The 288358-nt window shown below is 43.3% G+C and overlaps 3 protein-coding genes across 11 annotated transcripts; 2 read left to right on the top strand and 1 right to left on the bottom strand.

Annotated features, from left to right (window-relative positions):
* Positions 1 to 59756: 59756 nt before the first annotated feature.
* LOC311515786 (uncharacterized protein) lies at positions 59757 to 63666 on the top strand (the record flags this gene model as incomplete). Of its 3 annotated transcripts, none has more annotated exons than XR_014710230.1 (3): positions 59757 to 61173; positions 61448 to 61514; positions 62287 to 63666. XR_014710230.1 is itself a non-coding variant. In XM_084619123.1 (3 exons), the coding sequence occupies 3 exons, from the start codon at positions 60773 to 60775 to the stop codon at positions 62821 to 62823; spliced, it is 1005 nt and encodes a 334-aa protein (XP_084475249.1). In that variant the 3' UTR covers positions 62824 to 63666. The 3 variants fall into 3 exon arrangements, 1 of the variants encoding a protein (XP_084475249.1); XM_084619123.1 differs by having other exon boundaries at positions 60773 to 61173; XR_014710229.1 differs by lacking the exon at positions 61448 to 61514.
* A 95069-nt stretch (positions 63667 to 158735) lies between these two features.
* Positions 158736 to 246089, bottom strand: TNFRSF11B (TNF receptor superfamily member 11b). Of its 7 annotated transcripts, XM_084618182.1 has the most exons (7): positions 246003 to 246089; positions 237380 to 237542; positions 193393 to 193516; positions 174128 to 174497; positions 165385 to 165579; positions 164570 to 164794; positions 158736 to 159846 (listed from the first exon to the last, which is right to left on the bottom strand). In XM_084618182.1, the coding sequence occupies exons 3-7, from the start codon at positions 193420 to 193422 to the stop codon at positions 159458 to 159460; spliced, it is 1209 nt and encodes a 402-aa protein (XP_084474308.1). In that variant the 5' UTR covers positions 193423 to 193516; positions 237380 to 237542; positions 246003 to 246089; the 3' UTR covers positions 158736 to 159457. The 7 variants fall into 7 exon arrangements, with proteins under 7 accessions (XP_084474308.1, XP_084474311.1, XP_084474310.1 ...); XM_084618185.1 differs by lacking the exon at positions 193393 to 193516; XM_084618184.1 differs by lacking the exon at positions 237380 to 237542 and having other exon boundaries at positions 246003 to 246024.
* Positions 246015 to 281119, top strand: COLEC10 (collectin subfamily member 10). The gene is made up of 7 exons (XM_084618188.1): positions 246015 to 246132; positions 253582 to 253789; positions 267632 to 267703; positions 270185 to 270256; positions 274489 to 274542; positions 275508 to 275603; positions 277066 to 281119. Exons 2-7 carry the CDS (start codon positions 253642 to 253644, stop codon positions 277452 to 277454), a joined length of 831 nt encoding a protein of 276 aa, XP_084474314.1. The 5' UTR covers positions 246015 to 246132; positions 253582 to 253641; the 3' UTR covers positions 277455 to 281119.
* The last annotated feature ends 7239 nt before the right edge of the window (positions 281120 to 288358 follow it).

Genomic DNA, 288358 nt, shown 5'->3' with positions numbered 1-288358 from the left:
CTCAATTCACAGAGTTTTGGAACCCAAGTCCCTTGCCTAGCGAGTGCTACTCAGTTGATGGTGAGTCCCTCCATCATAACAAAAGGCCAAGTACAGTTCCAAGCACAGTTCCCATAATCAGGGTAATAACAATTTATTCTTCCCGCCCCAATAACAGAGACACTGGGGATCCCACAACAGCCAAAGTGACCATTTGGGCAGTTATGGCCTCATTCTAGGCGGGGTGGGTGTGCCTATGCAAATGAGATCAGCCCCTAAAGTTCTTTTCCACAACTTGCCACACCTCACCACCAGATGTCAGGGTGGAGCCCATCCTGACTCTGCTTCTAAAGATTTTATAAAACTCTCTAATTAGTCATTGTCACGGTTCCTCCCCCACTCTGAACTCTAGGGTACAGATGTGGGGACCTGCATGAAAAACCTCCTAAGCTTATCTTTACCAGCTTAGGTCAAAACTTCCCCAAGGTACAAAATATTACCCCCGTTATCCTTGGACTGGCCGCTACCACCACCAAACTAATACTGGTTACTGGGGAAGAGCTGTTTGGACGCGTCCTTCCCCCCAAAATACTTCCCAAAACCTTGCACCCCACTTCCTGGACAAGGTTTGGTAAAAAGCCTCACCAATTTGCATAGGTGACCACAGACCCAAACCCTTGGATCTGAAAACAATGAAAAAGCATTCAGTGTTTTACAAGAAGACTTTTAATAAAAAATAGAAGTAAATAGAAATAAAGAAATCCCCCCTGTAAAATCAGGATGGTAGATATCTTACAGGGTAATTAGATTCAAAAACATAGAGAACCCCTCTAGGCAAAACCTTAAGTTACAAAAAAGATACACAGACAGAAATAGTTATTCTATTCAGCACAATTCTTTTCTCAGCCATTTAAAGAAATCATAATCTAACACATACCTAGCTAGATTACTTACTAAAAGTTCTAAGACTCCATTCCTGTTCTGTCCCCGGCCAAGACGACTACAGACAGACACAGACCCTTTGTTTCTCTCCCTCCTCCCAGCTTTTGAAAGTATCTTGTCTCCTCATTGGTCATTTTGGTCAGGTGCCAGCGAGGTTACCTTTAGCTTCTTAACCCTTTACAGGTGAGAGGAGCTTTCCCCTGGCCAGGAGGGATTTCAAAGGGGTTTACCCTTCCCTTTATATTTATGACAGTCATTCATACACAAAAATGTTCTTCATTAAGGTCTATAACTTTCTCTAGTGAAATGGGATTTTATATATATAATATACATTTGCCCATGTAGTCCTGAGCAAACCTCAGGACCAACTTTGACAGTGATTTTTGTGTTATGGACATTCATCCACTAGAAAATGGCCTGAAACTACCAAATTTTTTTCACATAATTCAGGTACCAGTCATCATGTGGTAATGACTTTCAGTCATTTTCCAGTCCAGACCAGATAGGAGCTAGGTATTTGGGATCAGGCTTTCCAAAGAAATCAGCTCCCATACAGGCAACACATTGAAAGAGTTAGATTTTTCAGAAGTACTCAGTGTGACAGATATGGCAATTTCCTGCAACATCCTTGGGAGACCTTATTGAATTAAGTTTAAGTATCTTTCTATTAAATGATTGTTTTATGTATTATCATTGGCCACGACTGTATGTAACATCTCCCTAGGGAGGAAATGGGATGTGAACCTTGGGAAGTGTTATGAACTTCCAAGGACTATACTGAACAATGTGCCCGGCAAGAATAGACATTTGGGACAAACCATGTCAAGTGGTTTGCCTGGGGAATCCCTTGGAGGAGGAGAATGTAAATTCCCTACCTTAAATACACTCAAAAATACCCAACCTTCACCCTGAGAAGGTAATCACTGTCTTCTGATTCCCTTCCTGGAGTCTGAAGATCAAAGGCCCAACTTGTATAAAAGAAAGACTGTCCTATTCACGGGTGTGCTAGTTCTGAGTGAAGGCTGTTATGAATTTGTAACCACAGGAACAGTCCTTGGTGGGGTTTGAAGGACTGACTCCTACCAGAGCCCTTGTTTGATTGGGGGATTCCCCTCTATCCCCTCTATTCAGCACTGGCGAGGCCACATCTGGCGTATTGTGTCCAGTTTTCGGTCCCCCACTACAGAAGGGATGTGGACAAATTGGAGAGAGTCCAGCGGAGGGCAATGAAAGTGATTAAGGGGCTGGGGCACATGACTTATGAGGAGAGGAACAGGGGTTATTTAGTCTGCAAAAGAGAAGAGTGAGGGGGGATTTGATAGCAGCCTTCAACTACCTGAAGGGGGGTGTTCCAAAGAGGATGGAGCTCAGCTGTTCTCCGTGGTGGCAGATGACTGAACAAGAAGCAATGGTCTCAAGTTGCAGTGGGGGCGGTCTAGGTTGGATATTAGGAAACTCTATTTCACTAGGAGGGTGGTGAAGCACTGGAATGGGTTACCTAGGGAGGTGGTGGAATCTCCATCCTTAGAGGTTGTTAAGGCCCGGCTTGACAAAGCCCTGGCTGGGATGATTTAGTTGGGGATTGGTCCTGCTTTGAATAGGGGATTGGACTAGATGACCTGCTGAGGTCTCTTCCAATCCTAATATTCTATGATTCTATGATTGTCTCTGGTAAAGTTATTAGCATATGTGTAATTTCTTTTATTGTTTTAATATGTTTTCTGTCTAATGCTTTCACATTAAGAATAAATGTGCTTGCTTAGAAAGAGCTGTGTGGTACTTTTGCTAATTACACTGTTCATAGTCTTTGAGGAGAAAACTGTGACACTCAGCAGCTCCCAATGGGGGCTGTTGGAGGCTGAACTCTTGAAGATCTGGCACCTACTGGTGAAAGGCCTGAGACACACAGTCTTATCTTTAATTGCCCTTTCTGACCATGTCAGGTACTATTTTCTTCATCAGTGTAAACTACATTTGTGTGATGTTGTACATTCAAACCCAAGAGTTCAAAAATCGTGAATCAGACCTCCCCCCACAAATTATGATTTGTCCCATAATCATGAGAATTGTAAAAAAAAAATGGTTAAATAAGTCATGTTTTGAGCTCTCTTTGGGTTTTGAACTCCCTCTGCCTGCCCATCAGTCTGAGTTTGATAATTAGTGTTGCCAATTTACAGTGAGATATGTGATTTAGGCCACCACATCCCTACATCAATTAGCTTTGAGACACTCACATCTGCCCCAGTCCTACATCAATACCACCTACCCGGACACACAATAATTTCCCTCCCAGCCCCACATCTGCCCCTTCCCCCCAGCACTCCTCTGCTCCTCCTGTAGTTTTGGAGGTTCTTCACCATTTTCCTGGCCTGGAGGGAGTGTAGCTCCACAGGATCTTTACATCCCTGGCCACCTCTCCCCTCAGGTCTGGTGTTGCCACATGGGTGAGGAGCAGGGAGGAGTTGGCCCATTTTTCACAAGAGGGAAAGAAGCAGCAAAGGTGCCCTGAGCTGTGGGCTGTTTCTGCTCCTTCTCCCTGCCCCATCCAAAAAATTCTTTAAAGAAAGAAGAGGGAGGGAGAAGAGAGAATGCTGCCTCCCTCCTGCAGCAGCTGTGTTTGGCTGTTTTTCCCAAAGAGGTAGGGAAGTGGGGAAGGCAGCCAATGAGAGGGATTTTCCTCTGGGCAATCTGAAAAAAATTACAGGAAGGCTGGAGTGTCTCTCGCTATGATGAGACTATATCTGGCAGGGATCAAAAATTCATATTGTACTTGACAAATTCACAAGAGTTGGCAATACTGAACATGACTCATAATGTGGGCATGTCAAGATCTCAAGCTTCTCTAACTGTATCAATAGACCTTCCATTTAACTCAGAATAAATATTTCTTCTAATTAGAGCTAGTCAAAAATGGTTTTGGGATTTTTTTTTTGCAAAAACAAAACCAAAAACTGATATCTGAAAAATTTTGGCCTAAAAATTTTCAGCCCCCACATTTCAGTTTAAAGCTAAGAAATTTTGATTCCGAAATAACACCCCGTTGACTTATATCAGCCTTAGTTCAGGTGCCTTATACTCCTATTCCCTCGTATGGGCCAGGTTCCTTGGCTGGATTATATATCCCTTAAGCACCACAGTCTTCCCTCTTCCACTGGGGTGGCTCAGCATCATGGGAGACCCTGGGCATAGTGCATCAGTCAGGCTGGGAAACCCAGCCCATGGAGGAGAACAGGCACCCAAAACTGTAACTCCCATGAGCCACTGTGCTGGCATTTCTGAATCTAAATATTTCAGGTATTGGGTGTTAGGGTTTTAGATGAAAAGTCAAAATTCTCCACTGAAAGCAAAAACTGTTGAATATTACACGTTAAAGTCAATATTAAGTCCTCTTTGTCAGCATATTATTTGAAAATCCACTGCTAGTCCTATTTAATAAAATGGAAACCCTTTTTCAGTATGCAAATTGTTTTGATTGTTCTCCATCAATTGTTAATATGCTTTCGGAATATTTTCTATTAGCCCTGTAGAATTTCAGTTACCTTCTTTTTTATTTGCAATATTTACTTCCTTTGACCATAGCTATGCAAACAATCTACATCACAAATGATTGTTTCTAAATTAGGCATCTTGTGCTAGAAGAACTTAGCTTGTTCAAGTTGGATGGGATTGTTCAGTACTGTGCCACAATGCTTTTCTGAGCTCCTCGCACCCAAACTGCTCATTCTTCTATCATTCCATTCCATATCACACATTTCTCCGGAGGAATTATCCACTGCATTATGAATGCAAAGGGGCTAGGTAAAGGAAAACCTTGCAGTCATTAACCTTAACATGCAGTGGTCAAGATTTTCAAAAATGGAAGCCTAACTATAGGCCCCCAAGTCCATATTTAGGTCCCCCGAAAAGCAGCCTGATTGTCAAGCATGCTGAGTATGCAGCAGCTCTCATTAAAGTCCTCAGTAGCTGCTGGGTGCTCAGCACTTTTGAAAACAAGCTTTCTTAAGCCATGGTCCTGCCACCTGTTGTCAAGCAGACCCCTGCTGTCATTTAAGTGGATGGAGTTCTGTGCAGGGGCCCACTCACATGAAGGCAACTGCAGAATCAGGGTCTGACTTAGGAGCCTAGATATGGATTTTGGGTGTCCATGTTCTATAATCTTGGTAGTATCTATTATACCTGTGGCATAACAAGAGCAATTGGTCCACTAGAACTGTCTCAAATAAACACATCTAGTCAGAAAAAATAAGAGAGTTAGGAATGCAACCAGCAAGCAGAAAATAAAGACTATATTTTTTCGTGAGAAAATATGCAAGGGTCAGTCTATGCCAGGGGTTCTCAAACTTCATTGCATCACAACCCCCTCCTGACAAAAAATATTATTACCTGACCCCAGGATGGGGGGGCTGAAGCCTGAGCCCGAGCCCCAGTCACAGCAAGTTTAACGCCAGCCCTGGCAACCCCATTAAAACAGGGTCGTGACCTACTTTGGGGTCCCAACCCACAATTTGAGAACCGCTGGTGTATAGCTTATTTTTATTTATTAATTCATTCATTATTTGTACCATGGTAATGCATAGAAGCCCCAGATAAGGACTGGGGTCCCAGTGTGCTGAGCACCATACATGCATATGATAAGAGAGCCCAAAAGGTTTACACTCTAAAAAACACCTCTCCCATCTTCGGTCCCATTCCTAGAAGCCTTGCTTAATGAGGAGGCCAGCTATTCAGTGGGAGCTTTAGGTGCACAAGGAACTTGGGAGCAAATCCCTACAGTCTGTCAGGACCATGAGGGCAGAGCGGCCTCATGGGAATATAAGGTATTAATATTTGAATCAAGAAATTGCCAGTGCTACCCATCAACTAAATATGCAGCATTCCTATTACAGACAAAGCAGAACTTGCTAGCACAGCCCATTTCAGGTGAACCAGCACCAAACTCCTCAGTCCAGATTCTACTAATGAGGGTTGTACACACTTCCACACCTGGGGCTCCTAATTAATCAGCAATTAAACCTCCGAAGGGCAAGTTACCTTATTATGGAAGGGACGATCCAGTCAGGGACAAAAAGCTCCATTCATTTAGACAATTTTTTTCTTAAGTATTAATGGGGGGAAAAACAGAATATAAATGGAATGTCATTTTACATTAATTAAGAAAAAATGAAAAATAATTGTGTATTCTGTTTCCACTTGGGTCACCTTGTCAGTAGCTTAATGTACAATTAAAGTGAGCTCAGTCAATTTCAAAAGTGAAGATTCACTGTTCCTGTGACAAACAGAAGATACCTGTCTATAATAATGATGATCTGATATTATTCCAGCTACATTTTTTACATTCTGTACTTGTTCACTTCCTACTTTGTTTTGGGTTTCTCTTTCTTCTATTTTTAATTCATTTTGGCCTCTTATATTTTTCTGCTCTCGATCCCTTTTGTCTGCTTTGTTATAGTCTCTTTTCCTTCTTTGTCTATTCTGCCTCTCATTCTGCCTCCCATGCAACCATACGCCAGCAGTAGGAAAAGCTTACGAACAACAGTATTTGATCTCCGCAAAAGTATCCTGATAACCAACATGGGATTGTGTCGGTCAGTGAGAGTGCTCCTTTTTTACATTGCTCTTAGAAGGCATCATGCTGAGGTAAAAATTTGGGCCTGACCAACCATGCGTCCAATTAGGAAGGTCGTGCACTTTTTCTACAATATGCGTCAGAAGTTGGACAAGCTTCATGTGCCATGTTATGCTCTCTCCCACTGCCTGGTAGTCGTTTGGGGTGTAACTCAGACTTTTGGGATGGTGAGATTTGCAGCCTGCAGCCTGTGCACGAGATGATACAATCACATTTCAGGAAAATCTGAGCAAATTAACAGATTGACATGAAGCAGCTAGAAAGGCTGAGATAGAAACTAAGACCAAATCATAGAATCATAGAATATCAGGGTTGGAAGGGACCTCAGGAGGTCATCTAGTCCAACCCCCTGCTCAAAGCAGGGCCCATCCCCAATTAAATCATCCCAGCCAGGGCTTTGTCAAGCCTGACCTTAAAAACTTCTAAGGAAGGAGATTCCAACACCTCCCCAGGTAACGCATTCCAGTGTTTCACCACCCTCCTAGTGAAAAAGTTTTTCCTAATATCCAACCTATATCTCCCCCATTGCAACTTGAGACCATTACTCCTTGTTCTGTCATCTGCTACCACTGAGAACAGTCTACAGCCAGCCTCTTTGGAACCCCCTTTCAGGTAGTTGAAAGCAGCTATCAAATCCCCCCTCATTCTTCTCTTCCGTAGACTAAACATCCCCAGTTCCCTCAGCTTCTCCTCATAACTCATGTGTTCCAGTCCCCTAATCATTTTTGTTGCCCTCCACTGGACTCTTTCCAATTTTTCCACATCCTTCTTGTAGTGTGGGATGATACAATCACATTTCAGGAAAATCTGAGCAAATTAACAGATTGACATGAAGCAGCTAGAAAGGCTGAGATAGAAACTAAGACCAAATCATAGAATCATAGAATATCAGGGTTGGAAGGGACCTCCAAAACTGGACACAGTACTCCAGATGAGGCCTCACCACTGTCAAATAGAGGGGAACGATCACGTCCCTCGATCTGCTGGCAATGCCCCTACTTATATATCTCAAAATGCCATTGGCCTTCTTGGCAACAAGGGCACACTGTTGACTCATATCCAGCTTTTCGTCCAGTGTAACCCCTAGGTCCTTTTCTGCAGAACTGCTGCCTAGCCATTCGGTCCCTAGTCTATAGCGGTGCATTGGATTCTTCTGTCCTAAGTGCAGGACTCTGCACTTGTCCTTGTTGAACCTCATCAGATTTCTTTTGGCCCAATCCTCCAATTTGTCTAGGTCCCTCTGTATCCTATCCTTACCCTCCAGCATATCTACCTCTCCTCCCAGTTTAGTGTCATCTGCAAACTTGCTGAGGATGCAATCCACACCATCCTCCAGATCATTTATGAAGATATTGAACAAAACCGGCCCCAGGACCGACCCTTGGGGCACTCCACTTGATACCGGCTGCCAACTAGACATGGAGCCATTGATCACTACCCGTTGAGCCTGACAATCTAGCCAGCTTTCTATCCACCTTATAATCCATTCATCCTCTCATCATAATCATCATACACTCAGCAGGTTCCAATTAGCTTGTCAGTTACACACATGCAGATCCTACTGACAGGATAATTGGTCTCAGAATTCTGGCCTGAGATGCAGGCTTTGGCCAGATTTCCCAAGACTGCCTGAAAAATCTCAGGGCATCCAGATACTGTGGCACTGTTTCAGATGCTAACTGGCTTGAATAGAACACAGTGGGGAGAGATAGAGATGGGTCTCTTCATTTCAGCTGTCACAGCAAAACTCCTCTGTGTGGGAAAAGGGATCCAGCTAAGAGGCTTTTGAGTTTCCCATTATAGACAGATGTGGTTTAGCAGCTCAAGAGAAGAGTAGTGCTGCATACATATATTTAGCACATCATCTTAGTTTGCAAACTCTCATTAGTAGGAGTTTCTCTTTAGTGGTCAATACAGTGTGCAGTGAACATTCCATCCCCACTTAAAATAGGCACCATAGTCTCTTTCTACCAAAACAAACACACACCTGCCGTTTCTTCATAACAGCTCAATGGATGGTTCACATCCTGCAGTTGGCTAGAACACTCACTAAGATACCTGTGTCTGTAAGGCTTTTCTATAGAATATCACAGGATGTATGCAGCTGCGTTCTCTCACTCAATTAATGAAGAATTAAAGGAAGGATAATATAATTAATAACAATCAACATGGGTTAATGGTAAATAGATCATGTCAAACTACATACCTTTTTTGATGAGATTACAAATTTGGTTGATAAAAGTAGTAATGTTGGTGTAATATACTTAGATTCCGTTAGGTATTTGACTTGGCACTGCAAGACATTTTGATTAAAAAGCTGGAATGATATAAAACTAACTTAGCATACATTAAATGGTTTAAAAACTGGCTAATTGATAGGTCTTAAAATGTACTATAAATGGGCAATCATCACCAAATGGGTGTGTTTCTAGTAGAGTCCCACAGGGACCAGTTGTTCTTGGTCCTGTGCTATTTAATATTTTTATTAATGACCTGGAAGAAAACATAACATCATCCCTGATAAATTCTGCAGATGACACAAAAACTGGGGGAGTGGAAATAACACAGAGGACAGGTTACTGATATAGAGCGATCTGGATCACTTAGTAAGTTGTATGCAAGCAAACAATATGCATTTTAATATGGCTAAATGTAAATGTATACATCGAGGAACAAAGAATGTAGGCCATAGTTATAGGATGGGGGACTCTAACCTGGGAAACAGTGACTCTGAAAAAGATTTGGTGGATGATCAGCTGAACATGAACTCCCAGAGCAATGTTGTGGCCGAAAGAGCTAATGCAATCCATGGACATTTTAAAAAGGGAATCTTGAATAGGAGTAGAGCGGTTATTTTACCTCTGTATGTGGCACTGGTATGTGACCACTGCTGGAATCCTGTGTCCGGTTCTGGTGTCCACAGTTCAAAAAGGATACTGGAGAAGGTTCAGAGAAAAGCCACAATAATGACTAAAAGATTAGAAAACATGCCTTAGTGTGATAGATTCAAGGAACTCAATCTATTTCACTTAACAAAGAGAAAGTTAAACAGTGATTTGATTATAGTCTATGAGTAGCTATATGGAGAACAAGTATTTAATAGCTGGCTCTTGAATCTAGCAGAGAAAGGTATAACACAATCAATGGCTGGAAGTTAAAATTCAAATGGGAAATAAAGTGTAGATTTTTAACAGTGATGGTAATTAAATACTGGAAAAATTTACCAATGGTCATGGTGGTTTTGCTATCACTGGCAATTTTTAAACCAAGACTGGATTTTCTAAAAATGTTCATACTCTAGGAATTATTCAGGGGAAGTTCTATGGCCTGTGTCATATAGGAGGTCAGACTATATTAACATAAGGGTCCCCTCTGGCCTGGAACCTGTGAATCCTTTCTTTATTCCAAAGAAAATAATCCAAAAAAGAAATTCAGTACATTTTCTTGAGTTACAATCTTATTGTAGGCTTGTATTTGGAATAAAAATAGGTGTATCCTTCACTTCTCTTTTTGCAATGAGGATGAAGGAGACACAAGGACCAGGTTGCATATCCAGTACTCTTACTGCAATTATCTAATGGGAATTCTTGCTTTCACAGATGCTGATGACTTGTAGAAAGCTAGCTTGATTCAAATAGGATTTCTCCAGCACATTCATCCTTTTTATCCTATAAGGTTAATCTTCCCTCCTTAGCAGCAGCCTCTTTGTGATGCCCTCGCTAGGCTGTGTCTGGGATGGTGAGAGGCAGAAATGTGAGGCTCTAGAACATCTTTGAATACCCAACTGATTAGGGTTTGCAGGATCAAATATTTATAATGAATATCTGTCAGTCAATTTCACCTTTTCTTTGCACATACTGATCACAAACAGGCTGATTTTTACAAATAAGTTTTCCCTTAAAAGTTACGTATCAAATATTTCCTGAGGAAAAAAGTTTCAACCTATGTGTCGCTTGAGAACTGCATTCACTGTGGATATGTGTCACTGCTTATCATGCTGTTACTGCAGTTGGTCATATCACTGCAATAAAAAAAAAGCAAAGCCTTTGTAATGGGGGGGATCCACTCCACACAAGGCCTAACGGGGTTAAAGTGGTCAGGTGGGCCAATTAGCTGCCTAGGCTGCATCTGAAGGAGGAATCAGGGAACAAGGAATAATTAGAGATGAGGCTCAGCTGGACAGGAACAGGAGGGGCCTGTATAAAACCCAGTAGCAGAGAGTAGAAGGGGCTCTGCAAGGGGAGTTTCTGTTAGGTGAGAGGCCAAGGTAGGAAGTAGCCCAGGGATACAGCAGTAAGGGATAGGACTGTGCAGACCTCGACGGCTTATTGTAGGGTCCCTGGGCTGGAACCCAGTGTAGAGGGTGGGCCCGGGTTCCCCTACCAGCCTCTGGGGAAGTGGAAGAGAAGACAGTGAAAGAGAAGACTGCCTTGGACAGTGGATCCAGAAAGACTTTGATACACATGATTTCCCCAGAAGGGAAAAGCCACTGTGACCTGGCTGGAGGGCCAAGCCATGAAGCAGGACCAGCTGAGTCCCAAGAGAGCAAGACTGAGAAAGTGACGGCGTGCAACTGCAGGAAGGGGCATCAACCTGGCAGAGCTAATCTCCAGCGGCCAGGAGGAGGTGAGCAGGGCACATTGGAACAACTCATTATAGGAATCCCCGGTTTTGTCCTCAACACTTGGATATTCTGGCCAACGCCTGCATCTCAGGCCAACCTAAAGAGGGCAGATGGTTAGGGCACTTGGGTTCAAGCTGACTCAATTAGCTCAAGTCAAACTTGCTTCCAGTATGACCCTGGCAAAGTCACTTAGCATCAGTTCTCCGTCCGTAAAATGGGTATAATAGTAGTTCCCTTCCTCCCAGAGGCGTTGTGGGGATAAATAAATAAACATTGTGAAGAGCTCAAGTGCTACAACAATGGAGGCCATAGAAAAACCTTAGATAGACAGAACCTGACAATCTGTTATGGAGAACTCTTTGGACAAACTGACTAGGAAAACAGGAAATCAACTGCTTTCCATTATCGCCCAAAACAAGTTTTGTTTTATCAAGAAATGAGATCTGACTGCAGGTCCAACACTCTTTTTCCTTGAACACTTGTTGAACAAAGCTTCGTTCACAAGCATGTTTGTGAAAGGGGAAAACAAAAGCGGTGCAAACATGGTGCATCGAAACTTGGTTTGTACTTTGCTGAAAGGTTGTGACCCTAAGAGCCCCTCAGTGCCCACTGGCAGAGGGCTCACTACACTGTAACTTGTACCAGGCCTGACACACTCACTACCCACAACACACTGTTGTCATAATATGTAGCTAAAAGGAGTCATATGTAAGGTATCCTATGTAAACTGGTGACAGGCTGGTTCTGAAAATCATTGCACAATGTATGTATGGGTTGTGTACAAAGGGTTATATACGCGTGTGCTAGAGATATGTTCTTAAAATGTGTTTGAGAGGCAGTGCATAAACCCAGCCTGACTTAGACAAAGGAATGTGAATTCACTTTTCTGCGTAGCTTGATTACAGGCAAAGGACAACGAAAGTACAATTCAGTATAAGACAAACAAAACAAGCAAGCTAACAAGCAAGGAGGAAGGACCTTCATGAGCTCACCAAGGGTCCGAATCTGCACCCCCAGGAAGCCTTCTTGGCTCTTGAGACAAAGATAATGCACTTTGAAAAATATAAGATGTAGTTATCTATCACTTAAGGGGCAAAAGAGGCCAGAGCTCTTGGATTCTGTGAAAGGTGGATCCTTCAACACTTAGGTTGAACTGGGAACTGCCTATAGGTGAGAAATTGCCTAAAACCAAGACTGTAATCTGTTAAGCTTTAGACACTAGAAAGTGTGTTTTACTTTGTTGTTTGTAAGCATACCTGTCTCTTTTTATTGTGCTTAATATCACTTAAATCTCTGTTCTTTAATAAACTTATTCTTAGGGTATGTCTATACTACCCGCTGGATCAGCGGGTAGTGTTCGATCCAGAGGGGATTGATTTATCGTGTCTAGTCTAGACTCGATAAATCGATCCCCGAGCGCTCTCCTGTCGACTCCTGTACTCCACTGCGGTGAGAGGCACAGGCGGAGTCGATGGGGGAGCGGCAGCAGTCGACTCACCGCGGTGAAGACACCACAGTAAGTCGATCTAAGTACGTCGACTTCAGCTATGTTATTTATGTAGCTGAAGTTGCGTAATTAAGATCGATTTCCCCTCCCCCTGCCAGTATAGACCAGGGCTTAGTTTTACTATAAGCTATCTCAGTGCTGTGATATTGAAGTATAAAGTGAGTCCTCCGCTCACCTAACAGCCACATGTATGCACTGTCTCTTTGTAGGCAGTGAACGGTGAGTGTGCAGTGAGATGGACCGGACACCACAAAGAGACATTTTGGGGAACTCAAAAATGGGGTTCACTGATTGTTACCTGCAACGCAAGGTAAAGAATGGCAGAATCTGGAGGAGTTTGCTGGTGAGGTGGGCAAATTGGTGTGGCCGAGAGTTGGCACACAGTCTGACCTCTAGTAAAGCTCACTCTTGCTAAGGCAGAGGGGTAACACAGTGATTCACAGTTCTGGGTGTCCTGAACAGAATGTCACAAAGGTTCAAAACTTTTCTTCATTATCTCCCCAGTTCTACCTGTGAGAGAGCTTGCCACTTCCTTCTAATCAGCTCTGTGACATACAGCTAGTCCAATGGGAATGTATCCCAGGGATTCTTTCCAACATACTGTAGTACAGACCTACCAGAATGGCACTTTGGTTGGCCTGGCAAAATATTTCATCAGAGAAAATGCCTTTCCTATTGGAACCATTTCCTAGTGGGTTGAATGTGAAAGTCATTTTAGCCGTTAAGGATTTTATTTTTATCAAGAATGCAGATATGAGAAATATTTAATGTGATGTCCTAATTAATGTGTATATGCCAAAAAAGTCCCTTATTTTCCAGAGATTACATTACACTTACATTTCCACATTTCATGGTTGCATATTTTATATACTGTAACCATGGCTACCGTGTCATTAAAGTCTATTCAGAGATCGCTGGAACTAGGTATAAAGCTATCACAAAGAATGATTGCTTTTATAAATTTAAAAGAAGCTATGCAGTTAATTAGTGTGAGCTTGTGTAGATTGGACTGATGGAGAACGTGGACTTTGGAAGAAATTAGTATTGAGTTTGAAGCAATGAAGAACATTTTTTATTTGATGTAGGGACTTGCATGCCATAAGACAAGTGTCTTAAAGTTTTAATTGTTTTAAGGCTAAGTTAATGCAGTGGCAATATGGCTTATACTAGGAGTACAGACACTCAACACTTTCCAACTAAAACAGATGAATGCTTTAAATGGGAAATAATGGGCACAAAGGAGAAGAGAGAAGTAAGACATCTGGGCATTTAGATTTTCAAGAAGCAGAAACTAGACTGAGGGGTTCTCTTGACAAAATGTATTCTGCAAAGTTAGGTTTTCATCACACAGTGTGCATGTCCATTGGGTTGTTGGTGTGCAAATCTGTCATTCCTCTTCTGCATTTTCAATGTCAAAGAATTGGAGCTGCTTTTGGAATCAGAACCAAAATTCCTAAATGTTTTCCAAATGTTGAATTCCCTGTGAGATATCCACATTGCCATAGCCTCACACGTGCCGGATGGTCTTTACATTGTAGGGGTGGAATTAGATTTCACCATCTGACAATCTCTTTTTCTACAAGGCATGTACATTCACCTTTCTCACGTGTACATGCCTTTTCAGTTTTGGAACCGTCACATATGATTTGTGGCACCCTGAGGGTCAGGAAGAATCTCCTTCCTGTAACAGTATTTCTTAACTGGCCAAACCCAGTGTAATTACATTTTGTTTTGCTTTCCTGTGAAGCATCTGGCATAGCCCACTGCCAGAGACAGGATGCTCATATGACAGCTTCAGTGGAACTGCTGGTATTTTGGGCAAAGGAGCTTCCAGCAGCAAAGTAGTTAATTTCTTCTCCTTGTTAGAACTATGCACATGTGTTCTGCAGCACAATCTCCATCTGCCAGTTCCCAGGGGCAGCAACAGACAAGCCTCCTCTTGATGAATTTACTGAAGGAGGGGCTCATCTCATAGAGAATTATAGGAATACTCAGCAGACTCTAACAAATCAGAGACCATCATTCTTAATGAGCTCAGAAAAATCTAGCACTGTCCCACTCTAACTTGGCATTGGCTTGTGTTTGGCTGGCTGAGTAGTGTGGGACAAAGTGGCCCCGAGAGGGTTATACCGTACATTTGTTCTGTGGCAGCGTTTCAAAGAATGAACACAGGATCTGCAGCATCCTTTCCAGACACTGACAAGCAGATGCTATGCCAGACCCAGCAATAACTCTTTCTCCCCAGTCACTCACCCCCACTCCCACCCTCTTGCTGTGCTAACAGAAGACTGGCACGTGGACTACTGCAGCAACTCCAGGGCTACTATTTCCACGAATGAAAGAGGCAGAGACCTAAGATGAACCCTTATTTTTTAAACCCACCCCAAGTGTAGTTGCACATAACCCCTTCTCTGCTCTGACCCTAACAGCAACCATCCAGAATCTGGCACCCCGTACAGAACAATTTGGTGTCCTCACCAGGAGAGGATAAGCAACCTAGCTGCTTTGCATGTACCACGGCCATTTTGGCAAGGCACAGTGCCCGGTGTAAGGAGCCTTCAAAGCTAGTGAACAGGAGCAGCCAACAGGGGAGTTTTCAAGGCAGTTTAAAGATGGAGTGTGAGAGTCAGATACACCTAACATGCTCTAAATTTAGTCCAATAAACACCCCGCCCACACACAACCTCCTACAGAATGAACAAACACTCCTGCAAGAGTAAAAATCATGCAGGCAGAAATCCAGCAACAGACTGGGGACTATCCAATGTATTGTAGCGAATGCAGCGTGTATGCTTACCTGCATGCTGGGCAAGTGGCATATGTGTGCATCCGGTGCAAGCAACTCATGATCCTCAGAGAATAAGTACAGGCTCTTGAGAGCAGAGTGGCTGAACTGGAGGAGCTAAGGGAGACAGAGAGGTACATAGAGGAGACATTTTGGGACACGGTAGAGCAGTCCCACCCCCGTACTCTGATAGCTTCTGCTGTCAAGGAGGATGAAAATATTGGAGAAGGAGAAAATCGAACTGGAGAGAGGGAAATAATCCCATACTTGGGACCTTCCTTCCAGATGATGTCATGGTATCCTCTAGCACTGAGAATACCTCTCCACAGGACAGGACCCCTGATTTTAGGAAGAGACAGATAATAGTTTGAGGGATTTGATTATTAGAAATATAGATAGTTGGGAACTGCACAATGAATCGTGAGGTAAGAAGGTTGTGGACCTCTTGTGATATATAGACAGAATTATGTGCAGTGCTAGGGAGGAGCCCATGGTCATGGTACATGTAGGTAACAATGACACAGGGAAAGGTAAGAGAAAGGTCTCTGAGGCTAAATTTTGGCTGCTAGGTAAGAGTCCAGGACCTCCATGGTAGCATCTCTGAAATGCGTCCAGTTCCATACACAGGGACCGTTAGACTGGCAGAGCTTCAGAGTCTCAATGTGTGGATGAGATGACAGTGTTCAGAGGAGGGATTTAGGTTTATTAGGAGCTAGGGAATCTATTGGAAAAGGAGGACCTTATACAGGAAGAATGGGCTCCACTTAAACCAAAACAGAACCAGATTACTGGCATGTAAAAATTAAAAGGTTGTAGAGGAGTTTTTAAAATAAAGGTTGGGGGAAAGCCAATAGGTGTTGTGATAAATGAAAGGAGGGGGGTAGCTCTCATTTATGGACACCCCGCCAGCCAGTAGCTATAAAATCCCTCTTAGTAGCTATTGTCTAATTGCTCTACCGGAAAAGGGTTAAAAGAAGCAAGTGGGCACCTGGCCAAAAGAGCCAATGGGAAGGCTTGAACTTTAAAAATTGAAACAAGACTCCCCTTTTGTCTGTCTGTTGTTGTTCTCAGGGAAAGGCAGACAGGGCTGCAGTTATGCTGTAAGAAGCTTTGGCCCAGGTATAAACAATCATCGGTATCATACCTAGAAACTACTCATTTGAAATCCTAGATATGTTAGTAGATCAGGAAATGTCTAGGAAGACACGATTAGGTTTATCTCTTTTTATTTCTTTATGGCTTGTGGACTCCTCTTTGCTAACCCCAAATGCTTTTGTTTTGCTTGTAACCTTTAAGATGGACCTCAAGAAAATTATTCTTAATGATTAATCCTTGTAAGTGGTTTTTCTTAAATCTAGCAATAGCCTAAATTCCCAGATGTATTTTCTTTCTTTTTATTTTTAATAATTTTTTTTTTAAAGAATGGGATTGAGTTTTTGTGTCCTAAGGGGTTTGCGCAAATCTTGTTTAATTAGCTGGTGGCAACAGCTGATTTTCTTTGTTTTTCTTTCTTCGCTCTTCCCCAGTAAAAAGGGTGAAAGGGCTTGAGGGTACTCCACAGGAAGGAATTCCCAAGTGCGCCTTCTTGGGGCCTCAAATTGGTTTTGCACTTGGGTGGTGGCAGCATCTACACATCCAAGGTCAGAGAAAAGCTGTAACCTTGGAAGTTTAATATAAGCCTGGCGTGGCCAGTATTAATTTTTAGAATATATGCTGGCCTCCACCTTCTGCACTCAAATTGCCAGAGTGGGGAATCAGCCTTGACAGGTGTGGACCAGCAAACAGAGACATCCCTTAGGTGAAGATTTATTAAAGAAGATACTCTGTATCCTAGCAAAGAGAAGAGGCTAGAAGTTGATGAAATACAGGTCCGAGATTAAAAGAAACAATCGAACAAAAAATAGTCCCATTCAATTACATCACACGAAGGCAGACAACTACATATTGATAAATTTTATAAGTACTTGTTTACAAATGATAGAAGTCTAAATATTAAGATGAGTCTGTGACACTGCACCCCATATTCTTCATAGTGATATTATTATGAAATGAGTATGATATAATTATGATGTATTTTATGCAAGATAGATCACGTAAGATATTATTGAAAAGGTTATGATTTTCTGAATATGATTATCCTATTTGTATGCACATATTTTTGTTTCTGAAATTAGGAATATTAACTATGTATCTGTATTTCAAATGTGTTTACACCTGAGGAATTCCCACTAGGTAAAAGGCTCTGAGTTTAGCTGGCTGGCTGGGAAGGGCCCAGTTAAGTTTAAAGGCCATTAGGAAAACAATAGGCCTTAGGAGAAGCTTATCTCCCACCTGAGAAGCCTTCCTGAGAATGCTACAAACAGCCTCCCAGTAATGGCTGCTGTCACACTATAGGGACATGTGACCCCGTCACCTGGTGCTGGACTCCATCTTGGGATATCATTATTTTTCCACTGACCTGTGTGGGAACCAAGCTTTGAAACGAAGGGTTTCCACCATACGCGAAAGCTATATAAGGGGAGTGACATCACTGAGGTTCTTCACTGACTCCCCACCCAAAGAGATTCCTGGAAACACCTAAGGAACAAAGACTGAACTGGGGGAAGTGCTGGACCCAGGCTAAAGGACTTTTTAGCCTGTGAATGGAACACCTGGGAATTCCAATCTGTAAGCAAGTGCAGCTTGCCCCTTAAGAACCTGCAGCCTACTTGTATTATCACTTAGGGTGAGGATCTGCTGTTCATATCCAATCTATTTAATATAGTAAGCTTAGTTTGCATTTTTGTTTATTTGCGTGGTAAACTGCTTTGATCTGTTTGTTATCCTTACAATCACTTAATATCTATCTTTTGTAGTGAATAAACTTATTTTTGCTTTATCTAAAACCAGTGTGTGGCAGTCATAACTCGAGGCAGAAAGCTGTGGTGTATTCCAATCCACATTGAGGGAGGGGGCAAATTTCATGAGCTTACACTGTACGGTTCCCTGTGCAGTGCAAGACGGTATAATTTTGGGTTTACACTCCAGAGGTGGTGCTTGCCTGAGTAGTTCCCTAACTGGCGCCTTCCCATGTAGGGGCGGGTCACAGTATCTGTATGTAACTGCAACTTGGTGTGTCCCTACCTGTGTGCTGGTGAAAGTGCAGGCTGAAGCCTGGAGAGGGCTTGTTAGCTTGTCACAGAAGTACAGTGTAAAGGGAGCCCAGGATGGTGGGTCAGGGGGGCTCAATGGTACCCTAATTCCAGGTGGCACCCTGGGGGAACCCACAGTGAACTTGAGTGTCTGTTATTCAATGAGGTTATTGATACAATAGGCATGACAGAAACTTGGTGGAACGATGAAAATCAATGAGACACAGTAATACCAGGTACAAAATGAATAGGAATGACAGAGTAGTGCGTGCTGGTGGGGAAGAGTCACTCTGTGTGAAAAAAAGGCATAGAGGCAAATATAGCAAATTTTAAAAGAATCAAACTGTAGCACAGATTCTCTATGGATAGAAATTCCATGCTTGAATAATAAGAATATAGCAGTAGGAATACACTACCGACAACCTGACAAAGATGGTGACAGTGATTGTGAAATGTTCTGGGAGAACTGAGAGGCTATAAAGCAGAATAATAATGGGTAATTTCAACTATCCTCACATTAACTGGACATGTATCACCTCAGGAAGGAATGCAGATGAACTTCCTAGACACCATTAATTACTGCTTTATGGAGCAGCTAGTTCTGGAACCCACGAGAGGAGAGACAATTTTTGATTTAGTCCTAAGTGGAGCACGGAATCTGGTTCAAAAGATGAATATAGCTGACTGTGAAGAATTTCAAAGGGATCTCATAAAACTGGGTGACTGGGCAACAAAATAGCAAATGATATTCAATATAGATAAATGCAAAATAATGCACATTGGAAAACATAATCCCAAATTATACATACATAAGGATGGGTTGTACACTAGCTGTTTCCACTCAAGAAAGAGATTTTGGAGCCATTGTGGATAGTTCTCTGAAAACATCTGCTCAATCTGCAGCAGCAGTCAAAAACGTAAACAGAATGTTAGGAAAAGGAACAGCTAAAAAGACAGAAAATGTCATAAAGCCACCATATAAATCCATGGCACCTTGAATAATGCATGCAGTTCTGGTTGCCCCATCTGAAAAAAGGTATATTAGAAATAGAAAAGGTACAGAAAAGGGCAACAAAAATTATTAGGGGTATGGAACAGTTCCATATAGTGAGAGAGTGAAAAGAGTTTATCTTAGAAAAGAGACATCTAAGGGGGGATATGATAGAGGTCTATAAAGTCATGAAGGGTATGAAGAAAATGAATAGGGAAGTGTTGTTTATCCCTTCACATAACCCAAGAACCAGGGATCACTTGATGAAATAAAAAGGTAGTAGGTTTAAAACTAACATAACAGACAGACAACCTGGTGGTACTCATTGCCAAGGGATGTTGTTAAGGCCAAAGGTATAACTGGGTTCAAAGAAGAATTAGGTAAGTTCATGGAGGACAGATCCATTAATGGCTATTAGCCAAGATGGTCAGGAACACAACCCCATGTTCTGGGTGTCCCTAAAGCTGCAAGAAGCTGGGACTGGATGACAGTTGATGGATCACTCAGTAATTGCCCTATTCTGTTCATTCCCTCTGAAGCATCTGGCATTGGCCACTGTCAGAAGAGAGGCTACTGAGCTACATGGATTATTGGTCTGACTCAGTATGGCCTTCCTTATATTCTCAAAGGAAGCAACTGTTACAACAGGGGCAAAGAAACAGGAAGCAGCCAACTTTAATGAAGACAAACAGCACCCCTTCCTCTCCCTCTATGTAGGAACGTATACTTATCATGTCGTCAGCCTATATTTGCTTTGATCTCATGACTAATAAATAAGCACAGTAACACCCCCACCCCTTCATAGCTCTGAGTGTGTTCTTTGCCTGTGTTTATTCTTCCTTTATAGCTCACCAGCATAGTTGCTGGCTATCAGTCTTACAGCCTAGGGGTTCAGGCTAACTTATTAATATATGAGCTCCTTTATTTTGCCACCACCTTCCCAATCCAGTACTCCTGCTTCCTATATTACTTCCACAGCCTGCTCATCCTTGTCTCCCTTATTTGCAGGATTTATTATAAGATCATTAAAATCTTCCCACTCAGCCAAGGGAGTTCTTCATCTGATGGGCAGCAGTGTATTAGGAATATAATGTTTAGCTTCCTCAGGGCTTTTTGTGACACCAGTCTGATGCACACACCTGAAATGCATTTTGAAAAGGCTCAATACCCGCAGAGATCATTGTGGTGCATTTAAAGGCACTGCTGTATCTTTTCTGCCTTCAGAGGGTAAAGAACAGGGGTGAAGAGCCAGGATTTAAGACGGCACTTTGTCTCCTGCCATGCAGCAGTGTCAAGAGTGTGAGTGTTCTTTGAGTGAGGCACTATGGTGTGCATAGCATTTGGGCTCCCTATTTGCTCTAGACACAAATCCAGGTACAATGACTGTGTTCTGATGTAATAGACTTGTTAAGCTTATACGGGCCTGAGCAAGCTCTGGGGAACCTTGCTACCGCAGACAAATACTATATTGGAGTCATTCATGCATCACATTCATAGCAGAGTATGTGTAACTTATCAAAGGTACATGTGATCCACAAGGAGACTTACTGGTATGTTTTCTTTATCATGGCAAGTCCTCAATGCAGTTAGAGGCAGCAGACCGGTTTATTTTGGTGGTGTCCTCTAAGCAGTAGACTTTTTCAAAAGACTCAGTAGCTTAGTGTACTCAGGGCAATGGTGAGCCTGACTGGGATTGAGGGCATAGCTCCTGTTGGTCAGCCCTCTCCAGGGCTCTCTTTGGCTAACCGCGGAAGTGCACAATGGCTTTCAGGGTAAGTGTGTAACTCCAGATTACCTGTGCCTCAGCAAAGACAAAGACTGTCTGTTTGCCATGGATCTTATGTAGAGTGCGGACCTCTCCTACGTATCTGAGCTATGGCCATCTTCTTCCTTGCCTCTCTTACTACATCATAGAACATTCTGGCACAACACTACCAACTCATCAGTTGCTCTTTAAATTAGCTATCTAAAAACCTCACTCCCCATTAATAAAAACCTTCCCAACTCACAGGAGAGTGCAGGTGAGATTTGGGAAACACTCTCCGCCTGACCATGGCAGTAGCTCACACCCCTCTGTAATGGCTGTTTTCAGACAGCATGTACTACACTGGGAGAAACACTCCGGAGCATTCCATTGACCCCACAATCTGACGGGTGTTGTTTGTTTTGTTAAAGCTGTTTCACATTTGTGATTACGTTACTAAATGCTCATTTCAGAGAAGCCCATGCATTTTTTTTGGTTTCCAAAAACAGAACATAATGAGAGGGTTCTATTATGTAACCTAAATATTTGATCGTCTCTCACATTACTGGTTTACAGAAACAGTTGCACCCACATTTTCATGCTCATTCATTAGTTTTGATAGTTTTCTTTAAAAAAAAACCCTGACCGCATAATGCCCATTTTGTCTTTCTGAATAACCAATTTATATTGTGTACAGTAGGACTCAGACTTGGCAAAGTCTGTGCTTGAACTGATTGAACTGTATTCCTTTAATTTGCAACAACCCTTATTTTTTAATCTAAATAGTAATTTTGCCTGGGACTGTTATTTCTTCTGCATCACAGGCTTTATTTTTGATAATTCAGAAGTAGAGAATTACCATTATTTTTGCAAGGTTCCTTATGCTGTATGAATCCCTAAATTCTGCAATTGGATCTACACAGGCAAGCAGAGCTCCACTGATATCCACAGGTCTTCAAATGGGTCTGCTGTGCAGATCGAGTAGCAGGACTGAGGCCCATCATGTCTGAATATACTTACGTAGCAGAATGCCCATAATTACTGGAAATATGGCCAGTATTATATGCAAAGACATAGCATTATAGTGTCTATCACAAAGGGGATCCTGACGCATGATTGTGGCCTCTACATGCTAATGAGAGGTTCACCATCTTGGCAGACACACCAAGATTGAAATTCCAGAGCTAGAAAGCATGCACAACTGCAGCTTGAGCTAAAGCTCTCAATCTACAGCTATAATGGACTCATATCCTGTGTAAACTGGGCACTGTGGGTTCCACTACCACAATACAACAGGTGAAAATAAATAGCAAGTATGAAAATGTATAAGAATGCACAATCTCAATAAAATTCTTCATGTATATAAAGGAGAATTGCCATGAAACAAACCCAATTGTACAAGCAGTTAGGTTACGTTTACCCAGCATGGGCTCGCCTACCTGAGCGAGCCTGAATCCAGTTAGTGCAGGTAACAATAGAAGTGAAGACAGCAGCGCACTGATTGTTCAAGCCCAGCATAGACCCTGGGTACATACTCAGCTTTCTAACTTCCACTGTGCCTGCACTGTCTTCACTGCTATAGTTATCTGCACTAGTTGGATTCAGGCTAGCTTGGGTAGGCTAGCCTGTGTGCATCTTTTTCTCTGTAGACATACCTTGTGACATAATGAAGTTCTCCTTTTAGTTGATATCAGTACCATAAAAGATTTGTGGTAACATTTTTGGTTGACTTCATTTTTATTTGAATTACACACCGGGGATATTGATAATATTTCATCATTCTTTTCAAGTGAAGGATTTTAATATTTACAGATAGACTTTAAAAGTGCCAGCTGGCTGATTTTTAAGAGTTTAAGTTCTTCTCAAGAAAAATTATTAGTCATGTATGTAAGTCTTATTGACAGTTTTCTCCAGCTTTGGTTTCCAAGACATAAAAATTAGTGTCTGTGATGTACTTTACAGTCCTTTGGAGAGAAGAAGAGAACCATTACCCTTATATTAATAATAATAAAAAAGTGTATACTAGTCACCCCATAATCACATGGATCTAGAGAGGTACATGTTTAACGATGCTGCTCTTGGTGGGACCCAACTGAGAGTACCAATTAAGGACAAATTGCTTATAGCAGGGCAGTTACACTCCAAGGCTGGGGTCCCTTTGCACATCAAGGCAAACCAAACCAGCCAAACAGAGAAAACTTCGGTTTTACCCCACTGGCTAACCATAAGTCATACAAGCAATTCCCTTAGACTCTCCAGTTTCCCAGTATCACCAGCAGTGACACTCATTATAGGGATGAATGGTTATGAAAACCAACACCCCAATAAAAGAAAAAAGGTTCTCCTGATCCAAAAGGACCAAGCCCCAGACCCAGGTCAATATACAAATCAGATCTTACCCACAAATCATGCTGTTGCCAATTCTTCAGAATCTAAAATATAAAGGTTTATTCATAAAAAGAAAGAAATGTAGATGAGAGCTAGAATTGATTAAATGGAATCAGTTACCGACAGTAATGGCAAAGTTCTTGGTTCAGGCTTATAGCAGTGATAGAATAAACTACAGGTTCAAATCAAGTCTCTGGAGTACATCCACAGCTGGGATGGGTCATTCAGTCCTTTGTTCAGAGTCCCTAGGGAAGGTTAGAGCAGCCCTCCCCTCATGCCTATGATGGGCTATTGCAATGGTGCAATATTACTGGGACGCAGATCCACCCCAGCCACACACCCTCCTGCCCCAGAACATCCTGCAGAGATGGCAGAGCCCAGATACACAGAGCTGGGGATGCTCTGGTACAAAAAGCCCCAAACATATTAAAATTCAAATGAAGCCTCTTCAGAGGCAGTGGCAAACTGGGGAGGGGAAGGAGGTGCACTGTGTGAGCTGTGGTGTCTGGATATCTCTATAGGCAATGGGGGAACCAGTCTTGCTTCACCTTTCGAAGGGTGTATCCTAAGCTGCCCTCCCCCCAGCACTGCCATGCTAGTGTTCACCTACAAGATCTCTATCAAGCATTCTTACAACTACAATACCCACCTGCTGAAGTGAAGAGACAGATTGACAAAGCCAGAAGAGTACCCAGAAGTCACCTACTACAGGACAGGCCCAACAAAGATAATAACAGAATGCCACTAGCCATCACCTTCAGCCCCCAAACAAAACCTCTCCAATGCATCATCAAGGATCTACAGCCTAACCGGAAGGACGACTCATCACTCTCACAAATCTTGGGAGACAGGCCAGTCCTTACCTACAGACAGCCCCCCAATCTGAAGCAAATCCTCACCAGCAACCACACACCACACAACAGAATCACTAACCCAGGAACCTATCCTTGCAACAAAGCCCGTTGCCAACTGTGTCCACATATCTATTCAGAGGACACCATCATAGGGCCTAATCACATCAGCCACACTAGCAGAGGCTTGTTCACTTGCACATCTACCAATGTGATATATGTCATCATGTGCCAGCAATGCCCCTCTGCCATGTACATTTGTCAAACTGGACAAGTCTCTACATAAAAGAATAAATGGACACAAATCAGATGTCAAGAATTATAATATTTATAAACCAGTCGGAGAACACTTCAATCTCTCTGGTCACTCGATTACAGACTCAAAGGTCGCAATATTACAACAAAAAGACTTCAAAAACAGACTCCAATGAGAGACTGCTGAATTGGAATTAATTTGCAAACTGGATACAATTAACTTAGGCTTCAATAGAGATTGGGAGTGGATGTGTCATTGCACAAAGTAAAACTATTTCCCCATGTTTATTCCCCCCCTCCCCCCACTGCTCCTCAGACGTTCCTGTTAACTGCTGGAAATGGCCCACCTTGATTATCACTACAAAAGGTTTTCTTCCCCCCTCCTCCGCTGTGTGATCACTCTCCTTACAGTGTGTATGAAAACACCCATTTTTTCATGTTCTGTGTGTATATAAATCTTCTCACTGTATTTTCCACTGAATACATCCGATGAAGTGAGCTGTAGCTCACGAAAGCTTATGCTCTAATAAATTGGTTATTCTATAAGGTGCCACTAGTACTCCTTTTCTTTTAGCAGCAAGGCTATGACCTTGGACAGAAACCCTCTCCTCTAGAGTCAATAGAGTGCAGCCAAGTTATGAAGTTATTCAGAACAAACACACTAAGCAGGAGTCTAGTCCTCCCTTCACCCCTACTGTGCTCATATGGGAGAAGGCATAATTTACCTATAGATCTCCTTTCCACAAACTGCTCTCTCCCCTGTCCTCTCTGACTCAAACCCATATTAAATTTAAAATTCAACTCACTCTTTCTCCATTGGTTTTGATATGGCGTAATACCAACCCACACATCTAGGTAACTCGGAAAAAGGAGACCCTCAAGAGACTAGGGTATTACTCCTTTCTTTGAGAAGAGGTCATGGTGTGGGAAATGAGGGCATGTCTGAAGAGCCCTTGAGTTTCCACAGTCACTGGCTGCTCAAACAAGCCCTTGGAAGCTAGGTACCAGATGTTGAAAATCTGGTGACTCATTTAGGCTCTGATTCTACAAAGACTTATGCATATGCTTAAGTCATTCCACTGAATTGTGCCACTGAATGATCAGGGTTTTAGGCGCCGCATTGGGAGCTGACATCTTTTGAAAAACCAGCCATTCAGGTGCTTAACTGGGAGCTGCTGGATGCTCTTTTCAAAATGTATATGTCCATTTTTGGCCATGAATTCATCATTCTCCATTCCATTTTCCCTTGCTCGGTGTTAAAAGACCGCCATCCCACTTGGAAGAATGCTGAAACGAATCCTGGATTACCATGTGAAAACAAATGTTATTCTTTTTTGCAGCAAAACTCTATAGACTCATTTTCCTGTTTGAGCTGTGAAGTCTCCAAACAAAAGTAACTTGACCATATGGCAGCTACTGTTGCTGATGCCTTGCAGAAATTTCTGGGAAGGAAATGACATTGAAGGAAGGAAAAAAAGAGGTGAAGGAGGAAGCTGTACCTGAAAACATGCTTCCAGTGATCTGCCTGAACATTTCCAGCCACTACTCTCAAGTCTGCACTTGAAATATGCATTAAACAAGGCAGCCAGTGTGTATTCTCTTTGTTGAGTTTACTCTAGGCTGACACATAACAAACACTTGTTCCACCAAGGTTACTTCAAAGATGTCGCCTTTGATTTCAAATTTAGCTCATGTCTCTTAAAGCCAAAGGCTCAAAGGTAGTGAACTCAATAGTATCTGCAAAAAGAAAAGGAGTACTTGTGGCACCTTAGAGACTAACCAATTTATTTGAGCATAAGCTTTCGTGAGCTAAAGCTTATGCTCGAATAAATTGGTTAGTCTCTAAGGTGCCACAAGTCCTCCTTTTCTTTTTGCGAATACAGACCAACACGGCTGCTACTCTGAAACCTGTCAATAGTATCTGTGCACTAAAAACCATAGGGAAAGACTCTGGCTCTAAGCCAACATTCCTGGTGGGGCTGGGAGTGGTTGCACACCAGTAGGTCCTCTCAGAGTCCTTGTGTCCAAGTGTCTATGGGTATGGGGTCTGAGCAGTCTCTGCCCAACCCTCTTCCAAGCCACAGTGTGGTCTCTCTTCATTGGCAGCCCAGCACTACTGGCCGATATAGAGAGCAGATGAGTAGACCAGTTACACTCCTCCAAATATGGGGAGCCCAGAACTGCTGTTTATGCAGGACTTCCCTTGGTTGTTGGGTGCCGGAGATGCAAGGGTGAGGCTGTACTTGGCCCTGGACAGAAGCACGAGGAGAGAGGGGAAGTTGTTGGCATCTGATCTGGGCTTCCTTGGTTATCTGCCTCTGTATCTAAGTTCTTTTGCTGCGCTCACCCTGTGATACCTGAGTACACCACAGAGTGATACAACATTTTAGGCCAATATATTCAAAAGTGGCATCTAATTTTTGGTGCCTCCATTTATTTATTTATTTTTGGAGAGCCCAAGTTGAGACACTTACGGCCTGATTTTCAGACGCCAGGAGCACTCACAGCAGGGGTAATCAATAGGAGTTCAGCACCTCTAAAAACCAGGATCTATACATAGCACCCAAAAATTAGAAGCAATTTTTGTCTGTTTTGTGACAATTTCAGTTTTTATGCCCCACCAGTGGGGCACAGCATATGTAATTCACCTGGCTTGATTTTTGTAACGGAAACATCTAAAATAATGCAGATGGTTATATCAAATAAAACCTACTGGGCATTATGTGGCTATATTCCAGGGATCGGCAACCACATCCCTCAGCCCACACCGCTTCCTCCAGCCCCCATTGGCCTGGAACGGCGAACCGTGGCCAGTGGGAGCTGCGATCGACCGAACCTGCGGACCTGCCAGCGGATTTCCCTGACGAGCTGCGTGCCAAAAGTTGCTGATCCCTGCTATATTCTATGTAGCTCTTTGGCAATTAGGGGCCAGCACTGAAAATCAGTGTAGCTCTGTTGAAGTCAATGAAGCGACACCAATTTATACCAGCTTAGGATCTTGCCCTATATATCTTCACAGGATGCTTGCACCGGGGTGGTCACCCTCTCCAGGCCCAAAGGGGTTAAAAGCCAGCCCTTGGAGAGGGCCAGGGCTGGGAGCCTTAGGCTGGGCTGATTGGGAGGCAGCCTCAGGTGTGGCTACGCCCCAAACAGACTCAGCTGACCCTATAAAGGGGCTGCTGGGCTGAAGCTCAGAAGACTCTCTCTAGCTTCTGAGAGGGAGGTACCTGGCTGCAGGGACTTAAGCAGAGTACCTAGATTGGAGCAGGGCTGGGGAAGGGCCTGAGGAGCTCCAGCCAGGAAAGCCCCAGGCTGCGGCCTAGCATTAGGCCCAACCGGTACTGGGGTTGCAGGGGACAGCCCAAGGTTAGACAGAGGTGGCAGGTCCAAACCCAACCTTGCCTGTGATGAGTGGCTTATACTGCAGTCTGCCCCAGGGCGCGGGGGCTAGCTGGTGACTGGCAGTAGCCTATGACTGAGGCGAGGTAGGGATAGGGGGTGGGGGTTCCCTGGGGAGGGGAGACCCTGCAAGTGAGGGGTTACTGCCGGGGGCAGCACCCTGGCGTACAAGGGGCACCAGGTCCGGGAGGGACATGGGTGGCCGGCGTAAGCAGGACACCGGCCTGCAGATGGTGCTCCAAGGCTGGAAGTAGAGCTAATTCCCAGGACACCAGCGGGAGGCGCCGCAGGGGTGAATCCCACATGCTTACAATGCTACTACATAAAAAATGTACCCAGAAAACTATTTACAAAAAGGCAGAGAGAGTGTTATGCTACATAATACCAATAGTACACTGGTACTGAAAAAGTATAGTACCCTCTTTTAGTGATTTTTAACACACTTATATTTCATTACTAAGACAATGCACATGACTAAAAATTCCTTTAGCATACAAATGTTTCTTAACTTCTTGAACTTCCATCTGTTGGTTCTGTGATAATATTGGTAATGAATTAAAGGGAGAACACCACTCCCTGCATAAAAGGAGGGTATTTATCTTCAAATTATTGTACATATTCCAGATTATGACATCTTTATGTTTTGCGACATAAAAAGGAAAGACTATTTAATTTACTTTAGAGCTGCTAATAGAAGACAAATTGATATCTTTTTAGTTAACTACCGGGTCCTTGACATTTCTGACCAAACACAGTACAATATTTCATTTCCACAGTGGTACTTGCAGCTGCTAACATTTGCTCCTGTCTAATCAAGCAAGAAGTTAACCTTGAATACCAAACACAAAATCTATAAACTAAAAGCTAGAACTAACTTGATTCCCTGAAGGTCAGAGAACTTAAATAGAAAGAAGCAATACCACCTGAAAATAGTGTTCTTTCATTTTTCCACTGTATTATTTCAGGCATATAGCCATATGTCTTCGATGCATGAATTTCAATTTGTTTATTAACCCTTTTCAGGATGTTACTTTAAATAATCAGATCTTTGGGTCAAATCCTGCAATGCTTAGTCCTTAAGCAAGCCACCCCTGCAGTCCTGAGCTAGACTGTCACTGCACCTGTGCAGAGAGTGGGGAAAGAATATAAGAAATTTTTCCTGCCCACAATCTGAATGTTGTGCTGTGGTAGATGGGGAAAGAGAGACAGGAACATAGCCTCTCTGTGTAGGGGGATGAGAGGGAGAAGACTCCTCTTTATAACAGAGTTGTAGTGGGTTAGTGGGGATCTCTCCCCCACCAGCTCAAGGAGAGGCTACTTTGCCTCACTATATCTATGGGGTGCCACTCCCTATCGGGGACTAAAGCCACAGCCCTTATACAGGATAGCCCAGTTTAATAGTTTTAAGGAGCCCAGGCCTGCAGACAGGGCAGAACAGAAAACAGTCTTAAGGTTCTGGCCATGAGGCAGGGCAGAGCCCCAAATAGTCTAGGACAGGGGTTCTCAAACTTCATTGCACTGTGATCCCCTTCTGCCAACAAAAATTACTACACGACCCCAGGAGGGGGCACTGAAGCCTGAGCCCACCCAACTCCCGCCACCCTGAGTAGAGGAGCCAAACCCAAAGCCTGACTGCACCACTCTGGGTGGGGGGCTCAAAGGTGAAGCCCAAGGGCTTCAGCCTCAGGCAGGGGGCCTGTAACCTGAGCCATGCCACCCAGGGCTGAAGCCCTCTGGCTTGGGCTTCGGCCCCACGGCAGTGGGGCTCGAGCTTTGGCCCCAGGCCCCAGCAAGTCTAAGTCAGTCCTGGTGACCCCATCAAAACAGGGTTGCGACCCCCTTTGGAGTTCTGACCGACAGTTTGAGAACTGCTAAACCCAGGGTTGTGAGTTCAATCCTTGAGGGGGCTATTTAGGGATCTGGGGCAAAAATTGGGGGATTGGTCCTGCTTTGAGCAGGGGTTTGGACTACATGACCTCCTGAGGTCCCTTCCAACCCTGATATTCTATGATTCTATGAAACTGCTGGTCTAGGAGTTCAGGCCCCAGGCAAGGTAGAGCAAATAAGCAGATGGTATGACATCCTGGCTCTGGCAGATGGCAGAGAAACACAGGCCTCTTGGCCTAAGGAGGGGAGGCTGCCACCCCAGGGGTGGGGTTTGCAGCAGGGGGTCTGAGGACCCGGACCCATACTCCTCCACTGGGTCCCAACCCAGGGCCCTAACAGTGGCAGAGTGTTTCGCCACAGGGTCAGCGGGGATCCGCCCGAAACACACTGAACGATGTTCAGACAGTAGCCTCTGTCTCTTTGGGGTACATGGCAAGTGGCAATCCTGGTGCTCTTCTCCTGGACCAGTCTCCTCCAGGGGCAGGCCGTCGCACAGCACAGGTTCAGATCTGGGTATTTGCAGCGGCCTGGAGACGTCTGCTCCCTTCCCTGGCTCAGACGCAACTAAGTCAGAGGCTCCGTCTTTTGTACTTCCTGTCCCGTCTTTTAGCTTCTGGCGGGAGGGGCGAGCCTGGCCTGGCTCTGTCCACCAGGGATCAGAGAATGGTCCCTCCCCCTTTGGCTCTCTGGGAGGCCACTCGACCTCACAACAAGAGTATATAGCAGAGGCCAGGCTCGTAGTGCCTATGGGAGATACATTCCTCTGCCCCACCCCATACTGCAGACTGTGCTTACAGCCACAGTTTAACCCAGGGGTGGGCAAATTATGGCTCATGGGCTGTGTCTGGCCCATCAGGTGTTTTAATCTGGTCCTTGAGCTCCCACCGGGGAGTGGGGTCTGGGGTTTGCCCCACTCTGGCGTTCCAGCCAGGGAGTGGGGTCAGGGGCTTGCCCCACTCTGTGTGTTCCGTGGCTCCACACAGCTTCTGGAAGCAGTGGCATACCCCCACTCTGGCTCCTACGTACTTGGAGCAGCCAGGGGACTTTGCATACTGCCCTTGCCCCAAGCGCTGCCCCCACAGCTCCCATTGGCCATGGTTCCCGCACCCCAACCCCCAATTTTGTGAGCATTCATGGCCTGCCATACAATTTCCATACCCAGATGTGGCTCTCAGGCCAAAAAGTTTGCCCACCCCTGGTTTAGCCTAAGAACTGCAGTGGCAGTTTTGCCTGAGGAAGAACTGCAGGACTAGGCCTCTTGGGATTCACAGGAGAACATTTATATTTGAAGTTTAGCCACACTCATGTTTCCATTTGCAGAACTAAAGTCTCATTGAGAGACCAAATATTTACAGTTCCTCTTTATAAGATCATCAGGTCCCCCAGAGATCCAGCAGTCCTTGCAACTGGCAGTTAAATTCTTACTGTTTTATTCCTTCTACCAGTTTATTCCTTTTATCCCAAATAACTGCCCTAATTCACTTGAATTTAAATGAAATGTTACTGTTTGGCTACCTACCAATGGAATTGCTGTATTACAATAGACCAGTGGTCCATCCCCCCAGTATCCTATCCTAACCAATGCCAAGAGCTTCAGAGAGAAATGCAATCTTCTTTGTCATGCACCTATTTTAATTGTGCAATTCTATGATATTGGGCGGTAGAGGTAGGGGGGCAGGATTTCTTCCAAACCCCAGCTGGTGATCAATTTGATGCCCTGAAGCATGATGATTTGTTGCCTCTGTAATTTCATCCTTGCGATTTTAACAGCTGATACTATTTTTATTCACGTGTGCACTAAAAATTTCTAATCCTTTTTGGAAATTTACTAAGCTCTTTACTTCAATTTCATCTTGCAGAAAGTTCCACAAATAAGCCTCATGTTAAAAAAAATCCCCTTGATCTGTTATAAACCTGTTATTTTTTTATTTTACATGAGAAATAGGACATGAGGGCTAAGATTAATTAGAACCAGGAGTATTAGAATCCTGAGCATCGGCAAGGATTAATAATTGTTATATGGCATCAGTAGAGTCATACAGGTATAAGTATGGAGAAATGTGGGCTTGGAGGAACTACCATTAAGTGAATACATAATTGGTTAGACAAACGCAAAAAAAGTAACTATTAATGGAATTATGTCAGATTGGAAGGAGGTCTCAAGTGGGGTTCCACAGGGATCTGTTCTAGGTCCGGTGTTGTTTCACACCTTTATTAAATGACTTGCATGTAGGAATAGAGAGCATATGGATCAAATTTGCAGATGACACAAAGCTGAGAGGATGGGGTTGCCAACATTTTGTAGGATAAAGATAAAATCCAGAGGGATCGTGATAAATTGGTATAGACAACAAAATGAAATTAAAAAAAGACAAATGTAAGGTGCTACACTTAAGGAAGAAAAACGAAATGCACATGTACAGAATGGGGGATAACTGGCTTAGCAGCAACACTGCTGAGAAGGATCTGGGAGTTGTGGTGGATCACACCTCAACACGATTCAACAATGTGATGCTGTTGCAAAAAAAGCAAAAGCAATTTTAGGTTGCATTAACAGAGGCATAGTGCAAGTCACGGGAGGTGATAGTACCGCTCTACTCAGTGCTGGTTAGGCCTCAGCTAGAGTCCTGTGTCCAGTTTTAGTCACCAGTGTATAGGAAGGATGTAGAGAAACTGGAAAGGATCTAAAGGCAAGCCACAAAGATGATCAAAGGGATGGAATGCAAGCCATACAAGCAAAGGCTGAAGCCAGGAACTAGGTATGTTTAGTTTAGAAAAGAGTAGATTAAGGGGGACATGATAGTGGTATTCAAATACTTGAAAGGCTGCCATAAAAAACATGAAGAAATGTTGTTCTCTCTTGCCACAGAGGGCAGGATGAGAGGGAATAGGTTCAAGCTACAGCATAGGAGGTTTAGATTAAATCTCAGAAAAAACTTCCTAATTGTAAGAACAGCAGGACAATGGAACAGACTGCATAGAAAAGTGATAGAAGCTCCTTCACTGGCGGTTTTCAAAAGGAGGCTGGAGAGCCATCTGTCTTGGATGGTTTAGACCCAACAAATCCTGTATCTTGGCAGGGTGTTAGACTAGCTGACCCTTGTAGTTCTGTCTACCCTATGATTCTAAGTGAGACCAGGCTTTTGATCTGTGTAACTGGGCATTCTCCCTTCAGGACATTTACTTTCCCTGTTTTCACAGTGGTCCTCCCTTTTCCCTCAGTGCCTCTGACTGGGATGGAAAGCCAATTAGAGCCATTTGAAACATTTTCATTGGAATTTTTTGAGAAAAAATTGTTTTCATTTTCAGTTCTGATTTTGATTTAAAAAATTCAGTTTTTGATAAAATTTTGATTTTCTAAGACTGACTTTTTAGCCATCCCTTTTTTTAAACAGAAAAAAAATGTTGCTGTCTGATCATTGTTTTTCCCTCGAAAAACAATCGGAATTTTTTAATGGGAAATTTCTAAAAATATGTTTTTTTCATTTTCTGTGAATTTTTTTTTTTTTTTTACTATCTCTAGCCATAAACCTTTCTCTGCTGGTGACCTTATACTGCATCCAAATTTCACTGTAGTCAATGAGTATTTTCCCACAAAGTTCAATGGGATTTAGATAAGTTCCGTAGCTAAATATAGATGTTCATGCAAATAGTACAGACGTCATCACTAAATTAGACATAAAAGTAATTACATAGTATTGAAACATTACCAGGATTTTCTTTAGGGTAATATCCCCCATAGGTACTCCAGATCATAGGAATTGCCAAACTGGGTCAAAGCAATTGTTTATCTAGTCTAATAGTCAGTCAGTGGCCAATACCAGGTATTTCAGTAGAAGCTGCAAGAAACCCAATAGTGAACAAGTATATGATAACCTGCTCTAGGGAAAGTTTCTTCCTAATTCCTTATTAATTAGGGATTACTTTGTGCCCTGTAGCAGAAGGGTTTATATTGCTTCTATAACCTTTTTTCCATCCTATTTAATGTAACATTACCGATATACATGTTATTTTTAATGCAACTAAACTCTTGACCTCAATAACTTATGACAGTGGGTTCCACAGGTTAACTAAACATTATGAAAGACATTACTTTTTACTCCCAGTGTTTCTTCCTGGCCTAAGCAGGAATGAACTTCTGAAGATACTCTCTGAGGATAACCATTTTTCAAAACGTATGTCAATTCCTGTTACCTACTGTCCTCCAGGTCTCACATTCATATCCATTAGAAGTGGTTGGACACTACTGTGTGACAGTACAAACATCATGTAAGAATCTAAACAAACATCAGCCACTCTTTGTATTTTTAAGGCTTCAGAAATTACATCTTCAGGAAGTTTTGATTATCAGTCATTGATTTCCCAAATTATAGTTCTATCTACTTCCCCTTATCAACAGTACCACTTATACAGATCAGGGCGGAACTAACCTTTTGTGGGCTTGGCACCAAACATATTTGTGGGGCCCATTGGGGCATGGCTTAAAGGGATGGGGGGGGGTCAGTCCCCAGAGCAAGGGGCCGCTGGGGCCATGGGACACGGTGAGGCGGGGTGGCCCTGCTCCATGCAGCCCAGCACAAGGGCACTGTTTACAATCTCACAGCCACCAGACGCACACTGGCCCACCTCTGTTTGGTGGGCAATGCCACTCCCCCAAACTACACCTATGGGTGTCCCCACTGTTGAAACGGATCTTTAATGGCCCATAGCTGGGCAGATTGTTACTGGTACCAGTGAAAATTCAGATTCAATTTGCTCAATGCACAGCAATTATTTGAGAAAGAATCACACAAGCAGTAAAAGGTTATATAATATGTTTCCCTAATAAGCCTTAATTCCCCAAGCATAAGCCCTCCATAACTATGTTGGGCTTACACGGTGTCCTGATTGGCAAACAAAGCAGGTATCGCTACCAGTCCTAGATGGAGACTTCTTTTCTTCTCTTCTTTTCCCCTCTCAAGTACTTCGTCTGTCAAATGTCCCCTGAAGAAGAGTCTTGGTTACCCCGAGGCCCTCTGGTTCAAAAGTCCCTTGTAGCAGTGTCTTGGTTACACTGAGACCCTCTCTCTCACAGCATCACAGACCTCTTCAAATATTAATTGGGGAAGTAACTAACTCACTCTACTTAGCATTTATACCTCTTATTTTCAAAGGAGTCACGTGTCCCAGAAATATGCCCTGTGGGCGTTTCATTACTGTTTTTTTAATTAATATTTTAGAAGGGGGCTGGAAACAGACACAAACCAAAGATCAGTTGACGTTTACCCTCTCAGTCATTCACTTAAGTTCTTAGAGTGGTGTCATCCAGAAGGGTCATTTTGACCCGGGTCAGCCTGTGCCAAGCTCACTGGTGGCATGTTTTTGCGTTTTCTTTACTTGGTGAGCTGGACCCTGGCTGGTATGACCAAAGTTCTATGTTGAAACACACACACAGATAGAGTGTATAAACACTCTCAGTAAATTTCCATACCAACTGATGCTAAAAGAACCCTGCTCCCAGAATCCTCTAGCATATTTAGACGTACCAAGCCATACCAAACTCATGTTCACCACATTCATTTATATCAATCACAGTAATTCATAATAATAATTTGGCACCATCCCAATACCCAGACCCCCTCCCTCTGGCTTCCCTTTGCTTCTCCATCACTTTCTGCAGAGTGGGAAGCAAAGAAATCTGCGGGATGACCTGTTTTCATTCCCCCAGGAGTATCTCACATAGACCACCCCTGCCCAGCATCCCAACACACACAGACCACCCTCCACTGCCCAGCGCCCCAACCCCACACTGTCCAGCACCCCCCATAGATCCCCCAGAGACCCATTCCTCCATGCCCTGCCCCTCAGCCACACTCACCAGCCCCCCTGGGAGGTAACTGTGTCCACTAGGCTGAGCCGGCAGCACAACTGGGACTGGTTGGGGATTGCTTTGGCTCTTTGGGAGCGGCACAAACAGCCATGCTAGAGCAGGAGTGGGGCCTGCCCGGGCCAGGCTCCCTCAGGACCCACTTGCCTGGTGGGGCCCGGCCAAGCACCCCATGTTGACCCCCCTCCCTCTGGCTGAGACCGGCCTACCCTGGCCCCTGCACCGGCCCCAGGAGGCTCAGCCCTGGGGTGGTGGGCGGGGGCCCGCAGGTGACAGGCATCAGAAACCGCCGGGAGCCAGAGCTGCACTAGGGAGCAGGGCAGACCCCTGCAACATGATCCCCGAGAGCCTGCCCAGCCCAGCTGCACCCACTGGCCCCATGCCTAGGGGTTGGGGGGAAGAGGGGGCAAAAAAGAACAAGCTGTGGGTGGGGCCTTGGGGCAGAGCACAGACAGAGTAGGGGGAGCGAGGAGGACAGGGGCCATGATCCAGGCACCAGCGTGCCTTCTGAGTATGGGCCCAGTGCCATGTAAACCCGGTACTGATGCAGATAAAAAGGACCAAGTCGAAATAAGTTAGATAAAAGAAATCAGGTAGAAGCTGGACTATCAGAGGCACTTTGTATTGTTTACTATAGGAGATGGATTCCAAATGGTTTGTGGCATTAACAAAGTGAAACTGGATAACAGATAGATTTTTTTTTTTTTTTGGTATTGAAATAACAGTCAGTGTGGGAGATAAAATATTTCCTAATTTTTATTAAAATCAGCTTACAAGCCATCAGGGCCAGGGACCTTTCATGACTACATTTTTAGAATAGCCATCTGGACATCCTCAGGTGTTATGATCAAGTATGGCCTCTGGTTTTTACAGTCATTTTAGGGAAATGTACCCTATCCAGAAAATCCAAGACATCAGGTGTGATGGAGGTAATGATTTATATACAGTGATGTGTTTTGAGGGATCTCCTCAGGAACCCCTTGTTAAAATTTTACCACCAAACTGAAAGAAGAAATGAGATAATACTGGCTGGGATGGAGCTCTCTAGATAGCTGCTAAATCATCCCTGCCAGAGATGACTTATCGCTGGTACTCATAAAATAGATCTGAAGAGGAAATTACTTTCCTTTCTGAGTGTCAGCACATGCTCCCCTCATGTTGTATCCGGGCTTATCACAGGCAAAGAGGATTTTTTTTGGTGATAGTCCCTTATTGGCAGCACAGTGGGTGGTCGTGACACGCAGAAGTAGTTAGCGATATTAATTGTGTTATTACCCCAGACAGACAGCCCCAGCTGTCTTGTATTTGGAAGATGAAGCTGCTACATGATTTGGCAAGGAGAGAATTAGCCAGAAGGCAGACTGCATTTGTCACAATGGATCTGAGATTCTTGAGACCACTCCTGTCACTGGAAGGGTCCTACTGTATTGACACATTGTGTCCAGGATGAACCTGCAGTGTTATTTTTCTAATTTTTACTGATTGACATCAAAGTCACTTTCAAACCATTGATTCTATTCTTCAGTCTCATGTTCTGCATTTTTTTCTCTCTTCTATTTATGTAGGAACATTTTTAAATCCTTCCACTTCTCTCTTTTGTCTTTGTCAACTCTCTCCTGAGTGTCTTGATTTCTTCATGCTATGACAAGATGAATCATAGCTATGGTTACGTAAGGATTTGTATTGCTAGTTAAACTGGCTCAATTGCTTGCCATTTGTAATAACAGTAGGAACTTTGGAGTAGGAACTAAAGTTATGCATACTGTTGTATGCTGGGGGAGGGGGGGGGGAATTAGTCTTATCAGTAGAAGCACATCATTGCTTGCACTGGGAGCCAGGCAGGCAAGCCAGCATAACCTATCTGTACAGTTCTCAGCAACAAGTTAAGTAAAGTGTTTACTGTTATTTAAAAAGTCTCCAGTATTTTTTCTTAAGTTATAATAGCAAATTGGTAACAACTATTACATGGTGTCAGAAAAAAACCTAAATGTAAGAAAAGAGTAGAACAAACCTGAAAAGAAATGGACCAACTAAAGCCTCCAAGAAAGTTAGCGTTTGAAGGAAATGCAGCAAAAAATTGGAGAAAATTGAAGCAAGGTTGCAAGGCTCTGAGCTGGACTGCACTTTAAGTGGCGGAGTCAAAAAAGATGAAGGGATGAAAATAGTATTATTTCTTCCTGTGGCAGGTGAAGAAGCAAGAGAAGTATTTACCACTTTTCATTTTGACGATGTACAGCTAAAGAAAAAAAAACGGTCTTAGGGTATGTCTACACTACGGAATAAGGTCGAATTTATAGAAGTCGGTTTTTTAGAAATCAGTTTTATATATTCGAGTGTGTGTGGCCCCACAGAAAATGCTCTAAGTGCATTAAGTGCATTAACTCGGCGGAGCGCTTCCACAGTACCGAGGCTAGAGTCGACTTCTGGAGCGTTGCACTGTGGGTAGCTATCCCACAGTTCCCGCAGTCTCCGCTGCCCATTGGAATTCTGGGTTGAGATCCCAATGCCTGATGGGGCTAAAACATTGTCGCGGGTGGTTCTGGGTACATATCGTCAGGCCCCCATTCCCTCCCTCCCTCCGTGAAAGCAAGGGCAGACAATCATTTTGCGCCTTTTTTCCTGAGTTACCTGTGCAGACGCCATACCACGGCAAGCATGGAGCCCGCTCAGGTAACCGTCACCGTATGTCTCCTGGGTGCTGGCAGACGCGGTACGGCATTGCTACACAGTAGCAGCAACCCCTTGCTTTGTGGCAGCAGACGGTACAGTACGACTGGTAGCCGTCATCATCATGTCCGAGGTGCTCCTTCCACGTCGGCTGGGAGCCCCTGGGCAGACATGGGCGCAGGGACTAAATTTGGAGTGACTTGACCAGGTCATTCTCTTTAGTCCTGCAGTCAGTCCTATTGAACCGTCTTATGGTGAGCGGGCAGGCGATACGGACTGCTAGCAGTCATACTGTACCATCTTCTGCTGAGCAGCCATGAGATGTGGATGGCATGCAGTCCTTCTGCACCGTCTGCTGCCAGCCAAAGATGTAAAAGATAGATGGAGTGGATCAAAACAAGAAATAGACCAGATTTGTTTTGTACTCATTTGCTTCCCCCCCTCCCCTGTCTAGGGGACTCATTCTTCTAGGTCACACTGCAGTCACTCACAGAGAAGGTGCAGCGAGGTAAATCTAGCCATGTATCAATCAGAGGCCAGGCTAACCTTCTTGTTCCAATAAGGACAATAACTTAGGTGCACCATTTCTTATTGGAACCCTCCGTGAAGTCCTGCCTGAAATACTCCTTGATGTAAAGCGACCCCCTTTGTTGATTTTAGCTCCCTGAAGCCAACCCTGTAAGCCGTGTCCTCAGTCGCCCCTCCCGGCGTCAGAGCAACGGCAAACAATCGGGCATCTGAGAGTGCTGTCCAGAGCAGTCACAATGGAGCACTCTGATGGGGCTAAAACATTGTTGCGGGTGGTTCTGGGTACGTATCGTCAGGCCCCCGTTTCCTCCCTCCCTCCGTGAAAGCAAGGGCAGACAATCATTTTGCACCTTTTTTCCTGAGTTACCTGTGCAGACGCCATACCACGGCAAGCATGGAGCCCGCTCAGGTAACCGTCACCCTATGTCTCCTGGGTGCTGGCAGACGCGGTACGGCTTTGCTGCACAGTAGCAGCAACCCATTGCCTTCTGGTAGCAGACGGTGCAATACGACTGGTAGTCGTCCTCGTCGTGTCCGAGGTGCTCCTGGCCACGTCGGCTGGGAGCACCTGGGCAGACATGGGCGCAGGGACTAAATTTGGAGTGACTTGAGCAGGTCATTCTCTTTAGTCCTGCAGTCAGTCCTATTGAACCGTCTTATGGTGAGCGGGCAGGCGATACGGACTGCTAGCAGTCGTACTGTACCATCTTCTGCCAGGCAGGCAAGAGATGAGGATTGCTAGTAGTCGTATTGTACCATCTTCTGCCAGGCAGGCAAGAGATGAGGATGGCTAGCAGTCGTACTGTACCATCTTCTGCCGAGCAGCCATGAGATGTGGATGGCATGCAGTTCTTCTGCACAGTCTGCTGCCAGCCAAAGATGTAAAAGATAGATGGAGTGGGTCAAAACAAGAAATAGACCAGATTTGTTTTGTACTCATTTTCCTCCTCCCCTGTCTAGGGGACTCATTCCTCTAGGTCACACTGCAGTCACTCACAGAGAAGGTGCAGTGAGGTAAATCTAGCCATGTATCAATCAGAGGCCAGGCTAACCTCCTTGTTCCAATAAGAACGATAACTTAGGTGCACCATTTCTTATTGGAACCCTCCGTGAAGTCCTGCCTGAAATACTCCTTGATGTACAGACATCCCCTTTGTTGATTTTAGCTCCCTGAAGCCAACCCTGTAAGCCGTGTCGTCAGTCGCCCCTCCCACCGTCAGAGCAATGGCAGACAATCGTTCCGCGCCTTTATTCTGTGCGGACGCCATACCAAGGCAAGCATGGAGGCCGCTCAGCTCACTTTGGCAATTAGGAGCACATTAAACACCACACGCATTATCCAGCAGTATATGCAGCACCAGAACCTGGCAAAGCGATACCGGGCGAGGAGGCGATGTCAGCGCGGTGACAAGAGTGATGAGGACATGGACACAGACTTCTCTCAAAGCAGGGGCCCTGGCAATGCAGGCATCATGGTGCTAATGGGGCAGGTTCATGCTGTGGAACGCTGATTCTGGGCTCGGGAAACAAGCACAGACTGGTGGGACTGCATAGTGTTGCAGGTCTGGGATGATTCCCAGTGGCTGCGAAACTTTCACATGCGTAAGGGCACTTTCATGGAACTTTGTGACTTGCTTTCCTCTGCCCTGAGGCGCATGAATACCAAGATGAGAGCAGCCCTCACTGTTGAGAAGCGAGTGGCGATAGCCCTGTGGAAGCTTGCAACGCCAGACAGCTACTGGTCAGTTGGGAATCAATTTGGAGTGGGCAAATCTACTGTGGGGGCTGCTGTGATGCAAGTAGCCCACGCAATCAAAGATCTGCTGATATCAAGGGTAGTGACCCTGGGAAATGTGCAGGTCACAGTGGATGGCTTTGATGCAATGGGATTCCCTAACTGTGGTGGGGCCATAGACGGAACCCATATCCCTATCTTGGCACCGGAGCACCGAGCCGGCGAGTACACAAACCGCAAGGGGTACTTTTCAATAGTGCTGCCAGCTCTGGTGGATCACAAGGGACGTTTCACCAACATCAACGTGGGATGGCCGGGAAAGGTCCATGATGCTCGCATCTTCAGGAACTCTGGTCTGTTTCAAAAGCTGCAGGAAGGGACTTTATTCCCAGACCAGAAAATAACTGTTGGGGATGTTGAAATGCCTATAGTTATCCTTGGGGACCCAGCCTACCCCTTAATGCCATGGCTCATGAAGCCGTACACAGGCAGCCTGGACAGTAGTCAGGAGCTGTTCAACTACAGGCTGAGCAAGTGCAGAATGGTGGTAGAATGTGCATTTGGACGTTTAAAGGCGCGCTGGCGCAGTTTACTGACTCGCTTAGACCTCAGCAAAACCAATATTCCCACTGTTATTACTGCTTGCTGTGTGCTCCACAATATCTGTGAGAGTAAGGGGGAGACGTTTATGGCGGGGTGGGAGGTTGAGGCAAATCGCCTGGCTGCTGGTTACACACAGCCAGACACCAGGGCGGTTAGAAGAGCACAGGAGGGCGTGGTACGCATCAGAGAAGCTTTGAAAACCAGTTTCATTACTGGCCAGGCTACGGTGTGAAAGTTCTGTTTGTTTCTCCTTCATGAAACCCCCCGCCCCTTGGTTCACTCTACTTCCCTGTAAGCTAACCACCCGCCCCTCCTCCCTTCAATCACCGCTTGCAGAGACAATAAAGTCATTGTTGCTTCACATTCATGCATTCTTTATTCATTCATCACACAAATAGGGGGATGACTATCAAGGTAGCCCAGGAGGGGTGGTGGAGGAGGGAAGGAAAATGCCACACAGCACTTTAAGCACAGCACTTTAAAAGTTTACAACTTTAAAATTTATTGAATGACAGCCTTCTTTTTTTGGGGCAATCCTCTGTGGTGGAGTGGCTGGTTGGCCGGAGGCTCTCCCACCGTGTTCTTGGGCGTCTGGGTGTGGAGGCTATGGAACTTGGGGAGGAGGGCAGTTGGTTACAGAGGGGCTGCAGTGGCAGTCTGTGCTCCAGCTGCCTTTGCTGCAGCTCAACCATACACTGGAGCATACTGGTTTGGTCCTGCAGCAGCCTCAGCATTGAATCCTGCCTCCTCTCATCACGCTGCCACCACATTTGAGCTTCAGCCCTGTCTTCAGCCCGCCACTTACTCTCTTCAGCCCGCCACCTCTCCTCCCGGTCATTTTGTGCTTTCCTGCACTCTGACATTATTTGCCTCCACGCATTCGTCTGTGCTCTGTCAGTGTGGGAGGACAGCATGAGCTCGGAGAACATTTCATCGCGAGTGCATTTTTTTTTCTTTCTAAGCTTCACTAGCCTCTGGGAAGGAGAAGATCCTGTGATCATTGAAACACATGCAGCTGGTGGAGAAAAAAAAAGGGACAGCGGTATTTAAAAAGACACATTTTATAAAACAGTGGCTACACGCTTTCAGGGTAAACCTTGCTGTTAACATTACATACATAGCACATGTGCTTTCGTTACAAGGTCGCATTTTGCCTCCTCCCACCGCGTGACTGCCCCCTCAACCTTCCCCCCTCCCTGTGGCTAACAGCGGGGAACATTTCTGTTTAGCCACAGGCAAACAGCCCAGCAGGAATGGGCTCCTCTGAGTGTCCCCTGAAGAAAAGCACTCTATTTCAACCAGGTGACCATGAATTATATCTCACTCTCCTGAGGATAACACAGAGAGATAAAGAACGGATGTTGTTTGAATGCCAGCAAACATACACTGCAATGCTTTGTTCTACAATGATTCCCGAGTACGTGTTACTGGCCTGGAGTGGTAAAGTGTCCTACCATGAAGGACGCAATAAGGCTGCCCTCCCCAGAAACCTTTTGCAAAGGCTTTAGGACTACATCTAGGAGAACCGCAAATGCCAAGGCAAAGTAATCCTTTCACATGCTTCCTTTTAAACCATGTATAGTATTTTAAAAGGTACACTCACCAGAGGTCCCTTCTCCGCCTGCTGGGTCCAGGAGGCAGCCTTGGGTGGGTTCGGGGGGTACTGGCTCCAGGTCTAGGGTGAGAAACAGTTCCTGGCTGTCGGGAAAACCGGTTTCTCCGCTTGCTTGCTGTGAGCTATCTACAACCTCCTCCTCATCATCATCTTCTTCGTCCCCAAAACCTGCTTCCGTATTGCCTCCATCTCCATTGAAGGAGTCAAACAACACGGCTGGGGTAGTGGTGGCTGAACCCCCTAAAATGGCATGCAGCTCATCATGGAAGCGGCATGTTTGGGGCTCTGACCCAGAGCGGCTCTTCGCCTCTCTGGTTTTCTGGTAGGCTTGCCTCAGCTCCTTCAGTTTCACACGGCACTGCTTCGGGTCCCTGTTATGGCCTCTGTCCTTCATGCCCTGGGAAATTTTCACAAAGGTTTTGGCATTTCGAAAACTGGAACGGAGTTCTGATAGCACGGATTCCTCTCCCCAAACAGCGATCAGATCCCGTACCTCCCATTCGGTCCATGCTGGAGCTCTTTTGCGATTCTGGGACTCCATCATGGTCACCTGCAGCTTGCCACGCTGGCCAAACAGGAAATGAGATTCAAAAGTTCGCGGTTCTTTTCCTGTCTACCTGGCCAGTGCATCTGAGTTGAGAGTGCTGTCCAGAGCGGTCATAATGGAACACTCTGGGATAGCTCCCGGAGGCCAATACCATCGAATTGTGTCCACAGTACCCCAAATTCGAGCCGGCAACATCGATTTAAGCGCTAATCCACTTGTCAGGGGTGGAGTAAGGAAATCGATTTTAAGAGCCCTTTAAGTCGAAATAAAGGGCTTCATTGTGTGGACGGGTGCAGGTTTACATCGATTTAACGCTGCTAAATTCGACCTAAAGTCCTAGTGTAGACCAGGGCTTTAAGAATAAGTTTGAGGCATAGCCCACGAAAGCTTAAGCCCAAATACATTTCTTAGTCTCTAAGGTGCCACAAGGATACCTCGTTTTTTCTGATACAGACTACCGCGACTACCACTATGAAACATATCAGAGGCACACATTTTTCACCAGAAGTCAGACAGATGTGGAAATTATAGACCAATACATGTTTGATTTAAAACTGGCAGCACAATGCAAATTTGGAGAAGTGTTTGAATCACTCATTAAAGACTGCATCATGTGTGGTATTGTGTCAGACTCAGTGCGAGCTTGGTTGTTGAGGGAGAGTAATTTAACCAGTGAACGTGCTGTGGGCTTATGTTGTGCAGATGAAATGACTGCAAAGCAACTGAAAGGGCAGGGTGCACCAAAAGAACACGTGCACACACTGCAGGATAAATCTGCCTTTAGTAACTACCCAGACATGCAGACATGGACTGGAGGATAGCCTGCTGCTAATAAAAGCTTGCAATCAAGAGAAGTGAAAAAAGAGTAGTTAGAGGCAACTAAGAATAGAAATGTGGCTGTAGCCATACCATAAGGAACTGTCCTGGGAATGGACAAGAATGCTGAAAATTCATAGAAGGGATCATTGTGTTCACCTAGTCTGACCTCTTGTATAACACAGGTCATAGAACTTCCCGAAATAATTCCTAGAGCAGATCTTTTAGAAAGACATCAAATTTTGACTTAAAAATTGTCAGTGATGGAGAATCCACCACGACCCTTAGTAAATTGTTCTATGGTTAATTATACTCACTGTTAAAAATTAACACTTTATTTCCAGTTTGAAATTGTCTAGCTTCAACTTCGAACCACTGGATCATGTTATACCTTTCTCTGCTAGACTGAAGAGTCCATTATTAAATATTTGTTTTCCTATGTAGGTATTTATAGACTGTAATCAAGTGACTCTTTAACCTTCTCTTTGTTAAGATAAATAGATTGAGCTCCTTGAGTCTATCACTATAAGGCATGTTTTCTAATAATTTTCATGGCTTTAATCATTTTCATGGCTCTTCTCTAAACCTTCTCCAATGTATCAACAAAGTTTTTGAATTGTGGGCACCAGAACTGGATACAGTATTCCAGAAAAGCTCACACCAGTACAAAATACAGAAGTAAAATAACCTCTACCTTCCTTCTTGAAATTCCCTTGTTTATCAATCCCAGGATCACATTAGCTTTTTTGGCCACAGCCTCAGACTGGAAGGTCATGTTTAGCTTATTATCTGCCATAACCCCAATATCTCTTTCAGAGTCACTGCTTCCCAGGATAGAGTCCCCCATCTTATAAGTATGTCCTACATTCTTTGTTCCCAAACGTATACTTTTAGCTGTAAAGGCTAATGTAGTGCCAATCTTTAAAAAAGGGAAGAAGGAGGATCCTGGGAACTACAGGCCAGTCAGCCTCACTTCAGTCCCTGGAAAAATCATGGAGCAGGTCCTCAATGAATCAATCCTGAAGCACTTGCATGAGAGGAAAGTGATCAGGAACAGCCAGCATGGATTCACCAAGGGAAGGTCATGCCTGACTAATCTAATCGCCTTTTATGATGAGATTACTGGTTCTGTGGATGAAGGGAAAGCAGTGGATGTATTGTTTCTTGACTTTAGCAAAGCTTTTGACACGGTCTCCCACAGTATTCTTGTCAGCAAGTTAAGGAAGTATGGGCTGGATGAATGCACTACAAGGTGGGTAGAAAGCTGGCTAGATTGTCGGGCTCAACGGGTAGTGATCAATGGCTCCATATCTAGTTGGCAGCCGGTATCAAGTGGAGTACCCCAAGGGTCGGTCCTGGGGCCGGTTTTGTTCAATATCTTCATAAATGATCTGGAGGATGGTGTGGATTGCACTCTCAGCAAATTTGCGGATTATACTAAACTGGGAGGAGTGGTAGATACGCTGGAGGGGAGGGATAGGATACAGGAAGACCTAGACAAATTGGAGGATTGGGCCAAAAGAAATCTGATGAGGTTCAATAAGGATAAGTGCAGAGTCCTGCACTTAGGACGGAAGAACCCAATGCACAGCTACAGACTAGGGACCGAATGGCTAGGCAGTAGTTCTGCGGAAAAGGACCTAGGGGTGACAGTGGACGAGAAGCTGGATATGAGTCAGCAGTGTGCCCTTGTTGCCAAGAAGGCCAATGGCATTTTGGGATGTATAAGTAGGGGCATAGCGAGCAGATCGAGGGACGTGATCGTTCCCCTCTATTCGACATTGGTGAGGCCTCATCTGGAGTACTGTGTCCAGTTTTGGGCCCCACACTTCAAGAAGGATGTGGATAAATTGGAGAGAGTCCAGCGAAGGGCAACAAAAATGATTAGGGGACTGGAACACATGACTTATGAGGAGAGGCTGAGGGAGCTGGGATTGTTTAGCCTGCAGAAGAGAAGAATGAGGGGGGATTTGATAGCTGCTTTCAACTACCTGAAAGGAGGTTCCAAAGAGGATGGCTCTAGGCTGTTCTCAATGGTAGCAGATGACAGAACGAGGAGTAATGGTCTCAAGTTGCAGTGGGGGAGGTTTAGATTGGATATTAGGAAAAACTTTTTCACTAAGAGGGTGGTGAAACACTGGAACGCGTTACCTAGGGAGGTGGTAGAATCTCCTTCCTTAGAGGTTTTTAAGGTCAGGCTTGACAAAGCCCTGGCTGGGATGATTTAACTGGGAATTGGTCCTGCTTTGAGCAGGGGGTTGGACTAGATGACCTCCTGAGGTCCCTTCCAACCCTGATATTCTATGATTCTATGATTCTATGAAAACACATAGTTTGCCTGTGCCCAGTTTACCAATCTATCTAGATTGCTCTGAATCAGTGACCTGTTGTCTTCATTAGTTACCATTTCCCCAATTTTTGTGTCATCTGCAAACTTTATCAGGGATGATTTTATGTGTTCTTCCAGCTCATTAATAGAAATGTTAAAATAGCACAGGGCCAAGAACCGATCCCTGCAGGACCCCACTGAAAACAGACCCACTCGATGATGAATCCCCATTTGCAGTTACATTTTGAGACCTATCATTTAGCCAGTTTTTAATCCATTTAATGTGTGGCCTGCTGATTTTGTATCATTCTCATTTTTTAATCAAAACATTATGTTGTACCAAGTCAAATGCCTTACAAAAGTCTAAGTATATTACAACAACACTATTACCTTTATCAACTACATTTGTGATCTCATAAAAAAAAAGATATCAGATTTGATTATATATTTTCTATAAACCCATGTTGATTTGTAATTACATTACCCTCCTTTAGTTCTTTATTAATCGAGTCCTGTATCACCTGCTCCATTATCTTGCTTGGGATCAATGTCAGGTTGAGAGGCCTATAATTACCCAAGTCGTCCCGTTTACCTTTTAAAAATTTGTCACAACACTGCACTTGCCACATGGAAGAAAGCTAATTGTTTAGCCAAAATGTGCAACTCTGGGAAAGGAAATGCCAGGACAAAACAGATGTTTAATCTCACAGAAGCAGATGAGCACTTGCAAGATCTGTTCCTCAGTACGCTAAGTACTGAACCTCCCAGGGACGAGTGCAATGTGGATTTGCTTACTAATGATCACAAAACCGTGAGTTTGAAAATCGATACTGGGGCACAGGCCAGTGCAATATCTGTAAAGTTGTACAACATTTTAATGGACAGACAACTTTGCAACGCAAGTATCCAGCTGCTACTCAGGGGAAAAACTGCAAGTACAGTACATGATAAATGCAACTTGGACTTTGAGTATCGGGTAAAAAAGCATTGCTGGAATTTCAGGTGCTGGAATTTGACTCACAAGTCACACTGGACTTAGAGGCTGTGACACTTTTAAATTTAGTGCAAAGAGTCAATGTGTTAAAGGAAGAACCAGAAGGTGACTGGGATATATTTAAAGAATACAAGGATATATTTGAAGGTTTAGGGTGGGTGTGAGATAAGCACCTCATAAAGATGAACTTGCAACTACCACCTGTAATTCATGCACCTTGTGAAGTTCCAGTAGCATTATAGACAGTGAACTGCACCATAAGGAATAGTTGCAAGTAAGGCAGCGGTCCTGGGGGCAGAATCGGAGCAGTGGTCCTGGAGCAGTAGTGGCGCCCTGCCCTGTTTCGCACCAGAGTAGAAGCGGCACCCCAGTCCCGTCCCCCTGCAGAGCAGCAGCACCCTGGGCCACTCCCCCAGAGCAGCAGCGCCCCCCCCCCCGGACCCTCCAAGGAGCAGCGGCACCCCGGGGCCCCCCAGAATGGCAGCAGCACCCTGTCCCCCCCAGAGCAGAAGCACCCTGCCCCCCCCCAGAGGCCCCTTAGAGCAGCTAGGATTTAGAGGTATTTATAGTACAAGTCAGGGACAGGTCCCGGGTCATGAAGTTTTGTTTATTGCCTGCAGCCTGTCCATGACTTGTACAAAAAATGCCCCCAACTAAATCTTAGTCTTGGTTGCAAGTAAAAAAACCAAAAAAAAGTGTGGAAGATCCTAGAAAATGGATCAATTCTACAATAACTTGATACAAACCAGATTGAGAAGAAATAAGAATATGCTTGGATCCGAGCGATATGAATAAAGCAATATGAAAAGAACATCTTCAGTTGCCTACAGTAGAAGACATCACCAGCAAGATAGCAAGAGCTACAGTTTTCACTGCCTTGGATGCCATAGCAGATTCTGGCAAATACAAAACTTCTAGACTCTGGACATTCAACACATCATTTGGCAGGTACAGGTTCACCAGACTTCCTTTTGGCATCTGTTCAGCTCCTGAAGTATACCAAGGAGTGATCCAACAGACATTTGACAGTCTGGAAGCTGTTGAATGTTATATAGATGACATACTGGTGCGGGGAAATACCAGCTGTGCGGGGAAATGAAGGGCTCAAGAGAGTGCTAGACGTGTTGTGAAAGGAACCTGTGACTGAACAGAGCAAATGCAATTTGGCTCTGGGAGAGAGAAAATATTTGGGGCATTACTTAACAAAAAAAAGAAGTTCTAAACCTTTAAACTGAAACATGGAAAGAACTGAAATAGCCACATTGACCTGCAAGGCTGAATTGCAAAGATTTCTTGGAATGTTTACTTATTTGGGGAAATTTATGCTGCACACATCAACGGAAGCAACTCCTTTAAGACAACTGTTTGGAAAAGATTCAAGTTCACCTGGATGCCAATGCATGAGGTGGCATATGAACACTTGAACAATTGCATACAAGGGTACCCGTGCTGAAGTACATTAATGTCAAAGAACCAGTTATTGCATCAGTGGATGCAAGTTCTACTGGATTAGGGGCTGTATAGCTGCAAAGCAGGGTTCCTGTTGCTTATGCCTCTAAAGCTCTGACAACGGCACAACAGAACTATGCCCATATAGAAAAATAAATGCCAGCAACGGTATTTGCCTGTACTCAGTTTCATCAGTTTATCTATAGGAAAAAACTAGGCTGTCAAGCAATTAAAAAAAATTAATCACACGATTAATCACACTTTTACACAATAATAGAATGCCATTTATTTAAATATTTTGGATGTTTTCTACATTTTCAAATATATTGATTTCAATCACAACACAGAATAGAAAGTGTACAGTGTTCACTTTATATTTTTTGATTACAAGTATTTGCACTGTAAAAAAAAAGACATAATATTTTTCAGTTCACCTAATATAAGTACTTTAGTGCAATCTCTTTATTATGAAAGTTGAACTTACAAATATAGGATTATGTAAAAGAAACTGCATTCAAAAATAAAACAATGTAAAATTTTATAGAGCCTGCAAGTCCACTCAGTCCTACTTCTTGTTCAGCCAATCACACAGACAAACAAGTTTGTTTACATTTGCAGGAGATAATGCTCTCCGCTTCTTGTTTACAATGTCACCTGCAAGTGAGAATAGGCATTCACATGGCACTGTTGTATCTGACGTTGCAAGATATTTACATGCCAGATGCGCTAAAGATTCATATGTCCCTTTATGCTTCAACCCCCACTCAAGGGGACATGCGTCCATGCTGATGACAGGTTCTGCTTGATAACAATCCAAAGAAGTGCAGACTGACACATGTTCATTTTCATCATCTGAGTCAGATGTCACCAGCAGAAGGTTGATTTTCTTTTTTGGTGGTTCGGGTTCTGTAGTTTCTGCATCAGAGTGTTGCTCTTTTAAGACTTCTGAAAGCATGCTCCACATCTTGTCCCTCTCAGATTTTAGAAGGCACTTCAGATTCTTAAACCTTGGGTTGAGTGCTTTATCTATCTTTAGAAATCTCATATTGGTACCTGCTTTGCGTTTTGTCAAATCTGCAGTGAAAGTGTTCTTAAAATGAGCAACATGTGCTGGGTCATCATCCAAGAATGCTATAAACATGAAATATATGGCAGAGTCTGGGTAAAACAGAGCAGGGGACATACAATTCTCCCCCAAGAAGTTCAGTCACAAATTTATTTAACACATTATATTTTAACAAGCATCATCAGGATGGAAGCATGTCCTCTGGAATGGTGGCCAAAGCATGAAGAGGCATATGAATGTTTAGCATAGCTGGCACGTAAATACCTTGCAATGCCAGCTACAAAAGTGCCATGCAAATACCTGTTCTCACTTTCTGATGACATTGTAAATAAGAAGAGGGCAGCATTATCTCCTGTAAATGTAAACAAACTTGTTTATCTTAGCGATTGGCTGAACAAGAAGTAGGACTGAGTGGACTTGTAGGCGCTGAAGTTTTACATTGTTTTGTTTTTGAGTGCAGTTACATAACAAAAAAAATCCATATTTGTAAGTTGCACTTTCAGGATAAAGAGATTGCATTACAGTATACTGTATGAGGTGAACTGAAAAATACTATTTCTATTTGTCATTTTTACAGTGCAAATATTTATAATAAAATAATATACAATTTGATTTCAGTTACAACACAGAATACAATATATATGAAAATGTGTAAAAAACATCCAAAATATTTAATACATTTCAATTGATATTCGTATTCTATTAACAGTGTGATTAAAACTACGATTAATTTTTTTGAGTTAATCGTATGAGTTAACTGCTATTAATCGACAGCCCTAAAAAAACCTTGCTGTGGATACAGACCACAAGTCTTTTGAGGCTATTTTCAGAAAACCTTTGAACAATGCTCCACCAAGGATTTAAAGATGGTTACGAATACTCCAGAAATATCAATTGAAGATGGATACAGACCAGGAAAAGAGTTAGCTATTACTGACACTTTATCCAGAACATAAATGTTGCATGGTGAAGGTGTAAATTCAGAGGAACCTGATGTTGCAATACATTTCTTGATGTCTTTTTTTTTGCCTATTTCAGAACAGAAACTGAAAGAATTTCAAGCAGCTACTGCAAATGATGTTGTCCTGTAAACTTTAAGACAAACTACTGTCAAAGTTTGACTCAGACTCACAATTTATCAGACCACTCTGTTTTATTAGCAAAGCTGCTCTGCTAATACATTTAGAAGTGAGCCCCCCGGGTGGGGCTTGTGTCTCTTAATTTATACAGTTTTTGGAAAACAAGTTACAGAGAAGTTACAGACAAAAGAAGAAAAAAGATTTTAGTCTCCACCCTTCGAGATCCCTGAGACCAGTCACGTATCTTCAATTACCTGCCACCCTTAACAATCTCCTTTAACAGCTTCCAGTTAACTTAACTAATTGCCCTTCACACCTTCCATTCTGATGCCTGCTTCTTAGACGTGCTGGCTCTATCTTAATTGCTTCTCCATTCAAAAGCTAACTGTCCCTACCTGTGCTCCCTCAGATACTTTGTAACATGTTTTGGCATGCCCTCTCATATACAATGTATCCAGCATGTCCCCTTATACAACGCTATACTTATACAATGTTATACTTCCACACTACATTTTGCAAGGATGGCCAGACAAGAGACCTGAAGTACCAGAGGATATCCATGCTTATTGGTTATATAGACAGGAGCTAAGTGTGCAAGATGGAGTTGTCTTTAAAGTCACAGAATTATAGTACCAGAAAGTCTCCGAAAAGAGATCTTTGCTGTTATTCGTGCAAGTCACCCAGGAGCAGAGCTATGTAAAAGGTGATCTCAAGATGCTGTCTTTTGGTCAGGCATGTGCGGTCAAGTTGAGGACATGGTACAGTCTTGCAACTGTTGGGATTCCTTCTGAGATCTTTTCCACTTGGCAGGACTACATATCCCATGATACACCCACATTCATGTGACTCCCATGATGCACCATGCTGAGCTTGGTTAGAGGGAAATCTGCTTGTATTATGGGAGATGTAGTCCTCGAGGGAGCTTGGCCTATTGGAGAGAATAGGGGTCTGAATTACAAATTCCAAAAGGCAACATGCTGATCAGGAAACAGTTTTATGTTTTATTTAACTTATTCAAAACAAAACATGTCAGCGTAGTTCAACTAAACAAACTATTTCATTTGAGGTTGAACCTGTGACTCCCTGGGGTGTAGCCTGCAACTGTGGGATCACTGTACCCCCTGATATACAGGTTTGTTTAAGGAACAAACTTGTATATTAAGGACTACAATATCCAGTGGGGTGAGAAAAAACTGCTCAATCTAGTTGTTGCCCAGGTGACTAGGGCTGAGAGTGTAGACTGCGTGCATATATTTTATTTCTTTTGGTAACTAACTCGGACATTTTGCCTATCACTTAATATCACTTAAATCTACCTTTATAGTCAATACATTTGTTTAATTGTTTATCTTTACCAGTGAGTTTGTCTGAAGCGTGGGGCAAATCTGCTCAGGTTTTGCAAAGGCTGGTGTATGTCCACTTTCCATTGTTGAAGTGGTGAACCAATTAATAAAACAGTATATTCCTGGGGTACAGAGCTGGGGGGGATTTGACTCTGGTGCCTTTCTCTGTGTGATTCATGAGTGGCTCTGGGAGCATTCATGCAATCTAGCTGGGTGTGGGGCTCCATATGCTGATGTGCTGAGTGATCACAGCACCTGGGGAGGTTGCTGCTGGTCACTAGCAAGACATTGTGAGAGACAGCCCAGGCTGGAGAGAGTTAAGGAGGCACAGCAGTCCAACAGTCTCAGGCTGCATCCCGGGGATCCCGCCATAGAACCGACCCCAAATTAAATGTTTCATTTAGATTTTCTCACCAGAAAATTGAATTTTTCTGGCAAACCCCAAGATTTTCTCACAGAAAATCTTGATTTTTCAGAAATTGCATTTTCTGTTTGAAAATTCCCAACCAGCTCTACTTCTTACTTCTGAAGGAGGACCCTCCCGTTCAGGTTTGAGGCATAATGATGTTAGATTGTAACTGTGAATAAATAGAGGGGCTCAATTTAGCATCTGTCATGAATACCAAATCCTCTAACACACAATTCCTAAACCTTTGCCATTGTGTTTTACACTAGGTAAAAACAAACAATTTTCATGTGATCCTGAAATAAGAATGGAAAACTCTGGAGAGTGAGCCATTGAATGGTACGAATTCAGATACGTATTTTAAGAGGGCTAATATCTCAAACTTCACAACATTAAAGGAGCATTTAATCATTTTAGCAGAACGGGTCATTATTAGGGCTGTCAATTAATCATGTTAACTCAAGAAATTAATGCAAAACAAATTAACTAGATTAAAAAATAGTCACAATTAATTGCAGTTTTAATCACACTGTTAAACAATAATAGAATGCCAATTTAAATTTGTTATAAATATTTTGGGGTGGTTTTTCTACATTTTCAAATATATTGATTTCAATTACAATTCAGAATACAAAGTATATAGTGCTCACTTTATATTATTTTTTATTACAAGTATTTGCACTGTAGAAAAGATAAACAAAACAGTATTTTTCAATTCATCTCATACAAGTACTGTAGTGCAATCTCTTTATTGTGAAAGTGCAACTTACAAATGTAGAATTTTTTTACATAACTGCACGCAAAAATAAAACAATGCAAAATTTTAGAGCCTAGAAGTCTACTTAGTTCTACTCGTTGTTCAGCCAATCACTAAGACAAAGAAGTTTGTTTACATTTACAGGAAATAATGCTGCCCGCTTCTTATTTACGTCAGCTGAAATTGAGAACAGGTGTTCGCATGTGTCATAAATATAAAGGGAAGGGTAAACCCCTTTGAAATCCTTTCTGGCCAGGGAAAAGCTCCTCTCACCTGTAAAGGGTTAAGAAGCTAAAGGTAACCTCGCTGGCACCTGACCAAAATGACCAATGAGGAGACAAGATACTTTCAAAAGCTGGGGGGAGGGAGAGAAACAAAGGGTCTGTGTCTGTCTGTATGCTGCTCTTGCCAGGGACAGAACAGGAATGGAGTCTTAGAACTTTTAGTAAGTAATCTAGCTAGGTATGTGTTAGATTATGATTTCTTTAAATGGCTGAGAAAGGAATTGTGCTGAATAGAATAACTATTTCTGTCTGTGTATCTTTTTTGTAACTTAAGGTTTTGCCTAGAGGGGTTCTCTATGTTTCTGAATCTAATTACCCTGTAAGATATCTACCATCCTGATTTTACAGGGGGGATTTCTTTCTTTCTATTTACTTCTATTTTTTATTAAAAGTCTTCTTGTAAAACACTGAATGCTTTTTCATTGTTCTCAGATCCAAGGGTTTGGGTCTGTGGTCACCTATGCAAATTGGTGAGGCTTTTTATCCAACATTTCCCAGGAAAGGGTGGGGTGCAAGTGTTGGGAGGATTGTTCATTGTTCTTAAGATCCAAGGGTCTGGGTCTGTAGTCACCTAGGCAAATTGGTGAGGCTTTTTACCAAACCTTGTCCAGGAAGTGGGGTGCAGGGTTTTGGGAAGTATTTTGGGGGGAAAGACGCATCCAAACAGCTCTTCCCCAGTAACCAGTATTAGTTTGGTGGTGGTAGCGGCCAGTCCAAGGACAATGGGGGGAATATTTTGTACCTTGGGGAAGTTTTGACCTAAGCTGGTAAAGATAAGCTTAGGAGGTTTTTTCATGCAGGTCCCCACATCTGTACCCTAGAGTTCAGAGTGGGGGAGGAACCTTGACAGCATAGCACTGTTGTAGACTGCATTGCAAGGTATTTACGTGCCAGATATGCTAAACATTCGTATGTCCCTTCATGATTCGGCCACCATACCAGAGGATATGTTTCCATGCGGAATTTACATTGGCATTCTGTTTAAGAGTGCGATTTTAATTGCGACTATTTTTTTAAATCTCATGATTAATTGCGATTATTTTTTAATCGGTTGACAGCCCTAGTCATTATTCCAAGCATTTTTTAAATAATCTGCAGGTCATGCAGTTATATTCAGCTCTGTAGGTAGATATATTGCTATAAAGTTTCTGCAGCTTCAGAGCATTGTGTAGGTTCTCCTGTCACTGTGACTCCTGGTACACAGTGGAAATTCATTCTTAGTAGCTATCCTGGGCTTGTAGCTCAGTTGCTGCTGTGTTTTTAATCAATAGTCTCCATGCTTATCTGAGTCTCTACCCTCTATACATACTGATTACAGCCTATGACATACAACATAAAAGACAAAAAATAACTTGCCGAAGGTCATATTTATTCAAACAGAAGGAATCAGATCAAGGATGACTATTTTGGTAAGGCAATACTATTATTGATACTTTCTTCCTCACTGTGTACATTACAAGGAATCCTATTTTTGAAGCATCCTTTCCCCCACCTGCAAACTGCTGCATCCATTAATGATTTTTTAGTCTACTGTTGTTTAAACATCAATATTTCCTCTAACCCACAGCTTCATGTAAATGCAGCTTACCAGAAGTTATTTTTATCTACCTGTTTTTAAGTGTTTTATTTTATATCTGAATTGCATTCTAGAAAGGGTGAATAGTTCAGAAAGAAAATACCCTGAACATCTGCCTTCTTCAACATCCAAAGTTTAAGGTGTATATCAGTTAAGAATAAAAAAAAATAATTAAATTACACACATGCTCCCTCTCTTCATTTGATCTGGATGGCCCAGGGTCAAATTTGTGAGGTTAGCACAGCTGGGATCACATTTTCAGACGAACTCAGCATCGTGGGTGCTCTTTGAAAATATGAGTCACAACTAGGTTGGCTGAGATAGGAAGGTATGTGGAGCTTATTCTAGAAAAGACAAAAGCAATATTCAATGATAGGCAGATAAAGAGGGTGATCTCTCTTGCTGTTATCGATGGGGTGTGCACAACCCGTTGAGAATGAGTTTTTGTTATGTGTTCTTTGTTTAAAATCTACTGACTATAAAAGATATCAGGAGACAGATAAACTCTTAGGCACTTGGGAATTCTGTTACTATTTCCATGTATGCTACAGTAACAGATACACTAAAAATATAGGTTTCAGAGTAACAGCCGTGTTAGTCTGTATTCGCAAAAAGAAAAGGAGTACTTGTGGCACCTTAGAGACTAAACAATTTATTTGAGCATAAGCTGTAGCTCGCAAAAGCTTATGCTCAAATAAATTGGTTAGTCTCTAAGGTGCCACAAGTACTCCTTTTCTTTTACTAAAAATATAAAAGATTACATAAAATGATTTGTGTGTGAAAAGTATGTTTAGCCATTCATGTGTAATGTGTGTCATAGACATTCTTATGCACAAATATAAAATAGAATATTTATTTGTGCGGTTTTTTTCCAAAGTTTTCAGGCAATGAATAAACCAAAAAACACCGCAGCTCAGTTTATTTCCACGCACCATCAGTCATCCTGTGCTAGGCAATATTCTGTCTGAAAGACAGATAAATTCAGGTGTTAATGTTCATCAAGTGGGAGCAAATTCCACTGACAGGAACCCCTGACAGAGAACACTCTGGCCTCCGCTCTCTGGGCTTCAACTCTAATGAAAGCAAGCAACAGCAATCCTGCCAAGTGCAATGGACACCATGGAGGAAGTGGGAGAAGTTCCCTAACAGCCAGTGCAATGATAGGGAGCCTAAAGTCATTTTCTGTTATGTTTCTACAAGAGCTCCCTCTGGTGGTCACAGTGCTGTTTTACTTATATAACTCAAAAGCTGTCAAATAAATGATCCAACTTGGCTGCTTCTGAATACAACAGTACAACAGTCAGGCTTGGTCTACAGCTAAAAGGTTTGCTGGCAAAATGATGTTGGTTAGGAGTGTGAAAAAAAATCATGCCCCTAACTGGCATAGCTATGCCAGCAAAAGCTCTAGCATAGACACAGTTATATTGGCAAAAAAGTGCTTATTTCATCTGAGGAACTAGTGTGAACTGTACCAGCACAAGAACTATACCAGCACAAGAACAGCTGCTGTAAGCTGTGTCTTCACTAGCGGGGCCTCCCAGTGCAGATGTGCTGTTATATCTCTACTGACAAACCATTTAAAGTGCAGACAAAGCCTCAGGTTGTTTAATGCTTTTTGGGTAGTTGTGAACATCCTGAACTGCAGCCAGAGGCAGAGAGGAAGCCAGTGCAAAATTCAGAATACTAAGACAATTAATCAGCATCGCACAGTCTCCACCAGTGGCCTCATTTCATATTAAACGAGACTGATGGCAAGATGGAACCCTGCAGGTCCTACAAGAGATCAGAACCTTGGGGAGGATGAGCAAGCACGTGTCACCAGTCTGTCAGTTCTCCATGAAAGGAAGGAAAGGACTCACTGTCAAGTAATCCCATTTGCCCTTGCCTCGTCTTGCAAAAGAATCAGCAGTGCCTGGTGGACAGCTTTATTAAAGGCTTTTGAAAGATCCCATAGAATCAGCGTGGACTAAACTGATTGGGCCAGGAATTTTCTTTAGCAAATGTTTGGATAGCGTCTTGCATGATAGGGTACCAATCCCTGATTAGGGCCCTTACATGTGACACCACCACCACCACTAATAGTGGATACTATAACTTTTTTCCATTGCCAGATATCAACCATCAGATGTTTCATTGTGATCTGTGCTATATGCAGACTTGAAAACTAAGTTAAGGATTATAGCAGTTGGAGAAATCCAGATGCCCCTGGAGATGGCCATTCATGATCATCTTGATAAACTTCTCCAGAAGGGATGGTTATAGGCTATGTAAAAACTGATGACATAAAGAAATGGTTTCTTGAGGAAGAACTTAATCACGTCAAAGAAAGTGTGGGCCCCTTACTGAATGAGGGAGGCAACCTAGTGACAGAGGATGTGGAAAAAGCTAATGTACTCAATGCTTTTTTTGCCTCTGTCTTCACGAACAAGGTCAGCTCTCAGACTGCTGCACAGGGCAGCACAGCATGGGGAGGAGATGACCAGCCGTTTGTGGAGAAAGAAGTGGTTCAGGACTATTTAGAAAAGCTGGACGAGCACAGGTCCATGGGACAGGATGTGCTGCATCTGAGGGTGCTAAAGGAGTTGGCAGATGTGATTGCAGAGCCAGTTGGCCATTATCTTTGAAAATTCATGGCGATCGGGGGAGGTCCCCGACAACTGGAAAAAGGCTAATGTAGTGCCCATCTTTAAAAAAGGGAAGGAGGAGGATCCGGGAACTACAGGCCAGTCAGCCTCACCTCAGTCCCTGGAAAAATCATGGAGCAGGTCCTCAGGGAATCAATTCTGAAGCACTTAGAGGCGAGGAAAGTGATCAGGAACAGTCAGCATGGATTCACCAAGGGCAAGTCATTCCTGACCAATCTAATTGCCTTCTATGATGAGATAACTAGCTCTGTGGATGAGGGGAAAGCAGTGGATGAAGGGTTAATGTCTAGCTATTCCACCTGGAAGCAGGCGGGGCACACCCTGACTGTTTCCTAGGAGCAATGCACACATTGCTCTATCCAAGGACAAGGGCTAGATATGAACCCTGAGAACTTGATTGTTTGGACAGCAACTGTGGGAGGTTTCTTTAGCCTGGGCTCAAGGCCTGAGAACCAGGATTGTAGTAGATAAAGGATGGTAACTAAGTATATTAATCAACGTCATACATTCCTTTGGGTAGCAGTGTGTAATGCTTAGGGGGAGAAATATAATAAAAGGAGAAGGTGGAAGGCGGGGGGGCAGAACAGCCCATCTCCGCTGACCAGCCTGTTTGCTTGCAAAAAGCTGTGTTCTGTCTCATCACTGAACCGCAACAACTGGCGCCCAGCGTGGGGCCCTCAGCACTCACCTCGCCCGGCAAGGGTTTCAGACGCGTCACTCATCCACTTCGTGGATCCCGGTGAGTATTTTTCATTGTGGTAAGTATGGGAAGCTCCCTCTCTGCTTTGCAAGTGCAACACCGCAATGAGCTGCAGTATTTGCTGCGTAAGGCTCAGCATGACTGCCCGGCTCGAGAACTCACTCTCCTGCTACAGGAGGTGCGTGCCAAGTGCCCGTGGTATCCTGAAGCCGGAAGCCTTAAGCTAGCGGACTGGGAGCGATTGGGCCAGACATTGCACAAAGAGCCTCGGGCACCCGTGCAGGCTTTACATGCCTGGCACCTCTGCCGCGACGTGGTACAGCGTGTCGCCTCGGACAGACCCTCCCTCGCGAGGCTGGTGCTCTCGCCGCCCCCGTCCGCCCCTGCAGCCATCCCCCTCCTGGCGATGCGACACAGCGTGTCGCCTCGGAAAGGCCCTCTCCAGCCCCAACAGAGGAGCTGCCAATCCTGCCACCCCCGTCCGCTCCTGCAGCCATCCCTCCCCCTGCTTCGCCCCCAGTGCCTCTATTACCACCACCTCCCTGGCCTTCCCCACCGGAGCCGGTGTGTGATCACCCTCCCCCCGTGGGGCCCCCCGGAGAGTCATCTGCATCTGCTCAGAAGCTTTCGCTGGTGCAACAAATGGTTCACGCAGCGAAAGCTCGATCAGATCTTACAGCAGAGGAGCTGGCTGATCTGGTCTCCGTTTGCCCGGTGACCTGGCAGAATGATGACCAGGGCAACCCCGTGGGCACCTGGACCACTCTGCCATACTCGGTGGTTAGAGAGGTAAAGAAAGCAATTCGTGAATTTGGCCTGACTAGCACCTTTGTGCGTGGTCTCATTGAAGGGATGGGTGCTGGGTACTCCCTAATCCCTGAGGATTGGAAAACGCTGCTGCGCATGATGTTGTCACCCAGTCAGTATGTTATTTGGCTTAGTGAGTATCGGCAGATGGCAGAACGCCAAGCCCAGGTATATAGAGAGCAAGGTATCATTTATGAGCATTTGGCAGGGGAGGGCCAGTTTGCTACTATTGAGATGCAGTCTCAACTCCCTCAGGCCGTCTTCCCCATTATTTCCACCTGTGCCCAGCATGCTTTCAAGAAGGTCCTGGATTCAGGCAAGCCTACCAAAAGCTTTGTCAGTATCCGTCAGGGTGCCTTAGAGTCCTTTTTGGATTTTACCAACAGATTGCAGGAGGCTATCCTCCGACAGGTGGATAACACTGAGGCAGCTCACGAGCTCCTGTTAAAATTGGCAGTTGAAAATGCAAATGAGGATTGCCACCGTGCTCTCCAGGCAGCACAAGTCTCTGGTATTTTAGAGCTCTCAGACATGCTGCGGGCGTGCCAGAACATTGGCACACAAGCCCACAAGGCTGGAGTTCTGGCTGCCGCCCTCAGAAAAACTGGGAAGGAGGGGAAGCGCTGTTACCGCTGTGGAAAGGAGGGTCATTTTCAGCGGGAGTGCCGCTCATCTAAGGCACCAGCCCGACCCTCAAAGAAGTGCCCCAAGTGTGGGAAAGGTTATCACTGGGCTAATCAGTGTCGTGGCGGGTCGGGAAACCGCGCGACGGGTCCCCCCCAAACCCAGGGCCAAACAGGGGTGTTTCCTACTCAGGCAATCGCTCCTCTGCCTTGGAATCCGTAGACTCTATGAGGGCAGCGACTGCTGGAAGTGCAGGGCTTGATTTGATCATGCAGGAGGACACTGACTTTCGGCTGCCAGGGGAGGTCTGTGCCATACCTACACAGGTGACGGGACCTCTCCCTGCTGGCTTTGTAGGTCTTGTTCTCCCTCGCTCACATGCTGGGAAACAGGGCTTTTTTGTCATTCCAGGGGTCATTGATGCTGATTACACTGGCATTATTAAGGTTCAGGTGTGGACTCATCTTCCACAGTCGCTCCCGCGTGGACGGTCAATTGCACAGTTGATTTTAGTCCCCTATCAGGTGCCAGCTGCCGAGGATCGAACTCGGGGCGGAGGAGGCTTTGGATCGACGTTGTCTCACTCGCCGTCTCACAGCGCGTCTTCTCCACTTGTTGCTCTGACAATGTCAGTCCGCCCCTCGTTGGCATTCTCGTTTTACACTGCCTCAGCGTTCTGCACAGCGTTCAGAATTGGCTGCTGTTATTTTGGCTTTTCAATTTTTTGCTGATTGTCCCTTTAATTTAATTGTGGATAAACATAATGGGTATCAGGTAATTGATCATTTACCCCTTGCCCTCATTACCCCTCAGGTTGATGCAGACCTCCTTCACCTGTTTTTGTCTTTACAGCACCTTCTTGCCACTCGTCATTTCCCTTACTTTGTTGCTCATATTCGCAGTCATACCCCTCTGCCTGGGCCACTCACTGAGGGCAATGCACGCGCCGATTGCGCGTTGCGTGGTCAGGTAAATTCCCTTTTTTCTGACCCCATTGAAAGCCATGCCTTTTTTCATTAGTCTGCCTCTGTTTTGGCCCGGCAGTTTCACATTCCTGCTGATCATGCACATTCCATTGTTCGTTCCTGCCCCCACTGTGCTGCTGCTGCTCCTACTTTTTCTTATGCCGTTAACCCCCGAGGTACCGCAGCAAATCAGCTGTGGCAAATGGATGTTACTCATGTACCACAATTCCGCCCCTATTCATTTTTACATGTTTCCGTTGATACTTATTCAGGCTTCCTTTGGGCAACCCCACAACATGGGGAAGCCACTAACAAAGTTATTCACCATTTGCTGGCCTGCTTTTCTGTTATGGGTCGCCCTTGCCAAATTAAAACAGATAATGCCCCAGCCTACTGCTCTGCAGCCCTCTCCACCTTTTGTGCCCGCTGGGACGTCCGTCTTAAACACGGAATCCCTTATAATTCCACGGGCCAAGCCATTGTTGAACGTGCCAATCGCACACTCAAAACCTTGCTAGATAAACAATTAAAACAAGGGGAGCTGCATCTCCGAACCTTAGGAGACATTCAACAACAGATGTATATTCTCTTGTTTACTTTAAATAATTTAACACTGAATGCAGATCAGCAGACCCCTGCGGATCGGCATTTTCACAAATCTGAGGTACTGGAAAGACCGCGTGTCTTTTACCGTCAGCTGCCCGATACACAGTGGCTGGGCCCAGCACCTCTAATCACTTGGGGTCGGGGATATGCTGCTGTGTCTCTCCCTGCAGGACCGTTGTGGGTTCCAGCCCGGTGCGTGCGACCAGCACTTAAACAATATGGCATGGCACCAGGGGCTGTCGAATCCCATACCAGAGTTTCAGCTGACCTTGGAGGAGACCGCGTTGCCCCCCGAGTCAACAATGGCGGGACGGAAACGGAGGAGGCGTAGCGTCCCAAGCCAGCCCGTGACATGGGGAGCAGTAAAAGCATTGGTCGCCACGGCTCAACGAAAACTGGCAGCAGATCAGCAGCCAGAAACTCCTAAGACTTTGTTTGTGGTGATTCTCGCCCAAATCACTGCTAATTCTGTGATGATTGTGTGCCTTTTGTGCCTGCTATTTCCTGTAGGGGTTGGCTCGGAAGCGCCTCCCCCGTTACAAGCCCGAAGGAGAATAAGATACTGCTCTTTGCTTATGCTAATCTTTTCTCCCAGTACTCTAGCATGGCTAATTGGGGCCCGGCCAACTATATTCTGCCTCGCACGGCTATATCCCTTCACACACCGTACCCGGCCGGGGCTCACAATGTCACCTGTGCGCATGTAGTTAACTGCACTAGTACAAAGGTGCCATTGGGCTGTCAAAAAATTTCTCAATCCCTTTTAAATTGTTCCCATGCTGTTAATGTTTCATATAATTATGGCCATATCATCCTACCATCAGGATGGGTTTTTACTTGTGGTTCATGCACCTTTAATTATATTCCTGCAAATTTAAGTGATGGCACCCTTTGCTGTCTTAGTAGAATGATATTTATATTGCCTTTTGCTGGTTACAATTGTAGTAAAAGAAGTGTACCCCTTTTAGATGATTATATTGCAGATGTTAAGTTTTTGGTTATTTTGTGTTTGTAATCATTGGGCTTATTTTTTGTTGTTGCTGTGTACAATGTATTCCTTCCTTGTTAAGACTTTGTGAAATTTTGCCCTGGAAAGCTCCCCAGGTTATGTCCTTGTCTGTCTGGGAGTTAAATAGCATGACAAAACAAATTGGCGGCTACCATGAGATGGCCAACTTCAATAAACAAAAAAGGGGAGATGAAGGGTTAATGTCTAGCTATTCCACCTGGAAGCAGGCGGGGCACACCCTGACTGTTTCCTAGGAGCAATGCACACATTGCTCTATCCAAGGACAAGGGCTAGATATGAACCCTGAGAACTTGATTGTTTGGACAGCAACTGTGGGAGGTTTCTTTAGCCTGGGCTCAAGGCCTGAGAACCAGGATTGTAGTAGATAGAGGATGGTAACTAAGCATATGAATTAACGTCATACATTCCTTTGTGTAGCAGTGTGTAATGCTTAGGGGGAGAAATATAATAAAAGGAGAAGGTGGAAGGCGGGGGGACAGAACAGCCCATCTCCGCTGACCAGCCTGTTTGCTTGCAAAAAGCTGTGTTCTGTCTCATCACTGAACCGCAACAAGTGGACATGTTATTCCTTGACTTTAGCAAAGCTTTTGATACAGTCTCCCACAGTATTCCTGTAAGCAAGTTAAAGAAGTATGAGCTGGACGAATGGACTATAAGAAGGATAGAAAGCTGGCTAGATTGTCGGGCTCAACGGGTAGTGATCAATGGCTCCATGTCTAGTTGGCAGCCGGTATCAAGCAGAGTGCCCCAAGGGTGGGTCCTGGGGCCGGTTTTGTTCATTATCTTCATTAATGATCTGGAGGATGGCGTGGACTGCACCCTCAGCAAGTTTGCAGATGGCACTAAACTGGGAGGAGAGGTAGATACACTGGAGGGTCGGGATAGGATACAGAGGGACCTAGACAAATTGGAGGATTGGGCATAGAAATCTGATGAGGTTCAACAAGGACAAGTGCAGAGTCCTGCACTTAGGATGGAAGACTCCCATGCACTGCTACAGACTAGGGACTGAATGGCTAGGTAGCAGTTCTGCAGAAAAGGACCTAGGGGTTACAGTGGACAAGATGCTGGATATGAGTCAACAGTGTGCCCTTGTTGCCAAGAAGGCTAACGGCACTTTGGGCTGTATAAGTAGGGGCATTGCCAGCAGATTGAGGGACGAGATCGTTCCCCTCTATTTGACATTGCTGAGGCCTCATCCAGTTTTGGGCCCCACACTACAAGAAGGAGGTGGAAAAATTGAAAAGCATCCAGCAGAGGGCAACAAAAATGATTAGGGGACTAGAACACATGACTTTTGAGGAGAGGCTGAGGGAACTGAGATTGTTTAGTCTGCAGAAGAGAAGAATGAGGGGGGATTTGATAGCTGCTTTCAACTACCTGAAAAGGGGTTCCAAAGAGGATGGCTCTAGACTGTTCTCAGTGGTAGCAGATGACAGAACAAGCGTAATGGTCTCAAGTTGCAGTGGGGGAGGTCTAGGTTGGATATTAGGAAACACTATTTCAGTAGGAGGGTGGTGAAGCACTGGAATAGGTTACCTAGGGAGGTGGTGGAATCTCCATCCTTAGAGGTTGTTAAGGCCCGGCTTGACAAAGCCCTGGCTGGGATGATTTAGTTGGGGATTGGTCCTGCTTTGAGCAGGGGGTTGGACTAGATGACCTCCTGAGGTCCCTTCCAACCCTGACATTGTATGATTCTATGAATTACTTGTTTTAAAGCAGCAGGCTCCTTGTTCACACTGGAGAGTCATTAAAAGTCCTCAATAGTGAGGAAAAAGGCTATTTACTTGATTGCACCAATACTGAGGAGCAAGGGTAAAAGCCTGGCTCCACAGAATTAATGGGAATTTTGTCATTGACTTAAATGGAGCCAGGATTTCTCCCCATGATCTGTCTCAGAGGAAATCATGTCTACTTTACCAGGTCAAATCTAACAACAGAAACAAAAGAAAATGGCATATTCGCCTTCCTGACGCTGTCCAATAATACTGAGCAGACTGTCACAGATCTGACAAACCTTAGCTGTAAAGCAGCTTGAAAACTGTTCACAAGAAAGAAGTCATGTCTCTGAAAGGGGAGAGTCCAGATTAATGGGCTTGCTCATTACTTGAAGGAGTTCTGCTACTTGAGACTTTACCAGTGCTATGATTCAGGGAATGAATCACATCTTAGGCTGTGCCTGCATTATCACTATTCGGAGAATCTCCCACATTTGCACTATCGACCATGCAGATCTCCTGGAGATAGTGAAAGTGTAGACTAGGAACAGGCATTTTAACCATGTTACCTAGACTAGCTCTGAGCAGGCTTAGAGGACATTGTGGTTAAAAATGCCTGTGCCCAGCCTATACTAGTGTGACCTACATCAAAGGAAGTCAGTTTACTTACCAATTACAGAATTCCTCTATCTGACTTAAAGCATTTTCACAAATCATGAATTCATATCCTTGCGAGAGACTACAGCTGGATTTTCAGCTTTCAGCTTCTAACTAAGGATGCGGGTCTGTACATGCAGGAATGTCTTCCCCCTGCACCGCCTTCCGTGCCAGCTTCAGACCAGCTGCTGAGCACGGTTAACAACTTCCCGCGCCCCCTCTAGCGTGCTGAAATAGCACTACTTGTTTGCAGCCATGTAAGCCTCTATATCGCCACCTTGTCTGGGAATGTTTCCATATCAACTCAGAGCAAGGAGAAACCCCAGCTGTCATTGCAGAAATAATGGTTTTGGCTGAACACCAGAAAAAAAAGAAAAGGGGGTTACACTAGCACATTACTGGCCCCATTGGAGCTGCCCCAGCGATAGTGCGGCACTGAAGTATTTCTTTTAAAAAATAAAAATAACGTTTAATGTATTCAAAGCGTTAGCTTCCACCACAGCAAAAAAGTGTCTGTGCCGCCGTTGGCCAGATTCAGAGGACATCTTCTGCTACCAACACGCTCAGCTTTCCCCTGCTGCTCCATTTGTTTTCAAGCCTTCTGCGAACAACACGCATCACTTTCAAAGATGATGTAGTGGGCGTGTGTATCTGGGGGCCAGTGCACTGACAGGCATTGACCAAAAGTTGATTACAAGATGTGATGGAAGTTGTGGGGCCCAGAATTCATATGCATATTTTAGCAGAGTAAAAATTGCTTGGAGGGAAATTGATTAAAAGGTTTGAAACCAGAGGCTGGATAAGCTGGGTTCTGAGCAGATAAGAATGTGCAGAATATGATCCCTGAGCTAAGCAGTTAAAAGATGGCTATTAATCACCACGAAAGGTCTTTGTATCCTCAACAGGATATCTTAGTGCTGGTCCACACACATTTTTTGTACCTTTTAATGATATCCCTTTGAAACTGGTCTAGTTAAAGTGGTAAGACCCCCCAAGTGTGTGCACTGTTATTCCACTAAGGTCAGGGGAATAACCTATCCTGGGGTAAGACATCTTTATACGGCGCTGCATATAGAATCCATGCTATGGTGACTGTACAGATTAAATTGTATCAATAAAAAAGAAAAATCATATCACCTAACTGAAATAGTTAAATGGGTACAAAAACTGTGTGTAGGCCTTAAAGAAACCAAGAAGTCCAGATCCTGTTGTATGTGTAATTTAACTGGAAACAGCTGGGTTGGAAAACAGGAATAACCCTGGGCAATGTAGGCTCAACAAGAAAGATCTCTGGACAAAGCACAGAAAGCCTCTCCCTAGACAGCAAGCGATGATGGCAGGCTGAACAGGGAGTGCTCAGAGAGATGGGATTACTTTCAAGGGGTTAAAGCTATTTTGCTTTCCTTTTTCCTCTGCAACTGAGCTGAAAATGCCTTGTCTGGTTTCTGAGACGTGTAAATGCAAGCCTTTGCTTTCTTTCTTTCTTTCTATTCCATTTTCTCTGTTTTTAATAAAACTTAGTTGTTTTAAGATGGCTGTTGTATGACTGTTTCATGCAGACATCTTGTCAGAGGCTGGCTGGCTGTTTAAGGCAAGCGGGGCTCAGCCTTCCCTGTGACCTACCAACTAGCCCCAGCTGATTGTGATATGGCAATTTAATGATAATTGGTGACCCCAGCTGTGAAAGCGTTGGGAAAAGAATGTAAACAGAGTGGAGAGTGCAATTAGGGAGGGAGAGACCCAGGAGAGAGGAACAAGGAGACAGTTCTCTGTCTGGTAAAGGCCTGGGGAAGTCAGGCTGGACAAGACACACAAGGAGCAGGTCAGGCTCCTGTGCGGGTGACACAGAGACAGGGCTTGCGTGGGTCGGAGAGATCCCTGAAGTAAACTGCCTGCATCCCTGGGGAAGGAATCCTGCTGGACAAGAATCAGCAGAGCAGGAACTCTGCAAGGCCCAGGAGGAGACAGGCCCTTTGTCTGGTTTTAAACCAGACAGTCTTGCTTTTTTAATGTCAGTCCATTATCTGGTACTGAGACAAAACCAGATGTGGTTTTGTCTGGTATCAGATGTGGGATGGCCTAATGAAGAGCACACCACTCTCCCTTCCTCCTCCCCCCAGCATAACCTTGCACACATCATGCACGCAAAGTTATGCTGGTGGGGGTGGGGCAGTACTTTAAAGCTCTTTAAAATGGTGTCCTCCATTTGGCGTGACCTTGCACATGTACTTGTGAAGACACGTTGAGGCAGTGGGGTTACATCATTGGGGTAGGCCCACGCCATTCCTGGAAGTACCAGAATGTCCAGTATTCTGTGACTGTGCAAGTGGCCACCTTACCCAGGAGGGGATGCAAAGAAGAAGACGATAGAGTGGCCCAAAAGGGGCAGAAGAGTTTTAGTTTGAAGATATATTTGGATCTTTTGTTACTCTGGAAGGAGTTTGAACTTTTATGTGACTGACCCAAAGGCCAGGCCACAGAAGACCCAGACAGAGAACTAGAAGAAGAGACAGGCTCAGAAAGGCCATTACGGGGCCAATAAAATGGCCACTAGGGAGTGCCAGAGACAAGGGCCCCTTGCAATGCCTCTAGGCCCAAGAGGGCACCCTTGAGGAGAGGTTTTACTATTACACATACCCAGAGGAAAGAATGCTGTATTTCCTAAGGAGAAGTGCTGAGGGGTAAAAATTTTCAGAACCATACACCTCTCACTTAGTCATGGTCAAGGGCCACAGAAAAAGGTGTCTGCTCCCACCAAGCCAAGCTCCTTTAGTCTTCTTGGTTAGTCTCTAAGGTGCCACAGGTACTCCTTTTCTTTTTGTGAATACAGACTAACACGGCTGCTACTCTGAAACCTTGCATAAGACAGGTTTTCCATTCCTCGGATCATCCTAGTAGCCATTCTCTGTACCTGTTCCAGTTTGAATTCATCCTTCTTAAACATGGGAGACCAGAACTGCACACAGTATTCCAGATGAGGTCTCACCAGTGCCTTGTATAACGGTACTAACACCTCCTTATCTCTACTGGAAATACCTCGCCTGATGCATCCCAAGACCACATTAGCTTTTTTCATGGCCATATCACATTGGCGGCTCATAGTCATCCTGTGGTCAAGCAATACTCCACGGTCCTTCTCCTCCATTACTTCTAATTGATGTGTCCCCAGCTTATAACAAAAATTCTTGTTATTAATCCCTAAATGAATGGCCTTTCATGTCTCACTATTAAATTTCATCCTATTACTATTACTCCAGTTTACAAGGTCATCCAGATCCTCCTGTATGATATCCCGGTCCTTCTTTAAATTGGCAATACCTCCCAGCTTGTATCATCCACAAACTTTATTAGCACACTCCCACTTTTTGTGCCGAGGTCAGTAATAAAAAGATTAAATAAGATTGGTCCCAAAACCGATCCCTGAGGAACTCCACTGGTAACCTCCATCCAGCCTGACAGTTCACTTTTCAGGATCACCCGCTGTAATCTCCCCTTTAACCAATTCCTTATCCACCTTTCAATTTTCATATTGATCCCCATCTTTTCCAATTTAACTAATAATTCCCCATGTGGCACCGTATCAAACGCCTTACTGAAATCTAGGTAAATTAGATCCACTGCATTTCCTTTGTCTAAAAAATCTGTTACTTTCTCAAAGAAGGAGATCAGATTGGTTTGGCATGATCTACCTTTTGTAAAACCGTGTTGTATTTTGTCCCATTTACCATTAACCTCAATGTCCTTAACTGCTTTCTCCTTCAAATTTTTTTCCAAGACCTTGCATACTACAGATGTCAAACTAACGGGCCTGTAGTTACCCGGATCACTTTTTTTTCCTTTCTTAAAAATAGGAACTATGTCAGCAATTCTCCAGTCATACGGTACAACCCCTGAGTTTACAGATTCATTAAAAATTCTTGCTAATAGGCTTGCAATTTCATGTGTCAATTCCTTTAATATTCTTGGATGAAGATTATCTGGGCCCCCCCGATTTAGTCCCATTTAGCTGTTCGAGTTTCGCTTCTACCTCAGATATGGTAATATCCACCTCCATATTCTCATTCCCATTTGTCATGCTACCATTATCCCTAAGATCCTCATTAAAGACTGAGGCAAAGTATTTGTTTAGATATTGGGCCATGCCTAGATTACCCTTAACCTCCACTCCATCCTCAATGTTTAGCGGTCCCACTTCTTCTTTCTTTGTTTTCTTCTTATTTATATGGCTATAGAACCTTTTACTATTGGTTTTAATTCCCTTGCAAGGTCCAGCTCTACTTGACTTTTAGCCTCTCTCACTTTATCCCTACATGTTCTGACCTCAATAAGGTAGCTTTTCTTGCTGATCTCCTCATCTTCCACTCCCTGTATGCTTTCTGCTTTTTCTTAATCACCTCTCTGAGATGTTGCTCATCCAGCTTGGTCTACAACTCCTGTCTATGAATTTTTTCCCCTTTCTTGGGATGCAGGCTTCCGATAGCTTCTGCAGCTTTGACTTGAAGTAATCCCAGGCCTCCTCTGCCTTTAGATCCATAAGTTCTTCAGTCCAATCCACTTCCCTAACTAATTTCCTTAATTTTTGAAAGTCAGCCCTTTTGAAATCAAAAACCCTAGTCGCAGATTTATTTTTGTTTATCCTTCCATTCAGTTTGAACTGAATTAGCTCATGATCACTCGAACCAAGGTTGTCCCCTACAACCATTTCTTCTATGAGGTCCTTACTGCTCACCCAAAACCAAATCTAAAATGGCATCCCCTCTTGTCAGTTCAGCAACTACTTGATGAAGGAATCCATCAGCTATTGCATCTAGGAAAATCTGAGCCCTATTATTATTACTAGCACTTGTCCTCCAGTCTATATGTGGGAAGTTAAAGTCTCCCATGATCACGCAGTTTCCATTAGTATTTATTTCATTAAAAACATTAAAGAAGGCTCTATCCATGTCCAAATTAGATCCCAGCGGTCTATAGCACACCCCAAGCACTATCACAGGGGAGGCTCTAGTACTTTTCTTCCCCAATGGGATTTTTGCCCAGATGGACTCTGTCTTATCCATTCCATTGCTTCTTATTTCTTTACATTCCACCTCATCATTGATATACAGTGCTACTCCACCACCTTTACCTTTATTTCTGTCTTTCGTAAACAGCACATTCCCTTCAATACCTGTAGTCCAGTCATGACTATTGTTCCACCATGTTTCTGTTATCCCTATAATATCTGGTTTCACTTCCTGCACCAGTAGCTCTAGTTCCTCCATTTTGTTACCTAGGCTCCTCGCATTAGTGTACAAACATCTTAATTTTTGCTGTTTGGCCTCGCTCACATTCTGTACCCTATTAGACACAGACATTCTACAGCCAGTATGACCTATTAGACTGGTATCCACACTGCCATTCCTCCTTATGTCCATTCTCCTACCCACAGCTGTATCTTTTCTTACTTTGTTTTCTTCCCTCTCAATGCTAAAATCCGGCATGGAAATTACCTGGACATCTCCCAACCATCTCCCCCAAATTCCTAGTTTAAAGCTCTCTTAATCAGTTGTGCCAGCCTCCATCCTAGAAGTCTATTTCCTTCCCTACTCAGATGAAGTCCATCCTGAGACAACTGTCCTCTGTCCATGAATGCTTCCCAGTGGCCATACATCCAAAAGCCCTCCTTATAGCACCACTGCCTGAGCCGTCTGTTGATAGTCATAATCTTGTCACACCTTTGTTGCCCTTCTCTAGGAACAGGCAGAATCCCACTGAAGATCACCTGAGCCTCGATTTCCTTAAGTGTCTTCCCCAGCCTGGCATAATCTCCCTTGATACGTTCTAGCGAGAATCTACCGGTATCATTTGTTCCCTCATGAAGGATGATCAGTGGATTCTTTCCTGCTCCCTTTAGGATCCTTTTCAACCTCAGGTCCACATCCTGTATTTTAGCACCTGGAAGAAGCACACCCTTCTATTCTCTGGATCAGCTCTGGTTATAGGCCTGTCCATTCTTCTCAGTAAGGAGTCCCCGATCACGTAGACCTGCCTTTTCTTAGTCACTGTGCGATTCTCTGGTCTATCCCCTGTTCCCTCTAGCTGCAAGTTCTTTCCATTCCTATTCTCCCTTGTAATCCTCTTCAACCCATCCTGTATCCTCCTGGGGCTCATATTTGGTGTAGTCTCCATTGACTCTTCCCCTTTTCCTATAGGACTAGCTGCTCTTCTCTTCTTCCTTGCCCTTCCACCATCAGTGACCACCTGCCGAGCCCCTTCTTCATTTTCCAACTCTGCAAACCTGTTATTGAGCTCTATTTCTCCTTCACTAGCCCGTCTTTTCCTCTGCCTGGTTCTCTTAGTCACATGTTTCCCTTGTCCATTTTCTTCACCCAGCAGTCTCCCCTCAGAATTCTTCAGTCCTGCTTCCATCTGCAAGTCTGAGCTTTTCCTTCAGCTGCCTCATGTCTTTGCTCCATAATCCACTTGAACCCCCTTCTAAACTCAACCAGACTTTCCTCCTGCGTCTCCAGTCCTCGGATCTTTTCTTCCATCAGCTCTATCAGACGGCACTTCATGCAGACGAAACTCTTTCCAGGTACGCCCTCCAGGATCACGTACATACCGCAGCTTCCACATCCAGTCATCTTCATTGTGTCTTCCACTACATGGGTCACTCCCACTGCTGCCTCTGTATCTGTCATAGCCTTCCCACCTAAATTCTGTTAATCTGGGAAACACAAACCACACCAAAACATCAACACCCACAGCAAAAACAAACCCCAAACAAGCACCGCAATACAAAAACTCCCACTCAAATTCCCCTGTTTACAGCTCTGTTTGCTGGCTCCTGTGCCACTGCAGCTGTCTGAAATTGGAGAAGAGGCCAAAAAAGAGCCACAGAAATTATTGAAGGGTGGGATAAAATGTCTTATAGTGACAGAGACTTAAAGAGCTGAATCTGTTTAGCTTATCAAAAGAAGATTGAAAGGTGACCTGATTACAGTGTATAAGTATCTTCAGGGGGAGAAAATACAGGGTACTAATTGGCTCTTTAATCTAGCAGAGAAAGGCATAACAAAAATGTATGGCTGGAAGCTAACCCAGACAAATTCAAATTAGAAATTAGCCACAGTTTCTTTTTTTAAACAGTGAGGGTGATTTACCACTGGAACAAAGTACCAAGGTGGATTCTCCATCTCTAGATGGCTTCAAAATAAGACTGGATGCCTTTCTGGAAGACAAAGAAGTTACTGGGATTATTTACAAGGGGAAATGGGTGTAGTTCTATGGATGATCATCTAGTCTGATTCCAGTAGATCTAATGTTCCCTTCTGGCCTTAAGCTATGAATCTATGAAGTTGAAGAGCCAAAAACCCAAGCCAAGAGACAAGAGGAGTTGGTGATGGTCACATAAGGGCAATGACACTGTAGTCTAGTGGACGACAATGTTATCCCTCCAAGGGTTCTCCTTACCGGGACAAACATCTGAGACTACATCACACTTGTGCTCTGCTTACTCCAATGACTCAGATTCTACGGGTGCTAATTCAAGACCTTAGTCTTGGCTGTACGGCTATGTCTGCAGTGCCTTGCAGTTTGGACTACGGGGCATGAATAGCAGTGTGCACCAGAGAGCCACACTGTAACTCCCCCATGTGTATGCTGTGGGCAGGAACTAAACGGTTCCTAGTTCACATTAATGTAGTCCTGTTTGAAGAGGACTATGCTAATGCAAACTGGGAATTTTTTAGTGAGCCCCTGCAGTGTGCGCACACGGGAGTTACAGGCAGCACTTTGTTGCGCGCTGCTATTCACACCCCTGTCATCTGAACTGTGGGGCAGTGTAAAGAGTCTCTTAGTTGTCAAGGTTGGGCCAGCTATATTAGAGACTATATCTTCATTTGTGAACCCCTCCTTTGGGATAATGCAGCTGCCAATGCCTTCTATGGAACTGAGAGAGTTGGAGACAAGGTGTTCTCAGCTGATGCCTACAGACTCTGGAATGACCAACCTGAGGAGATGAGCTCTCCCAACTGCTTTTGGAGTGGGCCTCAAGACTCAGGTTTTTGTAAAAGTCCTTTTTGTCATCAAAAGGTTATAAACCTGAATAGAGACTCCAAGCAACGCTGCTGTATCATGGGTAGGTGACGTGTAGGGTCCACTACGGATACCTCTGTGCAAATGTGAATCACTGTATTTGAGAGATAAGGTGAGTAAGGTAATATCTTTTATTGGACCAACTTCTGTTGCAGAGCTCTTCTTCAGGTCAAGGCACTTGGATCCACAGCGATAAGCACCCTAGCTGTAGATCACAGAGTTCTGGGATTCACTTTAATCCATCCATCTACCTTGCACATCCCCCAGTCAGAGTGAGGCAAGCCATGAGCTCAGTCTGAAGGAAATGATAATCAGATCAGCCTTTGACTGGGGTCTTTATACATCATGAAAAATACAGCGCACTAGACTTTTACTCTGTTTTCCTAGCTAGGGTCCAGCATTCACAAAATCCTGGAAAGCAGAAGTTTTTTAGAAGTCAGGTTTCAGAGGGGTAGCTGTGTTAGTCTGTTTCAGTAAAAGCAATGAGGAGTCCTTGTGGCACCTTAGAGATTAACAAATTTTGTGGGATATAACCCACTTCATCAGATGCATGGAGTGGAAAATACAGTAAGCAGGTATAAATACACAGCACATGAAAAGATGGGAGTTGTCTTACCAAGTAGGGGGGTAAATGCTAAAGAGGACAATTCAATTAGGGTGGAAGTGGCCCATTCCGAACAGTTGACAAGAAGGGGTGAATATCAAGTGAAGAGGGGAGAATTACTTTTTGTAGTGATAACGAGGCCACTACTATGGGTACCTGCGTGGCCCCACAGTATGCCAATATTTTTATGGCTGACTTAGAACCATGCTTTCTCAGGTCTCTACTTGCGCTACATTGATGACATCTTCATCATCTGGACCCATGGGAAGGAGGCCCTTGAGGAATTCCACCTGGATTTCAACAATTTCCACCCCACCATCAACCTCAGCCTGAACCAGTCCACACAAGAGATCCGCTTCCTGGACACTACTGTACAAATAAGTGATGGTCACATAAACACCACCCTATACCAGAAACCTACTGACTGCTATACTTACCTACATGCCTCCAGCTTTCATCCAGACCACATCCCACGATCCATTGTCTACAGCCAAGCCCTCAGATACAACCTCATTTGCTCCAATCCCTCAGACAAACACCTACAGGATCTCTATCAGGCATTCTTAAAACTACAATACACACCTGGGGAGTGAAGAAACAGATTGACAGAGCCAGAAGGGTACCCAGGAGTCAACTACTACAGGACAGGCCCAACAAAGAAAGTAACAGAATGCCACTAGCCATCACCTACAGCCCCCGACTAAAACCTCTCCAGTGCATGATCAAGGATCGACAACCTATCCTGAAGGATGATCCCTTACTCTCACAGCCCCTGGGAGACAGACCAGTCCTTGCTTACAGACTGAAGCAAATACTCACCAGCAACTACACACCACACAACAGAAACACTAACCCAGGAACCAACCCCTGCAACAAACCCCATTGCCAACTCTGTTCACATATCTGTTCAAGGGACACCATCATAGGACGCAACCACATCAGCCACACCATCAAGGGCTCGTTCACCTGCACATCTACCAATGTGATATATGCCATCATGTGCCAGCAATGCCCCTCTGCCATGTACTGGCCAAACTGGACAGTCTCTATGCAAAAGAATGAATGGACATAAATCAAACATCAAGAATTGTAACATTCAAAAACCAGTAGAAGAGCACTTCAATCTCCCTGGACACTCAATAACAGACTTAAAAGTCACCATTCTTCAACAAAAAACTCAAAAAATAGACTTCAGCAAGAAACTGCAGAACTGGAATTAATTTGCAAACTTGACACCAAATTAGGCCTGAATAAAGACTGGGAGTGGCTGGGTCACTACAAAAAATAATGACAGGTTTCAGAGTAGCAGCCGTGTTAGTCTGTATTCACAAAAAGAAAAGGAGTACTTGTGGCACCTTAGAGACTAACCAATTTATTTGAGCATAAGCTTTCGTGAGCTACAGCTCACTTCATTGGATGCATGCAGTAATTTTCCCTCTGTTGATACTCTCACCTTCTTGTCGACTGCTGGGAATGGGCTACATCCACTTTGATTGAATTAGCCTCATTAACACTACAAAAAGTAATTTTCCCTCTGTTGATATTCATCCCTTCTTGTCAACTGTTGGGAATGGGCCACTTCCACCCTAATTGAATTGTCCTTGTTAGCAATGACCCCCCTGCTTGGTAAGGCATCTTTTCATGTGCTTATATTTATACCTGCTTACTATATTTTCCACTCCATGCATCTGATGAAGTGGGTTATATCCTACAAAAGCTTATGCTCAAATAGATTTGTTAGTCTCTGAGGTGCCACAAGGACTCCTTGTTGTTTTTAAAAGTCAGAGTTACAAGAAAAAGTAACTTGCACAAGTGACATTTTAGCAGTGGTAGGCCTAGTCCAGGAGATGGCAGTCATACTGCATGCTGCTGCTATCTTTAATTGAAAAGTGGTCCCTCCTGTGAACCCGATATCAAAGGTTGTTGTAAGAAAAACTGGCCACCTAGAATAGGTGGAAATCTGCTTAAACAAATATGTAAAACGAATCTGTAGACTGACTCCTTCAAGGTGCTGTTCTGTTTAATTTGTGTCTGAATCAAATACCCACATTTCCAGGCCATAAGTGGGTTTTTCATGCTCTGAAAACCAATGCTGTTGCAGTCTTAGCTGGATTATTTCAGTGACTGTAATGCAAAAATATTGGAATATCCAAGCATTTAACCTGGCAAACAGTTGTGAGGCCATGTACTCAGAGTGACTGCAGTCTAGAAGATAGCCTGTGATATACTCAGAATCTATTTTAGATACTAATAAACCTGATTGGATAGGACAAATGTCTGTTTACTCCAACAGGGTCTTCTATATCCCTGCTGAAGCCCTGAGGTTTTTTCCATAACTTTGCCACCATCCTTTAGGGAAAGGAGAACTCCCTAAAGACAGTACTCCCTTCAGAGCCCATCAGTGCGAATCAGTGAGCCAGAGAGGTTGCAGCATAACAAAGGCAAGCCACTCCCACTATCCTCCAGCCCCTGGAATGGAGAAAGCTGCAGAACAATGCTGAACATTAGGTGGGTCATTTCAACCTCCAAAAGCTAGTGGAAAAGATAAAGCATACCCCATTCTGCGAAAAGTGGGACTCTGAATTGGAAACATCTAGTTAAGAGTTCTCGTTTAAAGTTATCTCAGACCAGCACCTTCACAAGAGCACATGGAGATGGGGTCTCAAGATGACACAAGGAATGCCATTTCCCACCCATGCAGTTGCTGGCCAGAGCCATAAAGAGGAGTATAGTCCATGTTCCTTCCTTACATGAGGAGTGGGGCTCTGAAAGGGGAAGGGTGGGTGCGTCCCTAGCTGAGACACATCTTCCACCACACAGCTAGCAGATAGCTGCAAATAGCAATGCCAGTTGCATCCCTCCACTTACCCCCACTTTTTTTAATCACATCAGACATATAGGTGAATCCCTCTATTGGTTCCCCTTTATCAAATCAAATATAAGATGATTGAATTCACTTTCAAGGCCCTTTGTGGTCTATCGCCAATCTATGATCAGCTCTCATTCGTTATTGAGCTGTTGACACTCACCTCTGGTCAGTCCATAATACTAGCCTCCATTACTCACTTGTTAAATTTCCAATAAAAGCACATTGGTGCTTTCTCCTATGCTGCCCCATGTGCTTTGAAAGAGCTCCATGTAAACATAGACAAAGTTACCTCATTATCCTCCTTTAAATACTTCCTCAGAACTCCCTTTTCCCATGATGCCTACAATAAACTCAACAACAGTTAAACTACATGTGTGTAGAGAAGATTGCTTATCATGCTGACTAATATAATCTTACTGTTTCCTTGTATTCCTCGGGTTGTCTATCTATCTCCATCTGTTGTCTCTTATATTAGATTGTAAGCTCTGTGGGGGCAGGGACTGTCTTTTTATTCTGTGTTTGTATAGGCCTAGCACAAAGGGCTCCATGACTAGGGGTTGTAGGCACAACAGTAATAAAATAATAATAATAATTTGTAATAATAAGGTTGTCCATACTTCCCATTATAAGACCCTGTGTTCAGTTGCTTATATCTTTGTCAAATTTAAATGGTTCAGGCTGAGATTTTTCATGCCAGATGTCTGCCTCAGGTTGAATTTTTTTTTAAAAATTCTCCAAAAATGGTTTAGCTGTTTCTGAAAACAATATTATGGGAAATACTTTGTTTTGCCAATGTTAATGAATTGATTATACGAATAGTTTTTAAGAAGCTGTGGTGCCTCCATGTTGCCTTTTGCTGTTTCCATGAACATTTGCCCTATTCTGGCCAAGTTATAAGTCTTGGAAAATCTCAGTTCACACATGCTCAGTAAAAACTTGTTGCAGTTTGGCAGCTAAATTCTCCAAAGATTCCATCTGCACTGAGCACACGCCATCCCCTCACAGCTCCTACATGGGGATGGGACTACACATGCTCATGCGGTAGAGGCTTGTGCACTATGCTTCAGAGGTCCCAGGTTTGATCCCGCCTGCCGACGACCCAGGTCTGTTGGTGTTATACCCACACCTGTGGATCATTAAGAAGTCAAAGCTAATGCTGCTGTCCATTAAGTGGACCTGCAAATTGGCACTTAAAAAAGGGCAGAATAGAATCACCAGGTTTCAATCCCACATTAGTCCTGTATTGCTCCACATCTATTCCTTCTCTTGCTTCACCCTTCCTGAGGGTCCTTCTCTAGCCTCTTTCTTTTTGGGCCTTGCCACAGCTCCTCCTGGCCTGAGTACTTCCTCAGTTCCCTTAACAGACCTGCTCTTTCCTTCCTCTGCAGAGGGAAAGCTGTTCATTCTATTCCCTGGCACTGCTTCCCAGCATGCAAAACACAGAACTATCCTATTTCTATTGCATTTGCATAAGGGAGGATCTGAGAAGCAGGCATGCCTTGCAGGGAAACTGCAGCAACCTGTTTAATCTTGGAGTTGAGCTTTGTGTTGCCTCCCACAATGGGAGTGTCGAAGAACAGGGGTATGTGGGAGCCTATAGCTGAGGTGGCAGAATGGTAGGGGTAGAGCCAGGAGGTTCAGGTGGTGAACGGAAACACTAATGGAAAGCCTGCCTGATAAAAGGGAACAGCCAGAGTCTGTGCTGGGACTGGGGTGCACCAAGACACAGTATCTTTACTCAAGTATAGTTTTAATGATTCCCCATTGGCAAACTACTGAGTGCATAAAACCTTTTTGAAAATGAGATTTGGACTTCTAGATCAGTTAGGAGTTGCAACACTGAGCACAGCAATGCTTAAATACCTTGAAAAATCTGGGCCTTAGAGCTTTATAGGTGAAAACTATTAAATCTGGAAACCAACAAGCAAGCCGCCAGTGCAGATCATGAAACACCAGTGCTGTGTGTTCCCACCAGGAAGCACAGCTGATTATGTAGGCTGCTGCATTTTCTATCTGTTTATGTTTCTGGATTGCCTTTAGGGGGCAGATCCTCAGTTGCTGTAAACTGTCATAGCTCAGTTGAAGACTATTTACACCAGCTAAAGATGTAGATGAAGGTGTTGCGCACATGTAGAATGGAGTTTGATGGGGGATAGAGCTGCATAGAGGAGAGGTGTTTTGTAAGAAATAGGAGGGTCACTTCACTTGGCGCTTATGGCGGGAGGCAAGAGTAAGGTGCCGATTTTGTAACATGCACTATAGGCACCATGTTTGATGTTTGTAGAAATCCAAATAACAAAACATAAAAGATTAAGAGCAAGATTTGGCAGATAATACAAACACAATGTCACTAGCTGCAAATGCTGTTTGAATGGCATACAGATCTTCATTTCATCAGATCACAGCAAGCCAGAAATGAAAATTATGGAATACAAGAGCTCAAGCAGTTACAAATGACACAGGACCATGATTACATAGTGCAAAGCAAAATCCAAGAGATGGATATCAGTCTATGAAAAGTACAGCATAAGGCCAAAGCCCTTTATTTTCTTATGGGAGGGTACACATTCGTTATGCAGCTTAGCCCTCGGAAGTGGTATGGGATTGATTTTGGCTTCTTTGCCATGGCTTTGGATAAGGCCTTGGTATGTGGGCTTAAATGACGCTTAGATTGCATTCTCCAAGAATTCATCATTTTCAGTGGCTCAGAGAAATGGTCCAAAAATGAAATCCTGTGGGTCAATTGATGTTTGAAGAAGCCATAATTTTAAATTAAAACAAGGAACATGAAGTAGCTATTAGAAAATGTTTTCTGTGAACGTTATAATTTGAATTAGCAATAGAAAACGTCATGATGATCCCCCAGCTAAGCCTGGAAGCGTGGGAGATGGTTTTAGATAGATATGCTATGTGGCCAACTATTTCAGAAATAAGTTTAATGCTGTAACTGGTGATGTCTGAAGAGTGTGGGGGTGTGTAGCTGGTTTCAAGGATAGTAAGCAAACTTGTATTTGTTTTGACTCAATTCCCTGAAATAAATTTGGATCAGATAGTTAAAATTCAATTATGCTATCTTCAATATTTCAAATGCTAAAATAATCCCACCAATGAGAAAGTAAGTTCTGCTAAATGCTTTCAAGTGGTGGGCACAACCAAAGGATGCTATAATCTTGGTGACTTTCTTGGTCAACAGAATGGTTTCTTTTTACTCCTAACTTCCACAAAGACAAATGGTACATGATGCTCATTAAAATCCAAGGCACCCCAGTGCACTGGGATGTCTGGTATTTTCTGACTGAAAACCTCTCAAATGCTTGAAATGTTATGGGAAAAAGTCAAACAGATTTCATTATGCTAGAACTCTGGGGAAGAAAGGCAGAGGGGGGAATTCTCCTCCACAATACCAGTGCAGTGTAACTGAAAGAAGAATTTGGCCCATCACTTGTACAGGGTTCTTCTTTAGGACAAAATGGGGCTTGCACAGTGTGAGAGTGTGCAGTGGAGGGGGAGAGGAAGCAGCAGGTTTATTCCTCTCCTCTGCCCACTCACCCTTAACCCTTCCTCTAAATTCTGTCATAGGTGTTGGATTGAATCAGAATCTTTAGGAACTCTGGACCACATGCACAAAGAAAAGGGAGCAGGAGGGAATGGTCACCGGACAGCAGGGCTATCCAGAACAGGAGGACAGTGCAAGCTGCACTCCCGTAAGGAGTGGTGTATCCATCGCACACATATCCCAGCATTCTGTGCCAAACGCAGGGCAGGGGCCCAAGGCATGGTAGAGCTCTTACTTATGGGAACAATGAGCTAAAAATGCATTTTACTTACAAAAGTAAATTTGTTGTGGCCCGGAAATATTTTTGTATCGTGTGACGATTCATTTAATCTTATTTGTTATTTAAAATCTTCAGAGCTATTTAACAAATTGTAAATGTTTTAAAAATAGGGTGTATCTGACTATTTTTCTTGTGATGAGAAAAATATTTATAACACACTGACTGTATAGATGGTAGAGCTATCCACTGGTCAGCTTGTTAGGCATCACGGAGGATGTAATTTTTATATGATGTAGCACTGCTTTTGATTAGGTCTGTGTTGCCAGTGGAACAAAGGTCTCAACACTCCTTGCCCTCCACCCCCCACCCCGCCATTTTCCTTCAAGTTGGATTGAAAGGGAGCAACATCGAGTGGTAGCAATATCCCAGTTCTTTCAATCCTATCAATTATTATCCCATTAATGAGAATCTGAAAGAAAATTGATTTATGACATTTACAGGATTAAGGCTCTGTAACAGGGTTAAGAACATAACATAAGAATGGCCATACTGGATCAGACCAGATTTCCAGCTAGAGCAGTATCTTGTCTTCTGACAGTGACCAATTCTAGATGCTTCAAAAGGAATGAACAGAACAGGGGCAAACACCAAACGATCCATCCCCTGTTGTCGAGTCCCAGCATCTGGCAGTCATTGGCTTAGGGACACCCAGAGCATGGGGCTGTGTCCCCGACCATCTTGGGAAGTAGTCTTTGATGGACCTATCCTCCATGAAGTTATCAAATTCTTTTTTGAATCCAGTTATACTTTTGGCCTTCACAACATCCCCGGCAATGAGTTCCACAGGTTGACCGTGTGTTGTGAGAAGAAGTACTTCCTTTTAATTATTTTAAATGTGCTGCCTATTAATTTAATTGGGTGACCCTTGGGTCTTGTATCATGTGAAGGGATAAAAAAACACTTCCAAACTCACTTTCTCTACATCATTCATGATTTTATAGACCTGTATAATATTCCCCCTTAGTTGTGTCTTTTTGCAGCTGAATGGTCCCAGTGTTTTAAATCTCTCCTCCTATGGAAGCTGTTTCATACCCCATATCATTTTTGTTGCCCTTCTCTGTACTTTATCCAGTTCTCATATAGTGGCGTACCCATGGGTGGGCTGCAGCCCACCCACTTAGCATCCAGGCCCACCCAAATCTGAGCAGGGGTATGCAGCAGCCACAAACAATGAAGAAGCGAAGGCAGCACTGCAGAGACACATTAGTGCCCCAGCTGTTCATAGAATCATAGAATATCAGGGTTAGAAGGGACCTCAGGAGGTCATCTAGTTCAACCCCCTGCTCAAAGCAGGACCAATCCCCAACTAAATCATCCCAGTCAAGGCTTTATCAAGCCTGACCTAAAAAACCTCAAAGGAAGGAGATTCCACCACCTCCCTAGGTAACGCATTCCAGTGTTTCACCACCCTCCTAGTGAAAAAACTTTTCCTAATATCCAATCTAAACCTCCCCCACTGCAACTTGAGACCATTACTCCTTGTTCTGTCATCTGCTACCACTGAGAACAATCTAGAGCCATCCTCTTTGGAACCCCCTTTCAGGTAGTTGAAAGCAGCTATCAAATCCCCCCTTGCTCTTCTCTTCTGCAGACTAAACAATCCCGGTTCCCTCAGCCTCTCCTCATAAGTCATCTGTTCCAGTCCCCTAATCATTTTTGTTGCCCTCTGCTGGATGCTTTCTAGTTTTTCCATATCCTTCTTGTAGTATGGGGCCCAAAACTGGACACAGTACTCCAGATGAGGCCTCACCAATGTCGAATAGAGGGGAATGATCTCGTCCCTCAATCTGCTGGCAATGCCCCTACTTATACAGCCCAAAATGCCGTTAACCTTCTTGGCAACAAGGGCACACTGTTGACTCATATCCAGCTTCTCGTCCAGTGTAACCCTTAGGTCCATTTCTGCAGAACTGCTGCCTAGCCATTTGGTCCCAAGTCTTTAGCAATGCATGGGATTCTTCCATCCTAAGTGCAGGGCTCTGCACTTGTCTTTGTTGAACCTCATCAGATTTCTATTGGCCCAATCCTCCAATATGTCTAGAACCCTCTGTATCCTATCCCTACCCTCCAGTGTATCTACCTCTCCTCCCAGTTTAGTGTCATCTGCAAACTTGCTGAGGGTGCAGTCCACGCCATCCTCCAGATCATTAATGAAGTTATTGAACAAAACCGCATATTGAACAAGGACCCACCCTTGGGGCACTCTGCTTGATACCGGCTGCCAACTAGACATGGAGCCATTGATCACTACCCGTTGAGCCTGATGATCTAGCCAGCTTTCTATCCACCTTATAGTCCATTCATCCAGCTCATACTTCTTTAACTTGCTTACAAGAATACGGTGGGAAAACATATCAAAAGCTTTGCTAAAGTCAAGGAATAACATGTCCACTGCTTTCCCCTCATCCACAGAGCCCGTTATCTCATCATAGAAGGCAATTAGATTAGTCAGGCATGACTTGCCCTTGGTGAATCCATGCTGACTGTTCCTGATCAGTTTCCTCTCCTCTAAGTGCTTCAGAATTGATTCCCTGAGGACCTGCTCCATGATTTTTCCAGGGACTGAGGTGAGGCTGACTGGCCTGTAGTTCCCCAGATCCTCCTCCTTCCCTTTTTTAAAGATGGGCACTATATTAGCCTTTTTCCAGTTGTCCGGGACCTCCCCCGATCGCCATGAATTTTCAAAGATAATGGCCAATGGCTCTGCAATCACATCCGCCAACTCCTTTAGCACCCTCGGATGCAGCGCATCCGGCCCCATGGACTTGTGCTCGTCCAGCTTTTCTAATTACTCCTGAACCACTTCTTTTTCCACAAAGAGCTGGTCACCTCCTCCCCATGTTGTGCTGCCCTGTGCAGCAGTCTAAGAGCTGACCTTGTTTGTGAAGACAGAGGCAAAAAAAGCATTGAGTACATTAGCTTTTTCCACATCCTCTGTCACTAGGTTGCCTCCCTCATTCAGTGAGGGGCCCACACTTTCCTTGACTTTCTTCTTCTTGCTAACATACCTGAAGAAACCCTTCTTGTTACTCTTAACATCCCTCGCTAGCTGCAACTCCAGGTGTGATTTGGCCTTCCTGATTTTACTCCTGCATGCCTGAGCAATACTTTTATACTCTTTCCTGGTCATTTGTCCAGTCTTCCACTTCTTGTAAGCTTCTTTTTTGTGTTTAAGATCAGCAAGGATTTCACTGTTAAGCCAAACTGGTCGCCTGCCATATTTACTATTCTTTCGACACATCGGGATGGTTTGTCCCTGTAACCTCAATAAGGATTCTTTAAAATACAGCCAGCTCTTCTGGACTCCTTTCCCCCTCATGTTATTTTCCCAGGGGATCCTGCCCATCAGTTCCCGGAGGGAGTCAAAGTCTGCTTTTCTGAAGTCCAGGGTCCATATTCTGCTGCTCTCCTTTCTTCCTTGTGTTAGGATCCTGAACTCGACCATCTCATGGTCACTGCCTCCCAGGTTCCCATCCACTTTAGCTTCCCCTACTAATTCTTCCCGGTTTGTGAGCAGCAGGTCAAGAAGAGCTCTGCGCCTAGTTGGCTTCCTCCAGCACTTGCACCAGGAAATTGTCCCCTACACTTTCCAAAAACTTCCGGGATTGTCTGTGCACCACTATATTGTTCTCCCAGTAGATACCAGGGTGATTGAATTCTCCCATGAGAACCAGGGCATGCGATCTAGTAACTTCCGTTAGTTGCCGGAAGAAAGCCTCATCCACCTCATCCCCCTGGTCTGGTGGTCTATAGTAGTCTCCCACTACGACATCACCCGTGTTGCTTCCACTCCTAAACTTAATCCAGAGACTCTCAGGTTTTTCTGCAGGTTCATACTGGAGCTCTGAGCAGTCATACTGCTCTCTTACATACAGTGCAACTTCCCCATCTTTTCTGCCCTGCCTGTCCTTCCGGAACAGTTTATATCCATCCATGACAGTACTCCAGTCATGGGAGTTATCCCCCTCAAGTCTCTGTTATTCCAATCACATCATAATTCCTTGACTGTGCCAGGACTTCCAGTTCTCCCTGCTTGTTTCCCAGGCTTCTTGCATTTTTGTGTAACCCTTCTGCCCGTCAGAGTTGGCAGCAACAAGGGCCGGGTTCAATATCTAGGGGTTCCATTCCAATAACACAATGCAAACTGGCTCGAGCCCCCACCCAGTGACCTGGGACAAATATATACCGCCCCCGCTGGGCGCCTCCAAGAGGCAATACTTCCCCTCTCGCAAGCACATAGTCTGAGTGTAGCAAAAGTCTTTTAATAACAGAGAGAAACAATGTGGCATTATGTTGGGGAAACACCACCAACCGGATTCATAACACAACCCATGAGCAAAAACAACCCCACCCCAGGCAAATTGGGGCATGCCCTTTTCCCTTTGGTTCTTGAGTCCAGCAACCCCAAAAGTCCAATGCCCCAAAAGTCTCTGTCCCTGGTCAGGGCAGCCCCAGAGTTCGAAAGTTTATCGGCGGAGCTTTACCTCCCAACCTGGGTGGAAATGGGACGGGGGTAAGAGGCACCTTACGTGATCTGAAGCTGACCGCCCCATAGCTCCATAGCGGCGCTCCGCTCCGCTCCGCTCCGCCAGCCGCCCCACAAAACTCCTTCGCGCAGCTGCACTCCGCTCCGCCAGCCGCCCCACGAACTCCTTCGCTCAGCTGTCCTCCGCTCCACCAGCCGCCCCACGAACTCCTTCGCTCAGCTGTCCTCCGCTCCGCCAGCCGCCCCACGAACTCCTTCGCTCAGCTGCGCTCCGCTCCGCCAGCCGCCCCACGAACTCCTTCACTCAGCTCCACGGCCCACAAGCAGCTCCTGCCATCCACACACTGCTCCGTGTCAAACTGCTTCACCAGCCGTCCCACAAACTGCTCCACAATATATCTTCAGGCTCCCCCACTACTTAACACAACACTCAGTGATTTCAGCTCTTAGGTGAATTCAGCTTATAGTAGGGGAGCCCCAGTGCTGGTGCACTGTCAGCCCAAAGTGAGCTCAGCAGCCTATAACTAGACTTCTAATGAAATGAAAATTAGCTCTGATATTCCACAGTGGAGAGAGGAGGAAGTGCAATCAGCATGTAAGGCCCTCACCAAGGGGCCCATGCCACCAAGTATTAATACTTGTCCCCAGCCTCTCTCCATTCACACAGTTTTGGAACCCATGACCCTTGCCTAGCGAGTGCTACTTAGATGATGGTGAATCCCTCCATCGTAACAAAAGGCCACGTACAGTTCGAAGCACAGTTCCCATAATCAGGGTAATAACAATTTATTCTTCCTGCCCCAATAACAGAGACACTGGGGATCCCACAGCAGCCAAAGTGACCATTTGGGCAGCTATGGTCTCATTCTAGGCGTGGTGGGTGTGCCTATGCAAATGAGATCGGCCCCTGAAGTTCTTTTCCACAACTTGCCACACCTCACCACCAGATGTCAGGGTGGAGCTCATCCTGACACTGCTTACATCCTCCCCCCAGCCGAGACTTTGTCGTCCCGACAAATCACACTCCCTTTATACCAACTCATTGGTTTCCTCCAAAGGGCCTCAGGAAGCCCACTTTAGCTTCCACAAGCCTGTGTGCTAAATGTATTGGCTCCTCACTAGTCACCCCAGGTGCATCATAAGTTAACCGTTTCACTGGTCTTATCACCCTGTCTCGTCTATTGAGAATCTCTGTTGCCGAAGTAAGGGGAACATCCTCTTGAGTGACGGATGGAGAGGCTTCCCAAAACTCACTGGCAGCCTGCCTTGCTTCCTCCTCTCGGACCTCTTTTATCAGCTGGGAGTAACTTGGGGGATGTTCCTGTCGTTCTCTTAGCCGGAGATGAAGTAGAATCGGGTTCTGATACTGAGTTCCTCTTACAATTTGAGCCAGTCTGGTCTGATCCATCTGCTCAGCAGTCACTGCTCCCCTCATGACAGCTCTCTGAAGCAGTCTCTCCAGTCTCTGTATGTAGGCTGAAACCTTCTCGCCCTTTTGTTGTCGGGAATTAAGGAACTTACAGTAGCTGTCTTCAGGGCCCTCTACGCTCCCAAAGTTGTGTTCAAGGGCCTCTAGGCAGTCCTTCACACTGACCCCAGGGTCAATGAGCTTCAGGGTGCGAATCACATCTAATGCTGGGCCGCCAAGGCTCTCTATAAGGCATCTTCGCTTTTCTGCATCTGGTACGGCCCACTCTTGCAGCATTTCAGTGGTATGCTCTAACCAGGGTTCAAACTCCTCCTCCCCAGCAAATAATCTTAACTTACGACAAGAGTCTGACTCAGCATGGGGCAGCACAACCTTTTCCAATATTTGCCCCAGAGCTTTTGTCCAATCATCAGCCGAGGCTGCAGCCTCCGAGCTAGAAGCTGCTGAGCCAGGGCCCAACAAACCTGACATATTAGCCATTATACAAACAGTAATTTCCTCAAAATATAAGCACAAACAAAAAAAAAATATAAATTGTTTCCCAATGTAGTGGATCACTCAACAGGTGCTTGCGAGGGGTACTGACCCAGGCGATCCCGGACGAGCCCCCAAAAATGTAACCCTTCTGCCCGTCAGAGTTGGCAGCAACAAGGGCCGGGTTCAATATCTAGGGGTTCCATTCCAATAACACAATGCAAACCGGCTCGAGCCCCCACCCAGTGACCTGGGACAAATATATACCACCCCCGCTGGGCGCCTCCAAGAGGCAATACTTCCCCTCTCGCAAGCACATAGTCTGAGTGTAGCAAAAGTCTTTTAATAACAGAGAGAAACAATGTGGCATTATGTTGGGGAAACACCACCAACCGGATTCATAACACAACCCATGAGCAAAAACAACCCCACCCCAGGCAAATTGGGGCATGCCCTTTTCCCTTTGGTTCTTGAGTCCAGCAACCCCAAAAGTCCAATGCCCCAAAAGTCTCTGTCCCTGGTCAGGGCAGCCCCAGAGTTCGAAAGTTTATCGGCGGAGCTTTACCTCCCAACCTGGGTGGAAATGGGACGGGGGTAAGAGGCACCTTACGTGATCTGAAGCTGACCGCCCCATAGCTCCATAGCGGCGCTCCGCTCCGCTCCGCTCCGCTCCGCCAGCCGCCCCACAAAACTCCTTCGCGCAGCTGCACTCCGCTCCACCAGTCGCCCCACGAACTCCTTCGCTCAGCTGTCCTCCGCTCCACCAGCCGCCCCACGAACTCCTTCGCTCAGCTGTCCTCCGCTCCGCCAGCTGCCCCACGAACTCCTTCGCTCAGCTGCGCTCCGCTCCGCCAGCCGCCCCACGAACTCCTTCACTCAGCTCCACGGCCCACAAGCAGCTCCTGCCATCCACACACTGCTCCGTGTCGAACTGCTCCACAATATATCTTCAGGTTCCCCCACTACTTAACACAACACTCAGTGATTTCAGCTCTTAGGTGAATTCAGCTTATAGTAGGGGAGCCCCAGTGCTGGTGCACTGTCAGCCCAAAGTGAGCTCAGCAGCCTATAACTAGACTTCTAATGAAATGAAAATTAGCTCTGATATTCCACAGTGGAGAGAGGAGGCAGTGCAATCAGCATGTAAGGCCCTCACCAAGGGGCCCATGCCACCAAGTATTAATACTTGTCCCCAGCCTCTCCATTCACACAGTTTTGGAACCCATGACCCTTGCCTAGCGAGTGCTACTTAGATGATGGTGAATCCCTCCATCGTAACAAAAGGCCACGTACAGTTCCAAGCACAGTTCCCATAATCAGGGTAATAACAATTTATTCTTCCTGCCCCAATAACAGAGACACTGGGGATCCCACAGCAGCCAAAGTGACCATTTGGGCAGCTATGGTCTCATTCTAGGCGTGGTGGGTGTGCCTATGCAAATGAGATCGGCCCCTGAAGTTCTTTTCCACAACTTGCCACACCTCACCACCAGATGTCAGGGTGGAGCTCATCCTGACACTGCTTACATCTGTTTACAGCACTTAAGATAACTCGCTGATCGTCCTGCTTTCTCAGTGTGAGGCAGGAGCCCTCCCTGCTTGCGCTCGCCTGCTCATGCTTCCTCTCTGTATCCCACTTCCCTCTGGGCTTTGGTCTCCTTCCCCTGGTGAACCTAGTTTAAAGCCCTCCTCACTAGGTTAGCCAGCCTGCTTGCGAAGATGCTCTTCCCTCTCTTTGTTTGGTGGAGCCCGTCTCTGCCTAGCACTCCTTCTTCTTGGAACACCATCCCATGGTCAAAGAATCCAAAGCCTTCTCTCTGACACCACCTGCGTAGCCATTCGTTGACTTCCAAAATTCAATGGTCTGTACCCGGGCCTTTTCCTTCCACAGGGAGGATGGATGAGAACACCACTTGCGGCTCAAACTCCTTTATCCTTCTTCCCAGAGCCACATAGTCTGCAGTGGTCTGCTCAAGGTCATTCTTGGCAGTATCATTGGTGCCCAAGTGGAGAAGTAGGAAGGGGTAGCGATCTGAGGGCTTGATGACTTTCGGCAGTCTCTCTGTCACATCGTGAATCCTAGCTCCTGGCAAGCAGCAGATTTCTCGGTTTTCCTGGTCAGGGTGGCAGATAAATGACTCAGTCCCCCTGAGGAGGGGGTCCCCGACCACCGCCACCTGCATCCTTCTCTTGGGAGTGGTGGTCTTGGAACTCCCTTCCCTAAGACAGTGCATCTTATGCCTTCCAATTGGCGGAGTCTCCTCCTGCTCCCTTCCCTCAGATGTATCATCTAGTCCACTCTCCGCATTAGTACCTGTGGAGAGAATATGAAAATGGTTGCTTACCTGAATCTGCATTGCTGGTACATGATGCTCCTCTTTCTTCTTCTGGAGGTCACATGCTGCCAAATTTCTTCACCGTCCTTCTGTCCCTGCTGCGCAGCCTGCTCTGAATCTTCAGAATGTTGTGCCCGTAGAAGCATATCCTGATGTCTGTCCAGGAAATCTTCTGTTTCTCTTATGCAACACAGGGTCGATACTTGTTTCTCCAGACCTTGAACCTTCTCTTCCAATATGGAGACCAGCTTGCACTTTGTACAGACAAAGTCGCTTCTGTCCTGTAGAAGAAAGACAAACATGGCACATTCTGTGCAGGTAACAACAGCTGAATGCCCATGTGACATTATGAGTGTGATATAATATCTCATTGAAAGGTGACAGGGCCAGAAAGAGTTAATTAACTCAAAGACTGACCTGACCCATGGCGGAACTTTAGAGACTAGTTAGGAAGATATGTAAATGAATAGAGCTTTGAAATGCAAGCCTGCATTGTTAGAGATAGAAGAGTAGATGTTTGCTCAGGTCTTGTGATGTAAGCAAGCAAGTCTTTTCTATGGCTATAGCTTTGATTCAAACATCAAAAAGGGAATATTAACATATACTTGAGTGAAATAGTATTATTGTCTATGTCTCTTTGAAGGTTGTGATAACCTGTATCTGAACTGTTTAATGGATAAATTACCCTGTGCTAATTGTCATGATGTTTGGAAGAAGGAAAGTTAAGCCTATTGTTTTCTCAGGCTGAAAGGCTGCAAGAAATGTATAAAAACCCTGAGACATGATCCTTCTTCATCTCAGATCTGCTTTGGGTTTCAAGACAAACTCATCTCTGCTATGTATCTGAACCTCAAGAATTGAACTCAAGTCTGTCTGTATATTGATCTTTTAACCAACACGCTCTCTCTTTTTTTTTTTTTTAATAAATTTTAGTTTAGTTAATAAGAATTGACTGTAAGCATGTATTTGGGGTAAGATCTAAGTTATTATTTGACCTGGGTCTGGGGCTTGGTCCTTTGGGGTCAGGAGCACCTTTCCTTTCATATGATGAAATAAGATTTTCAGAATTTATCATCATGTGTTTGACATGTGTGTCTGGATGGAGGCCCGAGGCTGGGTACTTTAAGGGAACTGCATTATTTGGACTTCTGAGTAATCAGGGAGGTACTATAGTAGCTGTTTTGTGCTGGCTTGGTAAATCTAAGTATTAGAATATCCACCCACGTTTGGGGTTTGTTTGCCCCGTTTTGTTTGCAGTTCACCCTAATTGAGTGACCTCAGCTGGCTCCCACGGGCAGCACCATTACAGTGGCGTAGTCAGCAGGATCCATAGAACCAGCATTGTTACAGCTCACCATCCATATTACCTTCCTTCTAAGAGCTTCCTCAGGTGTTCTAGTAACTACTCAGAGAAGCCTGCAAGATGAAAGCCTCAGTGGGCTCTCCCCGGGCAAACTCCCTCTGTTAGCCTCTCCGCTGTTCGCCACTCAGCTGGTTCGCAGCTGACTGCCTTTTTATAACAGTCAGGCCCACTCAAGGCTCACCTGGAACAAAGCACTCCCAATTCACACTTTTCAAACAATCAAGCACACGGTCAAACTGACAAACTGTTCTGCTGCCACATCACCCCCCTCCGCCCGGCCATACCATCAGTCCGCTAATGTGCACGGGGGGTGCGGGGAAGGATTGGAAAGGAGGCAGTGGGAACCACCACCCCATGCACAGAGCAGTTTGTGCTGGGGAATCAATCCCATGCGCAGTGAAGGGTGACTGCCTCATCTCCTCACTGCCACTGGACAGGGAATGGTTGGGCCCCCACCGGCAGCTGCTCTGAGGAGAGCAGGGGTAGCAGGCATGCATGGGTGCTATGCCAGGTCCCTGCCGGGTTCAACAACACACAGCACCGCGTCTGGCCCCTGCGAGCGCGGGGCAAGGCGGAGGCACCATGGCTCTCCTGAGGAGAGGTGAGCTGAGCCTGGCAAAGAAGGTGATTGCCCAAGCTGAGGCATGTGCATGCCCAGCTCAGCAGGTGAAGCCCTGTGTCTGTTGGCACCAGGGGTAGGAAGAGGGCATGGCATGGGTTGAGAAGCTGAGCTAACACAGTCTGACAATGCCCGTCCACCTGAAAGTCAGGGCCCACCCAAATTTCCACTTCTAGTTATGCCACTGTTCTAATATATCTTTTTAAAGATTGGTTTCAGAGTAGCAGCCGTGTTAGTCTGTATTTGCAAAAAGAAAAGGAGGACTTGTGGCACCTTAGAGACTAACCAATTTATTTGAGCATAAGCTTTCGTGAGCTACAGCTCACTTCATCGGATGTATCAAGTGCATCGGATGCATCAGGTGCCACAAGTACTCCTTTTCTTTTTTAAAGATTGTTGTTTCTTATCTAGCCTTTACCCTGCTACTGCCCCAGTTTCCCTTTTTTAGGGCTTTTCAAAAACTGCACCCAGGTTCTTGTAAATCACATACCCCTTCTTGAGGTATGGTTTACTAAAACTATATCATAGTTTCATTGTCAAGTTAACTCAAAACAAGTCTTTCCCAGACTCTATAGATTCTTCAGCCCCTTGTTGGTTCAACAGTTCTTTCCCAAAGCCCAGGCTCTGCTCCTGAGATACAGTGGAATGGAAAGTGTATCATAATATGATATGACTGCATCATGTTGTTTCCAAAATGCAGAAATATTTATTGAATACTGCATTATTATTGATAATTCTACCATTTCCACCAAGTAATGGACAAGTACCATTGTCAAGATTCTTTTTGTTCCTAATATATTTTAAAAACTCCTTCTGATCGTCCTGAACTTTTCTGACCATATCATTCTCTTTGTGTTCCTTTGCTTCCCTTATCAATTTTATACAATTCCTGGCTTCCGATTTATAGTCATTACCATCAACTTCCCCTTTCCTCCATTTGTTATATATAAATAATTTTATAGCTGCCTTCACGTCTTCTCTAAACCAGGTAAATTTTTTAACCAACATAGCCCTTGTCCTCAGTTGTGACTTTTGGGGCATCGGGTAACACAGTCTTAAACAATTCCCAATTATCATTCAAATTTTTCTATTAAATTCTTCCTTCCAGTTGATCTGCCTCATAATTGTTTTCAGCTTTGTGAAACTGGCTTTTTAAAGCACCAAGTATATGTATCACTAGTCTGGACTTTATTCTTTTTGCACATTATAAATGTGATCAAGTCACAATAACTTGTACCTAAATTACCAAGCTGAGTGTGCTCAGCAGCTAGCAGGAGATACTCAGTACCTGACAAGATCAGGCCCTTTGTGAAGAATAAAGAGTTGCTCTAAAATGAGATGAGCAAGTGTCATGATTCCCCCTTACCTTCAAGCAGTTGGATGTAATAATGCTGGGATTACTGCCTCAGTTTCCTCTCTCAGGCCCCTTAAAGATTCTACCACAAGTCCATTATTACCCCTATTCAGAGCCAGGTTATTATCCAATATAGAGCAAGTAGTCCTCAAAAGCTGTCAAATAGTCCATTTATCTCCCACAAAGCGCACGTAGTCCACAAGATTCCCAGTACAACACCACACCTCATACCCCAACTCTGGTACCTTCAGTCTTACATGAGCTTTCCTTCAGTCCCTGCTTGTTCTTTTATTAAAACAGCCACCCTAGCCCTTCCAGCTGGAGTCCTTCCCAGATTTCTAAGTCTCTGCCTGAGAACATTCAGCAGGCTAGCCCCTCGGATGCTCTCCTGCCCTCAGCTTTTCCCAGGAACTCCCACCAGGGACCTCCTCCTCAGTCACCACTGTCTCCCTACATTAATTAGACCCAGATGCCATCTTAATCCGGTCAACCCGGGATGCACTTGTGCTGGCATAGGGGAGCAGGATCCACTTCATTTAAAGCCACCCCGTGACACCAAGGCTTACCTTGATTTGCATGGATGGAATTCACTCTGGCTCAGAGTGACCACACAAGGCCCAAGAGCTCAAAAGTAGAGCTTCAGTATCACAGGACTTCAGAAGAATACAGGGATTGTGTGGGCTTTTGCACGGGAGTGACTCCATCTACATGTGTGGGTACATTTCATACCTTCCTATTTTTTATCATATTTACCTTGTTTCAAGTGCTAAGATACAGCTGGTCCCCTCCAAATATGTTTGAATGCTCTTACTCGTTTTCCCCCTAAATAAACTTTGATATTTATTTAGGGCTGCTGCTGGTAATCAGAGAATCCTATAAAGCCCTCTGCTTTTGAAATGGGAGCTAAATCATCCTCTCAACAATGATAACATGTTTGATATTATCATTGAGAGCTGTCCAATCTGAGCAGTTAGGAAAAGGATTTACAAGCAATAAAAGTGTGTGGGCTGTGCTTCTAACTCACTTTTCTCAAAAGTTCTCAAAACACTCCTATCATGCAATAAAGTCAGAACTAATTATTATAAAGTATGTAATTGTTGTACAAATGGGAAAGCAATGCAGACAAAAGTTTAGTGACATGCCTTTGATGGCAAAGAAATAATTTTGTGACAGTAAAAGGGATAGTCTGAATTTAGGTCCCTGTCCAGCCAAGCTTTTAAGCACGTACTTTGCTCTAAGCACAAGTAGCCCTATTGACTTCAAAGGGATTACTCACATGATTAAAGTTAAACATCTGCTTAAGTAGTTTGCTGGATCAGGGGCCTCTATTTTTGTTTCCTACAGCCAGAATGCCATGCATTCTCTTGGCACTGAATAAATAAGAGTTGGTAGCAGAATAAGAACAGAACGAAGTTGTCCGCACTTCCAATCTTTTGCTTTAAGTGAGACCATAGCCTTCTCCAAGGAGAGTGCAAATAAAAGGCAAGGAACTCACTGAGCATTTTATCCTCATTTACTTATTCTGCTGCATTTTATGCACACATCCCATACTTTAGGCAGTCCTTAGAAATATCGTTCCAGGGATTTAAACAAAACATTTCTTCCTCACTTGAGAGTTTTAGAGAAAGTACAAAACAAATGTATGGTCTCTCCAAACCTCAGACAATTTACTTTGGCTACCGGTGCACCCACAGAAAGTGTTTTTCAATTTATATATTTATACTTTCCTTACTTAGTATTGATTCTAAATGAAGAAGAAGACATGCTTGACGGGAAACCTATGACTAAGGACATATGAATTAAAGAGTTTGTTTTATCTGCCCACTTTCCTTTTACTGTTGCCAAAAGAAGAAAATAAAATCCTCTTTATAGTTAAGAGTAATGGTGCTCTGCATATAATTATTACAATATAGGTTCACCAGAACCTTCCTTTTTTTAGGCTTTGAGTATTGAGAACCGTGAATTTATTATCCCTACACAATTTTATTATTCCCTTTTCATTATTCCCACACAACACTCCTTCCAAGTTTTGTTTTAATCATACATTCACCATATTAACAAAATTTTCTTGTATTATTTGTCTGAGCTGCCATTTTAACAATATCTGGTCCATTTTATTTAAACTTATCCGTTTTTATGGCTGCTTCAGGGACAAAAAAAACAGAAGGTAGTTCTGTGATATTAAATGACTTGAGCACTTTTACTGATCAGATTATAATTGGTCAACATAGCTATGTTTGTAAAAGATCTAATTTTATTTTACATCCATGTGTTATCAGTGGTCAAAGTAAAAGGCAGCCATTTTATTCAATGGATAAGTTTAAAACAATATTTTTGTTATGTCTGTGGGGAATTATAACAACGTCAAACCAGCACTCCAGATGCAGGTTGCACTATATAATTAGGTACTCTAGATAAACATTACTGTAGAAGTTAGAACTGAATGAACTTTTATGGAATGGAAAGAAAAGGAATTATGATCCAATGGGAAGAATGCAAATCTGACCATGGGCAAGTAACAGTGTTTTCTTGATGACAGCATTACCCACTTGTTTTAGTAAGTAAGATATGCTTATAAAAGAATACCATTTTTTAAATAAAATGCTCACTATTTGTTTTCAGCTTTCACCTTTATGTATATTATTACAAAGATGGAAGACTTGAATAATTGCAGATACACTCTTCATCCATAGATTGTTGAGATGCTTCACAAGGTAGGTTATGCTTCAGCAATGCTATTAGCAGTTTGTTATTATTTTACCATTATAGAAAGAGGACCTAGGCTGATGTAAGTACTGTGGACAGATGTAAGCAGAGTCAGGATGAGCTCTACCCTGACATCTGGTGGTGAGTTGTGGTGGGTTGTGGGAAAAGAACTTCAGGGGCTGATCTCATTTGCAAAGCCCCCCCCCCCCCCCCCCCGCCTAGATCGTCACTTTGGCTGCTGTGGGATCCCCAGTTTCTCTGTGATTGGGGCAGGAAGAATAAAGTGTTACTATCCTGATTATGTCAATCAAGGACAGTGGAACTGGACTTGGCTTTTTGTTATGATGGAGGGAATCACCATCAACTAAGTAGCGCTCGCTAGGCAAGGGACATGGGTTTTCAAAACTCAGTGAATGGAGAGAGGCTGGGAACAAACATTTGTACTATGCCCCCCCCCCTTCTGAGGGCCCCAAATGCCAACTGCATCTTCTCCTCTCTCCACTGTGTAATAGCAGAGCTAATTTTGATTCTATTAGGAGTCTCGTTACAGATTGCAGAGCTGATTCACTTTGGGCCATTGGTGCACCAGCACTGGGACTCCCTATTATGAGCTGAAATCACTGAAATTGTGTTAAGTAGTAGGGAGCCTGAAGATATATTGGTGGGTGGCTTGCAGGCTGGCTACCAGAGAGGAGCAGCTGGTGGAGAAGCCTGAAGCAGAAACCCACAGAGAAGGGGGGCAGTTGGCTGTTGGAGCACGTAAGGTGCCCCTTTACTCCCCCCCCCCATTTCTGCACTGGCTGGGGAGGGGTTAAAACTCTGCAGATGAACTTTTGAACTCTGGACTCACCAAGGACAGAGACAGAGACTTTGGGGTTGCTGGACTTTGGGGTTGTTGGACTTTTGGGACTTTGGGTGACTTTTGGGTTGCTGGACTCAAGAGCCAAAGGGAAAGGACTCAGCCCAATTTGCTTGGGGTGGGTTTTTGCCCATGGTATTTGTATTATGAACTCTGTTGGTGGTCTTTCCCCAATATAATGCCGCATTGTTTCTCTCTGTTATTAAATAGCTTTTGCTACACTCAGACTCTGCGCTTGTGAGAGGGGAAGTATTGCCTCTTAGAGGCGCCCCGGGGGGAAGTGGTGGTGGTATATATTTGTCCCAGGTCACTGGGTGGGGGCTCGAGCCGGTTTTGCATTGTGTTATTGGAACGGAACCCCTAGATACTGAACCCAGCCCTTGTTGCTGCCAACTCTGACAGGCAGAAGAGTTACACATATTTAATAAAAAGGAACAGTGAACAGAGAAAAATTGCACTCCAGATTGTAACAGGTGTTTACAGAGGTGCTAGAACAATTTGTATAGTGGGGCGGCTGAGAGCCATTGAACCAAACTGTACACCCTATATATAATGGATAGCACTTTGAGCCGTGGGGTGTAGGGGAATATGTCAAGCATGGCTGGGGGTTTGACTGCAAGGTAGCGTTGTGGGCCAGATGCTACAGTGGCCAACAAAGGTGTTGGTACAATGTTGGTTATGGAAAGATAAGAAAAAGCAAGTAGATACTGTGGAACATGATCCAAAGTCCACTGAAGTCAATGGAAAGGCTTCCATTGACTTCAGTGGGTTTTGGATTAGGCCCTGTGGTTTCATAACGCATGGCTGGGGAGCTCAATATGCAGCTGGTCAATAATACAGCATAGGCAATCATATATATATATATATATATATACACAATAAATAGAAAAGTTGTTTGCTGTCCTCAGTGTTAACCCACATAGTTGCTCACCTATTTCTTTGGGTTTTGGCTACTTCCTCCTGTATTAAAGGATAACCAGAATCAGGCTGGTTCAACTGACACCCTCAATTGGGTCATCTTGTTTGAGGTGAGGATACCATCCCCTCGTATCAACACTCCCCCCTATACACACAACCCTCCTCACCCCATTTCCTCAGTCTTGGTGCACATGTGGAGGTTTAGCCCTGTTATTCCTCACTTCAGTCTGTGAAAAGTGATCCATTTCTAAGTTCAACACAAAAGAAATCATGTTTGCAGGTGAAATTAGGCTACAGTATGGGGTTTGAGTTTGAAACAAGACTATGTTTGAGGATTAGATGGTGCCAAAGTCTTATGAGTTGTTCTTGCATAATTGCAGCCCACAGTGCTAGAAATACTGCAATATTGCCATGCTCAGAGGTTTTCTGAACCAGAAGTTAAACCCTTCTAGTTTAGGTTCTGATACAGTACTTACATGAACAGTAAGGGAGAATTCAGATCCAGGCATTCAAATCCAGCACCCACAGATATTAAAAGGAGTTCAGATTCTAGGTTCTTTAAGGGAGAATTGGTCCTGTTGAACCTGCTAGAGTTCTTTGGAAGAGGTAACAGCTATCTATTTTAATAGGCAGTAGGACAGTCCAGTATCACAGGACTCACATTTTATATTAGAACTCCAATGAATCTACTCTTGGCGAAAAACATCGCCAGCACCTATGATCAGAAGCAAAGTGCACAGCTGGATGTGCTGGCTGGTGGGCTGTTGGACTGAATATCTGGTTATAGCAAGCTGTATCAACAAAGGGTCAGATGAGTTATCCAGCTAAATGTCAGTAATACATGCAAGATCAGGTATGTCATGCACAGTAAAAAATTTAGCAATTACCAAAAATACACAGTGGAGCTTCCTTCTCTGCGGCAGCTTGGCAGTCTAGTCGCAGGCCCCAAATGTTTATTATGCCCCATCACACCTCTCCTGTGGGAAGAGCTTAGAAATGACTCTAGTGAAGAATGTGAGCGATTTTGGGTTCCTGAAAGCAGAGTACCCTGTTTCAAGAGCAGAAGCCTTTGAAGTTCTCATCCCATTTTCATCCTCTTGTTTCTGTCAGTCAGGATTCTCTTGGATGGAGGTGATGATTTAAAAAAAAAAAAAAAAGGATCGCATTCACCTATTGGTCAAAAGTAACTCTTTCCCCCTAATTCAAGCTCATGCAGGACATCTTTCATCACCAAGACAGACTCATCCATCACAATACATTGTGAGCGCATTTAAAATGTACTTCCTTTGTAATTATAGTTCACTTTTTGAAACTTTATAATTAGTTTTTATTTCTGGTGCTCTGTGGCTGCAGAATTCCACCTGCTCGTGAACTGGGTTAGAGATCTTGGGGGAGAGCATTGTGAAGCAATTCTTGGTCTGGAAGGAAGCTAGCAGGTCCCTCCTCTTTTAAATCATGGGTTTGGCTATGATCTTATTAGTGACTGACTGAATAGCAGTTGAAGTTTAGGGTAGATAAAAGGCAACATGGTGGATACAATTTACACAAGTATTGAAAAAGATCCTTCATAAGAACATAAGAATGGCCATACTGGGTCAGATCAAAGGCCCATCCAGCCCAGTATCCTGTCTGCTGACAGTGGCCAATGCCAGGTGCCCCAGAGGGAGTGAACCTAACAGGTAAGGATCAAGTGATCTCTCTCCTGCCATCCATCTCCACCCTCTGACAAACAGAGGCTAGGGACACCATTCCTTACCCAGCCTGGCAAATAGCTATGAATGGACTTAACCTGCATGAATTTATCCAGTTCTCTTTTAAACCCTGTTATAGTCCTAGCCTTCACAACCTCCTCAGGCAAGGAGTTCAACAGGTTGACTGTGCGCTGAGTGAAGAAGAACTTCCTTTTATTTGTTTTAAACCTGCTACCCATTAATTTCATTTGGTGGTCCTTAGTTCTTATATTATGGGAACAAGTAAATAACTTTTTCTTATTCACTTTCTCCACACCACTCATGATTTTATAGACCTCTATCATATCCCCCCTTAGTCTCCTCTTTTCCAAGCTGAAAAGTCCTAGCCTCTTTAATCTCTCCTCATATGGGACCTGTTCCAAACCCCTAATCATTAGTTGCCCTTTTCTGGACCTTTTCTAATGTCAGTATATCTTTTTTGAGATGAGGGGACCACATCTGTACCATAAAGTAACTACTGACCTTTTAAATAGAACATATAAATTTTGTATGCAATGTCCACAATCCAAATGGTGATGGGATATACATAACCAGAGGTCAAGGAGAAATATTTTGGAATGGATTAAGAAGCTGAGAGAGGCTGTTCCTCATAGTGCAGAAAAGTAAATAGTGGGGTAACCCAGGGGTCAGTATTGGGTCCAGTGTTATGTTGATACATTAATGATTTATGGGACAAAGTAGACAGCCAGTGAGTTAGTTTGTTGATGACTAAGTGGTTTTCATTAATGAAAACTATGGGGGTTTGTGAGAAACTCTAAATGGATTTAAACACATGGGGTGACTGCACAACATGATAGCAAATAGCTTGGATAAATTTTTCTGCCAATGTGCTTTACAGAGCGTCAGCTTCTCCTTTGTATGTTGAAGGGCTCATAAATTGAAAGACACATTCAGGGAAAAAGGCACAGGGTATAAAACAACCTTTTAATTTACTTAGAAGATGTCTGTCAAGTCTAGAGCTAAACCAAACAATGCTTGGATACATGTGAGAGATAGAACATATTCTGACGTATTCAACAGAGATAGCTATCCAGGTGAGTATATATGTCCACTGCTGGAAGCAGAGTATTGAATTAAGCAGACTAATTAGCTGATCAGGCAAATTCTCATTCTAGACCAGCAGTCTCCAAACTTTTGAGGGTTGTATAAGGGGCCGAATCTGGCCCTTCCCCAAAATGTATCCCCAATAGGTGGTTTCTTGTTTCTCTGTTTTACATTTAGCAGGGTTTGCTGTTAGTCTAGCCTGTTGTAGGGAGCGGAGCACAGCCACCACTTGTGCCAGATGTTCTGCCCAGGTTCAGCTATAGATGACTGCCTCATTTAAATAAGCTGTGGCGTACAAGTTGTGGGGTCATAAAACCTGGTCCATAAGGTGTTGGAACATCGCGGGTACCCCAGGGAGTCCAAAGGGCATAGTTTGAAACTGGTAGAGGCCGAATGGAATGGCAAAGGCGTTTTTTTCTTGTGATTCTGGCATGAGTGGGATTTGCCAATACCCCTTTGTTAAGTTTAAGGTGGTGATATACTGAGCTTTGCCCAGTCAGTCTAGTAGTTCATCCACATGGGGCATGGGGTGGGCATCAAATTTGGAAATCGCATTGACCTTCCTGAAGTCAATGCAGAATTGGATAGTGCCAGCCGGCTTTGGGACTAATATGACAGGGCTTTGCCACTTGCTGTGGGATTCTTCAATGACCCCAAGCTCCACCATGGTTTGGACTTCCTGTTTTACCACTTCACGCACTTTCTGGGGAAGTAGCCGTGGATTTTCCTGAACAATCTGTCCAGGTTCAATCTGCATGTGGTGGTATGTGAGGTGGGTCTTTCCTGGTTGGGATGAAAAGACAGTCAAGAAGGCTTTCATCAGGCTCTGCACCTGGGCCCTTTGTTCAGGGCAAAGTTGTTCCCCCGCCTGTATAATCTCTAGGGACAGGGCATAAGGCACTTCGGGCCCCATTTCTGGTTCTGGGGGGTATGAGGCATTGAATAGGCCTTCTTGTTCTTTTCATGCCTTCAGCAGGTTAATGTGATAGACCTGGGCGGAGTTCCATTTGTCAGGCTGTCGAACCTCATAATTGACTGGCCCGACTTGGCACACAATTTCATAGAGCACCTGCCACTTGGCCAATAGTTTAGAGTAGAAGGAGGACCTAATCGTCTGGTCTGAAAGTGCGTACTCACAGTCCCTTGTTATAGGAGCGTTTTTGGGTCTGTTGGGCAGTGAGGAGGTTTTCTTTAGTCAAAGCTCCCACCATCCCAAGTCTCCCCCTGAGTCTCAATACATATTGTAGGACATTCCGAGCTCTTGGGGTTTGTCCTTGTCACGGAGTCCCCACGGATGCTCTGGAACTGCTCCCTACGAAGGCAGTCAGGACTCTGGGGAAGTCTCCTTTCTGTGAGCAGACTGTCTGCAGGACACACAGCTCACACAGCTTCCACCTTCCTGGGTCTGACCTCGGAGCATTCAGCATCCTCTTCCCCTCTGTGCGCTTCCCACAGCGAGTCTGCCTAGGCGGGGTCCTGGGGAAGCCAGAGGGTGCTGCACCCCAACTTCGCAGTCAGACGTGACTCTCAGCCAGACAGTAAAACAGAAGGTTTATTAGACGACAGGAACATGGTCTAAAACAGAGCTTGTAGGTGCAGAGAACAGGACCCCTCAGCTGGGTCCATTTTGGGGGGCAGTGAGCCAGACAACCATGTCTGCACTTCACATCCCCACTTCACTCCACATCCCCAGCCAGCCCCAAACTGAAACTCTCTCCAGCCCCTCCTCTTCTGGGCTTTGTCCTTTTCCTGGGCCAGGAGGGCACCTGATTCCTTTGTTCTCCAACCCTTTAGCTCTCACCTTGCAGGTGGGAAGGGCCAGGCCATCAGTTGCCAGGAAACAGGGTGTTGGGCCATTCTCTGTGTCCAGACCCCTGCACACACCTGCCCTCTAAGGCTCTGCAACGATCATACACCCTTATCCCACCACCTAAATATTTAAGAACTGCATGGGGAAACTGAGGCACCCCCATAATATTCAGAGGAAACATTAAGAACAGTCCCGCTTCGTTACAGTCCTTCCCATATCTCCAGGACCAGTCAAGGACTCCCCAGGACCATCTCCCATACAAGAGTTCAAATGTAGAAAAACCCATACAGGATTGCAGTACTTCCTGAATGGGAGGGGGGGAGCCAGTTGATCCCAATTATGCCAAAAGCCCTGCATCAACCTTTTTAGCATCTGTTTCAGGGTTCGGTTGAAGCATTCAACCAGGCCATCCATTTGTGGGTGATAAACTGGGGTACAGAGGCTCTTTATTTTCAGAAGATCACACAAGCGGGATGTGAAATTCATGCCTTGGCCAGTGAGAATCTCCTTGGAGACTCCTACTTGATCAAAGACTTTCAATAGTTCCATGGCAATAGTCTTTGCATTGGTGTTATGTAGTGGGATTGCCTGAGTATAGCGAGTAGCATAACTGACTATCACCAATAGGTGTCTGTATCCTGCAGCACTTTTTTCCAGGGGGCCAACCAGGTCTATACCAATGCATTCAAAGGGGACATTGCTGATTGGAAGATGGATAAGTGGGGCTTTCATCCCACCTTTTGGCCTGACTAGCTGGCATTCAGGGCAGGAGTGGCAGAAGTTTTTAATTTCTTGATGTACGCCAGGCCAGAAGAAGTGGTCTAAGATCCAGGCCAGGGTCTTCTCCTGTCCAAGGTGGCCTGCAGAGGGGATTGCATGGACTAGGCGCATGACTTCTCATCAATGTGGCTGAGGGATGAGGAGTTGGGACCGAAGTTCCCCCATCCGATGGTCTTTTTCCAGTTGATATAGTCATTCCTCCTGGAGCTCAAAGTTGGGGTATTGCACCGCCCAGTGGGGATCTATGACCTCGTCATTAACCACTGGGAGTTGTTCATATGCATGGCTCAAGGCCTCATCTTCCTTCTGGTCTGTCAAGAAATCCATCTCTCGGGTCAGTAAGTCCCCTTCTTGGTGCAGAGTTCATACCATCTCCTCGCTAGGGAAATCTTCCGGTAGTACTTCCTCTTGGTTGGAACCCACCTCCCCGGTGTCCAGCTCCTCGCCTATTCCAACCAGTGTCATGGGCCGGGTTTTCCTGCCTACCCTGGTTCTCTCAGGCGTTTCCTCCAGGTTCCCAGGATCAGGCCTACACCCCCTCAATATGTCAGAGAAGTGTTCCCAATCCCGACTCAAGATAACAGGGTAGGCTAGGGTTGGGGCTAGCCCTACGACAAGGGGCTTAGTGTCCTCCCCAGGGTAACCTCCACCCGGGCACTGGTTGGGAACTGGGCCTCTAGAGATGTCTTTCCCCAGATGCTTGGCCTCTTCACCCTTCCTGTCGCTATCAGGGTCACCATTATCGGGAATGCCCCTATATGGAGTACTTGCCCATTGCTGTATAGACGGCCCGAGCATAAAACTTGGGGCCCACAGGAGAAACAGGCCCCCAGAGTTAGCCCTGTGGCTGCTGGTTGGGAACTGGGCCGAGGTTGCAAGGCCTGGGGCTTTTCCTGGGCTCGAGAGCTGGCTGGGCCCCCGATAGGCTGGGGTCTTAGGAAGCACCCAGTTTAGCTTCTGTCTCCTCTGGCTGGCTTCCCCCTTCTGTCGAGGGGTCCCTCTGGAGTCAAGCAATGGCTCTGATGTGGGAGTTAGAGCTGTCTCAGCTGCCAGATAGTTTTCCATTATTCGCATGGTGTCAGTAAGTGATGTCTCAGCACCCAGTCCCTGCCCCCCTTCGGGAGGATTTGGGCAAACTGTTCCACCAGGATGAGTTCAGCCACCTCTACTCCAGTCTGCCCTTCGGGCTTTATCCACCTCCATCATAGGTCTTGCAGTTTCTGGGCAACAACCTGGGGTTGGGCCCCAGAGGGTACCTCTCCCTGCGGAACCTCTGGCAGAAGGTCTCCTCGGTAATGTCGAGGTAGTCCAAGATGGCTGCTCTGACCCGGGGTAGTCTTGGGCAGTCTCTGCATCCAGCCCCCAGTATTCAGCCTGTGCTGGCCCAGTCAGGTAGGGTGCCAGCAGGATAGCCCACTGGCCACCCTCTCAAATGTCATCAGAAAAGCCTCGAGGTCATCCTCAGGACCCATCTCTGTGAGCTTGATGGGTCCTGGGCTCGGGCCCAGACCCCCAATGGAGAAGCACTGGGGGACCCTGGAGGCTGCATTAAATGCCATGACTTGCTGAACTAACCTTTGCTGCTGTTCTTGTTGCTGGGCCCCTAAGTCCCAAACCAGTTGCTGCTGCTGAGTGGCCATTTGTTGCAGGAGCTGTTGCTGTTGGTGCTGTTGTGCTGCCTGCGGCTGGTTCTCAGTCATCCACTTCAGTAATCCTTCTAACTCCATCTCCACTGGTCTATCAGTCCGTGTTATTCTAAATCAGGGGGTTTGGTTGCCTGGGTCAGTCAGTCTCCCCTTCTCTCAGGGATGGGGTGTTGCCAAGCTCTCCACCAGTTTGTAACGGTTCCCCCTGGGGGAGCATGGCCTAATGGGCACAGCTGTAACTCCTGATTGCCAAGGGGGTTGTGGGGAGGGGAGCCTGGGCCCTCCCACTCCCCTGGGCTCTGACCCAGGGCCCTTTGGGTTACTGGTGGTCTGGCAACCAAGGCTGCTGAAGGCTGTCTTCCCTGGGTCTCTTCCTCTCGTCCACCCCGCTTGAGGTCAGTTTAGTCCAAGGCTTTCCCCTGCAGGGGAAACCCTAAACCACAATAGGTAAGAGGGAGTTACCAATGTAAACGGTCCACATGGTGCTTCCCTCTCTGGTTGTTGCCAGGGTGGGTCCCCGCCTTCTTTCAGGAAGGGCCCCTTTGGGACAGCTGTATCAGAGTCTGAGGTTTCGTTTCGTTTCGTTTCGTTTCGCTCCGCTCCGCTCTGCTCCAGTTCTGCCACCCAAATGAACCAATTCCCTGCCTTTTACCTGCTCCAGCAGATGGAGCATTTGCTGCAGGTGTGGCGGGGTGGGGCTGGCTGAGCCCAAAATGATCCCTCAACCCCTTGTTGCCTAGTGTGGGGTTTGTACACCCATCACACTGGCAAGTGTTTGTCTAACCTGTTCTGAAAAAAACTGCACTGACAGGAATTCCACACCATCCTTTGGAAGCCTGTTCTAATGCTTAACTATAACAAAACTCTTTTATTTATTCCTTTTTGATTTTCAGATCATTAAAGAACTCCTGATAGAGCCATACTGGCCTCTTCCTATCTTTTCTTCAGATCAGAATAGTTGGCAGTTGTGCCTTTAATATTGTCTCCTTGAGAAACTGCCAGCTCCCCTGCACTCCTTTTGCCCTAAGATTTTCCTCCCCTTACCTACCAGTTCAGAGTCTGTGTAAGTCTGCTTTTTATAAGTGCATTGTCCTTTTAGTTCTGTTGCTCTCACTCTTTCCTTACAGTCATGAAATCTCTCTCTTCGTGATCACTGTCACCCACATTGCCTTCCACCTTCAGATTTGCAGCCAACTCCTCCCTGTTGGTCAGAATCAAGTCTAAAATGGCTGCCCCTCTGGTTACTTCCTCCAGTGCAGCAGGGTGTGGAGGAAAAGTAGCTTCATGAAGCGAAGTGTTAACGATAATGTCCAGTAACTTATTGGGATATATAGGGGACAACTTCCCTAATATATTCTAATATTATTGGACATTATTAACACAACTCCATGGAGATACTTTTTTCCCACACCCTAATTCACTGGAATATAAGCAGAAGACATCACATTGGCACTGGCAGGCTCTTCCACACACACACCCTTTCCTCCTCTCCCTTCCCCGTATGCACATGAACAGCTCCAAGCATGAGACCTGTCAGACACTTCCAATCTCCCCACATCACTTTTTTATTTCCTTAGCCCTTTGACTTTCAGCCTTCCTCATGTGCTGGCACCCTTTTCCCAGCCTATCTGATCTCTGCAGTTTGATGCCCTGCTCCCGCAGTCTGTTTCCAAGACACACAATAATGTGTTGCTTTCATCTGTAGTTGTTTCTTTTATTCAGCCGCTAATGCAGTTGATGACAGTGTATTTGTTAAAGATGCTTTTATTAACCCCGTCACTACTATTCCTTCCATGTACTTAGTCTAATTATTTAGAACAAATATCAGGATATTCCCTGTAACAATAGGAATATTTTTTCAATAGTGGTAAATCTACTGAACATTCAAAGTCACTGAAAGAGCTAAAAAGCAGCCATTTCTGTTGTTTTCCCTGATACATATCAATATATTTTAATTTGCTTCTTTCTATTAACTGTGTTTCCGTGACCGTTTCCCTGACAGCTATCTCAATTGTAATTATGTAAGCGTTAACCAGTTCCCCATGCCTAACATAACCCACAATTAGTTGTCTTGTTTCCATAGTTCATGACTCAGCTCTGTGGTTTTTGTATATCAAAGGCTCGGTTACCAGATTTTTTTTTTTAAACTGTAGTACTTATGCCTCTATTGACAGAGGGCAGAAAAACCTGAGCACAGCTGTTTCATTTGAGGGAGTAAAACCACCAGAAAACCAGACAGTTAATTTTATGCAGAATTAAAGATCATACTTGGGTGCATTCCAAAATACTGCATAATCTTTTAGGAGAAATTGTTTTCTTGAAGAACATATATATATATATATGTTCAGGCCTTTTCAGAAGCAAATATTATCTTAATACTTTATTCTTAGATGATAGGAATGAAAGTAGCTATGCACTTGAACTAAGGAGGGATTGCCTTCTCCATTGACGGTCTAAGCACTTTATATAATGCAGTGGTCCACGGACCATGTGTAAAGGGTCTGACTATGAAGATAAAATTTCAGATCCCGGAGAGGGCATTCTGTTTTCCTGATCAATCAAAATTATGTGAATACCCCCACCTACAGGTCAAAATCTGGAAGTGTTGTCATTACCATAGAAGACCACCATTTAGTACCCTTTTCTCATGCTGCATCAAATGGAGTGCTGAGTACATGCCACATTTATAGTTGAATTCTGTTCAGTCAGTTTTAAATCAAAGGTGTCTATGGTAGGGATCTGCGGACCACAGGTTGAATTTTCAAAATAGCAAATGAAATTCAATATTGATAAATGCAAAGTAATGCACATTGGAAAACATAATACCAACTATACATATAAAATGATGGGGGCTAAATTAGCTGTTACCACTCAAGAAAGAGATCTTGGCATCATTGTGACTAGTTCTCTGAAAACATCCACTCAATGTGCAGCGGCAGTCAAAAACGCTAACAGAATGTTGGAAATCATTAAGAAACGGATAGATATAAGACAGAAAATATAAAATTTCCTCTGTATAAATCCATGGTATGCCCACATCTTGAATACTGCGTGCAGATGTGGTGGCCCCATCTCAAAAAAGATATATTGGAATTGGAAAAGGTTCAGAAAAGGGCAACAAAAATTATTAGGGAACAGCTTCTGTATGAGGTGAGAAATAAGATTGGGACTTTTCAGCATGGAAAAGAGATGACTAAGAGGGGATGTGATAGAGGTCTATAAAATCATTACTGGTGTGGAGAAAGTAAATAAGGAAGTGTTATTTACTCCTTCTCATAACACAAGAACTAGGGGTCCAAAAATGAAATTAATAGGCAGCAGATTTAAAACAAACAAAAGGAAGTATTTCTTCACATAATGCACAATCAACCTGTGGAACTCTTTGCCAGATGTTGTGAAGGCCAAGAGTGTAACAGGGTTCAAAAAAGAACTAGATAAATTCATGGAGGATAGGTCCATCAGTGGCTATTAGCCAGGATGTGCAGGGATGGTGTCCCTAGCCTCTGTTTGTCAGAAGCTGGGAATAGACAACAGGGGATGGATCACTTGATGATTACCTTTTCTGTTCATTCCATCTGGGTCACCTGGCATTGGCCACTGTTGGAAGATAGGATACTGGGCTAGATGGACCTTTGGTCTGACCCAATATGGCCATTCTTATGTTCTGATCTGACCTTCATTCAAGCATCCACATTTATGAAATGAGAGAAATAATTAGGACCTGATGTTAAAGCTTTGTGTGGATTTATTTACATTTATTAATTTGTACATTTATTGAGGTGTGAGATGACATACCCTCACCTTACTAGAGAGGGGGCTAATGATACAGTTCCACATGAGAAATTATTAGTTAAATTGGAGAAGATGGGGATTAATATGAGAATTGAAAGGTGGATAAGGAACTGGTTAAAGGGGAGACTACAACTGGTCATATTGAAAGGTCACTGTCATGCTGGAGGGAGGTTACTAGTGGAATTCTTCAAGGATTGGTCTTGGGACAGATGTTATTTAACATTTTTATTAATGACCTTGGCACAAAAAGTGGTAGTGTACTAATAAAATTTTTGGATGACACAAAATTGGAAGGTATTGCCAATATGGAGGAGGACCGGAATATGATACAAGATGACCTTGTATGAATGGATGATACTGGATGACCTTGTAAACTGGAGTAATAGAAATGGGATGAAATTTAATAGTGCGAAGTGCGAGGTCGTGCATTTAGGGACTAACAACAGGAACTTGTGCTATAAATTGGGGATGTATCAGTTGGAAGTGACAATATGGTCTCACAAGGCAATATTTTCATATGTAAAGGAAAAGTTACCATTTCAAAAATGAGCAATAGGAAAGGAACATTTTTAATTCAGGCTGTTTTGTGATTTTTGCTTTCAGGACAAAACTTGCATCCGTTTTCCATATAGCAAAATTAAAAGTAGGACTTCTCCATAGAAGGGAAGGCTGTAAGTGGAAGCATGAATTCTGATCACAGTATCACATAGTGTTAGATGAAACTACTAACATCTGTTGAATCTAATCCCACTCACTAAAATAAATGGGGATATCAGATGCTAAATTAACTTCAGAAGAAAAAATCACTAAGAAATCTATTGCATATCAGTCATCTGACTTCCACATCTTAGTACCAAGAGCAGAATTTCCTTGCAATATTTTCTGTTCATTGTTCTTTTTCAGGGTGCATGAGAAACGAAATATTTGATTTTTCCATTGGGAAGAGACAATAATCAAACCACGCAAATATAATGGGAGGAAAACTGTACAAACTCACATGCAATTCCTAGGTTTTTACAGAATGTGAAAGGACATGCAGAATAAATCTGATACACTCCCAATGAACTGGAATGCATTTTCAGCAGATGTGTCAAGATAGTGTATAGTAGGACCTAGCTTTTGTTTTTTGGTACTAAAATAGAGCTGGCTGCTTGACTGGTGGATACATTTTAAAACTGTGCTTCCTAGTTGTGAAAGTAGGGCCTGGTCTACACAACAGCGTTAGGCCAACATAAGCTGCCTTGCATTGACCTAGCTGTGGAAGTATCTTCACTTAAATTTGGCCCCCACCGACGTAAGTGCCTCTTTACACTGATTTAGTAACACCAGCTCTCTAAGTGGCATGGAGTCACAGTTGATGTAATTAGGTTGACACAATGTCACTGTAGACAGCGCGTTATTTACGTCAACTGTTACTGGCAGTGGCTGTATGCTGATGTAGGTTAGGTTGATGTAATTTTGTAGTGCCGACATGGCCTAGGAGTTTGCACATAGGATGAATTTTACCCCTTTACCCCTGAAAAGGAGGCCTGTGCACTACTTGAGTGCATCAGTGTGAATTTAAGCACTTTATGTTAGTCATCTGGATGTGAAAGTTTTGGTCCATACCTCTCTGTAATTCAGTTTCCTTATTTGGAAAATGGAGCTATCTACCTATATCACAGAGGTGTAGAGAGACTTAGTATCTGGAAAGTACTTTGAGATCCTAAGAAAGGGTACTTTCTGAGTGCAAGAGTATATTATAATAATCAACTTTTTCCACAGTTATATGTACAGAACCTCTGTACCTTTGAATGTTTGCCCATTACCAGGGGTAAGCATAGCAGAGGACTGCCAATCAATACCAAATAATAGCAAATGGTTTGCTCTTTCCAAAGCCATAAACTGAAGTGAGCTCAATGCATATGCAGCTTCTAAAAATAGCAGCCTGTTTGCGCTTGATCCTTACACTCTTCCATTTCATAAGTAGCTGATGCTACAAGCAGCCTCTTTCTGTAATTGTGGTAGTACACAATCACTGCTCTCTTGATCTGGTGGGGCCATTTGGAAGGGATCATAAGTATGCTGCCTCTTAGCATTTAGTCCCAATAGTTAAAAACACACAAACAAAAAACCCCAACTACTGTGATTGTCCTAAAAGTGTGTAATTTTTGTTAGTTCCCTCTGAAAGACTGACAGTCCTTAAGATCTTTTGTTAATATCCCAATTTTCTAGGCCTTTCAACTGAGTTTGGAAGCTAACAGAAACTTGCATGGTTTCTCTTTTGAATACCTCATTCTCCATACTTCCTGCTTCTCTAGATTAGATATTTTCTGCTGCATTCCCTGTTGCAAAGTGATGAAGCCTTCCAACTTCTCACTTACCCCTCTATTTAGATGTCTGTGCTCGACAGTCTGACTTTCAGCAATGATGCAACTTTATTATAATAATACGTGCTAATTTATAGGCATCCATGCCTGACAGTCACTGGGCAACTTTAATTAAAATAACTAAAAATGAGTTTGCAATAAAATGGGGCAAAATGCCTATAAAAACAGATATTCAGGGCCAACAACATAAAATCCCTAAGCAACTAAACTAAAATGGAAACAAGAACGTCAGGACCCTTGCCCACAAATGTACCATGGCATATATGGAGGGACCACACATTCTGGAGTCAAGGGAGAAAGCCCAGACCTCCTGACCACTTCAGATTAGAATACAAGATTGCTAGCTGTCCAACGCCAGTGTCTAAATTGCCATGCAAGACACTGGGTCTTCAACTGTGTCATGTGACAACAGAAAACAGCGGCAGTAAGTAACTTTCTTCTAGCACTGAATAAGGAACTTCATTTGGAAAACACTGTTATCCTTAAAGTTACTCCATCTCCCATTGCTTCACATTCAACATTAGAATGTGGGCAGAAGTCAACCAGAGCCATTCATGGTCCATGAGCTAAATAAGGGCCTTAACTCCACCAAACCAGGCACAGCAGCAGGGCATGATAACATCTTGCTGGAATTCCTTAAGTACCTTGGACCAAAGGCGTAACAGTGGCTCACTGACTTCTATATATGTGTCACAGAGAGAAGAAGCTACCATGCGCTTGGTATCAAGCAAAAATTATTGCCATTCTTAAGCTGGGCAAGGACCCCCACAACGTGGCGAGTTACCACCCAATATCATTACTGTCAGTGTGCTTCAAGGTATTTGAACACTTGATCCTCGAATGAATCGCTCCAGAGTTGGACAATGTCTTGCAGGTTGAACTGGCAGGGTCCAGGAAAGGACATAACACCTCTGATCAAGTTTTGGCCTTGATCACCTTTATCAAAAATGGTTTTCAACAAACTCTAAAGACAGGAGACATATTCCTGGATTTGACCGCCGCTTATGACATGGTCTGGCCCAGAATCCTTCTGTGTAAACTCTAAGTTGCCTCACATTGCGTGGTCAAAGTAGTAGAGCATTTTGTCCAAAATAGGGAGTACACATGTGTGACCGTTGCAGTTCCTGGAAGTATCAGATTAATGGTCTTCCTCAAGGTTGTTCTTTCACCAATACTGTTCAATGTGTACATCAGTGACTTGCCAGCAACTCTCTCGTGCAAGTTTATCTACGCTGATGTCGTCTGCTGCAGCTATCAAGCTCAGTCCTTCTCAGACATTGACAAGGTCCTGAAAGATGATATGACGCTCATGACAGATTACCGTAATTAATGGCACCTGCACCGAGCTTTTCTAAGATGTTTTATAGCATATTTCATCCGCATAATGCAAGCGCAAGCCACAAGTTAAATATTTTCTTAAATGGTCAATGCCTGCAGCATGACGCAAACCCAGGTTACCTTGGCGTGACATTGGGTAGGTCATCAACATACCACAACCACTTGAGGAAGACAGCAGCCAAAGTTAGCACTTGGAACAAGTTGTTCAGAAAGCTGGCCAGCTCAGCCTGGGATGTGAGCACCTGGATGCTTAGAACATCAGCCCTTGCTCTGCTAGTGAACAGCAGAGTACTGTGCTCCTGCCGGTGTCTCTTGTCTCACTTGAGGCTAGTTGATGTAGAGCTTAACAAAGCTATGCGCATTGTTACTGGGACTTTATGTGCCATGGCTGCCAATATTAGTAACAAAGCACTTCCCTATATTCACCATGAAGGGGTCTCCATCATGCTCTTTCTTCAACCACCTGCCAGTTCCTCTGTCTTCTAGATGCCCTTTATGGTCACTTATGCCACCCCAGGACATGACGGTGGAATCTGCCTGGTGTAATAAGTGGTCAGTGATGACAGTCGTTAATCACTCTCTCATCACCAACCCAACCAACCATTTATCCACCAGGTTTTGAGCTGTGTAGCCTTTTATTTTATTTAAAGTGAATTTAGTAATGTGTTATTACACCACTGTAGATTTGGCTCTGCAATGGCTACAGTTTCAAGCTTAACAGAGTGAAAGTCACCTCTGCTACTTGCTTCAGATTTAGAGTCTTTAGGAACACATAAAGACCAACGGTAGGAACCATGCCAGGGGTGGGCAAACTACGGCCTACAGGAAGTAGAGTCAACCAAGGGGCGGGTTTTCATCAAGGAGAAACAAACAGAACTTTCACACTGTAGCCTGGCCAGTCATGAAACTGGTTTTCAAAGCTTCTCTGATGCTCAGGGCACCCAGCTGTACTCTTCTAATCGCCCTGGTGTCTGGCTGTGCGTAATCGGCCACCAGGCGATTTGCCTCAACCTCCCACCACACCATAAACGTCTCCCCCTTACTCTCACAGATATTGTGGAGCACACAGCAAGCAGCAATAACAATGGGAATATTGGTTTTGCTGAGGTCTAACCTAGTTAGTAAACTGTGCCAGCGAGCTTTTAAACGTCCAAATGCACATTCTACCACCATTCTGCATTTGTTCAGCCTATAGTTAAACTGCTTCTTACTACTGTCCATGGTACCTGTGTATGGCTTCATGAGCCATGGGAGCAAGGGGTAGGCTGAGTCCCCAAGGATAACTATAGGCATTTCAACATCCCCAATGGTAATTTTCTGGTAAGTTCCTTCCTGCAGCTGTTCAAACAGACCAGAGTTCCTGAAGATGCGAGCATTATGCACCTTTCCTGGCCGTCCCACATTGATGTCGGTGAAACGTCCCTTGTGATCCACCAGTGCTTGCAGCACCATTGAAAAGTACCCCTTGTGGTTTACGTACTTGCTGCCAAGGTGGTCCGATCCCAAGATAGGGATATGCGTTCCATCTATCGCCCCACCACAGTTAGGGAACCCCACTGCAGCAAAGCCATCCACCTGCACATTTCCCAGAGTCACTACCCTTGATAGCAGCAGCTCAGTGATTGCGCTGGCTGCGTGGATCACAGCAGCCCCCACAGTAGATTTACCCACTCCAAATTGATTCCCGACTGACCGGTAGCTGTCTGGTGTTGCAAGCTTCCAGAGGGCTATCGCCACTCGCTTCTCAACTGTGAGGGCTGCTCTCATCTTGGTATTCTTGAGGTTCAGGACAGGGGAAAGCAAGTCACAAAGTTCCATGAAAGTGCCCTTACACATGCAAAAGTTTTGCAGCCACTGGGAATCATCCCAGACCTGCAACACTATGCGGTCCCACCAGTCTGTGCTTGTTTCCCGGGCCCAGAATCGGTGTTCCATGGCAGGAACCTGCCCCATTACCACCATGATGTCCAAATTGCCAGGGCCCGTGCTTTGAGAGAAGTCTATGTCCATGTCCTCATCACTATCGTGATCACACTGTTGTCGCCTCCTCTCCTACTTTTGCAGGTTCTGCACATACTGCAGGATAATGTGCAAGGTGTTTGCAATTCTCACAACAGCAGCAGTGATCTAAGCGGACTCCATGCTTGCCGTGGTATGGCGTCTGCAGGAGAGCAGGGTTGCAGTGGAAGCGGTGGATGATGATGGATGCCACAAGAATAGATATTTATACAGAACGACGAGAGGATCTGCGAGGTGGATTCATGGCACCAGGACAGCAGGAAAGCAGAGTTGCAGTGGAAGCGGTGGATGACAACGACGGTTAGCAGTCCTACTGCACCGTTTGCTGACAGCAGTATGGCGTCTGCACGGAAAAAAGGCGCGAAACAATTGTCTACTGTTGCTTTCATGGAGGGAGGGGCGACTGACGACATGCACCCAAAACCACCCGCAACAATGTTTTTGCCCCATCAGGCATTGGGAGCTCAACCCAGAATTCCAATGGGCAGCGGAGACTTCAGGAACTGTGGGATAGCTACCCACAATGCAACGCTCCAAAAGTCGACGCTAGCCACGGTACTGTGGACGCACTCCGCCGACTTAATGCGCTTAGTGGGGACACACACAATTGACTGTATAAAATCGCTTCCTAAAAATCGACTTCTATAAATTCAACCTAATTTCGTAGTGTAGACATACCCTAAGATACCTAATACATAATTATCCCTTCTAATTACTGATCAGTCTTATATTTCTATAATCCTACAATTTAACTCTATTAGCATACAATGATTATATATGACATAACATGATAAAACACCCAATAAATGAACAATAAACTAATTGGCTACACCTGCCAAGGCACTTGTGGTCATCCCTGAACCAGTTTCAAACAGAACAGGGCAATTGTGTGGCCAATCTCTTCACATGGGGTTTTTCTAACAACCCACAGTGTAGATGTGGTCAACTTCAGACATAATGAGTGACCGCTGACTTACTTCAGTGGCAGGCTACCAGTTCTTCACCTGGCTGATGACGATGCTATCAAATGGCTGGGCACACTGTGCATACGCTGAGAGACTGGGCAGCATCTCTTTAGATGCTTTCCCACTCCCTTCCTGCCACATATTTAAAGCAACAGTACACATACCCTAACAGATGGCCCAAGTGGCCCAATTTTATTTGAAGTTAAAAATGCAGATTGCAGAGTATGGGTTTCACTGACTCAGTCAGAAGAATTCATCAAGAAGAGCCAATGGGTTTAATAATAGACTGGAGTCAGGAGGTCTGGGTTCTGTTCCTGATTCTGCCACAGGTTTCCTGTCTGAATCTGTGTGTCACTGTCACTCAAACCCTTTGTGACTCCATTCCTTAATCTGTAGAGTGAGGATAATACTCCTTGCAATACCTATTTCAGAGGGTTTAATTCACTCTGATTTGTGAATCTCTGAGATGCAAAGTTTGAAGGTATTACAGACATGCAAAGTTACATTGTTGGTTTACTATTCTCTGTATTAAGCAGTTGCTACTTTCTTCAGCAGCTGATTGCTTGCTTTCCAGCATGCTAAACACTTCTGTTTTATATATGTAACCCTTCTGCCAGACACAGCCAGCAGCAACCAGGGCCGGGTTCAATAGCTAGGGGTTCCTTTCCATAGATACACAACAGAACCAGCTGGAGGCCCCAACCAGTGACCTGGGGAAATTATACACCACCCCAGGCACCTCTAGGCAATACTTCCCCATTTGCAAGCTGAGTGTTGAAAAGAAACTTTTAATAAAAGGAGGGAAGTAACTCGGCATTAATTTGGGAAAACACCGCAAACAGGGTTCAGAAACGTAAACCATGAACAAAAGACCCACCCCCAAGTAAGTTGGGCAGCATCCTTATTTCCCTCAGGTTCTTAAATCCAGCAACCCAAAATTCCCTTTATTGTGCCCATCCTTTCTCTGCACCACACTCACAGTTGCTGTCCCTGGTCAGTGCAGACCCAGAATTCAGAGGTGCACCTGCAGAAGTCACCTCCCACCCTGGGTGAAGGGAAGGAGGCACCTTTCTCACTCGACTGCTCGGGCACTCGCCCGCTGCCCCTCTCCGCCAGCTGCCCTGCCGGCTGCTTGCTCTGCTCACCGCCTCACCAGCCACTCATTCGCCAGCCGACTGTCAGTCACCTTCTGCTGCCACCTGCCTCTCTGCTATGACCTCTGCACATCAGTCTCTTAGTGATTTTCAGGTGGAAATTGTGTTTTAAAAGAAAAGCTACTCAAACAAATGTTAACACTAAGCAGGACAAGAAGATTCCTAGGCCAGTACAATGTTAAATGGCTACTTTATGAGTCAGCAACTAGTGAATGCGAGAGAGATTTTCCATAGGGCAGCAAAAACCTTGGAGACAGCTCTGTAATCCAAAGGTAGCAAGAGCAGCTTTATTCAAAGATTTTGACAATGGTCTGCATGTAGTACTGCACACAGTGTGCACCACTGAGCATATAGCAGACTCAGGAAATTCAGGCAGGGCTACGGTGGCCAGGTGTCTGGTTTTTGACTGGAAAGTGAAAAAGGGGATCTGACAGGGTATGGTCACATCTACTGAGTGGACATCCAAAGTCCAGTTACTATGGGTGGGTGGTGGTGTGGGGGAGGAGGAACCAAGTCATCACCTGCACCAGCCCCTCCTCAGCCCCTCCTACTTGCATTGGGCGACTGCAGCTCCCAGCCCCAGCTCTGCAGGCGAGTCCCTCCCAACCCACACAGGGAGGGGGGAGAGAGGGGAAAAGCAGTGAGTGATGGAGGGAGGGGGAAAGAGAAGCAAATGGGGGTGGGGCCTCAGGGAGAAGGGGCAGGGCAGGAATGGGGCCTCAGGGGAAGAGGCGGGGCAGGGGCAGATCTTCAGGGAGAAGGGGTGGGGAAAGGAAGGTTCCAGCATTCCTGCTGGAGTGTCCAGTTTTTAAATATTGTGAAGTTGGCAACCCTAGGCAGGACTCTAGGCCCTTTACCTCTGCACCACTGTCAAAGGCACCTGAGGCAGAAGGACTTACAGAAGAATGCTGACTACTGATATCCTACGTAGTGTGGTTACAGCCGTGTTAGTTCCAGGATATTAGGGAGACAAGATGGGTGAGGTAATGTCTTTTATTGGACCAATTTCTGGTGATAAGACAGACAAGACAATGACTAAATGTTGCCCTTGTTTATTAGTGCAACCTCTATTTGTTTTGTTTTTAAATGGGGTTGCATAGTTGTAATTCAGGGCAAATGTTAATCCCAGCCTTGTTGCAGCAATGGTCTAAATATTTCTTCTGTAGCAAAGCCAGATGGAGAGAGAATTGTGGTTTTTTTTTCTTGAGTACTTTGAAGGAAAAATCAAATATTATTATAGATACCTTAGAGAATGATTACTTCAGCTTTTTATTGCTCCAGTTCACAATATATGAAACCAGCTCAACCATATATCTAATCATACAAAGGCAATCAAAAGCACATTACATAGAATATATGATTCAACACAGTGCAATATAATACAATTCTAACAATCCAGAAAAAAATAATTTGGATCCTCTGGCCTATCAGACTTTCCTGACCTATATGTAGCAAAGATTTGATTAGTGTTTATTTTTCACCCAGCATTTGTTTCCCTGAGCCAGAGACAAAAACAATATTAGGTTAATGCTGGGAGGGAACAGAACTTACTTTGGTCTTTGCTTCTTTTTTCAACTGAGTACAATACAGCAAAAACAAAGTAAGCTTAGAATCAGAGGAAACATGCTATAGGATAGGAAGGACCCATGTTCCAGTAACTTTATTAGTTGAATGGTAACTAATGTGTAAGAAACTGTTGTACAATTCTTGTATACGGTATAGTGTAACAAAGTATAAATGAATGTTTTGAAAGTGCTGTTATTGTTATGCTGAAAGACCTTCTTGAAGCCAATGGGTATCACAGTCATTCTTTCAACGGAAGGAACTATCAAGTCCCTTTATGTAGTGACAATAGGTAGAGGCTGTGGGGCTACTAGCTGAGACAGGTCACTGCTAGTCCATGTGGACTCAGCAGTTTCCCTGGCTACAAACACAGGAGCTAGGACTGGGTACAGGATGTGTGTCTAGGAGGCACCAGTAAGCCAGGAGAAGGAGTTGTGAGTTTCTGCCTGAAAGGAACAGCTTCTTGGGCATAGAGTTTGCTAGAATGGCAGATTAGGGGACTTCTGAGCAAGGATACCACCTACTGGTGGTGGTTTCTATTTTGTTCAGGGAAATAAGACTTTGTGTAAGTGGGTTGTTGGTTGGTTGTTTTTTGTAAACAAACAAGATTACACCATGAATATCCCTGACTCATGTCACCAATTTTTCCACCGAAAGGAAACAACCCAGCAAGGCTTCAAATATTGGCTAACCACTAAAGGGGCAATAACATGAAAACATAGATCCAAGCAGTTATGTATTAAGTAAACTAATTCTATTGAGTACTAACATCCATCCTCATGAGTCTCTTGTAGAAATTCTTTACAAAAAAAGAAGATAAAAAACCCTGATAAATGCTTTTCCTTGAACTGAGGCATCACTTGAACAAGTATTTACTTCACACATTTGTGCCCCTAATTACCCTTGCTTGTGTTTTTTAAAAAATCTGAATAGAAACAAATGTGTAGTTTACTTTCAATAAATATGAACCTGAGACTTTATCTGATTTGTATAGTGTGACACCTGTTTGTTATCAATTTCCAATAAAGAAATGGCGTTAAAACATAAGGAAAAAGGAAAGAGAATAGCAGTCAAATAACAAAGGAAGATAATGTGAGGGAGTATCTGAGCCAATATTAGTTTAAGGCCTGATTATACTTGGCTCCTTGGGTGAAGAACGGGGAAGGGTGCCAGGAGACCTAAGTAAGGAATGAAGTCTTTTCTCACTGGAAAGCATGTATGACCTCTGTCATAAGTACACAGTTCCCCAAACAAAACAACTTTCTGGATCCAGAGTTAAGGTTGAGGATTTCAACTTGAGAGAACTAGGGATTGCTTAATTACTATTTTAATGCCAACTGTCACTGTGCCTCAGTGGGTCACAGCTGAAAAATGCCACATTCAGGACAAACTGATGAGAAATAGGGCAGACTCACCCGAAACTGGTGATTATTCTATCATTATATTATACCAATCCAGTAACAAAAGTAAACTTCTGTCTCGCCACAATGGTTAACAAGAAGCAAAAAAATGCAGTCTCCTTAGGCATTCATAATATAAGAACATAAGAATGGCTATACTGGGTCAGACCAAAGGTCCATTCAGCCCAATATCCTGTCTACCAACAGTGGCCAATACCAGGTGCCCCAGAGGGAGTGAACCTAACAGGTAATGATCAAGTGATCTCTCTCCTGCCATCCATCTCCACCCTCTGACAAACAGAGGCTAGGGACACCATTCCTTACCCAGCCTGGCTAATAGTCATTAATGGACTTAACCTCTGTGAATTTATCCAGTTCTCTTTTAAATCTTGTTATAGTCATAGCCTTCACAACTTCCTCAGGCAAGGAGTTCCCCAGGTTGACTGTGCGCTGAGTGAAGAACTTACTTTTATTTGTTTTAAACCTGCTGCCCATTAATTTCATTTGGTGGCCCCTAGTTTTTATATTATGGGAACAAGTAAATAACTTTTTCTTATTCACTTTCTCCACACCACTCATGATTTTATAGACCTCTATCATATCCCCTTAGTCTCCTCTTTTCCAAGCTGAAAAGTCCTAGCCTCTTTAATCTCTTCTCATATGGGACCCGTTCCAAACCCCTAATCATTTTAGTTGCCCTTTTCTGGACCTTTTCTAATGCCAGTATATGTTTTTTTGAAATTAGGGGACCAGACTGTACGCAGTATTCAAGATGTGGGCATACCATGGATTTATATAAGGGCAATACCCTTTTTTAATGATTCCTAACATCCCGTTTGGTTTTTTGACTGCCGCTGCACACTGTGTGAACATCTTCAGAAAACTATCCACGATCACGCCAAGATCTTTCTCCTGATTAGTTGTAGCTAAATTAGCCCCCATCATATTGTATGTATAGTTGGGGTTATTTTTTCCAATGTGCATTACTTTACATTTAGCCACATTAAATTTCATTTGCCATTTTGTTGCCCAATCACTTAGTTTTGTGAGATCTTTTTGAAGTTCTTCACAGTCTGCTTTAGTCTTAACTATCTTGAGCAGTTTAGTATCATCTGCAAACTTTGCCATCTCACTGTTTACCCCTTTCTCCAGATCATTTATGAATAAGTTGAATAGGATTGGTCCTAGGACTGGCCCTTGGGGAACACCACTAGTTACCCCTCTCCATTCTGAAAATTTATCATTTATTCCTACCCTTTGTTCCCTGTCTTTTAACCAATTCTCAATCCATGAAAGGATCTTCCCTCTTGTCCCATGACAACTTAATTTACGTAAGAGCCTTTGGTGAGGGACCTTGTCAAAGGCTTTCTGGAAATCTAAGTACACTATGTCCACTGGATCCCCCTTGTCCACATGTTTGTTGACCCCCTCAGAGAACTCTAATAGATTAGTAAGACATGATCCCCCTTTACAGAAACCATGTTGACTTTTGCACAACAATTTGTGTTCTTCTATGTGTCTGACAATTTTATTCTTTACTATTGTTTCAACTAATTTGCCCAGTACTGACATTAGACTTACCGGTCTGTAATTGCCAGGATCATCTCTAGAGCCTTTCTTAAATATTGGCATTACATTAGCTATGTAATTCCAGCCCTTATTTAATATTCCGGCCCTTATTTCACCACCCAGACACTAGACTTTATGATGAGTGGTTATTGAAAACCAATTTGGTTATTGAAAACCAAAAACAAAGGGTTCTTCTGATCTCAAGAGATCAGCCATATAGCCAGGTCAATATATAACTCAGAGAGTTAATAATGGTTAATAGATCATATACATACAAGTACTTGCAAAGTCCTTATATCAGGTTTGTAGCAGTGAATGAATAAACTGCTAGCTTGTAAAGTCTCTCTGGTAACTTCCAAAAGATTTGAAGATCCTCAGTCTATTGTTCAAAATGTTCCTTTTAATTGTAAATGCAGTCCAGAGAATCAAGGCAGAAAAGAGGCAAAATGGAGATACCTCAAGGATCTTTTATACCCTTTGCCATGTGCCTGGAAATGTACTGGCTTAAACAAAGCTCACAGCCCAGGTGCATGGAAAGTTACTGGTTCAAGATGGAGTTCAGGGTCATATGAGCATATCACATGTCTTTATATGCTTTGATGACTAACAGGGGCAGCCATTACCCATATACTTGCTGAGGCATCCACAGGAAGGCTTAATGGGCAGGATGAGTTTCTTCTATGGCCCATTGTTAGAGTGAAGTGTCCTTAATGGGCCATCAAGTTTGAAAAGTCCATTCAGAATGGGCTGGTGAGACTGGAAGTAAACACCCGTTACCCCAGGAACAAACACATTTGAGATACAGATACATAGCCAATATTCATAACTTCACAAACGGTGATGATACATGGATTTGAACAGGATAATCTTATTTAGCAAATCATAACTTTTCCATTGACACCTTACATGACATACTTTGTACAAGAGTTGCATTGTATAACAGTGGCAATATCAATTTTATAAGTGGTCATATTCAACCATACAGCATCACACCAACCTTAACTCTGTCCCACAGTGGTTCTTTCTATATGTAATATGCAGGTAGGTTGTGTGCTGGTGAGAACTGTAGGGGCTCTAATTAAAGCTGTGCTGTGTCTTCCTATAAAGGTAGAAAGCTGAAAGTCACAGTTCAGTTAGTTTCAGAGAAGACAGGTGGTAGCAGATGTGGCTGCTCCAGGAAATGCTGAACTGCAGACCACATTTGACTAAAAACCAATCGTTGATCCATGTGGTCTCTAAAAATCCTGATTTCTTCATTCAAGATACTCCTGGCAAATTATATTCTTGAAACAAGCGCAGAAGTTGCGTAATCCTATTTAATTTAAAGCCTACGCGCAGAATTTAAAACTCTATATTAAACTGACTAAACCACTAAAAGGGGAAATGAATTTTTATTTCTCCTGAAGCTATCCTTTAGGATTGAGGAAGAGTCATAAAGTTAATGGGGAAGGTGTTCCCTGTGTAATAGCAACAAAGCTATTCAGTTACACTGGCCCCACAAAGCCACCGGGTAATTTAAAATAATAGAACATCAGAAAACAGATTAGCTTGTTTCCCTGTAATTTACAGACATAAAAGGGAAGTGACATGGTAATTATAGACAAATCATAAACCTAATTTTTTTAAGTTGTTTCAGCAGATTTCTTTATTGCTATTAATGTGTCGAAAGGGAACAAGGAACATCAAGTCAAGGGTTTTGTTCAAATTTGAAACAGGCAGAAGAAAAGTTGTAGGCCAAGGGTAGCTGATGAACTATATGTAAGCAGTGTCTGCTGAATTCTTCCCCGATAGCTATCTGGGTGGGGGAGAGACTTCATGAGCAATCTGTATTTACTTGAACACACCTACTCTGCTTAGATATTCAGCAGATAGAGCGGTGTGCTGCTCACAATGATCAGCTTTGGCTGGTGTTGGGTTACAAATCATCTTAGTACTGAATGCAGGGGTAGTGAAATGCTGTTACCAATGTTGGCATTATTGTGAATAAAGGGGAGCAGAACTGTGCTTAACCTGTCCCAAATGAGGGGGTCGCCCTCAGCTGAAAGCACCTCATTAAGTCAGGGCTCAAATGCCAGAGCCCTGTGAAAAGTAAGAGAAGTGGACATGTGTCCCAGGCAGGAGGTTGCAAACCCTCTCCAAGGGTCCACTCTAGACTGGTTTAACCTCTTGTGGTACTTGCTTCCTCTCACTTTCTACCATAGCACAAAGGTGCTCAGAAACTACAATGATGAAGACCAAATAAATACCCAGGTAGATATTTACTCAGGTATTTCTTCCTCCTCATCACCACAATAATTTATTTCCCAGGGGAATCTATGTGTCATGGGCTGGGGTCTAATGGTATGGATAATTCATTTTACCACCTGGAGAGAATAACAAATATGGCCTATGATGTCCATATGCCAGGGCAGTGAGATACTTAATTGTTTGAATATATTTATGCAGTTAAATGTTACATTGCAATTATTATTGCATACGTTGCCTTTGTTGTTAGAACTAGTCATTCAACCCAGGAGGTCAGACTAGATGATCATGATGGTCCCTTCTGGCCTATGAAGTCTATGACTTCAGCAAGACACAAAAGACCGTGCCTGCCTCATTGCAGTCAGTAAGACAGTTCATGTGCTTAAAGAGGAACATGAATTGAGAGCCATATCTGACCCTCTTTCTACAAACCAAACTGCCATTGACATCAATGGGAGCATTGTGTGTGTGTGGGGAGGAGTGTTGGTGTCACAAGGGCAGGATATGGACTTTGACTTTTAACATGTTCTTTGTTGTTTTGCCAACACCCTTCATTTCATTGCTTCTGCTTTTCTTGCAGACTTCACTGCTGAACTGGTGTCAAAACTGATGTGGAAAAAAATGAAGCAGTGTAGTGGTCATTGCATAAGCAAGAGTGTGGTTCCTTTGCCCTCACTTTAAAATATATGTGCTTAAAGAAAGGCCCCTCTTTTCTCAACTTGATAGTGGGAGAGAAACATCTGCTCCTACTGTGTCCGGCATGTACATGAAGATCTTAACAAAAAGCTTTAGTAACTGCAGTCATAGTAGTACAAAGGGGAAGTGTGCTCTTTAGGAAGCTACAATAAAATGACACTTGGAACATTAAGAAAATAACTTCCTTTTTTGAGGTATTTTGATCAATCAGTTGCATTCAAAGTTACAGTGAAGCACTATATGAAAGTTTTATATCCCTCAGTTAATAGTGATCCAGATTACTCATTGCATCAAAGTTAGTTTTTCATTTGGTGCAGTTAGTTTATAGGTCTGAGCCACTCTTACACACTGGCAGAAATGTCAACATACTGAATTGTAGCTGATGAAACTACACTGATTTAAAAAAAAAAGTGTAAATGAGATGAGAAGCAAACTGCAGAGGCCCAGTAGCTTTAATTTGCCAAGCATGGCTTTTCTGTACATGGATAATCCAAGTCACATATGCCAGATACATTCCTTTCACGCTGGTCTAAGCTCATTCATGTCAGTAGGATCACTCCTGACTTGTATTGGTGTGAACGGGGAAACAGGCCCACTGCGTATTGGAGGTTTATACTGTTAGTCAGGATGTGTTTAACTAGCTATTCAGAGTAAGAACCTATGATATGTGGATGAACAGCTGCAGAGGAAAACCAGTGCTGTTCATTTCCGAAAGACTGGAAAAAGGCTAATGTAGTGCCCATCTTTAAAAAAGGGAAGAAGGAGGATCCTGGGAACTACAGGCCAGTCAGCCTCACCTCAGTCCCTGGAAAAATCATGGAGCAGGTCCTCAAGGAATCAATTCTGAAGCACTTAGAGGAGAGGAAACTGATTGGGAACAGTCAGCATGGATTCACCAAGGGCAAGGCATGCCTGACTAATCTAATTGCCTTCTATGATAAGATAACTGGCTCTGTGGATGAAGGGAAAGCAGTGGATGTGTTGTTCCTTGACTTTAGCAAATCTTTTGACACTGTCTCCCACAGTATTCTTGCCAGCAAGTTAAGGAAGTATGGGCTGGATGAATGGACTATAAGGTGGATAGAAAGCTGGCTAGATTGTCGGGCTCAACGGGTAGTGATTAATGGCTCCATGTCTAGTTGGCAGCCGGTATCAAGTGGAGTGCCCCAAGGGTCGGTCCTAGGGCCGGTTTTGTTCAATATCTTCATAAATGCTCTGGAGGATGGTGTGGATTGCACCCTCAGCAAGTTTGCATATGACACTAAACTGGGAGGAGAGGTAGATACGCTGGAGGGTAGGGATAGGATACAGAGGGACCTAGACAAATTGGAGGATTTGGCCAAAAGAAATCTGATGAGGTTCAACAAGAACAAGTGCAGAGTCCTGCACTTAGGACGGAAGAATCCCATGTGGAGCTACAGACTAGGGACCGAATGGCTAGGCAGCAGTTCTGCAGAAAAGGACCTAGGGGTTACAGTGGATGAGAAGCTGGATATGAGTCAACAGTGCCATTGCTGCCAAGAAGGCCAATGGCATTTTGGGATGTATAAGTAGGGGCATTGCCAGCAGATCGAGGGACGTGATCGTTCCCCTCTATTCGACACTGGTGAGGCCTCATCTGGAGTACTGTGTCCAGTTTTGGGCCCCACACTACAAGAAGGATGTGGAAAAATTGGAAAGAGTCCAGTGGAGGGCAACAAAAAAGACCCCCCACCCCACTCTCCTGCTGGTAATAGCTTATCTAAAGTGATCACTCTCCTTACAGTGTGTATGATAATCAAGTTGGGCCATTTCCAGCACAAATCCAGGTTTTCTCACCTTCCCCCCCGCCCCCCACAAACCCACTCTCATGCTGGTATTACCTACAGGAGAGTGGGGTGGGGGGGAGGTATTTTTTCATGCTTTGTGTGTATAGAAAGATCTTCTACACTTTTCACAGTATGCATCCGATGAAGTGAGCTGTAGCTCATGAAAGCTTATGCTCAAATAAATTGGTTAGTCTCTAAGGTGCCATAAGTACTCCTTTTCTTTTTGCAAATACAGACTAACACGGCTGTTACTCTGAAAACTACCTACACGGGTGCTTATCTCAGTTCCTCAGCACCTGAGTGTCTCTGGATTAAGTTTAGAAGTGTGAGCAACAAGAGTGATGTAGTGGTGGGAGTCTGCTATAGACCACCGAACCAGGGGGATGAGGTGGATGAGGCTTTCTTCCGGCAGCTCGCAGAAGCTACTAGATCGCACACCCTGGTTCTCATGGGTGGCTTTAATTTTCCTGATATCTGCTGGGAGAGCAATACAGCGGTGCATAGACAATCCAGGAAGTTTTTGGAAAGCATAGGGGACAATTTCCTGGTGCAAGTGCTAGAGGAGCCAACTGGGGGGAGCTTTTCTTGACCTGCTGCTCACAAACCGGGAAGAATTAGTAGGGGAAGCAAAAGTGGATGGGAATCTGGGAGGCAGTGACCATGAGTTGGTTGAGTTCAGGATCCTGACACAGGGAAGAAAGGTAAGCAGCAGGATATGGACCCTGGACTTCAGGAAAGCAGACTTCGACTCCCTCAGGGAACGGATGGGTAGGATCCCCGGGGGACTAACATGAAGGGGAAAGGAGTCCAGGAGAGCTGGCTGTATTTCAAGGAATCCCTGTTGAGGTTACAGGGACAAACCATCCCGATGTGTCAAAAGAATGGTAAATATGGCAGGCGACCAGCTTGGCTTAATGGTGAAATCCTAGCGGATCTTAAACATAAAAAAGAAGCTTACAAGAAGTGGAAGGTTGGACATATGACCAGGGAAGAGTATAAAAATATTGCTCGGGCATGTAGGAATGAAATCAGGAGGGCCAAATCGCACCTGGAGCTGCAGCTAGCGAGAGATGTCAAGAGTAACAAGAAGGGTTTCTTCAGGTATGTTGGCAACAAGAAGAAAGTCAAGGAAAGTGTGGGCCCCTTACTGAATGAGGGAGGTAACCTAGTGACAGAGGATGTGGAAAAAGCTAATGTACTCAATGCTTTTTTTGCCTCTGTCTTCACTAACAAGGTTAGCTCCCAGACTGCTGCGCTGGGCATCACAACATGGGGAGTAGATGGCCAGCCCTCTGTGGAGAAAGAGGTGGTTAGGGATTATTTAGAAAAGCTGGACGTGCACAAGTCCATGGGGCCGGACGAGTTGCATCCGAGAGTGCTAAAGGAATTGGTGGCTGTGATTGCAGAGCCACTGGCCATTATCTTTGAAAACTCGTGGCGAACGGGGGAAGTCCCGGATGACTGGAAAAAAGGCTAATGTAGTGCCAATCTTTAAAAAAGGGAAGAAGGAGGATCCTGGGAACTACAGGCCAGTCAGCCTCACCTCAGTGCCCGGAAAAATCATGGAGCAGGTCCTCAAAGAATCAATCCTGATGCACTTACATGCGAGGAAAGTGATCAGGAACAGTCAGCATGGATTCACCAAGGGAAGGTCATTCCTGACTAATCTAATCGCCTTCTATGATGAGATTACTGGTTCTGTGGATGAAGGGAAAGCAGTGGATGTATTGTTTCTTGACTTTAGCAAAGCTTTTGACACAGTCTCCCACAGTATTCTTGTCTGCAAGTTAAAGAAGTATGGGCTGGATGAATGCACTATAAGGTGGGTAGAAAGTTGGCTAGATTGTCAGGCTCAATGGGTAGTGATTAATGGCTCCATGTCTAGTTGGCAGCCGGTGTCAAGTGGAGTGCCCCAAGGGTCGGTCCTAGGGCCGGTTTTGTTCAATATCTTCATAAATGATCTGGAGGATGGTGTGGATTGCACCCTCAGCAAGTTTGCATATGACACTAAACTGGGAGGAGAGGTAGATACGCTGGAGGGTAGGGATAGGATACAGAGGGACCTAGACAAATTGGAGGATTGGGCCAAAAGAAATCTGATGAGGTTCAATAAGGATAAGTGCCTGCACTTAGGACGGAAGAACCCCATGCACAGCTACAGACTAGGGACCGAATGGCTAGGCAGCAGTTCTGCGGAAAAGGACCTAGGGGTGACAGTGGACGAGAAGCTGGATATGAGTCAGCAGTGTGCCCTTGTTGCCAAGAAGGCCAATGGCATTTTGGGATGTATAAGTAGGGGCATAGCGAGCAGATCGAGGGATGTGATCGTCCCCCTCTATTCAACATTGGTGAGGCCTCATCATGTGTCCATTTTTGGGCCCCACACTACAAGAAGGATGTGGATAAATTGGAGAGAGTCCAGCGAAGGGCAACAAAAATGATTAGGGGTCTGGAACACATGACTTATGAGGAGAGGCTGAGGGAACTGGGATTGTTTAGTCTGCAGAAGAGAAGAATGAGGGGGGATTTGATATCTGCTTTCAGCTACCTGAGAGGTGGTTCCAGAGAGGATGGTCCTAGACTATTCTCAGTGGTAGAAGAGGACAGGACAAGGAGTAATGGTCTCAAGTTGCAGTGGGGGAGGTTTAGGTTGGATATTAGGAAAAACTTTTTCACTAGGAGGGTGGTGAAACACTGGAATGCGTTACCTAGGGAGGTGGTAGAATCTCCTTCTTTAGAAGTTTTTAAGGTCAGGCTTGACAAAGCCCTGGCTGGGATGATTTAATTGGGGATTGGTCCTGCTTTGAGCAGGGGGTTGGACTAGATGACCTCCTGAGGTCCCTTCCAACCCTGATATTCTATGATTCTATGATTCAATGGGGGTTATGTCATGGCCCATGGGAGAAATCATAGCCCCATTGAAGTCAATGCTAAGATTCCCATTGACATCAGTGGGACCAGGATTTCACTGTGTGGGCATACAGAGAAGAGCCCCTGCTGCTGTGTCTTCATCAAGAGGATGCTGGAGTGCTGCTTGCTTGAAACATGTAAAGAGACACAAGAATGGAGAGAGAGAACAGGTTGGCCACGTTAAAGCTAGTAAATGCAGATTCATTCCCTCCAGGGAGTCTGGTTTTGCACTATGGTCCAAAACATGAGTTTTGCCATCCAAGCTGAGTGCCCCTATATAAAAATGAAGACGCTTTACATGGTGTAGTCTAGACTCTTACCTCTGGTGCACCTTCTTGTGTCAGGGTGCAGTCACCATCTTTGCCCATCCTGATTCCACAATGATCTGCTTTTTCCATGGCCTAGCCCTCAGGCCAGGTCATCTCTCAGGCAGTTCCTCTTCTGGGGTAAACAGAAAAGTCCAAAACCAAGAAAGCCCAAAGTCTAATGGTCTCCAAGCCCATCCTTTGGTCTTTGTCTGAGATTCATAGATCTTGTCTCGTTACTCTTGATGCCTGTACTTCCCCTCATGATCCAGGGAAGTGGTAGGGGAACCCAGGCCCACTCTTTCCTCTGGGTTCTAGCCCAGGCACCCTGTTTTAGGCAGCTAAGGACTGTTCTTTCAATCCCTTGACCACTTCCCTGGGCTGCTCCTACCTTTGCCCTGTTTGTCAATGTCTTCACCAGATCTACAGGCTCTTTCATCTCCACCTTGGACTTGTAGTTCCTCACAGCTTCTTCTCAGCCAGCTACAGAGGCACGTCCTCAGAGATGCTCACAGACCCTCTGACAGCAGCTGGGAGTAGTCCCTGTGTCTCTCAACTTAAGGGCCCAATATCTCCCTCCTCCAGGCAGGAGCCTGTCTTTCAGCCCTCCGTCTAGGGCTGGGGTTGTATTTCAGGTAGTCTCTCTGCTGCTCACTTTGGGACAAACAATATCTCCCTCCTTCAAACAGGAGTTCCCCTGCTGTCCTCTTCCATAGAGCTGGGGGTAGTGGTTTAGGTCAGCTACAAAGCCTTAACCAGTTTAATCTTCAGCTGAGCACCCTTTCCCAATTAGCCCACCCCACCCCACCCCACCAGCTTAGAGACTCAGCAGGCAGATTTCCCTACTGCCCTACTTTGTGGTGGAAGGAGACAACATATATGCTAGTCCCTGTCTCCCAGGTCATTCCCAATTGGCTGGGTGAGAGGGGAGTGTTGCCCTCCACTCTGCAAGGCGCCAGGTCCTAGGCCCATAAAGAAGCAGTGACTGACTTTCTTCCAAAGACTACTTATTCCCAGGACCATCTCCTCTCCTCTATTACCTCTTATTTCCCAGGTCTTTATATACCCCCCCAAAAAACTCTCCCAAAACCTTAAAGGACCATGCCACATGACCAGGGGTGGGCTGACTGTGAGGCACTAATACCCTTAAGGGGCAGACTACACCATAACATATAGACTGTGGATTATTGGGAGCATCATGACAAAAATAAAAGAATTGGCACATGCCTTGAGCCCTCCCTATCCAAGGGTGTCAGTTAGCCAAGGAGCTGAGAGCCAGTGCCAGGCAAAGTTTTCACTGGTTTGGTTCACATGCAGGTTGACATGGTCTCCGCCTGCAGAAGGGTCCAATCCAATTGGAAATGCCACGAAAAGTCAGTGTGATAATCACAGGGTAAAGGAGAACTGAAAGAAGGAGGTTAATGAAAATAGGCACATGTAGTTACATCATTAGTTTCAAGAAGTGTCTTTTAAATAAACAAAAAAGTTCTCTCTGTTTCCCACCCTGCACCCGTAGCCATTGGTCCAGATCATCCCTCTCACATCTCCTATGCGTTTTGAAGGTTCCCTCCACAATCCTAAGAGCTAGGATTTTGGGGCCAGGATCTCAGCTGGTATAAGGCAGCACAGCTCCATTGAAGTCAGTGGAGCTAGACCAGTTTGCATCAGCTGAGGATCTGGCCCTGTGTGTTTATTGCAGATTTAGGAAACAAACTGCAGGCTGATGGCTTGCTTATGTATCAGAAAAACATAACAGCAATTCAGTAGTGGTCTTGCTATCTAAGGTGCTGCAACAGGCTATTCATGTCACTGGATAGGCTTGTGGAGCTGAGCAGATGGTGACCTGCAGTTTTCCAGGGAACAAACCCACTGCCAGTGATAGAAGGAGTGATGTAATGGCACCATGTGGAAAGAGCAAACTAGCAGGCAGTTCATTTGTTATAAGAACTGTCTGAAACACAGCTTAGGAGTGACTGAGAAAATGTTATTAAAAGGAACATGCAGACAGAACCAGCATGAGACTGCGACAGGCACAAAGAATTAAGCAGCACTAAATTACTTGAAGGCATCCCAATGAAACGAAAATTAATATCCCTACCAAGAGACAGTCATGCTATTAAGTTTAATTAGGCCTAAATCAGTTCTTAGGGAGACATCCTGTTTAAAGACTTCTCACATAAAAAGAGTACTGTACATTTGAAACAGGCTGGTAACAGTCACACAGACCCGTATGATTTCTCATTGAAAGTACATGTAGATCTTGGCTCTAGTTATTATTGCCTTCTGTTTTTAAGGCCTTGTCTTCACTGCTGAGTTAACTAGAGTTATAATTCAAGTCCTGTTCACATATAAAACTCCTTTAACTCATATTTGGTGGTACTTTTAACCAGTGCTTAATTTGTAATGAAAAAGGTGCCGGGGCTCAAGCAGTTTTTTTACTTTCATAACTGATGTGGCAAGCCCAGAGGTGCCTGGGCTATAGGCTCAGCCCCGGCACAAATTAAGCACTGCTTTTAACTCAAGTTGACTAGCCTGTCAGAAAGTATAGGCTACAGCTCGAGTTAGCTCAACTCATCAGCTGCTAACACAAACAATCCATAAAAAAACAACAACAAGGACTCCTTGTGGCACCTTAGAGACTAACAAATTTATTTGGGCATAAGCTTTTGTGCGCTAGAACCCACTTCATCAGATGCTTGGAGTGGAAAATACAGGAGCAGGTATAAATACATGAAAAGATGGGAGTTGCCTTACCAAGTGTGAGGTCAGTCTAATGAGACAATTCAATTAACAGTAGGATACCAAGGGAGGAAAAATAACTTTTGAAGTGGTAATGAGAGTGGCCCGTTTCAAACAAACAAAAAAAAAGGAGTAATTGTGGCACCTTAGAGACTAACCAATTTATTTGAGCATAAGCTTTCATGAGCTACAGCTCACTTCATCGGATGCATACCGTGGAAACTGCAGCAGACTGCTGCAGTTTCCACGGTATGCATCCGATGAAGTGAGCTGTAGCTCACGAAAGCTTATGCTCAAATAAATTGGTTAGTCTCTAAGGTGCCACAATTACTCCTTTTCTTTTTGCGAATACAGACTAACACGGCTGTTACTCTGAAACCGTTTCAAACAGTTGACAAGAAGGTGTGAGTAACACTAGGAGGAAATTAGGTTTAGGTTTTGTAATGACCCAAGCACTCCCAGTCTTTATTCACGCCTAATTTCTGCAGTGTGACCCGTGCTCACCTGAGCTAGACTAAGGCCCTGTCTACACTACGACTTCTGTCGGCAAAACTTATGTTGCTCAGAGGTGTGAAAATACACCCCCCCCCCAAGCGGCATAAGTTTTGCCAATATAGGTGGTAGTGTGCACAGCGTTATGTTGCCAGGAGAGCTTCTCCTACCAACATAGCTACCACCACTTGTGTAGGTGGTTTTAGTATGTCAGTGAAAGAGCTCTCTCCCGTTGGCATAGAGCGGCTACATGAGCAATCTTACAGCAGCGGAGCTGCATTGGTACAGCTGTGCCACTGTAAGCTCGCTCGTGTAGACATGACCTAACTTGAGAGGAGTTCACTGCAGAGCTAACTGGAGTTATCTATGACTGAGTTAACACCAGGCCTAAGAGAAGATGCAGCAAAATGAAAAGAAAAGATAAGTACAAGTGCAGTGTGGTCTAGCGGATAGAACTCTGAACTGAGTCAGAAAATGTGGTTGTTCTTCCTGGGTTTGCCACAGACCTGCTTTGTGAACCTTGGTCAAGTGACTTCACTTCTCTGTGCCTCTATTTTTCCCTCCCACCCTTCACCATGTATATTTAGATTCCAAGCTGTTCAGGAAAGAAGCTGTTTCTCACTATTGTTTGTCAAGTACACTATACAAATATAAATAATTAAAAAAGAACGAGAGATGCTGTACAAAATGGTCTCCTCCTGAAGGTACAAGAGATGTATCCCTTCTGGGAACATAAAGTAGTAGGTTCACCTGATGACTAGACCTGTGAGGAGAAAAGTAAATCTGTCTCATGGACGATTTCAATATTTGGTCTTGTTCCAATTCAGAACGAAAACCCAAAATTCCGAAATTCCCCATGAAAGGCCAGGGAGCCTTTATGAAAAGGCCAGGAGTTCTGGGGAAGTCCAGGCTGGCAGGCGAGCCACTGCGGAGCAGAACAGGTGAGCTGCCAAGAAACCATGGAGGATTCCGAAACCTGGGTTCTGTTGGAACTTAGTCACAAATGCTGCAATGAAACGTTTAGACTGGGTGGGGCAAAATTGACAAATCCCAATGAAAAAGTGTTTTGTCAGAATTTTTTCTGACCTGCTCTACTTATTAAGGGTTTCCAGACTGTTCTGTGCAGTCATATGGTCTGAATTGCTATTGAAAGAGCCTAGTTAGAGACGTGTTACCTTCACATACCTTTCTCATGGTAAGCTCAGTATGTTTCAATCTAATCAAGGCTATTCTTACCAGGGCCTGTTTATCAAAAGCATAGCTTAAGATCAAAAAGGAACCCTGGTAGACTTTCATATTCATTTTGCCTGATTACAGCATGCATTGTTTCTTAACAGAGTTGAGCTAAAGTTGTATATTGTCTATTTCTGTAATGTTTTCAGTATTTGTTATGATTGATTTCTTACTCATTCTAGGTCTCATATTTTTGTTTGTTTTCTGTATAGACAGATTGTCCAGGTCTAGCCTCCTAATTAGGTAGAGTCTCTGCATTTTACATATATGGACGCTCTTAATGACTGAACAACAGGCTTTCATGATGAATGATTTCATTCTTAATCTGTTTTTATCAGTATTTTATCTTAGTAAAGTATAGAATAACAAAAGAGTAGTCTAAATATATAGACAAGTGTGTTTTTAAAAGTAAATAAGGCTTTTTCTTGGAAGAGAGACTCAGTGGATAACTATAAATTTAGGGAGTGTCTAAAAAAAACCAAACCCCAAGACAAACAGAACTGTAATCCCGCATATATCCAATAAACCACAAACAGCTCCAATTTAAATATACGGAGCTGAAGTCTGATTTCAATGCAATGCCTGTTAGAACAATATTAGTATTACAGAATTATGGACTGAAAAGTTCAGAGATAACTCCAGCTGACCTGAAATTTCACATTAGTAAAAAAATGTAAAGCTTAAAATAAGACAGGTTAAATATGTCTGTCTGTCCTTGAGCAACTTTAGCTCATGTGTTAAGAAGGTAGACAGTGTTATCACAATAGCAGACACTGGGACTTCTGAGTTATGTAACAGGAAGGAAATAATATTTTTTTGTCCAATGAAAAAAATAGAAAGATTTGCCCACCCTGATGCTAAAAATGCAGAATAATTATCAGCTGAGGCAAGTGCACTTCTGAACTAAACATAAATAAACACACTGGACACCACAATAAGTTCTTTTTTCAAATCCATTTTATTATACAAAAACAGGTGACTCTTTGGTCAAGTACAAAGTTGAAAAGCCAGTGAAAGTGATGAGAATGGAGACAGTTCTTTTTTTACTCAAGTCTCATTATGTTTTGCAGTCATCTCTTCTGTTTCTAGTTCATTGATTAAAACAGTCACAGTATGTAGATTTTTGCCCCTTGACTTTCTGGAGTCAAAAATGGGATAATTTTCAAAGGTGTCTAGATTGTAATTGGACACTTCATGGGTGTGAGCTTGAGAGGTGCCGAGTACCCACTGACTGGGTGTTAAGGATGCTCAGCTCCTCTCAGGAATTTGTCCCTAGTTATTGTCAAAATATGTATAACTGAAGAAAGATACTGTTATGAGGAATTATTCCAGTTCAGTTAAATATAGTTCTGTGATCACATCTTTTTTTTCTATTAAATCGTTTAAGACCTTCTTTATTCTGTCTTCTCTGGCTCTGTGTCCTCTGCACCTCCATAGTAAATCTTGGCCTTGAACTCCCCCCACCCCACCAGTGGTGCTGGAACAAATTTTATAGTGGGAGTGCTGAAGGTGGAAACCATGTATTTGGGGTTTTATTACTGATTCAAGCCAGGGGGTGCGGCAACACCCCCAGCACCCTTAGTTCCAGAACCTGTGCCCTCTGCTCCAAAGCCCTCCCTCTCTTTTCAGTCCTCAGCCCCAGCCCCAGGATTTGATGAAAGTCTTTATCTTCCCCCATCCCCTTCACAAAACATAGTGTTGCCAGATATTGTGAAGGACCATTCCTGCTTTTTGTTACAATAAATAGCTTCCCTGATTATCCGAGGGACAACATCAGGGCTAGTCATATTTTAAAGTGAAGTACTGTATCTGGTAAATGCACACACATCTCATGAGGCTTCTAATTACTTACTTTTAATGAGGCTGCTTGGTGAAGACAGGCAGAAGCTGCTGCTTTCTTCCTATTGCTTACTTTCTTTTTCACTGTGTCAGTAATTCTCGTCTCTGATTCCTTCCCGTCTTTTTTTCCTTCTGAGTTCTGGTTATGTCTGTGCAACTTCAAAGCAATCACTGGTCACTATGAACATTAAAGAGACATCCCAAGTTGTGCTTTGAATCCTAATGCCAACAGGCTTTGACACTTCTATACATGCAATGCACTGATAGCTGTTTAATATTACGGAGTCCTTTCACAACCAGCATAATAAACTTTTTTCTAATATGCATGAAAACATCCCATACATTCTGTTATGCAGTACAGCACACCATACATACACGCTGTTTACACAGTACAACACATCATTGTGACAGTGTATAGCATTATGTTCATCACTTTTACAAAATTATTACAAACTTGGTACAGAGTATGCCTTGTGAGGTATCATTTGAAAACTCATAATCTGCTGAACATTATTGTCCTGGTAAAATATGTGTATCAACCTTGTATGTAAAGTTATATGTTTCTACTGTGTAACATGTTCCAGAGTTAGAAAGACAGGATCAAACCAGTTCTTCAGAGACAGAGACATTAGTACCTGCAGACAGGTATCAATAAAATCAAGTGGATTATCACTTAGTTAAGTGACATTCTCTGGCAGGGGGAAGGTTTGAACAAGAAATTTGCATTTCACCACAAGGATGGTTCAAACCTCACATCCACAAGGGACAGTTTGTCACTAGTTTGTCACTCAACAAGGATGTTTCTAGCACAAGAAATTTAATTATAAAGAGGGGAGAAAATTGCTTGACCTCACTCTCCTCCTTCATCTCTGCTCGTAGCATCAACAACTTTCAAAGAATGGAACTTAGGGTTGGGGAGGTTCTGGCTGGGAGGCTTTTCAGCCAGTATAGACTGCTGTAAGCTTATGGTGAGAAAAATCTTTTGCTTTTAAATTCACTTAATTTGTTAAGTTAGGCAATTAGCTTGCATTTTATCTTTTTATTTCTTTTGTAACCAATCCTGACTTTTATGCCTAATTACCTGTATCCGCTTAAAATATTTCTTTTCTTTCTGCAGTTAATAAACTTATTTTACTGTTTTATCTTAACCAGTGTGTTTGGATTAAAGTGTGTGGGCAATTCCATCTGGGATAACAAGGCTGGTGCATATCATTTTCCCTTGATGAAATGACAGACTTTATATGAGCTTGCATTGTTCAGCAGTGTATTGGACAGTAGAAGATGCACATTTCTGGAGGAAAGTCTGGGACTAGAGAGCTTGTTGGTGTTGTGCTGCAGTTCAATTCATGAGTGGCTAGCTTGTAGCACTCAATATTGTGTAACTGGGAGCAAGCCACATGCTGGAGACTGTGTGTTAACTGGCCAGGAGTGGCTGTTCCCACAGTAAAGCAGTGTAAGAGGCACCCTAGGTTGGAGAACTGGAGTGATGCAGCTATTCAATAGTCCAGATTATACCTGGGGTTATATCACAACCATACATAAATATATTGCATATCCAGCCTTATTCTCCTATACTTTATCCCACTCTTTTCACCACCATTGCCTTTCCCTGCTCCCTTCTGAATCTTTTCCCTCTTTCTCACATACCCAATATCCCCCCTCACTTTCAGCCCTCTTTTGCTCCCCAATAGGCAAAGAAACACAATACCAAAGAGGCCAATTAAAAACCATTTAAGCTGTTCTTCAAGATAAACCAGTTAAATAAGCTGCTATAAAAGAAAACAAGAGTAATTTTTTTTTCTGGAACAGCTGCCAATGAATACAAGTTAATTCTTCAGATGAGACGACACAACTTGCAAAGTTTGGATCCAGATCTGAACTTTCCCAGACTTGAGAGGATGAGGGGTGGGTCCAGGGTGTTGGTCCAGTTGGTCATAGAAAAAGGGCCATGCTATAAAGTTCAGATGCTGATCCCAACTTTCCCAAGATTCAGAAGGTGGACTAGATCTCTGCTTAAAACATTCACCTTCTAAAGCTTTTACTTTTTCCAAGACAGTTTCTCTTTAGCTCCAGTGAGGTTTCTCTCCCAAGCACAAATATGTTCTTATTCATAATTATATGAACACACACATAGGTCAGTAACCAAGAGGACCAGTGTTTAAGAAATAACTAGCTGCCCTTCCAGCCCTAGCTACACAGTTTCTTTTCTTCAAATCTTTCCAGATTTGCCACAAAATTGACAGTTATGTATTATTTATTTGTAGCACAACAGGCGGCAGACAAAATCAGAGTCCTCATTCTGTATTGTATGGAAGGACATGGACCCTTCCCTGAAGAGCTTACATTTTAATTGAAGACAAGACACAATAGGTGTGTAGCAGGGTAGTTACCCTGCTCTGGCCCTGAAGGGGTTAAAGCAGCCCTGGAGAGGGCTGCAGCGAGGGAGAGGAGTGAGAACAGCGAGGGGAAGCTGAGTGAGTAGCTGACCACAGCTGTGGCCAGCTTAATTAGGCCCAGCTGGCCCATATAAGAGGGCAGTGGGCCAGCGTCCAGAGTGGACTCTTCCTCTAGCTGTTGAGGGAGAAGGGCTTGGCTGGCTGGCTGGCTGGCTGGCTGCCTGGCTGCTTAGATGCTAAGCAGGGTACTTAGACTGGAGTAGGGCTAGGGGAAGGCCAGAGGAGCTGGGGAGCTCCAGCCTGGAAACCTCCCAGGCTGCAGGCCTAGTCTTAGGCCAAATAGGTATTGGAGTTGCAGGGGGTAGGTGGAGGCAGCAGGCCCAAACCCCCCTTGCCTGTGATGAGTGGCAAGTATGCTGCAGTTGGCTGCAGTGAATGGGGCTAGATGGTGACTGGCAGTAGCCCTATACTGAGGCAAAGTGGGGATGGGAGTTGAGGGTTCCCTGGGGAGGGGAGACCCAGTGAGATTGTGGGGTACTGCAAGGGTGTAGAACCCAGAGGAAAGGGGCACTGGAGTCCAGGAGGGACTTGGCCTTCAGAGGGTGCTCTGGAGCTGGAAACAGAGCTAATTCCCAGGAACCAGCAGGAGGTGCTGTAGGGGTGAGTCCCATCCCATTACAAAGTTTGTAATACATAGGAGGGAATGTGAGTGTAACAATATGAGCACTTGCTTACAGAGACCAGTTATCTGGCCAATTCAGTGCTTCCAAATTTTTTTAGAGTAGCTTTTTAAAAAACTATACAATGAGCCCTCTTTCCAAGGACACACTGTGCATTGCCAGTCATGCTGCTTGTACAGAGCACCATCCTGGGGATTTCACTGGAGCAGACTACAAATCAATTTACCTTGTATGTGTAGTTGTCTTTGTGAATGCTGAAACTGGGAAGGAAAAGAGTCAGCTTGACCACTTCCCACCCAACAAATGCAGGTGTGTTCCCTATAGTGTGTTGGTTCTTCTCTAGTTTGTCTAATTCAGCTTTAAATGGCTTAAGTGATAGTCTCCAAGGAAAATTTTGGAAGCCCTATTTCATAATCTCCATGACCTGTTTATTTCATCTGAAATTCTGAAAGCGTCCCTAAAATAATATGAAAGCAAATTGAATTATGGTGGTTTTCCAAAGGCATGGTTACAGATAACTTTTAAGAGGAAAAAAGTCTAAGATGTAGTAGAAGCCTTTTTTTAGGAGACTGACTTTTTGCAAGGTCCATTCAAGGACTTGGATACGGCTGTACATAGAGGCAGTTTGCTGTTTCCCAGGCCTTTGCTTAAACTGCTATGAGTTCTGCCTTATTATTTCTACCCCTATTCTCCAAGTGCTTGTGAAGAGCTCTTTGTGTCAGTCCTGGGGGTGTGTGGAATAGTTGCTTTCAGAGGGTTTTGCGTTGGAGGCAGTATCCATGTGGTAAATCACAGACGCATGTTTTTATGTTATGTATACGTAAAGAAATAAATAACAATAAGCATGGATTTGTCAAGAATAAATCATGTCAAACCAACCTAATAGCTTTTGTTGACAGGGTCACAAGCACTGTAGATTGAGGGGGGGAAGCTGTAGATGTGGAATATCTTGCCTTTAGTAAGGCTTTTGGTATTGTCTCACATGCCCTTCTCATAAACAAACTAGGGAAATACAACCTAGATGGAGCTACTATAAAGCAGGTGCATATGTGTTTGGAAAACCATTCCCAAAGAGTACTTATCAGTCAAGCTAGGAGGGCATATTGAGTGGGAGCAGTTCTGGGTCCAGTTCTGTTCAATATCTTCATCGATGATTTAGATAATGGCAGAGAGTAAACTTATAAAGTTTGTGGACAATACAAAATTGGAGGGGTTGCAAATACTTTGGGGGATAGGATTAAAATTCGAAATGGTCTGAAGTAAATAGGATGAAATGCAATAAGAATATATGCAAAGTACTCCACTTAGGAAGGAACAATCCATTGCACACATACAAAATGGGAAATGACTGCCTTGGAAGGAGTACTCTAGAAAGGGATCTGGGAGTCATAGTTGATCACAAGCTAAATATGAGTCAACAGTGTAACACTTTTTTTTTTTTTTTTTGCTGCAATATTCTGGGATGTAGTAGCAGGAGTGTTGTAAGCAAGACACAAGAAGTAATTCTGCTCTACTCCATCCTGATTAGGGTTCAACTGGAGTATTGTGTTCAGTTCTGGGCAACACATTTCAGGAAAGATATGGACAAATTGGAGAAAGTCCAGAGAAGAGCAATAAAAATGATTAAAGATCTAGAAAACATGACCTATGGGAGAAGATTGGAACAAGTGAGTTTGTTTCTTCTGGAGATGAGAAGACTGAGAGGGGACATAACACTTTTCAAGTACCTAAAAGATGGAAGGAGAAAAATAATTCTCCTTAACCTCTGAGGACAGGACTGGAAGCAATGGGCTTAAATTGCAGCAAGGACAGTCTAGGTTGGACATTAGGAAAAACTTCCTAACTGTCAGGTGGCTAAGCAGTGGAATAAATTGCCCTGGAAGGTTGTGGAATCTCCATCTCTGGAGATTTTTTTTTTTTTAAGAACATCACAGGCCATGGAACCTAATCCACTCTCTCCTGTAATAGACCCCTAACCACTGGTTGTGGAATCTCCATCACTGGAGATTTTTAAGAGCAGGTTAGACAAACATCTGTCAGAGATGGTCTAGATAATACTTAGTCCTGCCATGAATGTAGGGGACTGGACTAGATGACCTCTTGAGGTCCCTTCCAGTCCTATGATTCTATGTTACTATAATCATGCCAAATTGACTTTGCTCTTGAAGCTATGGGGTCAAAGCTGCAGTCCTTACTCTTGCAAGTAGTCTAATTAGTCTTCAGACAGAAATCAGGCAAGTAAGCCACATCTAACAGCACACCTAACAGACTGAGCCCTACAGGCAAGATAGGCAGGGAGATACCTAGTTTGAGTATCTCAAGAGGGCTTCAGTGTGAACCAAATAGCTGGCCATCAGGACTGAGGTGGCTGTGCACATACTCACATGTACGTAGTTTCCTAAGGACTCTTTAAGTGGCAACTTGGTGCCTAGATACCTAACTCAGTTTTAGCACTGAGACTTAGGCACCTAAGTGTCTTAGGCCTTGCAATGCTGAGAGAAGCAAGGCCTAAATACCTTTATAAATCTAGGCCTATGTTATTACGTTAAAGGAGAACACGCAGGCTGAAAATTTTCTCCAGGCATTAATTCACATAGCAAACCAGCTTCTGAATGCCCAGCCCCAACATTCCAGGGTAGAGCCTATAGGCCTAACCACAGAGGAAGGACAGAGCCTGTTGGACGGAACATTTCCAGGTTAAGCTCAGCCAGCCAGACCCATTAACATGCATTGACCGAGGGGAAGAAATAGCGAACCTATATCACTAGGAGTAATAGCCTTGGAGGAAGTAACTGAGACCACAAACCAACTGAAGAGTTGTAAAGCATCCATCTATGATAAGATAGATGCTGAAATGTTAACAGCTGGAGAGCAAGTGATGGTGAAATACATGTGCAGGCTGTATAGAATGGTTTGGGAAAAGGACATCTCTCCTAAAGACTGGAGAAGAGGTATAATCTGTAAAAGCCCTAAAACAAGGCAAGGCTCTCCTCCTGTCTTTTTCCGCACACGCATATGAAACCCTCAGATGCTCACCTTGTAACCCCATGTGTGTTTTATTTTCAGTGTTCCCTACCACCTGTACATTGTTGTGGAGCACCTTATTTAGAACAGCGTGTCATCCTCCGCCCTCTCCATCAAGGATCAGAGAAGTAGGAGATCTCTCCCTCAGAGTTCTCTTGTGGGATTGACTCTGAGAGCCTGGTTCTCTCACTGTCTTTCCCCTCCACTTCCTTCCTATGCCTTTTCTACTCTGTAGGCTAATGTGTTAATTAGCTTGGTAGCTCTCTCCAGCCCATCCCCCAGCTATCGGTTAGGCACTGTTATCATTGTTGGATTTACTTCCAGGCAACCAATTGGAGGTACAGTGACCATGGTGCTGTTTCAGCTGCTGTTGCCCAGCACTCGGTCACAAGCTTATCTGCAATAAATGGAGAGGGCTGACACTCCTATCTGCACCTCCGCCTGGCCACTTAGCTCCTTCCAGGTGCTGCACCCATCTCTGGTTGTCTCTCCACCCATCATCCTCTCTCACCCTGCAGCCCCTCTAATTCCAGGAGCTACAGCTTCTTCTTTGTGACTTGGCCCTCAAGCCAGGTCACTATGGTTCTCCCCTTCTGGGGCATCAGAGTCTTTCAGGGCAAATTGACCCAGGCAGTCCATTATCCACTGCCTGGTCTGTACCACTTCACCAGATTCCTTTTACTCCAGATTCGTGCTCTAGTTAGTAGCCAAGGTCTGTTCCATCCTGGACCTTGCTGCCTTTTCCTTGAGCCATTCTGTACCTTCAGATTCTCCTCCCTTCCCTGGGTTTGCCAGCCACGCAACTCCCTCCTCCAGGAAGTAACTGTAGGCTACTTGCCTCTACAGCCCCAAACATATCTCCCTTCTACCAGGAAGTGACTATTCAGACTATTTTCCTACAGGCCCTTTCTGCTCTCAGCTCCTGGGCTTTATACAGGCCCCATCTGTTCCTGCCCAGTGGACCCTTATCTCTAATTAATCCCTGTTCCTTGGCTTCTCCTCCAGGTGCAGCCTGGAGAAGAAATTGGCCCTCCTAGCCACCTTAACACCTTCAGGTCTTGTGTGGGGTGAACACTCCATCACAAGCATAAAACAGAAGCTGGTATAGTGGGTCTTTGAATCAGTATGCAGAAGACCAAGACTGTGGAATAAGGGGAGAATGCTGTCAACACTGGCAGATGTGTGATTGATGGATAACGGTATGTAAGAGCTGAGGCTTATCTATCTTGGATGTACAATATCTGATAATAGGCAGCTCACTAAAGAAGTGAAGGCAAGAATCAGTAAAGCCAGTGGATTATTTTCCATTTGTCAAGCTTCTGGAAGAGTAAGAAGATACATCTACACAGTAAAATAGGGTTGTACAACTCTGTTGTCTTTCCAGCACTATTGTACACTTCAGGAATGTGGCAGATGGTGGAAGTAGACAATGGGAAGCTGACTGCCCTCCATCAGTGTTGTCTGCAAGTAATCTTGGGGATTCATTGGAGAGACTGTGTAATCTGTGCAGAACTGCTGCATTGTATGGGCAACAGATGGCAGACTAATTAATTTGACAGAGATGACTACAGTGGTTTGGCCAAGTCATCAGGCTAACCCAAGGCAGAAGCACAAAGTACATCTTAGATTGGATTTCACCTGGAGAGAAGGAAAGGTGTGGAGGACAAAGAATGACCTATGGCAGAATGATTGAAAAGGATGCTGCCATCATGGAGACAATTTATGATGGAATCAAACATCTTGCTCTGGATAGACAGCAGTGGGAAAAAATGTGTTTCCTCATGCGCTACTAGACACACCAGATTGTAATTCTAAACAAAGTCTGTGGGATTGTTCATGAGTGGGAAGTTTACTGTATTACTCACACCTCTTATATGAAAGGCCATAAACCACCACTTTAAGAGACCGATTTCTAGTGTGAAAGTGCAGCTGCTACAAGCTTTAGAGTATCAGATAATTTCATATGACATCAGATAATAGTAGCCCTTTATTGTTTTTATTACACCCAGCAACATGACTCATTTCTGTCTGGAAAAATTAATGTATAACTCTGGTAAAAAGCAGAATGAGAGAGTGAATGGCTGACCTTTTTCTGTAAGGGTCATTCCACCATGGTATTGTTGACCTCCTACCTAGTTTTGTAACTTTGGAGCAGACTTGTTCTAGATCTTGTTATGAAAACCACAATGGTTTAGAATGCAATCTGACAAGCTGGTCTGAATAAAAGGTAGGATGTAGCTACACTGTTTTAAGAGCAAACAAGAAAACAAAATTGCAACTCGGGGCTTTTCTACACTTTAATTTGAAAATTAATTCAGACTAAGGTAAAGTGTGAAGCAAAACCTATTACAGAATAACTCCATGTGCAGAAAAGCCCTCAGGCAGTTCCATCTCTGACCAGGGCAGCACCTGCTCTGACAATGACTAAGAGGAAGGAGGTAGTGGTCCTCTCAATCCTTCTCCTTTACAATCCCCTTCCTTGTAGTAGGTGGTATCAGACAAGTAGTCCCTGACCTCCTCACTGCAGGCAGACTCACAATATGAACAGGTGAGTTCAGGAGCTATTGCTCCCCTGCATGCTAAGTATGGTCTGTTTATAATCTAGCCATATATAAATCCTAAGTATTTGCCAAGTCATACAGTAGATCATAATAAGAAAACATGTGCACCCAAGGCCCCATATTTACATTGCTCAGACTATTAGCAGAACAGTAAATGATGTTACTTTCTTCATAAAAGTAGACTGGTGGAGGCCTGGAAAAGTTGGCTATTTAGGAACATTAGGGGAGCTTTGCTAAAGCACCTAAATATTCCACCCATTAGCTGCTTAAGCCATGCACTGTATGTAAATCACATGCAGCGTATTATATACTTATTTAATGGAAGAAACTCCTAGAAAATATCCAGACTACACATACAGTGTAAAGTGATACTTTACGTGTTGCATCCCATTCTTCCAGAGAAACAGATCTATTCATTCCTTTCAGAAGCTTCAATAAATGTGTTGCTGATTTATAAAGAAGGGGTTTCCTGATTTTTCAAGTCACATGCAGCCCCTGTGTGAATTGGTACCATTTCATTGACTGTAGTCAATTACACCAGGGCTCAATTTGGCCATTTGTGTTTAGAATGATAAATCCAAGCCACTCTGTTTTCATATTCAAATGAACCACAACTCCAAATCTTCTGGAACTCTAGCATATTGGTATTAGCAGCTATGCTCAAGAGTATTTAACTATAGCCAAGAACATGTAATAAGTTAATTTTAAAAGCTTTTTTTCCCTCCTGGGGTACTGGGATTAATCCAGCATGTTAGTTTTTTTAAAAAAAAACAAACAATTTCTAAGTCCCAAAAATACACAGGGAAAAAGTGATTCACTATTTACAAGAAGGATTCAGCTTAATTAGTGATATCATTTCTGCTCCTTTCATAAAGAAACTAGCCAAGCACACATTAGTCTTTTCTCTCTCCCCCATCCCCCAGAACTCTCCACCATTGTTACCAGTGATGAAGCTACTGTAGCAAAAAGAAAAGGAGTACTTGTGGCACCTTAGAGACTAACCAATTTATTTGAGCATAAGCTTTCGTGAGCTACAGCTCACTTCATCGGATGCATGCTCAGGTGCTGACTGGAATTCTAGCCTCTGTCTTCTAATCTTGTCTACATAAGATGGTAACTCCTGGTGCCTCGTTTGCATTATAACCACCATTGGTGTTGCACCAGTAGAAGGAAAAGAGCTAGTGTAGATTAAGCCATAGCACCTTATTTGTGTCTCATGCTGCTGTCAGTTAAGAACAACTCTACTGAAGTTAATAGAAAAGGAGGACTTGTGGCACCTTAGAGACTAACAAATTTATTTGAGCATAAGCTTTCGTGAGCTACAGCTCACTTCATAAATTGGTTAGTCTCTAAGGTGCCACAAGTACTCCTTTTCTTTTTGCGAATACAGACTTACACAGTTGCTGCTCTGAAAACTGAAGTTAATGGAGTTATAGCAGAGTAATACCAGTCCAAGCAAGATTAGAATCAGGCTCACATAGAAAGATTAAGTTTCAGCTTATAGTGGATGCAGCCAGAAAAGAGGAACCAAAACTAATACAGGGAAAATCTGCAGAGAGCAGACTGAAACCCTCCACCTTGGCATAACTCTTCAGGAGTTCTGAAGGCACAGTAAAGTGTCTGTCTATGATGAGTCAGAATTCCCCTTTAGAACAATCATTAACCAATTGCCTATGAATAATGAGTAGAAAGCCATGAATCTGATATCTGAATTGTAGCAACATTTCTCTACTTACTTTTCAGTGTTCTAGCCAGTGGTTCAATATGACTCCTATATAATATGTTGAATGGGTGGGTAGGTTCCCAATAATTTAGTTATGGCTTGAGTAATCCTATGCAGTACACTTACATTTAAGTTAAATTGTAGCCATTTTGTTCAGCCCCACAGTCCAAGAGCTGCAAAGACAAGAAAGCCCTCTCACCCCAAGTAAACTTTAAAAATAACATTTTAAATTAAAATTCTCATGTCTAAAACTCTAGTCATCTTTCTACAAGCAGTGACCTTTGTAACACTGAGTTCTCAGACTGCCAATGGCAGAGATATAACACTTATTTACAGCCTGCTGCACTATGGCTTATCAAGCATTTTTTCCAGACCCAAAATTATTACTCAAATCAATGAGAGTTTGGGGGTTGCAAGGAATACAGGGTAATATCCTTAAATTGTAATAAACCAATTTTTAAAAAAATATTTAAACACTACAATTACTTGTGATTGTGAAAAATATGGTTGAAGGAGGTTGGAAACTGGCTTACTCTTTGGTGCAGCTGACATCAACACTTTATGTCGTCCAACAGCAAGAAGCTTTAAAACCTCAATGGTAACTAGCTCATTTTTCAAATCCAGTTCGGATTTTATTAATGCAAGAAGGACTGCTAACTTTTTCAGAGCACTGATCTGAATGAGAGGAGGAAAAGTGTTCCTCATTGCTTAGGGGAAGAACAGAGAGAGGCCCAAAGCTACAGCTGGCTTTAGACAGCTAACTTGGCTTTAGACACAAGTTTAATCAAAATAAGACGTTCAGAGGACCTGACTAACATGCATTCATGTGGAGACCATGCAAACATTTATATCCCAAACAAGTCTACTCTCACCCTTCCTTGCCTTTATTAACACTAACAGACCATAAAGTTCAGCTCAAACCTGCTCCCCAGTGCTGTCTGTTGCTTTCCCATGTCTGTGTGCTTCTTCCTTTCTAAAAAGCCACTCTCCCATTTCTTTCTATATGGGTTGGGTAATGAGTGATCTATTTCAATGAGTAACTAGAGCCCACTTAATCCCTTCCTGGCAGGGTCAACTGTTCCTAACAGAATAGGATGTTTCAGGCAAACACTGCCTGTTAAACCTCTCGGGGATATATATTTTTTTAAATAAAACCTCACATTTAGCGCGAGGGGGAAGAGAAGATGTTCGTAAGAAGTATTTGTATGTACCCCAGATATAGTATCTCATATATGGATGCAGTAAGGTGGTGAATTCCACTAGAGGCAGAGAAATCACCCCAAGCCTCCCTTCAATTTTGACCAGAGGTTTCCTCTATCTCTGAATTAGGCCCATTGAAACTAACTTCCTTTTAAACAACAGTGAATATCTCCAGAGCCCAATATTAAATCCAAATGTTCTCACACAAAAGAGGAACATAGCTGATGAGTAAATAAGAGCAAGAGATACTCCTTTTTTATTAAATTAGACATGCTGCATATGTAGGCCGCTTTGGAAGCGTGCATTTATTTTTACACTAAACGTTTTGTTGGGAGTCAAGCAGGAAATTGCTGAATAAGTGTTTTTAGTGCTGAATACGCTTTGTCACAGCTCTAGCCTTGCGGGAGATTTGTCAGGCAACAGGACTGATATTTTCTTATCAGATTTGTTGTTGCTCCAGAAACATTGGCGCATATGTCCTATAGTAACTACACCGGGGAGTAGTATAGATTCTTTATAGAGCTGCATTTTCTTAGCTTAAGGCTTTTCCTAATTACCACTCACATAACCCAGGTATTCAGTTTGTCTGATTCTCTTTATTCTGCATACGAAGCGTGCTCCTCCAGTGCTGTGGTTTATACTGCAGGGTACAGCTTTAATCACTGTGTTATTGCAGTACTGCATTCAGCATTTGTTCGGTCTCTGCTTTAAAGGTCCAAGTATCAGCCCTGATGGAAAAAATGGGTGCAAAGGCTTGCAAATACAGGGTAGCCAATGTAGTAGCTCCGCTGCATGTGTTTCCCATGAATTTGGAGCTTTCTGGGAATCGGGGGTGTGACCATCAACAGGGCGGGGCGGGGAGAGGCTAAACCATGCAGCACTCTTTGTGGCATTCTCCACTAGCAAACTCATTCTGGTGCAAATCCCTGACAGAGTTAACATTGCTCCTTGTGGTATTGATTTGTGTCTTACAGCTTCTAACTCAGTGAGGGCAGGAGGTAGCAGGTATGGCGGGGGGGGGGGGGTCAATGATAGCACATCTACTGAGCCAGTCACACTGCCAGGGTAGGAAGGACAGGGGACAGGGAAGCTGGCATAAGGGTAGACACATTAGATGTAGATCCAGGAGTTGGGGCCAGTCTCTTCCTGCAGATCTCCTGCTTCCAGGCAGTTTTCAGGTTGTACCCACTCTCCATTTTGTGCTACCTTTAAGGCTGCCTTTGGAAGCCATGGATTTATTCAAGTAAATTTTCTCCTTCCACATGTTTGTTGCATGGAATGAGACACGTGGCCCTATGACAGGGGTGGGCAAACTACAGCCTGGGGGCCACATTCAGCCCTTCAGACGTTTTAATCTGGCCCTCGAGCTCCTGCTGGGGAGCAGGGTCCAGGGCTTGCCCTGCTCTGGTGCTCTAGCTGGGGAGCAGGGTCAGGGGCTTGCCCTGCTCCGTGTGTCCCGTGGCGCTGCACAGCTCACGGAAGCAGCGGCATTTCCCCCCTCCAGCCCCTAAGTTTAGGGACAGCCAGGGGCCTCTGCACGCTGCCGGTGCCCCAAACACAACCCTTGCAGCTCCCATTGGCCTGGAACCACAGCCAATGGGAGCTGCAGACAGGGCGGTGTGTAGAGGCGTCTGGCTGCCCCCCTACATAGGAGCAGGAAGGGGACATGCCACTGCTTCCAGGAGCTGCTTGAGGGAAGTGCCGCCCGGAGCCTGCACCCCTGATCCTCTCCTGTGCCCCAATCCCCTGCCGCAGACCTGATCCCCCCTGCCCTCCAAACCCCTCGGTCCCAGCCTGGAGCACCATCCTGCACCCCCAGCCAGACCCCACTCCCTGCACCCCAGCCCGGACCCCATTCCATACCCTGAAATTCTCATTTTTGACCCTACCCCAGAGCCTGCAGTCCCAGCTGGAGCCCTCACCCCCTCCCACACCCCAACCCCCAGTTCCATGAGCATTTGTGGCCCACCATACAATATCCATACCCAGATGTGGCCCTTGGGCCAAAAAGTTTGCCCACCCCTGCCCTATGAGAAGCGTAGCTCCATGTTGTGACCCACCACTAACTGTAACCAACATCTTGTCATTTTCAATTCTCAATCTCAGTACTGAACTATTTTTTCCAAAATCCTATTATTTACTGGAGGGTGACTGATAGGAAAATATTGATCAATGTCTTCAAATTAGATCCATATTTCCTTATCTTTAGAGATACATAATCTATTTGGAAATCTTTTTAATGCCTTCTGATCCCCAAGAAAGCAGACACAGACTTATTATGTGAGCAGAATCATTTTAATGGAACAAATAATACATAACCTGAACACTCAGAACTAACTGTGCTATTCATGGATGGTCATACAGCTTATTTTTCTTTTTGAAAAGACAGCATCTCTTTGTGCACATAGAAATATTGTCTGAGAATGTTTAATTGAAGGGCGAATCTCAGTTACTGGCAGTTAGTTCTGATTTTTATTAACTGCTGTAAACAAAGGCTTTTCACTACTTCCTCAGGCAGAACTTCTACATTTAAGCATCAGTCTTCATCAGACTTCCCTCTCATTTCCCTCCCCCACCCCCTTTGTTTAGCCTGTGATACAAACTCCCTGCAGATTATGCTGTTGGATTGTGAGTTGCAAGTTTAATGCATTATGACAGGGAATCAATAATTTGTTATGAAAGCTTTCTGAAGGTACCTTGAGGGATTCTAAATGTGTGATACATTCATGATAAGCTGAAATAGTGCTTTTTTTAAAGAAAACTCTAGGTCCAACAGTGCTTCTGGGTTATGTAGCCATGTAAAATTCCAGTATCCAACTGTAACCCACATGCCTAATTGGGAGATAGATCTTGTAAAGAGCTATTGGGAGGGCAAGGGTAGAAGTGAAGGTGTCTGGGTCATTGGTACTAGGCAGCTGTTAGCACAGCACATCTAGAAGTTTCTGGAATTGGATGTGGTAGTTTTGGGTATGCTCAGTAGGTTCTTTGTAGCTGGACTCAGACTCCCCCAGCTGCACCCCTTCCGCCCGAGGCCTCGCCCCTTCGGCCCCCGCCGGAGCCCAGAGCCACCCCCGCAGCCACCGGCTCCAGCCCAAGAGCAATGGGAGGGTGGGAGGCACAGCTGCAGCCTCCCCTCCAGCCCTGGAGCACGGGAGGGTGGGCAGCGCAGCCTGAGCCAGGGCCACCGCACAGGGAGACTGGAGGCGCGCTGAGCAAGTGGGAAGCAGGGTGGGGGGACTGGGGCAGAACATGGGCAGGGCCACACCTGGCTGTTTGGGGAAGCACAGCTTCCCCCAGTCTATGCAGGGGACCAGATGTCCTGATTCTATAGGGACAGTCCCGATTTTGGGGTCTTTTTCTTATATAGGCTCCTATTACCCACACCCCCTGTCCTGATTTTTCACACTTGCTGTCTGGTCACCCAAATATGGACCTGCCGCCCATACCATGAGGGTATGTAGTCAGGTACTTTACAAAAGGCCAGTGACCTGTGTGGGCCGGGTAAAGTTGAGCCACAGGAGCAGAAAATGGAGTTTTCCTTAACTCTGAAGCAGGTTAGTGATATTATTAACCCTCCCACAGGGAAGCCCTGGCAGAGTTAATTATAGAAAGAGAAAATTGGGAGGGAAAAATAATTTTTTATTTTAATTGTGTACTTTGAATGTTGTTTGATTTTAACCAAACTATTTTATTTAAAGTGTCTCAACTAATATGATTCACCAACATTTCTTTAAATGTGATCACGAGGAAGAGTCATTTATTTTATTCTCAGTTTTGTATTTTTCTTGTAACAGAAGGTTTTTTTAATCTATACATTTAGCTGAGTGGTTGGTTAATCAGTTAGCTGACTGGCCAGCAGTGATTTCAGCAGAGGAAGAGTCTTCCTGGATCCCAACTGAAGATTCCCACAAGCAAGTGGAGGGAAGATTTTGCTTTTGACTCAGCCGACTGTATAGCTTTTTGGTGATCAAAGACTCTAACTGAGACTCAGTTGAACTCAACCTAAACCTCTAGGAACTTTGAGTTTCTTTTCCATGTGTTTCTGTGGGGGCTGACCTATTTTCTTTATGTTTATGTATAACTGTGAAGATAATGTATGTGGATTATAAAATCGTGTTATGTTGTAAACATTAAGTTATTATTATTATTTGTTTCTTTGTCATAAAATTTATAAAGTTGATAATTAAATTAATCCCTTCCAGGTTCTTTTGGGACTTGAATGTGGGGTGGTTGACCCTGTGCAATCCCTGCTGAAAATCCTTAGAGGCTGAATTCTGGGTCTCCAGCTGCTTTTCTGTGGGAACTGGGTGTTTTAGGCACTGGAGAAGGGCAATGAAGTGAACTCTAGCCCACCCAAAGGTTACACAGCAACCTCCCAAAAAACTTGGAAATCAGTGCTTTGCGAAGTACTGCATGGTGAGCAATCCGCTGACGGTCCTATGAGCAACATATTCTGTATGTCAGTGTATCATTAATAAAAATGGGAGCAGCTATGCCTTTGGACAGATTGTCAAATGTATTGTCATATCAGCACTGCAAAATCTGCTACAGCATTGACCGTTGAGCTTGGCTGCTACTTTGTAAGGTCAGAAGGGAGCTCTGTGATCCTGAAGCCTGACCTCCTGTATAACACCATAAGGCCATAGAAATTCCCTGAAACAAGTCCGATTTGAACTAGAGCATCTCTTCTAGAAAAATAGCCATTGTTGAGTTAAAAATTGCCTGTGATGGAGAATCCACCATGACCCTTGGTAAATTGTCCCAGTGGTTAATTGCCCTCACTGTTAAAAATGTGTGCCTTTTTTAAAAATTAAATGCAAATTATAAACAAAGGGCTAGATTCTCTTCTGTAGTCAGGCCCCTTTGTGGTGGAGCAGAGAGGCCAGAAAATACAAGATTTTGGCATCTGAGGCTTCCCTTGTTGTCGTGGATTTCCCCAGCTGGCATAGTTGGCTATTATTTATGTGTAGAGGGCATATCAGGGTCATGGGCAGAGCACTTCTGGGCTTCACATATTCTCAACCTGCATAATGATCCCCACTGACCACAGCCAACTGGCATAGTTTAGAGCAACCCCAGGTGTAAAAACAGTCAAGCTAATTTGTGCACCCCTCTCCCCAGCAGCTATGCCCTCTTCTCTGCTGTTTCCCGACCATCTCTGACAGCTTTTGCTACTCTTTCCCTGCAGAGGAGAGGAGCATCAAAGAGTACTGGCTAGGGTTGGCACTCCTTGTCAGCTGCAAACATGACTACTTTGTGCAATAATCCAATCACTCTGTCAGCTTGAGTGTTATTTTGCAGTGTGAATGCTCTCACTTGAGCCATGCTATCTCTAGAGCAGCGGTTCTCACATTTCAATGCACTGTTACCCCTTCTGACAACAAAAATGACTACACAACCCCACGCCACAGGGGGCCCCACAAAGCTAAGTTAGTTGGGCTTCAACTTCAGCCCCATGCAGCGGAGCTTGGGCTTCGGCAGGGAGCTGGCGTTAGACTTGCTGGGACCCAGGGCAGAAAGCCCAAGCTCGAACCCTAGCTGGGCCATATGGGCCCAAAGCCTGAGCCCCGCTGCCCTGGGCCGAAGCCACAACCCACAGTTTGAGAACCACTGCTCTAGAGGAGTTAAGTCAATGCAGTGATGACATAGCCTATGGTGTAATTTCAGCCCTTTCTGTATGAATTCTCATTTAGCTCTTCAGGGTAGAGACCTGTGGTTTCACTTTTCTGGACAGTATCATGCACACGAAAGGCACTATACAAATAATAAATCATTGTTACCATTAATTAAAATAAAGCACATTTTTGCAGCTTTGCATGTACTGGCAGTATTCTAGGCATCCAGAATGATATATGATTTCATTGCTGGTAAATGTTTGTTTGTTTATTTTCATATTGAGTGAAGTCTTTCTTCCTAGATTAAGGAGGAAAGGGAAAATATTCTCTAGAACATGCCATATTCCACAGTTTTTGACCGCACCCTGTCCTCTTCATGTATAGCATATTGCCAAAGCCCTACACACTCATCATGTGGTTGCTTTTAAATAACCTCTGGGGTACCAAAGGTCATGATGATTAAAAAAACAACCTGCTAGTACGAAAGAACTTTTTTTAAACATGAAAAAACAAATGAGAAATCCTACGCAAACTTGCCATAAATATCAGGCATGATGATGAAAGTGGAATAAACTATTTTCATGTATTTGGGGTGACCAAACAGGCCTCACTCGAGTTCTGCTTTACTTTTGTACTTGGGAGCTCTGTGACTAGACTAGACTTGTAAAATAAATAGTGTTGTTCCACCCTTTTCAATCATGAAACATAATCCTGTAGCCCCTGCTCATATGAGTAGCCTCATTTAATCTACATGGGCTACTCACATAAATAAGGGCTGAAGTATTGGTTCCATATATCTTGTTTCCATATTTATTTAGCAGCAGAGTTGCTAGTGTTTAATTAAGGTGTGGAAGGACCAATTCAAAACCTTTTCTTACAGTTATTTCTCCAAAACAGGATTTTGGGATGGAAATTTCTCATACTTGGCCTAAGGCCAAGGTTTGGTATTTTTAGAAGGTTGGAAAAAATCCATTTTGTTAGGCAATCAAGCTGCCAAAAAAAAATCTACTTATCCCATCTCTCTGTGCTAGTTTATAGCTATATTTATATAGGTAAGGCTAAGATTTTTGGGGCCATAAACAGATCGGGGGCCATAAACAAAAATTCACAGAAGCCCATGACCTGTCCCTGACTTTTACTAAAAATACCCTGAAGAGGGTGACAGAGCGTTGCTGGGGCTTGCAGGTACTCCAGCCCCGCGGCTGCTCCTGTGGCAGGGGCTGACCCAACCCCAGCTGCTGCTCTGGTGGGCTGGGGACCGCTGCTCCTGCAGCTTCACAGCTGGCCACTGGTCAGCTGTTCCGGTGGCCCTGGGGCTGGCCACTGGTCAGCTGTTCTAGCAGCTGCTGCTTCAGTAGTCTGGGGCTGATACCTTCTCCAGCCCTGCCCCAGAAGAAGTCCCGGAGGCCACAGAACCCATGACCTCCCTGACAGAATCGCAGCCTTATTCATAGATATCTAGATAGACCTAGATAGTGAGTATGTGTCGGTGATAGCCATATGATAAATTTCAAAGACAAGAAATAAGTACATTTATCATGCACTTTTGATCACCTCATTGGATCTGACTGCTCCAGCTATCTAAATTGCTGAGCAACTCTCAGAGGACATTATTTTTACATCAACCTGCATTTATTATTTGTATTACTGTAGCACATAGGAAAAAGTCATGGACCAGGACCAATTATGCTAAGCACTGTACAAACACTAAACAAAGTCAGTCCTTGCACCAATATCTTGTTTCTACCTTCTCCCCCAGATACAGAATTTTCCTTCCACTCACCAAAATTTACCCCGTTCCAGAGGGCCAAAATTCAGGTCTGCACCAGTGATTGGTTTTCTATATCTAAAAATGTCAGTTCTTTGAAGAGCCAAGATATTGGGCCTTAATCTCATGACCTTTTTTTAGATCTAGAGAATATTGGTTAGATTTAGAGTTTTTTTGTCGCCTTGTGAGCCCTGCACAGTTGTACAGGTGGTAACTAAGGCCCAGATTATAAAAGGTATTTAGGCTCCTAATGTCCATTGATTTAAATGGACATTAGGAGCCTAAATACCTTTGAGGATCTGAGTCTAAGGCAACTGCCTTTACAAGCTGAGGGATATGAAAAACAGTCCCATCAAAAACTATTTAAATTGCTGTAAAACATTCCTGAAACCGCTTTCCTGTAACACATGGCATATGTAGAGTGCAAGAGGGTGTGGTGTGGTGTGGTAGAAAGGTTTGGCTGGCACTCTTCTGGGATGACCAGCATAGCTCACTCCTGACTTCACCACTGAGTAATGTGCCTATCCCAAGCACAGGCTGGTAAAACCTCAATACAGCTCTACCTCATAGGGCATTCCTCCATTCAGAGAAGAACCACAGAACTTGACCATGCTCTCAGAAGTCTGTATAGCAGGAATTCCCAATTTGCGGGGTATGGCCATAAGTAGGTGTGTCCATCTCTGCGGCCTGTTCTAGCCAGCTCCAGTGCTGGTCACTTCCTCTAACTGTGTCTGTCTAAGGTCACTTCCTCTAACTTGGGTCTCTGACCTTTTTCATCCACTAGGTGGTGCTACCTAGTGCAGCTTCCAACAGATTCTGTGGCAAGAGGCAAGAAACTGCACCTTATAGCACTGGGGACGATGGGGATGGGGATGAGACATGTCAGGAGTAACTTCAAGCAGGAAGGGAACATCACTAGAAATGGAAGGAGGCAGAGGAGAAACAGAACCAAAGGGTAAATGTGGTGTGACTTGTCCCCAAAATGGAGGGTGAAACTAAGAACAGAAGAACAAAAAAATGGCCATACTGGGTCAGAGCACTGGTAGATTCCCACTTTTGTCCTATGACTGAAGAAGTGTTAATGGACAACTCTACCCTGAATGGTCCCTTACAATACGTGCTAACTATTTATGCTAAACAATCTGTTCCATCTTGCATTTGCTGTGAGGCTAGGAGTACCTTTCTCAGACATGAAGAGCTCTGTGGCTCAAAAGCTTGTCTCTCTCACCAACAGAAATTGGTCCAATCAAAGATATTACCTCATCTGCTTTGTCTCTCTGGACTGTAATTGCCAGGATCCCTCTAGTCTCTTTTTTTTAAATTTGGCATTACAGTGGCTATTCTCCAGTCATCTGGAACAGAGGCTGATTTAAGCGATAGGTTACATACCACAGTTAGTAGTTCTGCAATTTCATATTTGAGTTCCTTCAGAACACTTGGGTGAATACCATCTGGTCCTGGTGACTTATTACTGTTTAATTTGTCAATTTGTTCCAAAACCTCCTCTGTTGACACCTCAGTCTGAGACAGTTCCTCAGATTTGTCACCTAAAAAGAATGGCTAAGGTGTGGGAATCTCCCCCACATGCTCAGCCATGAAGACCAATGCAAAGAATTTATTTACCTTCTGTGCAACAGCCTTATCTTCCTTGTGTGCTCCTTTTGCACCTTGATTGTCCAGTGGCCCCATTGATTGTTTGGCACATTTTCTGCTTCTGATGTACTTAAAAAAAATTGCTGTTTAGTTTTTGTGTCTTTTGCTAGTTGCTCTTCAAGTTATTTTCTGGGCTGCCTAATTATACTTTTTTACATGTCTCTCTCTGTCTTCAGTGCTGTCCCCTTGCTATTTTCTCCATTGCCCCTCCCCCATTCCTAGTGCTGTGGGTCCTCAGTTCCCACCACTGTACCTCAGTCATTGCCCCTGCCCTGTCCTCCATCTCCCATTCCTGTGTTGTTTCTCTGCTGCCTCCCACATCCCTTCTGTTGCTCCCCATTCCCCAGTGCTGCCCCTTTTGATGTCTCATAGTGTTAACTGTCCCCTCATCCCTCTCATGGAGGATAGGCCCATCAATGGCTATTAGCCAAGATGGTCAGGGACACAACCCCATGCTTTGCGTGTCCCTGAACCGCTGACTTGCAGAAGCTGGGACTGGAAGACAGGGGATGGATCACTCAATACATTACTCTGTTCTGTTCATTCCATCTGAAGCATCTGACACCAGCCACTGTTGCAAGACAGGATACTGAGCTAGATCGACCTTTGTTCTTACCCAGTATGGACATTCTTATGACAGAGAGTGGGGAGAATGAGAGAACTGAGAAATGAGGGCACAGCAAGCAGAAGAGGAGCAGAGAATGTGGAGAAAAGGAGTGAGGTGAAATCAGGAATAAAAAATGAAAAGCAGACTGTAGTCTTTCAACTTCATGCACCATCCCCACTAAGAGAGATTTTTGCAGGGCAAATTATCCCCTTAGCTAGAATGGGACTGCACAAGTGTAACTGAGCCTAACTGGAAAGCCCTGGGACTGGCACAGATTGAGCTCAGGGACTGGCACAGATTGAGCTTACCTTGTGTTTGCCTTGAAGGTTAGAGTGGTACGGTATGTAACGTCACCCCTGCTTATAGGTCTGCTTGCATTTCCTTCTGCTTTTCTTTTCTCTCTTTGTCCTCCCACCTTGCTACTCCTTCCAACTTCCCTCACTGTCAGTTTGCACTTCATTCCTATTGCACCCTGTACGTGGAAGGCTCTCCCACTATTGCTAGTGCATCCCTTCTCTTTCCTCCTTCAAAACCTTCCTTGAAAACACAAGTTTTCCCGAGCATCCTTTCCATTTATGTTCTTGGGTCTTGTCTTTGTATGTCTTGCCTACTTTGGGCAGTATGCTCCCTGTGGAAGGCAACAGCATGTCCTAGGCATTGTCCCCTCATAATATTAAGTAGATTCCTTAGAGAATTAAGTTAAATTGATATAAACTGGGTTTAAACTGATTTAAGAATGCCCTCACATGAGTGTGCACCTGTTTAACTACATTGGTTAAATAATGCATCTTTAGTTAACAGCTGCAACTTTGTATTTAGGCAAGGAGGAGATTTTTTAAAGGCACAAATGGCAGTTAGATGCCTAGTTCCCATTGACTATTAATGAGAATTAAGTGCCTAACTGTCCTTTGTGTCTCTGAAAACCTCCCCAGGGTCATACTCTGTGTTTTGCGGCGCATTGTGTACATATTCAATGCTATTTAAATGATCATTATTATTAATATTTCATTCTGATGGAGAAGCCCAAAGGTATCCATTTTGAAGATGACTGGTGTTAATATAAAATACTTGTTTAAGAAGCAACTGAGTTTTCTGCTTGTCTATTAGTGCTTTTAGATTTACTTTGAAGATGGTTTTAATTGTATGGCCACTTGGCGCTGTAGCTGAAGTGACAATTGCTAAATTGTTTCATGGATTAAATGGATCTGGATCAGGTTACTTTAAGACAAATGTTTACGGAGAATGTGTTGGATTTCGCTTTATAATGCTGTAAATGGGATGACTGCTACACTGATTTTAATGCCTTTAACATCCAAACAAGCTTTTACACTTAGAAAAGTGTCTTGAAATGATATGTCTCTTTTTCAAATCAACTGATTCTCTTTTGTGATGGTCTTTTATTATAATTTAGTTGAAACAAGTTCTATTATAATATTCATTTTAAATCATGTACATGCTTTTAATGTGTAAGAGGAATCTTTTTTCTAAAAATTATGCACATAACCCATATTTTCAAAGTAGAGCTACACCTAATTAGATTTTAATCCATCTCATTCAGAATATCAAGGAGAATTTATTCCTGCATACTCAAACATCAACAACAAACATTTATAAACACACCTCAATTTTGAGTTCTCTAGAAGGAAATTGCTTCTGGTGCATATTTCTAAATCCATTATATATTGCAGTAGCCTCTTTCCCATTTTTTGTTTAATGTATATAAAGATTTCATCACCTCTGGTGTAATAATAATTCTCATTTGAGACTAAATGCTGCTGTCCCTTTCCTTCCCCTGGCTCACCACACCCTGAGTGAACAAGCTTTGTATACACAGTGTAGTTGTAGCTGTGTCGGTCCCAGGATATTAGAGATCCGAAGAAGAGCTCTGGGTGGCTTGCTAACCAACAGAAGTTGGTCCAATAAGCAATATTACCTCACCCACCTTGTCGCTCAGGCTTTTATAGATGGTTTAAAGGGGCACTCAGGCAAGCAACCCTCTCCAGTCCTTTCACTTGAAATAGCCCAAGCTGATTGGCTGCCACAGTTATAGCAAATGGACTTTTAATAGCACCTAGGGCCTTTGCACACTCCCTACTCACAAGGGTTAGGCCTGTGAAGCTGCATAGTTGTGGTGCCATATCTTCACCCTTCCCTTTGCATTGGCATTGTGGAATGGGGCATTCCAAGCTCATTGAGGCCAGTGCATCCTTCCTTCATGAATTCTTTATCTGTGGTTTGTTCAAAGGTTGTGAACTCTGAAAGGATTACTATGGTCCAAATTGAAATCAGGCTTCAATGGGATTATAGCTGCTTGTGTCAGATCTGTTTAAGCCTCACCATGAGCCTCATTCTCCACTGCCTCGTACCTTGAATAGTCATTGACCTCTGTGTAGTGAGTGCACAATGCTACCAGAATACTGATATCTAATCCCTTTGCATTCGTGTTGTTCAAGTATCAGTGACTACACAAGATATTGGGGCACTGGAGAAACAGGCCCTATGTCTTCAAAACAGGGAGCAAAATCTGTAGGAAAACATCTCTGTCAGATTTGTCCATTTCCGATGAGAGAAACCACATAAACAGACAAAAGATAAGCTGAAAAAATTAATTGTTTTATAAAATAAGACCCTACAATCATATCTGAACATCCAGTTTTTAAATATGATACATTCACTTTCTCACAGAATATTTAAATATTCAGGTCATTTATGGTATATTTCTCAGACTATTTGAGTTAAAAACTTTGGATAAATTAAACAACACCTACCAAAAGATACCACAACTTATACACATAAAACTAAGTAACAATTTTAAAAATATCCACAAAGTAAAGAAAGTAGGATCTCTTAGGAAATGCTACATAATTTCTGCTTAAAAATATACTTGATCATTTTAGTCTATCTTGAAAATATAGTTTGTATTTAATTTCTCTTTCTAAATTTAAGTCTCATATAATTTCCATTTAAGTTAATAAATATGTACAACAAAAACCTTTATATCAGTGAATATAAATAGTAAATACTGTATTAGGCCTGGTCCAACATTCTTTGCTCACTCAATGACTTCAGTGGTACTTTTCGATTTTAGATGCCAAAGGCTGCAGATCAGGACCTAAATGTCATCAAATGATTATAGCTTTTACAGAAGTGACTTTATAATAAAAAAAGCTCTAAGCTCTGAGAGCTTAGAGCCATTCCAGTCATACATTTCTATAAATAATCACGTACAATGTAGGGGAACAATGTTCTACGTTAATTACTGCTAACAGTAATTAAGGGGAAATAGTGGAGAATGAATGGAAAAATATCTTGAATTAGACACCTCGTTTTTTTACTGATTGGACTTGGTTCCCTATCATTTCAAAAAAGAGTTTTTGGTATAATTGGTACATTTTAAAACTGTGAAGCAACTTGACCACCTTCTTCAGACTTTGGATAGGTTTTCTGGGAAAGTGGTAAGCTTTCAAATGCTTTACCCCATGCGTTAGGGCCTTAATTGTGTCTTTATCAGTGTTTTTTATTCTCCACAGGTTAAGAAGCTTTGGAATTTGTTCCGTAGGTTTGCACAGCTTCATAGTGTGCTGAATATCTTCTTTTCTTACTTTCTTTCCTGGTAAATTCACCATCAGAATGTTGAGATGTTCAAAGGTTAGATTAGCCTGGCTAAGATGTTTTAAGACGCTGTTTTCACAGAGGTCAATACCTACAAAAAGCAAGGAGGGACATTCATATGATTCATTTTACTATTTTATAATGGCTTAAAACAAACTCTAAAGTCAGAAAAGGACATGTACCCACTAAATGTTTCCTAGTTTTATTTCCAAATAACCCTTTTAGTATTGCTGTTTTAACTCTCAGTCTTAGAAAGCACTTAAGCATGTGTGTAACTTTCTTCATGTAAGTAATCCCAAGTTACGCACATACTTGCTATCACACATTTATTTCTACAATTTTGTAATGCTCATCTTGACATATGTACAGTGCATGAGGCAGGGCTCTGTATCTCACATTGCACTACATGATGTTTTACTCCTGATATACAGGAAATGCCGAGACACTGTAGCTATAACTGTCACTGGTGCTTCAGTTCCAACATAGCATCAGCTCCAGCACAGACACGTTACAGTGATATAAACAGACATAGATTAAAACCAGTTTCTCAAGGACACCATTTCAAATCCATTCCTTGTAGAGCAAAAGTCATTCAAATCCGATGGTTGCTGATGGTGGCTCATGTGAAAAGGGTTTGGTAGTTTTCAGTGAAAACTGCAGCAACAAGTGTTAACATCACAAAAACTGCCACCATAAGCTCCCCTTTGACACCGATGGTGGCCGTTTCAGCAGAAAGGTGAAGGAATGAGTAGGGATCATAGAATCATAGAATCATAGAATATCAGGGTTGGAAGGGACCCCTGAAGGTCATCTAGTCCAACCCCTTGCTCGAAGCAGGACCAATTCCCAGTTAAATCATCCCAGCCAGGGCTTTGTCAAGCCTGACCTTAAAAACCTCTAAGGAAGGAGATTCTACCACCTCCCTAGGTAACGCATTCCAGTGTTTCACCACCCTCCTAGTGAAAAAGTTTTTCCTAATATCCAATCTAAACCTCCCCCACTGCAACTTGAGACCATTACTCCTCGTTCTGTCATCTGCTACCATTGAGAACAGTCCAGAGCCATCCTCTTTGGAACCCCCTTTCAGGTAGTTGAAAGCAGCTATCAAATCCCCCCTCATTCTTCTCTTCTGCAGGCTAAACAATCCCAGCTCCCTCAGCCTCTCCTCATAAGTCATGTGTTCTAGACCCCTAATCATTTTTGTTGCCCTTCGCTGGACTCTCTCCAATTTATCCACATCCTTCTTGTAGTGTGGGGCCCAAAACTGGACACAGTACTCCAGATGAGGCCTCACCAATGTCGAATAGAGGGGAACGATCACGTCCCTCGATCTGCTCGCTATGCCCCTACTTATACATCCCAAAATGCCATTGGCCTTCTTGGCAACAAGGGCACACTGCTGACTCATATCCAGCTTCTTGTCCACTGTCACCCCTAGGTCCTTTTCCACAGAACTGCTGCCTAGCCATTCGGTCCCTAGTCTGTAGCGGTGCATTGGATTCTTCCATCCTAAGTGCAGGACCCTGCACTTATCCTTATTGAACCTCATCAGATTTCTTTTGGCCCAATCCTCCAATTTGTCTAGGTCCTTCTGTATCCTATCCCTCCCCTCCAGCGTATCTACCACTCCTCCCAGTTTAGTATCACCCACAAATTTGCTGAGAGTGCAATCCACACCATCCTCCAGATCATTTATGAAGATATTGAACAAAACCGGCCCCAGGACCGACCCTTGGGGTACTCCACTTGATACCGGCTGCCAGCTAGACATGGAGCCATTGATCACTACCCGTTGAGCCCGACAATCTAGCCAGCTTTCTACCCACCTTATAGTGCATTCATCCAGCCCATACTTCCTTAATTTGCTGACAAGAATACTGTGGGAGACCGTGTCAAAAGCTTTGCTAAAGTCAAGAAACAATACATCCACTGCTTTCCCTTCATCCACAGAACCAGTAATCTCATCATAAAAGGCGATTAGATTAGTCAGGCATGACCTTCCCTTGGTGAATCCATGCTGGCTGTTCCTGATCACTTTCCTCTCATGCAAGTGCTTCAGGATTGATTCTTTGAGGACCTGCTCCATGATTTTTCCAGGGACTGAGGTGAGGCTGACTGGCCTGTAGTTCCCTGGATCCTCCTTCTTCCCTTTTTTAAAGATTGGCACTACATTAGCCTTTTTCCAGTCATCCGGGACTTCCCCCGTTCGCCACGAGTTTTCAAAGATAATGGCCAATGACTCTGCAATCACAGCCGCCAATTCCTTCAGCACTCTCGGATGCAACTCGTCCGGCCCCATGGACTTGTGCACGTCCAGCTTTTCTAAATAGTCCCTAACCACCTCTATCTCCACAGAGGGCTGGCCATCTCTTCCCCATTTTGTGATGCCCAGCGCAGCAGTCTGGGAGCTGACCTTGTTCGTGAAGACAGAGGCAAAAAAAGCATTGAGTACATTAGCTTTTTCCACATCCTCTGTCACTAGGTTACCTCCCTCATTCAGTAAGGGGCCCACACTTTCCTTGGCTTTCTTCTTGTTGCCAACATACCTGAAGAAACCCTTCTTGTTACTCTTGACATCTCTTGCTAGCTGCAGCTCCAGGTGCGATTTGGCCCTCCTGATATCATTCCTACATGCCCGAGCAATATTTTTATACTCTTCCCTGGTCATATGTCCAACCTTCCACTTCTTGTAAGCTTCTTTTTTATGTTTAAGATCCGCTAGGATTTCACCATTAAGCCAAGCTGGTCGCCTGCCATATTTACTATTCTTTCGACTCATCGGGATGGTTGGTCCCTGTAACCTCAACAGGGATTCCTTGAAATACAGCCAGCTCTCCTGGACTCCTTTCCCCTTCATGTTAGTCCCCCAGGGGATCTTGGCCATCCGTTCCCTGAGGGAGTCGAAGTCTGCTTTCCTGAAGTCCAGGGTCCATATCCTGCTGCTTACCTTTCTTCCCTGCGTCAGGATCCTGAACTCAACCAACTCATGGTCACTGCCTCCCAGATTCCCATCCACTTTTGCTTCCCCCACTAATTCTACCCGGTTTGTGAGCAGCAGGTCAAGAAAAGCGCCCCCCCTAGTTGGCTCCTCTAGCACTTGCACCAGGAAATTGTCCCCTACACTTTCCAAAAACTTCCTGGATTGTCTATGCACCGCTGTATTGCTCTCCCAGCAGATATCAGGAAAATTAAAGTCACCCATGAGAATCAGGGCATGCGATCTAGTAGCTTCCGTGAGCTGCCGGAAGAAAGCCTCATCTACCTCATCCCCCTGGTCCGGTGGTCTATAGCAGACTCCCACCACTACATCACTCTTGTTGCTCACACTTCTAAACTTAATCCAGAGACACTCAGGTTTTTCTACAGTTTCGTACCGGAGCTCTGAGCAGTCATACTGCTCCCTTACATACAGTGCTACTCCCCCACCTTTTCTGCCCTGCCTGTCCTTCCTGAACAGTTTATAACCATGCATGACAGTACTCCAGTCATGTGAGTTATCCCACCAAGTCTCTGTTATTCCAATCACGTCATAGTTCTTTGACATCACCAGGACCTCCAGTTCTCCCTGCTTGTTACCAAGGCTTTGTGCATTTGTATATAAGCACTTGAGATAACCTGTTGATCGCCCCTCATTCCCAGTATGAGGCAGGAGCCCTCCCCTCACAGACATACTCTTTCCAAGAAGAGAAAAGCATGTTTGCAGGGGTACGTGTGAGACTTTGAATTGCCAGTGCCCACACTATTCCTCTTCGTGGATATCTAAAGGGTATAGGTCTCTCAAGCCAGCACCTATAGTGCCTTGCTTATATCTGGGGCCCTATCAGATTCACGGTGCATTTTGGTCAATTGCACGGTCGTAGGATTTAAAAAATCATAAATGTCATGATTTCAGCTATTGAAATCTGAAATTTCACAGTGTTGTAACTGTGGGGGTCCTGACCCAAAATGGGTTAGTGGGCAGAGGGTGGGGGTTTGCAAGGTTATTGTAGGGGGATTGTGGTATTGCCAGCCTTACTTCTGCACTGCTGCTGACAGTAGCGCTGCCTTCAGAGCTGGGCGGCCAGAAGCCTGGCTTGGAAGGCAGCGTCACCACCAGCAGCAGCGCAGAAGTAAGGGTGGCCTGGTAGGGTATCGCCACCTTTACTTCTGCGCTGCTGCCTGCAGAGCTGGACCCTTGGCCAGCAGCCTCCACCCTCTGGCCGCCCAGCTCTGAAGGCAGCGCAGAAGTAAGGGTGGCAATCCCGCGACCCCACTACGATAACCTTGCAACTCCCCCACAACCCATTTTTGGGTCGGGACCCCCAGTTTGAGAAATGCTGGTCTCTCCTGTGAAATCTGTAGAGTATAGGGTAAAAGCACACAAAAGACCAGATTTCACAGTCCGTGATGTGTTTTTCACAACCATGAATTTGATAGGGCCCTACTTATATCATATACTGTGAGCCTGGTTTCCCCTGATCTGTACACACCCCGCTCCCATTGACTTCTTTAGTTCTTGCTCCGGTGTAAATGAGGGCAGTATGGACCCTGAGTATCACAATATTTCCTTCTCTTATGGTCCCAAAGGGGAATTGATTTACACTCCATACATATTACTCAATAGGGTCACATAGACTGCGAGTCTGGGCAGAATTTGGTCCTTTCTGTTGAACATAAAGGGTTAAATTCTGCACACAGTTGCACCTACACAGTTCCCATTGGCATCAGTGTGAGCAGTGTGCCCACCACCCAGGGCAGAATTTGGCTCCAGGAGATTACAAAAGTGCTATTTGAAAAGTTACTTCTAAATGTGTTTGCTACGCTGTCTGAATTACCTTGAATGATCTTCTTGACCATATCCTGTTCTTTGTTTTGCTGCTTCCATAATTTCAACAGTTGGAACATCTGTTCTTGAGAACTACGTTTTTGTTTAATCCTTTCTATATTTTCTGCATTAATCTTTGTCCCAGGCAAACCGTCCGTTAGTACATTCAGCCAGTTAGGGGTGAGTTTTTCTGGAACAGCAAACCTGAAAAGTGCTTCCTCGCATAGGGTTACATCTGAAAACAAATCAGAGAGAAAAAGATAGGTTAAGTCCTGGAAGTGAAGGCTAGAAGGGGCCAGCAGATCATCTAGGCTGATTTCCTGCACATCACAGGACACACTAATCCCCACCCAGTTACTCCTGCACTGACCCCAATAACCTGGATAGACTAGAATTACAGCTTTCAGGAGAGGTTAAACTATTGTGCGCCACAAGCACATAACAAAAGGGACCAAGGTACACCAACGCCCGAGGCCCCTGCAATGATAGGGAATTGATTTGGTGAAATAAGCCAAGATGATCCCAGCAAGTGTCTGAATTCTTCTGAAATTGTTTGTCCCTAACAAAACATAGAGGGTCCAGAATTGTAAGAAAAACTATTTTAAAACCATGTTTAAAATAAGGGACTGGTCTTTAGAGCTATGAAATATATGCTTCTTACCCCTTCTATATCATCTAATCGACAGTAACTAGATTTTAAAGTTTTCCCATCACCGTAGTATCTGAGCCCCTAACAGTTTTAATAATTTTTATCATAGCCATTGCTAATCCCATTTTAATAATGCTTGTTGGGATACTTACACTACACTTTGGCATTATACATACCTATTCCGCATTTTTGAGTTGATGTGTCCGTGTTTTCATGACACACATTGTCATGAATCGCATTGCCCTTCAGTGCTATTTTATGACTTGGTGCACTGCAGTTTGTGTGTTTTTGGCAGGCTGCTTTGGATGAAGTTTCATTTGAGAAGAATCCTTCTGGACATCTCTGGCAAATGGTGTCACTCTCAGGGGTGCCTTTCGAAAAACAAAACCCACTATCTTTTATAAAAGATACATATTGTGTGTGAGTTTTTGTGCACCAGGAAAGAAAATAGCAAAAAATAAACCATGACTTCGGATTTTCATGCTTTCTCGTTCCTACTTGAACACTCACTTGGAAGATATTTGTATAATTTTGAAAACTTGTCTCTCAAATTCAGATGCTCATGCTACAAAAGTATGTTAAATAATATTTTTAAACACACTGGCTTCTCACCCTTGCATACATTTGTAAATTAGCACCAGATAACTTGACTTTATTCAAATGTTTACAAAAGGTGTCTGACCTTCAATTTTCCTCCATATACATTTTTTTCTGAGAATCAATTAAAGGGCACAAAACATTGGTCCAAATTCTGCTCCGTTACATCTGTGCAGACAATCACTAAAATAAATTACTCTGTTTGTAACTGAGTAGAATTCAGCCCATTTTTTTAAATCTGTTGCAGGCAGGTTCTTCTTTTTGTGTGTGTTCTGTACTATAATTTGAATACAGTTTACATATTGGCCTTTAAATTAAAACCATTCATCCATTGTGACTTTCCTCACTTCCTTTATATATGCATATTTGTGGAAGTTTCTCCAATAAATATTTTTAATCTCTCAAATATGAATTTCCAAAGTTATAACAAATTATGCCATTGCATAATCTAAATGAGTTTCCAAAGCCTTTAAAAGTAAGTTGTTGTTCAGTAACATGGTAAATTCAAGATTACATATTGACCCTTCTTTCTTGGATTGATTATATTATTCTATACTTGCCTAATATCTAATAATTATGTATGATCAGGAAAAGTATATAGACAGTATTTGCCCTAACTGCTGTTATAAAGAATATTTATTGTCCCACAGTTAAAGAACTGAGACAACATGGAACATTACTGCACCACATTGACTGAAAGGGAGAAAATTAATGTATGAAACTTAAGCCAGGCAGCTACTGTGAAGAGTCTATCAAAGGAAATTTCTGGTTCAAATCAAAGCTCATACAATATATCCCCAATTCAGCAGTATATTCCTATTCAGCTAAGTATTTAAGCATGGTCTTAAGTATATGCCCAAAGTCAAACACATGAGTAAATGCGTCGTTAAATAAGGATGCACTTAAAGACACGGTCCCTTCTGACCTTAAAGTCTATTAGTCGGTAGTCTAAACAACGAGGAGTCCTTGTGGCACCTTAGAGACTAACAAATTTATTTGGGCATAAGCTTTCGTGGGTTATAACCCACTTCATCAGATGCATGGCATGATGCATCTGATGAAGTGGGTTATAGCCCACGAGAACTTATGCCCAAATAAATTTGTTAGTCTCTAAGGCAACACAAGGACTCCTCGTTGTTTTTGCTGATACAGACTAACATGGCTACCCCTCTGAAGTCTATAGTCTATTATTCAATTCTTTGCTGGAATTGAGGACTATATTTGCATTTGAAAATGCCTCCATCTAGTGTATTTTAGGAGTACTTGCTGTAAAAGCTAAATGCACAGAGGTTTGCGTAAAAATAAGCAAATCCACCTTTGCTACAATTTTACATTTCTAAGACTTGCTTAGAAACAAAAGGATATGAATCTCTGAGTTTTCAAGTAGCCAAGAAATAAAGAGTATATTTATATATACTCAAACGCAGAACTTCTGCTTTCACTAGATAATGAGTAAAAACATGTGCAGGAGAGCAAGAGCTCTCCTTGTTCATATCTTAACTTCAAAAGTGATTCTGTGCAATTACTTAAAAGAAATTAATTTTGCAATAGCCAACCCTCTAAAAGGTAGTGACAGAATAATGCACCACAGAAGGCTACATAGAGATTTTCCTTTTTAATCTGCTAATATTATGCAATGACAGCTGCCATAAACAATATGAAAGTCCAACTGACAGAGATCTGCACATTTCAGATGATTGGGCATCAACTACCATTGCTAAGAGAATTTCTGGTGGACTTTCCCCTACCATAGATATGCTGCTTTTTCAGGTTGTTCCTTCCAAAGAGATTAGCATCTCCATATTTTGGGAGATGGAGATAGATTGTCCTCATTCCCAGAAATACTTGCAGGAGGGGACAAAGTACATGGAAACTCCAGTAGGTTGCAGAGTTTCTTCTGCATCTTCCTCTGAATGGGAAAGGAGTAGGGTGGGTGATCTGGAAACCCAGCAAAGTCCTAGGTTCTACATGGTTAAAGCAGTATGGCACCTCTGGTGCACTGCTCCTCCAGCCTCCCTCACTTAGAATTTGTGCTGCCATTGACTGTCCCCCTGGTGCCCGCTTGAGGGGAATAGCAGGTGCACAGTGAGAGCTAACACTGCTTTGATCTGCATTAACTCCCAAGTGGATTTCTCCTAGGAAGCCTGCCACATTATTGGGCACCATAGTGCAGAGAGTGGCGAAGGCTTGGTTTGGATTTGACAGGATCAGATCTCAAAGATTGTTCTTGCAAAATGGTCCAAAATGGCAGAAACGTTGCACGATCAGGTGATCTCATGTAATTTCTGTCATTTTGGGGTGAAATGTCCTGAGAATAGATGTTACTGTGTGATTTCAATTGCATCCATACCCAAACCAGAAAACAAGCCCCATGTAGTTTTGATCTGACCTAGAATCAAAGATATAATGACTGATTTAGGTTGACAGATTAAATTCCTGTTCTTCTTTGCAATTTGAAGGTACTTTTGCTTTTGGGGTTCTAATTTTGGCCCAATTCTAGTTCCTTATCAATCCTTCGAAGGAACTCATATTCTAGTTAAAATGAATTTCAAAAGTAAGAGGCATATGTTATTAAAACTACAAAATAGCAAACCTTAGTAAAGTACAAGAACTAAACAGACCAGAGAGCACCAGTGTGAGAAACAATCTGATCAGTTTACAAAATACATTAAAATAAGAAATTTCCAGTTGCCAGAATCAATTTTGTAGGACAAAGAGGCTATATATACTATAGTATAAATATAGGAACAGTCCCAGAGAAGGTGAGGTCCTTTTGTATCCAAAAGAAACAAATAATGTGCAATAAGTTCTCTTGGATGGCTGCTAAATTAACAGCGTCTAATAGTCTGACAGTAGGATCACTTCCCAGAATAAATATGCTTTGATGGTGTAGATAATATTTGGCCAGCAGGGTGACCTCTGCTTTGATTCCCTTGCCACAGAAAGATTTATAGTGCCACCAATGCATGCCTTGTAGCCTGGGTGCCAGGACTAAGATCATGGAAGAAAAATATACTTAATTTTATAGTGCTATACTTCAATGGATCTCAAAGCACTTTACAAAGATGGTTAATTGTCCTTTATCTGCAGTAACAGATATGGAAACTGAGAAGCAGAGAGGTTAAGTGATTTGCCCAAGGTTACACTGAGGCAGTGGCAACTGGGAGCAGTAGTCAGATTCCGATTCTCCAGCCTGCATCCCAGCCACTGAACCACATTGTTTCCATATCTGATTATGAGGCATATTTTTGATAGACTAAGGCCACACTCCACCCTCAGTTACACCAGTACAAACACATTGTGTTCAGTGATGTTGCATAGATGTAACTGAGAACAAAATTTGGTTCACTGTTTTTAAGTTTTCCAGCAATTACCTTGTCTTAAAAACCTGAAGATTATAACAGTTATTGTGTTGCCAGAGTCTGTATCTCTGTTTCTTGTTTGAGGCCAACTTGCCGTTTAGTTGATGCACTCTGTTGTAGTTTGGGAACCCATCTCTCCAAAAGATTATGTGATTAGATCATTTGTCTTCTTCTGGAAGCCTAACACATTTGGCTTGGTCTTGGATTGATGACTTCAGTTTTGTTAGCCATTATTTTATTATCCTTTGATGGCTATAGTAAGCAGGCTTCCCACACAACTCAGACTTCTTTTGTGAGTCTTTCAAATCGACATCCTTATGTACTTTGTTTCAGGCCCCTTGACTCTTGCTTCTAACCTAGCTGTAAAAGCCACTACATCAAACTTCTTATCTAGCAATGCTTCTGCAATCTGCATACCAATGAATAGTGTAGCTCTAAAAGTTTCAGCTAATGCTCCTATGATATTTAATCTCTTGCCTCTTTCTGTATGAGCATGACATGGAAAGCAGTTCTGCAACTTTGGAGATTGGGGCATTACAGTTGAAAAAGACTTATTTCTGAGACATTCCTTTGTTTTCCTGTGTCTCCTTCCCTTCATTCTCTTCTCCAGGCAGTAACCAATCTCAAGTTTGTACCTGCCTCTATTCTTATTACTGCACATTTCTATAGTACCTTCCATCCAAGGATCATGAAGTTCTTGACAAACATTAGCGTGTTAAGCCAAAGAACATATTGTGTAAGAGGTGACCATTATTACTCCAGTCTACAAATTAGGAAAATGAGCCACAGAGAGGTTGAATGATTTGCCTGAAGATCATATAGGAAACTATAGCAGAATTGGGAATACAACCTATATCTTCTGACTGCCGGTCCTGTGTCTTAATCTGCATTATTTTATCAGCTACTATCAAGATATTGGACTATTTTAATGGTATCTGGTTTAAGCACAAGAATTGCCATATGTATACATTTTGATATCAATTGGGTGACAATAAAACCTTGGATCACATTCTAGTTCAGACACTCTTGACTAAACTCCTCTGGGATGTATGTGTATTTAGGAGTATTGATTTGCTCCTAATAGCAACAATGATGTTCTGTTTAATAAAGTGCCAGAGACATGTATGTATTGCATTGAAATGCTTCAATGTTGATAAGTTTCATGTTGAAGTAATTGTTAATAGCTACATGGTAGCGATTTCCAACAAATATTGTATATTGGATAACCAGTTGTGTACCGTGAAAGAAGAACAGGATTCTTTATTTCGGGATTCTATCACAAAGACTGCTGGAGAACAACTAGGACTAAGGAGAATGAAAAAGCAACACTGGATTACAGATGATACCATCAAATTATAGGAAAAAAAGAGGTGCATTGCAGAATGGATGCACTGGAAAGTCAGAGCTGAGTCAGTGATGAGGAGAGGAAATGGGCAATACAGGAAAAGAAATGTCTTGAACAAGTAGTCACGAGGGCTTGTCAAAGTGATTGTAAGCAATGGTGGACTCATGGCACAGTGCACTGAGGAAGCCTCTAAAAGACATGATCAGAAATGTGTCTTTGACACTTTGAAATCCTAATGGGACATCTGTTCTCACAGCTTCTTCCAGTTAAGAACAAAAATGGAGAGTTCTGTCACGATATTGATGCACAACTTAAGCATTGGCATGAGCATTATTGTGAATTAGTGAACAGATCCCCATCAAGGCATAACCTTTAACTTAATCCAAAAATGAACCCTGTAGAAAACAGGCTGGTGACATTAGAAGAAGTGATGCTTATGGTCAAACAGATAAAGCACCTGGTCTTGACAATACTTCATCAGAACAGCTAATGAGAGGAGGCCTGGATTTAGTTCATTGGCTTCAGAGTTGTCTTTAAAGTTTGGGAAACTGATCACATTCCAGAAGATTGGAAAAATGGCTGCATCACTCTTTGTTCTTTTTTTTTTTAAATCAGCTTGCTCAAATTATAGGGGAATGTTGTTGTTGTCAGTCCCAGGGAAGGTGTTTATGATCATACTACTGAACTAACTGAAATACTATCTCAACCAAAAAACCACGAGGTTTCTTTACAGTTCAACCTGCAGTCCATGCAATATACGTTCTGCAAAATCAGCAGAGTCCTGTGGCACCTTATAAACTAACAGACGTATTCACCCACGAAAGCTTATGCTCCAATACGTCTGTTAGTCTATAAGGTGCCACAGGACTCTTTGCTGCTTTTACAGATCCAGACTAACACGGCTACCCCTCTGATACTTGACGTTCTGCGAAATGTTATTGAAAATGACTAGAGTGACCAAAGGAAGTTAACATCTCATGTATAGATTTTGTAACTGCTTTTGACCCAGTGTATTGATCAGAATTATGGATACTACTATACCAGTATGGAGTGCCTGAGGACTTGTGGGCCTAGTGGAGGACCTGTACCAGTATAAATTTAGCTGTCTGAGGGTCAACGGTTATATTACAGACTGGTTTTCAGAAGAATCAGGAGTACTCCAGGGATGTGGTCTCTCATCTATATTATTTAATGTTCTAATAGACAATCTGATGACAAAGCTGCTTGAGGCCAAAGTAGAAGGTGTGAAACTTAAAGATTCATCCTTAGGGGATCTTGAGTATGTCAGTGAAATTGCCTTACTTGGAGAGACTACTGACCAACTACAGCTACTGCTGGAAGAGCTGCAACTAACTGCAGAATCTATGGGATTTAAGATCAATGGTGATAAACCAAAGCTAGGCATACCTCCTATAAAATGGAAATGAATGACCTGCTGATGTTGAATGTCGATGGCAATAGACTGAATGAGTGAATAGTTTTGTCTATTTGGGTAGCTGGTTGACCGCAGGAGGTTCAATAGCTGAAGAGGTTACACGGTGGATCATTCTTTCATCAATGGCATTTGAGCATCTTCAAAGACCTCTGTTTGGGCAGCAGGATATCTGTGTGACAACTAAGATATGAGTGTTCAATGCAGTAGTGATGACAATTGTTGTATGGAGCAGAAACATGGCGGTTAAAAACAACTAGGGAGAGGAAACTAAATAGCTTTCAGTATAAAAAATTATACTGAAATTATGGCATATTCTTAACAGCCATTGGTTTGATTTTGTCACAAACAAGGAGATACTTAGAGAATCCTGGCAAGTTGCAGTCTTGCACCAGTTGAGAACAAGATGACAGCAATGATGGAATTATATCCAATGTGCAGAAGATACACTTTTACAGAAGCTTTGTAGGTCTGAGGTCAAAGGAAGCAGAGCACAGGACTGACCACAAATGAGGTTGGAAGATGCAATTTTGAGGGATTTAGGAAGTCTAAATCCTCCCATACTGACTCACAGGAAGGTGACTTGCAAGGGACCACTGAAGAAAGAAGTCTCTTCTATGGCAACCATGGCTACATCATAGCCATGTGAATCTGCTACTGCTACTATCAGAAACAGTTTCTTTGTTTTAATAAAGGACAAATTACTTGACTGATGGATTACTAGACTGAATTGTTTAATCTAGTATGCACAGCACAGCCACATCAATCAGGGCAGATATGGACAGCACCACCAGGAATCTACAATAACTCTTTAACCCCCTGTTCTGTTGCATAAAAAGTACAAATACACCTACATTGCTGGTCACATATAAAACCCTGCTGTGTATCTACATCATCCACAACCATACAGCATACATTCACACCTTTGTTCAGGTGGAACACACAATAATACAGACTCCAAAATAATTACTCAGTGCTAGGAAGGCTGATTTTTATACCAAATCCATAAGGAGCTGAATGTTCAAACTTTGGGTCCACTTGGGCCCTCAACTCACTTCTTTTAAACATACTCACTGGGGGCCTAACTCTGCTCCGACTGAGGTCAATAATATAACTGTCACTGGCTTCAACAGGAATAGAGGTAGGCCAATGCTAACTACTTGTGAAATTCCTGTTCATTATCCTTTATTTTTCTGCTACTAGAGTTTCAAAGTTAACAGTGATACTAACTATGGCCCCAAACCTGCATGGATCCTTATACCCAGAAATCCATAGATTTTGCCTGCATGGATCTCTACACCCAAAATTCAGTGGGATTCAACAAAGGCATAGAAGTCTGTGCACACAGATACTGTTGCACAATCAGAGCCCATGAAACAATTTAAATGCCATATGGATCTATGCAGTAGCATGCAGGATATGGTGTAACTATGATTAGTCAGAATGCCAGCTTCCATTTCTTTTAGGCCACATTCAATGTTGGCACAACACTGGGCCACATCATTTGCAGGATGACAAAATATTTTGTTTCAAGACAAGAACTTAGTCTTAACAATTTATTTTGTCTAAAATGAAGAAAATGCTCCATGGAAACAACATTGCTACAGCCTTTATCCCTCCCAGACATACAGCATGTTACTAGCTTGTCTGACAAAGAAGTAGTTGGCTGGTCTTTGGATGATAATAATAATGGTTTCTCTTGCAGTTCCCATTTAGGGCATTGGTAATTAATTATTACCACGTTTTGCTCTGACTCTAGAGCTACATTGATATTGTTATAATTATGCTCTTGGTGCTGTATCAGTTAATGCTTCTGGTGTTTGTCAAGATACACAGTGGCTTGAAACAGCAGATTTCAAAATGAAAGAACAGAAATACTGTATCCCAGATAATGTTCCTTTAAAAGAGGCTATCCATCATGTTTCTCATTAGAGTGCAATTTGCTACATTTGTACTACCGTTAAGTTACATATTCAGTAGGAGCAGAGTATTCCACTGAGAAATGTTCCTTTGGCTATAGTCCAAAGCAATGTCACAATGGTAACAGGTTGCATTAGCTTTGCCGTTTATTAGTCTGTAATTTCATCTAGACAAGCTTGTTTCCTAATCTTTTAGTGCCACAAGTCTTTAATGCTTTGTACAGCTCTAATTAATTCTGTTGCATATTGAAAGCAAATACGTACCTGGTTGTACTACACCAAATCCAGGAGGACATTCTGTGTGCCTTAAACAAAATTCTAGCTCAAGGTATCTCCCTTCAATACATTCACAGATGCGGTTCTGTGTACTGTTGCATTCTTGCTTCACATACTGCAGCTCTTTGCACACTACATTGCAGTACTGGCATTCATCATTGCTGTTCCAGTCCTCTGCGTAGTACTGATCTGGACATGGTGCACATTCAGTCTTTTTTGTAGCTGTACAGTGCTGTTTTACATAGGTTCCCGGAGAGCACAGGTCACACATCAGTTGGCGAGATGTCACTGGGTCATAATGGAGGTACTTTGGGGGAGCGGTTTCTTGAATTGTCCACTTAACATAGATATCCAAGAACTAGCAAAAGGAAAATTAAATATTGTTCTCTTTAGTCCTATGAGACAGCACAGCCAAAAAAAAACCTTACAGTTCTATGTGCTTATGTATCTAATCATGTCTGTTTCTTCAAAGTCATTAAAAAAAGACGTACTACAGCAATATATGAAAATATGAACCAACTTTCCCACTTTCCAGAGGCTACATTATCACAGAAAATTTAATATTTGAAAAAAAAAACAGGCATTCCATATTACAACTATTAAAATATCCTGGAACCAACAAAGTCCAAGCTAACCCTAACCAATTAAATAGCATGATTTTACCGTGATCCCCCTCTATTTTCCCGGGTCCGTTCATTATCTATCAAAGGGACTTACCCTGTAAATCACTTAAGCAGTTCTTTGTAGGATAGAGCTCTTAGACTGTAAATGCTGTGGGAACAGGACTATGGATTTGGATTGTCTTCTCACTTACACTAGTGTAACTCCAATGGGCCCAGGAGCAGTGCTTGTTTGCACCAACTGTGGATCTGGTCCACAGATTTCAGTGGAATTGCTCCTGATTTACATTGATGTAAGTGAGAGGAGAATCAGGCCATCTGTATCGTGAACCATAGAATCATAGAATATCAGGGTTGGATGGGACCTCAGGAGATCATCTAGTCCAACCCCCAACTCAAAGCAGGAGCAATCCCCAATTTTTGCCCCAGATCCCGAATGGCCCCCTCAAGGATTGAACTCGCAACCCTGGGTTTAGCAGGCCAATGCTCAAACCACTGAGCTATCCCCCACCATCACGCACACTTATAGTGCAAAAGAAATTATAAATATATTATTGTACTGTTGAGCAATTTTAATTATGCTGTGATAGAAAAAAAAACTACTAGATTGCACTATTACCAAAAAGGTAGATCAAAATTCAAAGGACGCTCCTTTCCTATATTTATTTTTAACAATCAAATAAATGTAGCAGCATGCTTTTTGAAAGTGCCTTTCATTTAATCTAGCACTGACATTCAGCCACTCCTGCGATAAAATGTAACTGCTGTTTAATATCCAACAGCAACACTAAACAATAGTTTTAGACATGCTAAGAATGCTGCAGCTAATTGAAAGTACAGGGAGGCTTTAGGAGGGTAGAATTTAATCTCCCAAAATGGAATGCCCCAGAACATTAGGGCTAATGCTTCCTGTCATGGGATCTTAGTTTTACACCTTATTCAAAAGGCACATGCCCTATAACAACCCTAACACTATACTGGGAGCTATCTAATGAATAATCAGCTCAACTTCCTGCAGTAATTTGAGTTTTCCTTGGAGGCCTCAGGAAGTGCTAATCCGGGATGACCCTGCTCAGGTGTGAGATTGTCCCTTGGAATGTCATTATTTTGTCATCTAAATACAAATTTTGGTTTGCAGTTTCTCCAGTAACGCATCAACAAAATGTATGAGTGCACTTGTTTACTTCCATGCATGAAGTGCTATGATACATGTGATATCAGTAGGTATGGGCACGGCCCTGGGACCCAGAACTCTGCTCCAGCCCAACATTGTGCATTCTGTTCATTGCTACTCTTTTAAATATTGTTGGTTTTACAAACATTATCTGAATCAGTTCCTATGCATTACCTCTGTTTGTGGCTATTTGTGGAAAACAAGCATGTGTGTGTTACTGAGGGATTCATCTTCTGGAATGGATTATAATGAGAACTGAATATGAAGCTTTATACAAGGAGAACATTATTTATTTAAAGTATATTTGGCTGTCCATCAGTGGTGCTGGATTGATAGCTCTAGCTCCATAATTCTCTGTTGATACAAAGAACAAATGTAACACAGGCAATGGCAACACAAGCTTCTCCACACCATCCCACCGATGTGCCCTTACCCTCACCCTGAAGAACCATCTCTAGGTATAAGTGGTATCTCACATTCTATGCCCATTCAGCATTAGCCTCTGTATTGAGGCTCCATTCAAGGGAACCAGATGTGCACTCTACATAAGCAAAACTCCTTCAGGCACAAAACCAAAACGGATATCAATGGGAGATGTGGACACTTGACCATCACTTGATTATCATGCAGGTTTCCAAACAGCTATTCAATCGGGGGTGCTGGAACAATGTGTATAGTGTGTGTGTGTGGGGGGGGGTGCTGAGAGCCATTGAACCAAACTGTCAACCCTGTATATAATGGAATCCACTTCAAGCCAGAGGGTGTGGGAGCACCCCAGTGACCCTAGTTCCAGCACCTATGTATCAGATTGTACTGACTTTTGGTCTCTGCTGCCTTGTTAGGGGTCAAAAGGCATTCTTTGCCGCCCCTGATTAATCCAGTCCTCCATTAGAAAATGTATGGAAGTGCAGCACATATGGATGGCGCATCAACTCCCCATTCAGGGAGGCTAGCCCCCTGCCCCTCCCTTCCACCTGAGGCCCCACCCCTTCCACCCAAGACTGTGACCCTACTCCATCTCTCCACTCTCACCTGCTGGGGCCAGAGGAGCCCCGGCCAGCCTGCCCAAGCCACCCCGGCCCGCCCACCTAAGCTGCCCTGAGCCCCACCTGGCCAGCCTGCCCAAGCCACCCCGGCCCACCCATCTTCCCAATCCGCCCTGATCCACCTGCCTGTCTGAGTCCTGGTTGTCCAGAGGAGCACTGAGCCCTACTACAGTCTGGGGCCGTGGCGGGGAGCATTAGCCGAGGCTTGGGGAGGCTTAGCCCCATGGCAGCAGAGGCTTCATACATACATTTTAAGACCAGAAAGGGCTACGAGATCATCTCATCTGACCTCTTATATAACACAGGGCATAGAATTTCACCCAGTACCCTTTCATTGAGCTCAATAACCTATGCGTGACTAAAGCCTGTGTATCTCCCTTGGGGTTTAGAGAGCACGACTCCTTTAAAACCTAAGGCAGAGGAAGGCCTTGTTTTTCCAAAGGGAGGGGAATTAAGGTAGGGAAGCCACAGGGGAGTGTGTGTTTCTGGAGCTCCAGACAAGAGCCCCAAATCGAGCAGGCCCTCACATACAGAAGCAGCCAAGAACCAGCCTGAAGCCTGGGAGAGACAGAGCAGCTAACCAGGGATGTCCCTGCACAGGAGCCCGGAGGAACACTGTGCCAAGAAGGGATCACCTGAGAAGGCCAAACCACAGCCAGTCTCAGTATCACTGTCACCCAGCGCTGCATGGGGCTATGCATACTAGGGCTTGTGACCTTGTGTTGGGAATAAGGAAGGAAGTTATAGCTAGTTAAGTGGGGAGGTTGTTGCTCTGTGTGGGTTTGTCTGGAGCAGCAGAAGAGGGCACCAGAAGGGTTTGCTGGGGAAAGTTTACTGGTGTGGAAGATGACTCAAGACTCACTGTTGGACTGGAACTCTACCCAGGATTCCTAACCTCTGAATCTAGACTCAGTGTCTATCCTTTTATATTGTGGTACCACTGGCCTGATGGGTCCTTGTGTTAGATGTAACCCTGTTTTACTGTTCCCCCATCTCTTCCTCCTGTTGTTTTTCTCCATTCATCCCTCAATAAATAAATGTTTCCCTTTCCTATATTTATTGTACTATTCCACTGTATTGTGTGTGTGTGTATGTACTCTGGGGGATTTGGAACAGGAGTTTCTGGGGTGGAAGCATAGGTATTGGAACTAGGAGTGCTGGGGTGCAGCAGCACCCCCTAGCTTGAAGTGGTTTCCATCAGATACAGGGTTTACAGTTTGGTTCAATGGTTCTCAGCACCCCCACTATACAAATTGTTCCAGCACCGTGGGGTGGAAGGGAGTTTCCCTGCTGCATTCCTACGCATGCCTTTTCTTGGCCGGAGCTGCCCACAGAACGGACTCCATGATGGTCACAGGGATGCTATAGTTACACATGTCTTCCAGAAAGGCATCCAGTCTTCATCTGAAGACATAATAAAAAGGAGAATCTAACCCTTCCCTCAGTACTTTGTTCCAATAGTTAATCACACTCACTGTTAAAAATGGGTGCTTTATTTCTAATTCGAATTTGTCTTGATGATTTACAGCTCTGTTTTTCTTAAATGTCTGGATCTGATTCACAGCTATTTAAAAAGAGGGTGTAGTACGTTTTTGAAAAATGAATGGCTTTTCACTGATGAGCCGCATACTCACCCTTGGTAAACCTCTGACTATTACTCTAGTAAGAAAAGAGGCCTGATAATCTCATAAATCGTTGCTGTTAACAGTCCAAGATTCCTTTTAGGGTTTGTTTTCCCCTTCATCAGACAGATCATTTAGCAAGAATGAAACCACCCTCCCGACTATCCTACACACTTGCCTGGGCATACACAGCACATTAGAGCAGCATTTGTCAGACTTCAGTGTGGGGTGGAGAAACTGGAATGACACTTCTAAGCCAAATGCTGTAATTTAGATGTTTATGGAGCTCTGGGAGCTTCAGATAGTACTCAGCACAGATGGGAAGCTGGCATTATGTGAAAATAATTATGCAGCTCGAATGGAAATTACAGCAGGTCCTGGGTACAGAATATCTCTACACTGTAATGCATCTGAATGCTTCCACAGAAGACAAGCCATCTCTTACTGCAGTTGTAGAATTCTAGCTCTTGCCATTCATTCTCTCTTTGTGCACTCACAGGGAACACATTTCCCAGAGTTCTCAGCACCCAGGCATTCCCCTTGTGACATGTGTGAGTAAGGAGAGCAGGATTTGGCCCCTTGTCACAAGCTGCCGATTTCCACAGAAGACCATATAGGGGAGGCCATAAAGCATGAGATTTTGTTGTAGGGGTTGGGCCAGTTTTTCAAAAGAGCTCAGCTCCCATCATCAGGGACAGATGGCAGGGGAGACAGTGAAGAAGACAGGGGCACTCACTGCATGGCAGGATCTAGTCCTAAATGATGCAACTCATTAAAAATTATAAGCAAATTCTTCCAGCCAGGTTCAGAGGGGAGTTAATATAAATATAGCATTTGAGACCAGCGAGGTCCATTCTGGTGGGGGTAAAGAAAACAAATAGACCTGTGCATGGGTGAATCTACTCATTTGAATCTCTACCCTGGTAAGCACAGACGCCCACGTAATATTATGGTGGAGCAGCAGCCAAAATAATCTAAATGTGGATATAAAAGAGAAAGAAGAGCATTCAGCAGGCCAGGTTGTTTGTTTTAAAAAGAAAAAAATACCACAGGCACTAGGCAATATTCTTCTTCTATTCCTTGAAACACACTTTGTGCAGATGTATAAATGCAATAATCCAGACTGCCCTCATTGTCTCATCCATAAGTAGATAGTACTGTGCTATTCTGTTTTGTTAGAGGTTTTTAAGTAACATTACAGGCATAAATCAAATGTGTGTCTCAATGTCCTAGCAGATATTACACTTCGTTTCAACCCAGTGCCATGTTATTCATCCATACATTCACAGAACGTCATTCCCATGTCTCATTGCCCTACCACAGTTCTGTAGGCCCAGCAAAATGACCCCTTAAGACCAAGGCAAGGAAATATATTGTTCAGAGGAATATCTTCAACTTAAGATACAACACACTTAAGATACAACTTAAGATACAACACTTTTGGCATTCTGGTCAGGACTGTGTAAACTGAAGGCCTAATGTTAAGCTCCAGAATCCAGTTAGGTGTCTACCTGATTTTCAGAAGTGTTATAGAAGTATGTGCAGAGAGGCATTACACAGCATTATTATTATTTGTATTACCAGAGTGCCCAGGAGCCCTACTCATGAACTAGTATCCCATTGTGGCAGGTGCTGTTCAAACACACAGTCTCTGCCCCAAAGAGCTTACATTTTTCTGCGTCTGCTTCATTTTGGATCATTCCTAACTTAGGTGTGTATGACGCTTTATATAGCAGATGGCTCCCCCCACACCCAGCCCACATGGGACTAAGCCTATTCCTCATTCAGGCAAAACTCCTATTAATGTGAAAGGCCTGTGGCTAGAATAGGCTGAAAGAAAATATTAAGCACTACACCACCGCTCATAAGAAACAGGCATTTTAGAGTAAATGAAAGCACAGCCTCAGTTGCTGGGCTGGTGGCCTAAACAGAAAAAACAGTATATTGAATTAACTATATTGATGAGCCAGAACTTCAGTTGGGGCAAATGGGGCATACTTCCACCGATGTCAATGAAGCCCATTGACACTAGCTGAAGATGCAGACCGTCATCTTAACTCCAGAGATACGTTTGATATATTTGTTATCTGAAAAAACACAAAAAGTTGACAGAAACCTCTTGTCTGAATGCCTATTGGTTAATGGAAAGTAGTGACTTGAATTCATTCACACAACTTAGAGAAAAGATGGGAAATTCAATTACATTGCATATACCTGACCATTTTTGTAAAAACAGTGAAAATGTGTCCTACCCTGAGCAAAAATGTTAGAGGATTTTAGATTTTAGATGGCAGCAATACTGAAATTAAAAGGCTTTTAGGAGGATTTTTAGTAGGCGGAAACAGAGCTTCAATTAGTTTTTTTTTTAAAGTTAGACTTTGGACTTTTTACCGTTTCATGGTACTCTAAATACTAAGGGTAAAATTCTTGACTTTTAAACTACTACAAGTCTATTGGCTTCAATACAGTTTCACTGAGAGCAGAATTTGGCACTAGATCACATGAACTCATCACTACTTAACCACCAAATCCAAAACAGGCACGTTTTACTTTGAAGGAAAAAACAGTCTGTCTTGAATTTATGTAAGTGAGTCACAAACAATGGTTGAAAAAACTGTAATGAATGGATGTCCAGTTAATCCCTTACTCATAGATTCATACACTTTAAAGCCAGAATGGACCATCATGATCACCTAGTCTGACCTCCTGCACATTGCAGGCCAGAGAACCTCCCCCATCCACTCCTGTAATAGACCCTACAGGCACTGCACAAGGAGTCTACCGTAACCAGTCATGCCCCAAATCATAAACTCAACAGTTAGCCTCAACCTTTGTACATATAACGACTATCACTTTCAATCACAATTGCCATTCTATGCTACTACCAGACACAGGCTCTGAAAAACCAGTATTAAAGAAAAGAGAACGTAACAGAGAAAAAAAAAAACACTGGACTTAGTCTTTGCAAGTACTTTGTTGGATCCTTGAGAATCCTTTCAAGATTCCCCTGATTTCTATGCCCAGATTTAAAGCCCCCCTGGCCACTACCATTCAGACCAAGCAGTGCTGGACAGGACTCTTTTCATTAGTAGTGAGGGCTCCTCATCTACCATCCAGAAGACTGATGCAAAGTGCCGCATCTCCCTTCCAGGAGCCCACAACCATGGCTGGCTCAGACCCTCATCCCACTCCCACTGAAGTCAATAGACAGACTCCAATGGACCGAGGAGTGGGAAACTAGGTCCATGAATGGGATCAATATTTACTGCACAGAAAATCAGGGTGCTATCTGAAAACAGCCAACCGTACACAGCAACTTGGGACTGATTCTGTAGGGTATTCCCTGAACTTCCCCAGCACCCTCTGAAGTTAATGATACTGAGTACCTTGTGGGACTGAGCCCTTACACCATAACTACAAACTCAGCAGTGGACAAATGTAGAGCAACAGGTGTTTTGCTACAGAGTAAGGTCGACAGAAGTTATTTGTCAGTTTGCTGGAACTTAAGGCTCAATTTAAAAAAACAAAACAAAACAAAAACACAATTCAATTCTGAAATGATACTGGGAAAAAAAATTCTTGTACACCAAAAAAAATCTCATGCCATATGCATTAGAAAAAGAACAATATCCACTCACCTAAATTGATCTCTGATGTCACATCATAGGTCCAATCCTATGAAGGTTCCTATTGGACCCTAAAGGTCCAATCTTGCTAAGAGGTGCTAAATCGCACAGAATTTAGATCTCTTCCAAGAAGATTTGGGATCGATCTTAAAGACTTTCATATAACCTTTAAATTGGTCAATGGCATGAAAAATAATGAAATAATACATGATTCTTTAGTCATAATTGATATGTCCAGAAACCCTCTAAAGTCTGTGGCTAACTTAGATGATCTTTTAAACAAAATTTCAAATAGTTCTATGTTTATGTATTGTTTGTTTAACATGTTTAATGCCTTTTAACATATTATTCAAAATTAGTTACACAAGACTAAAAAGCAATCCTTTGGCAGTGCCACTCAACACATGGGCCTAAAGCAACATTTTTTCACACACACTTTACATCAATCTGCACAGAGAAGTCAGAGGATCTGCCAAATGCAACATCAGACAGTTTTTTCCCCCTCTGAGCCTTTAGAAGAGGCTTTAGAAAGAGAAATAAAGTGATCTTATTACTTTATTTTAAACCTTGGGCATGAAAAGCAGTACACACCCTTTCCTTTTATTTTCAGATGTAAGACAAATAGCTGCTTTCTTTTCTCTGTTAAATTAAAAATGAAATACAGTAAAAATACAGCAAATACAGCAAAATCCTTCAAGCATCATTCCCTTAAATCACTTCATTGGGAGAAAGGAAAGTAGTTTTTCAGAGTATGAAAATATTATTATTTGGCTTGGCTTTGTGGTTTTGGGTAGCAGACCATAGAATAATGTTTAATGTACTGAAAGAGATAAATCTGTTTCAGTTTTGAACTCCAAGTCCATCCTGAAGCATATTTTCCTACTTGATAAATTATGATTCAATTTCACTTTGTCAAAAATGTTGCAGTGTTTGTAATGGATACAAAGTAGAATCTCAGAATTCTGCGGCTTTGCTTTTCAGGGTATTTGAATGAAGTGAAAACAGAGGGCTAAATCATGCCATCAGTTCCTAAACAGAACTCTCAATTGAAATAAATGGGAAGGTCCTGCTTAAAGTTTAGTGGCACAATACGGCCTATAGTATTGAAATACCAGAAATGACATTTGTCGTAAATATAAAGGGAAGGGTAAACACCTTTAAATCCCTCCTGGCCAGAGGAAAAACCCTTTCACCTGTAAAGGGTTAAGAAGCTAAGATAACCTCGCTGGCACCTGACCAAAATGACCAATGAGGAGACAAGATACTTTCAAAGCGGGACGGGGTGGGGGGAACAAAGAGTTCTCTCTCTGTCTGTGTGATGCTTTTGCTGGGACCAGAACAGGAATGCAGGTCAGAACTCCTGTAAAGTATTAGTAAGCAATCTAGTTAGATATGTGTTAGATTCTGTTTTGTTTAAATGGCTGATAAAATAAGTTGTGCTGAACGGAATGTATATTCCTGTTTTTCTATCTTTTTGTAACTTAAGGTTTTGCCTAGAGGGATTCTCTATGTTTTGAATCTGATTACCCTGTAAGGTATTTACCATCCTGATTTTACAGAGGTGATGCTTTTATTTTTTCTTTCATTAAAATTCTTCTTTTAAGAACTTGATTGCTTTTTCATTGTTCTTAAGATCCAAGGGTTTGGGTCTGTGTTCACCTGTGCAAATTGGTGAGGATTTTTATCACGCCTTCCCCTGGAAAGGGGATGTAGTGCTTGGGGGGATATTTTTTTGGGGGGGAGACATTTCCAAGTGGGTACTTCCACTGTTCTTTGTGTAACACTTTGGTGGTGGCAGCTTTTAACCTAAGCTGGTAAGAATAAGCTTCGGGGGGTTTTCATGCAGGTCCCCGCATCTGTACCCTAGAGTTCAGAGTGGGGAAGGAACCTTGACATGGTGGCAGAGCGGTGGGATCAATTTGAGATTAATTTGAAATCATTTTGAGATCAATTTAAGATTTTCTGAACCAGAAGCACAGATTTTAAAAGGACATTTTTTTTTCCTTTGGGCTGCTTGGAAACAGGTTTTAAGCTGAAAGCAGTTAGAGTTTTTTTGTCTCTGCCTGGGGAGAGGAAGCATGCTGAGGCGGAGAAGGAAAAAGAGAGGAATCATGCACTGGAGATGGAGAAGGCAAAGGCTGAGCGGAATCTACTGGATAACCCTAACCATCCTTCTCCAACAATCCACAAATAGGAGCGACTATGTCCACAGTATGATGTATCCAGTGATATTGCTGAATATTTTCTCACCTTTGAGAGAATGTGCACTCTCCATAAAATTCCTGAAGCTCACAAGATGACCACATCGGTCGCAAAATTGACTCGAAGAGCTCTGGACATATTCAATAAGATGCCTATTGATGAGGCTTCTGACTATAATAAGTTCAAGGATTTGCTTTTAAAGCAATTTCAAATTACATCTGAAACGTACAGAGTAAAATTTTGAACCCTTAAGAGAGGGCTTGGACTAAGTAATGTGGCTTATCTAAACCAGATGAAGGATCTGTTAGATAAATGGGTCCAAGGAAGGGGTGTCACTAGCTTTGATGGAATGTGTGATTTGATAGCTCAGGAGCAATTCCTGAAGATGTCCAAGGAGAAAATAAAACAGTGTTTATGGGATAAGGAAATGGACTCAGCAAAAAGTCTTGCTTCTTAGGCTGATCGATACGAGCAGTCCCTGACCACCAGAGAGGCGGGGCAAGCCGGAACAAAACAGGTGGAGGTAGGAGAGAGGAACAACCCTGGTCGCAGTTGGAGCGGATACCAGAAGGGAAACCCTCAGACCACACCCTACTACTGGGGGAAGCCCAAGGCCCCAACTACACACCAAGGAACACTCCAGACACCTTATCGTCCTGCCACACCGTTCTCCAGCAACCCACCTCGCCCCAGTGATCCGTCAGCTGGACGATGTTTTAAATGTAACGAGCCAGGACATGTGAAGGCCAACTGCCCCAAGAACCCCAACAGATTACAGTTCATTGCACCGGAATCACACCAGAGGTCCTCAGGCCCAGATACGTCCCAGATACCCTCAGTGCAGAGGGAAACTGTGAGTGTGGGTGAGAAGAAGGTCACCGCGTGGAGGAACACCAGAGCACAAGTGTCGGCTATCCATACTTCCTTAGTGGACCCAAATTTAATCGACCCAGAGATTCAAGTGACAATTCAACCCTTCAAGTCCAACTCTTTCAATTTGCCTACAGCCAAGTTGCCTGTTCAGTACAAGGGCTGGTCAGGAATGTGGACTTTTGCAGTCTATGATGATTATCCCATCCCCATGCTGCTGGGGGAAGATTGGTCAATCATGTGAAGCTAGCCAAGAGGGTGGGAATGATCACCCGCAGCCAGGCTAAACAAGCTGTCATGCCTAGCTCTGTTCCAGAAACTTCTACCAGGACCTGGTCAGAGGTGATGGAACCGGACCCCATGCCAACAACAGCAACAGCAGTAGTGAATCCAGTCCCAGAGACCCAGACAGAGCTAGCCCCAGAACCAGAACAGGCAGAACAACCATCACCAGACCCATTGCCAGCACTGAATACAGTACTTGCAACCCCAACACCAGAGGGCCCCAGCGAACTTGAACCGGCAGCAGAACCCTACACAAGAAGCTCAGCCGGAACCTGAACCCCAACATAGTGCACCAGTGGACAGCGGTTCACAGTCAACGGAAACAGCGCCATCCCCTACATCGCTTCCAGAGGGACCAAGCCTAGGTCCACAATCCAATGAGGAACTGATGTTTCCAGCATCAAGGGAACAGTTCCAGACCAAACAGGAAGCAGATGAAAGCCTCCAGAGAGCTTGGATGGTGGCACGGAGAAATCCACTGCCTCTCAGCTCTTCTAATCGATCCAGGTTTGTTGTAGAAAGAGGACTTTTATACAAGGAAACTCTGTCTGGTGGACACCATGAAGACTGGCATCCTCAGAGACAGTTGGTAGTTCCAACTAAGTACCAGGTAAAGCTCTTGAGCTGAGCCCACGATCATCCCAGTGGCCATGCTGGGGTGAACAGGACCAAAGACTGTTTTCGGAGGTCATTCCACTGGGAGGGAATGGGCAAGGATGTTTCTACCTATGTCCGGTCTTGTGAGGTGTGCCAAAAAGTGGGAAAACCCCAAGACCAGGTCAAAGGCCCTCTTCAGCCACTCCCATCATTGAGGTTCCATTTCAGCAAGTAGCTGTGGATATTCTGGGTCCTTTTCCGAAAAAGACATCCAGAGGAAAGCAGTACATACTGACTTTCATGGATTTTGCCACCCGATGGCCGGAAGCAGTAGCTCTAAGCAACACCAGGGCTAAAAGTGTGTGCCAGGCACTAGCAGACATTTTTGCCAGGGTAGGTTGGTCCTCCGACATCCTCACAGATGCAGGAACTAATTTCCTGGCAGGAACTATGGAAAGCCTTTGGGAAGGCCCTTTCATTAAAATTTCATTAAAATTCTTCTTTTAAGAACTTGATTGCTTTTTCATTGTTCTTAAGATCCAAGGGTTTGGGTCTGTGTTCACCTGTGCAAATTGGTGAGGATTTTTATCAAGCCTTCCCCAGGAAAGGGGGTGTAGGGTTTGGGGAGATATTTTGGTGGGAAGACGTCTCCAAGTGGGCTCTTTCCCTGTTCTTTGTGTAACACTTTGGTGGTGGCAGCTTTTAACCTAAACTGGTAAGAATAAGCTTAGGGGGTCTTTCATGCAGGTCCCCACATCTGTACCCTAGAGTTCAGAGTGGGGAAGGAACCTTGACAACATTAAAAAGCCTTCACACTACTAATAGTTTAGTGAGTCAAAACAGCACATCGTGAATCGCCAAACTGGATGAGATCAATGGCCGTCTAATCCTATCATCCTGTCTTTGACAGTATGCAAAATTTTTCAGACCGGGGAATGGGATGGGAGGAGAATCCTGTCACCTGGCTAACTGAGATACTAAAAGCATGGGCCTAAACTTCCTCACTTTCCTTACTACCAAATCCTAATTACTTCAAAGACCTCATTGGGACTACTCACCTCTGAGTAAATTCAACAGAATTGACCCCACGGGAAAAATTTATTTTCCTGAACTCAGCTCATGATCACCTCATACTCTGAAGCAGGAGTCTGGACAGACCTTGTAAATTTTATCTCACGTAACTGCAGGTGCTATTCTTATTTATAGACCTATCTAGTGCTTTTCAAATCTTGCTGATGATTTTATCCACAAAATATCTTGTGGTGGTGAGTCCTAAGGTTTCATTGTACATTGTGTGAAAATTCTTGTATCCACTTTCAATTTATGTCACAGCCTTTTTTCATACACTGTACACTTCACAGGGATTACAAAATACTCCTTTCCACTGCATATTAACCTCTGTGTTAGAAACTGGAATACCTTTACCAGTGCAGGCAAACAAAGAATGATTGACATCTTATTCCATCTACATCATTAAAAAATGAACATCAATTACCTCCCAACACTATCTGTGGTACCACAGGTTATCGACTGTTCTAAAAAAAAAAATCTGTGGTGTCTCAAATACTTGTATGTTTACTTATTAATAGGAACTATGTTATGTTTCCTATGGGCCTCATCCTGGATGATGCGAAGTAACCTCAACTCCGAAGACTTCAATGGAAACTAAAGGCAGTGGACATCTCAGAGGATCACATTCTAAATAGGCAATTGTTAGATCTGTACAGATATGTGGTCCTGGTTTGTGCAAAATGTTCCAGGCTTTCTTTCTTGTGGGATTGCACCCCTTGATTGTTACTTTTTGGGGGAGGGTGTTATTAATCCAAAAGCAAAATCCATCTGAAATCACCAAGTTCGACTTGTTTTGCCATGGAACACTTGCAAAATGACTGAGCTTTACATACTTTCCACCCAAAGTCATAATTGGTCATAGGTGCACTTGAACCTCAGCCCAAACTCAGCAAACCTTTTGGCAAACAAAGGCTGTGTTTCAGGTGTGCAACAGAAGCTAAAATCAAGCAGGTTTCATCTGGTTTGGGATCTCTTCATAAAGGGTTTACACAACTCCACCATCGCTTTTTTTTTTTTTTTTTTTACATAAAGGGCTTGGGCCCTTTGGAGTTACTGGGATGTTTGTCTGATTGCAGTGGGAGCAGAAGCAGTCCCAGAAAGCACTCAACAACCTAAACGCCATGTTGAATTCTTCATGTAATCTAACTGCAGCATATTTAGTACAGGTTTCAGAGTAGCAGCCGTGTTAGTCTGTATCTGCAAAAAGAAAAGGAGTACTTGTGGCACCTTAGAGACTAACCAATTTATTTGAGCATAAGCTTTCGTGAGCTACAGCTCACTTCATCGGGTGCATTCAGTGGAAAATGCAATGGGGAGATTTATATACAAAGAGAACATGAAACAATGGGTGTTACCATACACACTGTAACGACAGTGATCATGTGCCAGCAATGCCCCTCTGCCATGTACATTGGCCAAACTGGACAGTCTCTACCTAAAAGAATAAATGGACACAAATCAGACATCAAGGATTATAACATTCAAAAACCAGTCGGAGAACACTTCAATCTCTTTGATCACTCGATAACAGACCTAAAAGTGGCAATTCTTCAACAAAAAAACTTCAGAAACAGACTCCAAGGAGAGACTGCTGAATTGGAATTAATTTGCAAACTGGATACAATTAACTTAGGCTTGAATAAAGACTGGGAGTGGATGTGTCATTACACAAAGTAAAACTATTTCCCCATGTTTATTCTCTCCCCCTTTGTTCCTCAGATGTTCTTGTCAACTGCTGGAAATGGCTCACCTTGATTATCACTACAAAAGGTCCCACCCCACACCCCCCCACCCCGCTGGTAACGGCTCACCTTACCTGATCACTCTCTTTACAGTGTGTATGGTAACACCCATTGTTTCATGTTCTCTGTGTATATAAATCTCCCCACTGTATTTTCCACTGAATGCATCCGATGAAGTGAGCTGTAGCTCACGAAAGCTTATGCTCAAATAAATGTGTTAGTCTCTAAGGTGCCACAAGTCCTCCTTTTCTTTATATTTAGTACAGTATTCTCCACATCTGGAAAAATGCAGAAGATACCCTTAAACTGCAAACGGAACTCAACGGCTATATGACAAATTAACAAGGCCTTCCAGCTCATCAAAGGATCAGACTCTAATTGCACAAACTGAGATCTCTTAATTATTGAATTGTCCAATTTAATCTTTTAGAAAGATATCTAGCCAATACTTTTTTCCCTTAATGTGAGAGGAAGTAGGCTGGTGGTTAAAGCACAAGGCTGAGAACCTGGAGATCTGGTTTGTCTCTCTGGCTTAACCGTATACTTGCTATATTAACCCAGGCAAGTCATTTAGGGCACACATTTTCAAACTTTGTTACCTAGTTCACTTGAATGAAAGGCACATGTGTTCAGCAACTCTAACAACCAGGCACTTATTTAGATACTATACCTAAATATGAATGTAGGTGCCAACTATAGGCACCAGTATTTGAAAGATGTGGATCTTAACCTCTGTCTCAGGGCTTGTCTACATGGCAAGTTACTGCGCTACAAGCCAGGGCGTGAATCTATAGCACACCAGTTTGCCACATGCTACCTTGCCATGTGGACACAGCTACAAGTGCTGTGATAGTTTCAGAGTGTGTTTTAATGTACTGCGACTTCAAAGCATAGTGCTCTATCCACACTCAGGGACTTTCACTGCACTATAGCAGTGTTCACACAGGACATTACACAAGCCCGGTTATGAATCTACAGCACACCAGCTTGCCACTCAGTACAGTAACTCCTCACTTAAAGTCGTCCCGGTTAACTTTGTTTCGTTGTTAAGTTGCTGATCAATTAGGGAACATGCTCATTTAAAGTTGTGCAACGCTCCCTTATAATGTCGTTTGGCAGCCGCCTGCTTTGTCCACTGCTTGCAGGAAGAGCAGCCCGTTGGAGCTAGCTGGTGGGGGCTTGGAACCAGGGTGGACCGACAGCCCCCCTATCAGGTCCCCTAAGTTCCCCGTATGGCAGCCGCCTTACAGGCTATCAATTGCCAGGCAGTTCAGCTGTCCCTGCCCCCATTGCCATGTGCTGCTCCTGCCCTCTGCCTTGGAGGTGCTCCTGGGAGCCTCCCGATTGCTGTGCGGGGGGACGGGAAGGAAAGAACGGGGCTAATGTCAGGATGTCCCCCTCCCCCCTGCTCCTGCACCCCGCTTACCCCAATTCCATAGAGTAGGGGGAGGACACGACAGGGCTCAGGATGGAGGGAGCTTCCTGGCAGCAGCTGCTGTCTCAACTTGCTGATCTACTTAAAAAGGCAGTGTACTTAGAGTGGGGTCAGCATACTTAAAGGGGCAATGCGCATCTCTCTCTCTCTCACACACGGTGTGTGTCTCTGTCTCTGTCTGCCATGCTGTCTCCCCTCCCCATTCGTGCTGCCTTGTAGAGTGTGAGGCTACATTAACAACAATGGGTTAACCCTTGAGGGCTCAGCTGATTGCTAGTTCATCATTTAGCAGTAAGACATTCCCTGGGAAATATCTCACCCTCTGACTTCACCACCTCAACCAAACTTCACAATCATCATCGCTGTGTACCAGTATTAAATTGTTTGTTTAAAACTTATACTCTGTGTGTATGTGTGTGTGTATATATACTATATATATATAGTCTTTTGTCTGGTGAAAAAAAATTCTCTGGAACCTAACCCCCACCTATTTACATTAATGCCTATGGGGAAACTGGATTTGCTTAACATCGTTTCACTTAAAGTCACATTTTTCAGGAACATAACTACAACGATAAGTGAGGAGTTACTGTAGCTTGCTGTGTAGACAAGCCCTCAGTTTCTTCGTCAGTGAAATGAGATATGTAGCCTACCTTACAGAGCTTTTGTTTTGTCAGTATTTACAAATTTACACCTTTACATTAAGAATTGTGGATAAAGGCTCTCTGGAAGTCTAAATTAGTATTATTCCATTTTCAGCTGTCTGAGCAGACAGACAGCTGCTCTTGGGTTTGAGAAACGGTGAACTAAATATTCTTCATAGCTAGGATTCACAATCTCTGTGAGGATGAGAATGAGGAAGTGAAGAAAAAAAATAACCAACCAACAGAACAGCTCTGGAAAGATGCATCAGATCTTCAAATCATGTATTAATCTCTAGGTAAAATTACACATCTTATAGTGACAGCAGGATTTCTGAGATAACCTAGACCTATGCCATGCAACTGTCATAGGTATGAATTCATGTCATGGATACATGAAGCCTCTACACTGAATAGAATTACTACTACTACAAACATAGTATTCTTCCAGGAAGATGACATGGTGGGCGATGTAATCTCTTTTACTGGACCAACTTCTGCTGCTGACATAGACAAGCTTTCGATCTTGCACAGAGCTCTTCTTCAGGTTTGGTCAGGAAGATGGTGAGTTAGTAGCAATCCTATTCAATGGAGAGGCTGAATCATGACCGAAGAGAAATATAAATGAGAAAGCATCAAAATTGCTACAGTAGATTAAAACAACAGCTGCCTACACATGACAGACCAGACAGGCACACCAAGAAAAGGGTGTCATATTAGAGATCCAAAATAGCAGAGAGAGAGATCAAATTTAGGAGATGAGATAAAGTGGGGGATTAGTAACAGGATACAGTAACAACTTATTGGCATTTTTTCACATTCCTTGGTGCATGAAAGTCTGTTGGTGATATCAATGCTGCTATAAAATGAAGATCAAGTTTAATTTCATTGTAAATTGTTATTTTAGAAAATGTACCAGTTTATTATATTACAGTTAACTAGGAATCTAATACATTAAAATGTTTAAATGCTATTACATTATGATGAACAGATAGAAAGGCAAGTTGGTAACAAGTTATTGCTGACATTCCACACTTAACTTCCTGTCCATTTATATAAACAAAAAAAGGCATAATAATATAAGGTAAATAAAAAGGTTTTAGTCTCACATTTCAATTTGCTGACCATAAACATAACAATTTTTGCTCTTCCTCCAGCCCCCATTAATTACTTTGGTTTGTTTTTCAAAAAACTCTTTCAGGAAATTCTACCCAAAGTAATACACATGCATTACTCATCAGTGACTGGAAATCTTCTAATTTGTTTTACATGAATATACACACACACATGCAGTTTAATGAACTTTTAGAATATGTAACTCAGTTCTAACTGTATCAGAGATTACCTGGACATTAATGTCACGATACTTGCTAAGACATTCTAGAAAAGTAACTGTATATGAATATGTAATAGTCCATTGTTATAACAACCAAGTACTGTTTAAATATTTATTACACAGTAGAAGTCTATACACATTTCAAAAATTGATTTAATGCAATTTTAACTTCCAAACAGCTAAATAGATTAAACAACATTTTAAAAGGTTTGTTCCAGTGCTGAGACCACCATAGGTATACTTAGAGCAATTTTTCAAAGATCTATCTATCTATCTATCTCTCTATCTCTCTATCTTTGAAAAATTGTTCTAAGTATACCTGTGGTGGTCTCAGCACTGGAACAAACTTTTTAACCAACCACTAAAAGCAGGGGCTTAGAAGACACCTGCTGCCCCAGCAATAACATTTCCTGCAATGACATGAAGGACACTACTACTAATTCACCCTCTGTTTGTGTACACAAAGCAAAATTGAGCAGTTTAGAAAGTCAAAAGAAACATCATCTGTCTGTGCTTTTAAATACATTCTGTGGTCACACCGTTTTTCCTAAAGCAAGAATGTTCTCCCAAGACCTGAAGATACTGATCGACACTTGTGCAATAATAACGAACAGTGACTCGGAAGACTAGGCAAATATGGAGTTTTAATAAGTCATAAAAGAAACATCCCAAGCTAAAAATCCATTGCCAGCTCATATCGTTTTTGCTAGTGTAAGAGTGATGTGAGCCTGCGAAGACGGGGGAAGAGTAAGGCAGGAAAGAACATGAATGCAAAGCAAATGATGTCAATACCTTATGTAATAAAAGTATCTTCTTTTCTCCTGACGCTGGAAGCCCCCGTCCCAGTTTAAATCTTACCACAAAAGCCCACGGTGATGAAACTGGAACACGTTAACCAGAAGGAAGAGCAAACGAAAAAAAACCGAGGGGAAGAGTGGATCTGCAGCCCTCCAAAGGCTCCGATCTACCTCTGCGAAGGGACTTACCACAAGCGTGCAGCGCAGGACCGTGTTCATTGTGGTCGGCGGGAGAAACCTCAGGGAGCTGGGGACGCTAGACAGGGAGGCAGTGAAAGCTCCGGTCCCCTCGCAGCCTGCTGCTGACTCCCCCCTACATGAAAGGCACGTTGTATATATATCGCCCCTGCTGCAACAGGAAGCATTAGCTCAGCTTTGATCACTCATCCCCTGTCCAGCACCAAACGTGGATTCCCCTCCCCACCCACCCCACCCCACCCCCCGCAGCCCCAAGGAACTGTAAAACTTGGTGACTTCATGGAACCCTTTCAGGGCTCACCACAGGCTGGGGAACGCAGGAGGGAGTGTCAGGGGCTGGCCTCCGACGGGCGCTGGCTGCCGGCTGCCGGCCTGGCCCTCGCTCGAGGGAGGGGGAATCAGTCACCTTCGGACCGGGCACGAGCCAGTCAGCGGCGGCCCTGGGCTCGTCGGAGGCGGGTTTATAAAATTTCTCCCTCCGTCCAGCCTGCGGTGCAGAGACCTCTAGCGCTTTGCCTCTGCGGCTGCACCTCCGCGAAGCTGGGGAGGACGGGGTAGGGCCCGGGCTGCCCCGTGATTTGCGGCCGTGCGGGGGGTGGGTAGGAAACCAGGGGACTCCACGGATTCCCCCTCGCTCCTAATGCAGGAACAAGCCACCTCATCGCTCCCCATCCACCCTGGTTCGCTTGGCCGGGGGCCTCAGCCCTGGTTTTCCTGGGCCCTGAGGGTACCGCAGAGCTGGATGGGCCGCCTGCAGGTGTAAAGGCCTCTTCAGTCCCTAGGATGCTGGGGAGGCAGCACAGGGGGGCTTTGCAGAAAGCCGGGGGGAGTGCAGTAGTGCTGGAATTATTTCCTGGCTGTACAGGGCTTGGAACATGCAGAAGTTCCGAGCATAATGATGATTCTTTCTAGCCAGAAAGGACACAGACATTCATAATCTGAAAAAACGAAGGCTCCAGCTGTGGAACCCTTAGGCTGGCAAGCACTTGCTCACAGGAGTAGCCCCATTGACATCACTGGGGGTCAGCACTCATTCATCCTGAGCCTGGGTCTTTTCTTCACTACATTTGACTGAAATCGAAATGGATGGCAGGGTATGTGCAATGTGGGGTTTTTTGGTTTTTTTTCCTGTAGGCACCACAGGCCCCATCCTGCCTTCCTTGTGTGCCCCAAACTTTTGGAGAACTCCCAGGAGTTCCCACTTCTGGAAACCAGGGAAGTTTTGCATGTATAAGGAATGCAGGATCAGAGCCAACTGGAACTAAGAAGGTTTCCCTTAAAAAAAAAAGGCAGCAGGAAGTATATGTCTTTCCCGAAACCTGTAGATATTGTGAAAGGGGGAAAGAGTGGGGATAAATTCTTACACCAGGGAGGAGAAATCGGCAAATTTCTTTGACCTCCTTAGTTTTAAGTTTTCCCACTTAAATTGGAGATTGTGGTGAAGATTAATTATTTAATGTTGTGAAACTTATTGAGATGAAATCTTAGTCTTAAAGGTGCTTTTCTTTCAAAATTTTTCAATATACTCTAATTCTTCACTCATACTGATTGCTGAATTGCCAACCTTGTCACTTTCCTTAGAGCCTGTTTAACATGAATGGGAGTTTTGCCATTGACTTAGGGGGGAAAGGTTCAGCTCCTTAGATCCTAAATCTTTAGTATGCCCTCTGCCCCCCTCTAGCAGGATCACTTTTTCAGAAGGGTTCCAGTTTTCTCATTCTGTCCCTACATGAAATACACAAAGTCCAAAAATATTTTGGCAAGGACTAAAATCTAATAGCTTTCAAATGCTGGGAGTAGACAGTGGGCCTAAATCAAACCCATTATCCATACCCCAAACTTTGAGGGCGCCTGGGGTAGAGTCCATACCTAGATGTGGATTGACATTTCACATCTCTCTCTTTGTATTGGACCAAAACTTCATATATGGATACTCCAACTTTGGAGTGTTTGAAATAGAGATACCAATTTGGCTCTGAATTTTGCAGCTTTGCCCTATTGCTAGTTGGCCCACACAATTGTGGGGGGTTGGCAAGAACCCAGGGAGGTGAAAGCTTGCACACTGTGTGACAAAAACTCCTAAACCGGAGAGGCATTTACACTAAGTAATATAAAAGAAGTGACCACTTTAACAGAGCAAAGAAAAAGGAGGAGGAGTACTTGTGGCACCTTAGAGACTAATAAATTTATTTGAGCATAAGATTTCGTGGGCTAAAGCCTGCTTCATCAGATGCATGCAGTGGAAAATACAGTAGGAAGATATATATATATATATATATATATATATATATATATCTTTAGCCCACGAAAGCTTATGGTCAGATAAATTTGTTAGTCTCTGAGGAACCACAAGTACTCTTCGTTCTTTTTGCTGATACGGACTACCATGGCTACCACTATGAAACCTGTCATCAGAGCAAAGAAAGTGTATCTGAATCCTTCTGCAACCATACAGGAACCATTTCCTAGCAAGCATTGTGCCATGATGTTATTAAATTAGAAATCAATATACTCAATTACCCCCTTCAACACCTGATATATGGTGTAAAAATCTGAGGAACTTGAACAAACGATGGTTTGTTTGTAAGTAACTGTGGGGAAACTGGAAAAAGGGGAACAGAAACAATGGCACTGAGAAGAGAGGAAATGCTTCTATTATTTAGCTGTATAAAAGCTAATTGATGATTTATGCACCTGGAAGGTGTATTGCAACGATTCCTGTAATATTTTACTTTTAGTGGGTTTCTATTCCCTTAACACATGTATTATCATATACTTAGATCTGTATTTTAACCTACATGTTGACAAGGCACTCTGGACCAGATCCACAGCTGATGCAAGTGGGCCTAGCTCTGACTTCAGAAGAGCTACACACTGATTCACACTAGCTGAGGATCTGCCCCTAAATTTCTTCTGAAAAGCAATATTTTTTTAAATGAGCTATATTCAGCCACATGGGCCAGCTGCACCAGAGAGGGGCTTCACAGGGAAGCCAATTTTAAGTCATAATTTCCTAGCAGCCTCTCCAGCATCAGCTGCCTAAGACAGGAACTCTGGGTCTGTCTACACGGTAATCAGGAGGTGGGGTTGCAGCTTATGAAGGCATACCCAAGCAAGCTTTGATCTAATGGCGGTTTGTTTGTACGTGTTAGTGGAGAAGCTAGAAAAGGGTAACAGAAACCCTAGCACTGAGAGGAGAGGACAGGATGCTGTGTACATGCTTGAGCAGCCAGCCTCTGCTACCCCCCATGCTACTACAGCTACACCGCTATTGTTACGTGAGCTAGCGTTGATCTTGTTAGAGACAAGCTATTTCGGATATGTCTACCTGTGCTTCAGTCACACCTCTTTATTGCAGTGGAGGCAGGCCTTAAATCTGGACTGCTCCCGGTCCCAACCAGCCTCCTTTAAGCCCTTCCTGGGTCAGTCCTGCCCGCTTTGGGGATTTTATCGGTTAGTTCTGAGCACCCCAGTGAAGCAAAGGCTGCAGGAGGCTTACACTGCTGAGTCCCCTCTCCTGGTAGTGGACAGGAACCCATGATGTGAGTTCACCCTATGTCCTGAAGGTGGATGAAGTTTACTGCTCCCAACTGAGAAATGCAAAGCACCAAACTCATATTTAGCTCCAGCCTATGAGATACTTACTGTTAGTATGAGAGTAACAGAACAGTGTAACTTGATTTCAGTGTAATGTTTTTTCTGCTTTATGGACCTGAATGAAAACTCACTGAAGTCAGTGGGAATTTGGGGAAGTTCTGTGGCCTGTGCTATACAGGGGGTCTGATTAAATGATCACAGTGGTCCCTTCTGGCCTTAGAATCAATGAATCTCTGAGTCTTTTCACTTACTTCAGTGAGTATCTTCCCATCTCTAACTGTCTGCCATGAATACTCAGTCTTATGGCCCAGGTCCTCAAAAGTAATTAGGCTCCCAGTTCCTATTGACTTCAGCAGAAATGAAATCAAAGGAAGGTAGACAACTACATCCCTTTGAGGGTCTGGGCCCATCCCTATACAGAAATGACAAAGCCCATAGGAGCTAATGCAAATGTTTATGTATTATTATAGCTTAGAATACATACAGTTTATTGTTCAACACCTATCAGAGTTTTTCTAGGGATGAAAGTCTCTTGTGCCATGTAACACACTAGCACAAAGTTTAAAAAAACATTTTTAAAAAACTGTTTAGCTTAAAGGGTGGTTATGGTCTGAAAAGTGACCATATAAAAATGGCATCTTTTCCCTCAAAAGTTCTGCTCCCTCTGTGTTTTCAGAGTCAGATCTGCTGACTTTAGTGAAAAATGTTTTTACTATGTTTTTACTTCCATTAGCATTGAAAACCTAACACAGTTTTGAGTGAGGGAGCTGGATTCTCTTTGAGGTCTCTGATCCTCCCCAGAATTAATTAAGTTGCACATGCTGGACCAAAGTCTGCCTAATTTAGTGGGGACAGTGGGTTTGGCCAGAGGCAAAGCAAGGCAGCATTTTGCTGACAGAATCTCTTACAGGTGGTGGTGCACGAACCAGAAAGCTTTAACTTTTGGATCTCATGATGAGACCGTGGCTAGTAAGGGGAAAAAAATCTTTATACCTGAGCATATTTGATCTAGAAAGAATGGACCAACAATAAATACAGAATCCCACAATGCCATTTTTAGAGTCGCTTTTCAGAGCAGAACTACAAGGTCTAAACTGCAGTTAGAATGTTTTCACAACTGCCTTAGCACATTCCCACTTTGCCTTTGGGAATTAATTAAGATGTGCTTTGCAATGCATGCAATCATATTACAACGTAGCAAACCCTGTAATAAAGACTTGTCCACATGACAACCAAACTGCTTTCAGCAGTGTTTTACAAGTATCATGTTTGTGACCACATCCCATAGAAGGGTGTTTGAACACAGTTTTAAAATTATTTTTAAAAGCTAATTGCTTTTACTTTACTTTCCTTAAAACAGTTTAAAAGTTGTAGGATGAAAAGAAGCTTACACATTAAGATTTCCTCTTTCCAGAAATAAGTTTAACATATTCAGTGTGCATATAAAGAAACCAAGTAGTTCTTACAGGAAAAATGGCTGGTTTACATTAAAAAAGTAATCAATAAACAATTATGTAGGGAGCAGGAACTATGGAGAGAGCAGGAATAAGTCATTGCAAGAGTTGTATCAATACATAAAACTTCTATATTTCAGGTTAAAGAGTGAAATCTGTTTCTGTTGTATGTTTTGTTCTAGAATGGTGTGCTTCAGGTGGGATAGCAGTTTATTGGTTTAGTAGTAGTCATAGATCCAGTATCCAGTATTTGTCTTTCCATAGCTCTAATTCTCAGTATTTGTATTACCATTTTGTATGTTATGATTGTTATAAATCTATTTTTCTTCCTGTGCATCATTATAATAACTGGGTCTATAAATGGCTTTGCTCTTTAAGCCTGTCTGCTATCTGGAAAAATTCAGAAGTCCAGACCAGTGACTCGGTGCTGGTAGGTGAATGTTGTGACCTTGAGTCATCTCAGGATCTCAATGAGATATTTGTTGAGTTCAGTCAATAAACAGTGGGAAAATTCTGGCTTCAAGCACAGGACTTGCTGTTCACCAGAGATTACATTTAAAAGACACCAAGAGCTTCACCAGTAATAGATTTATTTCCAGTTAAGGAGGGAGGATCTCAAATGGATACATTGTGGAAAGCAGTCATAACAGTAGCTGCAAAAAGAGAGCAATCTGGCATTCTACCAAGCCATCAGGCTAATCCCTTAAAAATGAACAATTCTGCTAAAGTTATAATAGCTGGTGATCTGAAATGTCCCAGAAGAACTTTCAAAATGGATCATTGAAGAAATGGCATGCTGTTCATTTGGTAGAAAATGTAGTCGGGCAGGGAACACAGGTAAATATGGTTCAGATTCTGTCAGTGAAGTAGAACAATTACTCCAGCTGTAAAATTTGGTGCATCGATATCATGCCACTGTAGTGACTGTACCCCAGTATAACTGAGAACAGCAGGTCCAAGGGAGAGGTTTTGATTCAGACATATACTGAGGGAACAGAAGAGGAGTTTTTAAAATCATTAATATCATTATTGTAATCAAACTTATGCTGTAAAACAGAGAGCTGGCTGTTCATATATACTGATTAAGCGGATGTATTGGTTTTAGCTCTGTAGTTTGCTACTCCTTTGGAGCAGATTTGCCTCAGTTTTTCAATTGAAGCTTTACCTCATTTCTTTTGGGAATACTAAAGGGCAGATATGTGGAGTAAACATGCGTAAAGGAAAAACTCCTCCTCCAAACTGTGCATTCAGGGAGGCAAAGATGATGCTTGCCCCATCAAGGCAGATCTTGATGTGGGATCATAGAATTTGAAGGTTGCAGTGAAGGAAATGAAGGACACAGTCACAAAAAAGTAGACTTGGTGCATAAAATGTTAGATAACAGCACGTTGTCAGCCGTAGACAGTGACAGACAGACATTCTTAAAAGTTTCAGAGTGCAGAAAGTCATGTACTCCATTCTATTTAGGTTCTTACATGGCATCATCACTGCAGTATTTGATCACATTAGATTTAGAGGACACTCTGGCTACAGTAACAACTTTAACAGCTGTAATTAGAATTTTTTAAAAAAATCACTTGAAGAGAGAGTGCAAGAACTAGCAAATAAGGCAAAGGTAAGAATCTGAGAATACTGAGTATTTTGAAAAAAGAAAAGGAGTACTTGTGGCACCTTAGAGACTAACCAATTTATTTGAGCATAAGCTTTCGTGAGCTACAGCTCACTTCATCAGATGCATACCGTGTATGAGCTGTAGCTCACGAAAGCTTATGCTCAAATAAATTGGTTAGTCTCTAAGGTGCCACAAGTCCTCCTTTTCTTTTTGCGAATACAGACTAACACGGCTGCTACTCTGAAACCTGAGTATTCTGAGGAACCGGATCTGAGGAAATGACTCTTTTATTTACTCAGTGACGAGCTGATCTTTTTGGCCATGCTTTACCCCGTAAACTGATTTGTCTCGAAGTGGACAGAAGCCATCCTGCAACATGATTCAGAGAGACTGCATCCGGTCAGATAACTTTCATTTCTTGTGCAAAATCCAGTTTAGTAATAAAACCCATGTTTCTGATCAGCAGGAATTTGTCATTAACCAAATCAACATATATTCTAGTTACCACCAATGCTCTGAAAGAGGCAGTATATTTATTTTTAAATCTGTCAAAAGTAAACAATACTGGAACTGAAACAACACAAGTTTTAGCCAGCAAGTCTTTCCAGCTAACAGGGTTTTCATTTTAATCTTTATTAATTTGCTTGTGATGCTGTAATTCAGGGCACTGGCTAAGGGCGATGGTCCTGTTAGTTCAAGATCAACTGATATAACTTTATTGTCATCTGAGTCCACTCTGTATGTTTGGGTGATAAGGAGATATTGCAAGTTTTCTCCCTCTCCCCCGGATTTCAACAGGCAGGATGGCATGCTTCATTAAAATCATTGACTCCAGGGTTTTGCATGGAAGTGTCAGCCATGTGTTCACTGTCACGTCTGGGTCTGGTTTGAATACCCCTGTTGGGTGAGCCAATGGGGTTACCAACTTTGGTTGGATGAATTCCATCACATTACATTATCTTTAATCAAAGATAAATCTTTAATTCCTGGAGACTCAAGGACAACCGTGGTGGGCTGGCAGCCCTATAAGCCAACCATCCACTCAGACATCTCAATGGAGGGACTATCCCATTCTGCTCTAGAACTGGTTTTTGTTGTGTTGTTTTTTAAAAAAAATTTTGATGGCCTTGTGGAGTATTGTGGTCTATCAGTGTTGAGGAATGTCTGATTTCGCTGCCAGCCAGGAAGATAATCAATTAGACACCAGCTATTAGCAGTTATTAGAAGGGGCTGCATTTTGGTTCTTGTACCAGGAGGCCCTGTGGTTTAATAGTGATCTGTGAATGCGAAGGTAGTTGGGGCAGAGATTGGATAGGAGATAGGTGGAGTGTCACCTGGAGTTTGATCTCCCTTATGGGGGCTGAGACAAAGTAAATAACGTTACTGTCCAGACATTTCAAGGAACCAGCTGTAATAAAAATAATATATATGATGCCAAGGATCTCAAATAGGCTTCACATCATTCCTGTGAAGAAGGTAAGTAACATCATCTCTCCAGTGACTCCAGACACCACACAGCATCTCCTTTGTCTCCCACCCCAAAAATCTATTCCACACAGGCCTACTCCGTTCCTCTACCTTGCCCATTGATCTGCAGGGTATTTAATATATGTTCAAAAAGTGGATCTGCTTGATTGCATTCCCCTCTCCCAAGCTGTACATGTAGTTTTAGTTTGCCAGCTCTTTTGGACTGTTCATTAAAATGATTCACTCCAGGTGTAACCCTTCTGCCACGCCAAGTTGATAGCAGCAAGGGCCGGGTTCAGTACACAGGGGTTCCCTCTCATTAAAGCAAATGCAAAACTGGCTCGAGCCCCCACCCAGTGACCTGGGAAAATCTTACACACCCCCTGGGCGCCTCAAGGAGGCAATACTTCCCCTCTCGCAAGCGCGGCGTCTCGGTGTAGTAGAGAATCTTTAATAACATGAGGTAAACAACATCAGCATTAAATTGGGGAAACACCACAACTAGTGTTCATTAACCAAACCATGAACACCGACCCACCCCAGAAAAATTGGACCACATCCTTTCCCTCAGGCTCTTGAGTCCCAGAACCCAAACATTTCTTGAGTCCAGCAATCCACAAATCACCCAAAGTCCAAAAAAAGTCCAGCCCCGGAGTTCAAAAGTTCATCTGCAGAGTGTTACTCCCCAGTCTGGCTAAAATGTGCCTGGGTGTGGGGGAAAGAGGTAAGGGGCACCTTATGTGTCCTGAAGCTGACTGCTCCACAGGGCTCTGCTCCGCTCCACCACGACCGGCTCCGCTCTGCACAGCTCGCTGTCTCACGACCGGCTCCGCTCAGCTCGCCATCTCACGAACACACCGCTGTCTCACGACCGGCTCCGCTCAGCTCGCCGTCTCACGAACACACCGCTGTCTCACGACCGGCTCCGCTCAGCTCGCCGTCTCACGAACACACCGCTGTCTCACGACCGGCTCCGCTCAGCTCGCCGTCTCTCGAACACACCGCTGTCTCACGACCGGCTCCGCTCAGCTCGCCGTCTCTCGAACACACCGCTGTCTCACGACCGGCTCCGCTCAGCTCGCCGTCTCTCGAACACACCGCTGTCTCACGACCGGCTCCGCTCAGCTCGCCGTCTCTCGAACACACCGCTGTCTCACAAACAGCTCCGCTGCACACTAGATCTTCCGGCTCCCCACTACTTGACACAGTGCTCAGTGATTTCAGCTCATAGTAGTGGGAGCCTTAGTGCTGGTGCACCATAAGGCTGAAGTGAATTCAGCACAGTACCAGTAACAAAACTCTTAATAGACCCAAAATTAGCTCTGACATTCCACAGTGGAGAGAGACAGAGGTGCAATTGGTGCTTCAGGCCCTCACAAAGGGGGCCTACACCACCAGGCACTAATACCTGTCTCAAGTCTCTCTCAGTTCACAGAGTTTTGGAACCCATGTCCCTTGCCTAGTGAGTGCTACTCAGTTGATGGTGAGTCCCTCCATCATAACAAAAAGGCCAAGTACAGTTCCAAGCACAGTTCCCATAATCAGGGTACTAACAATTTATTCTTCCTGCCCCAATAACAGAGACACTGGGGATCCCACAGCAGCCAAAGTGACCATTTGGGCAGTTATGGCCTCATTCTAGGTGGGGTGGGTGGGCCTATGCAAATGAGATCAGCCCCTGAAGTTCTTTTCCACAACTTGCCACACCTCACCACCAGATGTCAGGGTGGAGCCCACCCTGTCTCTGCTTACACAGGGTTTTGCATGGACATTTGAGAACGTCTTCCTCTGTGTTAGTGGAGCTCCTAGCACACAGGGCTTTCCATAATGACCGAGGCACAATACAAGTAAGTAAATAAATATTTAACAGGTGATCACAAATGTGCTTGCACATGCTGGACCAAATTCTGCCTACAGTGTCACCTCTCGAGCCCTGTTGACTTCAGTGGGATTGCCATGGTGTAAGCCAAGACAGAACGTGGATCTTGAACACAAAATGAAGATGTGCCACATGAGACGAAGGTAGCAATAGTTATTTGAAATGCAATGCTGTGTCTGCTGCAGATAGAGTACATTTTGTGTAGTCAATGCTCCAAAGATTTGTTGGCACTTTTGCCTCTGGACACACATCAGGCATAATAAAGCTTTTGTCCTTTGGTTGGCACAGAAAATTCAGAAAGCAGAAGATGCAGGGGAAAAAATGTGGAAAGCATTTCAATCGCCTCAGGAATGTTGGTCCAGAAAAAGCTGATCGATCTACATAGTAGTAATTAATTACAAAAAAATAATTTCTTTGTTCCTGGTGACTGGACGCCTCCTTTTGTTCAGTCCATCAGTACCTTGCGAGGTTTTACCTCTCTGATTGTGCAAAGTGCAGTGGGGTGCATTTTACCATCCCTGTCAACCAGGAATAGAGCACTGGAGTCAAGATACTTGGTGTGGCTGCCAGCATGAGCAAAATAACTCTGCATCTCTGCAGTTTCTTGCAAACTACCACACTCTCATTGAGTCCCATGGATCAGGCCCTCAGAGAATGTCATCAATCGCGATGGGCCAAATTAGGGAAGCAGCACACAATCCAAGTTGGGGTGCTGTGCAGTAGATTCCTCCAGGGGAACAACAAGTTAAAAGATTCTCCCTCCAGTCTGCAAAGAAGAAACAGATTTTCTTGGCATCCACAAAGGGGAGATTTGCTGGTGAACACATGGATCTGAAGGTGAGCCTGTGATGATTTGAGTAATCTATGCACAATGTATGAATTCTCTTGGATTATTAATTCTTTGTCTAGATCAGTGGTTCCCAAACTTGTTCCGCTGCTTCTGCAGGGAAAGCCCCTGGTGGGCCGCACCAATTTGTTTACCTGCCGTATCCGCAGGTTCGGCCGATCGCGGCTCCCAGTGGCCACAGTTCGCTGCTCCAGGCCAATGGGAGCTGCTGGAAACGGCGTGGGCCGAGGGACTTACTGGCTGCCGCTTCCAGCAGCTCCCATTGGCCTGGAGCAGTGAACCGCGGCCACTGGGAGCCGCGATCATCCGAACCTGCGGACGCGTCAGGTAAACAAACTGGCCCGTCCCGTTAGGGGCTTTCCCTGCACAAATGGTGGAACAAGTTTGGGAATCACTGCTCTAGATCTATATCAAACTCCATTTTGATTGTAAGGCTCTGTTGTCTTTTTACCTCTATTTTGGGATGAAATTCCAAGGGGCAGCGGTACAGGGCTAATACTGAATAATTGACCTTGTTAGTCTTCTTGTCAAATGGAAGCAGCCTTGGATGACAAAGGTGGACAAACCAAGAAAACTGGTCCTGGCAGGTGGGCTAGTAACCAGGCAGTGGACCAGCTAGGGAGGGACTTTAAATACCTGACAAAGCTGGTCTGGGGACGTGGGGGTGGGGCGGGGGATGTCACATGACACAGGGGGCTGAGACTTTATAAAAGGGGGATTCTCTCACCAGCCACATTACAGGGAGGGAGAAGTGGCCAGAAGCACAAAGCAAGGCCTAAGGGTTCTGATCTAAGCCCAAACAATGCCCCAGAGTGATGAGGAAACTGAGGTAGGGAATCGTGTACAGGTGTTTTATTGTTTTGTCTGGATCAGTATCTCTGCTGTGCTATCTCATTACAGAGTAAATTGTTTCAGCATCCCTTTTGCAAAGCCCATGTGTTATGTGGTTCAACTCTCATGTGTCCCTGGAGAGGTAATCTGTAAAGCAGAGTGTGCTTAAGGTTAAAGCTCTAGGAAAGGGGGCACATAAGCAACTGGGGTGTCATGGGGGTCAACACTGGTCCTGGTGACCTATGGCAGCCTGCACTGTGAGGTCTCACCTCTGTGAAGAAGTAACAGACAAAGTCTGTGCCCGGGAACCATGCCACAGAGTGGGTCCCGCAGAAAGTGACAGTGCTGGAGCCTTCCCAGACCAACTGAAGCTTAAAAGCACACAGGTCCAGCATGTGGGACACAAACAGCAGGGGCAGTTCAGACCTCTCGGTGACAGACCCTCCAAGCTTGATCTTTCCTGAAACCTTGCTCTGCATTGTCTACTCCCCCACTGCCATGAGGGTGATTTCAGCCCTGGAAGGGGAGACCCTGGCTCCTTAACCAGCTGTACTGCTGGGAGGGTGTGGGGCAGAAGTGCCTGAGGAAAGTAAGGAAAATAGTGAGGGGGCGGGGGAAATGAATGTCTGGCATATGGAAAAGGACAAAACCGGCAGGGAAAAGCATTTTTATCTTCAAGTTTCTAAATGGAGGGTTACAAACAAGAAAGAATTTATTTAAAAACAAAAAAACAACTCTCAGCTAAAGAACTCCGTTTTTTCCACTTTAAATTGTTTGTACTGAATACACAAGGCAAGCGAAAGTAGGGCAATGGGGAAAAGCGGTCTGATTTGTTGTGAGAACTTCACTCCAAAATGTAAAGGCATTTCTCAGGAGAAAATGGCCTTTTCTCTCTCTGCTTCCTCTTCTCATATTGCTTTAAAAAGACAAAATGTCTATGAAAAATGAAGGAAATATGGAAATGTATAGGAACTACTATCCCATTTTTTGCCATGAATTCTTTTAAATAATTTTGATCTGAATCCAGAGTAGTTTGCAGAGACACAGAATACTACGTGCGGAACACCAGGCGAGAATGCAGAATGCATGCTAATGCATCAAAACAACCTCCCGGAAGCTTTGTAAGCCTGGAAAATCCTTCTGCAGCATAACTAGCCGTTCCCATAGGGCTTGCCTATATCCTCCTGGAAAAATCCCTTCAGAATTGAATAGAAAATGATTATTTTTTTTCTAAAGGCTTTTTGAACTGTTAGAATTGAATAGAGAATGACATCCTTGCTATAAAATGGTTTAAACAAACAAAGAACCCGCTACCCAATTATCACTATTTAGTAAATTCTGTCAGGTTTTTACAATAATTGCTACAGAATCCTAAGGGTTTCAATCCCTGTCAACTCTTATAGGGCTTTTCCACAATAGCAGAGTCAAGCTTACTTAAGGGTAGAGTTGCGGAGAATGTAAGCCAGGGTAGAATTTGGCCTTTTAAATGCAAAGGATTAATTCAAAGAGCACAACTATGATTAAATGAATAAAACAGAGGAAAATGACAGGCATTTTCTCCCAAGGTAAGCTGTGGAAGCCCTGTGTCACTTGAATCATTTTACACTAGTCTGCAGGTGACCTAAAAAGTCTGTTCTCCAGTTTCTAGGGCCAAACTCTGTTCTCACTTATAACCTCTGCTAGCTTAATGAACTCATTGGGGTGCCCAGGTCAGAATCAGTGCCAAAATGATCTGTACCTTAACAAAATCTAGTGCTGCTACTTAGGATTCCCATCCTGCCCCTCCTCCCCCACATACAAGGAATAACTGTATAATTTCAATCTGAACAATATTTAATTTACACTCAGGAAAATAGCAACAAGAAAGAACAAAGGTAAAGTTTCCATGAGAGTACATAGTGCATGAGTCTCTTCTCCATAGGCTCGTGCAGCTCTGAAGGCAAAGCTGCTCACAAGCAGACTTAGTATTTTCAAAGCTGGCATTCACCAGAAACAAAGGCATCACAGTTCCATAGCTAAATGCAGCAAATTTACTATTTATAAACCTTACAAGCATATGGCACAGGTGGCTCTTAACCTTTCCAGACTACTGTACCCCTTTCAGGAGTCCAATTTGTCTTATGTACCCCAAGTTTCACCTCACTTAAAAAGTACTTGCTTAGAAAATCAGACATAAAAATACAGAAGAGTCACGGCACACTATTACTGACAAATTGCTTATGTGCTCATTTTTTACTATATAAATATAAAATAAATCGATTGCAATATAAATATTGTACTCACATTTCAGTGTGTAGCATATAGAGCAGTATAAACAAGTCATTGTATGAAATTTTAGTTTGTAATGACTTTGTTAGTGCTTTTCATGTAGCCTATTGTAAAACTAGGCAAATATCTAGATGAGTTGATGCATCCCCTGGAAGAGCTCGGTGTACCCCTGGGGTACATGTACCCCTGGTTGACAACCAGTGGAATAGGATATTTACAAATCTTTGTCACTCACAGGTCTTTTACTGTGCCAGGTCTTATGTGTGGCCCCATGCTTCCCAGGCTGGGAATTCTGTGGAGTAAGCTTATCAGCCTGTAAGAAGGAGGGAGAACTTTACATTGTTCCCACGATTCCCTCTGCCTGAGTGAAAATTGATGCTGACAGGCCCTGGTGTTTTGTGCATTAACTGTGACAACAAAAAGATTTATACAAACCAAAACTACTGTTTCAATTAGATAGGTTTCAGAGTAACAGCCGTGTTAGTCTGTATTCGCAAAAAGAAAAGGAGTACTTGTGCACCTGAGAGACTAACCAATTTATTTGAGCATAAGCTTTCGTGAGCTACAGCTCACTTCATCGGATGCATACTGTGGAAACTGCAGAAGATCTTTTTATATACACACAAAGCATGAAAAAATACCTCCTCCCACCCCACTCTCCTGCTGGTAATAGCTTATCTAAAGTGATCACTCTCCTTACAATGTGCATGATAATCAAGTTGGGCCATTTCCAGCACAAATTCAGGTTTTCTCACACACACCCCTTCCCCTCCCCACCCCACAAACCCACTCTCCTGCTGGTAATAGCTTATCTAAAGTGACCACTCTCCTTAGAATGTGTATGTGGTTGCTGGTGAGTATTTGCTTCAGGTTGGGGGCCTGTCTGTAGGCAAGGACTGGCCTGTCTCCCAGAAGTCACCTACTACAGGACAGGCCTAACAAAGAAAATAACAGAATGCCACTAGCCGTCACCTTCAGCCCCCAACTAAAACCCCTCCAATGCATTATTAAGGATCTACAAACTATCCTGAAGGATGACCCAACACTCTCACAAATCTTGGGAGACAGGCCAGTCCTTGCCTACAGACCTGAAGCAAATACTCACCAGCAACCACATACCGCACAACAGAACCACTAACCCAGGAACCTATCCTTGCAACAAAGCCCGTTGCCAACTGTGCCCACATATCTATTCAGGGGACACCATCACAGGGCCTAATAACATCAGCCACGCTATCAGAGGCTCGTTCACCTGCACATCCACCAATGTGATATATGCCATCATGTGCCAGCAATGCCCCTCTGCCATGTACATTGGTCAAACTGGACTGTCTCTACGTAAAAGAATAAATGGACACAAATCAGACATCAAGAATTATAACATTCATAAACCAGTCGGAGAACACTTCAATCTCTCTGGTCACGCGATTACAGACATGAAAGTTGCGCTATTACAACAGAAAAACTTCAAATCCAGACTCCAGCGAGAAACTGTTGAATTGGAATTCATTTGCAAATTGGATACAATTAACTTAGACTTGAATAGAGACTGGGAGTGGCTAAGTCATTATGCAAGATAACCTATTTCCCCTTGTTTTTTCCTACCCCCCCCCCCCGACGTTCTTGTTAAACCCTGGATTTGTGCTGGAAATGGCCCACCTTGATTATCATACACATTCTAAGGAGAGTGGTCACTTTAGATAAGCTATTACCAGCAGGAGAGTGAGTTTTTGGGGCGGGGGGAGCAGAAAACCTGGATTTGTGCTGGAAATGGCCCAACTTGATTATCATACACATTGTAAGGAGAGTGATCACTTTAGATAAGCTATTACCAGCAGGAGAGCGGGGTGGGAGGAGGTATTTTTTCATGCTTTGTGTGTATATAAAAAGATCTTCTACACTTTCCATTGTATGCATCCGATGAAGTGAGCTGTAACTCACGAAAGCTTATGCTCAAATAAATTGGTTAGTCTCTAAGGTGCCACAAGTACTCCTTTTCTTGTTTCAATTAGATAGTACATTTTATTTCATTGCAACGTGCTCCTTGGTTTTTTGCTCACTAAGCAGGATGACCTCCCCTCTGAATATGTCAGCCATCTGTCAAAGGAGTCAATATCCATGGGCTTCCATAGCCTGCAGAGCTCGGACGGCAGGAAACAGACACCTTGGGCTAAGCAGGCCGATGCAGTTAAACAGAGATGTTTGGTGCTCAAAGCAAGGGTTATAAAAGCTTATAAAAAAACACAAACTACATTTACGAAATTTCTAGGAAACAAATTTTCTGCGTTTAACCCTTGGATCCTGGGAAGGAGGACCAGTACTGACAACCCCAACTGTTCAAAGGTCATGAGTGAAACCCTCCAAAACCTTGAAACTGGCATAAAAATCATGAGATTTTTAAAATATATTTTTGGTTCTTTCTCTTGCACTCCGGAGTCAGAGGCATTCGGGTTCATATTTTCAGCCTTTTTCCCCATAGCTACAGACATGCCAACTCTCGCACATTTATTGTGAGAGATGCAATTTCTAAGTAAAATTAAGCCTGACTCATGATCTTGCAATAGAGCTCTCAAATATCAGGGTTGGGGTTTTTTTGTTTTGTTTTTCTTTTCAGTCTCAAGATCATGAGTCAGGCTTAATTTTACTTAGAAATCACTGTCAGCTGTGGGCCGCTGGGGCTCTAGCCATCAGTCCTGGGCAGCTGCTCCCCTGCCAGCCTGGGAAGTGAGAGAGGGGACCCTACAACAGTCCCCCCAGGCCTGGGAAGGGTGAAGAACCCTAAGAGGAGCAGCAGATGTGAGGCTGGGAGGGCTGAACTATGGCCTGCAGGCTGCAGTGGGGGGATGACATGAGGAGGGTGGGGGCTGGTGGCGTGGGGGCCTGTATAGATGGTGGTCTCTGAGTAGACGGGGTGAGTGCTGGGGGGGTGAACTAAGGATGGGGGGGTCACTGGAGTAGGGGGGTTGACCTGATGGGGTAGTGATGATGGGGACTGGGAGAGTATACTGAGCAGGGCTGAATGAAGGGGGGTTGGGTGGGGACAGAACTGAGGGGTAACAGGATTAATGGCTGGGCAGGAGCTAGGCAGATGTGGGGGTGAGAGCTCTTGAAGTAGGAGCCAAAATCACCTTATCCAGTACATGTGGGAGAGGGGGCAACACTGTCACATGCGCACACCCTGGGGATGGGCAGGGGGAGTTCAAAAATCAAGAGCTTGACGTACAAACACAGTATCATCTTTTTTAAAAAATCTCGTGATTTTTCGGGATCCGACTCACGATTTTTGATCTCTTGAAGTTGGCCATACCGTAACCATGGGGTCAGAAACTTACTTTATTTTACCAACCAAAGCTGAGATACTAAAGTTTTCACATGACCCCCAGGCTTTAAGAAAAACATGGTATTCCATGGGTGCTGGCAAAGCTGGAGGAAGATACTTGGGGCTATAATATCATAAAGTTCACATTTAACTTTCTGGACCACACTTTTATAATGGGTTTAATCTGTGCTTGTATAACCATTTACTTGCCCCAATTGAGTGGCTAGGCAGGCAGTTATCTCATTTATATGTGAAAATGCAGGATTTGCATTCTTTTTCCTGGTTTCAGAGTAACAGCCGTGTTAGTCTGTATTCGCAAAAAGAAAAGGAGTACTTGTGGCACCTTAGAGACTAACCAATTTATTTGAGCATAAGCTTTTGTGAGCTACAGCTCACTTCATCGGATGCTCAAATAAATTGGTTAGTCTCTAAGGTGCCACAAGTACTCCTATTCTTTTTCCTGTTTCCTTTTCTCCCCTTTTATGTTCTTTCTATAATGAGCTAAACACACAAGCCCTATGCACCAATTAAATTCCAACTCAGGTCTCAAAACAGGGCTTAGGTGGGGACGTAAGTGGTGCTTAGGTATTGTTTTAGTCTGCTATACAGGGGTTAGTTTCAGTCTACATAAGACCCTGATTCAGCAAAGTCTGCATGTCTAACTTTACATAAGTGAGTAAATCCATTGACTTTAATGGGACTATTCATATGCTGAAGTACCTTGCTGAATTGGGGCCTTATACCCAGATGCTGTGGCTCTCAATCTTTCCAGACTACTGTATCCCTTTCAGGAGTCTGATTTGTCATTTATACACCAGGTTTCACTCACTTAAAAACTACTTGCTTACAAAATCAGACATAAAAATACAAAAATGTCACAGAACACTATTACTGAAAAATTGCTGACTTTCTCATTTTTACCATATGATTATAAAATAAATCAGCTGGAATATAAATATTTGTTACGAATTACACCTAATTGGTCATGCACACAAACTGCTGCGAATTATACCTGACAGGTCATGCACACAAGCTGCTACAAATTATACCTGATAGGTCATGCACAGTTCGAGTCTAGGCTGAGGCACACGAACAAAAGTCCACAACTGCAGGGTTCCCAAAAATACTAAGTGTATTACGCACGAGTGTGGTGCCCCCCTGCTAATCAGGAGGGGAACCCCACATGCAGGTTATACAAAGATTATATATCTTTTAGCAAAGCATGTTGCCCTCGTGCATCGGAAACCTTAGCCAATAAACAAACCCTTTTCTTATCTACCACCTATCCCTGCTAAGTACATTCCCCGTGCTAAACCATTACTTTAACTACATTACATGGTCCTAAAGCAATACATCAGTAACTTTTCTTATCAGGATGGGAGGCCCACATCAAGGCCAGGAGGCAGGGAGTTAGGAACAGACAGAGAACAGAAACCGGGAGTTAAAACAGGCTGGAGACAAGGGGGGGGAGGATTTTCACAGGAATGCAGTATCTAAGAAACACTCCTCCTGGTGCATGATGTGCTTGCTTTTAGACAATGGTGGGCCCCAAACCAAAATAGAGTTACATATGCTAACTTTTCCTTAACATATTGTACGTACATTTCATATTTAGCCTGCTAACTTCCATTGAAATCAATGGAAATTAGGAGTCTAAATAACATACAGAATGTGGATGCTATTAAACATTATCACTCTTTTGGTTAAAGACATAGGAAACACAATTGACTAACATTATTAACATTTGATCCAAAAAATGGCAAATCAAAGCCTTTTTAAAGGGGGGTGGGAGCTAAACATGAACTCATGTACTACTTTATTTCTGCCAAAAGATGAAATACACACTCACCTTAGCAACATTTACTTGCTTTTGAATATATTTTTATAGTGGAAGTTATAGGGAATTAAATAGTGCTTCACATTTTTTTCTAGTGGTAACACCACAATAAATTCCAGACTGGCAAACTTTCACCAAAAATTCAAATAGGAAATTAACAATTCTGCAGCAATAATGGTTTTGTAATAAATGCTAACGGACAATAAAACTGAGGGCTGCGGAAATCATGTCTCTTTAATAGCTGCACATATCAAAACACATATGAAAAGTTACAAGCAAATAAAAATGAAGTGTAATTGTTAGTGGATTTGTGATCAAATTGTATTTTGCTTGTGTCCTTGCATCATCTCTTCATGGGGCTCTTTTGTATTCTTCTAATGGGTGTGGGCATTTCAGGCATTTCATTCTGCCTGAATGCTGCACATTTGAGCTACCATTGGTCTGTTCCCAGGAAATTTTAATAGAACCACATTTTGTCCCTGTTATTGTATTTACAGTGGCATGTTGAAATGACTGAAAGACACATATAGGATTTTCCCGCCCCTGGAGATAATATAAGCAAACAAGCAAAATACAATTTTATCACAAGCCCATGAGAGTTGGAGTTGATTCACCACTCCAGAGGCAAAGAAAAGGTAGCTTAGTCTCCATGACCATTCAGTCTTCTTTTTCTCTGCTGAGACTGCCAGTAAAGATGCCAGTTAACACGTGTTCACTGCGAACTGGACTGACATATTCAAATTTGTAACAGTTAGGACATCAAACATCCACAAGACTAGTAGCTTTCAGTGACTAGTGACTTGGTCTGGATTTGAATCAGCAGCTTAGAGGTGAACGGCTCTATATCCCATTTCCAGTCCCATGAGGTATTGGGCCCTCCAGTGCTCCATTTTTTTAAATTAGAATTTTGCAAAAAAAACCATCTGGTAGGTATCATTAATATGAAATATTGTTTTAAGGACTTAATTTATTACTATAATAATATGCTGCACTGTGTTCAGAGTATCAGTTAACAGATTCATAGATTTTTAAGACTAGAAGGGACCATTAGATAATCTAATCTGACCTCCCGTATAATGCATGCCAAAGAATTTCACCCAATATTGAGCCCAACTTGTGTTTGATTATAGAGTATATCATCCAGAAAGGCATCCAATCTCAATTTGAAAATATGAAGAGATGGAGAATCCATTGCTTCCTTGATAGTTTGTTCAAATGGTCAGTCACCTTCAACATTAGTAACAGACATATGTTTCCTAAGTACGTACAGAGATATGTACGATATCTTTATATTTTAAGTATTCAGACAGTTTCTCTTGATGTCATTCATAATGGTCTGAAGGCCTAATGTAATACCTATTGACATCAAGGGAAAGACTCCCACTGACTTCAATGAAAATTGGATCAGAATTCGAATAGAGCTGACATATTTTTCAAAATCACTGTTGCTTATGTGATAAACCTTAGAGAAAGTGCCTCTCTTACGTGCCTAAGAGAGAGTGAATGAATGACAGGTGAAATGCTGCCCTCTTATGGTTCTATAAACAAATGTGTCCTCATAACAAATTACAAAAAAGTAAAAACACCTAATCTGAGTTTTGTTTTGTTTTGTAACATTGGCTAATAGATGCTGATCCATAATACTTTGGCATGTATATGGCACCGACTGCCAGTCAACAGGTGTCATTGTCATAGCAGATGGCACCGAGGGAAGATCTCATTATTGAGCCCAAATGAGCAGCTTGCTCTGGGTGATAACACCCAGCACACAGGAAATACGTAGGGTTAATTATAGGTAGGGCCCTACCAAATTCATGGAAATTCATGAAAAATGCATCATGGCCTGTGAAATCTGGTCTTCCACTGTGAAGTCTTTTGTGTGCTTTTACCCTTTACTATGCAGATTTCATGGGGGAGACATGTGTTGCTCAAATTGGGGGTCCTGACCCATAAGGGAGTTGCAGGGAGGTCACAAGATTAATTTAGGGGGATCATGGTATTGCCACCCTTACTTCTGTGCTGCCTTCAGAGCTGAGCAGTTGGAGGGCAGCGGCTGTTGGCCGGGCACCCGGCTCTGAAGGCAGCGCCCTGCCAGCAGCAGTGCAGAAGTAAGGATGGCGATAGCATACCATGCCGCTTTTATTTCTGCACTGCTGCCTTCAGAGCTGGGTGGCCGGAGAGAGGCGGCTGCTGACTGAGAGCCCAGCTCTGATGGCAGCAGCGCAGAAGTAAGGGTGGCAATACCACACCAGGCCGTCTTTCCTTCTGCATTGTGCACAGTGGCGGCTCTGCCTTCGTAGCTGGGCTCCCAGCCACAGCGGCCGCTCTCCAGCTGCTCAGCTCTGAAGGCAGCGCCGCCACCAGCAGCTGTGCAGAAGTTAGGGTAGCAGTATCGCAACCCCCCTACAATAACCTTCCAAACTCCCCACAACTCCTTTCCTACAATTACAACACCATGAAATTTCAGATTTAAAGAGCTGATTTTTAAAATCCTGTGACCGTGAAATCGACCAAAATGGATCGTGAATTTGGCCTAACTAAAAGCCAATATCATTTTCAATACCGAGTGCTCCCTTTTAGCGTTTCCTTTGCCCCAAGGGTGTTCTTAAAAGTTCTGGCAGTAGTGGCTGCTTACCTCCGACCTGGAGCACATGTTACTTGCTAGTTTGAACTAGAGTAAATGGTGGATCCTCTGTAACTTGAAGTCTTTAAATGGTGATTTGAGAACTTCAGTAATTCAGCCAGAGGTTATGGGTCTATTACAGGAGTGGGTGGGTGAGGTTCTGTGGCCTGCAATGTGCAGAAGGTCAGACTAGATGATTGTGATGGTCCCTTCTGACCTTAAACTCTATGAGTCTATGACACACAGTTTACTGGCTCTTGTGCAGACCCATTTGAGGCAAGTTTATCTGAGATCACTGCTTTTTGTAAGGTTTTATAACTCAAGGGTGGATGGAGTGTGGTTGTGTGTTGATCCTATTCATAATGGATGAAATAAACCAAGTCAAAATGGTGACTTTCCACATGGGGCTGGGCTGGGACAGAGGAGGGTTACTGAGGAGGATGGAATTTATTCCCCTCCAGTTTAGGGATAAGCTCTGGGGCTGCAGTCCTCCCATGTCCATTACCACAGTTCACAGGACAAAAAAGCAATCTCTGCCCATCTGTGCCCCCTCTACATTGACTGGCAGCTTATCCCAGCATGCCTCTCTGTGCCAATTTATTCTCATCTGCAGTTTGGCAGCTCCACCAATGTCCTCTTGCTCAGTGGTATCGTAGGAGTCCCCAAGTGTGAAGAACTTGGCACAGACTCTCCACCCAGGGGTAAATTTACCCAAAGAGCAGATACTGGCTGGAAAGCTTGGCAAGTTAGATTAATTAGAGTAATTCATCAATATTTTTAGGTGGCAGCATTCCATTTTGGAAATGAAATTTTGCTTTGTTTCTGTTTGGGCTGATTAAAATCACTTTATTGGCTCTGAAATTTTGGGGGCCTGATCATGTAAATACTTACAAGCTAGTGTAGTGCTTGGTACCATTAACTTTTCTCTCTTGTTGCATGACTGACTGTATGATGAGAGGGCCAAAAACTGATTTCACAGGGTTTTTTATGGAAGGAGGGACGGGAGCTCACTGAGCAGGACTTTGAAGGGATTATTCTTGACAGTTCAATATTGTAGACCCTCTGCTGCTTTTGTATTTGATCTAATATATAGAAGCAGCAAAACATTCAGGAACATATGAAGATAGATGCTTGGCACGAAGCTGACCTAACTTGTTGGCAGAGGACCCCTGCTGCATAAGGGAATCTGCTGTTGGAGCTGATCCACTATAGCAGCTCCTACACCAGCCATCAAACCTTGGTGTGGGTATGTCCAGGGGAAAACAGACCAAGGCTGGGATGTCCCAATGCCCTAGAAACCCCTAGCTGCCTGAAGGGCTGAGGGATGTTGACAGCTGTGTGAGCAATCCTGAGCCTGCTCCAAATTATGCCAAGTTCTGGGCTGGTACAGAACCATCCATGGGCTCAGTGACTCCACTGTGCTGTCCAGCTGCACTCTTAGACACAAGTTGACAATACGGCCTTTTGTTGTCCCCGCCAACAACTGGAATTTCACATTACGAAGCATAACTTCAAAGGGAAAAACACAGCGTGGTGTTGTCCTTGGAAGAGAATTCTGCATCTAATTTTTTTAACGTAAGGAGGCACTGGGTCTATAGTACAGTGTGACCTCATAGACCCTGAGCTCACTCATGTCCCACATACTGCACAAAGTTCCTCATGAGTGAAACCATGAAAGCAACCACATCAAGATGTTTAGACCATTGAGGGCTTCCAGGAAACATTACCCACAGTTTTCTGTCACTTCCTTACTAGAAATAACCAAATTCTGCCTTGGCTAACTGCTAAAATATATGTAGCTGAAAGAAAGATTAAAATATAACTAGTCATTTTATTCCAAGGTTCGTAGATTTTAGGGTCAGAAGGGACATTAGCTCATCTAGTCTGATCTCCTCAACCATAACATTTCACCCAGTTACTGAGCCCAGTAATTTGTGTTTGACTAAAGCATATCTTCCAGAAAGGCAGCCAGTCCTGGGGTATGTCTACACTTCAAGCTGGGGGCATGATTCTGACTGAGCTAGTGCACTAAAAATGGAGTGTAGCTGCAGCAGCACAAAGAGTGAGAGGGCCTAGCCTCCCTAAGTACACACCAAGAGTCTCAGGTGGGTCGCCTAGCGCCTCCTACTGCTTGCGCTGCCACGGCTACATTATTTTTAGCACGCCAGTTATCTGAGCTAGTTATCATCTGAGCTAGTGTGAGTATGTCTCCTCGAGTTGGGAATCACACCCCCAGGTCAAAGTATAGACACACCCTTTATCTGAAGATTTGAAAAGATGGAGGATCTACCACTTAGTATGGGAGTTTGTTCCACTGGTTAGTCACCGTCAAAAATTAAAAATTTGTGCCTTATTTCTAATGTGAATTTGTCGGGCTTTAACTTCCAGACATTTGTGAGTGAGAGAGAGGCAAAAAGCAAGAAAGCCAAGTAGTAGCCTGAGAGCACAGTGTGAATCTAGAAAAAGCTAGAGAGAGCTTGAAGAAACAGCTCTTTTTGATCTTGGGTTCCTCCTGCATTCAGATTTGGACTTGGTACATTCCTTGGAAATAGGTGAGATTGTTTCAAAAGATAATACAATAATAATAAGAAGCATATATAAACAAAGACACTGCTATATGTTAGATATAAAATGTGCATAATTTAACCAACATAACCAATAGAGCTGAGAACATAAGTCACAGCATATAAGTTACTCAAAGTAATGTTGTTTAAGATGCTGTAGAAGTGCAAAGCATTACATCACATTCCATTTGAGACACCTCACTGTTCTGGAAAAATGCTTAATCAGGACGTCTCCACAGGAAGTTAAGCCCAGTGTAATTTAGTTGCTAATTAATGGGGAAGGTATATTTCTTTAGCTACCATAGTCCAACTTCATGGTCTTACTCTTACAGTGATTCTCTTTATCACAGCTGTCTCTCCCTTCTTCATTATGATTAGAATTCAGGGAACTTTTTGCAATGAATGGTGTATTCAATAAATTAGGGCACCTTTTGTTTTCATGAATGATCTGCAAACTGACTTTGATTTTCATTCACTTGTTTGTTCAGAATTATTTGATGAATGGGTTGAGAGAACATATTTCACAGCCACTATTGCTTTGAGAGTTTACTATTCATGATGGATGAAATCTTGGCCCCATTTAAGTCATTGGAAGTTTTACCATTGACTTGAGTGGGGCCAGCATTTCACCCAATGTGCTTTACACAGTGTGTGATTGGTTAGATGATATTGTTTCTGCTTCCTGATTGGATGATTCCAAAGCCCACATAGCTTTCAATGAGAGCTATGTTAATGTAACGCCGACAGACCCTGGTCATCGGCGAGCATGATCAAACTTGGGACCTCTGGAGCTTAGTGCATGAGCTAAAAGCCATATGGCTGTTAGCTAAGGCTGTAGAGCAGACTCATTAATCTCTCTCTCTCTAAGTGGTCTCCGTGCCACTAGATGGGACAGAGCACCACATTCAGGAGGTGTGTGGGTTACATACTTCCCCTAGCTGAGGAAGTGTGTCCAGAGCTTCAGAGACTTCCCAGTTGAAATCCTGGACGAGCCCCTACTTGTAATGCCGACAGACCCTGGTCGTTGGCGGGCAGGATTGAACCTGGGAGTACTGGAGCTTAGTGCATGAGCCTCTACTGTGTGAGCTAAAAGCTGTATGGCTGTTAGCTAAAGCTGTAGAGCAGGCTCATTAATGTCTCTCTCTGAGGCTATGTCTACACTACTGCGGTAAGTTGACCTAGGCTACGCAATTCCAGCTACGTGAATAATGTAGCTGGAGTCGACGTACCTTAGGTTGAGTTACCACAGGGTCTACATCACAGGGGGTTGATGGGAGAAACTCTCCCGTCGACTTACCTTACTCTTCTCGTCGGGGGTAGAGTACAGGGGTTGAGTGGAGAGCGATATGCTGTCGATTTGGTGTGTCTTCACTAGACCTGCTAAACTGACTGCCGGTGGATTGATCTCAGAGTGTCGATCCTGTCTGTAGTGTAGACATAGCCTGCGTGGTCTCAGTGCCACTAGATGGGACAGAGCACCACACCTCGGAGGTGTGTGGGTTACTTTAACACCTCTGGCATAAGCAGGCAGACCTCACACAGAGGTGCACACATAATGAAGTTGCAACAGTTCCCTTTTCCACTATTTGTGGGCTCCTCCTCTGGCTCCACTATTGAGAAAGGTGCCACTGCTACCATTTCTTCCCCTTTGCTCCCTAGCAATGCAGTGGTTATGGTCTTGGACTGGGACTCAGGAGACTTGGATTCTGCCCTAAGCTTCCTGTGTAGCTTGGACAAGTGAAAGAGGTGTTAAATAAGTGTGATTCCCTCCCCCTTTTTACCCCCCCCGGGAAAGTAAGTAACTTTAAATGACACTAGGGTGAGGGGCTCACTAAAGGCTTGTCTTCCCATACAGTCTTTAATGACGACTGTACTATGCCGACAGGATAGTTTCTTCCATCAGTGCAGTCAATCCACCTCTCCAAAAAGCAGTAGCTATGTCAACGGGAGAAGCAACATAGTTATACCGATATAGCTCTGTGGGGTACACCTGCCCCAGCACTGGAAACATCTTGGATGCAGGGCTCGGGGTGTTAAAAAAGGGTTCTATTAGAAGAGAAACATTTTAATATGTAGACACAATGGATTACAAAAATCTCAAATGTTTAAAAAAAGAAAGCCTCTCCAATCAAAGCACAGAGTTAAGTGGGAGGATTTTTTGTATTCAGCAAAGGAAAGAACTCATACTTCTCCCTCTTAATGGAAGCAGTGCAGAGTACTACACTCTGAAACCTGAGATGATGCTGTGGTGTCTTGGTTTTGTTTAAGACATTTTGGACAGTCCAACATTGTAGGGACTTGTTTACAAAAAAGTTTATGGTATCTGATTGCTGGAGCATTTCTTTCTCCAACAATTTGGCTGACAGACAGTGTGGTCTTTCTATTATGATCCTGTCATGCCAAAGTCAGAGGGGAGAGTCCTTGGGACAAGGGTGTTCACATGCACACACGCAGAGCCCATTATTAAATATTGGTTCCCCGCATAGATATTTATAGACCGTAAGCAAGTCACTCTTTAACCTTCTCTTTGTTAAGCTAAATAAATTGAACTCTTTGAGTCTATCACTATAAGGCAGGTTTTCTACTCTTGTAATCATTCTCATGACTCTTCTCTGAACCCTCGCCAATTTACCAACATCCTTCTTGAATCGTGGGCACCAGAACTGGACACAGTATTCCAGCAGCAGTTGCACCAGTGCCAAATCCAGAGGTAAAATAACCTCTGTACTCCTATTGAAGATTCTCATTTATGAATCCAATTGTCCCATTAGCTTTTTTGGCCACAGCATCACAGTAGGCGCTCATGTCCAGCTGATTATCCACCCCATGCCCAGCAGGGCATCTAGAGTACTCAACTTATTGCTCATTCAGGGAAAGAATGTAAAATTTATGCATTGCGTAAACTTTAGGAGACTGATTAATGTGCTTTGTTTTGCTTTCAGGTGGTTACATTTTTGGAAGGCAGGTGGTGGACTGAAGCCACAGACAGCTTCCTTTCAGTAGCTCAGTAAGCAGTGTGCCAAGCACACGCCCAGGCTTTTGATGCACTGTAGCAGTGCCCACGCAAGACGGTACGCGTGGCAGCAGGCATGCTGTAGATTCACGCCCTAGCTTGCAGTGCAGTGACTTGCTGTGTAGATATGCCCTTGGCAGCAAAGTATTTATCTGAACAGGATCCAGGTATAGTAAACATGGCATTCTTCTTTTGGGTTTCTGAACATGTATAGATGTAGTAGCTCCCTGGATCTCTAACCTACAAAGGGTAAAATGTGCCCCAGTGCAGAGGAGCCCATGCACTACTTACATCCTCATAATAGGTCTTAGGTGGGACTGAAGTGCTGCATAACCTTTTGCTGGCCTCCTGAGCACGTGTGAGTACACTCAGCCTAGGGTACACTGGGTCTCTTTGACTCCTGGCAGACATGGATTGGGTTGCTGACTACATTACAACAAATGGGAATTACAAACTACTGCAGTACAACCAACTTCCCTCCATACCCTGCTTGGAGTCTGTATTCTCCTTCTGTAGTTTGGCACTCATTCAGCCTCTTACTATCCCATCATATGATTTTTGTGAAAATAATACCAGCTCCGTTACTGGGATCCAGTGACCAAGAGTATAAATTTAACAATCAGGCAGTTATTCCCTCTTTCATTATGGGATTTTCCCAGATTGTCTCGGCTATATTTAGTATTTATGTGTCATGAGTCACAGTGGCCACCTGTGTCCATAAACAGAATTTGTAAATAGCACTGACTGATGTGACTCAAGTATTTAAAAACATTAAAAAGTCCAGTTTTAGCATGAATTCAAATATTGTTGCCAGTTCCAAGAACCCTGTGTGTTTCCGGCTCCGGGTCTAAGGGGGTGGAATACTGGAAAAGGCATGCTTTGTCCTGACTCTCAGTTCCATCTGTGCTGGTGGGAGTCGTGCTGGCAAAAAAGATGATTATTTCATAATACGGCCAACCCCTTTTTCAGAGGACATTGCAGTCTGTTTAATGTGTAACATGTGGGTGAGGTCCTAGTGCACACACTCTGTTTTGATTAAATCTTATCTACACTCAAGTTATTCCTCTCAAGTCAGGCAGCTGCACTGTGAAATAACACTTGAGTTGCTGTGTTCACACAGATGCTGTACTCACTTGTGTGTGGTGCTCCGTCCAGGGCTGGTGCAAGGATATTTTGTGCCCTAGGCGAAACTTCCACCTTGCGCCCCCCTTCCCTCCCCTTCCCCCCAGAGCATCGCCTATTATAAACTGTTATAAATTTTCAAAAATGTCACTTACTATGAGTCACTATTTGAATTTCATCAAATGTTTGACGTAAACATTGATTAAGAGAGCAAGATGACTTTTCCTTAAAATTAAGCAATGTTGATTGTAATCAGAAATACACCCTTTTTAGTCATGTATACGTCCTTCCTTCATTCTTTCATATCAAAATCTACTACATTTTATTCTACCTTTAGAATATCCAATTATTGTTATTAATAAAATTTATAAAATTAGAATGGCGGGTACTCCGTCATACAACAACAACTGACAGTATCAATATGACAAATTTCAACAGCCTACACATGCATATTCGCACATGATAAACATACACACTCAAATACCTAACATACACACACAATGGACACAAGGTATTAGCGAAATGATGCAGCTGCCATTGCCAGAGTCTTAGATCTGAAACAACTCAACAAAAATAGTCAGCTTCAATCGACAACCTCCGAAAATTAGTAAACTTAGCATCATAAACAGCCTGTCAGAACTGGTAACGGCCGCGCGCGACGAGAAAAATGACGTCATTGCCACTTTGTACCGTAGTGAAGCAGTATGCTTGTGCCCGCAACGCAGAGCTGGCATAGGCTATAGCTGTAAGGTATGAGAGAATGACAAGTTAAAATGCAAGTTCCGTGATGTTTCTCTTTTCTTTATTCATTCGTTTTCCAGCAATAGTGTAAAAAAAATTTTGGAGCACCGCTTTTTGGCACCCCCCAAATCTTGGGACCCTAGGCGGCTGCCTAGTTCGCCTAGTGGTTACACTGGCTCTGGCTATGTCTCCTGGGGGCATACCCGAGGATAGTCTGTGCTGCAGTAAGATGAGCCACTCTATGAATTCTTTCCCAGTGAACTGTGGAAAAACTTGTCTTTGCTTTCGGGGGCACGTGGGGGAAATTGTGGGAAGGTGACAAGCACACTTGAGTGGAACCAGTCTGCATTCACAGGACAGAGTGGTTACGTTAGCAGCTGACAAGGTGTGCTGCCTCAGAGATGTGTTAACTCCAGCTTAGCCTATACCCCTTGATAGCCAGCAATTCAGGTTAAAAGCAGCACCACCCTCGAGTTAAGGGGCAACATGCCAGGTATAACTCAGGTTAATTTTGCACTGAAAACAAGCTCAAAGCCACTTCTGAAACCAGGATGTAGGCTCTTAAGTCACTTAGGTACTTTAATTTTTTTTACTCTTTGCTTGAAATTTTGGTTCCACCTACCCCCTCTTGTAATCTTTGCAGAAAGTCAGCAAATAAACAACTGTCCCATATCTGCAAATGATAATGAGCATGGAACATTTATTCAGCTACATGTGTTAGGAGGATGCATTTAAGCATATGGGTCCATGTGTTAGAAGGATGTATTTGAACAACCAAAAATCATTATGGAAATAAGGTGATATACTTGTTGAGAGCATAGAGCTTCTAGTGACAATAATGGGAGTTCAGGCAAAGATTCAGGGAAGAATATGCCCCTTAATAAATGAAGCTATATGAAATTTTCCTGATAATGCCAAAACTCACATGAAACTTGTTGGGTTTTGTGGTTAGTAACAAACTCAAAACTCAGATTATGTGTATCAGAAGATCTGCTCAGACTCACAAACCTTTTGAACCCTTTCCAGTTTCAAGCAAATATGACACAGTCCGGCGGGGGGGGGGAGAGAATTGCATCAAAATTCTGTAAAATGTACCAGAACTACATGTTTTTATTATGAAGCCAGAGGACATGTGATGCTCTTGAAGAACTTTTACATTTTTTGGATTCACTTGAACGTGAAACTCAAAGCGCAAATATCAGGAGGTGCAAAACCACATACAGCAGGACCAAAAATAAATGCAAAGTAATTTGCATGAATCTCTGTGAGCCAAAACCACAAGTTTCACACAGGTCAAGTAGGGCCTGATTCTGCAAGGTGCTGAGTGCCCTCAGCTCTTAGAAGTCAATGGAACCAAGTCAAGTGGCACTCAACAAGATCAGATCCATAATGAATATCAGTAAGAGGGTGTTTCCCGTGAAATGCTTTGATTAGGAGTAGAAACCAAAACGCCTACTCGCAGACAGTGACATTAAAAAAATCCCCAAGGAACTAGCAATTTGTAACACCATAATGAATGCAATGCAGGCAGCTGAGCTAGCCAATAACATGAAGCATATTAATCTGAAATTATAGCAGCATCTAATAGCACAGCAATAGCTATGGGTCCATCAACTTTTTCATTATAAACAGCCATAAAAATCTGCTGAAGGGAGAGATTTGGTGTACAGTTTCTCAGCCTCAAAGTAGTTTTAAAAATTGCACTGAATTAATTTTTCATTTTTTTAAAAAAGTCTTTGTGGCATTAAGGAAAAAATTAAGTTCAAGTTTAGCAGAACAAGTGTTGCATGTCTTTTAAAAAAACATAACAAACTTTGCTTTTTTAAAAGAAAGTTGCAAGGCTTATTATTCCATAATGGAAACCTAGAGTCATCTTATTTCAAAAATAACTTGCCGAGCATAGAATCATTGCTCATTCCTGATGTGAGCACTTGCTGAGAGCTCCTCTTCCAGACATACGTGGCTGATAATTTGCTGGAAATGTTAAAACAATACTTTAAAATTAAAATATAGTGATTGGCCTAAGTTAAGACATGAACAGGTCTTGCCTGTTTTCTCTGCTGGATGAAGAATGAAAGTGCATGGGGTACTTTATTCGTAACCCTTACTGTGTGTGATATGTAACAAAGATCATTTGTATTGATTGGCATAGCAGAAACCTCAGATGCTTTATAGACTGTTACTATTATGATAAGGCTCACAATGGGCTGGACCTTTTCCAAACACAAAAGGTGGCATAGTCCTTATCTAAATGAGCTCGGAAGCTAACAGAATCAACATATAGGAATCACTTTATCAGCCATTAAAATGCAGCCAGACATCTCTGGGATCAAGCGGAGCCAGCCACCTCTAGAAACACAGCAGCTATTGTAACAGTGCCAGCCAGAGTACACAAATTGAGGGGAAGGAAGTAAAGAAGAAAGTACCTTAGCCAGTTAAAGCAACAAGAGGAAGTAGGTAATTATCCAGCTGTAATATGGCCAGGAACCAAGGGAGATACTCCTCTTCTTGTGAAATGTGACAGCTGATCTTTTATGATTAAGTTAAGTCTGAGAACCTCAGTGCTAGGATTTACCTGGGAGGTGCACCCCCAGCAGTCAGCAGGATATTATTTCACTACTGACTCAGTGACTGAGAATGGTCATCTTCTGAGTCATCGATACCACTTCCTGCAAACACTTAGTTTTTCCTTCCAGGATTCCCGTGCATGTCTGATACGACGCAGATTATGACATTCTAGGGATTCAAAATATATCTAACATCTTGGTCCAAATTCATCCCTGGTGGAGCGTATTTGTCTTCAGTAGATTTACAGCAGGGATGAATTTGGACTGTTTTATTTACTCTGATCCAAATAGAGCAAGCAATTGCATAGAACTAATTTTAAAATATTCTTCATTTTTGTTTGGTTCTGTTAAAGTGATGTTGGCAGTGCCACAATCATTTAAGGGACAGCCAGTGCATTACGACCTTCTCTTGCAGAGGTTTATAGTTCTGCTGTGCTTACTGTGCTAAGGTCTCAGCTCACGAGGACATTCTTTGTATCAAATTTGAGGAATTAATTGGGTCAACATTTGTTATATGGAAGGTTAAGGACATAAAGAAAAAGGAGTTAAGCCTTACACATATGCTTATATACTGGTTCTGTGGATGAAGGGAAAGCAGTGGATGTGTTGTTCCTTGACTTTAGCAAAGCTTTTGACACTGTCTCCCACAGTATTCTTGCCAGCAAGTTAAAGAAGTATGGGCTGGATGAATGGACTATAAGGTGGATAGAAAGCTGGCTAGATTGTCGGGCTCAACGGGTAGTGATCAATGGCTCCATGTCTAGTTGGCAGCCGGTATCAAGTGGAGTGCACCAAGGGTTGGTCCTGGGGCCGGTTTTGTTCAATATCTTCATAAATGACCTGGAGGATGGTGTGGATTGCACCCTCAGCAAGTTTGCAGATGACACTAAACTGGGAGGAGAGGTAGATATGCTGGTGGGTAGGGATAGGATACAGAGGGACCTAGACAAATTGGAGGATTGGGCCAAAAGAAATCGGATGAGGCTCAACAAGGACAAGTGCAGAGTCCTGCACTTAGGATGGAAGAATCCAATGCACCGCTACACACTAGGGACCGAATGGCTAGGCAGCAGTTCTACAGAAAAGGACCTAGGGTTTAAAGTGGACGAGAAGCTGAATATGAGTCAATAGTGTGCCCTTGTTGCCAAGAAGGCCAATGGCATTTTGAGATGTATAAGCAAGGGCATTGCCAGCAGATCGAGGGACGTGATCGTTCCCCTCTACTTGACATTGGTAAGGCCTCATCTGGAGTACTGTGTCCGGTTTTGGGCCCCACACTACAAGAAAGATGTGGAAAAATTGGAAAGAGTCCAGCGGAGGGCAACAAAAATTATTAGGGGACTGGAACACATGAGTTATGAGGAGTGGCTGAGGGAACTGGGGATGTTTAGTCTATGGAAGAGAAGAATGAGGGGGGATTTGATAGCTGCTTTCAACTACCTGAAAGGGGGTTCCAAAGAGGATGGCTCTAGACTGTTCTCAGTGGTAGCAGATGACAGAACAAGGAGTAATGGTCTCAAGTTGCAGTGAGGGAGATTTAGGTTGGATATTAGGAAAAACTTTTTCACTAGGAGGGTGGTGAAACACAGGAATGCGTTACCTAGGGAGGTGGTGGAATCTCCTTCCTTAGAAGTTTTTAAGGTCAGGCTTGACAAAGCCCTGGCTGGGATGATTTAATTGGGGAGAAGGGGGTTGGACTAGATGACCTCCTGAGGTCCCTTCCAACCCTGATATTATATGATTCTATGATTAATTTTCAGCAGTTGTTATTTCTGTTGACTTCAGTAGGATTACTCATATGCTTAAAATTAAGCAGGACCAGGCCTCAGTGGTTAATGGAAGTAGTTTCTACCTTACAAAGTCTCATACAATAATTTACATGCACATGGCATATATGCAAGGAAGCCAGGCTGATAATGGACTCAGTTGCTATCTTAAAGAACCTAATTTCTTAGGTATCACAACGTGATAGCACTTCACACTTCCATAGAACCATTTGGGTGTTGAGATGTTTCCTAGATATCATTTAAATGAACCTCCTCCTGAGAGGTACATGTTTTTGTCGATTGGTTAAGATCAAGTATAATATTGGTTTGTGTCATGACTTGCAGAGGCGCTAAGCACCCACACCTGTTGTTCAATCTAATTATGGGAGCTGCGGGTGTGCAGCACCTCTGAAGTCAAGCTGCTAAGAGCTGATGCCAGGATTAGCTCCTGCTTTTGCAAGGGGATGCAGTTACAAGGCACAGAGATTTGGAGTAAACCCTGAAATTTTTGTCTATTGACACTTAAAGCTAGTTACTAAAGTAGTTTTTTTCAATGAGAATAATATACTGTGAGCTATATTCTTACTCATCAAAATTGTTTAAATCACCTCATCCAGTTGTTTGTATATTGATCTTTACAGTAGATGTACAGTGTTACATATTGCTTGTATCTCAAGTGATTGTAGAGATTTTGGTACCTCAGTGTATAACTATTGGGGAGAGGACATAACTTTATAGGAGACTTCAGGATGAAACTGTCTAAGGGAGGGAGGGGAAAGCAGATATCCATTGTGGTTATTGCTGAAGTACAAAACACCTCCCCTTTAAAATTGTGGTACTAGTTTGCAATATCTTATCTATAAGGGGAAACTTGTATGAGAGAATGATGGGGAAATGGAGGGGAAGGCAATGAAGGAAAGATCTGTTGACATCTTGAATCTATTCGTCAGTGTTTACATCGCCTAATTAGATTCTTGACTGCAAATACCAAAACCCCACATCAAATATCCAAAGAAACTGCCTTAGTCCAACAGATCCAGTAAGTTGTATGCCAATGGAAAGCAAAGGGCAATATTTTTTCACAAGCAAGTGTACCAACATTGTATCATTTCATCTGGGCTGTAAGCACTGATAAACAATGGCTGTCATATTAAAAGGAGATTTTATTTTCTATCACACATCCACAAAACCACATTTTGGCATTTGTCTATTCACTGTTTGGTCCATTTTCCCACAGCAATATCCAGAGTACAACCACCCAATGGCTATTCATCCCATAAATATTTTCAACACACTATAAACTACCTATTTAGATGGTTTTAATATTTACTTCTTGAGTGGAATGGAGAGAACTTACTATGGAAAGGTCTGATCATTCAAACCCTCTCAGAATGAAACATCCATCATTTCTGTGTTCAGGGGTGCTAGAACAATTTGTAGAGTGCGAGTGCTGAGAGCCATGAAATCAATATGTAAACCCTATGTATGGTGGAAACTTCAAGCCCAGGGCTGAAGCAGCACTGCTAGTTCCAGCACCTATCATAGAATATTAGGCTTGGAAGGGACCTCAGGAGGTCATCTAATCCAACCCTCTGCTCAAAGCAGGACCAATCCCCAATTTTTGGCCCAGATCCCTAAATGGCCCCTCAAGGATTGAGCTCACAACCCTGGGTTTAGCAGGCCAATGCTCAAACCACTGAGCTATCCCTCCCCACAATGTCTGCGTCATGTTTTTAACTCACTGCGTGGATGATCTTTACAGATTTTAGTTATTATGAAAAACTGTTACATAAATGTGGCATGTGGAAAACTACTAAGAATAAAGAGCAAGTAGCAAGAGAAGTGCCAATTCCTCAAATACTGGTACAAAAACTCTTATGGGGAAAGTGAAAATACAAGCTCTCTCTAATTAAATCCACTGAACCAATTGCCCAACCAACAATCACGTTGATATTCAGCAGGCTTGGATCAAACCCTGAGGTGATAAAATCCTCCCCTGAAACACTATCTAGTGCTCTCTCTCATGTTTGGCATGAGAAATTGGAAGTACCACAAGAATTATTAACAGAAATTCTTGGCAGATAATTTGAACAAAAAAGAAACGGATTCAAGAAAATGGCACTTTTTATGGAAAATTTGTGGACACAAAAGGCTAAATGTGTTGAATACATTATTCATTATTAATAATTAAGTCTGCTGCCATGGTAAGGCTTGCTGGGCACATTACATAAAAATGTTGAGCACAATCAGCTGTTGACCTACATTTTTTGGTTTAATACAAGTGTTAAATGGCTGGGACTCTTATTGAAAACAGTTATTCTCAACAAAAGATTGACCTGTCACTAATAGCATCATCAGTATCATCGACGGGTACAGTAGATATTAAAGGAAGAGTCATAAGGACTATGGGTCAAATTTTTCCTTCGGTAATGCACACACCAGTCCCACTGATGTCAATGGAAGAGACAGGTGTGTAACCAGTGGAATAATTTGGTGTCTCTAGATATCAGGGATGCTTGTTAGTCTTGCATACTCAGACCAATTTGATCTTAAGTGTGTTTTCAACCCTTCTTTTCTTTTATCCAATCCCTGGTGCTCTAGATGGAGAGAAGAGAGCATGCAAGAGGGGGTTCTTAGGAGTGGCCCAGTAATTCACAGCAAAACACCTGAAAATTCTTCAGAGGTAGGCATAGGTGCTGGAACTAGGGGGTGCTTGAAGTGGTTTCCATCATAAGTGGTTTACAGTTCAGTTCAATGTCTCTCAGCACCCCCACTATACACATTTTTCCAGAACCCCTGGAGGTAGCTCTCCAAGAAAGGAAAGGCCATCCCAATACCCACTCAGTTATTTATCACCTAAATAAAGTGACTTTTTCTGTCCAGGAATTATCAGCTAAATAAAGTGACTATTTCTGTCTAGGAAATATCAAGAAAATCTTACTCTGTATGAGACATTAAGACAGAACAAATTGCCAGTGTGGATTCATACTTGCTGTTGACATTCTAGTTTGTGTAGGGAAGAGATAATAAAATAAGTCCAGACATGATAGCAAGAGATGTGACCAGATTAAACATTAAAGGTCCCCGTTTCCTGGGGTTTCCACAGGGCAGGTAGGAAAGTGTCTCCATGAATCCATCTTCCCCTGCATTCCATCGGAAGCAAGCTTCATTCTGCAAGAGGTGTAGCAGTGAGCAACCAGAGGCTCTGCGCGCACAGCCCAGGAAGTATTATGGCACTGGGGCTCCTCTTTTTATGGGCTATCAGCAATTTGCATAGTCTCTCCCTAAGACTGTAAACTCATCCAGGTAGGGACAGTATCTGTCCTTATCTTTTTCTCGGCTTTCTCAGTGTTGGATCTAAGAAAGCCACCATGAAGCAGTGAAAACAAAGTCCCACAGCCTGGGCCCCTCTATCATCTATTTCCCTTGCAAAGCAGAATCACAGTGGTTTCATGCCTTCCACACCCATTCAAGAGGGCAGGATTTGTTCCACTACCATGCATCACCCTGAAAATGTATTCTCTTGGGGTGAACCAAGAGAAGAAAGATCCCTCAAGCTCACCAGGGATAGGTCAAAGGCACTTGAGTGAACACAATAATCCCTAACTAATTTTGCCCCCACTTTTTTATTATTAGTAGTAGCTTAAATTTCCAAAGCACCTGTCACCATAGTATCTAAGTATGAATATTTTCTCAAGCAACATGAGGCTGACAAGAGGGATACATTTTACAGCAATATCTTGTCAGGTCTCAAAGTCAGTTTTAAACAAACACTTATAGTTGTGAATGTGAGGAGTCCAAATGCCTTTGGGCATTGTGTCAAAAAGCTTTTACTAAGAAAGTGTGAATATAAGCAGATCCAGTGAATGCAAAAAAAATTTTTATATTAACATGGTTTTTGTACACTGATCAAGAGCTGTTCAGGCAGGGGCTTGTCTCAACAATTTTGCTGGGTCTTTTAACCGCTATTGATGCTGTAGTAATCATAGAATTATAGAATAGTATGACTGGAAGGGACCTCGAAAGTTCTTCTAGTCCAATACCCTGCACACAAGGCAGGACTAAGTATTATCTAGACTATCTCTGACAGGTGTGTGTCTAACCTGCTCTTAAAAATCTCCAATAATGGAGATTCCACCACCTACCTAGGCAAGTTATTCCAGTACTTAACCACCCTGACAGTTAGGAAGTTTTTCCCTAATGTCCAACCTAAACCCCCCTTGCTGCAATTTAAGCCCATTGCTTCTTGTCCTAGCCTCAGAGGTTTAGGAGAACAATTTTTCTCCTTCCTCCTTATAACAACCTTTTAGGTACTTCAAAACTGTTATCGTGTCCCCCCCCCCCTCAGTCTTCTCTTCTGCAGACTAAACAAAGCCAATGTTTTCAATCTTCCCTCATAGGTCATGTTTTCTAGACCTTTAATCATTTTTGTTGCTCTTCTCTGGTCTTTCTCCAATTTGGCAACGTCTTTCCTGAAATGGGGCACCCAGAATTGGACACAATACTCTAGTTGAGGTCTAATCAGCACGGAGAAGAGCAGAAGCATTACTTCTTGTGTCTTGCTTACAACATTCCTGCTAATAGAGCCCAGAATGATGTTTGCTTTTTTTGCAACAGTGTTACACTATTGACTCATATTTAGCTTGTGATCCACTATGACTCCCATATCCCTTTCTGTAGTACTCCTTCCTAGGCAGTCATCTCCCATTTTGTATGTGTGCAACTGATTGTTCCTTTGTATGTGGAGTACTTTGCATTTGTCCTTATTGAATTTCATCCTATTTACTTCAGACCATTTCTCCAGTTTTTCTAGATCATTTTGAATTTTAATCCTATCTTCCAAAGCACTTTCAGCCCCTCTCAACTTGTTATTGTCCACAAACTTTATAAGTGTACTCTCTATGCCATCATCTAAATCATTGATGAAGATATTGAACAGAACCGGACGCAGAACTGATCCCTGCAGGACTCCACTTGTTATGCCCTTCCAGCTTGACTGTGAACCACTGATAACTACTCTCTGGAAATAGGTTTCAGAGTAACAGCCGTGTTAGTCTGTATTCGCAAAAAGAAAAGGAGTACTTGTGGCACCTTAGAGACTAACCAATTTATTTGAGCATGAGCTTTCGTGAGCTACAGCTCACTTCATCGGATGCGTACCGTGGAAATAGTTTTCCAACCAGCTATGCACCCACCTTATAGTAGCTCCTTCTAGGTTGCATTTCTCTAGTTTATTGATGAGACGGTTATGCAAGACAGGCCTTACTAAAGCCAAGATATACCACATCTACCCTTTCCTGCCTATCCACAAGGCTTGTTACCTTGTCAAAGAAAACTATGAGGTTGGTATGACATGATTTGTTCTTGACAAATCCAGGTTGACTGTTATTTATCACCTTATTATCTTATCTTATTACCCCTGGAATGTCACCTGTCTTCCATGACTTTTCAAAGATAATTGCTAATGGTTCTGATATCTCCTCCGTCAGCTCCTTGAGTATTCTAGAATGTATTTCATCAGGCCCTGGTGACTTGAAAACTTCTAACTTGTCGAAGTAATTTTTAACTTGTTCTTTCCCTATTTTAGCCTCTGATCCTATCTCATTTTTCACGAGAATTTGTTTAGATAATTGCTACTAAAACATTTTGGTGAAAACTGAAACAAAAATGTAATTTAGCACTTCTGCCATTTCCATATTTTCTGTTATTATTTCCTTCCCCTCCCACAACCCCTTGAGTAATGGGCCTACCATGTCCTTGGTCTTCCTCTTGCTTCCAACGTATTTGTAGAATGTTTTCTTATTACCCTTTATGTCTCTAGTTAGTTTAATCTTGTTGTGTGCCTTGGCCTTTCTAATTTTGCCCCTACATACTTGTGTTGTTCGTTTATATTTATCCTTTGTAATTTGACGTAGTTTCCACTTTTTTCAGGATTCTTTTTTGAATTTTAGATAATTGAAGATGTCCTGGATAAGCCAGAGTAGTCTCTTCCTATACTTCCTATGCAAGCTACACAGTGGCATAGTTTGCTCTTTTGCCCTTAATAAAGTCTCTTTGAAAAACTGCAAACTCTCTTGAACTGTTTTTCCCCTTAGACTTGCTTCCCAAGTGATCTTACCGACTAGCACCCTGAGTTTGCTAAACTCTGCCTTTCTAAAGTCCATTTTCTTTATTGTGCTGTTTTCCCTCCTATCATTCCTCAGAATCATGAAGTCTATCATTTCATGATCACTTTCACCCAAACTGCCTTCCACTTTCAAATTCTCAACCAGGTCCTCCCTATTTGTCAAAATCAAATCTAGACCAGCCTCTCCCCTAGTGGCTTTCTCCACCTTCTGAAATAAAAACTTGTCTCCAATACATTCCCTGTGCTGGGCCCAAGAAGGTGGTGTAAGGAAGTCTGACCTCCCCCAAACTCCCCCTTCACTGCTGCTCTTCCAGCAGCTATCAACCTGATGCTTTGGTGGAAGCATGGGCCCAACCTTAGAACATTTGTGTTCAATTGCTACTTTGGCAGGCTGCCAACATTTTCCTGAGCAATGCAAGTGAAATGGGAAATTGTGATTTTTCAGTGTTTGTATGTCAGCAAAACCTTAGCAGAATTCATAGGATAAAGAAAAAGGCACTTCTCTAATTCAAGGCCTACTAACAACAACAGAAGGTGTTAAAGATGATCAAAAAGATCACAAGAATTTTTTGTAATGGAAGGTGTCCGGTGTGACGTTATTAATATAACCTGTGACTGTATAAATCATGGTTGCAACCACTGTTATATATTTGAAGCAAATATTGTACAAAGGTTGTCGTGTAAGGTGTTTATGGAAAGCTTATGGTTTGCTGGTTATGATTATGCTATCTGGGTGCATGTATCATTTTTGTATTTAAAGTTATAAGTATTGGCTCCATACTGACTGTATTTCAAACTTGTGCTATACTTCTGGGTGACACCCCAGACAGTTTGGCATCAGCACTGCCTAGCCTGCTTGGTGGCCCATTAAGGACCATCAGCTATACAACTGACCCACTGAGAGCCGGCAGACACACCTTGTGACTCAGCAAGGTATGCAGGGGCATGCCTATGGACAGAACTCTAAGGTTTTTCCAGGCCATGTGATGGACAGCTTGTCTTTGTACAAAGAAAGCCGAGACCACATGACAAGAGACTATAAAAAGCTGCTGCAGCTCCTCCATCTGGTCTTCAATCCTGCTTCTTACCTCTGGAGGGACTTTGCTACAAACTGGTGCTCTAAACAAAGGACTGATGACCCACCCCAGCTGTGGATGTACTCCAGAGACTTGATTTGATCCTGCAGTTTATTCCATCACTGCTACAAGCCTGAACCAAGAACTTTGCCATTACTGTATGTCATTGATTCCATTTAACCAATTTTAGCTTGCCTCTATATTTTTCCCTTTTATGAATAAACCTTTAGATTTTAGATTCTAAAGGATTGACAAAAGCATGATTTGTGGGTAAGATCTGATTTGTATATTGACCTGGGTCTGGGCCTTGGTCCTTTGGGATCAAGAGAACCTTTTTTCTTTTACTGGGATATTGGTTTTCATAACCATTCAACCCCCTAACAAGTGGCACTGGTGGTGATACTGGGAAACTGGAGTGTCTAAGTGAATTGCTTGCGAGACTTGTGGTTAACCAGTGGGGCAAAACCAAAGTTTTCTCCATGTGGCTGGTTTGCCTTAGGGGTGGAAAACCCCCAGCCTTGGGCTGTAACTGCCCTGAGCAATTTGTCCTGAATTTACAGTCTCAGTTGTGTCCCACCATGAAAGTGCCCTTACACATGCGAAAGTTTCGCAGCCACTGGGAATCGTCCCAGACCTGCAACACTATGCGGTCCCACCAGTCTGTGCTTGTTTCCCGGGCCCAGAATCGGCATTCCACAGCATGAACCTGCCCCATTAGCACCATGATGCCTGCATTGCCAGGGCCCCTGCTTTGAGAGAAGTCTGTGTCCATGTCCTCATCACTCTTGTCACCGCGCTGACATCGCCTACTCGCCCGGTTTCGCTTTGCCAGGTTCTGGTGCTGCATATACTGCTGGATAATGCACATGGTGTTTAATGTGCTCCTGATTGCCAAAGTGATCTGAGCGGGCTCCATGCTTGCCGTGGTATGGCGTCTGCACAGAAAAAAGGCACGGAACGATTGTCTGCCGTTGCTCTGATGGAGGGGCGACTGACGACATGGCTTACAGGGTTGGCTTAGAGGGAATTAAAATCAACAAAGGGGGTGGCTTTACATCAAGGAGAAACAAAAACAGCTGTCACACAGAATGGCTCCCTCAAGGATTGAACTCAAACCCCTGGATTTAGCAGGCCAATGCTCAACCCACTAAGCTATCCCTCCCTCTGGCATTTCAGGCAGGACTTCATGGAGGGGGAGCGGGGAGCAAATGAGTACAAAACAAATCTGGTCTATTTCTTGTTTTGATCCACTCCATCTATCTTTTGCATCTTTGGCTGGCAGCAGATGGTGCAATAGGACTGCTAGCCATCCTCATCTCCTGCCTGCTAACCATGAGATGGTACAATAGGACTGCCTGCAGGACTAAAGAGAATGACCTGGTCGAGTCACTCCTAATTTAGTCCCTGCACCCATATCTGCCCAGGCACTCCTGACCGACCTTACCGAGGCGGTCAGGAGCACCTCAAACATGATAAGGATGATTTTCAGGCCTATTGTACCATCTGCTGCCACAAGGCAATGGGTTGCTGCTGCTGTGTAGCAATGCAGTACCGCGTCTGCCAGCACCCAGGAGACATACAGTGACAGTGAGTTGAGCGGGCTCCATGCTTGCCGTGGTATGGCGTCTGCACAGGTAACTCAGGAAAAAAGGCACAAAATGATTGTCTGCCCTTGCTTTCACGACGGGAGGGAGGGAACGGGGGCCTGACGATATGTACCCAGAACCACCTGCGACAATGTTTTAGCCCCATCAGGCACTGGGATTTCTACCCAGAATTCAAATGGGCAGCGGAGACTGTGGGATAGCTACCCACAGTGCAACACTCCGGAAGTCGACGGTTGCCTCGGTTCTGTGGACACACTCTGCTGACTACATGCACTTAGAGCATTTGTGTGGGAGGACACACAATCGACTGTATAAAATCGCTTTCTACAAAACTGACTTCTATAAATTCAACCTAATTTCGTAGTGTAGACATACCCTAAGTCTAAAACAGACTGCAAAGAGGTACAAATGGATCTCACAAAACTGGGTGACTGGACAACAAAATGGCAGAGGAAATTCAATGTTGATAAATGCAAAGTAATGCACATTGGAAAACATCATCCCAATTATACATATAAAATAATGGGGTCTAAATTAGCTATTTTCCGTCAAGAAAGAGCTCTTGGAGTCATCATGGCTAGTTCTCTGAAAACATCCATTCAATGTGCAGCGGCAGTAAAAAAAGCTAACAGAATGTTGGGAATCATTAGAAAAGGGATAGATAATATTGCTTCTATATAGATCCATAGTATGTCCACATCTTGAATACTTGAATACTGTGTGCAGATCTGGTTACTCTATCTAAAAAAAGATATATTGGAATTGGCAAAGGTTCAGAAAAGGGCAACGAAAATGATTAGGGGTATGGAACATCTCTCATATGAGGAGAGATTAATAAGACTGGGACTTTTCAGCTTGGAAAAGAGATGACTAAGGGGGGATATGATAGAGGTCTATAAAATCATGACAGGTATGGAGAAAGTAAATAAGGAAGTGTTATTTACTCCTTCTCATAACACAAGAACTAGGGGTCACAAAATGAAATTAATAGACAGCAGGTTTAAAACAAACAAAAGGAAGTATTTCTTCACACAATGCACAGTCAACCTGTGGAACTCTTTGCCAAAGGATGTTGTGAAGGCCAAGACTATAACAGGGTTTAAAAAAGAAGTAGATAAGTTCATGGAGGATAGGTCCAATCAATGGCTATTAGCCAGGATGGACAAGAATTTAAAACCATGCTCTGAAGTGTTCCTAGCTTCTGTTTGCCACAAGCAGGGAATAGGCAACAGGAAATGGATCAATTGATGATTACCTGTTCTGTTCATTCCCTCTGAGGCACCCAGCATTGACCACTGTCGAAAGACAGCATACTGGGCTAGATGGACCTTTGGTCTAACCCAATATGGCCGTTCTTATGTTCTTCCTGTTAATGCTACCATATTAGCATAAAGGTGGAATGGGGAGGTCACTTCTGGTCCAGTTAAAGTCAATAAGAGTTTTACTGTTTACTTCAGTGTGAAAAAAGTCGGGAGCCCTGATCATCTTGGATATCTGGCCTGCCTGTATGAATCAGGATATTAGATATATAGTGGAAAAGTCTGAATGTCTGCCATGAATATTCTCAGAAAAGAGATCCTTTTCCTCACCAGTTGCCACACATTCTCTCTCAATGAGCTTTGATGAGGAAACATCCTTTCAAAATAAATTATTTTTCTTACTTGGTTCGTCTTTGGGGATTGCCAGACCTAGGTCTTTCTTGACTCAACAGACCACCAGAAAGTTCAGAGAAGGGACCTTCTACATGACTCTTCTGCAAAAGATTTGGATTTTCCAAATGAGAGCTTACAGTTACATGTTTCTTCCTTTTTCAGTCAGTCAGTACTGCAAAAATAATAGCAGAGAAAGCAAGAGATTATGTTAATAGTTCCCAAATGACTAAAAAGAACACATAGATGCAGATGACAACAGATTTTCTTATGAAGCCAAGAAGAGGTGCATTTTGAATTTAGGAGAAAAACGTTTGTAACATTCCCATTTATCAAGATATATTGGAAAGTTTGTGTTCAAATAATTCTCTTTGAATTACTGGCAAAATTTATCAAGGCATCCAGCATAGAACATCTGATACAGGTTATAGGGAATTTGCCTTGTGGAATTGGCTCAGAAGTTTAAAATCCATTTAAGGAAACACATCTACACAACTATTTTTTCCTGTAAGATTAAAAAAACAAAACAAAAACAGACTGATGCTCTTCAACCATCCAAGAACATCTGTATAGTCAGCACTGACATTTTCCTTTCTGTGATAGATTTATTAGAAACCTTGCTTTTACTGACCACTTTAAAGTATAACCAAATCCATAAATATCACTCTCACTGACCAATTTTTGCTGGTCTCCAACAGGTTTCACCACATAATCAAATGCACAGGGCTGTATTCCTGCTAAGACAATGATGGAACCAGCTGTATCTGCCCCCTTGTTTGGGATGTTGCTTACATATAATGTGAGTTTTAATATTAAACACAACAGCTTCTCCTTGTGATTGCTCCCTAAGAAACTGGCTTCATGCCTATGTTTTACATAGGCCTCAAGAGCTTCTGCACTAGACTTAACTCAGATTGATGAGCCATATCAGAAGGAAAGCCCTGAAGGACAGAAAATCCTGTTGCCTGACAAAAAAGTGTAGAACAGTCTTCATGAGAAACAATTCCAGATGATTCTCAGGATCTTTATTACATGATTTGCTGTTTTTATTCAGTTTATTTCCAAAAACAAAATGAAAAATCATATCTAGGGATTAACATTTCACAAAGTGTTATACAAATATTAATTAAGCTAATGATATCTTGGTGAACTTTGTACATAATTATTATTTCTGTTAAACATATGGGGAAATTGACCCTTATTAAACTCTATAGGAATGTTCCATAGATATTAAACCAATTGGAATTTATAGAAATTGAAGTGAGTTCTATAGCTGTTAGTCTAAAAAGAAATCGAAGTTAGCCGAGAACTACTGTCTTTTAACAGTATTTTTGCACTATCCTATAGAAATCTGTAACAGGAGTATAATTTTCTATTATGTTCTATGGGATTGCCCAAAACACCAGTGGAAAAGTTAACGTTTTCTATTAAATTCATAGATATTAAGGCCAGGTGGGACTATGCTTATTATCTAGTCTGATAATATAGTCTCCAGTTGGGACTATGGTTATTATCTAGTCTGATATATAGTCTCCTGTATAACATAGGCCATAGAACTTCCCTAAATTAATTCCTCTTTGAACTAGAGCATATGTTTTAGCAAAGGATCCAATCTCGATTTAAAAATTTCCAGCGATGGAGAATCCACTACAACCTTGGTGAGATGGTCCAATTGTTAATTACCTTCACTGTTAAAAATGTACACCTTATTTCTAATCTGTATTTGTCTAGCTTCAACTTCCAGCCACTGGATTTTGTTATATTTCTATCTCCTAGATTAAAGAGCTCTATTAATCAAATTTCTGTTGTCCATGTAGGTATTTATAAAGTACGATCACATCACTTCTGAACCTTCTCTTTGATAAATTAAATAGACTGAGCTCCTTATGTTGCTCACCACTCCTTTACTCATTTTCTTGGCTCTTCTCTGAACCTACTTCCAATTCATCCGCATTCTTCTTGAATGGACACAAACTGGACACAGTATTCAAGTAGCAGTTGCACCAGTGCCAAAAACAGAAGTTGAATAATCTCCCTACTCCTACGCAATATTCTTATGTTTATTTATCCAAACAGTTCATTACTCCTTTCAACCACAGCATTGCTTTGGGAGCTCATGTTCAGCCGGTTATCGACCATAACCCCCAAGTCCTTTTCAGAGTCACTGCTTCTCATTATAGAGAAGACCATCGTTTAAGCATGGCCAATATTCTTTGTTCCTAAATGTATTACCTTACATTTAGACGTACTAAAACTCATATTGTTTGCTTGCACCTAGTCATCAAGCAATACAGATTGCTCTGTAACAGTGACCTGTCTTCATACCACTCCCCTAGTCTTTGTCATTGCAAACTTTATCAGTGATGATTTTATGTTGTCTTCCAGGTCATTGATAAAAATGTTAAATAGAATATGGGCAAGAACCAGTCCCTACAGGACTTACCTAGAAACATGCCCATTTGATTATGAGTCTTCATTTACAATTACATTTTGAGACCTATCAGTTAGCCAGTTTTTAATCTGTTTAAATGTGTGCCACGTTGACTTGGTATTACACTAGTTTCTTATCAAAATATTGTACAGTACCAAGTCAAATACCTTCCAGGAGTGTAACTATCTTGCATCTGTGTTATTGCCTTTATCTGTCACACTTGCAATCTCATCAAAAAATGATAGCAAGTCAAAAAAATGATATCAAAGATCTCAACATCTGGATCCAACCCCTTTAATTGAGATTCCTTGACTAACAAGCAAAGATGAATCAAATAAGAACAACCAAGGTCACTGAAGACAGCCAGATACCATCTTCGCAGTCTTTTCCCATTCAAGGTAATACCAAAGACACCAATACACACAGTTGTGGAGTTGTCAAGTGCGCTATCTACTGCAGTGAACAAAATCTTTGGACCTCCAAACTATTATCCCAAGAGAAGTAGTAAGCAGAGATGGGTCACAATATGTTAGGGCAAGACATTCCCCATTACAACTCATTTTGATTTAGCTAGCAGTATAAAAATATCCTTTCTTTGAGGAAATGTATCTGTGCAAAAATTGAACTTTTACGTTTAAAGGCAAAAAATATTTTATTCTTGTTGATAAACAACCTGTGCCATCTTTCTGTGAGCATGTGGTGTGACCAGCTTCTAATACTCTATGGGTAAATTGCCCTCTGCCTCCCTAAAGCCCCTCTACTTATTACATTGATTTATATAACACCAGCATATTCTAGCTGCTTTGCAGATAAACCTGAAGACAATACACTGGTACTGAGAAGCTCACAATCTAAGTACAGTCTAAGACCAGGATCCTGCAAAATGATCCACACAGGTAGAGCCGTGCACCTGCCTGGAAAGGTGAGCTATTACCAGCAGGAGGGGGGGGAACCTTTCGTAGTGTAACCCTTCTGCCCATCAGAGTTGGCAGCAACAAGGGCCGGGTTCAATATCTAGGGGATCCATTCCAATAACACAATGCAAACCGGCTCGAGCCCCCACCCAGTGACCTGGGACAAATATATACCACCCCCGCTGGGCGCCTCCAAGAGGCAATACTTCCCTCTCACAAGCACATAGTCTGAGTGTAGCAAAAAGCCTTTTAATAACAGAGAGAAACAATGTGGCATTATGTTGGGGAAACACCACCAACAGGATTCATAACACAACCCATGAGCAAAAAACCCACCCCAAACAAATTGGGGCATCCCCCTTTCCCTTTGGTTCTTGAGTCCGGCAACCCCAAATCACCCAAAGTCCCAAAAGTCCAATGCCCCAAAAGTCTCTGTCCCTGGTCAGGGCAGCTCCAGAGTTCGAAAGTTTATCTGCGGAGCTTTACCTCCCAACCTGGGTGGAGATGGGTCGGGGGTAAGAGGCACCTTACGTGATCTGAAGCTGACTGCCCCATAGCTCTGCTCCGCTCCGCCAGCCGCCCCACAAACTCCTTCGCTCAGCTCCACTCCACGGCCCACAAGCAGCTCCCGCCGTCCCACGAACTGCTCCACCAGCCTGTCCACAAGGCACTCCAGCCGTCCCACAAACTGCACCACAATATATCTTCAGGCTCCCCCACTACTTAACACAACACTCAGTGATTTCAGCTCTGAGTCAGTTCAGCTCTTTGGTGAATTCAGCTTGTAGTAGGGGAGCCTCAGTGCTGGTGCACTAGTAGCTCAAAGTGAGCTCAGCAGCCTGTAACTAGACTCCTAATAGAATCAAAATTAGCTCTGATATTCCACAGTGGAGAGAGGAGGCAGTGCAATTAGCATGTAAGGCCCTCACCAAGGGGCCCATGCCACCAAGTATTAACACTTGTCCCCAGTCTTTCTCAATTTACAAAGTTTTGGAACCCATGACCCTTGCCTAGCGAGTGCTACTTAGTTGATGGTGAGTCCCTCCATCATAACAAAAGGCCCAGTACAGTTCCAAGCACAGTTCCCATAATCAGGGTAATAACAATTTATTCTTCCTGCCCCAATAACAGAGACACTGGGGATCCCACAGCAGCCAAAGTGACCATTTGGGCAGCTATGGCCTCATTCTAGGCGGGGTGGGTGTGCCTATGCAAATGAGATCGGCCCCTGAAGTTCTTTTCCACAACTTGCCACACCTCACCACCAGATGTCAGGGTGGAGCTCATCCTGACACTGCTTACAGTAGTGATAATCAAGGTGGGCCATTTCCAGCAGTTGACAAGAAGGTCTGAGGAACAGTGTGTTGGGGGGAAGAGGAGGAGGGATAAATGGTTTATTGAAAGCAGGGAATTACTATTTGAAACAAAAAGAAAAGGAGTACTTGTGGCACCTTAGAGACTAACAAATGTATTTGAGCATAAGCTTTCGTGAGCTACAGCTCACTTCGTCGGATGCATTCAAACAAAGTTTGTTTCCAAAAAGCGTACCAAATAGGTCTATGTTCTTTGGAAACACAGAAGTTGTTCCCTATGACCCATACTATTTTCTGAAAAATTACAGTAGACTGACTCATGCAGGTTTATATTGTTCTCCATTTAAATACTGTTTTTTTGGCTAAGTGGTAGCTATTTCAGTGGTTACCTTTTGGTTTGATGGTTTGTTTTTTTATAGGGAAGAGAAAGTTTACCCAAATTATAAACCACTGCCAGTACTGCCTGAGGGAAAATGTCATCTTGACATTGATTTCGTTAGGGAATGAATCATGCAGCCATATAACTTAGCAGCACTGTCTGTCTAGATTTGTGATGTGTTTTGTTTCTGTTAATACGAAGTTTGGCACTTGAAAAAATGTGTGATGTCTGGTCTTATGTGTATTTATAGTTTATCCCATGTTTACTAACAATTCTACTCTGTGTGTCATTCATGTCTGGCATATGCATCATCAGTAGTTCCATTTCAATATAGAAACCCATAATTTCCTTTTATATTTTGTCCATATGCATCATTTTTGTGGCTGCACTTTGTCTATGATAAGGTATTATCAGAATGCATGCTTAATGACAGAAACCATAATATGTTCCATATATAGTACTTTATGGTTATTGTAAACTGGCGTTTGACACACATTTATGATTTAGATCATTAATGGCTGTTTGCATCACCGATATGACCCCTTGCATCACTTTTTAAAAAACCAGTGACACACTCCTTTACAGATTCCCTTTAGCTCAGCTAATTCAAAGAAAATCAGAAAACCAAATCTTTAATCAGGACAGATTCACATTCTAAATAGTGAATAGGATTTAAAGGCTTTCTTGTGGCCAGAATCTGCTACCTTGAATTACCACTTAGGTAGGTATTACTTTTAGGAGTAAGAGTTGTAGAATCAGGGCAGCAGTAAACTCAGCATAACATATGTTTCTAGTCTATGTTTTAATCCTTTGCAATTGACTAATAGATGGATTGTGTCTTCTCATTTATCTTTTATTTCTTTTAGATCAGTTGGTTTCTTTGTTTCCCCTCTTTGTTCTTAATTGCTTGCTTTTGTTCATCATTATATAGAGAGTGCTTGATGCTGTACAGACATATAGGAGGTCAGCATGAGTTTGCAATCTCGGTTTAGGACTCTATTCAGCCAATCACATCTCTTGCCTGTCACCCCTTAAAGTGCAGGATTCCATGACTTTCTCTGGTGCTGGGGTGGTGTAGAATGTCAAGACACACCACCCCCACACCTATGTATGAAAGAGGTCCATTCTAATGACCTCAGAAAGAGTCAGCCCAGGGTGGTACTGAGCGCATATTGACACCCACATGCAGGGATAGTCTCTCAGGAATAAATGACTCATTCCACATCCTCCGTAAAGTGAAACACATGCTTTCTGTGAATCCCTTTTGGTTTCACTCATTCACTCATAAAGAAATTGTTTTCATAGAGAAGAGACTGATTGCAGCAAAGGAGCGGGCACTAGCAGCAGTAAGCAGGATGCTAATCTAAGTCCATCTTCAGTGTTCATCTGTGCCCTAGTGAAATTGGCTTACCACTTATGTGAGTAGGCACTACTCCATCCTACCACATGGGTATTAGAATGGGTACCTAAATGATCATGTGCATACATTGACTGTGGGCAACAAGGGCAGGATTCCAAGCCCAGGAATGTGGACACAGCTGCATGTCTTGCTCATGTGGACATATTCCGTAGTTAATGAGCCATGTCAACAACACAGAGATGGATTCACTGAGCGATCAGCCAAACTGCCTCCACCGCCGTGCAAAGTGAGTTTTTTGCATCTCAGGGACCAGAATGTGTGTTGCACAAGGACTGGGGAGGAGAGATTTCATGATATTGCTTTATTCATTTTGTCACATTCAAACCCTGTGAATCACCATCATTCTTGATGTTGGAAATAAGCATTTAAAAGGTACCATACCAAGTATGTGATGCAGCATTGTGTGTGCTTTTTATGGCACATACCTGTTATGCACTGTGGATGGGAACTGGTTAATATTAGAAATGGTCTGGCATTGAGAACCCAGACCCCTGGAAGAATTCAGATCTTAATCTAGCTCTGAACTATGCAGCTCATGCCAAGTTCTAGTTATTACCCAGGGCTTTAGGTCTCTCCACTGGAAACAAAGAATTAAAATATATCTAAGTTAGGATAAAAACACATTAGCATGCAGTGCTTTGGATTAGGCAATATTGGTCAGAAATGTATAATTCCTAATGTAAAGTCCTTGGAGATCTGGACCTTGAACTGAAAAAGAGTGTGGTTCATATTAATAAAACATTGTTCCAGCTGGATCTAGATAAGAAACATTTGAAGAAATTAAGATGTTGGATAAGATTTTACCTACGCTATCTCTCTCTGGCACTGATTTAATGTTATTTCTAAATACAAATTCCATTACCCATCAGCTTAGAATTCCAATGATTAAACAATGCCAAAGGGCAAAATCTGGAGATGGTTGAAATACTTCTGTGACTTACGAACATTTCTTGTATACCCAGGACTAAATATGTAAGTGCAGGCAGTAGATTAATTGTAGAGCAAAGCACCTAAATGTATGGAATGTGAAACATGAGGGGGAAATAGCTTGTAGTTTTGGTTATCCTATCCCAAGAACATATTCTGAAAACACCTGCTATTTGCTTCACACTGGTACATTCCAATGGGAAATTACTAACCAGAAGTACTTTAATGAGCCCCGGAGATAAAATTTATTTCTGTCACAGATGGCTGGACAATGTCTAGAGAGGTGTGAACTTCTCCAGAAGCAGAGAAATCACTACATACTAGTACTGAATTGTACACTTGTGTGTTATGCAAGGCGACATTATAACAAATCCATGTAATACAAAAAACAACAATGACTGTGTAAATCAGATATGCACATGAACCTGGGACTAGCACCTGGTCTTTCAGATCCAAAATCACAAGCCTCTACCACTTAAGACAAAGGAGAACTGTATCTACTAGTAAGTCCCTTAGCCTCTGTGTGCCAGACACTAGATGGCTGTATAAGACATTCATAAAACACGCACAGAGCTGTAAGGGGGTTTGTGTTACAGAGCCAATATACCCCATGCTGCACAATGATGTGACCCAAGAAGCGAAGAAGCCTTCAGCTAGGACACAGACTGTGCTAGACATGGACTATGCTAGAGTTGGAACTGTGTTAGCTAGAAGTCTATTTAAACAAATATTTTACTAGCAGGATACCAACACAGTGTTCTAGGCCACATTTTGCCAAACTGTGCTTCAGAATGCACTCTAAACCTTCAAGGTTTCTCTAGTTCCCAGTGGGTCCTGCTCCCACTTACTCGTTCCCCACCCCAACAATGCAGTGCTCTCTTCACTTCCCACCTGAGTCCCTTTGGGTTTTTTTCCCCCCTTCTTAATTTGCAGGCCAAAAATTACTGAAGCAGCTAGAATGAGTTCAGAAATTACTCTGGACCACCAGCTGCCTCCTCTCTCCTCTGCCTGCTCTACCATGCACCACTTTATAAAGTGTTTTGAGATTTGCAGATGTAAAATTCTAGAGAAGTTCTAAGAAAGCACTTCAGGGCAGGGACCCTTGTTTGGAAAGTGCCTAGCACAGTTTTGATTGGTTAAGGTATAACTAGGCAGGTATAGCTATTTACTATATAAACTGGGGTCCAAGAAGGAGACCCGCAGAAGGAACAGAATAAGAAGCAGGAAAGACCTGGAAGAAGAAGAACTCACCTCTAAGGCACAGCCTAAGATCAGAACTGCTAAGAATCCTCTGCATGACCATGACGTGCAGCAACCAGAATACAGACAAGAGTGACCTTGCCTGGCCAACAGGGAAAGTCCGCCTGCATGATCAGGATTGGTGAGCATAACATTTTGCTTGTTAATTGTTAATAAATAGAGGAAAAGTATATTACTGTGTAAGGCTCTTTTGCTGGTAAAAGGTCATGCAAACCCGTAAAGAGTATGCCCTGAGCCCTAGGAATTAGGAAAGGGACAGGTGAGTACTTAAATTAACCAGATTATGCACTGAGCCCTGGGAGCTGGTGACCCTGAGCCCTGGCAATTGGGAAAGGGTGGGTTTGTCTAAATCAAGTGGGTCACGCCTTGAGCCTTGGGAACTGGGTAAGGGTGGGTGCCCTAGTGCGTGTGTAACAGAGAATTTGTGTGGGTAACAAGTTTGGATGACATCATACACTAAATAGTGAAAAAAGATAAATAAATAACTAAGCAAGTGCGTGTGTGTTTGTGTGTGGGGGGGTGTTATGTTCCAGGCACACACACACAGACACACACGCATTAGATAAAATCATAAATTACTCTTGCTGGAAGGTTGCAATGTAACACTTCTTTATTTCTTAGAATTCAGAACAATAACACACAAGAACCCAAAACAGAAAGCACAACCCACTCCACCTGACTCTAGCCTGGCTCTCTGATCACTGACTCTGCTGGGCCCACATCCCTTGCTTCCTTACAAAGCCCTCTAGTCTGCAGGCAGGACCAGAAATAACCACTGAGCATTTAAAGTTTTAACACGATTTATAATACACCACCATGTGTTTGGTAGCAACATTTAAAACAAAGGGGGATAGGCAGAACACAACAGCCAGAATGCTGGAAGAGGGAGACAGGGACAGACTTGGCCAGAGAATCTGATGGCTAATGGTGCTCAGTACTATCACTGCAGTTCTGGAAGTGGAGCTTTCGCTGAGGAGCTTTGCTGTTGGTTTTGCCATTATTGTTCAAGGTAAACAGGACTTGTGTACATGATGGGTGAAATTTGGCCCTATGTAGAGAGGCAGCACAAGGCTTAGGTGTTAGGATGAAATTCAGCCCTAAGCAGAGAACCAGCATAAGGTCTACGTCTTGTGCTGGCTCTCTATATAAGGCCAAATTTCACCCTCTGTCAATAACTTCTCTCCCAGCAATGAACAAACCTCCTCCAAAGTCCCAAACACTGCCTATCCTTCAGTGGAGGGGACAATAGTGTGTTAGGGTGTATGCCATACTGACTTCTTGTCAGTTCCCCCTTTCCCCCCAAGATCCTTGGTCTATCTGTGCTTTAATATATTAAAATACATGTTGTCACCCTAAACTTAGCTTTTGTGGAGAAGAAGAAAATGCTCGCTCTCCCAGGGGGATTCTCAGTTCCCATCTTTTGTGCATGATTCCCTTCCTCCCCCTGCCAATACAAGGGTGGTATCATCAAGCACTGAGAGATGATACTTGAAGATACCAGGTTAACTCCATTTAGGTTGGAAGCAGTGCATTTCCTGCTATAAATGGAGGGCTGTTTCCAACTATAAAAGTTTTGAGAGTTCTACCCTGCAATTGTTTTGTTCCTTGTATATAGTGTTTAGAGATGGGTCTCAAACCAGACCCGTGGATCTGAACTGATGGGGAAGCTCAGATTCAGGTCTGGATTCTGCATCTGGCCCCTGTGTTGACAACGTGAAATACTAGCACTCCAAACCACCTTTGGAATGGCCAAATTGCAGATCTGGATCCTAATCCTGTGACTCGGGCCCATTATTAGATTTTTGAAGGGAGAATGATATGCAAGTGAAAAAAAAAAGATATCTGAGATAGGGCTCCTCTCTCAAATGTAAACAGAGTTAAATTTGTGTCATGAAGCAGCGGGCTTAGTTTTCTAAAGGAGGCATGGTTCCCAGAAGGAATTACATAAATATTTATGAAAATGAAGCAGGAAATATTTTCCCAGGGTAGGACACTTATTCAGTGCTACTCAGGTCAGCAAGAGCTGGAGGCTATTTTGTAAGTCATTCACTGGAACTGAATCACTGCCTGCTTGTTTGCTGGGTTCTGTTCTGACATAGGAACAGGCTGCACTCTAACACAAATTATGAAACAATTGCAGCTTTTCCCTTTATATATATATATATATATATATATATAACAGAACTTGGAATTCCTTTTTTTTAAAACAACCCCAATGTTTGGCAGTATCTATGTGTGTTTCCATGGACAGCCATAAGGGTGACATTAGTTAATATCAGGACTTTCATGGAGTCTCATGAGAGTATTATTGTAGCCAACAGTCATTTTCAGTAACAGGAAAAACTTGAAGTGCTCTGTGGCCAACTGCTTGAACTGACAATAGGGATGAAATTAACCTAGATGTTCCTGTTAATGTGGTGTGATTCCTGGGAGGTGTGAATAAGCGTGAAGAGGGCCTGTTGCTGCATATTTTATACACCCCACTGAAGTGGGCTTTAAGTAAGAACTGACCATATATTATTTTCAGGCCACATGTTTGAAGATCTATAATAAATGTAGGCTTTGATCTTGTAAATCCTTGCACGCTGCATAACTAGGGACACAAGGCTGTGACGTCCCAGTATAAGTGTGAGCAGAGGCTAAGCGTAACTTGGATATGTTTGAACAATGCAACATAAGCAAGGCCAGAATGGATATTAGGCCATTGTCACCAAGACGGCTGGGTCACGTGTAACCTCTTGAATATCATGTTGGAAGTTATGTGAGACTATTGCAGACTATCTTAAAATCTCTATTTAATTGACTGTACAGGCAACAAGACTTGGGATGAATTCTTTTAATCAGCTGTAAAGTGCAGTTCTTTCTGGAAGCTGTTTGCCGATGCTCATAAAGCTGTTTGCTTACGTTATTCCAGTCACTGCCCGAGTCTCTGACTGGAATAACGTAGTGCAGAGCTGCTGTTTACAGACTACAGCCACATAAAGCAAATGTTATAAAATATGACATGGTGTCAGAACACAAAGGGTCAGATTTTAAATGAGAAATCAATGAGAATTAGGCACCTAAATCCCAATCTGGGCCTAAAAGCTTTAAAATACCTTCCCCCCGCCCCGTCTCTTGTGTGCCATATCATACCATTCTATTTCCCTCTATTCTTTCCTTCTCTAATCAGTTCCAAGCTTTGACAGTATTGGAATTAACTTAATATCTGGTATGGCAGGCTGGAAAGTCTTGTCCTCAGATACTGTGGTAGTATCATAGAATCATAGACTATCAGGGTTGGAAGGGACCTCAGGAGGTCATCTAGTCCAACCCCCTGCTCAAAGCAGGACCAATCCCAAATTTTTGCCCCAGATCCCTAAATGGCCCCCTCAAGGATTGAACTCACACCCCTGGGTTTAGCAGGCCAATGCTCAAACCACTGGGCCATGTAAGTACCATTGGCAGACATTTTGCCTTTGAACACCTGCAGATCCTAGTAGTTGGTCAGTACAAGTATAGGGAAGCTCCCTGAACTATTGAAGTCTTGGGCTAGAGCTGCTGCAGGTGGACCCCGAGCACTCCGATCTGAGTCTTATCTCCGGTATAGGCAGTATGTGTAAAGAGTTGAGGCCAGTATGTGGGACTGTGCTAATCAATCAAGTTGGCACTAGCATCTGGCCACCCATATGGCCACCCATATGGCCTCACCCATAACTATTCCACATTTGGGGACAATGTATACCTTCAAATCAGCGGCACTGCTATGGGTACCCTCATGGCCCCACAGTATGCCAACATTTTTATGGCTGACTTAGAACAACGCTTCCTCAGCTCTCATCCCCTAATGCCCCTACTCTACTTGTGCTATATTGATAACATCTTCATCATCTGGACCCATGGAAAAGAAGCCCTTGAGGAATTCCACCATGATTTCAACAATTTCCATCCCACCATCAACCTCAGCCTGGACCAGTCCACACAAGAGATCCACTTCCTGGACACTATGGTACTAATAAGCGATGGTCACATAAATGCCACCCTATACTGGAAACCTACTGACCGCTATTCCTACCTACATGCCTCCAGCTTTCACCCTGACCACACCACACGGTCCATTGTCTAAAGCCAAGCTCTACGATACAACCGCATTTGCTCCAACCCCTCAGACAGAGACAAACACCTACAAGATCTCTATCAAGCATTCTTACAACTACAATACCCACTTGCTGAAGTGAAGAAATAGATTGACAGAGCCAGAAGAGTACCCAGAAGTCACCTACTACAGGACAGGCCTAACAAAGAAAATAACAGAACGCCACTAGCCGTCACCTTCAGCCCCCAACTAAAACCTCTCCAACGCACTATGAAGGATCTACAACCTATCCTGAAGGACGACCCAACACTCTCACAAATCTTGGGAGACAGGCCAGTCCTGGCCTACAGACAGCCCCCACAGTCTGAAGCAAATACTCATCAGCAACTACATACCACACAACAGAACCACTAACCCAGGAACCTATCCTTGCAACAAAGCCCGTTGCCAACTGCGCCCACATATCTATTCAGGGGACACCATCACAGGGCCTAATAGCATCAGCCACACTATCAGAGGCTCGTTCACCTGCACATCTACCAATGTGATATATGCCGCCATGTGCAAGCAATGCCCCTCTGCCATGTATATTGGTCAAACTGGACAGTCTCTATGTAAAAGAATAAATGGACACAGATCAGATGTCAAGAATTATAACATTCATAAACCAGTCGGAGAACACTTCAATCTCTCTGGTCACGCGATCACAGACATGAAAGTTGTGATATTACAACAGAAAAACTTCAAAACCAGACTCCAGCGAGAGACTGCTGAATTGGAATTCATTTGCAAATTGGATACAATTAACTTAGGCTTGAATAGAGACTGGGAGTGGCTAAGTCATTATGCAAGGTAACCTATTTCCCCTTGTTTTTTCCTACCCCTTCTCTCCCCACTGTTCCTCAGACGTTCTTGTTAAACCCTAGATTTGTGCTGGAAATGGCCCACCTTGATTATCATACACATTGTAAGGAGAGTGATCACTTTAGATAAGCTATTACCAGCAGGAGAGTGGGGTGCGGGAGAGAGAAAACCTTTTGTAGTGATAAACACCCATTTTTTCATGGTCTGTGTGTATAAAAACATCTTCAATTTTTTTTTCATGTTCTGTGTGTATAAAAACATCCTCACTGTATTTTCCACTTTATGCATCCGATGAAGTGAGCTGTAGCTCATGAAAGCTTATGCTCAAATAAATTGGTTAGTCTCTAAGGTGCCACAAGTACTCCTTCACAATGGCCAATGTACCTCATTACAGCTCAGTCACCACTGAATTCTCTGAGCAAACGTTTGCCTGCATCACTTCCCCGATCACTATTTACTGCTGAAGAATATCAGACAATTGCTGGAAGATTTCTCAGCACTGCTGAGCAGATTCTGCCATTCACATTGGTTTGCCAACATGCCTCTTTAAAGCTCTCCTCAGAACCAACTACACTAACTTCCTGCTCCTACACCATGGGTGTCTTGTGCTTAAATGGACTTTTTGCCCCCAAAATGGAAGTGAAGTGTCAGAAAAAGGGCAAGGATAAACAACACACATTTACAATTTACGAAGTGATAGGCACAGTTCACAATGCAAATCACCCACAGTCAAGTTTATTCCAGGGGCAACTCCATCCACCCACAATCCCAATTCTTATTCTTCCTGAATCCCCCTCTAGCTATGGTGTATTTGTTTTCATTCCCTCCGTCTTACTTAGACTGCATGCTCTTTGGGACAAGGATCTGTCTTCTTACATTTCTGAAAAGCAGAGTGCATGGCACAATAATAAAGAGAGAGGGAGTGTTTGTTTTGAAACAGCATGGTAACCCATGACAAGACTGGATATTGGAGGCGAAATCTTCACCCTGCCGAATCAGTGGTAATTTTCCAATGTGGCCAAGATTTCCCCACCACGTGCTTGAGATTCAAAGGTCTCCAGCCATCAAAAAAGAGTAGTGTCTTGTGTAACTGCACACTTCTGTATGGGAATACTTGCTGCGATGTTATCTGTCTGTCAAAAGCTTGTAGGGCTATAAAATTAATTTCTCTTTAAATAATGAGGAAAGCATCTGAAAAGGTATTTCTCCTCTTTAATATGTTTTCGCTTAAACAAACATGTGTGTGTAGCATAAACAAACATGTGTGTGTAGCCAGCAATAAATTGCTCAGCTCTAACAAATTGGCCCCCACTTCAAGAGCAGCTCTCCTCTTATTGAGCTAAAGTCATCCAGGATGTAATGGGACAAAAGTTAGTAGAGTCCCACCAGAGATTAATATGAGCATCCATCTGCCTTTGCTCCCCACCTGCCATGATTCGTTGATGTTCTTACTATGTTTTTTATCTAATTAAGAGCTAGAGCCTGCCTTTTTTGGGTAGGGTTGCTCTGGGAAAAGGTGCACCGGGACCACACAGTAAACAGAGGCCCCAGGAAGAATTCTTGTGATTGCCAGAATTCCTCCAGGGAATCACACACTAGTTCCTCTAAACAGGGGATTTTACACCCCTTTGTCTCTGAGTTTGAGCTTCAAACCCACAAACTCAGAGCAAAACTCGGAGAACCATGTCACACAAATCAAAACCAGCACTAACTGAAAACCTCTTTTGCAGTGCAGCTGAGAAAACAAAGACTGAATGGGCATGGAGCCTGAACTACTCCATTGCCTATGGAGATCATCTCTCCTGGCTGGCAATGGGATGCATGGGGTAAAGGCGGGGTGGAGAATTTTGCACTGCTATTGCTCAAACTTTACCTCTTCTGTGGCTTCAGTGCTCAAAGTTGTCCTTCTGGATCTTGTCCAGCAACAAAGCCAGGGAGGCCACAAAGCAACCACTACAACAGTTTCGAGGCCCTAATAGCAGCCATGTCCTGTGGATTCTGGCTGGCAGATCAGCTTGGTTCACAGACCCACTGCTTACACCCATCTCTCACCCTTCCCTCTCAGTCCTCCACCATGCTGCCTGGAGCCACCAGAGAATTCTGCAGCATGGCATGCAGGAGGTGTGAAGTCCCATTCTATGACTTCTCCTTGAAGCAGAGCTGCACCATTCTATTGCTTCTGGGGGTTTTGGCAGGCTCTTGTTGGTATATGTCCCTTACCTGTTAGGACGAGCATAAATTAATTTCCTTACCTAACAACACAGTACAAGCATCTTATAATTAATTGACATTCATTTGGATAGAAAATCAAAGTCTTTCTATTCTGAATGAATGGAGTGTCGGGTTTCCCCATTATAAGTGTAAAAAGAAAAGGCTAACAAAAACAGAGAGAGCCTCATATATCCAAGACATTTCCTCTGGCCAATGCAGCTAAATATTTCACAACTAAAAGATAAATTGGAATAAACAGCTGTCACTGTTAAATAAATATTCTGGACAATGTATCATCTGTGCAGGATACAAAAAAACTAACACATCAGTGACCTCCTTTTCCCCACTTTATTTAGCTTTCTTTCAAATGTAAGCTTCCAAGTCTTTGCTCTGCCTCATTTAGTGAAACATTTATTTTAGAATCAACTTGTATTTTTCAAGACTGGAACAACGAAAGGCATTTCCTGAGGAACTGCAGGGATGAGCAGCATGAAAGGACAACAGTGGAGGACATGTGGAACTTTAGTAGTGTTCTTTATTTTTCAAGTTCAAATTTTTGGTTTCGATGCTGACAATCAACCTGCAACAGACATCTGTTCAACACACACCATTTTACCTGGACCAAAAGGTGAGGAATACCAAACTGCTAGTTAATACCAAGCTGATCAGAGTTGAAATCTGAGCCATGAAGGGATTTGTGGTGTGGGATGTGCCTCACCAGTGGGCTGGAGATGAAGGATCTGAAGAATTGCAGACCAGGCCAAATGAAATTTGTAAGGAAAGGGGAAAGAAGGGCTGCAGTGAGGAGACTTGAGAATTGTGGAATTTTTTAAAAAAGTTACTGGAACCAGCTCCTGCACTTTCATATAAAGTGTTTTCAAACTGGGGTATGCGTACCCCTGGGGGTACATAAGCTTTTGTCTGGGGTACGTTGGAACAATTCTGTAATGCCAGACAATGCATTTTATTTAGTAAGACTTGGCAATCTAATCAACGTTTAGTCTCCTTTCAATTAAAATTGCAGCCACTGTGCAACTCAGAATCAGAGATATTTTTAGTGGTGGGGCATGCTCCCCTAGGGGGTGCAAGGAATGTTTTGAGAGGGCTCTGACCAGCCCTGCAGGGCAGGGCTCGGAGAGGGAGCACCACCGCCACCCCCTGACTCTCCTCAGCAGGCCACCCAGCCTGTCTGGGTTGGTGGGGGGGGATGCAACCAAAAATTGTAACGCACACAGGGGGCTCAGCTCAAAAAGTTCAAACTCAAGTTACCGCTTGCCCCCCTGAATGTTCCTCCATGCCCCCCAGAGGGACATGCCCCACAGTTTGAAAACCTCTAGAAGCTGTTACCAAATGGAAGGCAGAAATCTGTGGGGAGCACGTGACCCCATGTACCCATCCCACACATCACCTCTACCTATCTTAGAAGGGGGTACATGGTAAACTACATTATTTGAACACCACTAATATAAACTAAATGTCTTGTCCACATTGTTTCAGCTAAATCAGATCACTCCTGTTCAACGTACGTGTTCCCAGGCAGTTGATATACAAAATAATAACACCGTGACTTCCCTTAAAAGCAAGCATTAACCAAGAGACAGCTCATGGTTACGCTAGTTGTTTCTACACTTAGGGGGAGAATACCATCATGTGGTCACTGTTTATAAATGCCTACTTATAGATATAATGATCAATGGCTCCATGGCTAGTTGGCAGCCAGTATCAAGTGGAGTGCCCCAAGGGTCGGTCCTTGGGCTGGTTTTGTTCAGTATCTTCATTGATGATCTAGAGGATGGTGTGGATTGCACTCTCAGCAAGTTTGCAGATGACACTAAACTGAGAGGAGAGGTAGATACGTTGAAGGGTGGGGACAGGATACAGAGGGACCTAGACAAATTAGAGGATTAGGCCAAAAGAAATCTGATGAGGTTCAACAAGGACAAGTGCAGAGTCCTGCACTTAGGACGGAAGAATCCCATGCACCGCTACAGACTAGGGACCAAATGGCTCATCAGCAGTTCTGCAGAAAAGGACCTAGAGGTTACAGTGGACGAGAAGCTGGATATGAGTCAGCAGTGTGCCGTTGTTGCCAAGAAGGCCAATGGCATTTTGAGATGTATAACTAGGGACATTGTCAGCAGATCGAGGGACGTGATCGTTCCCCTCTATTCGACATTGGAGAAGCCTCATCTGGAGTACTGTGTCCAGTTTTGGGCCCCACACTACAAGAAGGATGTGGAAAAACTGGAAAGCGTCCAGCAGAGGGCAACAAAAATGATTAGGGGACTGGAACACATGACTTATGAAGAGAGGCTGAGGGAACTGGGATTGTTTAGTCTGCAGAAGAGAAGAGCAAGGGGGCATTTGATAGCTGCTTTCAACTACCTGAAAGGGGGTTCCAAAGAGGATGGATCTAGACTGTTCTCAATGGTAGCAGATGACAGAACGAGGAGTAATGGTCTCAAGTTGCAGTGGGGGAGGTTTAGGCTGGATATTAGGAAAAACTTTTTCACTAGGAGGGTGGTGAAACACTGGAATGCGTTAGCTAGGGAGGTGGTGGAATTTCCTTCCTTTGAAGTTTTTAAGGTCAGGCTTGACAAAGCCCTGGCTGGGATGATTTAGTTGGGGATTGGTCCTGCTTTGAGCAGGGGGTTGGACTAGATGACCTCCTGAGGTCCCTTCCAACCCTGATATTTTATGATTCTATGGTGATCACTGCAGCACATATCAGACTTGATCTAGGAGCTCCTGTTGAAGTCCATAGGGGCCTCACCGCTGACTTCCACAGGATCTCAGTCGGCTCTTTAGCATATCATTCTTTCATCTCTAAGACACTTTGCAAATATCTGAGGCCAAATTCCATGCATCAGCTTATGCAACTGAACCCATGTAACCTAACTGAAGTCAATGGAATTGCCTAGGGTGTGAATCAGCCAGGAACTTAGCCCATAAAAAAGAGATATATCTTGCAGTGGCAGTTCTAAAACATTTATTCCAGGCAATGGCTATTGAAGCTTAGACTGCTGCTTCCTTGTTAGGAATTCATTATATTTCTCCGTAGGCTACAGAATAGGGGAACAAATGCAAGTGATTTATAGTTTAAACAGAAAAGAGACTTTATCAACACAAAAACATTGCTGAAGGCTCATTTGTTTTTTTGATGGATTATTCAAATGAATGTTGCTTAAAGTACCATTTTTAATCATCACATTCATTTCTTTAAGATTGAAGCCTGATGTTTAATCTTTGCTGAGGCAATATAAACTCAGGGAGCTACAATGAAACCAGAGGGAGTGGTACAAGTTCGTTTAGTTATTATCTGAATAATGGAAGCGTACACGCTTGGAAGAGAGAGTTTGGCTGACAATAAACTTTGCAATTCAAATATGCCTGAGTTGGCTATGTCTACACTAGAGACCTTGCAACAGCGCAGCTATACTATTGCTCATGTAGCTGGTCTACCACATAATGAAACTGCCTCCGATGAGTGGCAAGCTCTCCTGCCAACACAGTGCTGGGCTCACTCCCACTTATGCCAATATGTCGCTCAGGGGCATGGTTTTTTTAAGTTTTGCTGACATAGGTGGTAGTGTAGACATGGCTTAGTGACACCATATCATGAATAGAGCTAAGATATACGTCCAGGTCTCAGACTTGTTCCCTTGGTCTCATCCAGCAGGGACTAGGAGCACTCAGTGTAACTCAAGCCTAGCAATGAGCGAATCCAGCAATTGTGATGTTCAGTCTCTGTTGTTCTTGGCCTGAATAATGGGTTGGCATGATGACACCAGGGGAGGGGAAGAACAAAAGGAGTATATTGAGGGGATGCTTAATGCTCCTCAGAACTAGAATATTACTATTTCCAAAGGACTGAATGGCTCAAGACTAGTAATTGGACATGGAGTTCATCACCTTTAAGTCACTGCTTCAAATCTCCTGCCAAACAGGTGACAAATGACCATCTGACAGCATTCTATACTCTATGGGAGATGAATCTGTGGTCTCACTCCAGTTCCTAGTGGACAAGAGCCCATGTTAGAAAAGTCACAGATGGCTTTTACTGGCATGACAGCCTTATCTGCAGTCCAAGTGAGAATCTAAAGACTGAATGGAACAATGTCTGAACTTCCCCCTTACCTGTAGACAAGTCTCTCAAGGTCAGTGATGAGGCACATTGGCCAAAGAGGGCATGAGAAAGTTTGCAGTACTGCTGCCCACACTGTACCTGTCCTGTGACTAGAGGACTCCAGACACCAGGTATTCTAGCTGTTAACAGCACTAAATCCACCAACAAAACTTTCCTACTGTATTTCTAACTGTAGTATCTCAAATGAAGGATTCTATTGCTTTTAGCACCAACATTATTTTTCTTTAAAAATGCTGTATCTGTGGGGCAGCCTGTTTTCCAGTCTTCAGAAAATAGGCAACTCTCCAGCTTCCTAGTCAGTTTGCCCACATTTAATCCTTTTACCATCTCCTTTCCTCTTCTAGTGGCAGGCATCATAGCATAATTTATTCTACTGAGAGAGCACACAATATGCTGGGCAATCACTTTGTAGCTGTGCCCCTCACAGGCTTTGTGCCTCTCCTGTGACATAATCTACCTTCACCGTAAGAGGCCTGTAGGTGCACTGACTGCCTCAGACCCTATGGCTCCACATTAAATTGAAGCTGTACTGGGCACTTGCATTACTTTATAGTCCATGTTTCCTACAGGAAACAGCAGTAAGAACTTACATTTTCTCATGTGCTCCGTGTGGAAACCTTTGTTCAAAAAGGGCCAGTTTTCACCCAAAAATTATTTGCTCAAAACATTGGTAACTTTTTTTACACTCATATCAAGAGATGTCAAATTAATTACTGAGGTAGCACAAGGGGATATGAGTAATGGGGTGAAAATAAATGAGGGGAAAGTTAGGCTGAATATCAGAAAAAAAGCCTTCATGACAGAGAGTTATTAGGCTCACAGGGAAATGAGGCAAAACGAGGCCTTGAAAAGTTGACTGGACAAACACTAGACAATGTACTGGAGGGAATGATTCTGCAGTAGGGATGGACTAGAGGGCCTAATAAATCTTTACCATCTTTAATTTCTATGATAAAGCCCTCGAGTTAGTATCTATTAGAAGTGTTTGTTATTAATAACTTAATAGACGTTAAAGCCTGACCTCTAGTGGTCATGAATTATATCTACAATGCATGTTTTAATGACTGACTAATTTAGTATTCCTGTTTGTTTTCTCCATCTTTCTGTTCACACACCCTTTTTTCTACTGTTAGTGCATACAGATCTGTTATAATTTTTTAAAGCACTATATGAGCAGATGACCAACCTCTGCATGCATGCTAACACACACACCCACACATACACGAAGAAGCAGGCAAACTTCAACTGGTTTCCAGTTTCCCCTCCAATCTAAAACTCAGCTCAGGTTTGCAAAGAAGGCTACTAATCCTTTTGATGAATTTGAGCATAATATTACTGCAGTAACATAGCATAATTTACTGTGGTCCCACCTTTCTGAGAAGGTTTCATCCCTGATAAATTCTAATAGGGTTCTATACAATTTCTTCAGAATAAACCTATAGAATGTCATCAAGATTGATGACCTCTCTATAGAATCTGTAAACTCACCGATGAAATTTAACAGCAGATTATAACCTCACTACAGAATTCTGTATTTTGGGCCAAAATCTCTATAAGAATTTGAAAACTTAGGTCAACACAGTGATTAGTGATTTTGGATGCCCAACTTGGGAGACATTAAAGGGATCTGATTTTTAGAAGGGCTGAGCACACACTCTCTGAAAATTAGGTTAAGGTGCCACAACTTGTACCCCCCAAAAATTCAACATTGCTAGCCAGTTTTGAAAATTTAGGCTACTATTCAGGATTAAAAATTAGAAGACAAGGGCCAATTCCTGGATTCAGTTGATGCCCTGAAGGGGGAAGACTACCCTAACTACACACATAGTAGGCAACTTAAGAGGAAAAACTGGACCTTGCGTACAGTCCCAGACAGAAGCAATGGAAACACTGCTGTCTCTCACTTGGTTTCACTGAAGACATCAGCCCAAAGCAAAGCCCAATGGATGCAAACCCATACAAAAAGAAGCCAGGATAAAATTTGCACAAACCTCTAATTAAACAACCCAAGTTTCATCCAGTTTGAGCAATGAGCCTCTGAACTGGACATTGTGATCAGTACTGTTATTAGTGGAATGTGGTTTCTAGATTGATGTGGTTGTTTATGCATCATCAGTAAAAATTACACAGAAAAAAAAATGTTTCATGAGCACAGTGTACGGAGCGGTTCCTTAAGCACATGTTACAGCCAGTGTGCACCAGGTCACTTTATTACCCTTCTGACATCTCTGTCTGATGAGATAAAGTCACTGACATTTCCCAGACAGCATCTGTATTAATCAAGTCTAAACTACTAGGACACATTGAGCCAAAAAAATTCCACAGAAACCTTCTGGGATCGCTTCTGCTGCTTCTTTCTTTCTTTCTTTCTTTCTTTCTTTCTTTCTTTCTTTCTTTCTTTCTTTCTTTCTTTCTTTCTTTCTTTCTTTCTTTCTTTCTTTCTTTCTTTCTTTCACAATAGCCTGTTCTCTCACACCCCACACCATCACCAAGGGATGTTTAGGGAACTTTAAGCCTCCCTTAGTTTTTACAATTGTGACCTCTCTTGGTTGCCTTGTGTCCAATGGTTCCTTCAGTGTTCCCTTCCCTTTTGTACTTTCCTTGGCAGTCTCACAAGTTTCCATCCTTGGCCTCTTCCTTTTTTCCCTGCACATCCTCTCAGAGTGATACCATCCTTTCATACAGCTTTAGTTACTATCTCTGAACTGAGGCCTCATAAATCTTGCTCCCCATTTCTGGGATGTCTCACTCTATCCAGTCCCATATCTCAGTCTGGATGTCACACCATCAACTTAAACCTAACCTGGCCAAAAGTGAACTCCTGGTCTTTCTTTGAAACCCTCCTCTCATTTCCCCTCATTCTCTGTCACTGTTAAATGCACCATGATACCAGGGGTAATCTTGGTCTCCTTCCTTTCCCATGCCTCTCGCATCCAAATCCTATCACTTCTTCCTCAAAGACCTGACCTTTTCTTTCTGTCCAGACCGTTACAATTCTCACCGAGGCCCTTATACTCTCCCATCTTGATGGTTATAAGCTTTTCTCTGTATCTTCTGACCCCCCATAGTGCCCTCCTCTAATCCACATAAAATTAGGCCACTAAAATCAAATTTTATGCCAATCTGATTACATCAACTCCTCTTTGAACACTCTGCTAGTTCCCCTTTTCCAGCATATCAGGTGCAAGTTTCTTCTCCTTGCCTTCATGACCCTACTTCTACTACTTACCCAACTTTGTCTCTTATTACCTCGGTAGGACAGCGGCAGGCCTGGTTTCTGACAGAGACTGAGATTTTCCAGAAGCAGATTTGTGTAAACACAATTACTTAGGATGACATGGGAAGTAGTACTAGAGAACACCATAAACCGCACTGTTGGCTGCTTTTACTGTACAGAAACACATAACGATATAGATCTGCCTAGGTTTTCATATTTCTAAAGCATCTTGTCACCTGGTATCTGGGCAAAAACGAACTAATGTCAATGTTTTAATGTGTCAAATCATGTTTAAATAATACATCACATTTATCTAGAGCTTTTCATCCGAGGATCTCTAAACACTTTACAAAGTTAACATTTATCAGCATTGTACACCCAGGGTAGCTAGGGCAGTAAGGGCCAAATTCAGAACTTGATGACTACCCCACTGCAAATGAGACCAGAATCTGGCCAGGAGAATTAACCAAGATCAAATAGTGATTCAGGGTAAAATCAGAAATAGAACCTAGATCTTTTGAGTTAAAGTGTATGTCTACACTCCTGGGTCTCTGGGACCTGGGCTTGTGGACTTAGTGTTTCCAAACCCATGCTTGAGCATCCACCCTGCATTGTAAACATAGGTTTGCAGTTACTGGACCTTGGTCTCACATCTGTGCTAATGCATCTATACTGCACTAAGCAGACCTTTGGACTCAGGTCTGTGGCTTGCACTATGCCCACACTGCAAAATGACAGGGCTTGGTCCTGAGTCACAGAGGGACATGAGCTCTGACCCAGCCCCCTGGCAAGATCCTAGGACCCAGGTCCTGAGTGCTTGATGACCTGACTCAGACTATTTGTCTGTGGACACAAGAGGGGGTTGGGCTAAAACCTGAGTCAGAGTCTGGAGTTCATGTGCAATACCCCTAGTCTCAGTCTATAAGCACTGGGGGCCTGATTTTTCAAAAGTGCACTGCACAGCTGCTATTGACTTCTTTTGGAGGTGGAGGTGCTCAGTATTTCTGAAGACCTGGCCCTAGACCATGCCAGCTCCCTAAGGTCTCAGTCCAAGTCCTATAAAGTCCATGGGAGTCTTTCCAGGAACTTCAAAGGGAGTTGGATTAGGGCCAGGATGAGAATCTGGACTGGAATGAAATCTGAAGGATACAGGGAGTTTCCCTCTAGCAATATATATAATATATATTTTAATGTTTTCCTTTAATTATTCTGACAAATGTTGCTTGTAAACTCTCTGACATGGGTCAGTGCTTCAAAGTAACATTTACTGTGGTCTCCGGTACTGCTGTCCATCTCTCAGCCTTACTTCCTGAGCTTACACAATTCTCTTTCTGGAAAATCTCAAACTCTGTCAGAAACCAGACCTGCCAGTGTTCACTTTTCCTGCTGAATATATAAATGACCTTACCACATCCCATAGGCTGTTCTAACCCGTGTTCCCTGTCAGCGCCTCATATGTTTGAGCTAAAAAACCCTATAATTTCAGAAGTTACTTTCATCCAATTTCGTACGTATTTGGAATCTTGAGAGCTCTCTTTCTTTCTGCTGTACTCTGCATGTAGTATATGTGCATTCTTTTAACAGAATATCTACCTGAGCGAGGTGATATATATAAACTCAGAACATGAAGGGCTGGATTCTCTTATCACTTACACTGGTTTTACATCAGTGTAACAACATTAGTTTGACTCCCCATGCAGACCAATGTAAATCATGAGTCTGTGGAGTAACATTATGAGGGCAGTGACAGGAGAATTAGGCCAAGAGTTACACCTGTGTAAAACACATGTAAATAAGAAGAGAATTGGGCCCAATGTGTAAATGTTTTTTCTGTTATTTACCAAAATATCCCACCCAGAGGCCCAGGTTCTCAGCATAGCTCTATTAAAGTTAACACTAGCCAAGGATCTGGCCTATCAATCCTCATGGAAATCAGGAGTAAAGCTGGTCAGAAATTTTTGTTTGGAAAATACCAATTTGTTGAAACAGGTTTCTCCAGGTGGAACCAAAGAGCCAGAGACGGGAATAGCCCAGTTAGGGTCTCACTTGGCATGTGGGAGACCTAGCACCTGATTTGGAGCCAGATCTTCATCCTGAGTCTCCCTCATTGCTGGTAAGTCCCCATCCACAGGGCTATTGAGGCAATCTCTCCTGTGGGAGCTGTGCCATTGTATAGCTAATTAAATATGCGGGGGGAGGGGCGAGAGCAAAAGTGATCACCTACACTGTAGCCCAAGGGCTCGGACACTCATCTATGCTGTGGGGAAACCCAGGTTCCAGTCTCTACAGCCCCATGGGATGTAATCATGTATTCAAAATGAACAGCTCCAATCTGAGAAAAACAGATGGTATAGCCTGATGGGTTAGCTTGCCTGGGATGAAAGCAGGGACTTGAAGTGAGTTATTGGCTATTCAAGAAATGGAGCGGGTGTTTCTCTCTTTTTTGTGCAACGGGTTTTTTTGGTGGGGGAAGGGGTGTTCTCACCTCCTCAAACACATTTCCTGCTGTGTCCATTTCATCCTGATGTGGAACAAACAAAACTTTCAGAAACTTTGAAATTCTTTGCAAACTAGGATGATTGTTTTCCAGCCAGTCCTAATCAGCAGTAACTCTACTGAAGTCAATGGGTATACACTAGGAGTTCTTTAAACTCTGAATGGGTATAACTGGGCTTCTATCTACTAACTGGGAATGGGATAGGAGTGAGAGAAGAACAATAAAATGATATTTTTTTCTCTTTAACTGTTGTTTTCTATATTGGCAGTGCCCCTTTAAATTGCACAAAGGTTCTACTGATTGGTAATGCTCAAGCCACTTTCTTGGGACTGTTTTGTTTTTTACCTCATTCCTTGTCAGTTACAAGAAGAGGTGATGTGATGGTTGTTAAAGGTCTCTAAGTGCTTTTTTGTAGCTTTTGCTCTCCTGGTTCACACAAATGCAAGAAAGCTGAGCAACTTCCTGTTCAGTATGTTCATTTTAATAGCTTTGTATTTTAAATTAGTGACACATGGCAAGTGGATCAATTTGGTGGAATACCAAAAGGGTACAGAAGACATAACTGTGCTTCAGTTTGATGCACTGAAGTGCCAACACATAGGGGTAGAAGAAAGTCACCTCTGGGCAACTGTAGTTTAAGGAGACAATTGGTTAATTGTGATAAAACTGAACCTACTACACAGCCACCTTTGCCTCCACCCCTGAATACCACCAAGAGCAGCTCAGAATGTAGGCCTTAGCCTGTAAGCTCCTCGGGGCAAAGACTCAGTCTTCTTTTTCTGTAAAGCAACATGTACTGTACAAAGAAAAGCAGTGGGATGTTAAAGCGGCAAAGAGTCCTGTGGCACCTTATAGACTAACAGAAGTATTGGAGCATGAGCTTTCGTGGGTGAATACCCACTTCGTCGGATGCATGTCATAGGATGTTCTGATCTCAATCCAGAGTTGTGATTCAAGCCCCTCTCTGATGTGAACATAAATATCATTTGTAATGTACAGGCTGAAAGAAGGTAAGGGGATAAAAAGACGCAGGTGGCCTGTACATATTAAATCACAAGAGATGATGAGGGACTTGCTCATTTAAAGAAATGCATCCATCCTAGTCCTTCCAACACAGTAACAAACCACAAGAGGGCAGCATCACTTAAGACTTCACATTTCAAAAGGAAACCGCCACAAGTACTCCTGTTCTTTTTGCAAATACTTTCAAAAGAGGAGCAGGGGGAAGCAGGGGACTTAAATTCGTAACTCTGCTAGATACTAAAAACCATGGACTGAACAGAGACACTGGATTTATGGCTTAGTACAACAATCTGTAACCCACTAAGCCCCTTGTTTTGGCCTATGACTGCAGAGCCACTCTCCATTGAATGGTCCCTTACAATATGTGTTAACTACTTATTATGCTAAACAATCTGTTTGACCTTGCATTTTGTTGTGACGCTGGGAGTTCCTTTCCCAGACCTGAAGAAGAGCTCTGTGTGGCTCAAAAACTTGTTTCTCTCTCCAACAGAAGTTAGTCCAGTAAAAGATAGTACCTCACTCTGCTTGTCCTTACTTCCTCGTCCAGGCTTTCCTTGCTTCACAACAGCCCATCTACGAGTTAATTAACAGGGGGAATGGTATGGAAAGTAATCAGAATTAATATTCAACCGTTATAATCTCAAAGCTCTTTACAAAGGCAGGCAAGTAGCATTTCCCCATTTTCTAGAGAGGGAAACTGAGGCACAGTTTAGTGAACTGACTCACCTCTAATCATACAATGAGTTGCTGGCAACTCTCAGTCAAGTGCCTCACACAAGATCACAGTTAAACCATTGACAGCCCAGAACTCTGAATGCATGCTGCTCATTAGGTACTCTGATACAGAAGGAACCATTGCAGCTTTTATCACTCTTTGGGAGGACTAGGGGAAAGTACCTGACAATGACACACATTCTACAGAGCAGTGACCATCTTTTATTATGCGTGCACAGTGGCTAGTGCAGTGGGGCCGTGATGCTTGACTGATGGCCCCTAGACACTGCCATAATACAAATAATGCCAACATTCCCACTAACTCCAGGGCTGGACCCAAAGGCTGATCCGGATCTCTAAAGGGCCTAGCTTCCCAACCTGTATCTGTATTGGCTTTATGAAGCACCTTTGCAGAATCACTGCAGAGATCTTCAAGATAAAGGTTCTTCAATGGTCCCTTATTTGCTAATTGAAAGCCATGGAATTTCTGTATTTGTTTTGTGACAATCAGTTTTAAAAATCCAAAACAATGTTTATGTAAGTGAGCATAATCCCCATCCAGCATATGCATGGCAGGCTCTTGTGCAAAGCCACCTTTAGGAGTGAGTTGAGGTTTGTCTTCATTCTGCTACCTAAGCAATTAATTAACTTAAACAAATCCATGGGCATGGACTGTACTTACTGACTGCACTCACTGACAGTTTAGCACGTTCCTCAGCCATATTTCCTCCCAGGCTGTTTATCCCCAGGAGTTCTCGTCCCTCCCTCTAGCAGATGTTCTCGCTTTAATCTCAGCTTGACACTCAACCTTTATTTTCCTTATTTTGAGCTAATGAGCGCTGGTCTGGCTGCTGGCATAAATCACCAGAGTCCCAAAGCTTGACATGAAGCCTGTCAAAGCTGGTCTCAATTGCATATCACTAGTTTATTCACAGAACCAAATCTAAAAACCTGCCTCATATAAAGAAAGTGCAAACTTCATTTCTCTTTTGGCACCATCAGGTATAGTTCAGAAACAAATGATATGAGATCAGAGCAGGGCCCAACTTCCCAGCTTATTTCCCACATTTTCATTTGGCTCACTTGCTGGTTGTATTATTGACCTCCCTATCACTGACAAGGCAGACTCCATTTTTCTCTATTTGCTGCGATATGTAGCTGTGTACATCAGAGGAGAAGTTTTTGGTTGTTGTTTTAGTTTGGGGTTACTGGTTTTCTTGCTGCTCCAGACTGAGCCTCAGGAGATCTGGGTTCAAGGCCTACTTCTGCCCCAGACTTTTTGTGTGACCTTGAGCAATTCAATTATCCGGTGCCTCTGGTTTCCATCTGTAAAGTGAGATTATTTCTGCCACCATTTGTCTGCCTTGTCTACTAAGAGTGTAAATGCTTTCCTGCAAGTCTGTCTCTTACTACTGTATGTAAAGCACCATGTGTGCAATGGAGCTGTCATAAATATAAAGGGAAGGGTAAACACCTTTAAATTCCTCCTGGCCAGAGGAAAAACCCTTTCACCTGTAAAGGGTTAAGAAGCTAAGATAACCTCGCTGGCACCTGACCAAAATGACCAATGAGAAGACAAGATACTTTCAAAGCTGCGGGGGAGGGGAGAAACAAAGGTTCTCTCTGTCTGTGTGATGCTTTTGCCAGGACCAGAGCAGGAATGCAAGTCAGAACTCCTGTAAAAACTCAGTAAGCAATCTAGTTAGATATGCTTTAGATTCTGTTTCGTTTAAATGGCTGATAAAATAAGCTGTGCTGAATGGAATGTATATTCCTGTTTTTGTGTCTTTTTGTAACTTAAGATTTTGCCTAGAGGGATTCTCTGTGTTTCGAATCTGATTACCCTGTAAGGTATTTACCATCCTGATTTTACAGAGGTGATTCTTTTACTTTTTCTTTAATTAAAATTCTTCTTTTAAGAACCTGATTGCTTTTCATTGTCCTTAAGATCCAAGGGTTTGGGTCTGTGTTCACCTATGCAAATTAGTGAGGATTTTTATCAAGCCTTCCCCAGGAAAGGGGGTGTAGTGCTTGGGGGGATTTTTTTGGGGGGAGACATTTCCAAGTGGTCACTTCCCCTGTTATTATTGTTAGACACTTTGGTGGTTGCAGCGTTTAACCTAAGCTGGTAAGAATAAGCTTAGGGGATCTTTCATGCAGGTCCCCACATCTGTACCCTAGAGTTCAGAGTTGGGAAGGAACGTTGACAGGGACCCTGGTCTTACTTGGGGTATCTATGTGCTACGGAAGTAAAGTTCAAGGAACTTACTGCTATGGACTTTCCCTGCAGACAAATTTCAGAGGCATGTGTGGGAGTATTTGCAAAACACAAATTTTATATTCAGACACACATACAGCACCTGCTGAGGGTTGATGTGTTGACTTACTGGGATCTACGGTTTGCTTTATTCCAATTTCTACAGCTATCAATCTATCTACCTGAAGGTCTTATCCTGCTGTCCATCACAACAGTATCTGAATGCCTTCCAGATAAAATCAATAGAAACAGCAAAGGCCCTAGTGCACTGTGGTATTTCTACCTTTTTGGAGTCACAGCTCTGCTTGGGATAGGCCTTTATTTTGTTTTTTGGGTGGGGAGGGTTTTGAGGCAGAAGGGAATGTGAATGTCATTGTTATGGTGGGAAGGTTTTTTCAAAGCAGAACGTATTGCAGCATTTCCAGAAGCCGGTCAGACACTGGCTGGACCTGCTCTCCTCTGAAGTTTGTCCCATATATATCCACTGTACCTTCAGAATGACAACTAAAGAAGCCAGTAGCATCAGACAGTCAATTTTACTTTTGGAGAAACACATGGTAATGTTTATTGGACTGTGTGAGCTGGAGTATGATGTTTTATTTTATGCTTTTTAAGGGGATGACGGTGAAAAAGGAGATCAAGGGGAGGTTGGAAAACATGGAAAAGTAGGCCCCAAAGGACCAAGAGGTACGTGTGGTAGTTTTGACAGTATTAATATAAGGATATTAATATAAATAAAACAGAACAATATGCCAATTGCTAGTAATGATAATGCTTAATACCTTGGACTGATGTTGTACCAAGAGATCTCAGAATATTTTCTAAACATGAATTGATTAAGGCTAACAACATGCCAGAATTACTATTAATATGGGTATTACTATTACTGTGTTATACCATAAGAAAGTCACAACTCATGATTGACTGAAAACAGTTGTGTGACAGGCCAATAAGTTTCTATTGCTGACTTCCTTCTATTGCGGCAGTTCATCGTGACTGACGCGTGTGGAAGATTGTTAGCCGATCAGATCACATATGCACATCTTGGCCTCAGGGCTAGTTCATCAAAAGTAACCTGGGCCCTAATTTAATCTCCTCTTCAGAATGTGAACGAGAGGAAAAACTGCAACATGTCTGAAATGTATGGCTATGATGGAGGGATTTCCATTTAGCTCTGATTAGGAACATTCAAAGCCACATGTAACAATACATAGCCTGACTTCATATTTCAACATACATCAAGGTTTTATTGTCCCTTGAGTCAAATACCGCCTTGGGTGAAATCTAGGCTAAGAGTTGCCTCTAGGTCAATAAATCTTGACATTTATCTCAACAGAAGCCAATATCTGTGGAATTTTCAAATTTACAGATGAGCACTGATGCATAGAGGCCCATATCTCAATAGTATTTAGGCTGCTCCCATCCATTGAAATCAATGGAAGGTAGGAGCCTAAATATCTGTAAGGATCTGGGCCAGAGAGACTAGGTGAATTACCTACGGTCAAACAGCAAGTCGCTGTCTCAACTGGGACTAGAGCCAAGGACTCTCAGCACTCTGCTGTATTAGACACACCCCCTCCTTGGATAATGAACAGTACAACAGCATTCAGAGGCAGAGATAAGTACTGCTAATTACAGATTTAGAGTAAAGCTTATTTGGGTGTCCCATCTCATACTTTAACCAGCTGTTTTTGCAATACTGATGCATACACATGTTCATTCTCCCATCTGGCAATGGGCTAAGTATTTCAGGGTGCTAATCCATAGCATTGTTTTACATTTTATAGCTAGAATATTTTTAAAAATTTTATTTACTAGCTGTTATAATGAATAGATCCTCTAATTCTGTATATACATGGGCTACATAGGACCATGCATGCCATTGCTTCAAATCATAAAATAGTGACTGGAGCAGAGCAGAAGGAAAGGGATCAGTTAACAAGTGTGTTTATTAAATGTTTTTGTGGCATTAAAGTCATATGTGCAGATGCAGAGCCCAGAAAACTAGGAGCTCATAATTTAGCCAGCCAATTTGCAACATAAAACAATGGCAAGTATAAAGGTGCGTATTACCATCGGAAAAATCCTGTAGTGACATTCAGCGAAAACACTGGGCCACATTTGGCAATCCTGACTTTTATCACAAGTAAGGACTTCAGAATTTGGTCCAGTAAAAGAAGTAAAAAAAAATACTTGACAGGGGTTCTCAAACTTCACTGCACTGTGATCCCCTTCTGACAAAAATTACTACATGACCTTAGGAGTGGGGACCGAAGCCTGAGCCCACCAGAGGCCTGTCACCCCAGGCAGGGGGGCCAAAGCCGAAGCCCGAGGACTTCAGCCCCAGGCAGGGGGTCAGTAGCCTGAGCCTTGCTGCCCAGGGCTGAAGCCCTTGGGCTTTGGCCCCAGGCACTGGGGCTCAAGCTTCAGCTTTGGTCCCGGGCCCCAGCAAGTCTAATATCATCCCTGGTGACCCCATTAAAACAGCGTCATGACACACTTTGGGGTCCCGACCCATAGTTTGAGAATCACTGAGCTATTGGCTATGGATTAGCTCTGTAGCATAATTAATATACGAATAACTAAAATGGCTTTTAATCTGTATTTTCAATATAAAAGATGCCTCTGGGTATGTCAATTGAGAGTTTTAATATAACAGTTCTGAAATGTCATGCTGTTTAGTCCATGGTACAGGAGGTCAGAACCATCCATTAGTAGTTGTCCTAATACCTCCAGACACAGGCCTTGCAGTGCTGAGCAGACAAATCCCTAAATACATTTAAAATTCTGGGCCAGGGAGACTGAGCAGGAGGGGGAAAGATAGAAGATCCTCTGCATAAAATCAATGGGAATCTTGTTTAAATCTTTTTTTTCCAGCATGAAAGTTACATTTCTGATGCCTGCTAAGAACTTGTCAATTACAGAGACTGACAAGGATAGAGAGCTTAATTTTTGGCCAGCACATTGCGGGACCTCCAAAGCTAACGGCATGAGCTGCTATGTCACAGACTCATATTCCCTGTGGATCGGCCCAGAAGAGGCCCGGTAACACACATTGCTTGATTGCACTTGCACACCTTCAAAAAGTAACAAATCATCTAAAGAGTTAAACAGTGTCCTCTGGATGGGTTGAACCATTCATCTTCTTTTCATTGCTTTCCTTTTCAGGAAACAAAGGAGCAGTGGGGGATAGTGGGGATCAGGGAATGATTGGGAAAATTGGCCCAATTGGTGGCAAAGGTAATTTATTGTTTCATGTTACTTTTTTTTTTTTTTTGTAAAGGTACATATTCAATTATGACATGATTTGTATGTTTTTAAGAATTACAGCTATTAGGTAAAAATAATTCAGCTTCAAATAATGTCTGGTTTATTTTCCCCAAATATATTTACATAAGCAAATTGGGGATCATGATACAGTCTGGTGTGTGTATGTTCTAGCTAAACTAAGAAAGCTGATCTCTTTTAGATTACAAAATAAAAAGCACAGGCTAAAATCCTGGCTTCAATATGGCAAAACTCCCATTGACTGCAATGAGGCCAGGATTTTACCTCCTTGCTTTCAAAGCCAAGGATCATGAGTCAATATTCTGCTGCTTATTATTCATGCCTAAAGTCTGGAGCTAACTAACCACGTTGGGGTGCAATGGGCAAGCTCCTTGCAGGAGACCTAAATTTGGCAGTGATTTTAGGACTCATGTTCTGACACCAATTCCTTAGTCTGAGAGCCTGTCCCCTGTATATCAAGGTAGAATATAACTACACCTGTCTGACCTGTCAGAAGAGGCCCTCAGTTTTCCTAGTTGCTTCAGTAGAAATCTAGTTGTGGAAGACTGTTATTTCAGTCACACACATCTACAAACTATACACAAACAATTATAAGTTACTGTATAAATACATCAATAAACATGTGCCCTCTTTATTTGTATTGTTTGGTTTAACTTCCACTTAGGCAGGAGGAAAAGGAACAACACTTTTATTACAGCGGAATGGAAATTTGATACAGCTACACGACTGCCTGATGTGCTGTGTGGTTTAATTTTTACTACGGCTTGTAACAACCAAACATAAAATGCAACGCCTGTGTACTCAGCTTTATATTAGTGTGTGATTCCTGGGCACTAGCACTGTTTGTGTTCGTTTTTAAGACAAAAGAACACCGAAACATTTGTTTAAATAATCTGAAAGAACTATATGGACTTTGCAAGGCAAATAAGAAAAAAAGCCAAGTCTAACTTTTGGCTTTGCATTACTGAGTCTCAACCTACAGCCTTTTTGAACATCAATTCCTATTGGCTTCAATGGGAGACATGGCTGAATAAAGAGAGCTGCGCAAAGAGAATAGAGAGCTGCTTTAGACCTCTGCTGGGGACTCTCCTGACACAGGGGGAATACCCAGTTGGTGTAAAGCTACAGTATGCTCCCAAGAGTAGGAGTAGGCAGGAGATGGGTAGCGGAAGGAGTGGTCCCTAGCTGACTGATGTAGACCACGTAATTGAGAACAGTTGGCCCTTAGGCTCCTAGACAAAATTAAGGAAGCAGAAAAGTGGCTTAGATCTCCTCTGTCCCATTGACTTCAGTGGAATTACTCCAGATTTATACAGCATTTGCAGAATTTGACCCCAGGGACAGATTTTCAAAGATACGTAGATATTTAAGGATGCAAGTAGGCACCTAGTGGATTTTCAAAAGCACCTAAACATGTAAGGTGCCTAATTCCCACTGATTTCAATAACTTGCTAAGATGCTTTTGAAAATCCCACTAGGTGCCTACTTGCATCCTTAAATATCTACATATCTTTGAAAATCTGACCCCAACTTTTTAACTCAGTCCAGCTGTTTGTCTAGCATAGTGACTGTTACATTTATACCGCCTCTGATGGTCGAGAAAGAATTATACCATCTGTTTGGAAGAAAATGAGGAAACAAACAATAAAAAATGTGGTTCTGTTTCCAGAAGCAAAGGCCATTCAAGACAGATGGAAGAAATTGCTGCTGGTATTAGGGTTCAGTTTATTGCTTTAGGTGTTCCAGGTGTTTCCTGTCACAAAACTGAGGTTATACACAGACCAAGAGATGAATGTATTTTATTGTGCTAACTTACCATATATCTATGATGGGGGCAGACAGTGGGAAAGAATTTTTGGCATCTCAGGTTAAAAATAGAAAAGGTCATTCTGAAAATGGGGGAACTGGCTCTGATGCCAAAGTATCCCATTCTTTATTATCAACATTTGTCAAGAATTTGTCCACAGCAAGTGATTCTTTAATACGGCTCCTTATGCCATTACAAACAACAGCGAAGATCTTCAAAACAGTGACTGGTGTTTTTGCGTGCCTCCGTTTCTAAGTGACTAATCTGAGATACTTTAAAGGGGCCTGATTTTAATGAACATCCACCCTCTGCAAATTAAGCCCCTTTAAGGTGCATCAAATAAGGCACCCGAGAATTGTGGTACCCCAAATCACGAGTCATTTTTTGAAAATGTTGGCCAATGTCTATTATTGATTTTCATGAGATAAGAAGGCAGTAGTGTTGTTATGTATTTACACTGATGTAATTTTGGGTTTCTACATGGCAAATTACTGTGAGAATCTACAGAACACTGGAAGTCCTTGAGTGCAGCTTAGTGTACTAGGCTTTCAAGTGGTAATCAGTCATACCCGGGACTTTCACAGCTGTGTCCACACAGGGATGTTGATGTACAGCAAGCTGGTGCACTGCCAGTTTGCATCCTGGCTTGCCTAAGAGCACTAACTGCCCATAGAATTTAGCTTTTACTAGTGTGACAAAGTTCCTGCGCTACCTTGGTGGGTCTTGTGCTTATTGGCGGATTTGCTCACCTTGGAGCTTCATGGCAGCCCTCAGCTTGGCCGTTTTTCTGAATTCACAGTCCTGGTCGACTCCTCCTGTGTCTGACCAGGAGTTGGGAGGATTTGGGGGGAACCCAGGCCCGCCCTCTACTCCGGGTTCCAGCCCAGGGCCCTGTGGAATGCAGCTGTCTAGAGTGCCTCCTGGAACAGTGACAGCTACAACTCCCTGGGCTACTTCCCCATGGCCTCCTCCCAACACCTTCTTTATCCTCACCATAGGACCTTCCCCGAGGTGTCTGATAATGCTTGTACACCTCAGTCCTCCAACAGTCTGCGTTCTCACTCTCAGCTCCTAGTGCCTCTTGCTCCCAGCTCCTCACATGCACACCACAAACTGAAGTGAGCTCCTTTTTAAAACCCAGGTGCCCTGATTAGCCTGCCTTAATTGATTCTAGCAGCTTCTTGATTGGCTGCAGTTGTTCTAATCAGTCTGTCTTAACTGTCTCCAGAAGGTTCCTGATTATTCTGGAACCTTCCCTGTTACCTTACTCAGGGAAAAGGGACCTACTTAGCCTGGGGCTAATATATCTGCCTTCTATTACTCTCCTGTAGCCATCTGGCCCGACCCTGTCACACTAGATATATTAATATTCTTCAGTATATGAACAGAAAATCCAAACCCATTCATGGTTTAACGCTATAGAGTATTAGGTGCTTTAATGAAATTTTCCAGAATTTCCATCTCTCTGTACAAAAGGGAGTCAGTTATATTTAATTAAAATGTGTGTAAGCTCCTGATGTCTTCCAAAAAAATACAACTATATGAAGGAAAAGAAATAATGTAAAAATACATGGTGTGTAGAATTCTACAAGATAGAATTAATATTAAGCAGGGTTTGAGCTCTGAACTAAAGGTGCTATTTAATCTACCAGAGAGCACTGAAATGAATTTTAAATAAAGTCAGGCAGTTTTGTGATTCAAATAATTATTAGTGACTTTGAAATAAAGCTGCTCACTCATCTTTTTGTATTAGTACATCCACTTAGATATGGATCATTTGAATGATTTTCAAAATATGAGAAACACAATCAAAATAAAAAATATCACATTTCTGTGATAAAATAAATCATAATAAAAAATATCACATTCTGAAATGAAATGAGGTCCCCTACCTACCTCAGCTAGAGAGCCGTTTGCCAGCTGTGTGCATTGCTTAATGCATCCATGGAAATTCACTGGGTTTTGTCAAGCCAGCCTTATCCTGTATCTTAATTTTACATGATGTAATTCAATGCAGTATGGTCTCAGTCCTGCAAGATGCTGAGAGAATTCTCACTGACTTGCTGAGGGCTTTCAGCATCTCATGATCCAGCTATATAAAGGACATTGTGCAGCTCCCCCTTAAATTGAGTGGGTACCAGGCACCAGCCACCCACAAGAAGCCTGAGCTATCAATTAGTCAGCTAGTAAAGTGTTCTCCTTCTTTTCATTCACCAGAATTAATCATAGATTGTTTGATTTGGCACATCTGCTAGAACAGCACATCAGTGTGCTTCTGCCAAATGCACACTGCTAATACATTACTAAATAAATTTCCAACGTGTTTTTCAAACATGTTCTCCTGAGACATGTGAACATATTTTTTTTCTTCATTCAGGTGACAAAGGAGTCAAAGGTTTATCTGGGGTGTCTGGAGGGAAGGGAAAAGCAGGTACTGTATGTTGGTTATCACTACATTTCCTGCATTGTGTCTTTCTACTAAGGGTGGTTGAACTTGCTGGGGTCCTGGGGTTTCCTGACATTTTGTAAGTTTGGGGTTTCACAGCAAAAATTGAGATCCATGAAATGTTTTTCATCCTTAATTTAAACCTGTTTCTTTATCAAGATTTTTTTTAAAACAAAATATGGATTTCTAACTAAATGGCAGCTTAGGCTGTGCAAACCATAAAGATCCTTGTGAGAAATTAACTGCATCCCTCGTCTTCCTGGGAGTAGCAGAAGAATGAAATAAAATACACAGCACCCCAGAGGTCATATATTATCAGGCCCAAACACAACCCAAACTTCAATGGTTTCAAGTTGTGATGGTCGTTAATTATTTCTACTGCACCATAAGTGCACAAGACAGTTTATTGACATAATCCCCACCTCCAAAAAGTTTCCAGTTTAAGGGCTCCATGCTCTTTTCTATGTCCCTGGTAGAGAAGAGTCTATGCTTGAAAAGGGGGAGTGTTCCATGTCTGTGGCATGTTCATCCCTTTCTCTGACCTCATAGAAGTTCCCCACCCCAACTCTCTGGAGCAAGAGTAGGGGGAGCTAGGAAGCCAGCTGGGGGTGAAACCTCCTACATCTGGGATGGGCCTCCCCTACCCCAGGAAAGAACTGTTCTTTTTCAAGATCAGAGATATCTAAGTGGGTGAGAAAAATCTAAACCAAAACATCAATGAAAAGTTACAATCCCATGTTAAGGAGGCAAAGTCCAGCTCCCAGTTAGGTCAATCAGAGTGTTATCATCCATGGGTGCAGCACTGGGGATAAAGAGATGCTAGCTTGTCACAAGTCAGCAGTAAGTCTTCTAGAAGGTCTGACAGCAGTATCATGGCAGATCAGGCAATACCATGCATCCCCGCCCGCCCTTCCCAGCTGGTGAATCAGGTGTTTTCTGTGTTGTACCAGGCACAGTCTGTGACTGTGGGAGATACCGCAAAGTTGTTGGACAACTGGATATTAATGTTGCTCGACTCAAGACATCCATGAAATTTGTCAAAAATGGTAAACTTCATTATCATTTATTTTACAGTTCCCACCTTTTAATTCATTATTATTATTATTGTTATATTAAGGTATTGCCTAGAGGCCATGGCCCCCTTATGCTAGCCACTGTGGAAATGTATATAAAGAGACAGTCCCTGCCTCAAAGAGCTTCCTATCTAAGTGTAAGATTATAAGCAACAGGGGGATACAAACAAAGAGGTAAAGGGTGCCCCAGGGACCAAGGAGATGATAGGTACTACCATGAGTGTCACTGGGCACAGCACACCCACTGCCCAACCTTTGTCGAGTCTGTAGTAGGCATCACAGCAGAGAAGAGCTAAGGTGGGATTTGAAGGAGGACAATGGGGTGACTTTGTAGATATTTACTAGGAGCTGCGCCCAAGCTTGAGGGATGGTCAGGGAGAAAGCACAAAGTTGCTTGTTGGAAAATGTTAAAAATATAATTAAAAGCCTTCAGCTCCGATTCTCCACTGCCTGCCACCTGGGCTAGTCACTTCCACATGTGCAGCAATCAGGGTGATAGCACTTTATAGTCACTTTGACTACCCTGACTATACAAGGAACAAGTGTGTGCCAGTCTGCTCCATGGTGTACAAGGGAAAAGGAGGACATGAGAAACCGCCTGCCCCTTCTACCCTTGCACAGTAGCTGGGTGCAATTGGAGTCCCAGTGCTCACTCTTTCCTAGTGCACCTGGGGTGCCAGACACCCGAAAGGGGGTAAGCATGGATAACGAGGAAGCATGCTTGTGGTCAGAGTTGCCCAAGCATGCAGCTGGGGAATGTGCTGTACTCCCTGAAGAGACAGAAGAGCGGCTACTCTGCCCCAGCACACCTGGGAGCTCTGGGTAGGATTCCACACTATGCACAGTGCAGGGCAGTGCTTGTATGACATGACTGAACCCTCAGAGGCCTGATTATTAGAGATGCTGAGCACCTTCAGCACCCTTTGTAGTCCATGGATATTGTGGAGACACAGCAGCTATGAAAATTGGGCCAAATTCAAAGGCTTAGCTTTAGTCACCCAGAACATTGGCCTCCACTTACACTGAGAGGGCCCTAATGCTGTTAGCATTCTCGCTTTTGCTTTCTGGAGCACTATATTAAGTCACAAGTGAAGCGAATGTGATGATCTCCTCTAACTGCCCAGGCTTGTTTGTCCATCTGGCAGGACATGATCTGAGAACCACTGCTGCAGAGAGGCCCAGAACTGAAATGCCAAGGGAGATGCCGGGCATTCAGGACTGAGGAGCACTATGCCTTGCCCTCACTTGTATAAGAAGCATGCCATCCTCATTAATATCATTCCCTGTTCAAGCCTTCATCATTGTCACCAGAAACTCAGTTGTGGGAAACCCATTTCCCCATTTTATGGGCTATTTCCATTGTTGTTCTGTTTAAGGAGAGGCTCGTGTACATTTTGAGAGACCGTTAATAGGATGTTTGTTTTTCTTTCTAAAGTAATAGCAGGAATCAGGGAAACAGATGAGAAATTCTATTACATTGTCCAAGAAGAAAAGAGCTACAAGGAGGCCATGACCCACTGCAGGATCAGAGGGGGGATGCTGGCAATGCCGAAGGATGAGGCAACCAATGCACTGATTGCCGACTACATCTCCAAGAGCGGCCTCTTCCGCGTGTTCATTGGGGTGAATGATATGGAAAAGGAAGGGCAGTTCATGTATGTGGACAACACCCCACTGCAGAATTACAGCAACTGGAAGGAAGGGGAGCCGAAGGATGTGTCTGTGCATGAGGACTGTGTGGAAATGCTCAGCACGGGAGAGTGGAATGATTCAGAGTGCCATTTGGCTATCTACTTTGTTTGTGAATTCAAGAAGAGAAAATAAAATGCCAGAGTGCTTGCCAGGCAGCTTCTGGACATGGAATAATTCCTCCTGATTTATCCATTAGAGCTGACGCCCTGGGCAGGGCTAAGAGAGATAGGGCCTGATGCTGCACTCACATACACTGGTGTAAAGCAGGAGTAACTATGTTTACGTCAGTGGCGTTACACTGGTGCACGTGGAGTCAGAATCAGGCCTGCAGAGGGCTTCCTAGCTTCCCAACTCATGGGGAATCTCAGTGATTTGTGGTTTAAAGTTCTTGGGCTAAATTTAGAACCAGCATGAGTGAGTCTGACTCCACTGATGGAGCAACAGTATGTGAATAATGGGGAAAGTAACTGGTTGAACAGCTTATTGAAATGTTGCACAAACTCCACCGAGGGAGAGAGTGTGGCTTTTAGCCACACCAGCACTGCACTGGGGGTGGTGCACAACCACAATGCTCCACAGGCAGCACCAGGTGGTAGGCTGCACCAGGGAGGCACAATATTTTCTGCAGCTCCCTGGTTGTGTTCGAGAGTGGAGGCGTACTGTGCAATGTCCCTTTAAGAGCTGCCCAAACCCTCTTCTACTGCCCCTGTGGTGCCTGGATGGATATATTGGCTGGTATGGAGCATCACTCCACCTGCTCCCCACTTCTCCCTGCCCAGTTGTTCTGAGATAGTGGTTACCAGGCCTGGGACTCCAGGGGGTGCTGGACCACTGCAATGTTCAGCCTTTTTCTTTCTCCAGGGGTTGGCTGGCTGTGGGTTTTGTTGGTTTGGTCTTTGGGTTGGGTTTTTTTAATTCAGCCACTTGGGGGATGGGAGGTGAGCACCAAAAATGTTTTCTGGTCAGCTACCTGGCTAGGGCTGCTCCTGCTTGCATGAGCAAGTGGTCAGCAATGAAAGCGAAGGCTTTGCTATCCGATCCCAGCTATTTATTATTCTACTTGGGCATTTACCGAAGAGGCCAGATTTTGATACCCTTGCTGGTGCTTCCTCCCTGAGTACTCCTGGCGAAGTCATTGGGGATGCTCCAGGCTATTTCTGTAGGAAATAATCCAAGATCATTTGGATATCAAACTTGATTTTAACCCAGATTTTAAAGGTGTTTAGGATATAACATTTTAAAAAGTGATTTAGGCCCTTAGGAGTCTAAGCTATGTCTACACTACCACAGTAAGTTGACCTACGCTACGCAACTCCAGTTATGTGAATAACGTAGCTGGAGTTGACATACCTTAGGTTGAGTTACCACGGGGTTTACACCATGGGGGGTCGACGGGAAAAACTCTCCAGTCAATTTACCTTACTCTTCTCATCAGGGGTAGAGTATGGGGTCGACTGGAGAGCAATCTGCTGTCCATCTGGCATGTCTTCACTAGACCTGCTAAATCGACCACTGCACTGCTGTAGCACTTTAGTGAAGTGCTCTGCTGAGAGGGCTTCTCCCACTGGCGTAGGTAATCCATCTCCCCAAGGGATGGTAGCTAAGTGGAGGGGAGAATTCTCCTGTCGACCTAGTCCTAGCCTATACTGGGGATTAGGTCAGTTTAACTGCGTCTCTTGGAGGGGGTGTGTGGATTTTTCACACCCTGAGAGACATAGTTATACCCAAGTAAATTCCTAGTGTAGTCCAGGCCTCAGTATCATTGAAAGTCAGTGGGACTTAGGATGTTAGGTCACTTTAGAAAATGGAACTTAGCCATCTAAGTCATTTAGGCCTTGCAACACGGATCAGAGCAACATCTAAATAGCTTTAGAAATCTGAGCCTTTGACTTACGGCCAAGCCCTGAGCTGGGGGTGGGTCATATGAAGTGGAGGAAAGAAAGAGAAAAAGAAATGATTTGTTTCAGGGTCAAAGCATGATGTGTGGGAGACCTGACTTGGTTTACAGCAATTCCATTTGAGTTCCTTATTCAAATACATGACCAAATCAAAACAATGGTAAGACATCTGAACAACTGCTCTTTGGCTAGCGATGAGTTAAAGTAATCCAGGAGCATGCTTAGAGCTTGGGGAGAAAAGCACTAAGACAGCCTTCAGTTGCATGGCCAAGGATACGAAAAAGAGAAGTGAGCCAAGAACTAATTTGTGGGTATCTTCTATTCTCAAAGAGTGCAATGTCATTTGCTAGTATTGGCTGATTACACTGAAATCATTGTCAAATACACCTCTTTCCTCCTGTTCCAAGGCAGTAACATTTGTGTAATCTTTTCCTTTATAGAAAAAAAGAATTAAATGTAAAAATATCCTACTTGTGCATTCATACAACGTTACGGTTAAGATTTGGTCACTAACTTTTTATTAAAGATAACCAAAATTTAGGGCAATACAATTATTTTATTAATGTATTAAAAGAAAGGTTGACAAGACAAAAAGTAGGTGAAAACGATGGAGTTGAGACTCAGAGTAGTTTAGTTACAGTACAGTGGGAACACCTAAAATGTTCGTTCTGCTCCTAGAGATACTCACGATTTCACAGCTATTCCCTATTTTGGGAAATAGATGTTTAGGACAACCACTAGAACTGGAAATGTTGCGAGAACCGGAGTGAACTCTTAAGTGCACCTACTGTAGATTTTTACATACACTGTCTATAATGTGTATACAGTAAAACTTATACCCATGATTTTTTTATTAAAATCGTTTTAGCCTGTTTGGCCCATCTTTCCTCAAACAGTTCAGCCATTAATCTCAGACAGGCACTAAATCGTTCCATTTCCCCTAATTCTTTTATTCTGTTTGACCACATGTTGCCAGTTGGTATTTGATTTTGCAGCTACGGTGATGGAATACATTTCTTGGCCAAAGTCAAAAGACTTCTAAACAGGTATCTGAATTTGTTTAATTTCAAATAAGATCTTAAAGGTACACAAGTCAGAAAACACAGCCATTATAACAACCACATGACATGTACTAAGACAACTAACAACACTATGTTTAGTAATAAAAATAGCACCTATGCTATGAGGGAAGTAGAAAAGTTGTATTTGCTTTGGAAAGCACTGGTCTGGCTTTTCTGTGCTTACATTTTGCATTTAATTCATATTTAGTGTGATCAAGAATGTTGTGAAAGAAGGAATAAGCAGGATCAAAAAAAAGGTATAATGTTTGTTGCTTTCTGTTTGCACGGGAAGTGAGAATAACATCTTGTAAAGGTATTTTGAACTCTTCCTGTTTAATCTGCACATACCGTGTGCCTGACTCTGCAGTCATCCCACCCCACCCTCTTCAGAGTTTCTCCATGCTGATATTTCAACATACTGAGACAACATTTCACTCTAATTTTTATTAGAAGGGTGGGGCTGGTAATGTGTATTGTACTGGCTGGTATGGTCCTGTCTTACAGACAACAGTGGCAACCCAGGAGAATAGTAAAGCAAACTAAAGAGAAACCACAAGGAGGATTTGGTGGGGTGAGAGGAGCGTGCATATTCTTAGGCTCTGATTCAGCAAAGCACTTGTACAGTGCCCAACTGTAAGTGTGTGTTAAAGTCCCTTTGAAGTCATGTGTGTAAGTGTTTTGCTGAACAGATGGATTTAAGCATGTGCTTAAAACAGTCCAGTGCTATTTATTCTTTTGGTCTTATTATTTCAAGTGTAGAATGATCAAATACTATTTAAAGTAGACAACAATTAAATAAATGTATCCTTTAAGGTTTTGGAAGTCATGAATCCTGTTGCGACTATTTCCTTTCACTACGCAATCGAAACCTATTTTATCTTATCTACAATTCACCAGTGAGCTGTCCTTTATTGGCTCACCTATTTCCCAGCTTTATGAAACCTTTACAACAATGTTATTACTTTTAGTTACTTACATAGCACCAGAGGACAGCAAACTAGAGCTTTACAACACATGCAAGTACTATGGGAGCACTGCACTTCACCAAGCTGCTTACCATCCAGATCGGATAAATATAAACCAAACAACTAAAAGGATAAAGCGTGAGGCGGAGAGCAGACTGAGTCATGGCTGATCAACAATGGAGGATTAAGCAAAAAGCTGTGAGTCTTAAGGAGGATTGTGGAGTTGGAGGAAGCTCAGCACATAGTCATACATGGAACAACTTCCCTCTTCTATCGAGTCAACTTCAAGGTCTCGCTCCTTATCCTGAAATCACTCAATAACCTTGACCCAGCATAGAAAGAAGATGGCCAAAAGCTCTGCGCTTAAGACAGACAACTCAGACAGCTCAGCTCCTCTGGTACAATGGAACTTTCTACACTAAGGGTAAAGCTTATCTGGACAGGAGACCGCTTTCCTAGGGAACAGTTCAGGACTGTGAACTTAGCTCCCAGAGGAATGAAAGACCACCACAGACCTCACCATTTTCTACTTCAAGTGGAAAGGGCAGTTTTTTGACTTGCCTTCTTCAGTATCAACAGAGCAGTATGAACATTTAATAAACAAAAAATAAAAACAATACCCCACCTAAATGAAACATTTCATTGAACACAATTATCCCCCTGGGGAGATCTGAGAGAGAGACACAATGAAACACAGGTGACTGCTGTTAGTCATATCACTTAATGCATCACTCAAAGGCAATCAAATATTAGGCATTGTGGGTGGTATAAGAATAGAATAGAATAAGAAAATGTGAAAAAAGCCTGGAGTTAAGAGTGGGGGGAAAGGGAATTAAGGAAGGGAAACTAAGCAGAGCCCAATAATTTGTTTCATTTATGCATAATTTGTGTTTGGCTAAAGCATATCTTCCAGAAAGGCAGCTAGTTTTGATCTGAAAACATCAAAAGGTGGAGAATCCACTACATTCCTTGGTAGTTTGGTCCAGTGGCTAATCACCCTCACTGTCACAAAACTTGTGCCTGAGTTAGAGTTCAGCCATTCCTACTTGTTCTGCTTTTCTCCACTAAATTAAAAGAGACCACCGCTACCCAGTATGTCTCCCACTTGAATCAGGTTATCTCGCAATCTTCTTTTTGATAAAATAAATAGATTGAGCTCTTTAATGAGACAAGGTGGATGAGGTAATATCTTTTATTGGGCCAACTTCTGTTGGTGGAAGATACAAGCTTTCAGATTTAAAAATTTTATTAAAGCTAATGTTAAAAAAATTATATAATACACAGGTTGGGAAAAGAGTGCTTAGATTATCCACAAATACAAAGTTTGTTTTTAAAAGTGATATGATACATAGAGTACATAATCAGCAATAATCCAAATTGAGGTGAATAGATTTAACAGTACAGTTTAGATATTAGAATCTGAATACTTAGGTACATCACTCATGAAAGACAGAGATTTGGTTGTGGAAAGCAAAATATATCAATGAGTGGAGATTGTCCCTCAGTAATTGACAATTAGGTTGGTTGTCCATTTAGAAAATGCAATCCATGAGGAAAATATGTGTTACTGTGTAGCTGCAAGCCCCATTTGAGAGTTTGGCAGATGCGACAACGCCATCCAAGATCACCTGGCCAAAGCTGTCCCACCACCCATGGGGAAGGTTGCCGTAAATGCCGCCATCCCCGGAACCGACAGACAACTGCGACCGGACATCGTCATCACCAATGAGGACCGGAAGAAGATCACCATGGTGGATGTGGCAGTGCCATTCAAGAACAGGACCCCGGCCTTTCACAATGCCCGAGCTCGACAGGTAGAGAAATATGCCCCTCTGGCCAAAACCTTTTGAGCTAAAAGTTATCAGGTCCAGACACACACACACGGATTGTCGGAGCCTTAGGCGCATGGGATCCCAGTAATGAGTGACTGCTGAGAGAATGCGGAATTGGTCAACGCTATGCTTGGCTGATGAAGCAACTCATGGTGTCAGATGCCATCAGGTGGTCGAGGGATATCTACATAGAACACATCACTGGACACTGGCAATACCAGGAGGGATGAGCTACAGTGCTGATCAGAAGTGCAGTCAGGAAAGTAACAAATACACAGAGCTCTGCTTTGGGTCCGCAAAAAGGTACTCAGAGTATTAAAGCAACATACAAAGTGGAACAAATTGTTTAGGAGAAGTAGTTAGCACATATTCTTAGAGACCATTCAAGGTGAAGTGGCCCTTTAACATCCCTGCAGTCTTAGGACAAAAATGGGAGTTAGTGGGTTACAAATTGTAATAAGCCATAAATCCAGTGCCTCTATTAAGACCATGATTTTTAGTGTCTAGCAAAGTTATGAATGTAAGTTCCCAGGCTCATCTTTTGAAGGTGTTGTGCAAGTTTCCTTTGAGGATGAGGACTGAGAGATCAGATATGGAGTAATTGTTTCGTGAAAAGTGTCCTCCCACATATGATATGGGCTTTTTTTTGTCTTATATCATGTTCCTGTGAGAATTCATTCACAAGTGTAATGATTGTATTGTTTCACCCACATAGTTATTAGTGGGGCAGTTAGTGCACAGGATGAGGTACACCACATGTTGTGATGGCTATGTGTAGGACCTAAAGATCTTGAAAGGTGTATTGTGTGGGTATTTATTATTGTAGCAATGGGGATATATCTGCAAGTTTTGCATCTGTTATTTTGGCAGGATCTGGCGTTGCTTTGAGTTGGTGGATCCTGGTCTCTGGGGAGCTTGCTTCTGATGATGAGCTTAGCTGGGTTGTTTGAAGGCCAGAAGAGAGGGATTGGGAAAGAATTTTTTCAGGGTGTGGTCCACTGAGCTCTTTAAGCTCAGTGTAAGGCATTTTCTCCAGACCTTGAATCATTTTTTTTTCTCTTTTCTGCACCTTCACCAATTTTCAACATCCTTGTTAAAATGTTGACACCAGAACTTGATGCAGTATCCCAGTATCCGTATCACCAATGCCATACAGAGAGGTAAAATCACCTCCCTACTTCTACTTATTACACCCCATTTATACATCCAAGGATGCCATTAGCCCTTTTGGTCACAGCTCTGCACTAGGAGTTTATGTTCAGATGCTTGTCCACTATGACCCCTCATGCCTTTTCAGAATCATAGAATCATAGAATATCAGGGTTGGAGGGACCTCAGGAGGTCATCTAGTCCAACCCCCTGCTCAAAGCAGGACCAATCCCCAATTAAATCATCCCAGCCAGGGCTTTGTCAAGCCTAACCTTAAAAATATCTAAGGAAGGAGATTCCACCACCTCCCTAGGTAACGCATTCTAGTGTTTCACTATCCTCCTAGTGAAAAAGTTTTTCCTAATATCCAACCTAAACCTCCCCCACTGCAACTTGAGACCATTACTCCTTGTTCTGTCATCTGCTACCAATGATAACAGTCGAGATCCATCCTCTTTGGAACCCCCTTTCAGGTAGTTGAAAGCAGCTATCCAATCCCCCCTCATTCTTCTCTTCTGCAGACTAAACAATCTCAGTTCCCTCAGCCTCTCCTCAGAAGTCATATGTTCCAGTCCCCTAATCATTTTTCTTGCCCTCCGCTGGATGTTTTCCAATTTTTCCACATCCTTCTTGTAGTGTGGGGCCCAAAACTGGACACAGTACTCCAGATGAGGCCTCACCAATGTCGAATAGAGGGGAACGATCACGTCCCTCAATCTGCTGGCAGTGCCCCTACTTATACATCCCAAAATGCCATTGGCCTTCTTGGCAACAAGGGCACACTGTTGACTCATATCCAGCTTCTCGTCCACTGTAACCCCTAGGTCCTTTTCTGCAGAACTGCTGCCAAGCCATTCGGTCCCTAGTCTGTAGCGGTGCATGGGATTCTTCCATCATATGTGCAGGACTCTGCACATGTCCTTGTTGACCTCATCAGATTTCTTTGGCCCAATCCTCTAATTTGTCTAGGTCCCTCTGTATCCTATCCCTACTCTCCAGAGTATCTACCTCTCCTCCCAGTTTAGTGTCATATGCAAACTTGCTGAGGGTGCAATCCACACCATCCTCCAGATCATTTATGAAGATATTGAACAAAACCGGCCCCAGAACCAACCCTTGGGGCACTCCACTTGAAACCGGCTGCCAACTAGACATGGAGCCATTGATCACTACCCGTTAAGCCCGACAATCTAACCAACTTTCTATCCACCTTATAGTCCATTCATCCAGCCCATACTTCTTTAACTTGCTGGCTACTGTGGGAGATCATGTCAAAAGCTTTGCTAAAGTCAAGGAACAACACGTCCACCGCTTTCCCCTCATCCACAGAGCCAGTTATCTCGTCATAGAAGGCAATTAGATTAGTCAGGCATGACTTGCCCTTGGTGAATCCATGCTGACTGTTCCTGATCACTTTCCTCTTGTCTAAGTGCTTCAGAATTGATTCCTTGAGGACCTGCTCCATGATTTTTCCAGGGAGTGAGGTGAGGCTGACTGGCCTGTAGTTCCCAGGATCCTCCTTCTTCCCTTTCTAAAAGATGGGCACTACACTAGCCTTTTTCCAGTCATCTAGGACTTCCCCTGATCGCCATGAGTTTTCAATGATAATGGCCAATGGCTCTGCAATCACATCCGCCAACTCCTTTAGCACTCTCGGATGCAGCGCATCCGGCCCCATGGACTTGTGCTCGTCCAGCGTTTCTAAATAGTCCTGAACAACCTCTTTCTCCACAGAGGGCTGATCACCTCCTCCCCATGCTGTGCTGCCCAGCGCAGCAGTCTGGGAGCTGACCTTGTTCGTGAAGACAGAGGCAAAAAAAGCATTGAGTACATTAGCTTTTTCCACATCCTCTGTCACTAGGTTGCCTCCCTCATTCAGTAAGGGGCCCACACTTTCCTTGACTTTCTTCTTGTTGCTAACATACCTAAAGAAACCCTTCTTGTTACTCTTAACATCTCTTGCTAGCTGCAACTCCAGGTGTGATTTGGCCTTCCTGATTTCACTCTTGCATCCCCGAGCAATTTTTTTATACTCTTCCCTGGTCATTTGTCCCATCTTCCACTTCTTGTAAGCTTCTTTTTTGTGTTCAAGATCAGCAAGGATTTCACTGTGAAGCCAAGCTGGTTGCCTGCCATATTTACTATTCTTTCTACACATCGGGATGGTTTGTCCCTGTAACCTCAATAAGGATTCTTTGAAAGATAGCCAGCTCTTCTGGACTCCTCTGAAACCTTTCCCCCTCATGTTATTCTCCCAGGGGATCCTGCCCATCAGTTCCTGGAGGGAGTTAAAGTCTGCTTTTCTGAAGTCTAGGGTCCGTATTCTGCTGCTCTCCTTTCTTCCCTGTGTCAGGATCCTGAACACAACCATCTCATGGTCACTGCCTCCCAGGTTCCCATCCACTTTAGCTTCCCCTACTAATTCTTCCCGGTTTGTGAGCAGCAGGTCAAGAAGAGCTCTGCCCCTAGTTGGTTCCTCCAGCACTTGCACCAGGAAATTGTCCCCTACCCTTTCCAAAAACTTCCTGGATTGTCTGTGCACCGCTGTATTGCTCTCCCAGCAGATATCAGGGTGATTGAAGTTTCCCATGAGAACCAGGCCTGCGATCTAGTAACTTCTGTGAGTTCCAGGATACAATCTCCCATCCTGTAGGTATGGCCTACATTCCTTTTACCTACAAGCACAACTTTGCATTTGGATTGCCTGGGTGAAGGTTACCAAAAACGATCCAGATCATGCTGTATGACTGCTCTTCCAATCCTTGTGTCATCCTCAAATTTTATCAGCAAGACTTCCAGATCATTGATGAAAATTTTAAATACATCAGGCTGAGTTCCAATCCTAGCTGTGCCCCAGAAGGGACACCCCCATTCAATGATTTCTGACTGAAAATTACATTTTGAGATCTGTGAGTTAGCCAGTTCTTAATTAATTGAAAATATGTTCTATTGATATTGTATAGTACTAATTTTTAAATCAGAATGTTGTACTAAGTTAAACACCTTACAAAAATCTACTTCTATGCAGTTACCTTTATCAACCAAACTTGTAATCTCCCAAAAGAATGAAATCAAGTTTGTTTCTCTTGACCTGTTTTTCATAAAGCCATGTTGACTGGCATTAATTATGTTCCTATCCTTTATTACTTGAATCCCGTATTAGCTTTTCCAATATTTTGCCCAGGATTGATGTCAGGCTAACCAGCCTACAGGTTGCCTGGGTCATCACTTTTGCCCTTTTTGAATATTGGTACAACTTTAACATTCTTCCAGTCTTCTGGGATTTCCATGGTATTCCATATTTATTAAAAGTCAGCATCAGCAGGACAGAAAATCTCCTCAGCCAAATCTTCGGATTCTTGGGTGCAAGTTATCTGGGCCTACTGATTTTGAAATATTTATGCCTAGCAGATGATGTCCTACATCCTTCACTGTGACTAATAGACTAGAAAGTGCTTCATCCTCATGTGATAAGAGTACATCATCTTGCTTCTTTCCAAAAACAGAATATTTATTTATTGAACACTTCTGCTTTTTCTGCATCATGATTCACAATTTTACCATCTCCATCTAGCAATGGTCTTATACCATTATTAAATTTAATTTGTTCTTGATATACTTTAAAAATCTCTCATTAGCTTTGGCCTGCCAGCTATGAATGATTTTTCTTTGATGTTTTTACCTTCCCTTATCAATTTTCTGCACTTCATAACTTTCGATTTATATCGGTTGCTATCCACCTTTTCCCCTTTGTTATATATTATTTTTTTAAGTTTCTAATTGTTGCCTTCACTTCACCACTGAACCAGAATGGGTTTTTAGCCAGAGCTTTCCTCTTTCTTGATTGTGGAAGCTCGGCTTTTTGGCCATCTAATAAACTCTTCTTAAAGAACTCTCAATTTTCATTCACATTTTTCTCTCTAAATTTTTCCTCCCAATCAATTACATTAAATTACATTCACAAAAACTTCAGCTTTGGGAAGTTAATCTTTTTGAAGCACTAAGTATATTTATATTACTTGTTGGAAATGTCTTCTGTTTGCCCATATTAAATGTAATCAGATCATGATTACTGGTCCCTAAGCAACCACCGGCTGCCAGTCCAGTGGTTAATTCATCAGTCTTGCTTGG

Source organism: Lepidochelys olivacea, assembly GCF_965140295.1.
Source record: "Lepidochelys olivacea isolate rLepOli2 genome assembly, chromosome: 2".
Lineage (NCBI taxonomy): Eukaryota > Metazoa > Chordata > Testudines > Cheloniidae > Lepidochelys > Lepidochelys olivacea.
Note: the sequence above shows the minus strand (reverse complement) of the source record. Positions and strands in the feature narration are given on the sequence as shown.

Excerpts from the sequence above, each read along its gene's own strand:
- COLEC10 (XM_084618188.1), top strand. The coding sequence starts at position 253,642 with ATGAGCAGCATGAAAGGACAACAGTGGAGGACATGTGGAACTTTAGTA. Across the intron at positions 267,704-270,184 it reads AGGCCCCAAAGGACCAAGAG|GAAACAAAGGAGCAGTGGGG; the intron begins GTACGTGTGGTA and ends TTTCCTTTTCAG. Across the intron at positions 275,604-277,065 it reads CATGAAATTTGTCAAAAATG|TAATAGCAGGAATCAGGGAA; the intron begins GTAAACTTCATT and ends TTCTTTCTAAAG.
- TNFRSF11B (XM_084618182.1), bottom strand. The coding sequence starts at position 193,422 with ATGAACACGGTCCTGCGCTGCACGCTTGTG. Across the intron at positions 174,498-193,392 it reads TCCTGCGCTGCACGCTTGTG|TTCTTGGATATCTATGTTAA; the intron begins GTAAGTCCCTTC and ends TCCTTTTGCTAG. Across the intron at positions 165,580-174,127 it reads ATTTGGTGTAGTACAACCAG|GCACCCCTGAGAGTGACACC; the intron begins GTACGTATTTGC and ends GTTTTTCGAAAG.